The sequence below is a fragment of the Monodon monoceros genome, unplaced genomic scaffold (assembly GCF_005190385.1).
Source record: "Monodon monoceros isolate NGI ecotype Baffin Bay Population unplaced genomic scaffold, NGI_Narwhal_1 Super_Scaffold_15, whole genome shotgun sequence".
NCBI classification, from domain to species: domain Eukaryota; kingdom Metazoa; phylum Chordata; class Mammalia; order Artiodactyla; family Monodontidae; genus Monodon; species Monodon monoceros.
Genome location: NW_021703771.1, coordinates 72,988,175 through 73,276,532, shown reverse-complemented (window position 1 = coordinate 73,276,532; position 288,358 = coordinate 72,988,175). Strand labels below are relative to the sequence as shown.

The 288,358-nt window shown below is 42.2% G+C and overlaps 8 protein-coding genes and 2 long non-coding RNA genes across 16 annotated transcripts in view; 6 read left to right on the top strand and 4 right to left on the bottom strand.

Annotated features, from left to right (window-relative positions):
• The window catches only part of PPP1R14C (protein phosphatase 1 regulatory inhibitor subunit 14C), an 85,849-nt gene extending 21,317 nt beyond the window's left edge, over positions 1–64,532 (bottom strand). The window contains exon 1 of the mRNA XM_029224215.1: positions 64,116–64,532. Coding sequence (XP_029080048.1) covers positions 64,116–64,421 — 306 coding nt within the window. The 5' untranslated portion in view covers positions 64,422–64,532. The remainder of the gene's footprint in view (positions 1–64,115) is intronic.
• Positions 64,420–111,866, top strand: LOC114895918 (UL16-binding protein 3-like). Its single transcript, XM_029223546.1, is given in 9 exon segments — positions 64,420–64,445; positions 64,530–64,777; positions 64,829–64,942; positions 109,108–109,280; positions 109,282–109,390; positions 109,628–109,885; positions 110,519–110,539; positions 110,542–110,650; positions 111,848–111,866. Coding segments are annotated over 9 exon segments (1,077 nt in total).
• Positions 111,867–117,109: 5,243 nt separating this feature from the next.
• On the top strand, positions 117,110–124,788 carry LOC114896307. Its single transcript, XR_003793752.1, has 3 exons — positions 117,110–117,648; positions 120,954–121,093; positions 121,548–124,788. It is a non-coding gene; the product is annotated as an uncharacterized LOC114896307 (long non-coding RNA).
• LOC114896306 (retinoic acid early transcript 1E-like) lies at positions 118,753–120,960 on the top strand. Its single transcript, XM_029224281.1, is given in 2 exon segments — positions 118,753–119,728; positions 119,990–120,960. Coding segments are annotated over 2 exon segments (705 nt in total). The 5' UTR covers positions 118,753–119,335; the 3' UTR covers positions 120,302–120,960.
• Positions 124,789–130,979: 6,191 nt separating the features above from the next.
• LRP11 (LDL receptor related protein 11) lies at positions 130,980–196,788 on the top strand. Of its 4 annotated transcripts, none has more exons than XM_029224369.1 (8): positions 130,980–131,854; positions 136,791–136,948; positions 150,664–150,805; positions 155,481–155,606; positions 156,461–156,667; positions 170,392–170,487; positions 184,013–184,107; positions 196,347–196,788. In XM_029224369.1, the coding sequence occupies exons 1-7, from the start codon at positions 131,221–131,223 to the stop codon at positions 184,069–184,071; spliced, it is 1,422 nt and encodes a 473-aa protein (XP_029080202.1). In that variant the 5' UTR covers positions 130,980–131,220; the 3' UTR covers positions 184,072–184,107; positions 196,347–196,788. The 4 variants fall into 4 exon arrangements, with proteins under 4 accessions (XP_029080202.1, XP_029080201.1, XP_029080200.1 ...); XM_029224368.1 differs by lacking the exon at positions 196,347–196,788 and adding an exon at positions 184,770–185,014; XM_029224367.1 differs by lacking the exons at positions 184,013–184,107; positions 196,347–196,788 and adding an exon at positions 174,616–177,441.
• Positions 166,590–172,283, bottom strand: LOC114896365. Its single transcript, XR_003793758.1, has 3 exons — positions 170,500–172,283; positions 168,424–168,543; positions 166,590–167,032 (listed from the first exon to the last, which is right to left on the bottom strand). It is a non-coding gene; the product is annotated as an uncharacterized LOC114896365 (long non-coding RNA).
• Positions 179,169–223,952, bottom strand: PCMT1 (protein-L-isoaspartate (D-aspartate) O-methyltransferase). 2 transcript variants are annotated; one of them, XM_029224371.1, is made up of 8 exons: positions 223,541–223,952; positions 207,547–207,651; positions 206,294–206,325; positions 196,795–196,899; positions 194,602–194,722; positions 192,333–192,418; positions 187,872–188,088; positions 179,169–179,958 (listed from the first exon to the last, which is right to left on the bottom strand). In XM_029224371.1, exons 1-7 carry the CDS (start codon positions 223,848–223,850, stop codon positions 187,909–187,911), a joined length of 939 nt encoding a protein of 312 aa, XP_029080204.1. In that variant the 5' UTR covers positions 223,851–223,952; the 3' UTR covers positions 179,169–179,958; positions 187,872–187,908. The 2 variants fall into 2 exon arrangements, with proteins under 2 accessions (XP_029080204.1, XP_029080205.1); XM_029224372.1 differs by having other exon boundaries at positions 187,919–188,088; positions 223,541–223,796.
• Positions 223,953–226,111: 2,159 nt separating this feature from the next.
• Positions 226,112–238,510, top strand: NUP43 (nucleoporin 43). Its single transcript, XM_029223781.1, has 8 exons — positions 226,112–226,263; positions 226,576–226,698; positions 227,350–227,427; positions 228,792–228,972; positions 230,266–230,401; positions 231,439–231,590; positions 233,606–233,728; positions 236,665–238,510. Exons 1-8 carry the CDS (start codon positions 226,144–226,146, stop codon positions 236,892–236,894), a joined length of 1,143 nt encoding a protein of 380 aa, XP_029079614.1. The 5' UTR covers positions 226,112–226,143; the 3' UTR covers positions 236,895–238,510.
• On the bottom strand, positions 237,920–254,083 carry LOC114895917. Its single transcript, XM_029223545.1, is given in 6 exon segments — positions 237,920–238,149; positions 238,355–238,417; positions 243,123–243,274; positions 243,354–243,896; positions 243,898–244,047; positions 254,072–254,083. Coding segments are annotated over 4 exon segments (732 nt in total). The 3' UTR covers positions 237,920–238,149; positions 238,355–238,417; positions 243,123–243,247.
• LATS1 (large tumor suppressor kinase 1) lies at positions 243,558–285,491 on the top strand. Of its 3 annotated transcripts, XM_029223780.1 has the most exons (9): positions 243,558–243,777; positions 257,475–257,948; positions 262,242–262,389; positions 267,806–268,087; positions 268,337–269,319; positions 272,054–272,636; positions 275,073–275,255; positions 275,461–275,567; positions 281,643–282,371. In XM_029223780.1, the coding sequence occupies exons 2-9, from the start codon at positions 257,607–257,609 to the stop codon at positions 282,150–282,152; spliced, it is 3,138 nt and encodes a 1,045-aa protein (XP_029079613.1). In that variant the 5' UTR covers positions 243,558–243,777; positions 257,475–257,606; the 3' UTR covers positions 282,153–282,371. The 3 variants fall into 3 exon arrangements, with proteins under 3 accessions (XP_029079613.1, XP_029079611.1, XP_029079612.1); XM_029223778.1 differs by having other exon boundaries at positions 267,806–269,319; positions 281,643–285,491; XM_029223779.1 differs by lacking the exon at positions 243,558–243,777 and adding an exon at positions 244,632–244,724 and having other exon boundaries at positions 267,806–269,319; positions 281,643–285,491.
• Positions 285,492–288,358: the final 2,867 nt, after the last annotated feature.

Here is a 288,358-nt window from a genome sequence, read left to right as displayed (position 1 = left end):
GGGAAAACCTGAGTGTGCCACGCATTTCTGAGGCAGGGCTCTTGGGTCAATATCACCCCAACCTCAGTTACAGACTCAACCGAGACTAATGGGGGTTCTGGGAACAGCTCTTTCAATAGAAGCGTCCCTGCTGGAGAGCCAGCTGAGGAAGCCTGTAACCTAGAAACTGCCGGCAACAATCGTGCAACCACGAAGGGAGAGCCTGACTCACGGTGGGCAGAGTAGGGAGAAATACGGAAAGAGGGTTCTGGATAACGTCACCGAGTCAAACCACTTCTGAAGCCCACCAACATTCTAGTAAAGCCCCATTATTATGAGTCAAGTTTCATATTCCTGCAGCCAAAGACATCCAGTCCATAACAGAGGGCAGGAAAGTCCAGCTGCAATGCGGTGACAGACCTCACTGATTTGGAATCTGCAGCTCCAACCCACAGTAGGTCTTGGCTACCTCACATTCTGTCTGTTACCTGATCTTCCCCACATCTCTGAGAACGCTGAGAGAAAATCGCATTTAGGACAGGGCTGTAATTTTGCATTTCCCCTTCCCACGAGGAGTCACCTGCAGGCCAACTCGTCCCAGCCACAGGGATGGCCGAGGAGTGTCTGCAGAAGCCATGGAGAAACCTGTGTGGGGGACACCTGTGCGGACCCCTGGGCTTAGCCGCTCTGTGCCAGCTGTGTTGTCTGGTCTTCAGGGGCAAGGCTGACCTTCTGAGAACTTCCTTTCTGGTAAAATGCATTTACTAATAGTGCTCAACCATTCTCTTTCCTGCTCCAACACAAAAGTGACGACCCAAGTGTTTTGAGGAAACTGAGGGATATTATACACCACTGTGAATAATAATAAGAAATATATATATTGGTCTCTGCCTCCAGTTCCTGACACAGAGCTCCTAAAACCCTTGTAAATAGGGGTGCTGACTTTTGTTTCTTTACTACGGTGAGATATGCAATCCATACTGGAAAGCTCAGATAAAGCAGAAGGAAAACTGAACCCAAAGCAGAGGGGCAAACCTAACATCTTAGTCTTATTAAGGTTAAAATCTCTTTTAAAAGTTTGAATAATAATACTAACAAAAAATGGGAAAAAGAAAAGCATATCTCCTGGGCTTCCCTGGTGGCGCAGCGGTTGAGAGTCCGCCTGCCGATGCAGGGGACACGGGTTCGTGCCCCAGTCCGGGAAGATCCCACATGCCGCAGAGCGGCTGGGCCCGTGAGCCATGGCCGCTGAGCCTGCGTGTCCGGAGCCTGTGCTCCGCAGCGGGAGAGGCCACAACAGTGAGAGGCCCGCGTACCGCAAAAAAAAAAAAAAAAGAAAAGCATATCTCCTTAGAAAATTCAAATGACCTTAGAACTAGGAAAGAACACTTCTTACTGGAGAGTAGGGAGAGGAGTAAAACTAAAACAGAATCACCTGGCTTCCGAGAATGTCAGGAAAACGTTACAGGGGTGGAGGTGTATCTGCCTATGGGAATATTTGACAGTATGCACCAGGCCCTGAGACTCAATCTACATATGGCAATGAACACAGCATCACTGCCCTCCGCTTAGATCCGGCTGAGCTGCTGTGGCTTTCCCCTCCTTCACTAGAAGCCATCCATCCCACACTTTCATCCAGCCAGTCTGTCTCTCAGACTGGCACAGAGCTGCTGTTTCAAATGAGATGCCATTTTTAAGCCCCCTCCAAGGCAAAGCAGGGAGATGGGTACAGATGTAGCCTCCATCAGCAGGGAGGATGCTGGAGGATCCCAAGGCTGTACTCCATTCAGGCAGGATGCTGCGCACTGCTTCCCTGTATGGGTACCAGCCTCCCTGGCGACTGCGTCCCCTCCGCCCTGGCATTCTCTTGCCCCAATGTGGCCTATGCCCGACTTCCGATTTTGTGTATATTTGGAATTGTGGCTGAAAGTAAGACTGCAGGGGGAGAGGGGAGTCATTTGGGGAGCCACCAATAGTGGTACAGCTCTCAAGGGTCTGCCAGACTTTCCACAGTGAAAGGACCAGTGGGAACTGAAACACCAGCAAAGAAACTCACTGGATTGCAGAACAACTGGCAGCCCATGAACACAGATTGCAGCTGGGAAGCTGCAGTGTGGATAAATCACACATGGACCACGTGGACCCTCCCCAGGCCAAAGAATGCTGAAGCCACGGCAATCCAGCCTCTGGAGCAGCGCCAGGCACACGTTGTGTGTGTATTCTAGCAAATGTGGCTCAAGATTAATTCACCTACGTCTACGGCTTGGCGTGGCTTTAATAACCACCGTGTGAGGTCAAAATACCCAGAGCCGATTTCAGCTGACTCTGTTCAAGAAAAGCCAAGCAAAAGCGATAAACCCACAAGTATCAATCTGTGTAACAGTCTATACAGCCTCCCCCTAAGTTCCCCCACTCCTCCCCCGCAAACCGTCATTTGGGTTCAGCATTTATACGTGGTTTGGGCACCAAGTATGTATTTATGTCATGGTTTAATGAAATCAAGCAGAGGAAGCAGGTTGTAGAAACTGTTCAAGTAATCACAGCTAAGGGGAGCTCTGTGTCTGCTGTTCTGAAAGGAAATAAAAGAATAAGCGAACAATGCCCCCAGCAGAACAGCACAGCCACGGGTTTCCCTGCAAACACCGTTCAGCTTTGAAGCCCGGCCAGATTTGGTCAAACAGGCTTTTACTTGCATAGCAGAGTCGCACCCACGCGGCAGCGTCTGCAATTAGGTGTCCTCTCAGCTCTCCCGCAGGCGCTGACCACATCTGACCCATTTTTCCCAACCCTTGAGGTCTGGGCTGTATTTCGGTTTAAATTCGCTAAGATGAAATCCAGTTAAGAATCCAGTTCCTCAGTCACCTTAGCCACATTTCAGGGCTCAGTTGCCACACGTGGCGAGTGACTGCTGCGCCAGACAGCGCAGACACGGGGCCTTTCACACCGCTGGACGGGACGGCCCTTGAGTCCACTCACCCTCTGGCCCAGACAAAGCAAAGCCTCCTCCCCTCTCAAAGGAGCTTGACAGGAATAGAGAAAACAGCTAGCATCGCAAGGTCACTACCAGGCCCCAAGGGCATGTGGCTGGGAAACCCTGGGCTAGGCTTGATGCAAAACAAGTATTCACTGGCTGAGTGATTACAACAAATCCCTAGACATCGGCATTTTCTCCCAACCCATGAGCTTCTCATTACCCCCACCCACTTCTCTCAGAGGCCAGGAGGAGGTCAGGCTCAGCCAGGAGCGTGGAGCAGGGTGGGTTCTGAAGGTCGGCAATACTGAAACCAAAGCCCCACTGAGGACATAGAGATGGGGGCCATGGAGGTACACGTAGGCAGAAAAGACCGATCTAGTATCAAGCATAGAATCCTGTGTATATTTGGTATTAAATATTTTTAATGAGTGTAGCAATAGTCCAAATTCAATTGTCCTCTTGAGCTCTATCTTCTGTATAAAGCAGTATCACTGAATATCCTTGGTGATAGATCAAATCACTTACCAGGGAGTGACTACACCCACAGCCTACTCTGGGGGATTTCCCCACGTTAAAAATAGATCTGCAAACAGGGGCTCTGGTGACAAAAACGAAACAACCTCTTAGGAGTGGCCGGGGTAAGTCACCAGCTAACAGCATCCTATATTCACCTTCCTGTTGATACCCACAGAACGAGGCCCTTGACCATGTCTGTGCATCTCTCTGGTTGTACGTCGTTGAGCATCCACCATACACGAGCACTGTGTCAACACTGTGAGGCCCTGCTCTGGAGGGGCAGCCGAAGCATAGAAACAAATGATATCCAACGGCACCAAAAGACAGAGACAAACCCAAAGTGCTTTATGATTAAGGAGGGGGAAAACTTCCTCCTGGGGCAGGCGGGGAGGGTTTCACAGAGGAGACAGCATGTAAGCTGGCCTCGTGGAACGGCAGGATTTGGATAGGTTTAGACGGGGAGAGAGAGCACGCAAAAGAGGCAGAATGATATACACAGAAGGCAAAATACAAGGGCTGTTCTAAGTACAGGGTGTAGAAAGGTCCTTGGCCTGGGGCTCAGACAGCTCTGGGCTATGAATATTAATGACTATGAAAGCCAGAATGAGAGCTGAGGCAGGTGGGGGGCTATAAGGAGTAGTGAGGAGTGCGGCAAACAAGAGAAAGCATGCCCCAAGGAAAGGCAGCAAAAAGCAAAACAAAACAACCCTCCATTTCCAACTATTGTAACCTTTTAGGAACACGTGCTCTATGTTGCCAGATTTTCCAACTTTTCAGAAAACCTGAAAATACAGATTTTTAATGCTAAAATATCTTTTTTTTTTAAGTTGGTTTACAACTCTTTAAAATATTGTGAAAGACAAAGAAAATCCATCAGCCTTCATGCTGCCAGTTTCTCCTCAGCCTGCAGAGACTGTAGCCAATGAGTGCTCCAGAGCAAGGGTGGGAAATGCTGGGAGAGCTGGCCCAGCAGCAGGGCCCCAGGAACGAGGAGGGGGCAGGGGAGGCTGCTGAGACGTGGCCATCCCGTGGGAGGTATCAGGGCCTGGATGCCAGCGGTGGCAAGAATGGAAAGATTTTAAACAGGAAGGGAAAAGGGGTGGAATTTGGGGATGAACTGGATGTTGGAGGAGGGAGAAGGGAAAGGTAGAAGGAAGGTGCAGGTTTTGAGCCCGTGAGGTTTTGAAGAAACATGCAGTGACAGAGAGCATGCCTGGGACCTCGAAGACACTCACAAACCAACAGGCATTTCAGAGGGAAGCCACCTCCAGCAGCCACCGACCCTATGCAGAAGGGGGACCCCACGCTGTCACTGCACAGGGACACATGGTAGCGCCGAGGGCCAGAGGCACAGCCCCACGCGGGCAGGACCTCAGCCGGGCCTGCGACCACCTGGGGCTCAGGCACAAGGATGCAGTGATGCAACGAGTATTGTGCTCCCGAAACAGACGGCCTGCGGTGAAAACACACATGCACACTCACACACACTTCCAACTCGCCAGAAAGTTCACACCACGAACCCCGTCAAGTGTGGCGTCAGCTGTTAAAAAAATACAAATGCTTGCCGATCTCCACAACAGTGAAGGGGGCAGGAATGCTAAAACAGCTTGAAAATGGATGATGGTTTTCACGCTCCACAACACACAGCTTAAGGGCTCCCCGAAAGTGACAGTGGCTCACAGTTCTCTGCATCTCTGTCCCAAGATATGGACGTGAAGGACCGTGAGATTAGAGCGCGGTGGACACCGTGGCAGTGAGGGAGAAACGTGGGCAGCAGGGGTCGGGGGCGGGGGGCACTGGCCTATTCTGACAGCCCACACTCCCCAGGGCTCCCCTCCACAGGTCTACGGGGAAACTGGTGTAGGAAAAACCTAAGAAGAACAGAGGCACGCCGCCTCCCAGGGACCATGTATTACTATTTTCTCTGTGAAAATATTTACAATTCATGTTTTCATTTTAATGACAACCCCAAAACATTTCTATAAGCAAGCACATTCATTCTAAGAATCGTCTGGATGACCATTCTATAATCAGATCAGTCCTGTGTTTATCATCAAGTAGAATTAGGTTAATGACCTAATGAGAAAAAGGCCGAAGAGTAGATTTAATGCATAACTGACTTACTTATTCACACCAAGTGAAGCCCGAAGCCATCGCTCAAAGGACTCTGTGCTACCCCCAACTGCACCTAATTCCTCTCACAGAAAGAATGACATCAGCCGTCCCAGGTGATTCACGTTGGACATCTGAGTTCCGTTGGTTGGTTACTTTGTGTTTAATTTGCAATTTTGATTTTGTAATCGGAAGAACCATAGCATAAAGAGCTTTCGTTTTAAGTGGTACATATCTAAATATTATCGTATTAAATCTTTAAATCAGCCCTGGCATCTGCAAGAAATTTTTTCTACTTAAAAAGGAGCCCAGCCTACCCTATGCACATCACTGTGGAACACCAGAACATTGGGGACGAAGCGGAGATCTGGGAAGCTTTCAGGAGGAAAACAGGTCACACACAGAAGGACAGAGAATCAGCGTCACCAAGATTCCCAACAGCAACGATATGAGCTGGAAGCCAAGGGAACAATCATTCCAAAATCCTGAAGGGAAACGATTTCCAACCTGGATGCCTACGTCCCCCCAGACTGTCGACTAGGAGTTAGAGAAAAACTATAGACATTTAATGACACATCAGGCCTAATATCTTATATGTTTACCTCCCATTTCAGGAAGAAGTGCTCCAGTGAAACAAAGAAATAAACTAGGAAAGTCACCTGTAGCTGTGGACCATGAAGGCCAGAGGGCATAAACAAATCAAGACTGAGGGGGGAGGCTTAAAGAGCTGGGAAGCTGCGTGAAGGGAGAGGAGATGAGCCTATTTTTAATACGGGCATGGGGTCCGCTGCCTGATGGGCACACATCTACTGGGCCACTTCGAGAGGCTGGGGCAGGAGAGGCCTTAAATGGAACTAAAATGGGGTAAACAACTGTAGGTCATTCCAACTTCAACACTGGCGAATGGTACCATCCCATGTTACTAACATGACCCTAATACACGCTTGTTTTAGAAGTTAAATAACATTCAAAGGCTGAAGCTTGCTCAAACAGCAAAATCCCCCAAAGTCCTCCTCTAAAAAGATTAAAATATCCTGACTGAACTTCATCCTATGATGAAGTGAAGGGATGGTTTAACTGGTATGCAGAGAGGCTGCTGTCCTTACTGCCCAGGAGAGCAGGTCTGGACGCCCCTTTATACCACACTCCCCACAGCTAAGGTTCATTTCTGGGGCATCAGCGCATACAAATGACGGCTGCAGCAGAAAGCAGAAAAGCCACAGGGCATGCCCTGTCCCGAGCGCCCCCCTTTCCTCCTGCTTAAGAAAATACACTGTGATACCACTGACGTTATTTTACAAACACCCAGAATATGTTTTAATTTTTTGATAGTTCACTACTTTTATTTGGTCCTTTCACTATTATCATTGAACCAATTACTCGGGACACATCCTCGTGTCACAGCAGCCCAGCTGAGGACTGTCACCCTAACAATCAACAATATAAAACAAATACCAGCTCAGAGATCTAAAGATCCACACCACTGGTCACCTGAACATCCATGGGACATCTATTTACTGAGGACCTGCTATCTTCCAGAAATTTCCTAGATGCCGGGGATAAAGAATGAATAAGTGACAAAAATACTTGCTCTCACAGAGATTCAACCCTGATGGGGGGGACTTCCCTGGCGATGCAGTGGTTAAGAATCTGCCTGCCAATGCAGGGGACACAGGTTCAAACCCTGGTCCGGGAAGATCCCACATGCTGCGGAGCAACTAAGCCTGTGTGCCACAACTACTGAGCCCACATGCCACAACTACTGAAGCCCGCACGCCTAGAGCCCGTGCTCCGCAACAAGAGAAGCCACTGCAATGAGAAGCCCGCGCACCGCAACGAAGAGTAGCCCCCGCTCACCACAATTAGAGAAAGCCTGCGCACAGCAACAAAGACCCAATGCAGCCAAAAATAAATAAATTTATTTAAAAAAAAAAAAACCCTGATGGGAAAGACAGGCAATAAACACCTAAGTACAATATATGATGTAGCACATGGTGATAAATATTTTCAAGAAAAAACAGCAGAGGAGAAGGACAGGGGCTAATACGATGGCTGGAATTTTAATAGGGTGGTCAGAGTAGTGAGAGAAATATCTGAAGAATAGACCTGAAGAAGGACCGTGCTGAAATCTGAGGGAAGAGCACCGAAGGGGAACAGAGCAGGTGCCCAGGTGAGTCTGAGAAGCAAGGTTTCCAGGGTCACTGCAGTGGACTTGGGGTAGGGCCCCTGTAAAGACTGTGACTTGGACCCCGACTGAGACAGAAGCCTCTGGGGGTTTGAGCAGGGCATGGCGTGATCTGATTTTCTTTTCTTTTCTTTTCTTTTCTTTTAACATTTTTATTGGAGTATAATTGCTTTACAATGGTGTGTTAGTTTCTGCTGTATAACAAAGTGAATCAGCTATACGTATACATATATCCCCATATCCCCTCTGATTTACCTTTTACAAAGGCTCGGCCTGGCTGCTTTGTGAAGAAAGGGCTGAGGGCATAGGCAGGACCACTTACAAGGCCGCAGAAATAACTGGGTAAGAGATGACACTGGCTTAGACGAGGGCGACTGCACAAAATGTATTCTGTTCTTATTTGGGTCACCGCTAATCCAAACCTCAAAAGGCAAACTCCTCTATGTGTAGCTGCACCGGTTAACAAGGGGGGCTGAGCCGCAGCGTTTTGCGAGGAGTTGACCTCAAGGCCCCCTGTTGAGCTCGGTGGGTGCAACGGTGGGTGTGAGCCGTTGGCAGTGAGGGAGGGCACCTGGCGAGGGTGCCCAGGCCGAATGCTAGGGGAGACGACCTAGATGCTGCCTGGGAAAGCGTGGAGCCCGCTGAGGGGCTCTCCCCAGGCTGCACCCCGGTTTCCTTCCCTACCCTCCATGCACGCCGCTCCCCTTCCACAGGGCAGCCGGGGTGGGGGCCTCCTCTACCCCCGAATCTCTGCCCTTCCTAAAACATTTAGCAATTTGTTTGAACAAAGGATTGTCTCTGGAGAGATCATCATAACTCTCCAAACAAGGTTTTTAAAAAAGGGCTCCGAGTCGGGGCAGAAAGGGTTATATGTTCCATCCTTGGTCCCAGGAGCTCATGAGGCCACATCCTTCTGTGATAAAAGGACACCAGGGAGATCTGGGTCAGACCCTGCATGTTCCCACATAGGCCTCAGGCGGCTCTGCTTCTCAGCACATATGACACCCCTCTGGCAGGGGACACATAGTGGTGGGCCCAGTGCGCGGAGTTTGGAGAGAGACAGGGCCAGGTTTAAATTCTGTCCCTCCCCCTTACAACTGGCGTGTGAGGGGCAAGATAACTCACCTCCCTAACCCTGTCTCCCACACCTGTAATTCTCAGGGCTGGATAAGAAGCTGGCCTGAAGGTGCCTGGCCAGGTAGTGCAAAGTAGCAAATGGTAACATGACCTCAGAAGGTGCTCAGTTGACTGGGCACTTTTGATCACTTCATTCCTCTTTAAAAATAAATAAATAAAGTTCAATGTAAATGTCTCTTCTAAGAACTCTTTCATTCCTGATGCCTGAAAATGGTAAGTAAAGACCTAGCACATTGACAACTTATTCAAAAACATAAGGACTGGGCTTCCCTGGTGGCGCAGTGGCTGGGGGTCCGCCTGCCGATGTGGGGGACGTGGGTTCGTGCCCCGGTCCGGGAGGATCCCACATGCCGTGGAGCGGCTGGGCCTGTGAGCCATGGCCGCCGGGCCTGCGCGTCTGGAGCCTGTGCTCCGCAGCGGGGGAGGCCGCGGCACTGGGAGGCCCGCGTACGGCAAAACAAAAAACAAAAAACAAAAAAACAAAAACATAAGGATTAAGAGGAGAAAAGAAAAAGAAAATGTAAGCAAAAATCCCCAGATGCAGAGCTTTCTGGAAACAATAACACTTGGTTCAGCATTTCTGCATATGAACATTATAACAATGCCAAAGTGACAAGAAAACTGGGAGGTTGTCCCTAATAAGGTATTTGAAAATAAGGGATGGCTAAGGCATATCATAAGGATGACAGGGACAACCTTCTTAGGCACAGCATACCTGAGGACAGTGGGGACAGGACATCCTAAAGGCTCTGGTTACAGCAGATGCTCAACCACCATCCTCATGCTCCCTGGGCTGACTGACACCTCTGCCTGGCCTCTGACCCTCTCATCTCCATGGCAGCACCTGCATCATGAGGAACACCTCACGTAAGCTCCCAAGTGGGTACCGAGGGAGTGGAGGACACAGACATTAGGACACCATGAAAAGACAGAAGGGACCGGGCAGCTCCAAAACATAATACGAACAAGGCAACTCAGCAATGATCTCAAATTGGTCCTGGACTGCAGGCAATGAATGAGGACACTGGGGAAGAATAAAGTAGTGTGCCAAAGGACAGGGCTGATGTCGTCCAAGGAGAGCAAGAGGCAATGGCCGTGCAGCCTGTCTCCAAGAAGTCACACTTGGCTATGACCCGCTTCGCATCCATTCAGTGATCGGGCCAGGAACGTCTTCTGATAAAAGATGGTATACACTCACCTTTGCAGTAGAACTGCTTAGGGACCAAGCAAAACTTTTTAGGCTGGAAACCCTCAATTTACCCCCAGGGTGTCACAAAGGCAATAATAACGCAAAGTGTGGTACAGCCCAACTCTTAGAGAAGGCAGTTCTCCCAGCTACCGAAACTTTCACTGAATCATTCCGATGGGAATATGGAGTCACTGTGATTTCCTGAACACGGAACACTGAATCCAGTCATTTTCCAGCTCCTGTCTTGGGAAGGCCCCTAAATCAGCCAAATGTCTTCAGGACTGACAGGTGCGGAGAAGTGCAAGACTGAGAAGATGATGTGGAAATGCCACTTGGAAGAGACGCCAGGCACCGAAAAGAAATTGTGATTTCCACAAGGAGACTTCCAGGTACAGACCGGTAGCCACGGTGCAGATGGAATTTGAAAGACTTGGTGAAAGGAGCTATCAAATCACGAGAAGACGTGCAGGAGCCTTCATGCATATCACTAAGTGAAAGAAGCCCATCTGAAAGGACTACATACTGTATATGTAAGTCATACTGTATGACATTCTAGAAAAGGTGAAACCATGGAGACAGGAAAAAGATCAGTGGATGTCAAAGGCTCACAGGAAAGGAGGGTTGAATGGGTGGAGCATGGGGCATTTTTAGAGCAGTGAAATCACTCTGTATGAAACTGTCATGGTGGATCCGTGTCATTACTGTCAAATCCCACAGAATGTACAACACACAGAGTGAACCCTAATGTAAACTATGGACTTCAGTTAATAATAACGTATCAATATTGGCTCATCAATTTAACAAATATACCAGACTAGATACCAGTTGTTAATCACAGGGGAAACAGAGGGAGGGGCGGGGACCGTGACAGGTGTATGGGAGTTCTGCACTTTCCGCTCAGTTTTTCTATTAATGTAAAGCTGTTCTAAAAATAAAGCCTACTGATTAAAAAAGAGAGAGAAAGACTACTGTTTGGTGGTGACAACACATAGCAGTGTCAGAGGCTGACCCTCCCGTTAATGGCCATGTGAATCCTTATTACAGTATACGGAGGTGTAAAAGGTCCCAAGTGTGAGTCAAACTATGACATTCAGCCAACTTAGGTGTATCCAGGCACTTAGCTCCACCACGGACCAGGATGAGGGTGTAGGATGAGGACCCTGGGGGCAGACTGAAAGGAGCCTGCTCAGCCTGACTGGAGGGTTCAACTTCATGCTGAAAGGGCCACATCGGTGTCAGAGTGTACATGGGCCCAACTGCCATTGGTCAAACACCAGCCTCAGGGAGACAGGCCAGCCCTCTCGTCCCCCCTTAAAAGTCATTTAACGAGAATTTCCATGAGAACTCAGCAGACCAAAGGGAGAGCTGCTTTATAATTAGCATAATAATTTACATTTAATGAGGGCTTACTCTGTGTAGGCAATGTGACTATTCAAGGATACCTTGCCCCCTGACCCCTCCTCTCCCTCTGTCCCCACCATCAAATCATCACCAAGTCTATCAATTCCACGGCTTAACTGTCTCCTGAACCTGCACTTTTACCACCTTCCAAGTCTAAGCTAAATCATCTCTTGCCTAAATTATTCCAGGACTCTCTTAATGGCCTCCACACATCCACTCTCATTCCCCCTCCAAATAGCTTCCAACTTTGAGAACACAAATCTGTCACTGCCCTGCTGAGAACGTTTAGTGGTTTCCCATCGTTCTTAAAAGCCAAATTCTTAACACAGCCTACCAGGCTCTGGATGCCGGGCCCCTGGCCTCCTCTCCAGCCTCATTTAATTCCTCCTCACACTCCCCACTTAGGCCTCCACAGGGCCTTTGCACATGCTGCGTGCATATGTGATATGCAATACTCATTAGCTCAGCAATTACTTCCTTGGTCTCCCTTGTAACGAGGTCCCCCTCCCCACCCCTGAAAAGTGCGTTCCTAACATCATGCATCTCTCCTTTGTGCACTTACCAACAGATAAAATCTACATCTGTTGGTCTCCCTCCCTAAACTCCAAGTCCATAGAGCAGCGCCTTGCACAGGGCCTGGCACACAGTAAACCCTTGATAATCATTTTTTGAGTTAAAGAGTGAACAATTCCCAGAGGTGGGTATTATTATCATCTCTATTTTACAGATGGAGTGTGTCAGGGTCTTGACTAACGGGGCTGATAGGTTTAGTTTCAAACCCGGACAACCTGACCCAACACGTGTGCTCTACGTCTTTCAGGATGAGGCACTGTTGGGGAAAAGCTCTCTCCCTTTGATTTCCGTGACCTTTGGAGCAGCGAGGGAGAATGGCAGAGCCTTGTCAGTGGTGGGGGGCCAGCAGCCAGGGAGCCCTCCAGGCGCTCGGCACATCAGAAGCAGCCGGGGCACCCACGGCAATCTGGAAGCAACTCTAAATTTCCACAGACCACACCCTTTGTGAGATAGAAGCAAATGGACTCAGGGTTTTAGGGCAAGTCGGGGAATGACTAACCATTTCCAGAGAACATGCTAAACCGCCAACTGGAGGCCTGGGCCTCACCTGTGACAAATCCTATGGAGGTTTTTTGATTTAGACATTGCCGTTCTCTGAGTCTGTTACATCTGCACCTGAGGGGACTTGTCCACAGGGTGGGAGCCAGGGGCTGGGCCAGTGCCCACTACCCTCCAGTCAGTAGTGAGAAAGGAGTGCTCCCCAGGCTGGAAGCTGGAACTGGATGGATTTCCTTAGGGTGCAAAGGATAAGCCTAAGTCTGGAGACTTGGGTAGAGAAGGGTTCAAGGTTACTGAGAAAAAAAAAAACCTCAACTGTTCTGTAGAAGCAAGTAATTAGGACCCTGACACCAGGAGGTGCGGTTGTGATGTATCGCTAAGTCTCCTGGGGCTAAAATCGAGTTTCTTTAAGATCTGATATTTGGAAACTTACATGGTTTTAAAATGTTTGTCCAGTAATTGTTTATTATTGTTCTCCTACAAAAGTACTCAATTTTTAAAATGTCGGCTGGTTGCAACCATGTCACTGAAGATTTAAAGTGCACTTGAAGAGAATTTTAAAGTGTGCCTCGGAGACTCAATGTGGGACGGCAAAAGAAATCAAAGGTTGGGAAACCCCAGGTGCACGATGAAAGCAGGGGGAAAAGGCAAGAGCTCCCTTCTCCAACTGTTGATTCCCCACTTGGAGAGATTTTTCCAGAGCACTTCTCAGCTAGAAACTTGAAGGTCTCTTTCTCAAGTCATGATGCATAGAAGCCCCCTGTGGAGGTGCAGATTCCCAGGCAACCCCCTCAGGGTCATCTGGACCCTAACGTGTAGGGAGGAACTCAGAAGCCCCGCAGGTAACCGGAGCCCAGGGGAACTGAGGCCAATTACAGCTTGCGAACCACTGCTTCAGGAGGTTCTGAGCGTCTTCTAAGATAGTGACAACAAAAAAAGGAAAAGCCTTTCCTTGTCCGTGGTGGCTGATTTCCACAGCCCTTTAAAATCCTGCATTCTACACTGGCTGCCTACCAGGGGCTGGGCAGGGGCTGGGTGCTAAGGACTAGACCACGAACAAGATGGGAGGCCCACACCTGTGCACAGAGGATGCTGACGGAGGCACGTGGCTGCTACCCAAAGGCACGCTGCCGCTTGGCCGTGGCAGCAAAGCTCAGCTAAGCGAGCGGGAGCCGGCCGCCCTGTTCCGACCAAATCAGGGGCCCGGGAGGTTCTCTCCAGGCCCAAGGCCGCCGCTGCTCTGCTGCTGCTCAGGACCCTCTGCAAACAGATGGCACTGCTGCGATCACCTGAGTGTTTCCCAACTCCTGCCGGGGCCTCTATTTTGGAAATGAGTCCCCAAAAAGCCATCTTCCATAGCTTTTGTAATTGTGCAGGTCTTAAACATAGGAAAATGCCCAGGATAAAGGAAGCTGCGGCAGGGGGAACTGAGCCATCCACCAGCCCTCATCAAGGAGCTGCCCTCCTCCCGCGGGGGATGGAGGTCATCTGACAACAGCGCAGCCAGAGCAGGGCCTAACCCAGGGCCTCTACCCCATCAATCGTGGCAGTCAGGGGACAGATGTCACAGGCAGATTGCTTCCACGCTGGAAGGCGATACCTACCACCAGACATCCCATAACAGCCTGGAATTCAGCAATCTGCCCACCTACAAAGCAGCCCTTTAACTTTTGGGCCACCGGCCCCCTTCTCCCTCACTTCACAGATCCCAGGGACGGGGTTAACATCAAATTCAATTCAAACACGTGGTGCCTTTTACACGCAAGCCAAGTGCCCTCCGGAGCCACAGGTCTGCTGGAGCAGCTTCTGGAAGCGGGTGCTGGTGAGAAGAGGTCCACAGTGGAACCTCCTAGACAAAGGACAGGGAATAGAAAGCAGTCTTCACCTGAACTCAACCTGCAGCGGGTCCAGTTTAAATTCTCAGGCGGGGCTGAGGTTTCACCCTGGATCCCTCTCCTGACTTTCTCTCTCCCACAGAAATACTCCCCCATCCTCCACTTGTACGTGGCCGGAGGAAGGCAAGTTCGGCTGCTAATCCCCGTAACCCCCTCGGCAGTCCTTCTAGGACAGTTTGAGTCGTTCCCCCAGGCTACGTGTCTGGGAACTAAAGGTGTGAAGCAAGCATCAGAAGTTCAAGGCTTAGTCAGTGGTGAATGGAAGGTTACTAGGTTTATGTGGCACCGCGGGCAGGGGAGGGGAGGACGCCCAGGCCTTCCTGAAACCTGGGAATTCTCATCTGTCTTCCATAAATGCTGTCAGCCCTGATTATGATAGAGCTTCCCCTTTACGATAACAGCTTTGTAACTTAGACCCTGGGCAAGTCACATACAATTCCAGTAATCCCCAAAACTCCAATTCCGTTATTCTGATTCAGTCACAAAGTAAACTTCAACTGGTGAGGCAGCAGGCTGTCACCTCACCTCCATCTGTGACTTTAGCTACTGGAACAGACACTCATCTGAGATCACAAACACTGGCAGATGGAACAGGAGCAGGGGTGCCATACTTTTTCATTTTAACAAATGAACGGATTGAACTACAGATTTATTTTTCAAAGGGAAAAAATGGTGACAAATAACAAGGGGGGCAAATTTCTTGCATTTACTACGTTTTTATTCCCAGAAAGGTACTGAATGGTCTAATCTTTCCCCAAAGCTTTATTTATTTTGTCCTGAGCAGAGAACAATTTGGATTGAAGATGATACACTCAAAACCACCTTACCAATTTTTTCAAAAAGTCCTTAGAACAGAAATTAGATTCAAGAATCCGATGCTTGCTCCTACTCCGCTAAATATTGACATAGGGCTTCCCTGGTGGCGCAGTGGTTGAGAGTCCGCCTGCCGATGCAGGGCACACAGGTTCGTGCCCCGGTCCAGGAAGATCCCACATGCCGCGGAGCGGCTGGGCCCTTGAGCCATGGCCGCTGAGTCTGCGCGTCCGGAGCCTGTGCTCCACGGCGGGAGAGGCCACAACAGTGAGAGGCCCGTGTACCGCAAAATAAATAAATAATAAATAAATAAATATTGACACAAATGGGGGAAAAAGGCCTCACACCTAGTGGGCACTCCATAATTATCTGTGAGTGACTGCCTGAATAATTTAGTCTGAGTCCCGATGGGCCTTTGCACCAACAAGCTAACTCCGCTGTTACAAAGGCAAGCAGGGTTGAAGATGTACGATGGCCCAGTTGCCCCCATGACCATAAATCTTCGCCAGCCTCCAGGCTGCCTGAAGCAGCCCAGCTAGTCCTCAGCAGGCATAACGACAGTATATTGTGATGATTCCCTTCTGAAAACCCTGTTGTTATTCCTACTTGGAAAGGGAGGGTCTACTAGGACTATAGTCCTCAGAGTCTATGACACAGGACAGGAGAACCCCATTTCTCCCTCACTGAGACAGGTTCTTCTGCCCAGACAGTGACCAGGCCAAAGGGTCTCGGGCCTTCTCCCCTCGGTATCCAGTGAGCATCAGTAGATGGGGTGCCAGCCGTTCAGGGCAACCACTGCCCACAAGCGGACACTGTGTTAGCACCTGGAGTCTCCAGCCGCCTGCACTCTGCAGTCATTGGCACATTAAATCTCATCACGGTCACTAGCACATTAAAACTTATCAAGATGTGTATCTGCTGTCTCCTCCAACAAACTCAGAGCTCCAGGAGGGCGGGGGCTGTGCTTCATTTATTTTAGTAACCTTCATGTATAACATGGTATCCAACCCACATACCCACACAGTGAAATTTTTATTGAGTGAATAAATGAAACCCTCTCCCAAATAAAATGCTTAGGCCTAAAGCTTTACCATTAAACACACTTTCTAGATTATTCAAGTTAAGAATGAGGAAGCCATATAATCGCATGGGTATTTAATTTCCTCTTGAAATTGACCCAGAATTGGAGATAAGATAATCATGCAGGTTATATAAGAGAGGCTGTAGATAGTAACTGCTCTAGGTATGTAAGTAAAGATAGTCCAAAGAGAAAGTGGGCATACATTCTTTTTATAATTCTTGCCTTTGTTGACTGATTCAACCCAGACAGAGACCCTCTTGGATCTATTGTTATATTTATGAACTGGCTCGATCTCACCTTTAAATTCAATATCAATAATTAAATTAAATAAGCATCAGTACTTAAACAAGAGGATTTCCCCTTGACTCATTGAGATGTTACAGAATAGAAAACATCTACTGCCAAAGAGTTTAAATAAATGAAACAGGGTTTTAAATTATGGAACAAATTATAAGAGCATCTTTTACACTTTGTAGTCGGCCAAGGCAGGCATTTAATCAAGTTTACAAATGCCAGAACTGTTGGTGCTAAAGGTGAAATGAAGCAAGAGTAGCCAGCTTCTTACTAAGTAAAAGGGTTAGTAATGTCAGAATGAGGAGAGGTCGATGTAACTCTATACAAAGTAAAATATTTTAAATGAGAAGTTTTTTCATCACTTCAAAATAACATTCAAAAAACCATCCTAGGATAATAAACTGTTACTTGGTAGACAATTGGAGAGTTCTTCCTTTAATTAATGGAAAAAGAATGATTTGTAATTGATATGTAAATTATGGTGGGACATTATTTGGTTCTCATCACTAAGTTACACACACCACTTAGAAGTCCTGTTGACTGTATCCTTCTGTACACATTCTTTAAAAAGAAAACAAACAGAGCTGTGCAATACAAAGATAAATCTTGGCTCAAGCTGTGTCCAAATCCTCAGAAGGGTTATGGACCCGTTGAGTAACCATTTCTTGGGATAAGAGAAGGGTAATCAAAATGGAAGAGGGATTTGGGGGAAAAAGAGCTAAGAAAACCATGCCCACATCAGGCATTCAGTGAATGTCTGCCAGAGAACTGGATGAGAGGCAGGGTAAGGAGGCTTAGGACAGTGGTGTCAGGAGCCACATCATAGGAACGACAGTTGAAGGAAACGGGGAATGAGCTGTTATCAAGCCCAGCTGTTCAAAACCAGAATGGGCTGCACTGGAAGGCCATTCCAGACCTGAATGACCCAGCAGAGGCTGATGGAGGGCGCCATCCCTCCTCCAGACTATAGTCTCCTTCTGTTTTTCAACGTTGATTCTTGGGCCCTTTCTCCAGAGATGCAGATGAAGTAGGCCTGGAGTGGCTTTAGAAAACTCCACTGATGACTCTGATAAGCAGTAAGCTTGGGAAACACAGGACTTGATAACCTCTAAGCTTTTCCCTCCATGAATCAAGGCCTGGCCCCTACCTGTTGTAGTGGTAGCCTAAACAAATGATTTTTACTTTGCAGTTAAACAAGAGATTAAGAGAGGAGACATGCAGAAAGGGAACCGAGCACTCAGAATATTCCAGGGCGTATCTCCTACGGGAAGCCTAGAAACAGACAAAATGGAACTGCAAACCAAGTGACTCATTCTGCACATCGAGTCTGAAAGCTCCCGCCTCCACATACATGGGCGTCCACACCTGGAATGCTCTTCCATCCCCATCTACACCTCACTCCCAGCTTAAGACCACTCTGGTGCCTGAAACCACTTCCTTGTAGAACAGATGGCAGGGTAAGATCTCTCTCTTTTAAAGCCTCATATCGGGATGGCACTTAAATAATGATTCTAAAAATAGGTGTTATGCACATGTCTTTTCTGTCATGCTATCGAGAACAGTCTGACAGCATTATACAGTCTAATTTATTTTTGTGTCCCTCCCAATTCTAAGCACCGTTCTTTGTGCATAGTGACCATAAGTAAACATTTGGCAGATAAATTCATTCCTCAGATATTTATTGAGTGCCTACTATATGCAAGGCATTGTTCTAGGTACTAGGAATAGAGTAGGAAACAAAATAGACAAAATCCTTGTCCTCCTGGAACTTATGTAGGTATGCAAAATAAGGTTAAATGGAGATAAGTACTATAAGGAAAATTAGAGCAAGAAAGGGATATAGGAGGGGTTGAGGTATTCCAACACCAAAAATGTTGACTGTGGAAGGTTCACTGTGAGTAAAGCGCTGAAGGAGGTGAGGGAGTGAAACATGTAGGTGTCCAGGGGAAGAATGTCCCAGGCAGAGGAACAGCAAGTTGCAAAGCCCTGGAGAGGAAACACACATGGCTTGTTCAGGAAAAGAGTGAAGGGAAAAGAAGGGGAAGATCAGAGAGGTAACGGGGTGGGGGTGAGGGTCAGATCATGCAGACCCTGTAGATCAGAGGAAAGACATACACATGATTTGACTTACAGTAACAGGATCACTCTAGCTCCTGTGTTGAGAATAAAGGGGTAGGAGGCAAAGGAGGAAGAAAGGAGAACAGGTAGAGCTAAAATAATCCAGGCAAGAGAAGTAGGTGATACAGATCACGGTAGAGGCGGTCAGACTCTGGTTATACTTTGAAAGTAGAGCCAATGGGATTTGCTGACTGCTGGAATACAGGATGCAAGGAGAGGACGGCTCCAAGGTTTCTGACTTGAGGAACCATTAGGATGGGGCTGCCATTTCTGAGATGAGTAAGATGGGCTGGAAGAGCAGTTGGGGGAGGGATGGAGCTACAGGTCAGAGCTTGGTTCTGGACGTACTGAGGCTCAGCCACATTCTAGGTATCTAAGTGGAGATGTAGAGGATGCTGTTGGATATGTAAGGATGAAGTTTGATGGACAGGTCCAGGCTAGAGACATAAATTTCACAAGTGTATAGATGACATTTTAAGCTATGAAACCAAATAAGAACCCCCACGAAATGGAATGTAGAAAGAAAAGAGAAAAGGTCTGAGGGCTAATCCTTGAGACCTCTAACGTGTAGAAGTTAGAAAGATGTGGGAGGGTGTTTGGAAGGTCTTCCCTGAAGAAAACCAGACCACAAAGTCTGGGAGAATTTGCTGATTCTTCAGATATGGAAATCCTCACAACAAAAATAACAAGGCAGGGAGTAAAGGTGGCATGCTAGGAGGACGTGGAATTCGCATCTCCTCACAACTAGGGCACATACCAGGCACCGGTGGGGGCCCACAGACACCTAAGGGGACGGGAGGACCCCCCAGCGACTGGGTAGGACGTGGGGTGTGGGGGGAGTGAAGGGGGAGGAGAAGTGGAGACAGGACGGGACTGGCACCCTGTGGGGCGGCTGGGGGACTGGAAGGGATCCCACACCCAAAGGGGTAAACTGGGGTACCACTGGGAGGGCAGAGGATCAAAAGGGAGCGTGGCCAGGTTTCCCCTGCCCACTTGGTCCCCCAGGAACCTGCTGAGATCCCGGGCCTGATCCTCTGCCCACCAAGGCCCCCTGCAGCCATGCGGGTCCTGAGGGAGCGGGAGGAAGGGAAGGGCGAGCAAAAGTAAAGACTGGACCTCGGGGATGGCACCCCTGAGGGGTGGCTGGGGGAGGGGACGAGTTCCTACACCCAGTGGGACCCACCCCCAGTTAGGGGTCCAGCGGGGACAGGGGTGACCCTGGGGGAGATGGTGGGGGAGGGGCACGAAGGGAACGGGGCCAGTGCTTTCCCTGTCCACTTAGGCACCGGGAAGCCTCTTGGGCTCCCGGGCCTAATCCTCTGCCCTCCGAGTCTCCCTCCTGCTGCGCACAGCCCAAGCCCCGCCCCTACACCCCCCCGCCAGGGCCCCACCTCTACACTCGGAGACGCAGAGCTGGGCCTAAACTGCACCCACACACCCTCCTCAGGGCCCTGCCTCCAATCTCCAGAACTCCACACTCCGGAGGCCCTCCTTTCCACGTGCTGCCTCTTCTCTTCTGTGCAGGTCCTAAGCAGAGGCCCCGCCCCATGCTTGAACGATGCCCCACCTAGGCTCCGCCCCACATTCAACTGTCACCTCCCCACCCGCCTAGGTCCCACCCCACCCTAAACCCTGCCCCTGCCTAAACTTTTTTTTCTTTTCTTTTTTCCTCTTCTGGATTGGGGTCCTGTTTTACCTTGTTAATTCATTGTTGTTGATTCTTTTATATTTTTATTTTTCCTGATAAATCTTTTATTTTTCTAATTTTATTTTATTCTTTTTACTTTGTTAGTGATCTCTCCTTTTGGCTTGTTTCCTCCCCCCACCCTTCCTTTTTTCTTTTTTCTGTTGTGATTTTATTTTACCTTGTTGCAGTTGTTTCAAATATAGTTTTATTTTTCCAAAATATTTTTTATCTGTCTAATTTTATTTGGTTTTTTATTCTTTGGTATTGTACTGCTCCTTTTTTCTTCCTTTTTTTTTTTTTTTTTTTACTGCGCCATGAAGCTTGCGGGCTCTTGGTTCCCAGGCTGGAGGTTGGGCCCGAGCTCCTGTGGTGGGAACTTCTGAGTCCAAACTGCTGGACTAACAGAGAACCTCAGATCCCAGGGAATATCAATCAGAGTGAGGCCTCCCAGAGGTCCTCATCTCAGCACCAAGACACAGCTCTATCCAACTGTCTGCAAACTCCAGTGCTGGACGTCTCAGGCCAAATAACCAGTAAGACAGGAATACAACACCATCCATCAAAAAAAAAAAAAGAAACTAAAAAAAAATTTGTTACAGACAAAGGAGCAAGGTAAAAACCTACAGAACCAAATAAATGAAACAAAATAGGCAACCTACCTGAAAAAGAATTCAGAGTAATGATAGTAAAGATGATCCAAAATCTCGGAAACAGAATGGAGAAAATACAAGAAACATTTAACAAGGATCTAGAAGAACTAAAGAGCAAACAGTGATGAACAACACAATTACTGAAATTAAAAATACTCTAGAAGGAATCAATAACAGGATAACTGAGGCAGAAGAACGTATATATGAGCTGGAAGATAAAATGGTGAAAATAACTGCTAGGAAGCAGGATACCTCTGGGACAACATTAAACGCACCAACATTCAAAGTATAGGGGTCCCAGACGAAGAAGAGAAAAAGAAAGGGTCTGAGAAAATATTTGAAGAGATTATAGTCGAAAACTTCCCTAACATGGGAAAGGAAATAGTCAATCAAGTCCAGGAAGTCCAGGAAGCACAGAGAGTACCATACAGGATAAACCCAAAGAGAAACATGCCAAGACACATATTAATCAAACTATCAAAAATTAAATACAAAGAAGAAATATTAAAAGCAGCAAGAGAAAGCAACAAATAACATACAAGGGAATCCCCATAAGGTTAACAGCTGATCTTTCAGCAGAAACTCGGCAAGCCAGAAGGGTGTGGCAGGACATATTTAAAGTGATGAAAGGGAAAAACCTATAACAAAGATTACTCTACCCAGCAAGGATCTCATTCAGATTCCACGGAGAAATTAAAAGCTTTACAGATAAGCAAAAGTTAAGGGAATTCAGCACCACCAAACCAGCTTTACAACAAATGCTAAAGGAACTTCTCTAGGCAGGAAACACAAGAGAAGGAATAGACCTACAAAAACGAACCCAAAACAATTAAGAAAATGGTAATAGGAACATACATATCGATAATTACCTTAAATGTAAATGGATTAAATGCTCCAACCAAAAGACATAGACTGGCTGAATGGATACAAAAACAAGACCCATACATATGCTTTCTACAAGAGACCCACTTCAGACCTAGGGGCACATACAGACTGAAAGTGAGGGGATGGAAAAAGATATTCCTTGCAAATGGAAAGCAAAAGAAAGCTGGAGTAGCAATTCTCATATCAGAAAAAATAGACTTTAAAATAAAGACTATTACAAGAGACAAAAAAGGACACTACATATGATCAAGGGATCAATCCAAGAAGAAGATATAACAATTGTAAATATTAATGCACCCAACATAGGAGCACCTCAATATATAAGGCAAATGCTAACAGCCATAAAAAGGGAAATCAACAGTAACACAATAATAGTAGGGGACGTTAACACCCCACTTTCACCAATGGACAGATCATCCAACATGAAAATAAATAAGGAAACACAAGCGTTAAATGACACTTTAAGCAAGACGGATTTAATTGATATTTATAGGACATTCCATCCAAAAATAAGAGAATACACTTTCTTCTCAAGTGCTCATGGAACACTCTCCAGGATAGGCTACATCTTGGATCACAAATCAAGCCTTGGTAAATTTAAGAAAATCGAAATCATATCAAGTATCTTTTCCGACCACAATGCTATGAGACTAGATATCAACTACAGGATAAAAACTATAAAAAATACAAACACATGGAGGCTAAACAATATGCTACTAAATAACCAAGAGATCACTGAAGAAATCAAAGAGGAAGTCAAAAAATACCTAGAAATAAATGACAAGGAAAACACGATGACACAAAACCTATGGGATGCAGCAAAAGCAGTTCTAAGAGGGAAGTTTGTAGCAATACAATCCTACCTCAAGGAACAAGAAAAATCTCAAACAACCTAACCTTACACCTAAAGCAATTAGAGTAAGAAGAACAGAAAAAACCCAAAGTTAGCAGAAGGAAAGAAATCATAAAAGATCACATCAGAAATAAATGAAAAAGAAATGAAAGAGACAATAGCAAAGATGTATAAAACGAAAAGCTGGTTCTTTAAGAAGATAAACAAAATTGATAAACCATTAGCCAGACTCATCAAGAAAAAGAAGAAGAAGACTCAAATCAACAGAATGAGAAATGAAAAAGGAGAAGTAACAACTGACACTGCAGAAATACAAGGGATCATGAGAGATTACTACAAGTAACTATATGCCAATAAAATGGACAACCTGGAAGAAATGGACAAATTCTTAGAAAAGCACAACCTTCCAAGACTGAACCAGGAAGAAACAGAAAATATAAATGGACCAATCACAAGCAATGAAATTGAAACTGTGATTAAATATCTTCCAACAAACAAAAGCCCAGGACCAGATGGCTTCACAGGTGAATTCTATCAAACCTTTAGAGAAGAGCTAACACCTATCCTTCTCAAACTCTTCCAAAATATAGCAGAGGGAGGAACACTCCCAAACTCATTCTATGAGGCCACCATCACCCTGATACCAAAACCAGACAAAGATGTCACACACACAAAAAAAACTACAGGCCAATATCTCTGATGAGCACAGATGCAAAAATCCTCAACAAAATACTAGCAAACAGAATCCAGCAGCACATTACAAGGATCATACACCACGATCAACTGGGGTTTATCCCAGGAATGCAAGGATTCTTCAATATATGCAAATCAATCAATGTGATACACCATATTAGCAAATTGAAGGAGAAAACCATATGATAATCTCAACAGATGCAGAAAAAGCTTTTGACAGAATTCAACACCCATTTATGATAAAAACTCTCCAGAAAGTAGGCACAAAGGGAACCTACCTCAACATAATAAAGGCCATATATGACAAACCCACAGCCAACATCATTCTCAATGGTGAAAAACTGAAACCATTTCCTCTAAGATCAGGAACAAGACAAGGTGCCCACTCTCACCACTATTATTCAACATAGTTTTGGAAGTTTTAGCCACAGCAATCAGAGAAGAAAAAGAAATAAAAGGAATCCAAACTGGAAAAGAAGAAGTAAAACTGTCACTGTTTGCAGATGACATGAATACTATACATAGAGAATCCTAAAGATGCTACCAGAAAACTACTATAGCTAATCAATGAATTTAGTAAAGTAGCAGGATACAAAATTAATGCACAGAAATCTCTTGCATTCCTATACACTAATGATGAAACATCTGAAAGAGAAATTAACACTCCCATTAACACTCCCATTTACCACTGCAACAAAAAGAATAAAATACCTAGGAATAGTCCTACCTAAGGAGACAAATGACCTGTATGCAGAAAACTATAAGACACTGATGAAAGAAATTAAAGATGATACAAATAGATGGAGAGATATACCATGTTCTTGGACTGGAAGAATCAACACTGTGAAAATGACTCTACTACCCAAAGCAATCTACAGATTCAATGCAATCCCTATCAAACTACCACTGGCATTTTTCACAGAACTAGAACAAAAAAATTCTCAATTTGTATGGAAACACAAAAGACCCTGAATAGCCAAAACAGTCTTGAGAAAGAAAAACGGAGCTGAAGGAATCAGGCTCCCAGACTTCAGACTATACTACAAAGCTACAGTAATCAAGACAGTATGGTACTGGCACAAAAAGAGAAATACAGATCAATGGAACAGGATAGAAAGCCCAGAGATAAACCCATGCACATACGATCACCCTATCTTTGATAAAGGAGGCAAGAGTATACAATGAAGAAAAAACAGTCTCTTCAATAAGTGGTGCTGGGAAAATTGGACAGCTACATGTAAAAGAATGAAATTAGAACACTTCCTAACACCACACACAAAAATAAACTCAAAACAGATTAAAGACCTAAATGTAAGGCCAGACACTATAAAACTCTTAGAGGAAAATATAGGCAGAACACTCTATGACATAAATCACAGCAAGATCCTTTTTGACCCACCTCCTAGAGAAATGGAAATAAAAACAAGAATAAACAAATGGGACCGAATGAAACTTAAAAGCTTTTGCACAGCAAAGGAAACCATAAAGAAGACGAAAAGACAACTCTCAGAGTGGGAGAAAATATTTGCAAATGAAGCAACTTACAAAGGATTAATCTTCAAAATATACAAGCAGCTCAATAGCAAAAAAACAAACAACCCAATCCAAAAATGGGCAGAAGACCTAAATAGACATTTGTCCAAAGAAGATATACAGATTGCCAACAAACACATGAAAGGATGCTCAACATCACTAATCATTAGAGAAATGCAAATTGAAACTAAATGAGGTAACACCTCACACACTGGTCAGAATGGCCATCATCAAAAAATCTACAAACAATAAATGCTGGAGATGGTGTGGAGGAAAGGGAACCCTCTTGCACTGCTGGTGGGAATGTAAATTGGTACATCCAGTATGGAGAACAGTATGGAGGTTCCTTAAAAAAACTAAAAATAGAACTACCATACGACCCAGCAATCCCACTACTGGGCACATACCCTGAGAAAACCATAATTCAAAAAGAGTCATGTACCACAATGTTCATTAGAGCACTATTTACAATAGCCAGGACATGGAAGCAACCTAAGTGTCCATCGAGAGATGAATGGATAAAGAAGATGTGGCACATATATACAATGGAATATTACTCAACCATAAAAAGAAACGAAATTGGGTTATTTGTAGTGAGGTGGATGGACCTAGAGTTTGTCATACAGAGTGAAGTAAGTCAGAAAGAGAAAAACAAATACCATATGCTAACACATATACATGGAATCTAAAGAAAAAAATGGTTCTGATGAACCTAGGGGCAGGACAGGAATAAAGACACAGACGTAGAGAATGGACTTGAGGACGTGGGGAGGGGGAAGGGTAAGCTGGGACGAAATGAGAGAATGGCATGGACATATATACACTACCAACTGTAAAATAGCTAGTGGGAAGCAGCTTCATGGCACAGGGAGATCAGCTCGGTGCTTTGTGACCATCTAGAGGGGCGGGATAAGGAGAGTGGGAGGGAGACATAAGAGGGAGGGGATATGGGGATATACGTATGCATATAACTGATTCACTTTGTTATAAAGCAGAAACTAACACAATATTGTAAAGCAATTATACTCCAATAAAGATGTTTAAATAGAAAAAAGAAAGATGTGGGAGGACCAGCAAAGGGAATGGGAAGAGTGTGGTGCCTGGGAAGCCAGATGTAGAAGAACAAGTTTTAAGGAGGAGGGGCCAATCAGCTGCATCAGATCCCACAAGTGAGACGGGCCACTGGACAGAGCGCCGCGGACGTGACAGCTCCCTGACAAGAATGGCCTTGGTGTAGTGCTGGGCCAGAACCCAGGGTTGAACACAAGTAAAGCAGGTTCCTTCTTAGTGGACCTCTCACATCACCTTGCACACTGTTGACACTCCATTCAATATTTGCTCCCGAAGGAACATTCTCAAACCCAACATCACCTGCACCTTCAAGCCGTAACAGTATTTCAGAACATAGACGCTAGAGCCGAGGAGACCAGGGTTTGGGTCCCAGGCCTGCCAGTTATAGGCTGTGCAACCTAACCCCTCTGCAGCTCCACTTCCTCGTCCATAAAAATGGGAAGAAGAATAAGACAGCCTACCTCACTGGGCTTGTTTCAAGGATTAAATAGCACGTCTTTTGCTTAACGCTGTGCTGGTCTTATGGTGCGTGCTCACCAATGAGAGCTTCTATAAATCTGAGGAAGTCAACGGGGGACCCAGGCCAGAGAAAAGATTAGTCTTGACTCAAATTCTTTATCATATCTGAGCGATGCCTTTGTTTACCAAGCTCAAAATATTTTATTACGCTGCTTTTTAGGGCGACTGGCCTCTGTCCAGAAGACCGCTTAGCAACCACCAGGTCTACAGCCTCTGAGAATCAGGAAAGCCCCAGAGTAGAGACTATTATATCCACTGATTAGCAATAGAAAGGCAAAGTCCTGAACCATAATCAGCTATGAATCAGTGACTTAGAGCCTACGTGTTTATTTTCTCTAAGAAATCTGTGTAAAACACAAACCATCACAAAGCACAGGCGTAGGCCTGGTCAAATAGTGCAAAAGTAAATAAGGCAGTCCTCTGTTTTTCAAAATAATAATAGCTAACATTTATCAACACCTCTGTGCCAGGCATTGTGCCTGTAACTTTTATAATCAAGAGCTTAATCACTTCTCATCTCAACCTAATTGTAGGTACTAGTATAACAAGTGAGGAAATGTAGACTTCTAGAGGTTCCATGATTTGTCCTCCGTCAGGCAGCTTGACCCACAGGTGATCTGACCAAAAACATCTTTTCCCTCCTTTAACCTGCAAGTGAGATGGAGAATCAAAGCCAGGCTAAGAACCGGGAAGGCCTTGATGGGCAGTGACCTACTTGACCTTCACCTTCCAGGAGCTGGTCTGTGTTGGGGGCAGTGGGAGGTTACAGCCCAGAACAGATCTGTGTGACTCCATCGATTCAGAAGACTAGGAAGAAGGGGGCTGGATTCAGTACAGAACCAGCCAGGATTAAGATTCCAAACCATAGTTGTCGGTGTTAAGATGTCTACGGCTTTCAAACTCTACCCAGAGGTATGCTTATAATAGCCTGGCCGTCACCAGAATCCCTCCAAGGTAAAAGATGGCTTGATTACATATTGCGGATGAGACTTGGGTATTTCCTCAGTCCTCCACAAGGCGACCAGAACACCTGCCAAATTCAATCAGGGACACGCAGGTGTCTTCCTTATCAAATCAAGAGTCCGGAGTCTCCCTCAAATCCAATAACAGTGACCATGAAAAATGGGACGAGGATGTCAATTAAGTCATGAAAGAACACTGCAATCTGCTCTATTGCATTCTGACCTCCATCTGAGCTGGCACTGTGTCAACAGAAGGAAATACGTCAAGAAGCACAGCGGGTGAGGGATGAGACGTGGACGCAAACATTTTAAATGTGTCACTCTTTCTCTGGCACTTCGGGGGGAGAGGGATCGCACTGCCTCTCAAGGATCGATTTCAGTCAGATCCAGAAAACATAACTCAAAGGAGGGGGAATTTAGGGAGTGAACAAAGGGAAATGAAAATACCTCCTACAAAGGCAGCTCCCTTTGTTCTGTTCACCACCAATCCTTTGATCTCCCTTCTCAGTACCCTGGTGCCCCTGCCTCGCAGGACAGCTGCCCTGAGCAAATGACCACTGTCGCCTTCCTGCTAGACATGACACCCATCCACGGGCAAGTCCTGTCAATCTCACCTCCAAGGAGCACCTGCACCCACCCCTCCCCCCAGCCCCACCCCCTTGGTCCAGGCTACAGGCCCCCTCCAGCCTCCTAACCCTCTCTCGACCTTGGCACTGTCTACACACAGCAACCACCTAGGTTTTCTCCAAATTCTGATCTGCCTTCAAACATTGAGAAACAAAACTTATAGTTTTAGAATGTGTTGGATAAACATTTGTCTGACCATCTAATTAAGCTCTTACCAAAAGAAGAAAGATTCAAGTAAATAGATTATCTCACCATAAAACCAGCAAAGCCAGAAGTATGTAGATTAATCTGTTGAAATTAGAAACACTTAATGCTTTAAGCACACGCATACAATGTTAAATTTTGACAAAACAACAAGTGGTAGCAATCACCTAATGAGAGAAATAAACCCTGATAATAAACAGATCTCTCTCCACAGTGACTGAATCTATGCGGGAGAATAATGTTCTCCCTCTGTTTTTTGTTGAATTTTCTGTGTGAGTGAAAAATACTGGAAAAGATGAGTTTAAATGTGGTCATCCAGCGTAAAATATAGCTTTAGGTTTAAGACAGAAATTTTGCAGAGAGTCATTAGTCGTGGAAGTATAAATCATACCAAGAAGTAAAGCATGGGAAACAAAAAATTATGACTAAATCAAGAATAACTTAAAAAAAAAATCAAATCTGAACACCTTGCTCCCCTGCTTCCACCATGTCGGACTAAACTCAAAATTCTGACTCCACAGTTTGCCCACAAGGGTCTGCTGATCTGACTCTACCATCTTCATTTTGTGCCTGAGGCAGCCATGTAGGCCTGCGAACCTGTCCTGCAGTGCGCCCCCCCCCACACACACGCCTTCCACTGCAGGCCAGCTGACTGCTGACAGCTCCACCACCTGGTCAGCGCCTGCGAGAGGCCCAGCCTGCCTGACCCTCCCTCATTCTTCAGCCCAACACTTCCCTTTGCTTCTTCTCTCAAGCCACCATCGCTGTGTTTATTAACCGCATGACCATAGCACCCCAGCTCCCAGCACAGTGCTGGGCACAGGGAGGTTACCCCCCCAAAGGGTTATTTACGAGATTATCAAAGCATGCTTACTGGATGTGGAACTTATCCATACAATGACAGGCCCACCCAGTCATCAGGATGCAAGGCTGTATAAACCCCTGGCAACAGCCTGATAAAATAACTGAGGGGCTTTTCTTGTAAAATACTCCCTTTGAGGCCCGGCTCTAGATTACATAGGACATGTGGTCTTCAGACAGACAGCGGTTATTTCCTTCAACGTGGACGGGAAGACTGTTCCGGGGGGGCTTTGGAAGACCCTCAAAAAGGAAAACCCCATTTGTTAAGCTTCCTGGGATTAATTTGTCTCCTTGACTAAATAAAATAATGATTTAATATGAGGGCAGAGACGTGGCAGGAAACAATCCCTTTAGTGACAGTAACACTCCATTTTTCAGCAAAATCTCTCTGGTTGCAAATATGCTGGTGGCTCCGTCCAGGTACAGGGCGGGTCTGTGCTTTGCTGCTCCCTCTGAAGTTAGCTGTGGCAAGTGACTTGCTTTGGCCAATAAACGGGGAACGGCAGTGCTGTGTGCCCTTCCTGGTAGAAGCTTTAAGAGCCCATGGGTGTCTCACACGCCACTTGATCTGCTGCTTTGCTAATCGTGGAAACACGTGTTTAGAGGGAGCCCCGTCGGCCTGGGCCCCTGAGTGGTGATGAGGAACACAACCCCCGGCATCAGCCCGCACTGGATACATGGCATGAGTGAGGATGATGATTCTGTTGTTTCAGACCACTGAAATTTTGGGGTCACACCTGATTGCAACATAACCTAACCTATCTTGACTGACAACGCTGAGCTGATTTGTCACTGATTGTTGTAATAAAAGATCATCATCAGGGCTTCCCTGGTGGCGCAGTGGTTGAGAGTCCGCCTGCCGATGCAGGGGACGCAGGTTCGTGCCCCGGTCCAGGAAGATCCCATGTGCCGCGGAGCGGCTGGGCCCATGAGCCATGGCCGCTGAGCCTGCGCGTCCGGAGCCTGTGCTCCGCAACGGGAGAGGCCACAACAGTGAGAGGCCCGCGTACCGCAAAAAAAAAAAAAGAAAAAAAAAAAAATCATCATTAGTTTCCTATTACAGACTAGGAGTCTACAGATCTGTTATGTAGTAGAGGCCTTCAGACTGTGGGGCCCTGAGCCTCACACCTGGCAGGGGCCTAGGCAGGGAACCTCAGCATCCTCCAATCAACAGTTACTTATTGATATGCATTACTTGCAGACCCTGGGCTAAGTGCTAGGGATACAGTGGACTGTAACTGGAAAACTACAGTTAATTTTCTGGTGGCTGTGAGGGGTGTCCCCAGGGCAAGTTGAACAAAGTTCGGAAAGCAGTGAGGTAGCTGGCAGGGGCAAGAGTAAAGCAGAGATGGCCCAGGGCCTGAGTGGAGACAGCTCTGCACGTGCACACGACACTGAGAGTGACTGTTAGTGATCAGAGCTGACCACTGCCAGGCACTTTCTAAGTACTGACACTTCACACCATTAACTCCTCTCCTCCTCACAGCCAGCCTATCAGATGGGCAGAACCATGGTTGTCATTTCATGGATAAGGAAAGTGATAAGGAAAGAAGTTCAATAACTCACCCAAAGCAACCCAGCAAAGCTGAGAGGTAGGGATGTGAGAATGCAGACATTAGAAATTAGCTATCTTAATAATAATATGAAATTAAAAGGGGGAAAGATCTGTAACAGAATGTGATAGCCAAGATCCAACAACAGATGGTATGGTTAGCAGAGAGAAGGTCCTGGCTGCCCGGCCAGGAATCAAGGGCAAGAAGGGGTAATCAGTCATTCCCTCCCCCAGTGGATGAGTCAAGACCAAAACCTCTTGATTGTATCTCAGGCAGGCCACGTGTGCCAGCTTTGGTTTGCTCAAAGACATAAATTCATTCACTCACTGACTCATTCACAAATCTTTTGGGGCGCCTGCCACATGCAAGGTACTATTTATTGTACATTCAAGGATACAATCGTTAATGAGCCCATGCAGTGGCTGAACTCCAGGAGCCTTTTATCCAATGAAGAAAACAGACAAACTGCGAGTGTGGACCCCCTGGGCAAACCAGGGGTCACTTATCTATATCTTTGGCAAAGAGAAGCTCTAAACATGCCTAAAAAGCAATATCCCCCAAATTGCAAGCGATGGTGAATCACTGCACGTGGCCATAAAGGGAGAGCAGTGGGGAAGGGGACAAAGAAACAGGTATCCATATGTACCTGGAGGTGGCTGGATGTGCTCATCAAAGAGAAGGCAGCTTGCCTGCTAACAGGAGGACGTGTCAGTGAGTAAGACAGCCCCTCGGTGCTCCACACAAGTGCCACCTCAGCTCAAAGACGTGGCAGGCCCAGCGCTGAGCCCCTGCTGTGAGAGCATCACATGCTACCTGGGCTACATGCTCACCAGGTGCAGCATTTACCGTACTCAGATGCGTGACGACACCTGCAGATTAGTCAACGGAGAGCCCAGACATTGACTTCTGAGTCCGTCTATGACAAGGAAGAAAATGATATTTAACCTGCCCGATTTAGCTGCTCATCAAGTTTTGACAACCAATCCTTCTTCGAAAGCCAGATGAATCACTGACCTGACGCCCAAAGTGACTACTCAAAACTTGAGAAATATGTGAACGGTCAAAAGGAGAGCATTACACCATGGCACGTCTCCTCTGCTTTTCTCAGATGTTTAGAATAAAGACTGATTAATGTTTGCATCAGTGTGAGGTTTTACATAAATCACCGAAACTTTTCTATGTTTTACTCACTCATCTCAAGAAACTTCCCAGTTTAGAAAGGTAGAAAACAACACTCAGATGTTTCGCCATAGGTTGGTAATAACTCTCCGTGTACTATGACATTGGGAAGGATTTTTCTGAACGCTGAACCTCCCTGAAGTCCTAAGACAAAATACATTTTATTTCTCATTCTATTTCCATTCTGTGGAGATAAAGTTGAATTTATAAACCCATTTCACCAACTTGTTTTCCTTTTTATAATTCTGTAGCTAACTGTACTATAGAAAACTCAATTGAAATTTATGATTGACATTAGCTAGAGTTGCTTGCTAATAGTCCAAGATAATTCATCTTAAAAAATCACTCCCTTTCAAATGTGGAAAGTCTAAGTTACCACAGCAATTATGAAAAAGACAATCCACAAGCCAGCAGAATATCTGCACTTTAACTGGGCATTTGTGAATTTCTAGAGTTACAGCGTGCTTCCTTGGTGACAGTACCGTGCCCCTTACATGTATCATTTCATTTAATCCTCACCCTGACCCTATAAAGTAGGTATACACCTTTATTATCCTCATTTTACAGTTAAGCAAACAGAGGCTAAGTAACTTGCCCCAAGGCGCACAGCTTGGAAGTGACCAGGCCAGATTCAAACCCAGCAGGTCTGAATGTTGAATATGTGCCCTTGGCCATACTAAACTAACAGTGCTTCTGGTACTGACCCTAACCAATTTGATAAAAATGGTTCAATTTAATCCAATGACAAGATTAAGTTCTATTTTTCTTTAATATTGTTGACACCCAAGTTAGTTAGCTGTATAGTCCACATCAAGTTCAGCATTTCCAAAACATGGATTCTTTTTTTTTTTTTTCGCGGTACGCGGGCCTCTCACTGTCGTGGCCTCTTCCGTTGCGGAGCACAGGCTCCGGACGCGCAGGCTCAGCAGCCATGGCTCACGGGCCCAGCCGCTACGCGGCATGTGGGATCTTCCCGGACCGGGGCACAAACGCGCATCCCCTGCATCGGCAGGCGGACTCTCAACCACTGCGCCACCAGGGAAGCCCCCCAAAACGGATTCTTATTCTACCCCTGCATCCAATTTCCCACTTCATCCAGGAGCTGCTATGGAAGAAAAGGACGAAAGACAAACCATTTACCACACAAGGTAGTTTTATTTCAAGTCTCAAATTAGAGGAGCAATGAAAAAGAAAACCAGTCAGAGACCCAAATCAAAAATAAATCATCGGGACTTCCCTGGTGGCTCAGTGGTTAAGAATCTGCCTGCCAATGGGGGACACAGGTTCGATCCCTGGTCCGGGAAGATCCCACATGCAGCGGAGCAACTAAGCCCATGCGCCGCAACTACTGAGCCTGTGCTCTAGAGCCCGTGAGCCACAACTACTGAAGCTCACGCGCCTAGAGCCCATGCTCTGCAACGAGAGAAGCCACTGGGATGAGAAGTCTGCGCACCGCAACAAAGAGTAGCCCCCACTCACCGCAACTAGAGAAAGCCCGCGCGCAGCAACGAAGACCCAACGCAGCCAAAAATAAATAAATTTTAACAAATAAATAAATAAATCATCACATTAATGAAAAATCTTAACAAAGATACCCACAAAGTGTGCCATGTTTGTCAGGTAGATGGCTCACACAGACTGTGGGCAACCTCTCTCTCCAGTGTGCTACAATTAAGGCAAAGGACAAAGCATCTTATTATGTTTAGAAACAAGAAGTCTAGGCTCCTATGTGACATTTTCCCTAATTAAGGTATAAGCAAGAAAACCATTATGTGTATGAGACCTTTTTTGAGAAGTGTGACACCTGGGCTGGGGAAACAGGAAGGAGTAAAAGTGAAGAGCTGGCATAACAGAGAAGAACATGAATAACTAACAGTTAAATATTCAAGACAAGATTTTTTAAAGGTTCTACCATACTGTTAACATTTCTCCTCTAAGGACAATCTGAATCATAAAGCAGAAAGGAAGGGAAAATGCCCACCGGTGCCTCCCCTCCCTGAAAAGTGCCCTCAAATGATAACTCCAGGTGAGGAGGTGATTCCCCACCAGGCTGGGCAATCCTTATCAAGACTATCTCCTCGACTGCCAGCCTCACCGGAAGCAGTCAGCCCCTTACAGAAAAATAGACAAGGAAGCAGAGCGAAGAAAACTTGCACTTCTGAAGACAGGCTTAGTTGATTTCACCTTAAAAAAGATATATATCATTTACTACTAAATTTAAATCTGACCATTAGTTCCTAAGGGAGAAGCTATAGTTTGTCTACCTTGCTCTCACCCAAATAAACCTAAACTCTGACTCTCCGTCCTTATTTCAGATGCACTGCGATAAGAACATGGACATTAATTTTTCTAGTGACAATGCAGATTGGCACTAAGTCATTTCTTTTTATAAAAATTAATTAATTAATTAATTAATTTTTGGCAGCGTTGGGTCTTGGTTGCTGTGTGCATGCTTTCTCTAGTTGTGGCGAGCGGAGGCTACTCTTCGTTGTGCGCGGGCTTCTCATTGTGGTGGCTTCTCTTGCGGAGCGTGGGCTCTAGGCACGTGGGCTTCAGTAGTTGTGGCACGTGGGCTCAGTAGCTGTGGCTCGCAGGATCTAGAGCGCAGGCTCAGTAGTTGTGGCGCACGGGCTTAGCTGCTCTGCGGCATGTGGGATCTTCCCGGACCAGGGCTTCAACCTGTGTCCCCTGCATTGGCAGACGGATTCTTAACCACCGCGCCACCAGCGAAGTTCCAACTGAGTCATTTCTTATTTCAAGAAGAGCCCCTCTGAAACCTGATGATATGGTTCAGGATTAGCATTCAGCAGTAAAAACCACACCCAGGCTTCCTTCAAGTTCAAACCTGTAGTTTTCACACTCACCCACCCCTTCCCCCATCACACTGTTTGGTGACAGTCCTAAATCTCTGCAAAATCACCCTGGTGTCACTCTGATCTCCACATCACATGTGCTCAAGGAGCTCACACAAATGGCTTTTCCTGTGACTCCCACTGAAGTGACCCCAGGGATGTCCTCCAGACACACGCTTAAAGCATCACTTGTATGGCTGTGACAATGTTTACATCAGAGAAAACAAGCAAAGGCAAACTGAGGAGCTCTCGAGATTTATCTACATGTGTAGAGTTCTTTATGCAATGCTGGAGAATTAAAAAACTACCACGTATGACGGTCCAAAGTACTTATATTTCACGAAAGCACTTTCCCCAAACACTGTCACGGTCGCTCTTGTGACAGCCTTTTCATATAGGTGAACTGATCTCCCCGTTATACGAATGAAGAAACTGAGACTCAGAGAAAGAGGTTCAGTTACTTGCCCACAGTCACACAACCGGAGCCTTGTATCAGTCTACACTATTCCACCTCGAACATTATAATAGCAAACATTTACCGAGAGCCTAGTATCTACCAGACACCGAGCTAAATGCTTTATCACCTGGACCACCTCAATTCAATCTCACAACATCCCTTTCGTGACCCCCAATTTTACAGATGAGGAAACCGAGGAACAGAAAGGCTAAGTAATTTCCCCAAGGTCGCACAGTCACTATGTGGCACAGTTGGTGCTCAAACTTTCCTCTTCCTCACTCATTCTTTGCATGCTATTATCCTTCAGTTCCATCACAACCACATTAAAAAATAATCAGAAGGATGTTTCATCGAACATATATAACATCATCATCCTGAATAATGGCCATTATTTTAATAGCTCATGAACCAACAATAGAGTTTTAACATGAGATGCGTATTTGGGGATTCAGATTCTAATTAAGGGCAAATCTGCTGGATTCGTTTCCCCTTAAAAGACAGGCCCCCAAGTCCAGACACTTACTGGGACCCTCGGCCCTGGGGGGCCGTTCCCTTCACTGAGGATGCAGGCCTCTGGGCCTGGAAGTCTCTTCCCTCCCTGTGCCCCTCCCCAGGCTTCCCCACACTGGATCCACTCTCAGGACAGCTGACACCACAGGCCTCCCTGCTGCCCAGGAGGAAGTGGGCTGGGAGGGTAATTTAGGAAGTAGAACAGAGCTTTGAAAGGGACTTCTGCACTCACAATGACAGAGAGTCTAGGAAGCTAACAAGCACAGCTGGCTGGCCTTCCCTGGAGAGCTTGCTGTGTCTGCGGCATCCAAGAGGAGCACGGATCTCATCTTCCCTCCTTCTCTGTGGATGAAGAAATGAGTCAGCTGTGAGATTTGAAAATCCCCATCTCAGGGAGCGTGCCTACATGCCTCCGTATCTCCTCACGCCAGGTCAGAGTCTGCCAGCTCTTCATCTCAGATCAGACGTAGTAACACAACAGCCAACAGCATAGAGATCCTCTCCAGTGTTCCTGATACGGTATTTTGTAGCACCATGACTATTTTGAAAGCCAGGTGTAACTCTGATTCCAAAAAAGGAAAGTGGAAACCAAGCCGTTGTGGTAATGCGTCTATGACTGTGCTTTGCTCACACAGTCATCTCTTGGGTTGAGATACTTTTCCAGCAGGTCTCTATATCAATCACCAATTTACTAACATGAAGAACTGAACTTCAAGGGCTGGCCAGGCATAAAAGGAGAACAACAAATCTTCACCTGCTGTAACCCCCTTCCCCTCCAATCAGAGCCCGGAGTCTCCTGAGACCCTCCAGCTGGTCTTGCCCCTCCCTCTCTGTCAGCCCCCATAGGACTTCCACCGTCCTCGTGGCCCCCAACATGCTCCTCTGCCCACACTTGGGGTTTCCTCCAGCCTCCCACATGGTCTGGGTTATCAGACAGACCAGACCCTTCGCCAGACCTCCCACTACTGCTCCCAGGTGGGCCCGAGACAGGTCACCACACGCCTTTCCAGTGTGGTGCCAGCCCCTGATCCCAGGACGCAGACGGACTAGGAAGCCTCCTCAGGGAAACTGTGGGTGCTGGCGAAGGGCCCCGGGTGCCAGGACACACATACGAAGCCCGCTGGGAAATGATGTCACAGCCCACAGCCATGTGGGGAAAGCATGTTCATGATCGAGGTAAAACATTAAACCAATAAGCAACTGAACAATGTTTGTTCCACGGCCAGGGCTAAGTGCAAAGAAGAAGGACACAGACAGCAAAGAAGCCCATCTTCCTCGCCCGAGACAGGGCCCTGGCGATGAGGTCTGTCCCGTCTACTCGCTGGGAGGATCTCTGAGCAGCCCTGGCCACTGGGTTCTGATGCAGGACCAACCGGCCCAATTAAAGTAACTCTCCCCCATCAGTCCTCTGCCTCCGTCCATGGGAGAGGAAGACAGGCGTGCAGAATGGAAAGGAGAAGGGAATCACCGCATCTCCGCAGCCCCTCGGATACACCTCACATGACCCTGTTTCCCTTCTTTATTGTCAACAGACAGGGTCCAGTCCTCGGTCACATTGGCAAGGATTTTCACTTCTTATCTGCCGAGATAGTTCCCTTCCCAATATAGACTTGGCCTGAAAGCCCCATTAAGTGAGACCCACACCTGGGCCCAAACTGTCACTTCATTTTCCATCTCTTCTCCCCAGATCCCTTCACAGAAGCAACAGGTACAGAGTGGTGTGTCCTTGCTCCTCTGGAACTGTTGGGATGCTTCTCCTGAAGCAGACGCCCTTTCCCTCTTGGCCAACCCACAGTGCAGGGGAAAGGCCTGCATTCTCTCTGCTGCCTGTTGAGACTGGGCTTAACTGTGTACAGAGGACAATACAGGGCCCAGGGCATCTACAACAAAACCACCCAGCAAGTCACCTGTCGGGAACTAGGGCCCAGTTTGCAGGCTGGGAACACGGATATTAGAATTTCTGGTAAAAGGAAGGCAGCAAACAGGACATGGAGTCATGAACTCGGGAAACCAGAAGGTAGAGAGACAGGCCAGCTAACACACAGGGCAAGGCCAGGTCGCTTGCCCGGGGGCACCTGCCTTAAATAACTAGCTGTGCCCGCAGATCTTTCGTCCCACTTCCCTGAGGGGTCTCATCAGTCAGTATAAAACCCACCGCCTCACCCACAGGGTCCCCCCAACAGCGAACAGGATTCTCCTGATTCAGTCACTCCTCCAAGCCCTCTGCTGAAACCACGCATCTGCGCGATGGCAGGGACCTGCCTGACACGGGCCTCACCCCCAAGAGCAGCTTAAAAGAAAAATCTCGCTTCTATGACCGGAAAGGGATTTGTCTGAATGTGGACTAGTTGAAGATGATCGTAAAAGCTCTGCTGGTTCCCAGCACACTAACCCACGAATCCACCGAAATACCCATATAAAGAAGCAGAGCGTGAATCAGAGGACGGTTCCTTCAGATGCACTAAGGCAGTCCTCACATTTATTGAGCTTCAACTTAGCTGGTACTTTAAATGTCAGCACAGACAGAAACAGGATGTTGCTCTTCTGTCATCCCTTTGGCATTAAGACTTGCAATCACGATAAAGTTCAGTTTAAAACAAAAGATATTGCCTTGAGACAGGAAACAAGACAAGAGGTGACAGCACCCACCTCACAGGTCTGTTAAGAGGATAAAGAGTTAATAGGGGGAAGGCTAACTGTTGTTTGGGTTTTATTATTTGCTCAGCGGGGATTAGAAGCCATAACAGCACCATTAGCTACATTCAAGCCACTCAGTATGCTTCAGGTAGAATGAGACCAAAACACACACACTCTTCATTATTTATTATCACATGACTTCCCAGGAAATCACGCTTACTTATTAAAACACATTTATCAAACAGGGAACATCTGCTGGACTTTCCGGAGGACACAATATACTATAAACCAAAGTTCCGACCCTCAAGGTGCTTACAGATGAATTTAGAAAATAAAACATGTACACATAAGAAACCATACCACAGGCAGCACATAGGAAGTGCCAACTGAACAATGCCTTAGCATTTATTTTCAATTGATTTATAAATACTAAGAAGTGCTGTGTAAGCTGATTGATTTCAGCCTAAAGTGAAAAACATCGTGGAGGTGGAATCTGAGTTGGGCTTCGGAGGATGGATAGGAGCCTAACTGAGAGAGAGGGGGAGGGTTTGAGGAAGGGTAATATTGGCCCGTCTTAAATTTGAGACGATGGACTGGTGTGTTTAAGAACTTAAGGTCCTGAGTTAGACAGCCCCTGTCCAAACCCCTGCTCAACCACACACTAGCTGTGGGACTGTGGGCAGTTAGTTACTTAACCTTCTCTGTGCCTCAGTTTCCTAATCGGTCCCCCTCATAGGTACTGTCCTGAAGACTAAGATAAAGCATCTCAGGAGCTTAGCACAGTTCCTGGCACACAGTAGGAGCCAAGGTCAGGCACTGTGAGACATTAAGTGGTGTTAGGGAAGCTGCTGCTTCTCTGCAGAAGAGGCCGAGGTCAAAGCTGGAATGTGGTGCAAGACGAAGCTGGAAGGTGAGAAAGGAGGCTGTGGAGAGTCCAGCTTTCACTCAGGGAGAGACCTGAGCCGCCTGCGAAGAGTCACTTTATGATGGTTCACTTGGCATCTCTGGGCATCTCACAAGAAGGTGGGAGAATTGGGGGCAGGAGTCTGATAATAATGGGCCAGGGTCCACATGTGAGTGATAAGGGGCTGAAGCTGCATCCAGGCACTTGTCCCAGGAGTGGGAAAGACGGGCAGGTGTAAGGGGCCAGATCAGGTGGCTCCAAGAATGGCTGGGCTAGGAGAGAAGGGGTCAAGAACAAATGCCACTAAATGCACTGGGATATTCTAGATTAGGTCCTGGAAGAGAAAAAGGACATTAGTGGGACAACAACAACAAGGAAATCTGAATAAAGACTGTAGTTTAGCTAACAGTATTGTACTGATGTTGATTTCTGAGTTTTGGTACATGGACCAGATGATAAGATGTTGGCATTAGAGGAAGCTGGGTGAATGGGGATATGGGAAAACTGAATACTATCTTTGCAATTCTTCTGTAAATCCAAAATTATTTCAAAAACAAAAAAAAACCTCCAGGTCTTTTTGGGTGAGTCATCACATCAGCAATAAAAAGAGGGAAGCCACGGCAAGTACTGGTTTGGAGTTCAGGTAATGAGTTGATTGACCAACTTAGACAGCAATACGGTTGCTGGGAGACCAAGGAGATACGCAAGCCTGACATGGGAGGGCGTGACCTTGTGCCCACATCCATTAAACAGGGAACATCTGCTGGACTTTTCGGAGGACACAACATACTATAAACCAAAGTTCCTACCCTCTAGGAGCTTACAGAAGAATTAGGAAGATAAGACACATACACGTAAGAAACCACAGGCAGCATATAGGAAGAGCCAGCTGAGCGATGCTATCACATTTATTTTTAATTGACTTATAAATGTGCTAAGAAGTGCTGGGTAAGCTGATTGATTTCTGCCTAAAATGAAAAACATCACGGAGATGAGATCTGAGTTGCGCTTCGGAGGATGGATAGGATCCTAAACGAGGGAGAAGGAGGGTTTGGGGAAGGGGAATACTGGGCCATCTTAAATCTGAGAGGAGAGACTGGTGTGTTTAAGAACTTAAGGTCCTCACTCAGATCTGTACAAATCTGGCCTTTCAGGGACGTGGGATGGCCGGACTATACTCTCCAGTCACCACGTTCACGGTCCGCATCAGGAAACTACCTCCCCAGCCCAGTTACGTAGAGCATCCCCCTACACGCACGCTGCTTCCTGTTACAGCAATTTTGCCCAGCAGGAGCCGTGTCAGATAGCATTTCCAGAGAACTTTATCTTCAGACCAAGAAGCTTCTATTTTGAGGCCCATGATAAACCAAGGCTTCTTAAGGAAAATATATCCCTAGCAGCGGCTCTCAATAACTCAGGTCGGCCTTGCTCTCTAGCAAGCCTTGCTCTGCAACTGTTCTCCCCACCACTCCATGCGGCCTCGTACAGAAGGCCATGTATGGTCTACTGCATTGCCAAACACACACAGAAATGCACTTTCACAAAAGAGCTTCACCATCTCACAAAAGCACCGACACCCCAGGGTCAGAGAGATCTTCTAGAAAGTTGACTAGTCTCACTGGCCTGGGAGAATGAAATATTTCCTACCTAAACAACTTGAACCATCAGTTCTGAACGTTCAAAGTAGCATAGAGTGAATATATATGTATACAAAATATATGTATCATATATATATACCTGTGCATGAATATACCATATAACGAACATATACAGGTTAAATAAAACCTATATAATGAATATCCTTTAAAACATGAGTGATGAATCAGTAAATTCTTCAGTAAAATACAAGAGAGATTCTGAACACCTACCACATAATAAATGCTAATAAACATTCATTGATTTTACTTAATGACATGGTTTGGTGGTTTTTTTTTTTTTTTTTTTTTTTTTGCGGTACGTGGGCCTCTCCCCGCTGTGGCCCCTCCCGTCGCGGAGCACAGGCTCCGGACGCGCAGGCCCGGCAGCCATGGCCCACGGGCCCAGCCGCTCCGCGGCACGCGGGATCACCCCGGACCGGGGCACGAACCCACGTCCCCCGCATCGGCAGGCGGTCTCCCAACCACTGCGCCACCAGGGAAGCCCTGGTTTGGTGGTCTTTAAATTAATCCTTACAAATAAAATATATCTTATGCTAAATTATGAAATCAGGAATCGGGTTGTTTCCATAAGAGTGAAATTAGAGAGCAACAGGAGAAAGAGATTAAACTACTGTCCTGGTTTGGAGCCTGAAGAAAGTCCCTTAACTTTCAAATGTGTATGTCAGTTATGGGTTCTGTACAGGGACATGAGAAATCTGAGCAGCAGAAGCCCTGGAATATCCTTTTACCCGACTGTAGATGGAATTAATGTGTCAGGCAGAGAGGGCGGAATAGATGATCTCTAGGGTCTCTTTTAGATCTGAGCTTCTGGGATTCTTTCATAGAGTTTAGTTTTTTGTTATGGTCAAATAAGGTTACACAGTATCCCTCAGCTCTAAGGAGTTAGGTATGTGCAGTGGGGTGCTGGAGCTGGTTTATACCAGCTCACCAGAGACAACTGGTAGCTTTTCAGGAATTTTACAAGACAGCTAGTAAACAATCATTATTAAAAATTAAATTTTATAGACATACAAGTAAATTAATTATATATAAAACAAAGTTAGTAAATATTCAAAACTCATCACTTTCTAATGATTTTATTAATTTCACTATTATCTACGCTCTTGAGGTGAATTCCCTGCTCTGAGTTTGTGACTTCACAATGGTAGCCTGAAATCAACCATGGAGGGAGTGTTTACACCAAGGACATGGGCAAATGCTATAAATCAGGGGAGTTTTCTTCTGAGAGCTGGTTGTTATACATTTACCATCAACACACTGGACCTCTGTGTCCTTCAAAGACAATGAAAATGGGAAACTGTATTGTGTTGGGGAGGGGAAGGTGATAGGGAGAGAGGAGAGAAAGTGGAAGGGCAGAGAAAGTAGTTAGGGGAGATGGGGAGGTGGGAGGAGGGAGACAGGGGAGGAGAATGGGGAGGGGAAAGGGAGAGAGAAAGGGCAGGAAGAAAGCAAGAGGGGGGAGCAGAGGAAGAGGGGAGAGAGGAGGAGGAGAGATGGGAAGACAGAGAGAGAAAGAATTGTTTTCTCGACTCAGTATTCTGAGGAAAATAATGGCTCTATATGTGTAAGCAAATTATTCCAGATAACCAATATTTACAATTTTTTTTTTCTGAAATTTGCTCTAAACGTGCCTGCCTTCTGAAGCAGAGGTTACCAACAGAGTTGAATATTCTCTTAATAACTCAGGTCAGACGTCCTACTGCACTGCACTGCAACCCTCCAGGCCACTGACACGCGTAGAGCTCTTTGTCTTCTGTGAAGATGGCTCCAATCTCCTGAGCTTTTTATAGATTCCCTGTCAACCCCCTACTGTCAGGCTGTCAGCCGTCTTGAAGATGTTCTCCCCGTACTTCTATCTAGCAGCCTACTTTGCTGCTTCTAAATCAGAATGAACTAAGAAGACGGGAAATCAAGCTTGTTAGAACCACCGCTAAAGTAGGAGGAAACAAGCTCTCCCCAAAGCCTCAGGCCCTCTCCAAGAAAGAAAGAACAGACACTCCGGGACAGCTCCTTCAGCTCCCAAAGTTTCCCATTCTGCTTTCTTTTAGGTTCTTCTCTGTGTCCAAATGAGTGGCCTCTGGATAGGTGAGGTTTAACTCAGCATATAAAAACATTCAATTGAGACAAACTAAAAAAAAGAGAGAGAGAGAAAATAAAGGGCCAACATTCACTAAGTAAGAAAGTGAATCAAAGTCCTGCATGTAAGTGATAGTTGAAGGAAGGAAACCCTGTTCTCTTGCCAGTCTCTGTCCTTTTCCTGAGCCAGAGGGCAGAACCGGCCATGGCCCAGCTCCAGGGCTGCCTCTCCCAGTGTGAACAAAGGGCTCTGAGCGCCGGAAACCACCAGAAACAGGCCACAGTGGGCAAGGAAGTGCTGGCGGGGGCAACCCCAGTTTCCAGCAGCTAATGCTGGGGGCTGGCTCCAGCTTAGGGCATCTGCCCAACCCAGCCCTCCTCATTCACATCCCTGGAGAGAGGCAAGGAGCGGGCCCTGGGACATGAATAGAGCCCTAGCAACACGGAGCAAGATGGCGGCCACGGAGAAGCCATCAACTGACAGGTCACGCAACGGACAGGTAGCAGGAGCGGCACCAACATGAGACCCACTTACAGTGCAAGCTGAGGTAACAGCACCGACTCTTCTCCTAGGCACAGTGCCAACCTCCTGAAAATGCACGTCTCTATTCCTCTGAATGTGTTCTTTGGGCTGGCACTAAATTCTGAAAATAAAAAAAGTATTTCGCTGCTCACTAAATTCACTGGATGAAATAATGTGCTTTTAAAAAAAATGTTTGGGGCTTCCCTGGTGGCGCAGTGGTTGAAAGTCCGCCTGCTGATGCAGGGGACACAGGTTCGTGCCCCGGTCCGGGAAGATCCCACATGCCGCGGAGCGGCTGGGCCCGTGAGCCATGGCCGCTGAGCCTGCACGTCCGGAGCCTGTGCTCCGCAACGGGAGAGGCCACAACAGTGAGAGGCCCGCGTACCGCAAAAAAAATTAAAATTAAAATAAATAAAAATTTTAAAAATTTAAAAAAAATGTTTAATCTCTTTTGTAGGGTTTTGTTTTAAAATATTCTGATAGCAACATAAAAGCTCTAATTCTTAGGCTTGTTGCCTGTTTACCCAGACTGTCACACAAAAATAATTTTAAATAACTCTAATAGAACAACAAAGCTATCCCCGAAACAGAAGAAAATTCTAAAAATTACCCTCCTCACACTGAACATTTAACTTGTAAAGAAAGAAACAACAAATGTTCTAAGATCAAAAATAGAAACTCTGGAAGTAAGTCAGAAAGAGAAAAACAAATACTGTATGCTAACGCATATATATGGAATCTAAAAAAACGGTACTGATAAACCTAGTGGCAGGACAGGAATAAAGATACAGACGTAGAGAATGGACTTGAGGACACGGGGAGGGGGAAGGGGAAGCTGGGATGAAGTGAGAGAGTAGCATAGACATATATACACTATAGCATAGACATATATACACTACCAAATGTAAAATAGATAGCTAGTGGGATGCCGCCTCATAGCACAGGGAGATCAGCTCGGTGCTTTGTGACCACCTAGAGGGGTGGGATAGGGAGGGTGGGAGGGAGACGCAAGAGGGAGGGGATATGGGGATATATGTATACACATAGCTGATTCACTTTGTTGTACAGCAGAAACTAACACAACACTGTAAAGCAATTAAACTCCAATAAGGATATAATAAATAAATAAATAAATAAGAAAAACAGAAACTCTGGAAAGAATCCCATTGTTTCATAGTTCTACTTTACACCTGGCACATAGTAGGCCCTCAACAGCTATTTGAGGTGGCTGACTGGATGGTTGAATAGACGCGGCCCTACCAACTCATCTGAAGTTAACTGACCTTCCCTAGGACTGTGGCCAGCAGGACTTTTCCAAAAACATATTTGGGCCTGTTGAAGAAATACAGTTAAGTAGTCAGCAAAGTCTTCTCTAAAATGAAATCTGAGTATCTTTTCTTTGAGCCTGAACCTAGGGATTTTACATACTCTTGCCAAAAAGGCAAGTTCAGACCTGATCATCAAGTAGCTAATACCTACCGACCATTTACAGTGCATGGGCCACTGTGCCAGGACTTGGAGATGGGGTACAGTGAGCATGACGGGAAGGTCCCATCCAGCATGAAAACACACTTAACAGAATCTATAATAGACCCATACATACAAGGTCCTCTGTTTTGTGACTACTGCACAGTGGGGAAGAGGATGATCTTTTCAATGAATACTGCTGGGTCAACTGGATGTCCCCACGGAAAAAAACGAAATCTTGATCCCTGCAGTATACCATACACAAACATCAATTTCAAAGAGATTACAGATCTAATTATAAAAGGTAAAACAATGAAGAGTCCAAAAGATAACACTGGAGAACACCTTCATGAGCTTGGAGCAGACAAAGATTTTTTAGACAGGATGCAAAAGGCACTAACTATTAAGAAAAAAAACTGGTAAACTGGACAATATTAACATTAAGAACTTCTGTTCATCTAAAAACACTTAAACATTAAAAGAGTAAAAAAGGCAACTCACAAAGTGGGAGAAAATACATACAATACATATTTCTGACAAATGACTGATATCTAGCATGTATAAAAGATTAGCATCCAGGATATACAAAAATCAGTAAGACAGACAACCCAACCTAAAGTTTTATTTTTTAATGGGCAAAAGAGTTGAACAGGCACCTCACAAAGAGGATAACCAGTGGGCCAATAAACATGAAAGAGGACTGAACTTCATGATAAATGCAAATTAAAACCACAATGCAACAACAATATATACCTAACAGATGGTTAAAATGAAAGAGAAAATACCAAGTGTTGGCAAAGATATGAAACAACTGGAACTTTCAGATACTGTAGTGGGAATGTAAGTCACTATAGTTACTTTGGAAAATTGTCTGGGAATATCTAGCAAAGCTGAACATATGTATACCCTATAAGCCAGCAGTTTCTCCACTATGTATGCAACCCAACAAAAATGCAGACATATGTTCACCAAAAGACACGTGCAATAATGTTCACAGCGGCTCACTTCAGAATAATCCCAAACTGGAAACCTCCCCAATGCCCATTGAAAGCAGAACAGATTAACAAACAATTGTGATGTATTCATACATGGAACACTACATGGCAACTAAAATGGACAAACCTCAATGGCATGCAACGACTTGGGTGTATCTCACACAATGTTGAATAAAAGAAACAGACATAAAAGTTATTTTAAAAGGCAACCAGATTACCTTGCAGGCAGGGGTGTGGGGTGTGGGGTGATGCTAATGATGGAAAGAGGGCACAGCAGGGACTCCTGTGGTGCTAGCAATGTTCCCTTTCTTGATCTGGATGGAGGCTACGCGGTGGGTTCAATTCTAGACAATTCATCAACCCGCACACTTAGGATTTGTGTTCTCTGTGTGCCATAATACAGGAAAAAGTTTTTTTTTAAAGTACTCTCACTCATGATCTCAGCTCACATTTTTTTCTGTCCCTAGTCCCTTGACCATGTCAAGGTCCATCCTGCCTTGGGGTCTCAGCATTAACTGAGCCCACTGGGAAAAAGCTCATCCTCTCCCATCTTTGCACAGCTGGTGTCATTTCTCACCATGTAGGTCCTGGTTCAAATGAAACAAACTTCCTCATAGAGGTCGTCCCTGGTCCTAGCAACCTAGGCACAGTCATTCATACTTTATTCCATTAGTCTGTTTTATTTCTTTCACAGAACTTCTCACAAGCTGAAACCATTTTGTTTTACTCATGTGTATTTGCTTTCAGAGCACAGGGACTCTGCCTCTCTGGTTCACTGCTGTTTCCCTAGCACCATACCCCTAGCACTTAAAAGTACATCTGGCATATTTACCCAAATGATTTGAAATTTATAACCACACAAGAGCCTGTGTGCAAATGTTTATGCCAGGTTTATTTATAATTGCCCCGAAACTGGAAGCAACCAAGATGTCCTTCAATAGCTGAATGGACAAATTGTGGTGCATGCCAATAAACAATGGAATATTATTCAGCTATAAAAAGAAATGGGCTGTCAAGTCATGAAAAGACATAGATGAATCTTAAACGCATGTTGCTAAGTGAAAGAAGACAGTCTAAAAAGGCTACATACTACATGGTTCCAATTGTATGACATTCTAGAAAAGGCAAAACTACGGCAATGGTAAAAGGATCAGTGGTTGTCCTCAGGGGGAAGTAGGGAAGGTTGGATGAGTAAAGCACAGGAGGTTTTTTTTAGCATGATGAAACTATTCTATATGATACTGTAAGGGTGGATACGTGACATCATGTGTTTGTCAAGGCACATGAACTTTACAGCACAAAGAATACGTATGCAAATTTTTAAAAAATCATTTAAGAGATTGGGGGATCCCAAAATGGAATGCAGAATGTGATAAAACAATCTGACTATATTACAAATGTACGAAACAACCTCACTGAAGGAGGTATGGGGAAAAGGTGCTGATCTAAGTAACGGGAAATGAATAGAGTCTGTAAGACTAAATGCAAGTGAATTGCGCGTAAGCACTCTAGTTGATAAAGTTGTTTCCCACAGGGGTATGGGTTAACTCCGATGCTGCTGTACCTGTATGCCACAATCGAACAATTAAGTGAATGGATGGCAGGTGGTGGGAACCTCAGGTTTCTTACTGATGGGGTAAGAATTTACAGATGAGCAAGAGAAAGAGGCTAGAATAATTCACGTGGTAATGGATTCGAGCTGGAGACATCAACTTGAACTCATGTTTCACTTAATATAGATACTGAAGGCTACGTATAGAAATATTTACAGATATATGTATATACACAGGTTAGTATACACACATACATTTCCTTACTCTGACAGCTGACAGACCCTAGAAACAATGACACCCCAGTAGCAACAAGCACACCTATCATCCATGTCTTGGTTTCTGATACCATTCTCCAATAAAAGGAACCAGATCTCCTTGGAGAAATGGCTGATTCTATGCCTGGGGCAAAAAATATACAAGATGAGCCTGGAACACCTTGTAGTGCCAGAAAGTATTAAACACACACACACACACACACACACACACACACACACAATGATGGGAGTATGTCAAACATACAAAGGAGCCAACTGAAATAGCTCCCAAAGTTGAAACAATTTGAGCAACAAATAAATACAGCAGCATTGAATTTTAACCCAAAGTACATAATAAATATCCACAAGTCCATATTGATTTAAGTAAATTATTGACTAAATAAACAAATGGGGGAGAGGAGACAAATGTCCCATGCAGAAGAATTCCATATAAATCATATAAAAATATAAGGAGTTGGAGCATAACTCCCCATTCCTTAGGTAGGGACTGCACGTAGTGATTTCCTTCCAAAGAATACAGTATAGAAAGCGGGAGAGGGAGTAACTTTACTGTGAAGGAACCTGACAGGCACCACGCCAGCCGGGTGGTCAAGGCCAGCATCAACAGTGATAAGTCCTGTTGATAGGATGCCCCTTGACAGGATGTGATGAGAACTGCCCTTCTCCTCTGTGGCCTTCCTCCCAAAAACCCATAATCCCAGTTTAATTATGAGAAAAACATCAGACAAATCCCATCTGAAGAGCATTTCTACAAAATACCTAACAGTACTTCACACAACTGTCAAGGTTATGAAAAACAGGAGAGCCTAAAAGACTGTCATAGCCAAGAGGAGTCTAAGGAGACATGACAACTAAATGTAACGTGGTATCTTGGACAGAACCCTGGAACAGAAAAAAGACCCTGGATAAAAACCAAGGAAGCTAAATAAAGTGTGGATTTTCATTAAAATCATGTATCTATATTGGTTCATTAATTGTAACAAATTTACCATAGTAATTTAAGGTAAATAGGTAAAACTGGTCACAGAGTACATGGAGTACAGTCTTTGTAGTTTTTCTGTAAATATAAAGCCATCTAAAAAAATAAAGTTTATAAAAAATAAAGTTTATTTGTTAAAAGAAAAGTAAGTCGGCCCAACAGAAAGTGGTTGCAAGGACTGATGGATGGGTATTGGAGACAGGGACAGATCGATGGCACAATGGCTGATGGGAGGATGGACGGAGAGCAAGATGGCTGATGGATGGATAATGGATAGAGTGGCTTCAGAAAGCAGGGCAAACACTGCTGAGGGGGTTGGTGGGATGAACTGGGAGACTGGGATTGACATATATACACTAATATGTATAAAATGGATAACTAAAAAGAACCTGGTGTATAAAAAAATAAATAAAATAAAATTCAAACATTCAAAAAAAAAAGAGGAGAGAAAATGCCCAGGATTCCAATTTTATTCCAATTCCAAATTTATTCTGAGATAAATTTATTTAAAAAGAAACAAAAGACGAGAACTGAGAGGGACACGAGGGTCTCAGCAACCTGAAGGGCATAAGCCCTCTGGGTGGAGAGACAAGCGACACAGCAGTGGGCTGCGGGGAGCAGAAGGTGCTAAAATGCGGGCAAAAGGTACAGACAAGCTCCCTGTTAGATCTGGGCAAGGAGAGGAGGAAACGGGGAGAGAGTCTTGTGTCTGTGTGTCTAGCACTTTATTGAGGCATTATTTACATACCATTAAATGCACAGATCTTAAGTGTACAGCTCTATGACACTTGAAGGAAAGGCTGAAGATGAAGAAGAAAGCCCCTTTTGCGTAGGAGGATGGGGATGGGCTCCTCAGAGAAGGTAAAGGGTGATCCCATCTTCCTTCTAAACTTCCTTCTGTCCTGTGGTTGGTAGCACCATCCTCTCCACAGATGGTCTTTCCACCCAAAAAGATAGACACCCTACTTTCCAAAAGCCTTATCACTAGTTATTCTGAAAATGAAAAGCATTTAATACGAACACACTTGTTGGCTCATTTTCCCCTTAATTGTTTGCAATTAAAAAAAAATCTGGGCTTCCCTGGTGGCGCAGTGGTTGGGAGTCCGCCTGCCGATGCAGGGGACGCGGGTTCGGGCCCCGGTCCGGGAAGATCCCACATGCTGCGGAGCGACTGGGCCCGTAAGCCATGGCCGCTGAGCCTGCGCGTCCAGAGCCTGTGCTCCGCAACAGGAGAGGCCACTACAGTGAGAGGCCCGCGTACCACAAAAAAAAAAAAAAAAAAAACTGCCTGAGAAGGCAAAACACCCCAAAAGTTGCTCTGAACATTATCAAGCCCTGTGACAGGAGACAGACTGATCATGGAAGAGAAAGGAAGCCTTTTCTTACGATAACTTAGATTTCTCTTATGAAAGGAATACACATTCATTGTACAAAGCATAAATAAAATTAAAAGTACCCATAATGATACTAAAAAGCACTTTTTATTATATCTTTGCAGTCTTTTTTCTAAGCACAAAGACATCCTATGAAAATGATTTGTATCCAGAATGCAAGTTAACCATTATCACTTAACTCAAATGTGATAATTCTCTTGAATTAAAAAGGTAATTTCCTTGAAGCAACCCAACAAGAAGACTTTTCATTGGGACACTGACTAGATTATTCTATATCCACAAAACCTGGTGTGTGACCAAAATTTTCAATCAAGGTGTAAACTCCACCAAAAATTATTCAAAACAAAAAAACTCCAGGGCTTCCCTGGTGGCGCAGTGGTTGAGAGTCCGCCTGCCGATGCAGGGGACACGGGTTCGTGCCCCGGTCCGGGAAGATCCCACATGCCGCGGAGCGGCTGGGCCCGTGAGCCATGGCCGCTGAGCCTGCGCGTCCAGAGCCTGTGCTCCGCAACGGGAGAGGCCACAACAGTGATAGGCCCGCGTAGCGCAAAAAAACCCACAAAACTCCAAAAGCCTCTTCTCTCTTCTTGACCAAAGGACGTACCTTTCATTTGAATATATGTATTAACAAGGCAGAATTAACTATGGAAAAAAAGATCACAGATGTTGCTAGTAGTACTTTCATAAGTATCCTTGACTTATCCTGGGATGATTTTTTAACCTTATTAACCCTCAAAACATCCCCGAGAGGGCTCTATCATTTAAAGGGGGAAATTAAAGGAAGCCAAGAATGACGGCTCACACACAGTCTGCAAATAAAGGCGGGTCAGGAGAGCCTGCCTCCTCCTTCTGGAAGACCACGCCCACTCCTACCCATCCCGGCATAAAGGATGGAAAAAGAACCGTGATCCCAACCAGTAGGGATCTTGAGATGAGACAACCTATTTCCTATCACCAGTAAGAAGCCGTCTCTAAAAACTTCAGTTTGTTTTGATTAGTGAAATGGAAAAGATAGCCTGAATTCCTTGGGAGGAAGGCCAGGTCCACACTCACGCCCTTCAGGACTGCTCAGAGGTCGGCCTTGCACCCGCGGAGGCAGCCGAGGGGGTCAGTGTCTTAGTCATAACGACTGGCTTGAGAATTTGGATTTCACTTTACTGTTTTATATGTTCTCTGTATCTCATTCTTTGCCCTCCTTGATTGTTTTAAATTGCTTTATGCAAGGCAATTTACAGTAAGGTGTCAAGGATAAAAACTCGTTCCTCATTTTCTTCTTCTTCAGAATAATGAGTTAACTCAACCCAAGGATCTTCCACGTATTAAATGCAGCTCACTGTCCCTCTCTGAAATTTAACATGGGAATATTGCAGAAGTTTGAGACGTGACTGGCAACTAAATGCTTTTAAAGACTCAGGCTAGTTTGGGTGATGGTCTGTCTGTTTACCTAGATACACACACACACACACACACACACACACACTTTCACTATCTAAACATCCATCCATATAAAGTGCTTCTGGCATAAGCTTACTAAATACTGAACCATCTGGGGTTTGATGAAGAAATGGAATATTTTAGCTTAACAAAAGGCCCTTGTCTACCAGAGATAGTACATGTTATTTTTTTTTAGTTGTAATATTTGTAGAGTGTTTTCATTATAGCAAGCATAATCATGTTTTAGCACCAAATCAATGACTCACTTTCTTCCGACTTGTTAGAGAGCTTCCACACCCCATCACAAACAGGAGAAAAACCAGTTGACTAGTTAGAATTGTTATGTGGAGTATTAGCTCATAAGAACTAAGAAGAGAAGCTAACTTTACCAATCCGAAAACTCAACATCTTACCTGCCTGGCTTGAAACAGATTTGATTCCATTAACATTTGCAGAAACGAATGAAGCAGCTCTGTCAGCTGTACTACTGACATAGAAAACATAAAAGATATTAATAGATGGTGGACCATAGCAGCTCAGGACAAAAACATCCTTAGGCAGAGAAGCAAAGGATGTTGTTAAGGGTTTTTCACATTTTATTTAGAAGAAGCATTATTTCTTTACTTCAGCCATGTCAAAGGTAATATTTGGTACTTTCAAACATGTAGGATAAAATGGCTTATTTAAAGTGAGTTTCCAACTTTTTACCTCAAAATTCCATCTAAGTGGATAAATAGAGAACATAAGGACTCCAATACTAACTGCTCATGCAAACCTGGCAATCAGAAATAAGTAGCACACTCAACTGTGATGTATACTTGAGAACTAATAGATTTGAATTTTTCTAAAGAAACAGCTGAATCCTGTAAATGGTTCAGCTAAAAAATAACAGAATACTGTAAAGTGTTCAACTAAGATGCAGTATATTTGAAAATATGTCAAACAAATTAAGCAGAAAAGCCTTGCCCAGTGTATCGGTCAAAAATGCTAGAATACATGGAAATGATCAGGGGGTGAAGGTGAAACTGATGTTCGTGGTTTCCAAGAGCTGTTTCCAACTCTGAGTCTTCCTTTTCTTCTTACTGGCAATTTCAACGTGGGCATGTTACTAAGCCCCTCTGAGTCTCAATTTTCACATTTTAAAAATAGGATAACTACTTACATCACAGGGCTTTTGTGTGGATGAATGGGATTATCTGATGGTGCTTTATGGATTCTATCATGAAACAAAATAAACAAATATTATAAAGATCAATCAATTCTGCTTTTCACTTCCTACCGGAACTGCCTATGAAAAATCTTACTTTCTTTCTTCTATCCCATCATGTTCTAAAACTAACTATAAAGTGACATTCCAGGAATAAATTCCCCAGTGAAAATTAATTTGTTTAGTACAGATTTATTTAGACTCTTATGTAGGCTAATTTGTACTCTTTGCCTTTTTAAAAATTTATTTCCTAAAGCTGCTGCACTTTTCTCTCTCAGATGCTCGTTTTATATCTCAACACAAATCTTCCTCAAGTTAAAATAAATACCACCATTAGTTAATTATAAGTTGCCAAGATAATGGACAAATAATAACAGGAAAGGCCTCCAACAGGCAATATTATAACATATGCCTAAAAGCTTTAAGTCATATATGCCAGCTCTTCTTAAAGGTTAACCCAATTAAATGAAAAAAAAAAAACAAAACAATAGGCAGATAGGGTAGCTCTGAGTATCTACACTGTTAGATTTCAAATTTAACTTGGAAATCAACAGTGGGGAGGAAGTGCTGGAGGGGAAAAGAGGGTTTTTTTTAAAAAGGCTTCTCAGCTGGATCCTTCCCATCCAAGTGGCATCACATAAGACATCATGCAAGGGAAGGTTGGAGACACTCACTTTAGCTACTGAAATGACTATGTAAATCGGATGATCCTTTGGTGAACTAGTCTGTCTCAGGTTTGCCTTGAGAGGAAAGACCCTCTATTACTGCTTTAAATATCACCCTCTCTTTAATAAATCTCATTTTCTCCAATGCACGGTCAGCTTTATTATAGAATCTCTATAAAGATCAGAGCTTGAAAGCCCTAGACTTCCCTCTTTTTTGTTTTTTTCAAATGAGGAAAGAAAACCTGAAAACAAAAGCCTATGTGAAAATGACTTGCCAAGGTCATCTGGCTGGTAAGCGGCAGCCCTGCTAGAACTGAGGCCAGGACCCTTCCCACCACATCATATTGGGGACACGTTTCGAGTCATAGATCTCATAGATGCCAACATGGTCCCACAGCCCACAAATGATACAGCCTGCCCTGTGTATTCACTCCTGAAGTTCAGCTATTAAGTGACGACTTTCTCTTACTTAAGACCTTACTTCCTATTAACACCAACGATAAAGTGTTTTTAGTCATTTACATTATAATGTCAATGAATTTAAGATAACCTTTCCCGAAAACAGGCTTTGAGTAAAGGAAGAAATACACAACCACTATGTGGTAAATAAATGTATTGAAAACACTAATACAACCGTGAACAGGAAACAGTTCCCACCCTCAAAGGGCTTCCAATCATATGGACACCTCCATTCTTCCCCTGTAACAGGAAGGGTTCCTTTACTTTCTCTTTTTCTCTTATACAGTTTAAATGGATGAAGGCATCTTCTTCCTCTTTCCCATCTATGTAAATATCTGTTGGAATGAATGAATATTCCTTCCCTCCACAGGTCTTTCCACAGCTTGACCTAAGGATTCTTTCAAAAAGGAAAAGCCCTTCTGTGATCATTTTTTCTTCAACCATGAAGTGACGCTTTACAGACTAATTCACACTCTGGTCTCTTCTTTTTTCTAAGCTTTTACACAGTGGAACAGATTTCCAAAATGCCAGTGATGACTAAGAAAAATCTGGTGAGAATTTATTGGCCCGAACTTTTAAGCAGAGGCAGGAATCCTGGCTTTCATTCCTTGTTCTATCCAGACTTGTGTGAGCCTGTTGCTCCGAATCTTATCTTCTAATGGAAAAGCCCTCACCCCTTCCCAGCACAGCAAGCATCTCCACTTCCAAAGAAATGAACGATTACTGTGCAAACAAAATAATATTCCTGTACATACTGAAAAGTTAAAATTACAGAGAAGAATGGCAGTAACGTGTGATTACTTCCTTTGAAGACTTTCATCACCCGGGCATCTGTGCCTTATTCCATCATAACGTCCTCTGAGCTCACAGTTTCAAAAAACCACATGTAGGGGCTTCCCTGATGGCGCAGTGGTTGAGAGTCCGCCTGCCGATGCAGGGGACACGGGTTCGTGCCCCGGTCTGGGAGGATCCCACATGCCGCGGAGCCATGGCCGCTGAGCCTGTGCGTCCAGAGCCTGTGCTCCGCAACGGGAGAGACCACAACAGTGAGAGGCCCATGTACCAAAAAAAAAAAAAAAAAACAAACCACATGTATATAATTCCTAAGCATGAAAAAGAACTGAAACTTCAGGTCAACGATAGAAGAGCAGATTTTTTTGTTGTTGTTTGCACTGCATGCAGCATGTGGGATCTTAGTTCCCCAACCAGGGATCAAACCCACGCTCCCTGCAGTGGAAGCTCGGGGTCTTAACCACTGGACTGCCAAGGAAGTCCCATGAAGAGCAGATTTTTAATACAGGTAGAGCCAAATTAGATTAATGCCCTTAACTTGGGGTATGTATTTCTGAAATGCACGGCACTGGAAGGTGCTGCCGTCTGGTCTAGGGACCAGTTTCTGCGTCACTCACTTGACAGCCAGGTCCTGGACCCCTGAGTGCAGCCAGGATGCAAGAGGCCACTAGGGCTGCAGGGACCACAAGATTTTGCCCTCAGAAGCTGCAGGAGACAGGATTATAGAAAGGTGCCGAGACAGGGGTGAGCACAGGCCAGCAAAGGGCTATCAGCCAGCCTGCCAGTGACGACACCTGTGACAGAGGTTTGCTGGAGGAGAGCAGGTAAGAGGTAGGCAGGTGAGGAGGAGGGAGGGAGAGGTGATTCTGGCAGAGGGAGACAAACGGGAAGGGGTTCCTGCCTGACCTGCACTAGGACCTCGGTTGATAACTTAAGAAGCAAGGGTGGGGTGGGGGAAGGAGACGAGACCAGAGAGGGGGCAGGAGCGGAGCCCTGAGCCTTGTCGCAGGCCATATCCTGAAGGCTGTGGGGAGGGACTAGATCCGGTCAGGATTTTAGAAACACTCCAGACGGCCGTGTGGAGGGGGCTCTGAAGCTTCCGTGGTGAGGGAGAGCTGGAGATGAAGGACAAGAGGAGAAGACCCCAGCCCAGGAACCAGAGACAGGGCTTCGCTCCGGCCTCTGCCACTTGAGAATCACGTGGCCTCTGACTGGGACCTGTCGCTCAAGCTCTCTGTACCTCAGTCTCTCTACCTCCCTTGCAGAGTTACTGTAGGGAATGAACGAGGGCTCAGGAAGGACGGGTTGTGCAGTAAGAACTTAATAAATGCAGCTGCTGCTGGGAGCCACGGTAGCATCGAGGCTATGTGACTTTGGGAGTCAGCATGACCTTGGACAAGCACAAGGAACAACTTCTCTGACCTCAGTTTCTTCCTCTATAACGAGAAGAAATTAAGATAATACCGCCCACCTCATGAAGTTACTGTCAGGGTCGACTGGAGGAGATAAAATGTATAAATCACCTGGCCCTCCACCAAGAGCTACTTGAGTACCAGAAGTAGCGATAACAGCAGCAATAGTAGAGGGCTGGTAGTAGAACCAGTGCTAGTAGGAGCAGTAATTTGAGGGACATGAGACCAAAGTGTCTCTTCTATAATACAGGTGAGAAATTATATGGTGCTGGACTAAAGCGGTGGCAGTGAGAAGCCAAAGAATCAGATTCCAGAGCTCTAAGGAGGCGTCCACAAGACCTCCTGACTGCTGGATGTGACCCGCAGGGAGAGGTCAGAGGAGGATGCCAGCATACTCTTGGCTGGGACACCTGTGGACAGCATGCCTACCATTCACCCAGGGAACTGAGGAAGAGGGGCAGGTTGCAGAGGAAAATGAGAAACTCAGTTTCAGAGCAGCTGAAGTTGAGGTTCCCACGGGGCATCTGAGTATGTCTGGTACTCAGAAAACAGATCAGGGCGAAATATACAGATTGAAGAGTTGTCAGCACATGGCCAGCAACTGAAGCCACAGGAGTATTCGTATCAACCAGAAAGAGGATGCAGGAGTGGGGAAAAAATTAGAAAGAATAGAGCAGAGGCCCAGAGACAGAGCCAGTGTGACAGCACTGAAGAGGTGGGCAGAGGGCGAAAAGCCGGAAAGGAGGCTGGAAGGGTAGCTAGAGATTAGGATGAGAGCCAGGAGAGGACTGCTCAAAGGCTTCCCTAGGAAATGGTGAAGGGCACCTAATGCCTCAGAAGGTCAAGTAAAAAAGATCCAAACAAACCACTGGACTGCAAAGCAAGAAGATCCTCAGGGAAGCCATGGGAGGAGCCAACATCAGATTGCAGTGGATAAACAGTGGGTGTCATGGCGGGAGAAAGATCTAGAAAAATAGTAAGGGAAGGAGAAGATAGGGCAGCAACCAGAGGGAGTACAGGATTGAGAAAGGGAAGCATTTTTGTGGTAGGAGGTTGTTGGTAAGGGAAAGAAACACTGCAACTTGTGTATGTGCTGGGGTGAAAGGAGGAGGTTGAAAAGCAGCCCAGGTAGGAAGGTAATTAAGAGGAGGAAGTACCCGGGAGGGTGGATGGATTGGCTAGAACAGCGGGAGGCTGCAAGGGACAGGGCAGGTAACAGAAAGGATGCCTTGAAAAGACAGGTGGGGACTTCCCTGGTGGCGCAGTGGTTAAGAATCCGCCTGCCAACGCAGGGGACACGGGTTCAAGCCCTGGTCTGGGAAGATCCCACATGCTGTGGAGCAACTAAGCCTGTGTGCCACAACTACTGAGCCTGCACTCTAGAGCCCGAGAGCCACAACTACTGAGCCCACGAGCCACAACTACTGAAGCCCACGCGCCTAGAGCTCGGGCTCCGCGACAAGAGAAGCCAACGCAATGAGAAGCCCGCACACCGCAACGAAGAGTAGCCCCTGCTCGCCGCAACTAGACAAAGCCCGTGTGCAGCAACAAAGACCCAACACAGCCAAAAACAAAATTAAAAATAATAATAATAATGATTTTTTAAAAGACAGGTGAAGGTTTGAAATAGACAAGTGCAGGAAACGGGAGACAAGAGAGTAAACTACAAAATGCAGTTATGCACATGGTGCACACGTCTTTGAGGAGGCTATGAGCTGGGCAAGGGTACCCTATGAAGCCAGGTTGTTTCAAAGGTGAGAGAAAAACGGAAGATACTGGAAACAAACAGGTGTCAGAGATGAGAAGGGCAGGTAGGCTAGTGTGGCAAGGGGAACGGTAGAAGCAAAGGAAAAGAGTGGACGGGAGACATGAGGAAGATTCAATTTTCAAAAGAATTCTCTCAGTCTAAGCTTAAAAATCAATTAGCTGCGACTACTGTCTTTAAATTCCTCTTTTGAGCAAATAGGTCAATGGAGGTAGGTGTATATCCAAAAATGCTGAAATAAAACAGTAATGATGCAAGAGCTTGATATAGATGATTGTAACCAAACCCTGCACCAGTTTTTTTCCACAGCCATGAGGATGATAAAGGAGCACCACCAAATAAGCCGGTACTAAAAGATCAATGACTTTTAAAAGGTTTTCGGAAGGTTGACCCTTTTTCATTCACTCAAATAAATGCTTAAGGGCCGATGAACTGTGCCCTACAAGGAACGCAGACAAAGAAAATTAAGACCAATCTTGCCTTCAAATTGTTGATGCCTAACTTCTCTCCACATATATGAAAATCCACAGGAACTTCCAGAATGAGGAAGACTCTAGGAAAAAAGGGAATGACAGAGCGAATATTTGCCCATGTTCAAGTTCAAAAATACACCAAAGCCTCTGACCTCACATCCGTCTCCAAATTCTACCACCAAATAGGTATGAATACTTCTTTTTTCTTCCCCCCTCCTGCTCTCCCACATCACAGAGAACGACCAACAGTTAGTGGCTGGTTATGATTCAAACTATGACACAGACTAAGGTCCAGCTCCACGGTCCGACCCATTTGGTCCTCATAACACCACCACAAAGGGGCCAGGACTATTCCCTTAAACGCAGGGGGAAAGTGGGGCTCAGAGAGGTTAAGGAAATTGCCCGATCTCTAAGCACTACTAAATGCTGGGGCCAATGTACCTTTCAGGTTCACCTCGCTTCGAAGCATTTACTCTTTTAATCACTGCCTCCACACCAAATTTCCCTAACCATTGTTCCAAAGGGAAACCTGTTAAGTACAGTTTTCATTTCATCCTTTGGCAATTTAGAATTCTTTTATTCATGGACTTTTAACATGTCTAATTTATTCCTTAATATTTTACAGATTGAGTTTATGGAGTTTTTTTTTTTAAGCAGTTTGGTTTAAAAGTCTATTCATTCTCAAATACCTACACAAATGGGGATTCACCACATAATCCACAAACCATCTTCTAGACAGCACTTTCTACCTTCCAGCTGAGGGACTAACAAAGCAGCAAAGCAGGCTAATTTGGTGTTGCAGAGTAGGAATCGAGAACAAAGCAATGACCTGAACTAAAAACAGGAGGCCTGATCCGAGAACAAATCCACGGACACTGGAGTCCCCCAACATGCAACATCAGTCAACTCAGAAGTTACAACAGCTGCATCAGGGGAGTAGAAAACCTACAGGGGTTCAAGAAGGTGCCAGGCACTGCCCCACCTCAGGAAGCAGTGAGTAAGGTACAGCTGACTTTCTGGACACAGCCCTGCTCTGCTGTGTCCCAGATGAGGGGCCTGGGGCAACTTCTTGACTTCTCTGTGCCTCAGTTTCCACATCCATGAAATGGGAATATCAGAGGTTGTTACTAGGATTCCATGAACCATACCTGATACACAGAAAGCACTCAATAAATTTTAGCTAATTATCTTATATATGCTTAAGCTTTTCCCCTTCAGGAGCTGTATTTTTTTAATGGCAGGTTACAACCCCAAAATGTGTTATGAAATCAATTTAGAGGGTCACAACCAGCAATTGTGGTAAAGTAAATAGAACAGAATATTGTATTTCAACATTAATAAAGTCATATTTTATATTAACGTTGTGATTTTTCTTTCACGTACATGGTAACATTAAGTGGCGCTTTGTGAATCTCTGTTTTCATCCACCCATGTGTCAGTGTATGTATCAGGCAGCAAGAGTGTTTCTTTCTAGGGCCAGAATCAAAAAAATCTGAGAACCACTGACTTACAGAATGAGGATGATTGGTAAGGGAAAGAAACACTGCAACTTGTGTATGTGCGGGTTCCCTTACCCGCACATAAGGAGTAAGGGAAGATGAAAAAGTGTAATGTGCTAGAAACCACTTTTTAAAATGTAGACGCCGCAGCAAAAGGAAAGGCCCCCTAAATGGACATTCAGGATAACCCAGGAGATACTCTCACTGTACAAGTCTGTTCATGGCTAGGCTGCTGCGGGCGTTTCAGTAATCCGAGGTTAACAACAGGCTCTTATTTCCAAAGCAAATCAAACCGCAAAACTGGAAGTACAGATGTTATCTTGATGCTGGGCAAGATGGGAAAAATTGACATGACTTATCCAGTTAAGTCCTCTTGCAATACTCGTCAAAGTAGACACTATGCCAGATTTCAAATGCTCTTAAAAACTATCAGGGTTTGGGAGAGATATGAAAATGTCTTAAAACGGAAATTCTTACCTGTGGATGTAGATTTAACCTAGCAGTTCTGTTATAAGCGAATTCCTAGGCGAAAATGTAACTAACTGTACAAGAAGATGAAATGGAAAATAACTATAAACGTAAATAATCATTTTAGAATCTATAAAGACATTTATTTATGTAACCAAAAGGCTGTATGATGTGGGGGGCGGGGGTTATTACTTTTTATTGGTGTATAGTTGCTTTACAGTGTTGTGTTAGTTTCTGCTTATGTACGATGTGGTGTTTAACAATACCACCCTTAGACTGTGTAGGAGGGCCAAAGCCCTGGGCCCCACTCATCTTCCTGCAGAGCTCCTGGGACCAGGTGGACTTACCCATCCAGAGCAGGTATCCCTCCATCTGGTTTTAGCCTACACTCTGTCCCCAGAATTCCCTGATCAAATACCAGGACACTTCCAGGGCATGAACAGGCTCCTTCCAGGTCTGGACTCCCAAAGGGGGACTTTGCCACTGGTTGGAGCCAGAGGCACAGTTGGGGGGGGGACAAAGGGTGTGGACAGACTGGACATGCAAGTGGACACGATGCCCTTTACCTCATTGAAGGTATCACAGGTGAAGAACCGAGGGAAGAACCGAGGGAAGCAGGTCCTGGCCCAGGGGAAGATTCTCGCAACCAGCTATGAGCTCTGGGAAATCTGAGAATTCAAAGTTCAAGCCTAGCTTTCCAGGCCGCTATGAAGATATCTTTGCCAAGGTAGGATGACAGAATATATATAAATGCTCATTAGCTTGATTCATAACTTTTAAACATTTTGACACATGCTATGAGGGCCTCCATCTGTTCTCTTGCACAGGACCCTGCAGAGTTATAAGCAGGCTCGGTGCTTAGAACATGGACCAGAGCCACACTGCTGGGTTCTTACCCCACCTCACCCAGTGACATTCACCAGCTATGTGAACTTGGGAAAGCCTCTTAATCCCTCTGTGTCTCAGTTTCCTCATCAGTAAAACAGAGATGATAACAGCACTCTCTTCACATGGGTTGTTGTAATGACTAACTGAATCAGTGCCTGGAACAACACGCGGTGCATAATATAAGTACTCCATAAATTCTCTCTTTGTATTATTCTCTGTATAAAACCACTGCAAACTTCTAGATAAAACCATAGCCAAGAAGTCATTCTGTGTATTTCTTCTCTCCCACTCCTTTCTAATTTTAAATATCATACTTTATGCCACTCTTAAAAGACCACTATTTTCTATTCTGAAAAGGACAAGTCATCTAACTGCTGACCTGCCTGATGCAAGTTCTTCTGAAATTAAATACACGTTCCTCTGGAAGACCCCCAACCTGGCAGATAGCTCAGGCCTCTGGCTGGTTCGAAGTCTGGCAAGCTGGCTTTCCGTGTCAATTTCACAGGCTAAACATTTGGAGACATTACCAATTTTAAGTGTAAAAAAGGACATTTCCTAACCTTCATATTCATGAGATTCAGAGCTACAAGCCAGGTAGGTCCTTCTCGATTCACAAACCAGAGGCTGAAATACTTGAAGCTATCAGCAAGGAAAGGCTACCAGACCAGAGAAATGAAGCTAAAAATAGAGCCCTAACAGTGGGAGAATAGATGGCAGAAGACAATCCCTTACGTGGCTACTTATTAGTCCACAGGCTTTTTCTTATTCAACGAAGGTGTAGCATCAATATAGTATTTACAAATTGCCAACAGCCCTTTCAATGACTTACATTTCTTCAACCTAAAATGACAGAACAACTTGAAGAGGAATATTTGCCCCATTTTAATGACATGCGGGCAGCCTATAGCATCTTGTGTCATTTCACCACAAAACCTCTCAACTCTCTAGCTGTTTGCTATACGTTGAGGTCTGAAACGGGAGAAGTACAAGGAAAAGATTCAAGGTCATACTTACCCTTTAAAATAGGTACCTAACCTACATGTTTAATACAGTGAGTATTCAATCTTTCATTTTTTCCCAATTATTCAGAAGAACCTTTAAAATATATGATTTGCCAACCTGATGAGAGGCTGGAACTCTTTACCAAGCTACATCTATTCAGTCTCCCATAAAAAGAACATTGCTAAATCACTGTTAATTTCAACAACAGTTTCTCTATTAACCCAAATCTTCTCCAAACCCAAAATGGAGTATAAAGACCAGTATGAAATAAGTGAAAAGTAACTGGATTCTACAGAGGCAAGACTGAGCACATCCATCCATCCCACAGTAATCCCATCTAAATCAAATATATTGTTTCTTTAAAGAGTTTTGCCAACTTCCTATTTAAAAAAAAACCCATAAACACTTCCTATTTTGGCCAGTTTTATTTATGCAATCAAAATGGCTTTTTATAAGAGCTGGGCTGGAGAAACAATATATTTTTACAAGCCCATTAGTCATATAGTCAAGCTTCATTATATCACAATCATTCATCAGGAGTCTGTAATGAGAATGCTGTTTCCTTGCGCGATGAGAATGTTAAGGAAAATATGTATTCACAATAGGCCATAAAATGTGTGAAATCTAAACCAGAGGAAAAGCCAGTGGGTTCATCTGGCTTTCATTTTTGCTGTAGAGGGTAACAGCCCTATAGACACAAACCTAGCTTTAATTTAGAAACCATATTCTTAATTATTAACCCTCTTCATTCTTCCACCCTTTCCAAACTCCACTCCCTTAAGAGAAGTAGAATACTTCATTTACATTAAAGACTCTCATGGGCGATCATTTTGGCTTCGGTCATTTTTCTGCCATACTTTTGTTACAGCTTATTCTAAATATTTCTCCTTACATCAACTGTTTCTCCTGACGCGGCAGTCAGATTTGCGTATAAGCTTAGCCCCTGAACTGTGGGAAGTAAATGTCGTGGCGAAGGGGGAGCTGGGCGATTCCGGGCATCCCGCACACCACCCGCAGGCTCCCTTCCTTCCACCCAGGCACCCTTCCAGGTTGCCCAAGGCTTTCATTCTGCGCCCGTCAACGGGAGTAACTGAAACTGGGCAGGAAGAAAGAAAGCTGCTTCAACAAAGCCCAGCGTGTGCAGCTTTGGTAATGCAAGGCCGAATTATGGAGACGTGCGTCGGGGCTGGCTAGAAAAGGGAAAGCGTTCAGCTTATGATTTTGTTGTATATTTCGGAAACCGAGGTGGTCTCTAAGATCCCCAGAACCTCTCCTCTCCGTTAAGCAGCTTTCAGTCTTTTCCCTGCTCCCCCTCCACAGAAACCGGGTCTGCCAGGGTCCCAGCAGTGAGCGCTGTTCTCGTGGGTTTGCGCGCAGCCGGTGTGATCCCCTCCGAGCCCCACTTCGGGGAGCTGCAGCTGGAGCCGAGAGGAGCCCGGGGCTGGCAGAAACGCAGCGTGCTGAGCAAGACCCAGCCCTCGGCACGGCTATCAAGGGGGCCCCCAGCTCTCCGGGCACCCGGCAGCTGAACCCAGGAGGGGCTTCCCCACCGCTGCGCCCCGGCACCAGAGGGCACTCTGGAGAGAGAACACGCCGCGCCTCGCTCCCAGCCCTGGGTCCCCAGGAGCCAGGGCGGTGCGCGCCAGGGAGCCAGAGCCCTGGAGAATTCCTGTGTTTGCGCAGCGGGGCCAGGGAGGCCCCCGACCCTCCCGGTCCCGCGTCCAGGTACCTCGCAGCCGTAAAGCTGTCCCAGCTGCTCCACGATCCACTCCTCTAGCACGAGCCGCTTCCGAAGCTCTTTGCGATCGTATTTCACTGTCACTTTTCCCTGCTGGTGGCGCCGCTGCTGCTGCTGAACGTGCCCGGCAGCGGACGCCGTGGCCACGGGCGCCGAGTCCTCCCGGGAGGAGCCCGAACCGCTGCTCGAGCCTGGGCTGCCGCCGGCGCCGCCCCGGGGGCTCTGGAAGAAAACCCGCGCGCCACCGCCGCCGGCGGCCCCGCCGGCCGCCTCACTGCTGCCCGTCGCCACCGACATGTCCCCGTGCGCGCCGGAGACCGAGTGAGGCCCGGAGTAGGGGGCGGGCGGAGCGCCCGGCGCCGCTACCGCCTTGGGCCGGGCAGCGGCATGCGCGGGCTTCGTCAGCACCTGCTCCGCGCCGCCGCCGGCTCGCGGGGAGCTCTGGAGGAGGAGCCGCGGCGACCGGGAGGAGCGCGGGCGGGGGAGGGCGGGGAGGAGGGAGGGCGGGGGCCGCAGCCCTAGGGACTCAGCCGAGGACCCCCTGGGTCCAGACCCGGAGGCGGATCCGGCGCCCGGCAGGCAGCGGGCCCGGGGCGTGGGAGTTGCGCGCGGCGAAGGGGGTGTGGGCGCGCAGACACGCACGGGCGACCGGCGTGGGTCTGGGGCCAGGTCCTCTGCGCGGGTGACCGTGTGCTGCCCTACAGGACACGGGGATTGCGCTTCTCTCGCCGCCTCGGCCGGCGCTGCCGGGGACTGCGCTGGCGACCGCCTGGGGCAGGGGACGCGGGAAGGGGCCGAGGCGCAGGTTCCTCACAGAGGTTTCCCTCTCCCTGCCGCCTCCTCTGAGGGCGGGGCGGTGTCTCCTCCCCTCCCGGGCCCATCCCGCCGCTCCAAACACCCGTTCCTATCCGTGCCACTTCCTCTCTCGGAGAGTGAGAAAAACTGACGAGGCGATGTTTGTGCCATCAGGCAATCACCGCGCCTGAGAAATTCTCTTCAGACCAGACAGTGTCTTGTTACCTCAAAGACAGTGCATTCAGATATCTTCGTATCTAAAGGGCAGAAGGCTTGATGTCTCTTGGGCAAGGGACTGGGGATATCCTGACAGCAAATACTTCTCTAAGAGTCAGTGCTGGTTACTGGTCTTACATTTCTAGTATTGTATTCCCTGCGTAGCCAGCTTTCTTAATACCATTTCCAAACAACGTCTTTGAAGCTAGCAAAGTAACAGCACTGACTGACTACTTTTAAAACATCAGGCAGCCAAGAAGGGTTACAAATGAATGAGCTTACTATGCGGTTTAGGGCAAGGAGATGGGGAGGAAAGTTTTAAACAGAAAACTGCATGTGTATGTGTGTAAAATTATAGGGAGACACTAATATGTTTCTGTTGTACATAACAATACATTTCTGTTCAGGCAACTGGAAGAAACCGCAAAAGATGTTCAAACACAAGTAAGTAGCTTTCATGAACTTTTTTAAAACCTGGTAAAGGTTACTGGCAGCTACTCAATTAAGTTTCTCAGAGATAAAGAATCAAGTCAATTTCCTCTGAACACTTTCTATGATGGAGAGGATTCTGGGTGGGCTCCTAGACTCACAGCTATAAAGACACTGAAAATAAAAGTAGCCAGCAGCTTTGTCCTGACTCTTCTGGCTGGTGCCCTGGTCTGCTCTATCCAGATTTGTGTCCGCTTTATTCCTTCACTTGGGGTTTTCCAGCCAGAACATGACTGCGAAGGGATTTTCCCAAGTGTTCCATGCCTAATGTGCATCATCGGGACAGGTCTGGCCTTGAAGAGTGAAAGGAAAGATCTAGTGGGGATTGTGTGAAATAAGGTGGCTGGTGTGCGTCTTGGACTCTTCTTGTAATTAGAGGGGGTCAAGGCTAAAAATCCCTGCCCCCTGGAAGAGGCCAGCAGTCCTTAAGGTAGTAGGTTTCCCACCCAACCTTTCATGGAGAAGGGAGACAAAACTACCCTGATTGGCTCCTAGAGATTTTTTTTTGCTTAATAAATTTATTTATTTACTTATTTTTGACTGCATTGGGTCTTCGCTGCTGTGCACAGACTTTCTCTAGTTGTGGCGAGCAGGGGCTACTCTTCGTTGCGGTGCGCGGGCTTCTCATTGTGGTGGCCTCTCTTGTTGCAGAGCACGGGCTCTAGGCGTTCGGGCTTCAGTAGTTGTGGTGCGTGGGCTCAGTAGTTGTGGCGCACGGGCTTAGTTGCTCCGTGGCATGTGGGATCTTCCCGGACCAGGGCTCGAACCCATGTCCCCTGCATTGGCAGGCAGATCCTTTAACCACTGTGCCACCAGGGAAGCCCACTCCTAGAGACGGGTGACAGTTCTCCACATCACCCCCTCTAGACATCCAGCACTTATCCAAGTTACCTAGCACCTGCTTTAACCAGCTGGACTAACCAAAAAACAAAACCAAAAAACAGCTAAAATTGTAGTTAATGAAGGAGAAACTATATAAAATCTTGGCCTCATTCTGGTGTTGGGGACTGGCCATACCAATTATTTTGAAAACTGTGCCTGGTTTCCAGGAGTGTGGCAAAGAGTGGAAAATTCCAACTCCTTACTTTGAGTCTTTGGACAATGGATTCAGTCATTCAATAATAACTTCAAAGGATCTATAGAAATTCACAAAGTTCTTTCTGAGAATTTCTGATGTCAGTTTTTTTCTCACTGCATAAGATTTCTTCCTTTATGCTTAAAATTCAGCTTTCACTTATATGACTTCAAAAATGACAAGTACTAAGTACATATAAGAAGAAATTTAGAGTTTTAGGCATCCTAACTTGTAGAAAAATAGCCAGGGAAGAGTCAGGCTCTTTCCAGGGGTACACTGACCTTCAGATGCCCAAATGAGTCACCTTGACTTGGAATTATGAGTTGAAGTAAACAAGAGTTCCTCTTCCTATAAATTCAATAGCTCCACCCAGGATATAATTTACATTTGAAGTGAACTCCACAGCCCCATTCTTGCCACAAATACACACACACACACACACACACACACACCCCTCAGTGTTTGAATAATCAAAACTCAATGTTCAAATCTTGACGGAGAATAGAATTACCGTTTTTGCAGATTTCAAATACTGAAGACAAAATATTTGGGAACAAGGGAATTATTCTCGGGCCAGAAACCGTTTACACAGATGAATATTTAAATTCAGCAAAACCAAAGATATTTCTCATCTCTAAGATTAAAATGTAAATTTGTCCAGGGCAAACCCCTTCATTTCTACTGCAAACAAGTTTTTTTAAATGGTAGTTAATCAAAAACAATGAATAGTTTTCAGTGAATTAAATGGTCTGGGAGTTTTCTAGAACACAAGAGATGAGCTTCCATCATCTGAGGATTCTATCAGTTGCTCACAGTATTTTCACTTTGCAGAGCACAGTCCATTATTTCGTTACGCTACGGACGGAGTGAGAGCAGCGATGTTGTCAACAGTATATCAGTGTAGTTTTCCTCTGGCTACTGTCTCTTCTCCCCACCCTGCCGCCACCCCTTTTTTTTTCCTTCCTAATTCTGGACCTTTGATTGTATCACGTACTACAATTTGGAATCATAATTCCAAAATAAAACTTAGCCACTACTTGCCTATATAACCAGAGCCAATAACAGTCACTGTCACAATTCTAAAATTTCGTCTAGGCAATTAACAGAAGTTCTTACCTGACTGTTCAGAGATGATGAAAAGCAGGGGGGAGAATCCATAGCTTCAGCTCTTCCCTTCTGACAAAGATTAAGTATCCCTGCGCCTTCTTGTAAGCCTAGCCTGTGGAATAGTTTGTCTGTTTCTGTAAAACTAAGGTCAAATTTGTTTCGAGAGGAGCCAGTTATCCCCTGTCCAGCCAAAGGCCTCCTGCCCTCCCCCTTTCACCATCCAGTGTTCTGGAAGAGTGGTCCATTCCCCCAGGCCTCTGTCTTCCCCTCTCACGCTCCGCCCTCTGCAGTGCCGCTGCCACCACTGCCAACCGAGGTCTCCCCGCGAACTCCATGTTGCTCAATTCGGTCTGTGCTTTTTCAGCTCTTATCTGCCTTGACCTCCCGCCACATCTGACAATCTTGAACCTCTTTTTGCCAACACCCTCCTGGTTTTGCTCCCACCTCTGTGTATTCCATCACAGTGATTCCAGTGAACTCCTTTTCCTACATCTCTGCCTTAAGTTTCTACTGTCAGCTCCTCTTTGTTAATTCACATGCTCACTCCAGGTGACTTTGTCTCCTGATGAAGATTCCAGTTTGACAACCTCCCATCTACCTGCCACAGACTCCTCAAATCATGACCTCCAGCGGATTCCTGGTCCGAGCTTCAGATCTACAGGTATATCACCTTTAGTGCCCACGCATGCAAATACGTTTATAGTTAAAGTACACAAATATACACCCATCTCAATTTATTAGAAAGCAAAACAGCACAGTGAGTATTGTTTTGGTCATGGATGGTCAGCACAGTAAGATTTTTTTACTACAAACCACAATAAGAAATACATTTCTGGCATGACCTAAATAGATATCCACACACATAACTTACCCATATTACACGTAATACACTCTGACATGTCCTATTCTATTCTGTTCTGTTTTATTATTCTTAAAGAATGCTATTCACAATCTACTAAACCCACTAAAGGGTTGCAACCCAGAACTGGAAAAGTGCTGCTATTGGCCAGAACCATGCCTACGAGTACCAGGACTCTTCATGGCTGGTTATTTATTCCCCTGGCACTCTTTTTCTGTCATTCTTAACTTAAGTGTTCTGGTCAACAATTTTGACCGCAAATGGCTGATACAGAACATACGTGTGATCCTCCTGGCAATGCCACAGAAGAACTGAAGAAAAATATTCTGGACATGAAGATGGGCCTTTGCTGGACCTCCACACTCCCTCAGGAAATGGTGGAGGGCCTGGATGGTAAAGATCAAAGGTCATCAGGGATTGGAAGAGCCTCCAGCCTCAAGACAAGTATATGGTAATGGTTACCAGCACAAGCCTCAGATCCCAAGTGCCTGGATTGAATCAGGACTCTGCCACTTAGGCACTGTGTGACCTTGGCAAGTTACTTAACCTCTCTGTGCCTCCATTTCTCCATCTATAAAATGATCAGTAGCACTTGTCTCACAGGTTGTTCTGAGGGAAAATGAGTTACTAGGGAAGAAGCACCTAGAACAGTGCCCGCTGTTATGTGTGAAGGGATCATAGACATAGCAGAGAGAACTCACTATAGGTCCAACAGTGTCGCAGAGAAATTATTGCCATAGGCACATCCTATGTCCAGGGATGTGAAGAGAACAGTGGGAAAATATCTCTGTAGGGAACCTGCTCCAATCATTACCCAGCACGATTCAGTTAGCGTTCCCATTGACCAGTTCCAATAAATGGAGGTAAACACCTATACCCACTGCTTACTTAGGTAAACACCTATACCCACTGCATCCACGTGGAGGTTGGCACCTCCACGTGGATGCCTTGAAGTCACCTCAAATTAACAAATTCAAAATGAAATCACCATCTTCCCAGGCCGGACCTGCTTCACTTCCTAGCTTCCCTTTGCCAGGACTGTTTAGCACCATTCACTCACTTCTCTGCTCAATCTAGAAAATTGAGAACCATCTACCTCAGTCTCTTATCCACCTTGTCCAATTAATAAGCAAATCCTAATGGTCCCATGTTTGTCGGGACCTCAAACCTGCTTCCTCCTCGGGTCCCCACACTGTCCTGTGGACTTCTCCCATGCTCTCCTACTTTGTCTTCATGCCCTGCCTCCCATGCATTTTCTGTACTACTCCCACACGGAGATTTCTGAAAGCAAATGTGATCAATATCCTATGCTGAAAATTCCCTCCCTATTCCCCATTCCCTTCAGGCTGAAGTCCAAACAACTCAGCATTGCACACAGGCTTTTCTTGCCCTGGCCCTTGCTTTCTGCTCCAGCATCTGTTCAGACACTCCCCATCCCACCCAAACACCCATACACACCTCACTCTGCCCAATACCTCACTGAACGTGGAGTTCCCAAACACAGAGCCCTCTCGCTACTTTTGCCTGTGCCCACAACCCCCTTCCCAGCTCCCCATGGTGCCAGGCTGACCCCTCAACCCCTCCGGGATCATCTCCGGGTCTCACCTCCTGGACTAAACTCTCCGAGATCTCCTTGGTCTCAGCTAGATGTTGCTCTCGTGTTTGCCCGTTGGACACCATCTGTCACATCACCCATCAAGCCTTTTTGTGATCAAGTCTCTGCTCCAGTGTCACCTCCTCAGCAGTCCTTCTCTCTGCACCCTCTCTCCCCTCGATCTCTTTCTTCCTTCTTCTCATTCTTAAGACTACTTGAAGAGCATATATGTATTTGTTAACAGACTCACTCTCCCGCCGGAATGTAAATTTCACGAGGGCAGGGACTCCAGTGTTCGATTTCTCCACTTCCTAAAACCGTTGTAGCACTAGGCGTCTCATTGTCGACAGAAGGAGTCTGTTAAGTCATCTGTCCCTTCCACTAGATTGTAAACTCCCGAAGACGTGGACGTGGCGTGGCTAATGGAGTTTATATTCTCAGCACCAAGAACAGTGCTTACGACATGGTAGGTGCCCTGAAATAGGGAACGAGTAAAACTAATCTCCACTTCTGGCTGTACACCGTTTTTTTCTTGATTCTCCAATATAAATACACAGAAATACAGATCTCGCTCATCTCTCCTCAGTATAGGCTCAATCTGGGGGTGGTTGTTCTTTTAAATCAAAGGAAATCACGCTTCTCCCCTCTACAGAGAAGCTCCTGGGTTTTTACTTAGTTTCCATAGTAAACAAAGGAGATAACTGTCACTCTGCTCTCCCAAGGTCCCACACACCTTTTTTTGCCAGTACTTAGTTTCAGCTTTTGAACACCTTGTTGGTTTGAGGCTGTTAGGAGATAGTGGCTAAAGAATCAGGTGTGAAATCAAATTGTGATTCCAAGTCTCCTCTTACCCGACTCTGCCTTCAGCTGAGCAGTTGTTTTCCCATCTGCAAAAGTAGGAATGATTCTAAAGGCCACCACCCCAGGCCATCTGTGGTGACGGACCAGGTCATCGTGGACCGAGGCGTGTCCTGCAGGACACACGTAATCTGCAGCTGTGTCACCTTCGACTCACCAAGCAAGTCTGACAGCACTCAGACTGCTCCAAACCCTGTCCTCTGACACCAGTCTGTACTCGTCCCATGACGAAGTCAAACGTCTCTAAAGCTTTCTAAACATCCACTCACATTCTGCACTTGTCTCGCCACGGCCCAGAAACAGAACAGTTCACCAACAGGCACCCCGCTCAGGGACTGCCCTCCAAAAGACTCTGTGCTAAAGGTCCTGTGTTGTCATTATGAATGACTTATCAACTCTAACAGCTGTAATAACAGCAATAATAACGGGGCATTGCCCTCCAGCTTGAGAGAATGGGGTGCTGGTTTTAATTTCCTCCTCTGCAAATCTTTGTTAAAAATAGAGTTGATCCTAGTGACCCAGAAAGATGTTCACCTTCTGAGGAGGCTGCCTGGCCTCTGCACTCTGCCCGCCACGTGCTGCGGAGGATGGCGTGAGAATCCTTCCTTTAAAAACCCATATCCCTGCTCCTATACGTCTCTCAGGACTGTTGGGATCACTGCGTTGTGTTGTTGTGTTGTGTTACAATGGGCTCCGTCCCAGGGAAAAGGCGGCTGGGTGTCCATGAAGGGCCTGACATTCCCAGTGTCAATTTCCAGTGGAAAGCTAGAAGGTCCTTCTAAGAAAGCGAACTTCTTAGGTGCTGCAGAGGAAGGTGGGAGAAGTGATTTTTCACTGGCTTTGAGATGAGACCGTGTGGAGATGTCTAAATTAACTATGCCTGTAGGTGTCCTCCACAGGGAAGTGGGCCCACAACCAGGTTGGCAGGTCCTGAGCTAGTCTTATCTGGAGCAGATGACGCAGGTTGACGAGAGTTTGGGTCTTATAATACCAAAAGCTCCCCATCACTGACACCTATTACGTGTCAGACTCTTTATTATAAATTCTGTCTCATCAAGTTCCCGCCCCCAACCCTGCAGACAACCTACCTTCAAGGCTGTTGATTGCACTCATTTGAAAGATAAAGAAACCAAGCTGTGAGAGTTGAAGGGACCCCTCCCTCCACCCTGAGGTTTTGTAGGTAGTGGAGCTGGGATCTTATTTTTTATCTGCTGCACTGGTCATTAGTAAGATCCTACCTGAAAGTTCCAGCCTCCTCTCAATTCTGTGCAGGATCTTTAGGGCAGGGTTGTGAGCTTAGGGCAGAGCCACGGAGTTATAGACATACAGCATCTCTTTTTCTTCCACTGGAGCTAGGCTTGGTGGAGCCCAGGGTCATTGTGAGAGAGCCTCAGGGGACAGGAAGCCTCATAGGACCATAAGCCCACTCCACACAGAGATCTCTAGTCCGGTTCCAAGTTTGGAGTAGCCAAGTTTTGTTTTTAAATGACGAAGGCAGTTTTTCCTTTCCCCTTCTCTACTCTGAGAACTGAGATATTCTGAAATCAATTGGCAGTTCTACACGGCGTCTCCCCTGCTCCCTGACACATGGGATGCAAACCTGATTCTGGTCCACCCCACACCGATTAAGTCAAAGTCTCTGGGGGTCAGCCCGGGACATTGTGCTAAAAGTTCCCAGGTGAATCCACTGTGCAGCTGGGGAGGAGGGCCACCACCCAGGACCATTTGGGGACAATCTTAAGTATAACAATGGGACTCTCCAAACACTGCCTTCTGTTCTCAGCCTTCCTCCGTTCTTTCCCACTCTTAACTATTCTCTCTGGCCTTGCTTCACAAAAACCTCAGAATCGTCATCACCAATCCTCCATAAGTGCTTCACCAAATATGTCACTTTCTATAGAAATGGCTGTTCAGTCACAGCGTGAATTTCACTGTGCAATTCAAAACTGGTGAAGCAACTTGGCAACTGTTTTGAAATATAAAAAGAGTGGATCCTTATGGACAGACAAAAATATCTCAATTATAGAATAATAATAGGATCAGGTATAGTTGTATAATTGTATAAATAAGTAAATTGATCATATCACCAAGAAATCTAATTACCTAACTGGAAAAATAATTTTAAACTGAAGGAGTATGGTCTGCCAGAACCCTAGGTAGAGAATTATGTTGATCCTAGGAAACATAATATGTTGAAAAAGTAGAGAATGGTATTTCTTTCCAGCTTTCATATTTAAGATAACAGAAAAATCTATTGCACTGTGTTGCATACATCATGTTTGAAAAACAGACCAAATTATAACATTGTATGTCCTGGTACAGCAAAATGTTACAGCCCAAAAAACTGTGCAAGCAGTAAGTGTACATAATGTCCTTGTACAGACTGCAAGGCAATAAGCTATAGAATAAGTAATAAGTGGCATTACCCTCCTCTGTCCCCACTGCCCAACCCACAGAAAGAGAAAATGATTAAAAATTCCACAGATGCCCTTTGGCTGTCTGAACCCTTAGAAAGAGGTTCTGTACAGAAAAGCCCAGAACTGCTGCAGAGCATAATAAATGAAGATAAGCCTCAAGGTACTTCCAAATCTGTCACCGTAGATGTTGCAGTACTGCGACTGTGACTGCGGCCATCATTTTCGAAAATAAAACTTCTAGTAAATTCATGATTCTAATGAACCAAGAAATGTGGAGACTTTCTGGGAAACAGGGTCGAATCGAACTTACCAACTGTGCTGTATCCCCTATTTTGTCCTGTAAAATCAGTCAGGCTGGGCAAGGAACAAGCCGGACCCCACCCATGGGGGGTTAGCTGGGCCATCTGCAGTTGCTAATCCTGGGATATGCTGTTGTGAGTCAGTTCCAGCTGTGAAGCAAGCTGTGAGTGGAGGAAATGTGTCCCTTTTCCTAGTTTTCAGGTCCCCACTTCCCCAGGTGCATATGCCAAGTGCCCTGTCCGCCATTGCTACCCTTTTCTGGCGGACAGAGCCTCTCACGGCCTTTCTTCTGTCGCGTGTCCCACTCCTCTCTCCCACAGCCAGCCCAGTTTCTTATCCTCCAGGACCAAGGCAGCAACTACTGATGGGGATAAACTGGCTGTGTGATAATGACAGAAGGCAAAGAGCCTGTACTAGGTTGAATAGTGTCCCCACCCCCCAAATTCTCATCCTTCTTAAAACCTCAAATGTGACTTAATTTGGAAATAAGATCATTGCAGAGGTAATGGATGAAATCATACTGAAGTAGTGTGGGCCCCTAGTCCAACATGATTGGTGTCCTTCTACGAGGAAAAGAGACACAGCGGCACAGACATACACAGAGGAAGACTGTGAAGAGAGCCAGAGAACGTCATGTGAGGACACAGGCAAAGATCTCAGGATTACGCCTATAAAACCAAGGAATGCCAGGAACCACCAGAAGCTAGAAGAGGCAAGGAAGCATCCTCACCCAGAGCCTTCAGAGAGAGCATGGCCCTGCCATACCTTGATGGTTGGACTTGGAGCCTCCAGAGCTGGGAGAGAATACATTTCTGTTGTTTAAGCCACCTAGTTTGTAGTACTGTGTTACCCCAATGCTAGGTACTAATACAGTGCCTTAAGTGTGTACCTGGCTGCTAACCACAGTCTCCTGCAGACTCGGGGTGAAAATAAGTTTCATCTCAAATGGCAGTTCATATTGCTTCTGGGGGGCCACTTAGTGCTCTGCTTGGATTTGGGCTGTGAGGCGGTGTCCAGGCTCTACAGGGGAGAACACCGCCAGGCACTAGTGTTGTCCATACCCAGAAGAGGGAGTGACACCTCATGTCAGCCTACTGCCAGCCTTGCTGGAGGCACCACCCAGGACTCAGAGCCTCGGCACCCACATTCTAGTTATCAGCTCCCACAATCCCCCACTCTCCTACTATGTTGAAACGTTATCTGTTTTTCACTTCATGGGGGAAAAAAAGGGACATGAATACAAAATAACACATTTAGAACTTTTTTCAAATGTCTGTTTCAAATAAATCTGATCTTTTTTCAAAAATGGAATTATTCATTTCTATACAAATACACTGAATGTCAGTTGATTTCTTCATTAATGGAAGCTTTGTTAGTAAGCCAAAGAATGCTGAAAAAGGGTCCTGCAGGACAGGACCAGCTTATGTAAGTGTAAATATCTAAGATATAAAGTCAAAGTAGTTTCGGAAATTTTGTGAGACTGGGAAAAAGTGGTTTTTAACCAACAGGATTTAGATCATAAAATCTCAGAAGAAAAACAAAGAATGATCTGGCTTACCATGCTAGCTTGGCTTCCCCAGTACCTGGCAGGGGATTAGCAAACAGTAAGTTGAATGAATAAGTACATGACTACATATGTTCATTTTTTTAAAAAAATAAAGATATTTACATACCAAATGCTATTTGGACATGAAAACATCATCTTGATACGCTGTAACGCTTCTATACTCTTCTACTGAGCTTATTAAGAGAGAAATGCTGAGAACCACTTCAACATTCTGAAAGTCAATGTTCAAGGAGAATATTCATACTTCTTCTGTAATAACAACAGCAACACTTATATAACCCTACTATGTGCCAGCTACTATCACAATCACTTCTTTTACATCTACTAACTGTTTAATCCTCACGACTCATCATTTGGCAGATGAGGCAATGGAAACAGAGAGGCTAAGTAACTTGCCGAAGTCACACAGCGAGTAAGGGGCAGAGCCAGCCAGTGTAGCCCCCTACACAGTGCAGCCTTTCATTAGGAGTCATTCCTCCAGCAAACATTTATGAAGTAGCCACTGCATGCGACTGCCACATCTGGCCATCACACTGAGACGAAGAAGCACCACTGAGCCGCTACCGGGAAAGCTCTTCCGGGTCACGGCCCACTCACGTTCTTCCAAACCTGAGATTCGGACACTGCACAGCCTCCTCCATAAAGCGCTGTTCAGGCTCCGGAAGCTCTCACTTACTCAACTCTCTCTCCCCCGAGTCAGGCAGGTATAGAGAATCCTTTCAGATATAACACCCTATGACCAAGGTGTGAATCACGGTGTGTTCATTGGGTAGGACCTAGAGTTCTGGCTTGTCTTCCGAAGGAGGAACGCTAGTGTTTGTAAATAAATTCCTTTAGCTTATTTTAAAAGCTGAACTATTTGTTTGCTTAAATAGATCTTTCTCCCGATGTCACAATTCCCCGTGGACATGGTTAGAAAAGCCAGAATTGAAATTAAATTTTAAACAGACGAGCAAGAGGACAGCAGCGATGATTCCGTCTGCAAGGTCAAGACTGATGACTTCCTTTTGCCAAACTCCTGGAGGCTTTAGTAAATTTTCTGAGTGCACATGAGAAATTAGAATGGGAATGAGGGAGTTTTGCTGGTGAGGATCATTTACCTGATGTGGCCGAGGTAATACATGGATCATGTTTATTTATAGGCTCCTTAGACCACCCCCAGGACACGTCCCAGACTGTAGCTGGTTAGCCTATCTTTACTAGCACTAAATGATATCTTGAAGCGATTCAGAAAAACTTTAATCAGTGCATCGCTTTCCTGGGAAATAAATATCATGTATGGATTTTATGTGGCACTTATTTCCATCTGGCCTGTGAGCTGCACGCTTCACTTGTGCACCTGCTTCTGTACCAGTAACGCAGAGTGTGTTCATTAGAGTAGCTCACTGCTATGGCAAAGGCCCAAAATGTGTATCGGCTCCACCACTACAGAAGTTCATTCTGTGCTCACATATTAATCCTGGATGGATGAACAGGAAGGAAGGAAGCTTTAGAGAAAGTTCAAGCTTTTATATTATACCAACCTGAGCATATTAATTACTAGGTTGGGACTGGTTAACTGAAAGTGACCAGAAAAAGTGCAGATAAACAGAAAAGCTTCTAGTTCTTTCACCTTGAACAGAGACAGGACCAGGCCCACAGGGAAACTTAAGGACAAGGAGAGACAAAAATGCCGCTACCTGTGATTACATTCGAGGATTCCTGCAGATTCACTGTAATAGTTACACACTCATTCATGACAGCTACTTATGTTAATGTACTACTCACCGACTAGAATCCCCTCTTAGTATTATAGCACTAAGCAGTACAGCACACACTAAAAACACCGAAGTTTACTTATGAGGCCAACATTTGTGGAGCTTAAAATGAGATCCAGGGCTTCCCTGGTGGCGCAGTGGTTGAGAGTCTGCCTGCCGATGCAGGGGACACGGGCTCGTGCCCCAGTCCGGGAAGATCCCACATGCCGCGGAGCGGCTGGGCCCGTGAGCCATGGCCGCTGAGCCTGAGCGTCCGGAGCCTGTGCTCTGCAACAAGATTGGCCGCGATAGTGAGAGGCCCGCGCACCGCGATGAAGAGTGGCCCCTGCTTGCCGCAACTAGAGAAAGCCCTGGCACAGAAATGAAGAGCCAACACAGCCATAAATAAATTTTAAAAAGACAAAATTCCTTTAAAAAAAAAAATGAGATCCAGATATCAAAAAACATGGAGTGCCTTTTTTTTTTAAATTCTAAATCTAGATATCTAGGAAGAACTAGATTTACCCAAAAAGAAAAAAAATATGTAATTGAAGAATACCTATATAGTCTAGGTTAGTTTCCTAGGGCTGCTGTAAAAAAAATACCACAAACTGGGCGGCTTGAAACAACAGAAATGTATTCTCTCACAGTTCCAGAGGAGAAGTTCAAAATCGAGAGCCACAGAGCCACAGGCCCCGTGCCATCTGCAGGGAAGCGGCGTTCCGGGCCTCTCCCCAGTGCTGGGACGGCCGCCAAGCCTTGACATTCGCTGTCCAGCAGCTGTAGCACTTCACCTCTGCCTTCCTCATTATCACACGGCTGCCTCACCTGTGTGTCTGTGTCCTCTCCTCTTCTTATAAGGACACCAGTCACATTAGATTAAGGGTCCAGCAACTCCAGTGTGACCTCATCTTAACTAATTACATCCAAAATGACCCTATTTCTAAATAAGATCACATTCTGAGGTACTGGGGGTTAGGACTTCAACAAATGCCTTGGAGAGGACACAATTCGACCCATAACAACTTAACAATTGACTTTTTTTTTTTTGGCCTCACCACATGGCTTGCAGCATCTTAGTTCCCCAACCAGGGATCAAACCCGGGCTCCCTGCAGTGGAAGCACAGAGTCCCAACCACTGGACCTCCAGGGAATTCCCTCAATTCACTTTTTAATTGCTATAAGGACCATGTATGAACTAGCATATTTAGCAAAAGACTCTAATATAATACACTTGCAGAAATATTCCATTTGGGAGGTTTAAATTCTGAAATAGTTTGGTTGAGTTAATGCTGCGGTACCCTGATTTTATGTGCACTCCATAGGAAGGAAAGTAGCAAGCCCGAGTGTGCTGCTCCAAGGACAATGGTGCTTCAAGGACAAACGACAACCCTGCCTGAAAAACGGTCAGCGTTACACCCCCTACCGGACTCTTACTTGCCCTCCCCACCAAGTTGCGAGGGTTATGAAATTCCTGAGCCCACCTGGGCGATGCCCTCCTGGGCGACGGGACCTGCCCCAAATAAGGAAAGGCGTCTGCCCTGTCCCACTCCCCCCCTATAGAAGGAAGGTATATGTGCTTCAACCAATCAGTAAACGAAATTTTCACCTCGGACCATTCCTTTGTTTTCTGGTTATAAAAACTGATCAATAGCACATGTTTGGGCTCGACTCTCCCAGACCACTAGGAAGTCGGCCCTCTGTTCTGGCAGCAACCCTCCCCTCTAATAAATTCTGTCTCCTTTACATTCTGCCTTATGTCTGGAAATTCTTTTCCAACCCGCGTTCGTACCACGACACCAAGTAGATTACTCTCCAGAGGTTTCCAAAGCATTTACTTGCACGTGAAGGCTGTGAGGCATTGCAGCTTCACACCACCATTACTCCACATGCGGTCCTAGCTGTCTTGGGTCCACCCATCCAACAGTCTGCAAAATTTCTTAAAGCAGAGAAGATGTTAACCTCACCCTCCTTGAAACGGCAGTGGTCTTCTGCTCGCTTAACGGTGTGTTAGGCTGTCCCCGCGTTCTCCAGGAAGCCCTATCACCTATTGACCGGATTCTCTATTTTCACTGACTAGCCCAGCATTACACGAAATCACTCTCTGCTCAGAACACCAGAGCGACGGGCATCCATCAACATTTCAAGTCTCTTTAAAACATCTCATCTGAAAGCTATCCCCTTGGTGAGGTGGGCTTCCTGTTTCGGTGAAGCTCTGCAGGGACTGGCTATTGAATTTGGGGAGATTGCTTAGTGAAAGTGAAACTGTGGGACCCTGGTTCAAATATTACCATTAATTCCAAGACAACATCCGCAGAGTATTAAACCAACCGTGCAGCCCTTCCAAGCATGGGCCCTGCGTGACTGCACAGGTCACAGTCCCTGAGCTCCAGCCCACCATCCATACCCACCCTCCGCCTCCCCAGAGCTGATTTTCCCTGACCTCTGACCATCTTCCTGAGGAATACAGCCTCTGAGTTGGTTAGAAGAGTTGACATCAGCATCATTGTGAAACCAGGTTTATTCAGGTGCAAGTTTGTCACTTACCTTCTTTTCATTCCAGACACACAGGTTCTGAGCAGAGAATCCTGACTCTGAATTCCTGCAAATTCTCACCAGGCACTAATTACCCAGGACCTCGTCCCCACCAGCAAGACCTTCCCCGACCGCAGCCCTCAGGGCCCTGGGAAGGGAGTACAGCAACCACATTTGCATATTAAATTCATGTAGATTCTTCAGTCCCCCAAGATCTACTCAGGACCCATATGGCCACGTCTTCAATTTTTCAAAAGAATCTAGAAATACAATTTTTTAAATGTGAATTCTCCTAATTCTAAAATGTTGACAACTAAATAAAAATTTAAGAAAACTGTGCAAGCAACCTGCCCATGACCATGTCCCCTCCTTAAGGCTGCGCTTTCTCCCTGGACAGTCACCGCTGCGTTACAGAGGCGTGAGTGTTACACTCGTGCGCACAGAGCACCGTAGGATGTATGTGTGCTCCCTCAAAAGCAGAGAAGGCTTTGGAAGGTGCCGTGGTCTCTGACCGGGGCATGAGAGGGCAGGACCTTATCAGGTTACAAGCCTGGAGGAGAAGGTGAGGAGGTGAAGCCTGGGATGTCTTACAGGGCAGGGGAGGCTGGCCCGAGATGAAGCCAGCTGGCCTGGTAGTTGGGGGCCAGTGGTGAGAAGGGTGTGGCCAGTGGAACAGGGGCAATGAGAGGAGAGGACGAGGAAACTGGAGGGGATGTGGCAGAGGAGAGAGGCCCGTAGGAGGGAGACCATGACACAAGCCCACCACCGCAGAGCTGGCCAGGCTGGTGCCCAGTCTCATCAAAGCACTGCTCACAATAATGGTCTTCTGGCCCTGGTTGATGGATTGTCCTCCTGGAGAACAGCATTCCCTTCCAGACATTTCCACACAAGACTCACGATTGTGATTTAGGGGCAGCTGGCTGGGCGGCCCCCAGCGTCTCTCCGAGGGCAAGAAGCACAAGGTGGTTTCCTGCCCTGGCAGCCCTGAAGGGAGCAAACACTTGTAGAATTTGCTCATACTTCTCTTTGTGGGTTTCTGTTTGATGAATTCCACGTTCCCAGGAAGTTTCGGTAACGCAATAGCTCTTGTTGGCTATGGGTGGGTGGGGGGAGAACCGTGTAAAGCACCTGATCGACATTGTGACTAGGAAAAGGCAGTCGGACATCACTGCATCCCAGAATGTGCTGTGTTACCTGGAGCCGGTCTGAGTGGGCCAGCCCTGGGCAAGGCGGCACGAGAGGGCAGGAGCTGGAGGGGCAAACAGCTGACCCTGCCCTCGTAGGCAGGCCTGGAGTTGACCGTGATGCTCAGGAAAGGCCTGAGCTTCCAAAGAGGCCTCAAAGGACCAGAGTCATTTGTCGTCGCTTAGGCCCCGGGGGCTCCGCTAAACTGTCAGGATTGCCTCGGACAACCAAGCACACTGTCCATGGGCACTTAGCCAGGTTTGACCTGTTCAGAGCATGAGTGTCAGTAGATTAAAACCCTAAGTGATTTGAGGTGGGCAGTGGCAGGTGTTGTGTGTGTCCCTAAAGCAGGAATTATTGAGAATATCTTTCAAAAAAATCTATCCGTGAGATATGGAGCCAATTGAAAATTTGCAGCTACAGTGTCTTGCAGATGTAATCAAAGTAGATGAAGTATATTTTCTTGCCTAAATTATCCGGTATGGTTTTGAACACTGAATACATTAACCATGTAGATTTTAACTTTCACTTCTCTCTAAATTGTATGGATCCGCAGCAAATATTCGTTAGAGATGACTTGTGTTCTTAAACATTTTACAGGAAACATGTATACACTTAATATATATTTGCTTCAGTTTTGAGGATTCATCCTTACAGAATTTTACAAATGTTTTCCATACTCCTGGCCTGTAAAGCAATGCAGAATTTCCATTAAATAATGAAGTGCCTTAAACGCACTGTTGAGCATGGTAAAGATGGACTTTATCATTGTGCCCGTGTGGAAGAGGATAGAGAAGGAGGAGGGTAGAGGGAGGAATACGGGGAGGAGGGGGAAGTGTTCAGCGTCTCAGGTAGGCAGTGTAGATAGCCCCAGACAGCCGGAGGCCCCTTCTGAAACAGACGGGAGTGGGCAAGCCACCTTTTTTCAAGCCCATGAGTGGACTCCAGTTGTAGCTGTCTCCAGGTGTCTTTGGCAAAGAGGTACGCTGTCATGTGGGTAGCTGAGGCTCCGTCTTGTGCAAGTTACCTTTGGTGGTTTTACTTGCTCATAAAGGTAAGGGGGTCACCTGTGTCTGGGGCTGGTTTGTTCTGTTGAAGTACTGAATGACTCACGTTCTCTCCCCCAGTGAAATGCAGACTTCACCACCTTCAGCTCTCTCTTCCAGTTGCCAAAAGAAGATCTGGCCTCTTCTGTGATTACGTGCTTGCATCCTCGTCTCAGCATGCCGTCTCTTCTTCTGGGGTTGACGGAGAAAATATTTCACAAAGTTCAAAGTCACGGCATCCCCATCAGAGCAGTGGGGATGCTGACAGATGGAAGGAGCATGGAGGTCCAGGTTGCCCTGGGTGTCGGCGGATGCCTCTGAGTCCTGATGGCAGTGATAGCGCACCTGTGAGAAGGGTCAAGGGGACAGGAGCGGGGAGCAGAGGAGCTTGGAGAGTGAAACAAGTAAGGGGAGCATGTCTTGGGGCCATTCCAGGGGTCCAGGTGCAACCGAAGCAGGAAACAGGCAATCTCCCTATGCTGAGCCTTTGACCAAACCATGGTGGGTTTTCTTTATACCGTTGACTTTCACTTCAACCACAGAGTCATACTCTATATATCGCCAAAAATATTATTAGAACCGAAAACATGAGATAGTGGACTCTCAGAGAACCAGGAAAATGAAATTCCATGTGCCATGTACGTTGTTTATTGCCGCCCAACCAATTACCTCCAAGCTAGGCGGCTTAAAGCAAATATAAACCTTTATCATCTCACGTAGGTTCTGTAGGTCAGGACTTGGGGAGCAGCTTGGCTGGGCTGACCCAGCTCCAGTCCCTCATGAGTTAAAGCTGGGGCTGCAAACATCCCAAGGCTTGGCTGAGGATAGAGCATCTCCTTCAAGATGATTCACTCACACGGCTGTCGTTGGCGCCGGCTGTTGGCACGAGGCCCCATTCACTGCCACACGGACCTCTCCATAGCCTCACGGTGGAAGCCACAGTGCCTTTTATAATTTAGTGTTGGAAGACACACCCCACCCCTTCTGCAATAGCCCACTGTTTACATAGGATTGCTCCCCTATTTAGTGGGGGAGGGGACAGGACAAAAGCATGGCTAGCAGGAGGCAAGGATCACTGGAGGCCATCTTGCGGAATGGCCGCCATACCAGGGCAAATTCATGCGTCTATGTAAGAAGACGACAGACACAAATACATTCTTGGGGAAAATGAGAACTGAAATCCTCAGAAAACCCAATTGTGTTCAAGTTTCCAATCTGTCCTGCATTTGAACCAGAAATACTTGTGGCAGACGTGACTGAACTCCACTTTCCTTTCAACTTTCTGCCCACCCCTGAGAGAAGAGGACTAAGGGCTTCATGAAACGCTCAGAGGTGAGACCTGCGGGGAAGAGAAGCGGCAGGAGTACTATTCTTCTCTTTCCTTGCAGCTCACTGGAACGTATATTACCACATGCTTGAAAAGTGCCACCAGGATAAAAGACCGCTCTTAATCAGTAAATCAAAGCTAAGAAATAATTGAAACCCAGTGAAATTCAGTTCTAATATAAAGACCAAAGGGACAATTTGCTAACATGACACAGATGAGAAGTGACAGCATCAAACTCAGAGAAAGGAGCACAGACAGGATGAAGCAAAATGTTTTGATGTTAACGAAGTCACTTCCACACGGCGTGATTGGGAATCCTAAGCCATGGTGGACAAAGTGACAAGGGCTAACGCTATTATCTTTTGTTAGGTAGCAAAGCATTCAAGGAGACTTTCCTTTCTCTTAATTGCATTCAAGATTTATAACCCAGGGCTTCCCAGTGGTTAAGAATCCTCCTGCCAATGCAGGGGACACGGGTTCGAGCCCTGGTCTGAGAAGATCCCACATGCCGCAGAGTAACTAAGCCTGTGAGCCACAGCTACTGAGCCTGTGCTCTGGAGCCCACGAGCCACGACTACCGAGCCCACGTGCCACAACTACTGAAGCCCGTGCGCCTAGAGCCCATGCTCTGCAGCAAGAGAAGCCACCGCAGTGAGAAGCCCACGCACCGCAACGAAGAGTAGCCCCCGCTCGCCACAACTAGAGAAAGTCCACACGCAGCAATGAAGACCCAACACAGCCAAACATAAATAAATAAAATAAATTAATTTTAAAAAAAAGTTTTATAACCCAAAGGTTTTGTGTGTGTGTGTGTGTGTGTGTGTGTGTGTGTGTACTGTGCTCATTGCTTGCATAGGAGATCTAAAGATGAAGAAGACACGGTCCCAGTGCTCAGGGAGCTTATACTTTAGAGTGAGAAATAGACACACATAAATAAGTGAAACATGAGTGCCTGCAGGGAAGTAGAGGCAAGGGATTATGGGAGTGCTGAATGAAGATGACTTAAGGAAGGCTCCCCAGAAGAGGTGGCAAACAAATGGGGCATTGCAGGATACACAAGATGTTGATAGGCAGGACCAAGGGGGAAAGAGAATGGACAGTAGAGCAATTCGGATAGAAGAGCTTGAGCAATGAAACAGAGGTTGGCAAATGCAGGATTTGTTTAGAGAACAGAAGTAATCTAGACTGTAACTGGAGTGAAGGGTTGGAAGTGGTCAGGAGTAGAGGGTTGTCCTTGACGGGAGAAGAGATGAAGAGGGTACGCTGGGACTAGAACTGGAAGGGTTGTTAATGCCATGACACTACTTGAAAGCAATGGAAACCATATTACCAAGCTCAAATCCCAGCTCTGCCAATGCTTACTAGCTGTGTGAACTTGAACAAGTTACTTAAACTCCTTGTATCTCAATTTCTTCCTTGGAAAAAGGGGATGATAATACTACCTACTTCATAGGTTATGAGAATAAAGGACTTCATGTATGTAAAGCACCAGGACAGTGCCTGGAGCAGTGTTCCTCCATCATCGTCATAATCATCACTGTCATCATTGTTATCATTTGTTTAGGGAGATAACTATGGCAGCTCTGTGAATGGAAAGGAGGGGCAGGTCTGTGGAATGTTGCAAGGGTAGAATGGAAAGGACTAATAATCAGATGTGAAACTATGAAATTATGAGTGCAAATATGTGGCTACGTTTACACTTCCAGGTGAACTAAGAGGTTGGGGATGGAACTGCTCACGATAAACAAAGTTAAGCTGAAGAAACAAACGAAACCCTCCAAATCCCAGGCTTAATACAGTAATGAATTATTTCTCACCTAGGAGACATACCCTCCATTGGATGGGGGGAGGTTTTGCTCCGCTCAGTCTCCCAGGGATCTGATGGAAACCCCACCATCTGGAACAATAGCCTCCTTGGTCACTGGGACAGGGGATAAGATTGTAGACGCCCACAGACCAGAGCTAGTGAACGGCCCCTCCTGACTGTGGGTGGGCAGGTCTTTCAGGTGGAATTACATGGATATTCAGTGAGCAGTAAATGTCTCTGCCGCAGAATGAATGGCTTTGAACAGGGAAATAATAAATTTGGCTTTGGATGTTGCATTAGCTTGTATGAGTTTGCTAGGGCTGCCATACCAAAGACTGGATGGCTTACACAATAGGGATTCATTTTCTCACAGTTATGGAGGGTAGAAGTCCAAGATCAAGGTGTCAGTAGGTTTGATTTTTCCTGAGGCCTTTCTCCTTGGCCTTTCTCCTTGGCTGCCTTCTCACTGGTCCTCACATGGTCTTTCCTCTGTGCCCATCCCTGGTGTCTGTACCCAAATTTCCTCTTCCCACAAGGACACCAGTCAGGTTGGATAAAAGCTAAGCCTAATGGCCTCATTTTAACGTAATCACCTCTTTAAAGTCTATCTCTAGATTATCACATTTTGAACTACTGAGGATTAGGGCTTCAACATTTGAATTCGTGGGGACACAATTCAGCCCATAACAGATGTGTTGAGTTTGTCCCAACTGAAGGAGTCATCTAATGTGTGTCTTAAGAATAAATTACTTTTGTTAGTTGTTGGAAAGTTTTACCCTGCGTCAAATGAGTCCATTCAGCTTGAGAAGCAGCAATCATAACTGTTATTTCTGTTCAGTTCAGAACCAACAACTTAAATATCCTAAACATGAAACAAAAGGAAAAATTCCTCTTCCATAAAGAAAGAAAAAATCTGACCTCTGGAATATGCAAATATTAACAAAGAATGGAACCCATTCACAGCTGTGAAGTAAGTAATAGACTTAACCTGGCATTCATTAAAGAAATGGCGGCCACGGTGATGATCCTAATTAAAATAAAATTAATCTCCATGTCATACAGTAAACACTGACAGAAGGCAACACGTCCGTGATTATTTCCTTACAGCTTTCATTAACCGTGATTAGAATCTCTTATCATTTGCCATGTTTCAGTCTACATGCTGCCAACATTTAAAAGAGCAGTTTAAAATTCAATCCTACAAAGTAAGCAAAAAACAGATGATTGAATTTTTCTCTCTTCGTACCCATGTTTCATCATCACAGAAAAATAACCAGTAACTAGAATTAAAAGAAAAGGTGCCTTACAAACTTTCAGTGAAACCCCAGTCAAGTCAAATATGTTCTCACCATACTATTTTATGAAAACCAAACAAAACACCGGATATGTTGTGTCCTGCAGTTCTAAAATACAATATAAGGCCCAGGTGGTTCCTTCATAGATTTTTTTCCATTCTTGACTCTTCAGGATGTTGTAAAATCTTCTCTAACAGCCTCCATCTCTGTCCCATACAATTCAGCACTTGGTTCTCTGACCTTGTACTAATGGTCCATGCATATAAGTTGCCTCCTACATTTTGAGAGGGATATATCTTACATGTTTTAAGTCTATCACAATGCCTCTCACGAGACTGAACACAGCTGGCCCATGGGAAATCTTTATTACTACAACATTAGGGGATAGTTTATATGTTATAAAGTACAGGGCTATTCTAGGTCAGCAGTTTTCAAACTTTCAAACAATGCTTTCCAATAGGCACTCAATTAAATTTTCCCTCTTCTCTCAGGGAGTCTGACAAAAATCATCTTTTTTTCTCCCTAACCAGCAAGTGAGACAGGAAACCAAGGCTGGGTTATGAGTCAGGAAGGCACTGCTGGAAAGTGACTGTCTTCTTGACATGCACCTTCCTGTGGTATTTGTGTGAAGATTCTGTGTTGTAGGTCCAAAGTCACCCCCAGACCTCCAACCACTGAATATATAAATGCAGCCACAGCTGCAGCATGTCATAAACACTTGCTTGTGGGAGGTTAAGAACAGTACTGAGCGTCTAAGAGCCCAGCTCCTGGAAGATTACAGGTGGGTAAACCATGGCAGGGAAGAGGAGCCACTTGCTGATGGACTTGGAGTCCAAAATGGGAAGAGCAATTTTGTTAATTGATAGAAAAGCCTCAGGACCCACCTAGACAACTTCTTTATTCTGTAGGTTGAGAATCACCAGACCATTGACTTCTCATGTCATCCCCTAGTCTCTGGGCAGTCAGTGAAGTCTTCTCCGAGGATTGGCGGAAGAGAAGACCAGAGGCAGAGAAACAAGTTAGGAGGCCTCTTGTGGCTGCAACCCAGGCAAGAGGAGATGAAGGCCTGAACTAAGCCACCCCAGTGAACAGGAAAGAGAGGACAGACTGGAAGATTAGAAGGAGGTAGAGTTGACAGGATTTCACAGCTGGTGGACCGTGAGGAGGGAAGGGAAGATGAGAGGTGACTCCCGCCCAGTTTTCTGACCCTGTGGGTTACATTTGTAAGACTGAGAAGGCAAGAGGGGAAGATTTCAGTGTTGATTTCTGTCTTGGATAGGTTATATTGGAAATTCTTATTGGAAGAATTCTTAAAGGGAATAAAATAAATGGACCCTCATCTCAGAAGAGAGGCTGAGATGGAAATATAGAGTTGGGAATCATACAGATATCCAGAGTATAGATAGGATCTCTTGGGAGAATACATGCCTTGCAAAGCACCACTGGATGGCATTCAAAAGTGAGGCCTGCTGCTAAATCTTCATACCACTGAAACTTTGCATTCTCTTTCCTAGCTTTGAACAGTTATATTGAGAAGACCATCCTCTACTAAGATCTCTACTAGGAAAGATCCCAAACCAAGGCTGAGGTCAATGTCTAAATATTTTCATTCTCTATCACTATATTGACCCCAAAGATAACCAGGTGTGGTGTCACTGCTTCATCATCTCTTATTTACCATTTTGGATCCCCTCCACCTCACTTATCTCTTATTTCAGCCTGCACAGAGGCACCAGCTCTGGGACAGCTTAGTTTGTTTCACCTATACCTTAAGGCTCTCACCACCCAAGCCAGAACCTCTTTGTTGACACTACAGAGTGGGATGCCTCAGGAACCCATGGTGCCTGCACATCTCCAATCTGGAAGATGGGAGAGTTAACAACTTACAGGACACACCTATGATCTACAGGGAACAGAAGTTAATGGACAGTCCTTTCCCCTTTCTTCCCCTGATGGACAGTTCTGAGATGCATTTCATATGGCTCCTCAGGTGGTCCCACATGATCAAGGAGTCAATGACCACTGCTGCCAGCAACTCAATAATACAACCTTCCTCCTTTCCCTGGGATCACTCTCCCCAATAAGATCCTCATACATAAATAAGACTTTTATTCAGCCTCTTCTTTCTGCAGAACCCAAGCTAAGACACAGTGGAAATGAGCAAGTAAAGAAATAAAACAGCCAACCTGATTTTAAATATTCACCTAAGCGAGAAAAGCAAAGAAAATGACATACTTTGGGGAGTATGTAGTACCAGCCCATTCTGACAGTTTTTATAACCTAGGTCAAATTCCTTCCAGCAGAGTCAACAACATGGTTTGTTTTCGATTTCATATTCTAACACTCATGATTTCAGAATGTATTTATCAGGAAACCAATTCAATACATACTGCCTAATGACCCGCTTTATAGAAAGTTAAGGTATCTCCAGTCATTTTCAGGAGTTTGTGCATCTAATGTTCCAATCACTATTCACTGATCCAGTAAATAGACTCCCCTTTTCCTTGACTTTGTCTTGTTCACGATCATCACCTGAGCTTTCTTTTTCTTGCTCTGTCAATTTCTTCTTTCCTCTCACTGATCATACTAAGAGTCAGCAGCTACCACAAAGTCTCTGGAAATGGGGTCCAGGTAATCACATATTCTGGGGGCCCACCTGTAGAGGACCTCTGGGCAGGGGGAGACATGTCAGGACCCCTTGGTGACAGAAAGGTCACAGTCTTTCATTTGACAGATACTTCTGTGTACCCACCACGTTGCTTAGACAAAAACGACCAACATCTCCCAGTCCTGGCTAATGAGTAGAGGCTGTTTCTTTACCAGTCACAGCTCTAGCCTCCTCTGTTCTTTCTACCTTCTAGATAAGAATTATTAAGATACCCAACCATAGAATTTCCCCATTTCCTGACAGCGTCCAATGTGATGAAAAACTATCCTCCCTCAAACTCTCCCTGATAGCGCTGAACACAAGCCCAAATCCTGTCATTCCTTTCTCACACCCTCTTAATGACATGCCCTTGATTCTCCATGGTGTGCGTCCTTCCCCACTGCAATGAGTAAAAAACGCAAGCCACTCAACTATAGATGTGTTTCTGATGGTCTTTGGCTAAAAAAGGACATGTTTGTCTATTTGCCTTCCTGTGTCATTGAGAAGTATCATAAATTTATTTATTTATTTATTTTTAAAAATATGAATTACTTCATTTATTTGTTCATTTTTGGCTGCATCGGGTCTTCGTTGTTGCGTGCGGGTTTTCTCTGGTTGCGGCGAGCAGGGGCTACTCTTCGTTGCGGTGCACGTACTTCTCATTGTGGTGGCTTCTCTTGCTGCGGAGCACGGGCTCTAGGCACACAGGCTTCAGTAGTTACAGCACATGGGCTTAGTAGTCGTGGCTCACAAGCTCTAGAGTGCGGGTTCAGTAGTTGTGGCGCATGGGCTTAGTTGCCCTACAGCATGTGGGATCTTCCCGGACCAGGGCTCGAACCTATGTCCCCTGCACTGGCAGACAGATTCTTAACCACTGCACCACCAGGAAAGCCCCAAGAAGTAGCATAAATTTAGAAAACAAGATGAAACATACTTCAGAATTCACAATTCATAAGTCAATTAATCCTTCTTTAAAGACTGAGACTTCTATGTAACTAAATTATAAATCAGTGTCAAAGGGTGTTAGTGAAAAGGCAAGTGCTTTTACCTATGAACACACATTTTAATGAGCACCTACTTAAGTAGGCCCTACCTCTGGCTTCTACATTATTTAATGTTTAACATAAGATGACGGGCAAGGGGGCTGATGAAGAGTGTTCACACTTGGAGGTCAGGCCCAAGGAGGGGCATGCAGAGGGCCTGACCCAACAAATGGAAGGAAAATGTAGGTTCCCCACTGTTCCAGGTATTAACACAGCAGGAGCAGATGGACCAGTGGATTCTCACGAGGAGAGACAGATAACCAAGAAGCAAACAAATAAACAGAGACTTCCCCAGTGGTGCAGTAGTTAAGAATCTGCCCGTCAATGCAGGGGACACGGTTTCGAGCCCTGGTCCGGGAAGATTCCACATGCTGCGGAGCAACTAAGCCTGTGTTCCACGACTACTGAGCCTGTGCTCTAGAGCCCGAGAGCCACAACTACTGAGCCCATGTGCCGCAAGTACTGAAGCCCACACACCTAGAGCCCGTGCTCCACAGCAAGAGAAGCCACCGCAATGAGAAGCCCGTGCACCGCAACGAAGAGTAGCCCCTGCTCGCCGCAACTAGAGAAAGCCCGCGCGCAGCAACAAAGACCTAATGCAGCCAAAAAAAACCAGAGCAAAACAAAAACAAATAAACAGGATAATTTCAGGTAATGAAAGGGAAATTAGATTAAGGAATAGTGAGAGAGAGGCTCCCTTCCATGGGGTAGGCTCATAAAAGGTCAGAAGTAAATAGCTGTAGTTATCAAAAAATGATGAGCTGAATCTTTTCCCTATGATGCATAGATACTGGCCAGATGCCACCAAATGTCTGAGAACTTCTATGAAGAATCAGCAATGCTTTGTAAAGCTGTGGCTTGTCACATGGCTAGTTTGAGCTGTCTACCCACTGGGAGCTCAGCTGGTGCCATCAGCCAGGGACCCCGGCTGGCTGACCACAGTCCTAATACACGTGTTGTCCACCCCTCCTCAGAATGAGTATAAGATCATAGCATGCTGAACCACCATAAGGTACACACATATTCAGCTGCTGGATAGAATTTATTGTAGCTACAGGCCGGCTCACCGGGGATGGCGGGGGTGAGGTCGGTGGGAGGTGGGAGGGAATAACACTTCAGTACTCAGATGATTTGATCACGATGATCTGGGGTTGTATTTTTTCCACATATTTACTGAAAATCTCTTCACTTAGTTCTTTAGACATCCTCAGTGTGGAAAGTCAGGGTGACTGGGGTGGCAAAGCTGCCATCCCAATATCAGGAACTATTTGTGTGTGTTTAAAGTGTACGTGCTGCCAGGCAATTCCCTCAGCTTCATGTGCAAGCTCTCCACAAATGCGGGTGTTCCCCTTCCAAAGGAAAAGAGAGTGAAGCATGAGCTGGGGCTAGCAGGATTCAGAGTAAATCACAACTGAGAAACCGTTGATGGGAGCAGAAGAATTCTTCATTTACCATCACACAGAACTGCCTTGCAACATCCTTGACTATTATAACTTCTTTCTCACTCGTAGTTCTTTTTTTTTTTCTTTTTGCGGTACGCGGGCCTCTCACTGTTGCGGCCTCTCCCGTTGCGGAGCACAGGCTCCGGACGCGCAGGCTCAGCGGCCATGGCTCACGGGCCCAGCTGCTCCGCGGCACGTGGGATCCTCCCGGACCGGGGCACGAACCCGTGTACCCTGCATCGGCAGGTGGACTCTCAACCACTGCGCCACCAGGGAAGGCCCTCGCTCGTAGTTCTTTTCCCACAGCAATAGCCACTGCAGCCTGAAGCAGGTTAACGGTGCCTGGTTCCAGACAACGTCATCAATTTCAGTAAGCAGGAGAGGGGCTTTGCAGTCACCCTAGACCAGATCATCACCCACGTCTGCCCACCACTTCTTCCAGCCATCTACTGACAAGCCCAGGGCTGCCAATGACTCCCAACTGACCATAAAGGAATTCAAGAACCTCCACGTCTTGGCTCTGAACTTCCTCCAAACACAATTTTCTCCCAGTCCACGTCAGGCCTCCTTTAGCTCACACATTCTCCTCTTATTGAGCCCTGCACTGCCTCATTCTGTGCCCTGGTCCAAGGCCAAATCCCGTCTGCCATTCTTCAAGTCCGAGTTCTCAGACTTCCTTCTCCCCAGGCTTTTCCTGTACTGTCGCTGCTGAGCTAGATCTCACCTTCTCTGAGCCCCATGGCCCCAGCTCTGGATTTCCATTTTTCACTTATTACCGTCTACCTATATTACATAATTCAGTTCCCCTAACAGACCCTGGGTTCTCCAAGTCTAGTTTGTGTATGTTTCATCCAGAGCAAACGCTGTAGTTCCTCATCATGGTAGAGTATTTAATAAATATTTATTGAATAAGTCGGAGACTGTAAAGTCGTTGCATGTGATAAGACGTGATATTGGAGTAATGTATCTGTGTTCTCTCTTTACTACTTCTTTTTCCTTCTTTCTTAGTTTGTTTTGCTTATTTATTTGTTGTTGCCTGCCTTCTAAATTGAAAGCTTCTGTTCCCAAAACTCCTCCTTTAAAGTCCACTTGTTCCAAGAAATCTGTTTCTTCTTCCTCCAGTTTGCTCCCTCCATATAAAATAACAATCTTTGACTAGAACAGACAAAAATATGAGGAATGAAAAAGCCACCACTCAGGAGGAGGTGTGATTTTACCAGGGCTATGTCAGGATGCCATGAAATTTACTAATAGTTTACAAATGTGTTAAGGACCCTGGTAAGATTCATATCAGTTCTAATGGGGTCTTTCTTTTTTTTTTAAATTTAATTTATTTTTTTTATACAGCAGGTCCTTGTCAGGTTTTCATGTGCTTCTTGGCCATCTGTATGTCTTCTTTGGAGAAATGTCTATTTAGGTCTTCTGCCCATTTTTGGATTGGGTTGTTTGTTTTTTTAATATTGAGTTGCATGAGCTGTTTATACATTTTGGAGGACAATCCTTTGTCCGTTGATTCGTTTGCAAATATTTTCTCTAATGGGGTCTTTCTACTGCTCAATGTCACGATCCTTTCTGAGGCCCCAGATCGCTCTCCACGCTTAAATCTCTTTGCCAGTTGAGGTGGCCAAGACTCAGGCTGCATCCTCTCCTGACAGAGCAGCCCCTCCCACACTGCCCCAGGGCTGTTCTCCCCCAGTTTCCTAAGTCAATTCAACCATCCCCCTGCTACCTCCCTCCTCTCTTTTTGCTGCCCAGGAAGACTTTCTTTAAAAGTGTTCTCAAGATGGGAAAACAGGCACTAGCTAAACAAACACAGCACATTTACAGAGATTCTGGAAGTTGCACGGTCGTGGTCCCTGATCTCTAGGACTTAAGCTCCACTTCTGAGCTTGAGCATAAGGGTGAAGGGAGAAGTAAGCCTTATGCCCTTCACCCTTCACCCTTCCCCCTTCCATGAAAGCCAGCGAGTCCTTCCCTCCACTGCAGCCTGTGTTCCTAAGACAATAAAGCAGCACAGGTGCGACCCCCCTCTATCAAGTGGGCAAGGCTTTGTCCATTTCTACCTGAGGAAACATAATTAGAAATGAATTCCAGATTGCCAGGTGGGGAAATGCAATTCACTATTAGAAATATTTACCCATCTGTTACATATCAGTTACAGAGAACAGTGGAATCTCCTTCTCTAAGAAGCTTTTCAAACTAGTAGAATTCCATCTGTCAGGAACAATTAGCTGTATCTTTCCAAAGCCCGGGAAACAAAGGAACCAGTTGCTCAAAGTCCTCGCACTCCACAGCAGCCACCGTCTATGCTGATGGTCTTCTCTTATTTATTTGAATATTCATTCCTTCTAGCCCAAGGAAGTGTCCTCTTCAACCACTAATTTGTCAGAACATGTGTCAAAGCAGTTGGGACTATTCCAAAGAAACACCTTTAAGAAACCAAGAGTCACAAAGCAATTCACTCTGGCAGAGGGGCCAGTGGGTGGGCTGTCAGTTACTGGGGAAACCGTTCTTTACCTGGAAGGCTTCCAGGGAAACCAGGAAACCAGGCAGAACAGCACAAAACGGGGGCAGCCTCCACCCCTGAGAATGGGAGGCTCACCTCACCCGTGAAATGTGGATTAAGGGCTATACTTCTTGCCAGGTTGAAAGGAGAGGGGTTCTGTATGGTGAGAGTCAGTCTTCTCCCCTGTGAGCAAACATTTGGACGTTGTTTTAGAAAAATTCGTCGTAGGAACAAGACATTTTAAAAGGAGAGAGAGCTTCAATAGCATAATACCTAAGGGCAAGGAGGCTTTGGGCTCCAATAGCCTTAGCCTGAATTCTGGCTCCAACTCTACCGTGCACCTTATCCCAGTGAGTTAACCTCGGTAAGTTTCATTATCCAAGAATAAAACAGTACCCAGCTCACAGCATTGTTATGGGCCTTAGTGACAGGAGTCCATATAAAGTGCTTAGCACAGCTGCCTGCACATAGTCAGGGATAAATAAATGTTGGCTATTATTACCGTGATTGGTATGATTACGATTTTGTCATGTATGTGATGCTCAAGTAAATGTGGACTACTGGGATTAGTATGACTGTTACGATTATTACTGTGTCATATATATGATGCTGCCAGGAAGTTCCACCTTGTGGAGGGTGGGGAGAAAAGAAGGATTTGTCCCTGGACTAAACTGGGAAGTGGTAGTGAACTAAGAAAAATCGAAGTGGCCACATGCGCTCATGTACAGGTCACCGGTGTCTCAGTCCATACATTCCATAGACTTCTCAGGATTCGTGGTGTTTTCATGTGGCCATAGGAAGGCCTGGACAATAGCCCCAAACCTTACAAGGGCTTTCTAAGCCTTTTCCTCTCAAGGCACTAATTCTCGAGTTTTAAAACAATAACACAGTCCTAATGGAGCACAGCATTGAAAAACGTGCATTAAACTAGACTTCAAAGTCTCAATAAACAACCCAGCTTTGCCCTACCCCTTTGAGATGCTAGCAAGCCTTGGATGAAGTAGCTGTCTCTCTTTCCAGGGTAAGCACCAAACCCAGCTCTGTCTTAATAGAAAAATAAGAACATTCTCTAACACTATATAGAAAAATAAACTCAAAATGGATTAAAGACCTAAATGTGAGACCAGGTACTATAAAACTCCTAGAGGAAAACATAGGCACAATACTCTTTGACATAAATTACAGTAATATATTTTTGGGTCCGTCTCCTAGAATAATGGAAATAAAAGCAGAAATAAACAAATGGGACCTAATTAAACTTAAAAGCTTTCACACAGCAAAGGAAACCATAAACAACATGAAAAGGCAACCTATGGAATGAGAGAAAATATTTGCAAACAATGTGACTGACAAGGGGTTATTTCCAAAATATACAAATAGCTCATACAGTTCAACATAAAAAAAAACAACCCAATCAAAAAATGGGCAGAAGACCTAAATAGACATTTCTCCAAAGAAGACATACAGGTGGCCAATAGGCACATGAAAAATGTTCAACATCACTAATTATTAGAGAAACGTAAATCAAAACTACAGTGAGGTACCAACTCACACCAGTCAGAATGGCCATGATCAAAAAGTCTACAAACAATAAATGCTGGAGAGGGTGTGAAGAGAAGGAAACCCTCCTACACTGCTGGTGAGAATGTAAATTGGTGCAGCCACTATGGTAAATAGTATGGAGGGTCCTTAAAATCTAAAAATAGAGTTGCTATATGATCCAGCAAGCCTACTCCTGGGCATATATCTGGAAAAGATGAAAATTCTAATCTGAAAAGACACACGCACCCCAATGTTCATAGCAGCACTATTTTACAATAGCCAAGACATGGAAGCAACCTAAATGTTCATCGACAGATGAGTGGATAAAGCAGATATGATATATATATATATATATAATATTTTGTTTTATGTATAAAATGAAATATCACTTAGCTGTAAAAATGAATAAAATAATGCCATTTGCAGCGACACAGATGGACTTAGAAATTATCATACTAAGTGAGGTAAGTCAGAGAAAGACAAATACCATATACCACTTATATGTGCAATCTTAAAAAAAATGATACAAATGAACTTATTTACAAAACAGAAAGAGACTCACAGACATAGAAAACAAACTTATGGTTATTAAAGGGGAGAGGGGTGAGGAAGGGATAAATTAGGAGCTTGGAATTAACAGATACACACTGCTATGTATATATGATGGAAGAGACAGGGACCTCCTCTTTAGCACAAGGGACTGTATTCAGTGTTTTGTAATAACCTATTATGGAAGAGAATCCGAAAAAAAGACATACATATAAAACTGAATCACTTTGCTGTACACCTGAGACTAACAGGACATTGTAGATCAACTATACTTCAATTAAAAAAAATTTTTTTAAATAATAAAACAAACTCAAACAAAAAAACAACACAACAGTTGGCCATGTGTAGACTTTGGGGCATCTTCCTCCCTGTTTCCCAGACTGAAAAGAGTTAGGGTGTCACTGGCTCCCTTTGGGAGCTTGTGAGAAATATTTCCACATTCCACATCATTTTTGAAAGTTTAACTGTGAAGTGTGTGGGCAGATTGAAATGGAGACCCGAAACTGGTTGGTTTCCAAAGAAAATTACCATAAACTGGAAACCTGAATATAGCCATTCATCCTCTGGCCTTGGGATATGAATGGATCATTAATTAGAGCCAGAAAAAAAATGGTGCAGTCTCAGACAGGACGGCCAAAAGGAAAGACTCTTCCTGACCAGCATGAGTTCCTTGCAGGCAAGGACTATGGCCAAGACACGGATCCCCGGTGCCCAGCGCCGCTCCAGGCACACGGTAGATGATCCACAAATGCGGAATGAATGAATATAAGCCTGATGGCAAAAGATTTGGGTTTGAACCCCTGCTTTACTGTTCCCAGACAGCACAATCCTGGAAGAATTCTTTCCAAATTCCAGATTTCCATCTCTGGAAAGCAGAGATTAAAAACAACACAACTCTCTTAAAATCATTGTGAGAATTATATAAGCTACATGACAATTTGTTACAAACCACCAAAAGAGTTTCTCTAAGAAAGGGAGAAGAGAACTTAACATTCCCTTAGTACATGTTATTTGCTAAGCAGATGGAGAAAGATTTTTTCATACATGTGACTTCCTGTAATAGAATGCAATGTGGATTACCATTAGATCTTCATTAATGAATATGATTTGATTGACTTATTTTCTAAGTGGATATGGTTGCCATCATCACTTTGCTGGTGAAGTGGGTTGCTCTGGACTGATGTCACTCAAAACCTTCCCGTGGTTCCCACTGCACAAGGTGAGCAGCATCCCCAGGACAAGGAACATCCCCAGGATCAGGAGCTCGGGGGGATGCTCAGAGCTGTGGGCCTTGCCTGAGTGTTTCGTGCCCCTGAATGCCAGGAGCCCAGGAATGACATGGCTAACCCAATCCAAGGGAATTTCATCATGGTTTACCCTAAGATGCTGAGGGTCCTTGGTTTATAACAGCCTCTTTTAAGTCCAAATTTGTCTTGAGTATTATGGCAGATCAGATGAATAGGTCAAGTTAACTGTTGACTAACAGTTCAGTCATGAACCTGAAAACAGACACCCCACATGACATCTTAGGCTCAGACAGAACTTTTATAAAGAGCTGTGTGGGGGCTTCCCTGGTGGCGCAGTGGTTGAGAGTCCACCTGCCGACGCAGGGGACGCGGGTTCGTGCCCCGGTCCGGGAAGATCCCACATGCCGTGGAGCGGCTGGGCCCGTGAGCCATGGCCGCTGAACCTGTGCGTCCGGAGCCTGTGCTCCACAACGGGAGAGGCCACAACAGTGAGAGGCCCGCGTACCGCAAAAAATAATAATAATAATAATAACTCCCATCTACTAAGCACTCACCATGTGTCAAGCACTGTGTGAGGTGCCTTATTTGGGCTGCTTTGGATCTCTGTGAAATGAGTATTATTATCCCTGTTTTACAGATAAGGAAACTGAGGTCCAAAGAAGATAAATAATTTTTCCAAGGACACAAGGTATATTAAATAGTAGACCTAGGACTGAAATCAAATCTGTCTGACTCCCAAACCTGTTGGTAACCAATACATCACTTCTGTAGCCCACTGATCACCTCTTATGCTCACCACCACCCAGTGGATGTTACCTCTGCTCCCCTCCTTTGGAAATGCCAGCATCATAAAGCTTCAGCAATTTTTCATGAAAACTTGCCGATCAATGTAAACATGTGTGTGAATATATACGTGTGTGCGTGAATATGTGTGTGTGTGTGTCCACTTATTGATCTAGTTGATCACTGCTCTACTTCTAAACTTATTTCCCATGAAGGCTTAAACGACAAGATTTGGCAGTCACTCAGATTCCAATCCCTTTTTTGGGTATAAAAGAATAAATAATGGGTATCTCACAGACCCAGTTCTAATCCTGATTCTACCTCTCATTGGCTGCAACAGTTGGGTTTTCAATTGCAAACAACAGAAACCATCTTTAGCAGAAAGAGTCTGTTGAAAGAAAGTCTCTCAGGAGAGAGGGCAGGGCTGGAGATCCGGGCTTACAAACTGCAGGAACCAGGCCAAACAAGACCCAGCCAGGATCACGCCAGGAGTCTTCTGCTTAGGAAGCCATTAAGGAGGCCCACTGGGCCTTGCTCCACGCAGCTGCTGTTGAGTAATCCCCGACTCTCCCTGTGTGTGGCCACGCCATCCAAGTCAGAATCCTGGGCGGAAGCATCCAGGCAGCAGGCTCAGGCCACAAGCCAGGGAGCTGGAAGAGAGACTCTCTGCCCTTATTGGTCCACTCCTCTCACTACGATGCTTAAGGGAGCACAGTGTTTGTGTCCCATAACTTTAACTCCCTTCTCTCCCCTCCCCTTCCGGTCCCACCACCGCTGGTGACTCAGGCTCACTAAGTCTACCAGATTCCTGCAAACAGCCCAGACACTGACCCGCCTCTGAGAAGCATAAGCTGGTTGACACATCGTGACGCTTCACCCGCTCTTTGCTAGAGTGAGTGCTTTCCTATGGCCACAAAATGTAAGATTTTCATAGTCTCTGGACGGTTCTAAACCACCAGGTCACAAAAGATGTTAACACTCTGCTGGAAGTTTAATAATGGAAAGGCAGCAAATCAGTGCAGGTTGTAGTCTGAGAAATTGCTTCAGAAGTAACAAGGAATGCAGAGAGAGCATTTCATTGGACATCAAGTGATTTGGGTTCAAATCCAAGGTCCCTTACTAACCAATATGTCCCTGGGCCCACCACTCCACCTTTCCACGTCTGTGTCCTCACCTAAGAAATGGAGTAAACAATGTTTCCTGACCAACCTGCAACACAAGAACCGACTGGGGACCATGGGAAGAGCTGCCCAAACAGGAGTTTGGCTTTGTGAATGAGAGACATGGTCATGGGAGGGAAGGATGGAAAGGAGAAAGGCACTGAAGCTTCCACCTCACTCTCTCTTCTCGGCTCAGTTCGAAGGCAGATCCTGTATAGATTTCCCCAGCCATGTGCCCTCCCTACAAACAGCGGAGCCGGGGCAGAATCTTGCCTCCTTAAACTAGATTCACTCTCTCCACGGAGCTTTCAATGGCTTGTTCTGATACATAAGCTCTATAAAAGTGTATCCTTTTGGTATTTCTTTTCCTTTTGCTCTGGATATATCATACAGGGTCTCACTGAGAATGGTTAGTGCAGCTAACACATTACAAGAGAAATTTCACTTAATCCCGGATGACCATGTGTACATTCTCATCCATTCACACATGAAAAGAGGGGTCATCCTGTAAGAAGAGTGAATGTATGCCCCCCTCCCCACCAGCCTGGAATGATGTAAACATGTTCACAGAAAAAAAAAAAAAAGGCACAAGAATAAACTTTTTAAAAACTCACAGCGTCAAGGTTTGTTTCTTTCTGAAGATGGAAAGTAGTCTGATAGAAATGAATGGCATGGGCTTCCCTGGTGGTGCAGTGGTTGAGAGTCCACCTGCCGGTGCAGGGGACGTGGGTTCGTGCTCCGGTCCGGGAGGATCCCACATGCTGCAGAGCGGCTGGGCCCGTGGGCCATGGCCGCTGGGCCTGCACGTCCGGAGCCTGTGCTCTGCAACGGGAGAGGCCCAGCAGTGAGAGGCCCGTGTACCACCAAAAAAATAAAAAATATAAAAATAAAAATGAATGGCAGCTCAAATTTGAATTGGAGAAACAGCATAGTTATTCCTAAACACACATTGTAGTGGGGTAAAATATTTCTTCCCTTCTTAAGATAGTCCAGACCACTTTTTTCTCAGAAGTCCTAACTTTTAAATGTAAAAAGATAATAATTTGTATAATCATCAACATTTCTTAATTCCAAGATGCCATGTTCATGCTTACATTCTCTCCTAAGTTTTCTACTGGAAATCAAATAACTAGCCAGGTGCATATCAGAAAGGAAATGCAAAGAAAACAAAAAAATCACAATTGTTATTGAATATCCATTGCCACTCAAGTGGCTTTTTAAAAACAATTTTTAACAATATAAATCTTTTCAAAACCCAGACTTTAAAGATCAACAATGACCTATTTCTGATAATGACAATATAGAGATGAAAAAAATCACTCATTGAACAATAATTTTATAAATCATCTTCAGAGAAGCTCTACTATAAAACTTAGCTTTAGGGCTTCCCTGGTGGCACGGTGGTTAAGAATCCACCTGCCAATGCAGGGGACACGGGTTCGAGCCCTGGTCCGAGAAGATCCCACATGCCACGGAGCAGCTAAGCCCGTGTGTGCACCGCAACTACTGAGCCTGCGCTCTAGAGCCTGTGAGCCACAAGTACTGAGCCTGTGTGCCACAACTACTGAAGCCCGTGCACCTAGAACCCTTGCTCCGCAACAAGAGAAGCCACTGCAGTGAGAATCCCGGGCATCGCAACGAAGAGTAGACCCCTGCTCACAGCAACGAGAGAAAGCCCGCGCACAGCAACAGAGACCCAATGCAGCCAAAAATAAATAAATAAATAAAATAAATTTATATATATATTAAGAAAAGCATGTCCCAGTCTCTTCCACAGCATGTTCCCTCCTGGTCACTGCTAACAGTTAAGGTCTCAGAGGCTGTGCTCCTCTCTCCCTGGCCTGACTGCAGCCAGTGAGGGGTCACTTTACTGCCCTAACAGACCTTGCAAACCAAGTCCTGTGTGTAAGGATGTTTATCAGCCTTTCTAGAAGAGGTCCCGTTCCAGTCACAGTTATTTTATCCCGCACAAGGAGAGAACTCTTGGGAGCCATCAAAATCTTCTCTGAGACCAGCACGACCTGCAGAGTATTCGTTGTCTCTCTAAAGAGAGCAGAGAGTTAATTAGTATGAAATTAATTATGGGAAAAGGAAAGACAATTGCCAGCAGATGAGCTGCTTTAAACTGGCCTATTCCTACACAAACCGTGTGTTTCTTCACAAGACCCTGCTCCATCACGGAGCTACAAGGCTGAGCAATAACTTCAAAAGGGTTGATTGGGTTGGAGCCAGCAGGGTCAAAACAAGTTTCTAAATATTGTCTCGGTGATAGTTGAACCCCTGCCAGCTGGGATGGGGCCAAGGCTGTTAATAGCTGTGAAGAGGGAGACTGGATAAGAAATTCCAGGGACACATAAGCCAGAATGAATTTCTCATCTGGGGACTTAGTATCTTAAAATATTATTTATTCATTCATACACTGATTCACTCATTTATTCACAGATTTCACAAGTCACATAGGCACAGCTCCTAGTCTCTCAATCCATCTCAGGAGGCAGAGGCACAAATACTGGGGAGGAAAGAGAGAAAACCACATGTGCCACATGACAGGAGCACCAGGAGGGTACCCAAACTGCAGGGCTCCTGGAGAAGGTGACACAGAGCTGGGCGGTAAGGGAGGGGCAGGAGTTCACTAGCCAGAAGTGGGGGAGGCATTGCAGATTGAAGGACACACCAGTAAGACACTTAACTTTTGTACTCCTCAATGTCTTTATCTATAAAATGAGAGAAGGCACAGCCGAACCTAATGAAGTTTCTGAGAGCATTAAGAGCAAGGTGGCGCACGGGGCCTGACAGCATCCCACACTCCCAGGGCTTACACGCCAGCAGATCTGGGTTCCCAGCAGTCGGAGGAAGGACTGATGGAGATTCCATCTTGCTCTTACTGTTCCTAGGGGCCTGGGTGTGAAATTCTAGCTTCTATGGACCAGAATTAGGAGAAAGTCTGTACCCAAGGAACAAAACGAAACTTAGCAGTGGAGGCAAATTGATGAGTCACGAACCAAAGACCTTGCAGACAAAACAGCATTCAAGTACACTCCCCTGAAATTAGAATGACTCATGGTAAGCCCACTTTCAACCCTTTTTTTAAAAAATTTAATTTTATTTATTTTCTTATACAGCAGGTCCTTATTAGTCATCCATTTTATACACATCAGTGTATACATGTCATTCCCAATCGCCCAATTCAGCACACCACCATCCCCACCCCCCCAACCCCTGCTGCTTTCCCCCCTTGGTGTCCATACGTTTGTTCTCTACATCTGTGTCTCTGTTTCTGCCCTGCAAACTGGTTCACCTGTACCATTTTTCTAGGTTCCACATATATGCGTTAATATACGATATTTCTTCTTCTCTTTCTGACTTACTTCACTTTGTATGACAGTCTCTAGATCCATCCACGTCTCAACAAATGACTCAATTTCGTTCCTTTTTATGGCGGAGTAATATTCTGTTGTATATATGTACCACAACTTCTTTATCCATTCGTTTGTTGATGGGCATTTAGGTTGCTTCCATGACCTGGCTATTGTAAATAGTGCTGCAATGAACATTGGGGTGCATGTGTCTTTTTGAATTGTGGTTTTCTCTGGGTATATGCCCAGTACTGGGATTGCTGGGTCATATGGTAATTCTGTTTTTAGTTTTTAAACTAAAAATACTCCATACTGTTCTCCATAGTGGCTGTATCAATTTACATTCCCACCAACAGTGCAAGAGGGTTCCCTTTTCTCCACACCCTCACCAGCCTTTGTTGTTTGTAGAGTTTCTGATGATGCCCATTCTAACTGGTGTGAGGTGATACCTCATTGTAGTTTTGATTTACATTGCTCTAATAATTAGTGATGTTGAGCAGCTTTTCATGTGCCTCTTGGCCCTCTGTATGTCTTCTTTGGAGAAATGTCTATTTAGGTCTTCTGCCCATTTTTGGATTGGGTTGTTTGTTTCTTTAATATTGAGCTGCATGAGCTGTTTATATATTTTGGAGATTAATCCTTTGTCCGTTGATTCGTTTGCAAATATTTTCTCCCATTCTGAGGGTTGTCTTTTTGTCTTGTTTATGGTTTCCTTTGCTGTGCAAAAGCTTTGAAGTTTCATTAGGTCCCATTTGTTTACTTTTGTTTTTATTTCCATTACTCTAGGAGGTGGATCAAAAAAGATCTTGCTGTGATTTATGTCAAAGAGTGTTCTTCCTATGTTTTCCTCTAACAGTTTTATAGTGTCCGGTCTTACATTTAGGTCTCTAATCCATTTTGAGTTTATTTTTGTGTACGGTGTTAGGGAGTATTCTAATTCTTTTTACATGTTACTGTCAGTTTCCTTTTTTACAGCTGTTAACATTTGCCTTATGTATTGAGGTGCTCCTATGTTGGGTGCATATATATTTATAATTGTTACATCTTCTTCTTGGATTGATCCCTTGATCATTATGTAGTGTCCTTCTTTGCCTCTTGTAATATTCTTTATTTTAAAGTCTATTTTATCTGATATGAGTATTGTCACTCCAGCCTTCTTTTGATTTCCATTTGCATGGAATATCTTTTTCCATCCTCACTTTCAGTCTGTATGTGTCCCTAGGTCTGAAGTGGGTCTCTTGTAGACAGCATATATATGGGTCTTGTTTTTGTATCCATTCAGCGAGCCTGTGTCTTTTGGTTGGAGCATTTAATCCACTCACATTTAAGGTAATTATCAATATGTATGTTCCTATTACCATTTCCTTAATTGTTTTGGGTTCGTTTATGTAGGTCCTTTTCTTCTCTTGTGTTTCCCACTTAGAGAAGTTCCTTTAGCGTTTGTTGTAGAGCTGGTTTGGTGGTGGTGAATTCTCTTAGCTTTTGCTTGTCTGTAAAGCTTTTGATTTCTGCATCAAATTTGAATGAGATCCTTGCTGGATAGAGTAATCTTGGTTGTAGGTTCTTCCCTTTCATCACTTTAAATATATCGTGCCACTCCCTTCTGGCTTGTGGAGTTTCTGCTGAGAAACCAGCTGTTGACCTTATGGGAGTTCTCTTGTATGTTTTTTGTCATTTTTCCCTTGTTGCTTTTAATAATTTGTCTTTAATTTTTGTCAGTTTGATTACTATGTGTCTCGGCATGTTTCTCCTTGGGTTTATCCTGCCTGGGACTCTCTGTGCTTCCTGGACTTGGGTGGCTATTTCCTTTCCCATGTTAGGGAAGTTTTTTACTATAATCTCTTCAAATATTTTCTTGGGTCCTTTTTCTCTCTCTTCTCCTCTGGCACCCCTATAATGCGAATGTTGTTGTGTTTAATGTTGTCCCAGAGGTCTCTTTGGCTGTCTTCATTTCTTTTCATTCTTTTTTCTTTATTCTGTTGCATGGCAGTGAATTCCACCATTCTTTCAGGTCGCTTATCTATTCTTCTGCCTCAGTTATTCTGCTATTGATTCCTTCTAGTGTATTTTTCATTTCAGTTATTGTATTGTTCATCTCTGTTTGTTCTTTCATTCTTCTAGGTCTTTGTTAAACATTTCTTGCATCTTCTCGATCTTTGCCTCCATTCTTTTTCCGAGGTCCTGGATCATCTTCACTATCATTATTCTGGATTCTTTTCCCGGAAGGTTGCCTATCTCCACTTCATTTAGTTGCTTTTCTGGGGTTTTATCTTGTTCATTCATCTGTTACATAGTCCTCTGCCTTTTCATTTTGCCGGTCTTTCTGTGAATATGGTTTTTCATTCCACAGGCTGCAGGATTGTAGTTCTTCCTGCTTCTGCTGTCTGCCCTCTGGTGGATGAGGCTATCTACGAAGCGTTTTGTCTTTGTTATTTGTTTTTGTTTTATTATTGTGACCCTTTAAGCTTTATATCAACAATCCAGATGAGGGTAAAAAAACTACACAACCACTCTCCCACGTCATGCACATCCAGAGCTAAAGATGAAATTATCATTTTTCACTTGGTTCTCATGAAAGACTAACATCCTGCTACTTTCACCGCAGGCCTCTTGCTCTCACTTTTTTCTCACCCCCTGAAAAGACTGTCAACATTTAGCTTTGCTTTCTTCCACCTCACTCTTTAACTCAAGTGCCCTCTGGTGTTATTCTTGATTTTAGCAACTAAAGTCATTGGCCTCCGAGTCCTGTTTAAATGTGCTTCACGGTGGTAGTTTTATCATCATGTTTCTCTTAAGCAGCACCTAGCACTAAGCTGTAACTATAAGACTTTGTGGGGAAAAAAAAGAAATTAAAAATTAGAATGTCTAGGTGCCAAATTCTGCAAGCTACTTGATTAGTATGCCAAGTAATAACTTTTTTCAGTGCCTCACTTTCTCCAGTCATGGACTTGGAGATTGTTAGCTCAGAAACTCACTTTACAGAGCATGTAAGACAACGTCCTCATCTGAAAGACAAAGAAATCAAGATTCAGAGAAATTAAGAGACTTGCCAAGGTGACATAATGAGGGTTAGCCCCTAGATCTTTCACCACCATATGATGAAAAGAGTTAAAATTTTCTAAGTACTTATCATGAGGCCTATTACAGGCTTTATCTTATGAGCCCCACAGCATTGTTTTGAAGTAGATACTATCGGTATACCTATTTTACAGACAGAGAAATAGAAGTTTGAGAGAGAGAGTGTGGAAATGGGTGTACTCCATGTCACACAAATACAGGTTTTTCAACCAGGCAGCATGATTCCAGAAACCGTGCTTGAAGTCACAACTGATCTTAGTGCCTTTATAGAAATTGTATACATAGATGCAGATACAGAGGTATATAGATGAATATGTGTGTACTTATGGATATATGATATATCAATAAGCAAAATACAGAATTATTTTGAATATCTTAAAATTTTAAATAAATAGCATCATATTTTAGAATGAAAAAAAAGGAGGGAGAGAAACAAGTGAAGGGGAAACCTATGGATTGAAATGGATTTGAAAGACATAGTTTTTTTTTAACGAGTGACTCTAAACTATAGTGTCTAAGAACGTTTGCACCTGGGTGCCAACAAGGTGGTGGTTACTGTGGGATGGGACACTGATGGACCTGTTGAGGTGGCTACAAAATTCTGCTTCTTAATTTGGATGGTGGGTACATGGGTCTTTGCCTTATAACTGCTCATTGAACTCATTAAGCAATACCAAAAAAAAAAAAAAAAGCATCATAGATTTATCTACCTGGGGTGTATAGAGGAAAGAGGCACCTAACATTCATGCCATCCTCTTTCAAGTGTACCTTTCTGTACTAAGGAGACATAGAAACTAAAAACTACATTTCTCAGACTCCTTCCCAGCCAGAGTCCTGGATGTGATTTAGCTTCTGTCAATCCAATCCGGCAGGATTGGAGCACAATGCCAGGCTTCTGTTGCTCCTGCTGGCAAGCCCAGTTGCGAAGACAGTTGGTTTTTCTGCAGCAGCATTAGCAGAGGTTCTGGGCTCTGTTCACTGGCCTTGAGGTGTTGAGAGCAGGGCCTGTGGCCTGTGGCATCCATTTGCGTGGACCACAGCCTGCACAGTCTGGTTCTAAGAGCCCACAGTACCAGCTGTAGCTTCTGATTGCGGTGACTTCCTGAGTATGGTAGTTTCCTGTTCTTGGTGGCTTTCAAATTGTGGCTGTAGTGATATGATAATTGAATCAGCAGCTTTCTGTTGCTAGAAGCAACCTTTCTGTCTTAGTGCCTTATGCAGGCTTTGGACAACTTCATGGGGTGAAGCAAACACATACTGAAGTCCAGGGCCTGGTAAGCTCCCTGCTCTTTGGGTAGAGGTCCTGAGGGACTGCACCCTAGGGGCAAAGGTCAGCTACAGGTAACTAGTCCTCAAACAGACTGCAGTCCCCCTTCAAAGCTTCTGCACGGCCAAAAGTATCTAACTCCTGCAGTGTAACGGAAGTGATTCTTGATTGAGAGTTACCAAGTGCCTGATAGAAGCAAATGGAAGTTATTTCTGCAGGAAAGAATTATCATCTTAGACTTCTAATTCTTTCAACAGCAATTTTAAAAATGCAATACCCAGCACACAGACAAACAAAGCAAGCATATGAGGAGATTAGACAACAAGAATGAGAAATATACAGTAGAAGCAGAAAAGCACAGAGAAGGTCTAGACCAGTGCTCTAGAAGAACGATAATGGAAGCCACAAATGTGAGTCACATTTTTTAAAATTTATTTATTCATGTATTTTATTTTTGGCTGCATTGGATCTTCGTTGCCGCGTGCAGGCTTTCTCTAGTTGCGGTGAGCAGGGACTACTCTTCGTTGAGTTGCGCGGTCTTCTCACTGCGGTGGCTTCTCTTGTTGTGGAGCACAGGCTCTAGGCACGTGGGCTTCAGTAGTTGTGGCACACGGGCTCAGTAGTTGTGTCTCCCGGGCTCCAGAGCACAGGCTCAGTAGTTGTTGCACACGGGCTTAGTTGTTCCGTGGCATTTGGGATCTTCCCAGACCAGGGTTCGAACCCGTGTCCCCTGTATTGGCAGGCTGATTCTTAACCACTGCACCACCAAGGAAGTCCCGTGAGTCACATTTTAATTTTTAAATTTTCTAGTAACAGTGAAAAAGTAAAAAGAAACCAGTGAAACTAATTTTTTTAATATTTTAACTCAGAATATTTTAGTTCAAGTTTTTATTTAACCTAAATTATTATTTCAACATGTAATCAATATAAAATGCATAATGGGATATTTGACATTTTTTATACTAAATCTTCGAAATCTGGTGTGCATATTACACTTACGGTGCATCTCAGTTCAGACTAGGCGTATTTCAAGTGCCCAAGGAGCCAAATGTGGCTAGTAACTCCCAGGTTAGATCTTACAGCTTTAGATTTTAGAATTATCAGGCAGGAATTTTAAATTAACTATACTTAGTATGTTTAAGGAGCTAAAAAAAAGATGGAAAATTTCAGTAGAGAACTAGAAATTATATTTGATACGTGGAATAATACTTGGATACTTGATATGTGGAATAATCTATAAATGTAAAATTGAATAACTAAAATTAAGAATTCAATAAATGTGTCTAATAGCAGGTCACACATGCCTGAAGAGAGAATTGGTCAACTAGAAGGTAAATCAAAAGAAATTATCTGGAATCAGGTACAGAAAGTCCAAATGGTGGAAAAATACGGAAGAAAGAGTAGGAGACATAGCAGACACAGTGAGTTTTACCCCACATTTCACTTGAATCCTAAAGGGAGAGGTAAAATAAAACGGAGAAGTCATATTTGAAGACATAATGGCAGATAATTTTTCAAAACTGACTAGAAGTCTGTTGTCAATTGGATTGTCTTTTCATTAAAGACAATCTATATTTTATCAATAGTTGCTTTTAAATCCCCTCCTCTACTACGTGCCTTGGAAGTTCTGGATTTTCTCTTTCATGCGATGTGGGCCAGGTAACACATTTAGCAGCATCTCCCCAGGCCTCGCTGACTCCTGTGCCGTGTAACTGTAAACTCCCTTCTCCAGCTTTGGGTTCTGTGCTCATCCACCCCCGCTGTGATCCTGCTTCCTCGGCAGCAGCCCCACACATTCTCCATCTCCCCGCAGGACACTGAGCTAGATTCTGACAATTCTCTGTCTCTAGGCTTTTCCCGCATCACAGCCTGGCACGTCTCTGGAAAGATTATGCGCTGACTGATGCTGGGTACTGACCTGGTGGACAAGGAGACATATCCAGGATGTGTGATTTCTGCCAGGCGGGGGCCTTCTCCTTCTCCTCAAGGAAGGGAGGGGCACTGCCTATATGGTGAGGGGGAGGGACCAGCGGGGCAGTCCTTGCTCTGCCAGCCCAGGCCTACAGGTTTACTTTGCTGTCCCATAACTGCAGTAAGGGGGGTATATGGGTCCTTCTCTCCCACCCCCAACCTCACCTGTGTTTTGCCTTCACAGACGTTCACTCTCTTTGCTACAACTTCACCGTCCATCCTAAGCCCAGACCTGGACAACCATGGTGTGTGGTTCAAGGCCAGGTGGATGGAAAGGTTTTTCTCTCCTATGATTGTGGTGGTGCTAAGATCCAATCCATGAGTCCCCTGGGTGAAGAGGTGAAAGCCACAAAGGCCTGAACAAGGGCAGATGGAAACATTCAAAGACGTCGGGGACTTGCCCAAGGAGCAGCTGCCTGATGTTACCCCGGAGAAACACACGGCCAGGGGTGAGTTAGAAAGTCCAAGTGCAGGAGGAACAGACTGGGGACTTAGCTGCATTCATTGTTTTTGAGTAAAAAATAAAATAAAGTTGGACATTGGTCCTTCCCTAGTAGTCCAGTGGAAAGAGCAGGCGTTGGAGGAGAGAACAGGGCCAGATTAGCTGGGCCCAGGGGAGGTGGACACAGGTGGGGGCAAAAAATTTGTCAAGCCCAGGGGCTGAGCTCTTTCCCACGTTGGGGGCAGACCCTGTCACCCCACAGGGCAGGATGACATGGGGTGTGAAGACGATGGAGGCACCAGTGGATCCTGACAGTTTGGCTTCAATGGATGGATGTGGTTCCTCTTTGATTCAGAGAATGGACAGCGGACAGTGGTTCATTCTGGAAGCAGACAGATGAAGGAGAAGTGGGAGAATGACACAGCTGTGACCAAGTTCTTCAAGAAGACCTCCATGGGAGACTGTAGGGCCTGGCTTCAGGATTTCTTGGTGCACTGGGAGAAAATGTTGAAGACAACGGGTAAGTGAGAAGAGGAGGAAGTGGCAGTCCTCTCAAGGTGGCATGGACCCACCCCTGTGTGTGTGTGTGTTTGTGTTTGGGAAAGTGATCCATCCAAGGTGGGTTCTTCCTGGGAGAACAATGGCCCTGGGCATGTTCTGCCACCCTCCCTTCCCCTTCCCACCTCCTGACACCTGCCTCAGTGCACAGGTCTTGGGACCATTTAACATGGATTCTTGCTGACCCCAAACATGAGGGCATCATTCTGATGTCAGAGATTTATTTCTGACTGTTTCCTCTTTCCAGAATCTTTTTTTAAATCTCACCTATTCCACTTCTGGAAATCTGTCAATACCACCTCAAACATCAGCTCGTGAGAGGACTTCTCTGTTCCCATCCTCACGTGTCACCTCCTCTTCTGTCACAGTAGGAGTGAGTGGCTATATTGGAACCCTTGCTCCCCCATTAGCTGTCTGAGCCCCGTGGGGACATGGCTCACCCCCTCCCCCCATGTCTCCTCAGGACCTGTCATGGGGACGCCACATGGTGGATGAGAACCGTGTGCATAGTAGGGGAACCTGGGCCGGGGGGCTAAGGAGGGATCTCCTCAGTTTGGGGTCTGGACAAGGGCTTTCATTCGTCCTTTCCTTGCAGCATCACCAACCACGGACCCCCCAAAGCCCAGTCCAGGACCACAGCCATCAAGCCCATCACTTGGGTCCTCCCCGTGGTCCTCTCCTGGTCCGTCATAACTGGCATCCTGGGTGGAGTCCTCTATAAGAACAGGTACTGAGGGAGGAATTCAGAGGGAAGGAAGGGGCGCATGGCCTGGTGGGAGGATGGGAGAAGGTGAATCCCAGCCCAACCCCTGCCCCTCACTGAAGCTTCTCACCCTGGAAATGAAGCCAGGTGAACAAGACCTCATATCGCTCAAGAGCAATAACTTGCACAAGCCCAGCCCTGAGTTCTGATAGCCCCGCCCTGTCAGATGACAGAAAGGGGAGGGCCCCCACAAAGGCTTAGGGCCTGTTGCTGATAAAGGAGTCTAGCAAAGTCTGCCTGACTCAACACAGACACCTGTTTGGCAGGGCCCGCTTGTAGGTGGTGAGGGGACAGCAGGCACACACAGTGTGGGCAGGACTCACACTGGGTGGGGGCAGGACGGCGGCTGCACGTGATGCGTCAAAGCTCAGGGGACACATCCAGGGGGCTAAGAGGAGAGGGGCCGGGGTCTCATCCCAGGAGGAAGGGGTGGGGAGACCTTTGCAGACCCAACTCCAAAGGTCTGTTCTCGCAGGAAGTCACTTGGGTCACAGCAGGCAAGACACAAAGCCAACAGTAGAGACTGTGCAGGACAGAATTAGGAGGGGCCGGTGCTCCTTGGAACAGCAGGGATTCTGGCTCAGCCTGTTGCTCGCACGTGGCCCCAACCTCCTGCGCACCCCAGAGCCCCAGTCACTGAGCGGCCCCTGCCTTGAGCAGAGGTGACTCGTGGGATGGGTGGGACTGAGCCGCGGTGGACGCTCCAGCTAGGCTGGACCAGGAAGAGATGGAGTGCAGGCGGGACCCTCGTCCTGAGAGCTGTGTTGTGTGCTGGTGCCTAAGAGGCCTGGAGAGGAGGGAAAAGAAGGAGGTTTGCCTGCAGCCCTCCCCAAGGCCATGAGGATGCAAGACCTCTCCTCCATGGGAACTGCCACTGGGTCCTTTAGGCCCTCCTTCAGGGAGGATAAGGACCTGAGTAAAGGGAGCAGATTGAGTCCTCACTGGCTTCAGTCTTGAGCCTAAGTGGGTGGTAGCAGGGCCTGGGGCTGACTCTGTGATGCAGGAAAGGAAGGAAGAGGTGAGAACAAGCTGCCGGACCCAGGGTGGAGGTGGGGGGCAGAGGGCAAGGCTGGAGGTGGGGAGGGACTGGGGAGGGGCAGCCCCAGGAAGGTGACGGGATTGCCTCCGCCCTGTGGACCAACACCTGTTTCTTTTCTGAAGGCTGACGGTGATCCCATGAAGCCTTCAGACAGGTGCTCTGTCTCCCTCAGGGACTTGGCCTTTGCTTGGCCACCTTTGATGTCCTGCTGTTCCTGCTTTAGACCCCAGGAGATCAGACCCTATGAATCCCAAGTCTGCCATCCCATTCCGATGACACGGTAGAAGCACCATCTCGTGGCCTTTATCACATTTGGTGAACATCTTACCCAGCATCTTTTTTTTTCAAACATATTTTGCCACTTTCTCTTGGTGCTAAGTGATGGAATCCCTGCACTGAAACGTTCAACTGCTTGAACAAGAAATCTCCGCAAACAGGACACTTTCCATCTTCTTCCAGTCTGTGAAAAATCAGACACTTGTCTGCATTGTGACCTCGTTCTTGCAAATGATGATATTGCAGGACCTCAGGGGTTCATTCTATGTCCAGAGAAACAGCCTCAGTGTATTATCGGCAGAGTGAAGTGAGTCAGAAAGAGAAAAATAAATGCCGTATATTAACGCATATATGTGAAATCTAGAAAAATGGTACAGATGAACCTATTTGCAGGGCAGGAATAGAAATGCAGAGGTAGAGAACGGACGTGGGGACACAGGGGGGAAGGGGAGGGTGGGATGAATCGGGAGATTGGGATTGACATCCAGTACCATGTGTAAAATAGATAGCTAGTGGGAACCTGCTGTATAGCACAGGGAGCTCAGCTCGGTGCTCTGTGATGACCTAGAGGGGTGGGATGGCGGGGTGGGGGGGGGAGGGGAGGTCCAGGAGGGAAGGGACATATGTAGACATATAGCTGATTCACTTCATTGTACAGCACAAACTGACACAGCATTGTAAAGCAATTTATACTCGAATCAAAAAAAAGAACAAAATTTTATTTATAACTGTTTCCCTTAGTAATTTATTACACTATACTGATATTTAAATCAATATCTCTATATTGCAAAAAACTTAATTCCTTCAGATTTCTGTTTTATAATCCAGGAGAGAATTCATGGCATTTCACCATTCTCCACGTTATAGGATTAAATATAACTGGTGATTCTGCTACATTTCTTGTGGAAACAGAGAATGTAAGGATTGCTCTTAAAGTAACATGCAGTCCAGCTGTCTGTCTCAAACATTATCCACATAACCTGGATGCAAATGTATATTCTGGAATTTAAACAATGAGATTTTTTTCGATTTTGCCTAGATCCCCGTCTCCCTCAGCGGTGACTCTCCTGTGATTCCTCCACCTCGACCTCCCTTTCTCCAGGGAGAAGTCAGTCTTCACAGCACAAACACATCTACTTTGAAAAGTTGTTTTATTTCCCCATGGGTAGAGGATCATATTCAGAATAAATAATGAACTCCTACAAATAAATAAGAATAAGTTAAATTCTCCTAAGTTTTGGGCAAATGCTTGAGTAGTTCACAGGTGGTGAGTGAGCCTGTGAAGAGATTGAACATATTCCAAATAACCAACATGACAAAAAAAACAAACCACTGGGATACCCTTACACATTCATATAATTGAGAGCATTTAATTAATTAATTTATTTATTTTAACATCTTTATTGGAGTACAATTGCTTTACAATGGTGTGTTAGTTTCTGCTTTATAACAAAGTGAACCAGTTATACATATATCCCCATATCCCCTCCCTCTTTCGGCTCCCTCCCACCCTCCCTATCCCACCCCTCTAGGTGGTCACAAAGCACCGAGCTGATCTCCCTGTGCTATGTGGCTGCTTCCCACTAGCTATCTGTTTTACATTTGGTAGTGGATATATGTCCATACCACTCTCTCACTTCGTCCCAGTTTACCCTTCCCCCTCCTCATGTCCTCAAGTCCATTCTCTATGTCTGCAGATTGACATCAGCCCTTGCTGCTTCACTCTGCACTTTTACATGATGGAGAGGGCTTCGTTCCCTAAACTTCATGAACCAACCTCTACCAGCTTCAAACTTTTCTTCTGCAGCTTCCTCTCCTCCCTCAGCCTTCATAGAATTGAGGAGAGTTAGGGCTTCGTTCCGGATTAGACTTTGGCTTAAGGCAATGTTGTGGCTCGTTTGATCTTCTCTTCAGACCAGTAAAACTTTTCTCGGTACCAGTAATAAGGCTGTTTTGCTTTCTTATCATTTGTGTGGTCACTGGAGTAGCACTTTTGATTTGCTTTAAGAACTTTTCCTTTGCAGTCACAACTTGACTGACTGTTTGGCACAAGAGGCCTAGCTTCTGGCCGTCTTGGCTTTCGACATGCCTTCTTCAAAAGCTTAACCATTTCTAGCTTTGGATTTAAAGTGAGAGACACATGATTCTTCCTTTCACTGGGCCACTGAGAGGCTACTGTAAGGTTATTAATTGGCCAACTTTCAATATTGTTTTGTCTCAGGGACTCAGGAGGTCCGAGGAGAGGGAGAGAGATGAGGGAAGGGAAGGTCAGCGGAGCAGTAAGAACACACCCAACATATAACGCTTAAGTGTGCCATCTGATATGGGCACAGTTCCTGGTGCCCCAAAACAACTACAGTGGTAACATCAAAGATCATTGATCACACAAAAGCAAGATCAAGATGGCCGAATAGGAAGCCCTGAGCTCCCCTTTCCCATGAACACACCTCAAGTACAACTACATACAGAGCAACTCTCTCTCTCTATGAAGATTCTAATGCTAATGTCTTCCAGAAACACCCTCACAGACAAACCCAGAAATCATGTTTTACCAGCTCTAAGGGTATCCCTTAGCTTAGTCAAGTTGACATATAAAATTAACCAAGACAAAGGTTTCATACTGCTTGAAAACAGTTACCTAGGCAAGCTCAGCTTTGAGTTCTGATAACTCCTCAAAACTGTCAAAAGCCTGTGGGAAAGGACAGAAGCCCACACCAAGGTTTATGGCCTGTTGATGCTTAAAGGGATTTTGCAAAATCAGGCCTGAGGCAAGCCAGCTTCTCCCTTTGGGAGGGGCCCATGTTGGGGTGGTGTGGAGACAGCGGAACACAAGGCATGAGCAACAGGCACATTTGGGTGAGAGCCACACTGCTTACAGCAGCCTAGACATGGAGCAACCTAGTGTCCACTGACAGATGAATGGTGAACGGAAGTGATATATATATTCACATAACAGAATATTATTCCTCCATAAAAGAGAAGGAAACCTTGTCATTTGTGACAACATGGAAGGAACTTGAGGGCATTAGGCCAAGTGAAAGAAACCAGAAAGAGAAAGACACATATCGTATTATCGTGATTATGGAACCAAAAAAAATTTTTTTAAAAAACTCAGAGGGCTTCCCTGGTGGCGCAGTGGTTGAGAGTCCGCCTGCCGATGCAGAGGACGCGGGTTGGTGCGCCGGTCCGGGAGGATCCCACATGCCGCGGAGCGGCTGGGCCCACGGGCCATGGCCGCTGGGCCTGCGCGTCCGGAGCCTGTGCTCCACAACGGGAGAGGCCGCAACAGTGAGAGGCCCACGTACCGCAAAAAAATTAAATAAATAAATAAATAAAACTCATAGATAGAACATAGTGGTGGTGATTGTCAGAGGTGGGGATGGGGGAGGATGGGAGAAAGGGGTGAAGACAGTAAAAAGCACAGACTTCCAGCTATAAAATAAATAAGACCTGTGGATGTAATGTACAGCATGGTGAGTATAGTTAATCAGACTGTACAGTTGACCCCTGAACAACACAGGTTTGAACTTTGTGAGACCACTTTATTTTTTATTTATTATTTTTTTAACATCTTTATTGGAGTATAATTGCTTTACAATGGTGTGTTAGTTTCTGCTTTATAACAAAGTGAATCAGTTATACATATACATATGTCCCCATATCTCTTCCCTCTTGCGTCTCCCTCCCTCCCACCCTCCCTATGGTCACAAACCACCGAGCTGATCTCCCTGTGCTATGCGGCTGCTTCCCACTAGCCATCTGTTTTACATTTGGTAGTGTATATATGTCAGTGCCACTCTCTCACTTTGTCCCAGCTTACCCTTCCCCCTCCCCATATCCTCAAGTCCATGCTCTAGTAGGTCTGTGTCTTTATTCCTGTCTTACCCCTAGGTTCTTCATGACATTTTTTTTCTTAGATTCCATATATATGTATTGGCATACGGTATTTGTTTTTCTCCTTCTGACTTACTTCACTCTGTACTCGGATTGTTTTCAATAAATACAGTACTACTCGATCCGCCGTTGGTTGGGTCCGGGGTTGGTTGAATCCTCCAACGAGGAATCGCGGATACGGAGGGCTGCCTATGGGACCTGAGCACCAGAGAATTTTGGTATCCCAGGTGGGTCCTGGAACCAATCCCCAGTGGATACCGAGGGACAACTGGATTGTATCAATATATTTGAAAAGTGCTAAGAGAGTAGATCTCAGAAGTTTTCACCAAAAGGAAAAAAAATTTTAACTACGTGTGGTGATGGTTGTTACCTAAACGGTTATGGTTTTCATTTCACAGTATATACAAATATCAAAACATTACATAACATGGAGGAAGAGTGAAAGCAGAACCACTGATTCTGCTAGATTTCTCATGGAAACAGACAATTTAAGGGAAAGCTAGGTCACCAAAGGGTAGCTTTTGCCCAGACTGGAACTCTGGGATACTCCTCGCAAATTCTCGGTATTTATAGTCTAACTGTCCCTTTGCTGTGGTGGCTTCTCCACATGTTCTTATGACAAGCCACCAGCGGAGCCCCACGGCAGATGAGCTAAAAATGTGCCGATGAACCACAGCCGGTGAGACGACACTCTGACACATCTTACTTCATTCTTGCATCAAACCAATACACAGCGGCAGTGTGAAGTGAGGGGTGCGTGTGTGCTGGGGAAGACCCGTGCGCCTGGGACCCTGGAGGTTCAAGATGAATGTGGGGACCACTGTGGATGACGAGAAGGGAGGGAATGTTGCTAGAGAGAGTGGGTGGTGCCCTGCCCCCTCTGACTTGTCCTGGCCTTGATCACAGACGACCTAGAAGGGCGGTGAGATTCATGGAACCGAAAGCGGGGAGGGGCAGTCGGAAGAATAAGTTAGATGTCCGGTGCCATGCACTTTTATTTATTTATTTTATCTATTTATTTAGCTGGACTTGCAATGAACGCCACCCAAGAACGACTGCCCTGTGGCCGCTGCCAGGTAGGTGGGGAGGAATGTCTGATTAGGAAGCGTGGGAGGAGGGGCGGGGAGTAGTAGAGTAGGCGTGGGGGCGGGGCCAGAGTCCTAGGAAATAGGGTGGAGCCGACCCGGAAGTCAGCTGGCTTCCGTGGGAAACGCGCAGCGCAGTTGTAACCTGTCTTCCCTGAGCTGCTCGTGGAGAGTAATTGGCGAGAAGTAGCTCTCGGTCTCCAGTCCCGGGTCCCCAAATCCCGCCCAGGTTGGCAAGAGGAAGGAAGCTCGTGGTCGCCCCGCATCCCCGTCCCTTCTCGGCGCAGAGACCTCACTCACCCGGCTCCGCGGCCCGGGTCCTCCCACGTCTCCCAGAGGCTGTTTGTTCCCGGCCCCGCGAGCCTCCCCGGAGCGCGGGAGCTCGGCCCGGGCTCCTCTTTGTAGCCGCGGCGGGTCCCGCTCCCCCCGACGCCGCTCGGGACGCAGCCGGCCGAGCTCTGGCCGAGCCGGGTCGGCGGGACGTCGGGGAGACAGACATTCGAGAGAAGACTGAGGGATTCAAACTGAAAACCCCGAGGAGAGAGTTTTCGGAGTCTTCTCTTGTGCTTGCAAACAGCGACAGTCTCAAGCTGGGAAAGCAACGTTGGGTAGACCGGGCAGGCGAGGACCGCGCCCCACCGATCGCAGGCGCTCGGCCCGGGAGACGGGTGAGAAGGGAAGGAGTGCGCGGCGAGTAGACCCCACGGCGGGTCCCCCAAGGGTTCAGTCCTATCCCGCCATCCCCAAGCCACCACCCCTGAGACCGCTGTGTTTAGCCAACTGCGCGGGGGATGGCTGGGGCGAAGAGGGTGGGGTGAGGGGAGAGATGTGCAGGACGAGGGGAACTGCCAGGCAGGAGAGGCTGGGGACTGATGGTTGATAAGAAAGGAATGAAATTCCTACACCCTTGCTCTGAGCTTGTTCCTCCAGTGGCCTTGGAGGAGTTTGCAAGGTGCAAAGAACAGAAGCTAGTGATAACGTCCCAGCTTTTCTTGAGTCTCGGCTCCAACAGGACGGTTGGACTCTATTGCGCATCCGCCTTCGGTGATAGACCAGGTGCGCTCTGCCTGCAGCTAACTTGATTAACACTGGGGTGCACTTGGTGAGAGTGAATCTTAATCATTAAAGAGAAAGTTGGAGAGGTTAGGATGCAGACTGGAGGTGGGAGAAAATATGGGAAGAGGGAGGGAGAGATGGGAAAGGGAGGCAAAAGAGGCAGCGGGGAGAAGGGGGAGAGGAATTTCGTTGGAAGGTTAGAGGAGAATGTGGTTGGTGGAATGAGGGAAGAGGAGATCATAACCCCCAGCAGTTTTGCTCACGCCACAAAAGGGGTTTTTTGGGGGGGGTGAAGGGGGGGAGGTTATTAAAGTGAATTTTTATTTATTTATTTTATTTACTTTTGGCTGCGTTGGGTCGTCTTTGCTGCGCGCGAGCTTTCTCCAGTTACGGCGAGCGGGGGCTACTCCTCGTTGCGGTGCGCAGGCTTCTCATTGCGGTGGCTTCTCTTGTTGCGGAGCACGGACTCTAGGCGCACGGGCTTCAGTAGTTGTGGCGCTGGGGCTTAGTTGCTCTGTGGCATGTGGGATCTTCCCGGACCAGGGCTCGAACCCGTGTCCCCTGCATTGGCAGGCGGATTCTTTTTTCTTTTTTTTTTTTGTGGTACGCGGGCCTCTCACTGTTGTGGCCTCTCCCGTTGCGGAGCACAGGCTCCGGACGCGCAGGCTCAGCGGCCATGGCTCACGGGGCCCAGCCGCTCCGCGGCATGTGGGATCTTCCCGGACCGGGGCAGGAACCGTGTCCCCTGCATCGGCAGGCGGACTCTCAACCACTGCGCCACCAGGGAAGCCCTACAGGCCTTCTTTTGCTGATACTGCTGCTGATAGAACCCAGGAAGACTCTGGGCATTGAGCGTCCTGGGATCTGGGGACCTGGCTGGGGAGGGGGAGGATGGGAGGCGGGCAGGAATGGAAAGGGCTCCACAGTGGTAGGCACCTGTCCACAGTGCTCTTAGGATGGTGAGGGTGTGGTTTAGCTGGACTGGCTGCCCCGGAGGTGTGGGGACCCCAGCCTAAGGCAGGGTGCCTGACCTGTGCTTGTGTGGCAGCTCTCCCTCTCCTGCCAAGTCCCACCTCCTACTCCAGGAAGCCTTTCCTGATGACCCAGGACCCATCATGAATGTGGCATGTGTCGTCCTATGGTGTCTTTTTTCCCGTTTTTTGAAAGTCCTGTCTGTTCAGATAGATTTTAAGTCCCTGGAGTACAGACACTGTCTTGTATTTTTGGTACCTCAACAGTTGGTACATGACGCTAAAAAGATTTGTCAGGTAAATCCTCCTATGTGCACCCAAGGGGTCCATGGTGGCCTCAAAGTGTTTAATTAAACCTCAGACAGTTAAAGGTGAGGCAGGACTAAGGACGCGGCAGATGGAGGGGGTCTGGGATGGAGACCCCTCCCTCTACAGCCAGGCCCCTCATGGGGAATCTCTGGGGACACACCTGTGTTTTTCTCTCATGGATGCTCACTCTCTCTGCCTCGACCTCACTGTCAGATCTCAGTCCAGACCTGGACAGCCCTGGTGTGAAGTCCAGGGCTCAGTGGACACAAAGTCTTTCCTCCAGTATGACAGTGACAGAAACAAGGTCAAACCTTTGAGTCTCCTGGCGGGGGAGGTAAATGCCACCAAAGCATAGACAGAATTGAGCCAAATGCTGGGAGAAGTGGGGCGAGAGCTCAGGATGGTCCTGCCTGTCATCACACTGGACAAAAGGGAGACCAGGGGTAGGTATGCAAAGGGGGTGGGTAGCTGGAGACAGTCAGCAAGAGAGGGGAAGGAGCAGAGCACGTGCAGGGAAGGAGCTTCGTGTGAAAGAACGGAACACAGTCCAACCTGAGAGACCTGGTGGACCTGATGGGCAGGAGAGGGCAAGTCATGGACAGAAGAGCACAGGCCTCTAGATGTGCAGAGACACACTTGAGCTACGGGGGAGGACGGATTGTGGACAGTCCAGGATGCTTCTTTGTGTAGGGGCACAGATCCGCCCACGCTGCAGGTCAAGCTGTGTTGTCAGCGCGAAGCAGAGCGATGCACTGGTGCATCCTTGCGCTTCAGAATCAACAGACACACAGCCCTCCTTGACGTGATGAACGTGAACCGGACAGTCATCACTCCTGGAGCCACAGGGGTCAAAGAGGAGTGGGAGAACAGCCAGGAACTGGCCGAGTGTTTTAGGAAGATCTCAGCGGGAGACTGCAGTCACTGGTTTAGAGAATTCCTAGAACACTGGGAGAACATGCTGGAACCAGAGCCCACGGGTAACTGAGCAGGGTGTGGAGGAGATGGTAGCTCTCTTCAAAGGTCTAGTGCCTTCCCTGTGTGGATGTGAGCACATATGTGTGTACGATTGAAAATATGGTGGATGGATGGAGTGATTGATCTCTTGGTGGACTTCCTGTCTGGAGAATCAGTAACAGGCATAGCATAGGATTTCCCAGCATCCTCCTTTCCTAGCCCACCTCCCTCAGCACAGGAAGGAGCCCCCTTCCCCATTAACCAATGACCCAGTCCTCCGGCACTGGTAGATGGTCCCCAGATCTATATACGTATTGTGCTTCCAGGCCTTCTCTCCTTCCTGTTGTAGGGATCCTTTAACCAGCTCAGATGTCACTTAATGAAGCCCTCACCCCTCCCCAGACAGAATTCAGCACCCCTAGATGTGTCCTCCTCAAAAAGGACTTCCCACAGTAAACAGGGCCACCTGCATGATAATCAGATGGACACTGGCTGTCTCCCTCAGCAGTAATATGTGCTCCGTGAGGACAGGGCACAACCCCTGTTCATCTTTCTACCCCAGTGGTTTCACATAATGGGTCAGTAACTTTGTGGGGGGGGACATGTGCTGTCTGGGGACAGTAGCTGCTGAGGAAGGTGTATTCTTAGGTTTCACACAGCTTTTGCTTTATTGTTTGTTTTAGAACCACCATTAAACGCCCCAAATAATGACCAGTCTGCATCCATCCATTAATTGAATGGATCATCCCATTGATTTTCACCTGCTTCATCCTAATTGGCTTCATCGTCGTGAAACTTATGAAGAAATCAGGGACCACAGCAGGTGAGAATCAGGCTGGCCTCTGGCTCCTGGGCCTGTCATGTTCTGGTAAGGACTTGGGAGAGGTGAGCCACGGGTCTCACCCAAGCGCCTGTCCACTGATCCATCTCTACCTAGAAATGCTGCACTTTCTCAGTCTTGGGCCCCCACACTTCCCAGTAGGGCTGGGGATTACTCTGCTGTTGGGGTAGAAGAGGCTGGTATGGGCAGCAGGACAGTGCAGTGAGGGGAGGGGAAACCAGGCATCCACTTCTGTGGGGGGGAGGGGGCGGGCCAGGTCTAAGATCTCAAAAGGCTGCAGGCGGGGTGGGTGTTGTCTTGCTGAGATGGTACCCAGGGTTCCCCCACCCTCTGATGAAAACATTTTTTGTGCTCTGATGATAGAGTGATTTAGTTCAACAATTTACCTGATGTTCTAACAGCCATTCCATCATCTGATGTTTCTTCCCTGGGCCAGGAGAAGGTGGAAATGTTAGACCAACCCTTGGTGGAAAAAACTGACCCTTGATGACAGTCTGGCTGCTGATCTAATATATTATCTTCTACTCAGAGGTGGGTTTACCAAGAAGGTAAAGAACCCCTTGCTTTCCACGGCTGTTGATGAGCTCTTACGGCCGGAGTTAAGCGGAAAGGAAACGTGTCCGACCACCTTCCTGTACCTTTGGGAGGAGCCTCTCCACTGTGTCTCATAGGCCTTCCCGTCAAAGGGAGGGTCAGCACCTGAAATAAAAGAGAGCTCTGTGTGCCCAGTTGTACTGGGCCGTTACCTAACACAGTGCACAAAAATGCAATCATAATGGACAAAAGACTTAAATATAAGACCTAAAACTGTAAAATCTTAGAAGAAAACATAGGACAAAAGCTTCACGACATTCGATCTGGCTATGATTTCTTGGATGTGACACCAAAGACACAGGCAACAAAAGAAGAAAATAAACAAATTGAACTTCATGAAATTTAAACATTTTGCACATGGAAAGACAGTATCAAAAGAGTTAAAAGGCAGCCCACTGAAAGGGAGGAAGTGTTTGCGAATCATATGTCTGATAAGGGATTAATATCCAGAATATATAGAAAACTCCTAAAACTCAACAACAAAAACACAAACAACTTGATTGAAAAATGGGCAAAAGCCTTGAACAGATATTTCTCCAAAGAAGATATACCGTAGGCACATGGAAATTGCTCAACATCACTAATCATTAGGGAAATAGAAATCAAAACTACGGTGAGATTTCCCCTCACACCCATTAGGATGGCTTCCATTAAAAAAAGAGAAAATAGCAAAGAACATAACGAGGTTGTGGAGTAATTGGAAACTTTGTGCATTTTTTGATGAGGATGTAAAATGATATAGCTGCTGTGGAAAACAATATGGCCGTTCTTCAAAAAATTAAAACTAGAATCGCCATATGATCCAGCGATTCCACTTCTGGGTATGTACCCAAAAGAATTGAAAGCAGGGTCTCAAAGAGATACCTGTACACCTATGTTCATAGCAGCATTATTCACAATAGGTAAAATGTGGCAGCAACCCAAGTGTCCACTGATGTATGAATGAATAAGAATAATGTATTATGTAGACACAATGGAATATTTTTCAGCCCTAAAAAGAAGAAGATTCTAAAAAAAAAAAGAAGAAGAAAATTCTGACATGCTACAACAGGGATGAACCTTGAAGATATTCTGCTTAGTGAAATAAGCAAGTCACAAAAAAACAAATACTGTGTGATTCCACTTATATGAGACACTTAGAGTAGACAAAATCATAAGATAGATTTTATGAAAATAGAAAGGTTGTTGCCAGGGGTTAAGGGGAGGGGGAAATGGGAGTTAATGTTTAATGGGTACAGAGTTACAATTTTACAGTGATAAGATCTATGGAGAAGGATGGGGGTAATGATTGCACTGCAGTGTAAATGTGTTTAATATCACTGAACTGTATACTTAAAAATAGCTAAGATGGTAAATTCTGTTATGCATATTTTATCACACACAGAAAAATGTTAAGGGTGTCCACAGTTCCTGGCTCATCCCTGGTGCTGCATTCCTGGCAGCGAGCCTCTTTCCTGACCCCTCCTACAGGGCTCTGAGTGAACCAGTATACAGCAGGACTGGCTCCAGAGAGAGGTGACACTAAGATGATGATGATGAAGTGGGTGTCCACGGCTGAGCTGGGTTGGTAGGGTAGGGAAGGGTGGAGACAGCTCAAGAGTGCCTACAACAGGGAACTGAAAATGTGAGCCTGGGACCTTACCTAAAGCTGGAATATCCCTGTTCGTGTTGTGGGTTCCCCAATAGGTCTCCCTGGTCTTCAGAGCCTGAGAAAGGGGAGGAGATTGTGTGACTGGTACTTTGCCTGAACTCCCAAAACTTTTGGCAGCCGGGACTTCCATGGTGGTCCAGTGGTTAAGACTCCACGCTGCCAATTCAGGGGGCCCAGGTTCGATCCCTGGTCAGGGAACTAGATCCCGCATGCCGCAACTAAGAGCCTGCATGGAGCAACAAAGATCCCATGGGCCGCAACTAAGACCCAGCGCAGCCAAATAAATAAATAATATTTTAAAAAAAGAACTTTTGGCAGGGACTGGAATTAACTCTTGGTGGAATGGAAGAGAAAGATGGTACAAGTCAGTGAACAGAGAGGTGATGGGAAAACAAAAGTGACTCTCTCCCTGAAGAGGTGAGGAGGCCGGCTCTGGGCTGAAAACCTCTGTGATCTCTCTGGCCGGCCTCACAGCCTCACGTGGAGAGCTGCCCTCCCCACCCCAGACTGATGACAGCAAGGCACTGCAGTCTCTCTCTTCAAATATTCATACTCCCAGCCCCAGAGCCCTCCTTCCTAGGTCTTATTTTCTCAGCCCTGGGCCAAGGTTCTCTTCTGGTGCTTCTGCTGAGGCCTCCTTAAATGAAGAGGACGGAGAAACCTGGAAGACCCTTGTCCCCCCTCTGACTCAGACCCAGGTCTCTCCCCTCCAAGTCCTTCCCCTGCCTCCACCTCAGGGTCCATAAAGCTGCTGGAGCCTTTCACTCCGGTCTCTGAACAGTGAGGCCACCCTACACATGCCATTCCATTGGGGAAAATGGAATAGGGGAGTTGGCACAGCCTCTGGGTTCAGACTCTGGCTGTGCTCTCACAGTAAATGATCAAAGGCTTAACTCTATCATTTTAGGCTTGTCGCTTTAATCAGCTGGAATGTCTCCCAGCTCAGCTGAGCTCCTTACAAGGAGCTGTGGGGTGTGGTCTGAGATCTGGAGAGACTTGGAACAGGCCAACCATGTCATGATCTGACCCAGGTTGCCTCAGCTTGGAGACACCAACAGGAAGCAACACACAACTGGTGTGAGTCACTTGTGCCCCTAATAGCTGAGGGCCTTGGCTTCTAGCCATTGCTCTCTCCCCTAAGACTAAGAGGAGCTGCGCACCCCAAGCCAACGTCAGAGGGCGCCATCGGCCAGGCTGCGGCTTGACCTGTCACAGCTGCTCCACTGGGCCCATCCGGAGCTTCCAGGGTGTCCAGAGAGATTTCCCCCTGAATTATCCCCAATTTCACTCTCTCTGCTGATGCTCATCCACACCCACCCGCAGCAGTGCTTCACTTCCTACCTGCGTTACGTGTCATACTGTCTTCCAGAGCTGCGAAGTAAATAACCATTTTACTGAAATAAAAATCGAGCCACCGGTGCTTTGTGACCGCCTGGAGGGGTGGGATAGGGAGGGTGGGAGGGAGGGAGATGCAAGAGGGAAGAGATATGGGGACATATGTATATGTATAACTGATTCACTTTGTTATAAAGCAGAAACTAACACACCATTGTAAAGCAATTATACCCCAATAAAGATGTTAAAAAAAAAAAAATCGAGCCACAGTCAGAGGTGCCCATCCCTCCCCTCACCACTCCTTTCTGACTGTGACCTGGGTAGGTTGGCAGCCTCACTTAACCTCAGTTTCCTCACCAGTCGCTCAGTGAGAGAAGCAGGACACTCTCACTAAGCAGTGAGGAAAAAGTGATCACATTTGCAAAGCGCTTGGTACCCAGAAGATGCTCAACAAATATCAGTTCTCTTCATTGATTGGGGAAGGCTTCAGTTACTTTTAAAATCTCCATGAACTCCCAGAGAGAAGCCCTCTACTCCTCTTCTGACTAGAGAACCCCAAAGCTCTCCCTTTACAGAAATTCTGATTTCCTTTCCTTCACTATTTTTCCTTTATTCACCTTGGTGCTTTTTCTTCTTGGTGGACTTGAAATACATTATTGTAAATATCATATTTTAAAATACTAAATATGCACATGGTAACACAATGCACTGTTTCTTTGTGCTAATAGTAGCTTATATTTTATTTTTTTAATTAAAAAGTTTTATTGAAGTATAGTTGATTTACAATGTTAGTTTCAGGTGAATCACTGAGTAAGTGATTCAGTTATGTGTTTTATATATATGTATATATACCATATACCAATCTATATACCATATAGATTATATGTATATATACCATATACCAATCTATATACCATATAGATTATTATAAAATATTGAGTAGAGTTCCCTGTACTGTACAGTAGGTCCTTGTTTTATCTATTTTATATATATAGTAGCATGTATATGTAGTAGCTTACATTTTAAATGGAAACTCTGAGCTCAACATAAAAGAGACATAGGAATTTTTTTTTTTATTGGTTGTGCCACATGGCTTGTGGGATCTCAGTTAATGACCAGGGTTTGGACACGGGCCACGGCAGTGAAAGCACGGGATCCTAACCACTAGGCCACCAGGGAACTCAGGAAATTTTTTTTTTAAATTGAAGTAGAGTTGATTTATAATATTGTGTTAGTTTCAGATGTACAGCAAAGTAATTCAGTTAAATATATATATATTTATATAACATACAATAACAATGGAAAATCTGAAAAGCTATATATACATTATAGATATATATAATGTATATAGTTAATATATAATGCATATATATTTATATTTAGTTTTTTATATATATGGTTTTTCAGATTACTTTCCATTATAGGTTATTACAAGATATTGAATATAGTTCCTGTGCTACAGAGTAAATTCCTGTTGCTTATTTATTTTATATATAGTAGTTTATATCTGTTAATCCCATACTTCTAATTTACCCTTCCCCTGGAAATGTTTTTTCTGGTCACCTTTTCTCTCATCCCTAAGCTAGATAGGAAACAAATTTTAATATCTTTTAAAAATTAGCAAGTAGGGCTTCCCTGGTGGCGCAGTGGTTGGGAGTCCACCTGCCGATGCAGGGGACGCGGGTTCGTGCCCCAGTCCGGGAAGATCCCACATGCCCGTGAGCCATGGCCGCTGAGCCTGCGCGTCCGGAGCCTGTGCTCCACAACGGGAGAGGCCACAACAGTGAGAGGCCCACGTACAGCCAAAAAAAAAAAATTAGCAAGTAAAAAACACTTAAAATTTCTTTAGTTGTTAAACACAATTGGTTGTATTTTACATTCTCCATTACCTTACTACACTGTCCATCTTTGCCAGAACTCTTTTCACTGTTTCCTTAGCAATCCCTGTTTGCATATGTATAATAGTTTCTAAAAATAGGGGTACCTGCAAAACAGTCTTTCCTTCCATTGCGGTTTTCAAACATATGTATTTCCCACCATAAATAGAGAAACTTAATATAGGTTATAGAAATGCAATTTTCCCTTTAAAAAAGGAAGGAGAGTATGTATATTTTTAACAAATGGGATTCCACTGTGCATACATTGCTGCCTCTTCCGTGTGTCACTTAATGATGTATCTGGGAGATACACAATGCAAAGTATTCCACAGCATGATTATACCAAAATTTATTTAAGCAGCTCTCACTTGTGTAGATTCAGGGTGTTTCCAGCTATTGCTTTTGCAAAAAAAATCCTGCAATAACCATCTATACATACATCTTTCCAAACTTGTGTGAGTATATTTGCAGAATAAATTCCTGGAGATAGAATTACTGGGAAAATGAGTGTATTTTTAATTTTAACAATTTCAAAAAATTTTCAAAATTGACCAAATATTATAAAATGTGAATCCTTAGTTTGGCAGAGTATGGAGGAGCTTTAGTCAGCAGGAGTAAAAACTGGTCCTGGAGGATATTTTGGCAAGGCATGTGAAAAACCTTAAAAATGTCCAACCCTAACCTACAGACTATAAGTTAATAAACTTCTGTTATTTTGAGCCACTACACTTGTGGTAATTTGTTACAACAGCAATAGAAAACTAGGCAGACATTATCAAAGGTGCTCAGACAACAGAAATGGACAAAAGCCAATCTAACTTTCAAAAGGTAGATTTTGCAAAACTTGTACCTAAGAACAATCCTGGACAAGATTCTACAAATAGCTTTTAAGGGCCTATTTGGAGAACTCTGACAGGAAAACCGTGCTCATCAGGATGGTAAGGTAAGTCGCTTACTACATTTTCCAAGCAGTAGTACCCATCTGTTTAACTTGGTGTTGTAAACTGGGAAGTATGAGAATACGATGTACTGCAGCTCCAAGCTACTTGACAAGCTCTCATGATATGTTTGCAGAAAAGATGGAGAAATCCAGCTGAGAAAGAGCACCTGGGTGGATTGATAACCTAATAATCATAGTCAAAGGGTTCAAGTTAATGAATCCATGTTAACCTTGGGGTAAGTCTTTAAAATGGGGTGCCTCAACACTCCCTCCTTGGCCTTCCCAGAGTCCATAACTTAAATCAGTTTCTTGGACAAAGACATAAGACAGGATCGTCACTTAACAGATGATACAAAGCCAGATGGAATAGAAAGTGTTAGGTTTCAGGATCAAGATCTAAAGGCTTCACGATAGGATGGATAGGATGGATGGATCCGTGGACGGAGAGCAGGGCAAATAGCAGTTGTGGACCCTCTACCTCCTGCTTGCCATTGTGGCAGGTGCTTTCACTTAATCCTCATGACAACCATGGGAAGTAAGGTTATGCAATTGTTTCTGTATTATAGATGAGTAATCTGGGGCTTGAAGAGAGTAGGTGGCTTGCCCCAGGGTCACAGTGCTTTTAACACTGTTGAATTTCTCAGGCTGAGTTGCATGCACAATATAATGGCAGTTTCTAAATATATGAAGGACCATCACTTGAGAGAAAGTATAGAATGCTCAAAGAGACCTCAAGAAAATGAACTACAAAAAATGCTTGGAAGCTACAAAACAGATTGTAACTGTAAGGAACAGAGTTCTAGTGAAGAGTTAAGAGTTGCCCAAAGATGGAATCGCTCGGATGTGTGAAGTCTTGCATTCCCAGCCAGGATAACACGGGGACTGTACTGGTACACAGTGTGTGAGGGTGTGGTAACTCAATGATCAGTGTTTGTGTAGAACTCAGAACATTTACTGGCATCCAAGCACAGCCCTTTTTAAAGTGTCTCTTAAATTTGCAATAAAAGTGAATAGAAGTGTTTAGGCAAACGCTAGGCATTGCCTTAGTCAAGTAGAAGATAACTTCTGGGGCCTCCCCCCAGCTCCCCATCACTGCATTTCTCTCATTCTGCCCTCCATGGAGGAGGGAAGGGAGGCCGCGCTCACAGCCATGCTTGTACCTCGTGACCTCTGCACCTTAGTAACAGCACCTGGGGGACACAGGACCCAGCTGGACCCATCAGAACCTCTCCCGAGCCTGACAGCCCATGGGCTCAGTTTCTGTGCGTTGCCGGAAATTGAGGTGAGGTAATCTCAGGCTTTGCACATGGAGGGCAGAAAACGCCAGACCCTGAGAGAATCCTGTGACCAGAGGGGTGGAGATGCAAGACCACCTGGCTCCGAAGGAAGAAGTAGCACCTGGGGACCAGCTGCTCTGGGCTGAGGGCCTCCACCCTTGGGTCCAGGCCCTCCTTCTGGCCCGGCTGCTCTTCCTGCCCTGCCCGTGAGTGACACGTCTCACATGCCAAAGCACTGTGGCCCTTTTTCCTCATGCCACTGTGAAATGGGTTTCTGTTGTTTGCAATGCACAGAGATTTTACCAGGACGACCCACCATCACTCAGCTGCAAAAAATACAAGCCCGTGCAGAGCATCCAAGGAAGAGGCCAAGGAGGCGCCCAGGGGAGCCGCTGGGCCTAGAAAGTCAGGCAGCCCCTGCCTTCACTTGCTCGCTCTCTTGGCACCGCGTGTAACCCGTGCTCTATGGGCCCCTCCTGCCTGCTCCCTGTGCCCCCTCTGCTGAGCAGCTTCTCTGCTCCATTGCCCCTCACAGGACTGTGTGGCTCCCACCTGGCTTCCCAGCTCCACTTCCCTCACTGATTCCACTGTTCCTCGATTCTATGTTCTGTGTTCCTGGGAGGCAGGGTCGATGGCTGGGCTCAGGCCAGGTGTTCATTACAGTTCCATCAGCAGTGGACAGGCTGGGTCACCTGGAAGCTGGGGCTGCCCCTCCAGGGATGCGGGCAGAGCAGATGCCGTGAAGGGGGTGAGGACGGGAAGGAATCTTATTGTAATGACTGCTGGACTCGCAGGTTGTAGGAGACTTAGGCTTCAGCTGGTTGCACATCTTCTAATCTTGTGGAAACTCCCTTATTTCTGTGGGGCCTGGTTTTTTTCCTGTAAAGTTAAAAGGTGGAACAAGAAATAATAATAATTATCATTTATTGAGCATCTTCCACGTGTCAGATGACCTTGTAAGGATCTTACACGCACTAGTTTAACTTATTGCCTGTAAAGCATTTAAGACAGTCACTAGGATGATGATCTCGTTCCAACCTTCAGTAAATTGACATATAATGTGCAAATCTCAATTTGCTGAACTTGTACCCTTAATGATCTTTTGAAACAGAGACACATCTCCACCTATTCAGATCACAGTCCTGACATTTGTATCCTCACATAAAAAGTCTTCTGTCCATTCATAAGGTTTTGACGTTTAGGCTTTCAAATCAAAGATATTCTATTTCCAAAAAACTGAAAGGAGAAAGAATTAGCATTTAGAGGCACAATGTCCTACAAATTACAGACATTTTTAAATGTAAAATTCACAATGTTCAAGTTTCTAAAAAAAAAAATTCTGGATGTGCTAAAAAGAAGGAAATGTGATTCATAATCGTGAGAAAAATAAGTCAATAGAAACGGATTCAGAAACAAACAAGATACAGAAGCTGCTCACGGGTAGCTAGAACTCTCAGGTGCAGCCCTCCCTGGACCGGACGTTTTCGTATAGCTTATGAAGTCACGTAAAACACGAGTCCTCTAGACCTTACACGACCTCAGCTGAAGGCCTCTGCTCACGCTGTAGAGTGAACTCATCAGGTCCCCATAAGCGACTGTGTTCAGATTTCTAGTTAAGTTTGTGGAAAACTGAGTGAATGGGACTACTAGTTGTGTATTTTCCCACAGCACTGCCCGCCTTCTGTTACCCAAGTGCATTTTGGGGACCTAAGATGGAAACGATCAGGGGCGCCGGAGGTGAAGGACTGAACATGATGCCTGGTAGTTCCCCAGGTGAGCATGTCCCTTCGCTAGAGCCGGCCCTGAGGTCACACGGATTTGTGGAGACCCCTCCTCCCCTTCTCCCCAGGTATCCGTACCCCTTTGAGCTGACAACTGAGCAGGTCTGGCTGGTTAATAAAGCCTGGTGCGCTTAGACACGAGCCCCGCGCAGATGCGGAGGGCCCCGGGCGCAGAGCCCAGCTCAGGGGCCGCTACCCGCCTACCAGGCTACTTTCCGGGTCTGCAAAACAGGCGGGCGTGGGCGGGGTCCCTGCGAGCGAAGGGAGGGCCGGGCGGGGGGGCCTGGGCGGGGCTTGACGCGCCCCGCCCCCCGCGGCCGCTTTTCATCACCGGCTGGTGATCCTTGTCTAGGCTGCCTCATCCTCGCGGAGCTCGCGACGGCTCGGGGCAGAGAGTCGCCGGGGCTCCCAGAAGCCCCGGAAAAGGACGAGGAGCGGGCCGGGCCGGCAATGCCTCCAGCTGCTGCGGCGCCCGCCGGTGACCGAGCGCCCGCGGCCTCGGGGGCGCAGCTGGACCCCGGGGAGGCTAGGCTTTGAGGCGCTGGGGCCTAGCGCCCGCTGCGGCGGCTCAGGAGGGCCACAGGGCCCGCGCTCCCCCGCCTCCCTCGCTCTCTGCGGCCCCGCCTCGGCTCGCTTCCTCCGCCGCCGACCGCTATGGCCTCCGCCGCCCGGAAGAGCGCGGGCTCCGGGCTCAGGCGGTCGCCACGGCTCCCGGCGCTGCGCGGGCTGCTGCTGCTGTGCTTGTGGCTGCCCAGCGGCCGCGCGGTGGGGTCGCCCTCCGCGCCGCTGTCCGAGCTGCACGCGCAGCTCTCGGGAGTGGAGCAGCTGCTGGAGGAGTTCCGCCGGCAGCTGCAGCAGGAACGGCCGCAGGAGGCGCTGGAGCTGGAACTGCGCGCGGGCGGCGGCCCCCAGGAAGGCTGCCCAGGCGGCGGCGGCGGCGGCTACAGTGCCATGCCGGACGCCATCATCCGCACCAAGGACTCCATCGCGGCCGGCGCCAGCTTCCTGAGCGCGCCGGCTGCCGTGCGGGACTGGCGGCAGTGCCTGGAGGCCTGTTGCCTCGAGCCGCGCTGCTCCGTGGCCGTGGTGGAGCTGCCCCGCCGGCCCGCGCCCCGGGCCGCCGCGCTCGGCTGCTACCTCTTCAACTGCACGGCGCGCGGCCGCAGCGTCTGCAAGTTCGCACTGCACCGCGGCTACAGCAGCTACAGCCTCAGCCGCGCCCCAGAGGGCGAGCAGGAAGGCCTGGAAGCTGGCGCCCCGGCCACCGCCCGGGCCTCGCCGCGGCCGGGTAAGCACGCCCCTGGAGGCCGGGGCCGGGCTGCTTGGGTCCTTCTGTCGCTGCCCTTGCACCTGTTGGTGACTGCATCTGGGAGACCCGCCTAGGCAGGGCCGCTGGGCCCTTCTCAGTCAAGTCAGAAATGAAACACCCTAGATCCAAGTTAACGTAACTTAGTTGCGGGCGTCCAGAAGAGTGGCTTTGATTTCCCATCCTAGGGATGGTTTCTGAGAAAGCCCAGTAGATTGAGCAGAAGCGGGCACGATGGGCTGCTTGTGGAATTTTTCTAAGCTTAGGGAGGTATGCTTATCTGAAAGGATTCGCAGAAATTCGATTTAATGGAGGAGAAAAGTTCAGGGGGTAAACAGTCTATTTGACTCTGAGAGGTTCTTATGAGGAAGGCATGGTTTGTGTCAGGTAATTACAAGAGCAAAATCTAATTAGCTGCCGGATTGCTCATAGCGCACCCTTATTTCCTGGCTTGGCTCTCAGGATTCATGATTCCAGCTAAAGTTGCTTTCATCAGATAAAAATAGGAAGAGAAATGTGTCAGGTTATTTTGAAGTGGGTCCAGCTGATTCCCATGAACTATGGTTCTCTTTTTTAAAGAGATAAAAGGAGGGACTTGATTTGTTGAAAACAAAGTTGAAGGCACTTCTCTTTTGAAAAGGAGCTAAAAATGATGCTTTTCATTGGATGGTTTTACTTTCTGGGGATGCTCAGAATGAGAAGACCAAAACAGGGGGCAAAAAAAAAAAAAAAAAAAAAAGTAGCAGTTGGAGATAAAGGTCCCTGAGGGAATAAAACCTTGATTGGGCCTACCTGTGGTCGGCTCCGAGTGTTTGATTGCACTCTGTTGCTGTTTGCTTTATGATAACACCAGACTGAAACCATAGCAAGATTAGCCTCTGGAGTCTTCATGACCTTCAGGTCCAAAGAGAAGGGTCTGGAAATCTGTGTCCACAGTGGCCCACCTCCCTTCCCACCTCCAGGGGAATAAACATCAAAGGTCACCCTGCAACTGCTCAGCCTTGAGGCAGACACTGGGAAGGACCCCAAAGTGTTCTCCCTGAAGTGGAGGCAGGAGGCACTTGCACCTGGACCCTCACCAGCATCTCAGCCCGCCCATGGGTGTTACACGCACATCCGTCCTCTGCCCAAGCAGGGACTCAAAGATCCCAGCACCAAAGAAACAAAATCCCTTTCCCTTTTTCTCACTGCACATCTGGAAGAAACCAACATTGCCAAGGAGAGCTTTCTTATAAGCCAGGGGAAACCAAAAGGAAATTAAACAAGGAAAGAATATGCCCATGGGAGAAAGAAACTTTAGTTTACTGTAGAAGTTTCTGAATCATTTTTTCTTCTACTTTTTTTGGCCTTCCCTTCCCTGGGGCAAGTTTGTCTAGGAATTCAGACTGACAAGGTGGCTGCAGGGGATGATGGAAGAATGTGCGAAGGAGTGGAGGATGCTTAGAGAGGTGTGTTGAAATGACAGAATCTGCCTGCAGTTGCATGCCAAAGTCAGGGCTGGGGACTTGAGGTCCTGAAACCTGGGTTTGAGAGGCAGCTTTTCTACATGAGGGTCCCTGTTCATCCTTTTAGGGCTTGAGCGCTTGCCTTGCCTTCCAGCCGGGCTGTCATGACGATCAAGGCTGGACATGCTTTGTGAATTACAAAGGTGGCATTTTTTTTAGGAAAATGATCCATGCTAAAGAAAAAGTATGAGCAAAAAAGTTTATTATAGCATTATTTATGATGGTGAAAAAAATTGGTAACAAAATGTCCAGTAGTAGAGGTTAGGGAATCAAAATGACAACTGTGAAGTTTACGTAGTGACACAGGCAATGGTAGGACATATGAATAAATAATCAAAAATATAAAATAAATTAGTAGGTTAAATTCAGGATGTAACTTTATATTTACTGTAACCAGAATACACATCCAGTGCCCCCAGAGTATAGTGGGAAGGACAGAGCCTTTCAGTTTGACAGATCTGGGCTGACATCTGAACTGACAAATTTATCACTTGTGTGGTCTTAGGCAACTAAGTTAGCCAATCTGACCCTAGTTTCCTCATGAGTATGATACAGATGACAGCACTACCTCAGAAACTTGTGAAAGTTCAGTGACTTTACGGCTCAAAACACTAAGCATGGTGCCTGGTACAAAGAAATCACCCAACAAATGGTAACTATTAATTATTATTATCAGCAGCTCAGATGGAGAAAGAGAAAGAGTACACACCAGAAATGATAATCATATCAGGGTTGTGAATCATTTTTTCCTAACGTGTTGCAATTAAGAAAAACACACAATGGAAGAAAAAAGACCACAAAAGCCAACAGAATACTCAAGATGGATTTTGACCTGTAGTATCTAAGCCGCTTCCCTTAGTCTGGCCCTACTTCCATATCCTCAGCCTCCCCTGTATCATTTGTACCCACGCAGCAAGACCCAGATGCCAGACCTCTTCCTTGCCGTTAAAGCGTTGGTCAGAGCAGCGTGTTGTAAATCAGCGTAGCTAACAGTATACTTCTCTGTATAAAATGCCGCCTTGATATGCTCCATCAAAATTGGTATGAGTTTTATTTTGTCTCTGTGGATCTTACCAAGTGTGCTTAGTCTTCAAAAGAAATCAGTGTTTCCATAGTACTTAACATTGGCTTGTTCCATTTTTCTATCAAAAATTCCAAGTTACATTTAATCTTGTTCTTCATCGGCAAGTCCAGTTTTTTGAATGATAGCACACTCCTTTCCTCCTCTCGTCATTTGTTTATTTTTAAGACCTGTTTCTGGCTTAAGCCAGCTTTGCCTGGACTTGAACTGAGGAGGAAATATAGCTCTATTATTTCAAATACAATGACCAATTTAGAGGATATGAGGATTTCACTGTTTTCATAAATCATATCTTTAAGCTTACCTAAAGAAAAGTATCAATAAATGACTAACGCGATTATTTTTTTCTTCCAGGAGGGCCAGGATTAATTAGTTTTATAATATGTGGGATATTTCAGAGCTTACCTGATTTTTCCATCTTAAATCTTTCTTGGTTAAATCTTTAAGGGCCTAGGACTTCACTGGCCGTCCAGTGGTCAGGATTCCGCGCTCCCGCTGCAGGGGCGCAGGTTCAATCCCTGGTCAGGGAACTAAGATCCTGCATGCTGCGTGGCGCAGCCAAAAAAATTTTTTTTAATAACAAAATTAAGAAAAGAGAAGAGAGGGTGAAACCTTAGTGGAAGGTCAAAAAAAAAAAAAGAAAAATTAAAAGCAACATTAAAAAAAAATCTTTGAGGGCCTAAAAATATATTATTAGTATCACTGCTGTTTATATCATATAGGTGTATTTTTGTTTACTTAAAATGGTATTTTAACATAAATTTTAAAGCAAATAGCTGCTAATTATAATGTATTACTGCTGAATTATAGGATTCGAGAATTATGGGACTCCTCTGGCTCTCCAGTGGTTAAGACTCTGTGCTTTTGCCGCAGAGGCCATGGGTTCAATCCCTGGTCAGGGAACTAAGATCTACAAGCCGCACAGCGCAGCCAAAAAAAAAAGGTTCCAGAATTATAAAGTGGTAAAACATTGTGTGGAAAGTGATGAACCTTCCAGAAGCAAAGGAAATTCTCTATAAAACTATAAAAGGGCCTATTAGTAATGCAGTTGTCATCTCTCTCCTTACCTGGGAGGAGCAGAATAAAGTCAACAGGCACTGGATCTTTGCTCAGGTGGAAAAAAGCAGATCAAATGTCTTCTAAGGCAGGGGTTGCTTATGTGGCTGATTTAATTCAGTTACTAGTCCTCATTCTTTTAAATGACTGTAAAAATGGGACTCACCTTCTCAGTGGACACATGTACCCTTTGGCAATAGCAAGTGTGCTTATTCCTTGTAAACTAGCTCATGAAAAAAAGAAAGTCATCTCTCTTGGAGGCTCACAGCAGCATTCTCATTCAGAAGAGCCACAGCTCTAAGACCTGCAAGCCCCTCATGTTCTCTGTTGCTGGGCGTTGAGAGGAGCGATAGATGAGAAGATAGAGCTGCACAGGTAGGTCTCTGAACATCCCCTGAAGCAAGGAAATGACCCAATCAGGTTAGCATTCCGGAAGAGTCCTTCCAGCTGCAGTAACCACCCTTTGTTGCCTAATAAGAAGCTAATAGGATTGCTGCTAGCTCCAAACCTCAGGCACTGGACGTCTGGATTGGCCCTTAGAAGTTTACTTGGGAGGCAACTTCGGCTGTGCAGAAAGAGAGCAATGTCTTAGCAACATCATTCAGAATAAGCTAAGGAAGTCCAGGCCAGAATTCGGACCAAGTTTTGGAGCTGGAGGAGGGAGGAAATAGTGGATGCCAAAAAAGATGTATTACAAAAACCTGTAGGGTTTTTTTTCCAGCTAAATTACTAAGTTTCTTTAAAATATATGTGCATTTGCGCAAGCTTACTAATAAGATGCTTAAATCCGTTAAAATATTCACAGTTCTGCTCTTAGAAATATTTTCTATATCTAATGGCTTCTATCAGTCACCACTGGAGCAGCTGTCGGTCACGTATTAATATTTAGTGAACACCGTGAGCCTTAAATTTAGTACCATGAAGAACAAAAGGTAAATACATACTCGTTCGCTATTTTAGGATATCTCAAACTCTGTGCCGGCTTCTCTTATAAAAACTAGTTAGAAACTGTGAACCTCTTGTGTTTTCCTAGATGAAAAATTGGATTCCAGAAAATTTCTATGTGAGTTTTATGTGAATCCAAGAACTTGCCTTAACTTTCCAAATTTAATTTATTACATTACAATGAAAATAAGAAAATAACTTTCAGTTACTATACATCCTCTTGGCAGTTCTTTGCTGGACTACATCTATTCTAGCAAACAAGTTACCTCTCAATAAATTAGAAAAAATTTACGGAACATATGTCTTGTGAATTATTTATTTTCTTTCACAGAAAAGGACGAGCCTCCACTTAGCAAGGCCGGGCAAGATGTTGTTTTGCATCTGCCCACAGATGGAGTGATTCTGGATGGCCGTGAGAGCACAGACGACCACGCCATCGTCCAGTATGAGTGGACACTGCTGCAGGGTGACCCGTCAGTGGACATGAAGGTAATTCATGTCGTAATTGTAATGAAAACTAATGTTTCAGTGCAGTGGTCTTTCTACTTAGGTTCCCCAAATGTCTGTAAGTTGGCAGAAGTGCAAAATGGAGAAAGCATAAAAATGATTGTTGAAAAAATGTTATATTATATGAATTTACTTTTCTACTGAGTTAACAGTGATCCTGACCATGTGTTTTTATTTATTTATTTATTTATTTTTTGGCTGAGCCTCGTGGTTTGTGGGGTCTTAGTTCCCCAACCAGGGATCGAGTCTGGGCGCTCTGCAGTGAGTGCGTGGAGCCCTAACCGCTGGACCACCAGGGAATTCCCTGACCATGTGGTTTGAAGCTTACCCTCGTTCTTGCTGCTTTTTTTTTTTTTTTTTCCGGTACCAATAAGTCTTTATTCATTGTATTTTCCCAAGGAAAGGAAGGGGAAGGGAAAAGGGTCAGCGTGTGTGTTACAAAATGATAGCAAATGGGAAAGGAAATACCTGGCACAGCAAAATCAACCAACAAATAAACACTGCCCAGATGGGGTCGCCAAAGCCCAAGGGGGCTCAGTCTCCTGCAGTTCAGTAATGAGGGGAAGGGATGAAGAACAGGTACATGCTTTTCTACCCTCCCTCCCTCCCTCCCAATAAATTCAAGATTTCACACAAAGCTTTGGTTTCTAGCAGTAAGCATGGAGTTACATTCGTCCGTCTCCTATTAAACAATTTTGTGGCCACTTTGACATAAGTTTCTTGCACCTGCATAAAAGTTCCTGAGTGACTTGGCTATATATTCATCTTTCCTTTCGTGGTCTCCCAACCCCACTTTCTACATGGAAGCCCCCCTCGTTGCTCCTCTCTACCCTAGGATTGGAGATTAAAGTAGGTTTTAATCCATCCAAAGACAGCAATTTGTTTGGCATGAATCAAATCAAGGAATGGTCATGACTCAGGAGATTGAGAACAAGGGATGGTGAGCTCTTAGCTTCTTCAGAATTTTTGCACAAACCATTTAATCACAGACACCCCACAAATTAAACGTATAGGTGTATGGACTATTTTGGGGGAGGGCACGAAGGGGGAAAGAAGAGGGGGTAGGAATACAGTTCTTGCTGCTTTTTTGTTGACTTCTCCAGAACACAAAAATGCTTCAAGGAAAAAGACTCATGCTTTGTTTTGTTGACTCAGATTACTTTAAAAAAATTTTTTATGTCTTCTTTTTTCAGTTCAAATCCAAGTAGAAAATTTGAAAAATACAAAGGAGCATAAAGAGGAAAATAACAGTAGAATGAACTTATTCTTCACATGATCCAGAAAGCAACCATCTTACCTCACGTTAGGCCTGCCTGAGATAGTTGAGTTAATTAAGTGAGGTGGGGTTTGGAGTCAAGGGCTCCTATTCAAGCGCTCCTCACTGATTTTCATCAGGCTTATCTGGGCTGGAATTGCTGCCGATGGGAATGTGCCACTTACCCAGTGGCTGCCTGTACACAATTAAGATACAATTGACATGTAACATTATATGAGTTTCAGGTGTATAGCACAGTGACTTGATATTTGTATATCTGGTGAAATGATCACCACAGTAAGTCTAGTCAACACCTGTCACCACACATAGTTACAGTTTTTTTTCTTGTGATGAGAACTGTTAATATCTACTCTCTTAGCAACTTCCAAATATACAAAAGTGTTATTAACTGCAATCACCATGCTGTACATCATATCCCATGACTTATTTATTTTATAACTGGAAATTTGTAACTTTTGACCTCTTTCACCTGTCCCTTACCCCATGCCTCTGACAACCACCAATCTGTTCTCTGTACCTGTGAGCTTGGTTTTTTGGTATTTTTGTTTTCTTAGATTCCATAATAAGCATAAGGTCATACAGTATTTGTCTTTCTCCGTCTGGCTTATCTCACTTAGCCTGATGCCGTCATGGTCCATCCATGCTGTTGCAAATGGCAAGATTTCCTTCTCTTTCTTTACACACCATATCTTCTTTATCCATTTATCCGTTGATAGACATTTAGGTTGTTGCCATATCTTGGCTATTGTAAATAAGGCTGCACTGAACACGGGAGTGCATATATCTTTTCGAATTAGTGTTTTTGTTTCCTTTGGATAAATACCCGGAAGTGGAATTGCTGTATCAACACAGGGAGTCTTGAGTCGTGAGGACAGTGGCTTTTTATTAACCTTGCCAGGACCCTTTGTAGTATTTCCTGGCTTAGGCAGATAAACTTCATCCAAATCACTTCAGTCAGAGGAGGTGGGGAAAGTCTGTGTTGGTTTGCCAGGGCTGCCATAACAAAGCACCACAGACTGGGTGGCTTAAACAACAGAAATTTCTCACAGTTCAGGAGGCTAGAAGTCCAAGATCAAGGTGGCTGCAGGGTTGGTTTCTTCTAAGGCCTCCCTCCTTGGCTTGTAGTTGTCTGTCTTCTCCTGCCTGTGTCTTCACAGGCTCTTCCCTCTGTGCGGAAGCACTGACTTCTGTTTTCTTGGGACAAAGACAAGAACAATAATCAGCTAGTCCCTCAAGACTAATTTAAACACACTGCCTTACCCAGTGATTAGGCAGTCTTAGAACTGGACCAGACCCTCGACCAGCATCTTACCCAGCCTCCTATCCATACAAGAGCGCCTGCCTTCACATCCCTTCCAGTGGTCATCCAGCCTCTGCCTGGTATTTTCCAGAGATGAAAGCTCATTGTTTCACATCACGTTGCATGACATCTTCAATCAGCTCTAATTGTTGGGCCAGTGGGGTGTTACTTCTATGCACTGGTGTTGAATCTTCTTTTTGGAAAAGCGCTGAACACATCTTTTTTTCTGTGTATCAGCCGTTAAAGTTTTTTGGTTTTTTTTTTAAATGAGTGTCACCACTTGGGATGGTCTTCTCAGAACTAAACACTCTCAATTCTTTCAGATGTTCCTCATACGAATTGAGTTTTAGACTGTCCACCATCCAGCCTTTTTTGGATTATCTCAGATTCATCCGTGCCCTTCTTAAAATCGGACACCCCTAATTGAAACCCATACATAAACCGTGGTTCTTCCTGACACAGACTATTACATCCTGTGATCCAGACATTGTCTCACTTCTATTAATGAAGATTCATTTACATAAACTACCTTAGTAGCTGCTTCACACCATAGGTTCATGTTGAGTTTTCCATTAGCAGGATCACCTAAAACCTGCTTCATCTTTCTACATGAACTGCTGTCCTGATGGCTTCCCCCATCCTGTGTTTGTATAATTGATTTACTGAACCTGAGTGCAAGACTTTATGTTTACCCTTTTTATATCTCAGTGTTTGGGTTTTCAGCTACAACAGAAATAATTTTGAACTTTGAGTGTCATCCATCATATTTATTATTCTTCTGTGCATTGTGTCAGCTGCAAAATTAATGTATCTTTACTGAAATCTCTGAGAACTAAGATTGATCAGGAAAGGTGCCCGGGCAAGCCATGGATCAGCCTGCTATGAGAGTTCCCTTGAGATGGACGCCGACAATTAATTAATTGGCACTCGTGGGATGTATTTGTTCAAGCAGCTGCAAATCTGTCTCTATTATCATCTAGCTTTTCATAGTTGCTACTAAAGGCTCTACTCTGTAAACAATGAATTATATATATAAATGCTGAATAAAAATAATGCTGATGATTCAGTATTTAATTTATTGAAGATATTTATAAAGAAGTAACAAGATTAGGCATTTCTTATAGACTTTTAGGGCTGACTGTGATGCCATCAAGAGGAAAATGTGTGGGACTTCCCTGGTGGTCTAGTGGTTAAGACTCCGCACTTCCACTTCAGGGGACACGAGTTCGATCCTTGGTCGGAGGAACTAAGATCCTGCATGCCGACCGGCAGGGCCGAGGGAAAAAAAAAAAAAAAATAGAGGAAAGTGTAGACTAATTCCCCAGCCAAGTGTATAACGGCGATGGCAGATAGACCTAAAGCTATAAAGCCAACATCTAAGTCACAAAGTCTGCAATAGAGGAGTCATTTGCTATCAAACTGCAACTGTCTTACAATGGTGTACATTCATGAATGCCCCCAAAGTTAACTCAACTCTCATTGGTCAGGCTTTCCGCTGAGTGCCTATCCCAACCCCTTCTTGAGCCCTCCCCTCTCCTCTCCCCTTTTCTCCACTGTCTGCAGGGTCCTCACCCCTTCTCTCATCTTTGGTGGTAGAATAGTCAGCCCTCCCTTTGTTTTGGGATACTTTAAGACCAGGTTGTAGGACTATCCTTTCACATCCAAATGACCCATTCAGGTATTCAAAAAACAAAAATCAATGAGGTTCTCACCCTAAGAGGAATTATGCTGCCAGCTTAACTATGATGAAGTTAATTGCTGACCTTTTTTAGCATCTAGTGTGTGTCCAGTACTGTACTAAGCACTTTTTTTAAAATTTTTTTGGCCACGTGGCACGTGGGATCTTAGTCCCCAGAGCAGGGATCTAACCTGCACCCCCTGCATTGGCAGCGCAGAGCCTTAACCACCGGACCGCCAGGGAAGTCCAGTACCAAGCACTTTAAATCGACTAAACATATGGGAAAGCTCATGTTCTGACTTGGTTTCCTCATTTATGAAGAAAATGAATAAGAGAGATGATTGGTCAGAACCAAGAGGTTCTGACTTTTTTTTCTTTTTGGCCACACCCAGCAGCTTGCTCTATCTTAGCTCCCCAACCAGAGATTGAACCCGGGCCTCCGCAGTGAAAGCGCCAAGTCCTAACTACTGGACCACCAGGGAATTCCCAAGAGGTTCTGATTTTAAAGTCATATATTTTCTGCCCTCTAACAGGATATTCTACATCTATTTATCTGGGTATTATTAATCTATAATACATTCTTAAATGTAAGAAGACACATTTTTCAGGTAGTCCATTAGATGTCACTGAGTTTCATAACATAATACATTTAAATCTGAAGTCAGAATGTAAAATATGACATTTAGGAACATGATAACAGAGTATGAGGACGTTCAGGGAGATTTGAAATTCATAAATATGTAGATTGATTTCCATTCACCAGATGTGGAAAATTAAACTGTTTTAGAATACCATGTGTAATGGAAGCTTACTAAAGGATGGGTATTGTTTACACCAATAACTTCATTATTAACTTAAAACCAGTTGCACATCGGTGTGCCTGCTGTACACACTTAATTTTTAAAAACAGGTGTATTATCATCCACTCTGAAACATGTTTGGGAGTGAAAGGAGGTGGTATTAATAATTACACCAGGACCACAGAGATAAACTGAGGCTGTCTTGAGCAAACAGAAACATGGGTCCTTCTTGATAAAACCCAAGTTGCATGAGACTGGATGGTCTATATTTCATCTTCCAATTAGTCTCCTTTTTAGACCACCCTCAACGCATTAACATAGTGTTTTAAAACTGAGCCTTAGAGAAAAGGTTTTCTGGCACGGAACATAAATAGAAAGAAGAATACTGGCTTTTCGTCATAGGGAAAGAGAACGCAAAATAAATGTTGAATTTCAAACTGCCTTCTGTCTCACGTAGGAGATGTTTTGTCATTTACTCCTCAGTCAGTTTCCCTAGATATAATTTGGGTCAATACTGAAAATGCTCACAAAATGAAAGAATCATATACGTTAAGGAGATGATTAAAAAACGTATTGAAAGACTTTATAAAAATTTAGTAAGCATGGGCTTCCCTGGTGGCGCAGTGGTTGGGAGTCCGCCTGCCGATGCAGGGGACGCGGGTTCGTGCCCCGGTCCGGGAGGATCCCACATGCCGCGGAGCGGCTGGGCCCGTGAGCCATGGCCGCTGAGCTTGTGCGTCCGGAAAGAGTGCTAGGCTTAGACAGTTTAATGTGTGAGTTAGTAAAACCATTCTTAACACAAATAAATAAATCTTAAAAAAAAATTTAGTAAGCAGGATTTTCAAGGCAGCCTGGTTGTTTAACCAATACACAAAGTACCAGAGAACCTATGGTGATCTTTGAAGATTAAAGGCTAACTGCATCTGTCTCCTGTTTTTCACCTATGATTGTTGATAACAGGTCAAAGATACATGTAAAATCTATAATATCACAGCAGAATTTATAAGGATTATGAAGGACTTCTTTAGAATTATTTTCAGCGGGGGACTGAGTGATGGGTGGAAAAGGGATTTCAGTTGTCTGGGATGCTGTCAGGATTTCTCCCCCCGCCTCTTTCCCTCCTCTCGTTCCTCTCTTCCTTCTTTGCTTCCTCCTCCCTCTCTTCTTTCTTTCTTCCTTTCTTGATATTTTTTCCCTTTCTCTCCTAAAGCCTAGAACTACACTTTGTACTCACTAGGTTTCTAATAATACTTGCTAAGTTAATTGGTTCCTTTTTTAAAAGTGATTGACTATTTTGCTAACCTTTCAAAAAGTGCCCTTTTTAAAAGCCTCAAATTTTTATCATCCTTCCTAGCAAGGTGGGCAGGACAACATCTTTCTGCACTCTGGCCTCATACTGATGTCAGGAAGAGCTGCTAAGTGTTGTCTAACAATTACTTTGCATCTCATCAAGGGAGATCCTAGACACATATCACCTATTATTTTTTCTTAGCTATTGGACAATATCTAGTCTTCATGAAAACAAAATATAAATACCTTCAATAAAATTTATCCTAGATATTCGAGGCCATGGGGTGGGGTGGAGGAGAGAGGGTGTAGACTGTTTGTAAATTTTAAAAAGAAAGAAAAATGATAAGTAACTGAGAAAGCTTCGTATCACATTTCAACTATTTCCTTCCTCCCTCAGTGAGTCAGTAACAGTGAATGAAAGAGATCAAATAGGTAATACTTCTAGCACAGCTTCTACTTTGCTTTGTTTTTTTTAAAATTTATTTATTTTATTATTTTATTTAATTTAGTTATTGTTTCTGGCTGCATTGGGTCTTCGTTGCTGCGCACAGGCTTTTCCCTGGTTTTGGGTAGTGGAAGCTACTCTTCATTGCGGTACATGGGCTTCTCATTGTGCTGGCTTCTCTTGTTGTGGACTACAGGCTCTAGGCGCGCGGGCTTCAGTAGTTGTGGCTCGCGGGCTCTAGAGCGCAGGCTCAGTAGTTGTGGCGCATGGGCTTAGTTGCTCCGCGGCATGTGGGATCTTCCCGGACCAGGGCTTGAACCCGTGTCCCCTGCATTGGCAGGCAGATTCTGAACCACTGCGCCACCAGGGAAGCCCTGCTTTGGTTTTTGAATCCTCGCTTCACCACTTCCTCTGTGCAAGATGGGAATAACCAAAGCCCTCCTCTCAAGGTGTTATTACTGGGATAAAAGGAGGTAATGCAAATAAGACCCCTGGAACAGTGAGCAGCACATAGTAAACAGTAAAAAAAGTACGTTATCATTCAATTTATTCTGAGATCATCTTTCCTTTGATGGTGTCCATGACGTCCCTGGTAGCCTTGTCTTGCACCCAGGCGGGCTATGTTGGTGCCTGGGTAATGTTCTCTTAAAGATTCTCCCAAGGAACCCCAAACTCCAAATACTTATTCCATGTGCTCACCAGTGCCCAGAAGGCCTTTAATAGGGAACAAAACCTCACTCCTCCAGTGTCTACAGAGGAAACCCTTCAGAGTCTGGTCTGAGTCAAAAAAGGACTTTTTAAAAATATGTATTTTTTTGACACTGAAAAACCAGAGGGTCTAGTTGTTTGCTGGAGGTGAGAGCAGAAGGAGAGAGGGAGAAGCAAAACAGCACCACACCGCAGGGCACCAAAATGGATCGGAACCTCTGCAAACTTTCACCTACGTCACTGTCCGTCAGTTATTTTATTCACCTGAAGCTTTGAATAAAGGACAAAAAGTTATGGCAGCCCACAGAACATTTTTGAGACACAGAAGATTATCAAGGCTGCAAATTTCCTGAATAATATCTGGGGATAAGTTGATGCATATGGGGCTTCCTTGGTGGCGTAGTGGTTAAGAATCTGCCTGCCAATGCAGGGGACATGGGTTTGAGCCCTGGTCCGGGAAGATACCACATGCCACGGAGCAACTAAGCCCGTGCACCACAACTACTGAGCCTGCGCTCTAGAGCCCGTGAGCCACAACTACTGAAGCCCATGCACCTAGAGCACGTGCTCCTCAACAAGAGAAGCCACCACAATGAGAAGCCTGCGCACCACAACGAAGACCCAATGCAGCCAAATAAATAAATAAAAACAATTTTTTTAAAAAAGTGTAAAGAAAAAAGAACAAACAGCAAATCCTAGGACTTACTGCCCCAATTAAGCAGGAAGACACATGAGAGCATAATAGATGAATAATTCATACCAGTTGTGTTTCAGAATTAATCGTGAGCCTTGATGTAGACTGCCCTTTAAGCATGAATTCCTTTCACACAATAGCTTAGGGCCTTGAATGTTTAACTGCATTTTTTTCTTTAAGAAAACTACTTATAAGGAAATGATGAAAAATAATCTCCCTGGGAAAAAAAGTACGTACCTCATGAAAAATAAATCTGAGTAAATTGAGAATTTGTGAAAGCTCTATTCCAATAGCAACAGAAGCTTTGAAGTCTTTTTCCTGTTCAGAAACACTCAGCTTCCCAGACAATAAATTTATAGCGCAATAGGCTTCCAGCATCACAGGAGTCTGCAGTCAGTCTGGGCTTTCAGGTCCCCTTGGGTTTAAACCTGACTTCCTGTGACTGTCCCTTCAAAGGTCCTGGCACTTCTATTTGGCAGTGGGTAGTAGGGTGGGGATGTGGGTGGGAGAAGCACTTTTAGAGGTTTTAAAGGACTTTGCGTGTATGAGGAAGTATCTTGCTTTTTCAGACCACAACAGCTAGCTGGTTTGTGTACAAGCTGTGACTCAGTGCTTTCTAGGAAATGATTCTTGGAATAAGGACCTGAAAGGCCTAGAGCTCTGCTAACTCGGAGGTAGAATTCTACAGTGGCTACGAGCATGGAATTTGGAATCGTATGGCCTGGGTTCAAACCCAATTTTGCCAATTCCCTCGTGGGGTGAACTTGGGAAAATTACTTCATTCTTTAAGCCTCAGCTTCCTCAATTGTGAAGAAACTAATACTACCTGAGAGAGTTCCACTGGGGGTTAAAATGGGAAAATGCAAATAAGTGCTTAGCACATTGCACAGCACAGAATGAGCACTCGTGGAGAGGTAACTATTATAGCTAATTCTAAACATCTTGGGGTGTAAACTGTTTGTGGGGTCTCTTTGACCAATAGTTTAACTGAACTACAGTAAGAATAAATTTACTCACTTGTATATAAACAAACAAACAAAAATTATGAGAGCCTTCTACTGGCAAGGAGCAAGGGAGTAAGGCCCTATGAAGAATTTGTAGGGTATTTTGCCCTCAGGGAGCTGCCTCCCATTGAGGAGATTAGATGTGCCCCTAAATAACGATAATACCAAATAGAAGGTGGCAAGGCCAAAAGAGAATGTAGATAAAGTGCCCCTGGAATTCAGGGGGAGGGAGAGATTATAATCTTGCTGAGGGACATCAGAGAAGACTTTGCAGGTGCGAGCCCTGTGGTACATGTCTCTGTACTCTTAATATTTTGACAGTAGGACTCATGGACGTGAAAATTTCGGATTGAAAAGATCCACATTCTGTAGTGCAAAAATTTTGAACATGTGTGAGGGCTTTCAAGTTCAATGTATATCCTCTGACTACAGTAACCAGGACCATGAAAATCAGTATCCTTTTAAAATGAGAATCAGGTTTGGCTTTCCCTGGAGGACAGTTGCCCATTTGCCCGGTGGTCTGTGCAATAACATACTTCTACAAACTTCCTTGGTTTGGAAAGAAGGGAAGGGCAGTAGGAGAAGAAGCGCAAGAGGGCAGCAGTGCTGATCTTCTGTCTGTAGAAGCTGCATATGGCCACAGGTGCAAGAAAATTGGCTCACGCCCTCAGGGAATGTCCTGCTCTTGGTGGGAAGGATGGGAGCTTTAGTGTTACTCTCTTACTCTGCTCTTGTTCTAGCTCTCTCTCATCTTCTTTTATGTCTTTTGCCATTCTGTTCACTCTTTTGTTCATTCATTCATCAAATATTCACTAAGTTTCTAGTCTTAGAACTTAGGTTCTAAGACTGCTGGAGGTAAGAAGAGGAATAGGACTTCCCTGGTGGCGCAGTGGTTAAGAATCCACCTGCCAGTGCAGGGGACATGGGTTCAAGCCCTGGTCCGGGAAGATCCCACATGCCGCGGAGCAACGAAGCCCGTGCGCCACAACTACTGAAGACCGTGAGCCACAACTACTGAAGCCTGCGTGCCTAGAGCCTGTGCTCCGCAACAAGAGAAGCCACCACAGTGAGAAGCCCATGCACCACAACAAAGGATAGCCCCCGCTCGCTGCAACTAGAGAAAGCCCGTACACAGCAATGAAGACTCAACTCAAACAAAAATAATAAAAAAATAAATTTATTTAAAAAAGATGCATAATAAGGAAAAAAAGACTAACACAGAAGTAAAACATGGTTGGGTTGTAACAGGAAGAATAGGTTCCTTTTTCCTCTCTGTACTTCTAGAGGCTTCTAATCATGGCTGGTTTTATAAGTGGAGCGCTATTTACATAACACATTTTGAGAGAATTTGAAAAGTAGGAGAAAAGCCCCAGTCCAAAAATATTTCTCCCTTTGATTCCTGAAACCTCAAGATAAGCAATGTAATTCTGTCTTAATTACTGCCTTTTTGGTTCTGTTCTTTTGAGAATGATCCTCCTCTGGTGAGGATAAGAGAAATCCCCAACTCCTGAGGAAATGCTCTTAAAATCACCTTCCTGCACAATTGGGAAAGATGGGCACATCAGAGTTTTTTGTGACTATGATCTAACTCCATTCATTTGAGCATATATAACTAGGAAAGTACAGACAGTTGAATTCATTTTGCTTCTTTTTTATGGAACTTTGGGTCATATTCATGATGAAAAGTAAATAGAAAAAGGACCATGTAACTGAAGAACAGAACCTAAGCATGTTCACCTGAAGTATCTCGACAGCCGTGGTGCCAGTTTATGTCCTGGCCTCTCCTGATCAGGACAGCTGCCCTGTGTGTCTCCTTCACTCTCTGTATGTGTGCAGGGAAATGGCGTTGGATTATAACAAGGATGTAAAGGCCTTCAAACCGCTATAGAGCTCTCATCCGGTTTTGCAAGTTGGATTAGTTGACACGAGGCAGAAGGCTAGAATGCGTTTGGGTTCATTGGTTCAATGGAGTTTCTTACTGAAATATTTTGTACCACGTTATCTTGTCACTACTTTGTAACTGACATATGCCCAATGCCTTATATACTTTAGAAGCAATTATAGGGGTAGGGGAATAGACAGGTAATACTCATTTTGTAACTCAGTATATATAATAATCATGTATGTATGTGTGTGTGTGGTATATAAATAAACCCAAACGTGTATTCCTCGCCACTAAATTACTATTTTAGGGAGGTGCAGTTGAGCCAGAATAGCAGAGTGAGTTATACATTGATTTAGCCAGAGGCCAGCCATCAAAGGCTCTGTTACTGCTGAACAGGAGATCTTGGGCAGAGATTAGAAGCTCTTTGTTTTATTAAAGGTAATATCTCTCTCCAAGTTACAAATTGGGTATGTTGCATATACATTTATGTGTGTGTGTGTGTGTGTGTGTGTATTTTTTATCCTGACGCTTGGGAAATGTTTGTAAAATACTTTAAATCCTTTCCAGTGCCATATAAATGTGAGGAGATGTCCAAAAAGATGACCTGGGTGCTTGAAGGGAAAATGTCCGTCTTACAGTTCTATATATTCTAATATCTGATTTTGAGGAAAGATAGCATTTGTTAGCCAAATAACTAAACTGAAAAGGGCCAGGGAATTAAAAGTACAAATTACTATGTTTGAAATAAATAAGCTACAAGGATATATGGTACAGCACAGGGAATATACCCAACATTTTATAATAACTATAAATGGAGTATAACCTTTAAAAATTGTTTGAGTCACTGTGTTGTACACCTGAAACTTAACCTGAAATTGTAAATCAACTATACTTCAATTTAAAAAAAAAAGACATGCCAAGCTGTGTTATGAAAGGGATTAAAAAATCAAATCAGATTAATGTTCTATCTCTTATGGCTTCAAAACCTGAAAGTTTTCTGCATCCAGGAAATAAAAACACAGAGAGAAAAAAATCTTGAAATGATGAAATCCAAAAATCAAAGTGTTTACTTCCGTTTCTCACTGGCTCTGGGAGACTTAAGGTGAAACAGCAAAAGCTTTAAACAAATTACTGCAGAAGAAGGGGAGGGGAGCCTTTTGTAGAAGAAATTTCACAGGAGATTAATAGGACCTTATTGACTTTCTCAGTTATCAAAATAAGCCTCAAACAAAGACCTTGGTATTAAGTTACTGTACTTAGTTTCTGCTCATAGAGGCAAGGCCTGCAGATGTGGACTGGTGCCGAACGCAAAGCCCTCTTCGGAGGCCCTTCGGGCAAGATCCATTCTCTGTCAGCAGTTGTCGGCATCTCCCTTTTCTGTTGGTGTCCAAATCCAGCAGCTCTCAGAGCTTTCCCATCGAGACAGTTGATCGTCATTACACCCATGGATAGCCGAGCTGCAAAATCTGACAGAGCTATCCTTCCCCTATAAGCAGATTTTTCAAAAAAAAAAAAAAAAAAAAGGCACCAGGGAGGGGATATTTAATTTGAAAAGACCTAAATTTGAGTGCACCCAAGATGTTGAAGGTGATTACCATGGTCTGGATCTGGATACGGTGTTTCCTGCATCAGAGAAGAGGTACCTAGGAAGGCTAGAGGGAGGCATCCACAGCCCAGGTGGAGGGACTGGCCCCTTAGACGAGGGATGCTCTGTCCTTCCAGCCCCAGCGTTGGAAAGAGGCTTCCCAGGGAAGGCACGGCCCGCAGAGGTTTAGTTTGACACGGGCATGCTGAGTGTTGACACCCAGGAGCCCAGTACCTCACTCGCCTTCCCAGAGATATGACCGGGGCCTGGGTGAGGATGTCTTGTGTGGATGGCCCCCACAGCCTCCAGCCTCAAGGCTTCCCTGGTCTCTTAAAATCTCCATTAACTTCATCTCAGCCTCACTCCTATGGCCACACTCAGCATCCCCCTGTCGCACCCACCTTAAATCCCTACTCTGACTCAGTCCTACTATCTACCCTCTCCTCTCATACACCCAGGTCAGCACACTCCAAGGCTGCTGGCCTTCGGCAGTCTTAGGTCTATGTTCTGGCAGACCAGCTGGGACAGAGGACAGAGCTTCTCTCTCACATCACCCTGCTCAAGGCTGCAGGGCTTCACGTCAGCATGCTCCAGTGCGGTCATTGTCTGCTCCCATGTTTCCAGGCATTCCTGTCTAAGTCCCAAGAAACGATAAACAGTGGTGTCACCTGTCGCATAGCTGCCACCTCGCACAGCCTGCCTGACTCTGAGCCAGAGGCTCCCCTCAGCCTGGCACCCCTGTGGCCATAGGAGAGGTCATAACTGATCCTTCCAATGCAACCATGTGGATGGGCGTGGGAGGGGAAGCTTCCAGGAGAAAGGGGGTGTTAGCCCCCAATCCCACCGGAGCTCAAGTCTTCTGATCAATCTGCCAGAATTGTGTGTGATTAGTATTCTGCAACCTTGGACCAGGAGTGGAGAAGTGGGTCATGGGACTGCTTCAAGGATGACATTGATTTCCAGTTCAGGATGATGCTGGACTCTGTGCCTCAGGTTCTTAACTAAATACGATGTTTCCTGTTTGGGTGTCAGGTGCCTCAGTCCGGAACCCTGAAGCTGTCCCACCTACAGGAAGGGACATACACCTTTCAGCTGACGGTGATGGACACTGCTGGGCAGAGGAGCTCTGACAGCGTCTCGGTGACCGTGCTTCCCGTGGCCGTCTCCACAGGAGGTGAGAAGAAAGCCCTTCCCTCACATTCACAGTGGCCAACAGAAACCAGGTTATCAATGGAAGGATGGTATTAAATTGGCATTTTATATTCTGACTGTGCATTACAGGGGCCCTTTCATTTCATTTTTGCTGTTGTTGAATGGGAAAATCTTTACTAAAAATATGATTGCAAAAATAGGCTGCATTGTATTTTGGGCTAAGTGACACTGCTGAATTGGGGCGGGGGAGCGCTTCACACTCCAGGGGATGAGAGTAGGCTGTGTGAGCCACGGGACCCGAGAGATGCTCCGTCTTTCCGTGACTCAGTTTCGTGAAAGACATCTGGCTTTTCCAGGAGAGGATCTTGTTTAAAGGAGGATGGTCTATTTGATATGTATGTTCAAAGTATGCAGCCAAGGAGTACATTGAAAACAAATTAAAATATATGCAGTGCATGTGTCAATTTAAAAGGACTATTTAAAAACTGTCATGGACGCTTTACACAGATGCACAGATACGTTAATAACATAGCTCAACATATATATAATGCTTCTCATTCTGTTGCCCAATGTAAACTCATTTCTCTCATTTACCTGTTTCTTACTTTCACAAACATCTACATTTCTAAGATTAGCTCATCAAGTTAAAAAAAAAATTTATATGGAACTCAACAGCACTAAAGATATGGGGGTATGGCAGAGGGAAGCCCTCCCCGCAATTCACTCTGGAGAAGTGCTGAGATAGTGTATGTGTGAGGGTCCTGTCACTCGGTCAGCGGATGCCTTCCCAGCATCTGTGGTGAACGGGAACTGTGTGCAAGGCAGTGGGCGTGGCTACTGCGCCCCACAGACCTGATCTCTGCCCAGGTGTGGTGACCCTTCACTAGCCATGGCTCTAGCAAACTTGTAGCCCGTCTCCTACATCCTTGATTCCTCAGTATTTAGATGGTAATCGAGCCAGCAGTTGGGAGAATAAGAATAAAAAGACTGGATTTACTTGTACTTTGACTGATCTTCCATCAAAGACATGGGTCAGTGTGCATATTGGACATGAGGAAGGAGACTTTAGAATCCTAAGAACTCCACCACCTTGATAATTTGCCTTCCACAAGGATACAGCGCGTTAGGAACATTCACAATTAGGTTGGCTGACTCCTGTCCAGCCAAGGTTTAAGCTGACCATGAGGAAGGAGGGGTGACCGCCAATGGACAGGCCAGACCCCAGACTCCAGTCCACTCACCGCAGCACCGTGAGTCAGCCACGGGGAGTGAGCCAGGCCTGCAGCCTGGCCCACATTCAAGCAGGCCCTGCTTGTTGGTTTATTGCAGCTGCACCGAGGAGCCAGTTACCTAGAACACGCCTTGGAAAGCTGGCCATGTGCCAGGGCCGCTGCACACAGCTGAAATCAGCAGCAGTGGAAAACTCCTGGGCCCGAGGGCTGTGCTCCCGGGAGCAGGGCTCCCTGGGCAAGGAGCCAAGTCAACTGCTGGTTCGGGGAGAAAAGTGCTCCTGGGAAGCTGCCATCCCCTGCAGAAGTTAGAAAAGGGTTGTTTTTGTACAACTGAGGTGCATGGGAGGGAGAAACGGCTTGAGCTCATGGAGGCGAAGGGCTGACACCTCACCAGCTGCCTGTTGCTCTGGTTTACTTACTCAGGCCAGTTTTCTGGGGCTCCCAAGGCTAGGTGCCAGTTGTACATTTCCGGCCTTTCTCAAGATGACGATAAAGTGTATTTGAAGCTGCAGGGAGTGAGTGATGTGATTCACCTTCGGTTACTGACAGGCCAGTTGGGTATAGGGCTTATGTACGTAACTTTATACAGAAAATAAAAAGAATGCTATTGTATTAGCTGCTGTCTGGAATCCCTCACTGGTTAGACTGGAATAACAAACTATGAACTAAAGTTAATAAGATACTACATCGACACACTGAAAACAAGAGGTGGGGATTGAGAGAGTTTCTGTTCCCTCTATTATATATACACATCTTATGGTTAATGACTAGCTTTCATGATAACCAAGGGTGACACTTTCTGGGGTAAACAGACAAGCACATACCCCTGCTTCTGTGATAAGTTGGTTCAGTTTTGGATATAGAGGCTGCATGTTTTCCAGCTCTGCAAAAAATAATCTATTCACAGAGCAAGCCAACAAACACCTCTAAGATGATCCAGCTATGTGGTCTCCATAGAGAATCCCCAACAGACAGTCAAGACATTTTTAAGACGGAAAAGAAAATACCAGAACTTATATATTTTAATTAATTAATTAATTATGGCTGCATTGGGTCTCTGTTGCTGCGCACGGGCTTTCTCTAGTTGCGGCGAGCAGGGGCTACTCCCTGTTGTGGTGCGCGGGCTTCTCATTGCAGTGGCTTCTCATTGTGGAGCACGGGCTCTGGGTGCACAGCCTTCAGTAGTTGCGGCACGTGGGCTCAATAGTTGTGGCTCACGGGCTCTAGAGCACAGGCTCAGTAGTTGTGGCGCACAGGCCTAGTTGCTCCGCGGCATGTGCGATCTTCCCGGACCAGGGCTCGAACCTGTGTCCCCTGCATTGACAGGCAGATTCTTAACTACTGCGCCACCAGGGAAGCCCCAGAACTTTTTTTTTTTTAATTTATAATTTTTTTGCGGTACGCGGGCCTCTCACTGTTGTGTCCTCTCTCGTTGCGGAGCACAGGCTCTGGACATGCAGGCTCAGCGGCCATGGCTCACGGGCCCAGCTGCTCCGTGGCATGTGGGATCCCCCCGGACCGGGGCACGAACCCGCGTCCCCCGCATCGGCAGGCGGACTCTCAACCACTGCGCCACCAGGGAAGCCCCAGAACTTATATTTTTAATCTTCTTTAAATTTTCAATCATTTTATAAGATGTATAATATGTTAATATGGTGGCACATGCATATGATTTATAGACTGGAGACAGGTATAGTCAAAAAGGTTTGGAGACCACTAACCTAGAAATAGATGGGTAAATTACTAATATGGATCTAGCTCCAAAACTACCAAGGAGTAAGGAAAGCCTCGAGATAGTCAGGATTTTCATGTCATGAGTTTAAGAAATGTAAGCAGAGGCTGCATCCTGCTTGGTGTCCACAGAGTTTCCCTTCACTTTTCCTCCCACCCCCTTCCCTGTGTCCGAAGCAGATTCTTCTTTCTAGGCCCAAGTTCTCAGCCATAACTGCTGGTTTCCTGCGTCCTCTTCTTTCTGCCACCATTTCTTTTCTTCACCTCTTCTTCCTCCATAATCAAGGTATCTTCGAATTGCCTTCCACCCAGATGGACTCCTCTCCCAGCATTTTAATTGAACTTCTTTCCAGTAGAACGTTTCCAAGACTCTCCTGGGCGTGTATACTATGCTCAGCCATTTGTCTCAGAAATATCATCATGTACCACTCTCCCATGAACTGAGATAATAGTCTAGTCCATCTGTCCCTGGAGAATTACAGAATCCTTAAGACCTACTTTTAGCCTGATGCCTTTAGTCCTCATCACTCGTGTCAGCAGTTGTTATGTCGCTAACAACTATAAAGTAAAGTTGGCTTAATCTGGAGTTGGGAGGTGCAGGGAATGCCTTTCAAGAAAATACATGTAGCTCTGAGGGTTAAAAACTCTTAAGAGCTCCAAAATGAAGGGAATTTCATTATTTGTAGAAAATAAATTCTCACCAGCTAGTAGCTAAAGATTCTGTTTATTCTTCACAGCACCATGGATCTATGGTGGCCAGCAAACAGGGTTCAATAGTAGAAAGTTGATCTCAGTAAAAATTATTACTTAGGAAATGTGAATGCAAGAATAGCACATAGAAAGTGGTGTCTATACAGCTGATCACAGACACATGAAGGAAGGAGCCCAGCTGAGCTCAGCCTAAATCACCATGAGAAAAATAAATGGCCAGCTGATACAAAAAAAAAAAAGCAAGTGGTGTCTCTGCTAAAACACAGCCAGCCAAGTACTGTGCAGGGGGTGAACCGCTGTGAAGTGGCCTGCTGGGGAGCTGATGGACGAAAGGATGAATGCAGAGTGGGTCACCTGAGGGAGGAAACCCAGGGCAGGATGGGGAAGACCAGAGCTGCTGCTTCTCTGTTCTCACCTCTAAAGTATCATTGGCTTAGAGAAGGGCCCTAAGACGAAGAGCCGGGGAGGGGGAAGGGTGAGCTGGGACAAAGAGAGAGTGGCATGGACATATATACACTACCAAATGTAAAACAGATAGCTAGTGGGAAGCAGCCGCATAGCACAGGGAGATCAGCTCGGTGCTGTGTGACCACCTAGAGGGGTGGGATAGGGAGGGTGGGAGGGAGGGAGACGCAAGAGGGAAGAGATATGGGGATGTATGTATATGTATAGCTGATTCACTTTGTTATACAGCAGCAACTAACACACCATTGTAAAGCAATTATACTCCAATAAAGATGTTTAAAAATAATAATAATAAATAAATAAATAAATAAGCTGGAAAAAACAAAAAAAGACGGAGAGCCCATGGTGATTCCTAAGAATTAAGTCAGGAAGGTCAAGAAGAAACCCCCTAACCTTCCCAGAATCTATTGCTCGAGTACAGACTGTTAGGTGTTCCCTCATTATCTGCATCTCTTTATCCAAATGCATTTCATTATATGTATAGTCTCTGGTTAATCTTGACACGGTAGAAGTCTTTTTTTCCTGCACTCCTGTGACTTGAGACTTGTTTACGAACAGGATGCTCGAATGTTTGCTCACGCTACCACTTCTTTTGTGATGACGGCTGTTGCATTGACATCACGCTGGCTTGCGATGGAGTGGAGCAGTGTCCTGATGGGTCTGATGAAGGTTTCTGTCAAAATCGTGAGTTGACTGCATCACATTTTGGGGTAGAAGGGATGTCTGTATTGTCACAATAAATGCAAACTCAGTAGTGCTCTTTTTCTGCCTTGTTTCAGGTATAACTTCATGTGAATGAGCTATGCCTTAAATTAAATGAGCATTTACTATGTCTTTAATGCGAGTTACAAATGTCAAATTTTGATATCACTTACGCTTTTAAGAGATTGTTTTCAATTTTCTACAAGATTCTTCCCCATCCTAAAAATGCTGTTTAGCATATGCTTTTTTAAAAACTGAAATGAGGGACTCCCCTGGTGGTCCAGTGGTTAGGATGCCGTGCTTCCCATGCAGGGGGTGTGGGTTCAAACCCTGGTTAGGGAACTAAGATCCCACATGCTGCACAGCCAAAACAAAACCAAAAAAAAAAAAAAAAAAACTGAAATGAGCTAACGTTTTCTTTTGATAGATTTTTTAGAAAATTTATGACATAAGGCTGTGGTTAGTCCGAGCTGTAAATCAGTCTTATAATGCCATATAATGGTGTATAAACGCTCACCACAATAAAGGAAGAAGAGCTGTGGAAAGTTTAATGAAGTACTGGTTTGAGCAAGGATGACGAATCTCAGAACCTTAGGTTTAAGTTGTGTCTTTGTCTCTTTCTTTATGTGAACTTTCAGAAAGCAAATTATTAGAAGAGAACTGATTACTCATTTGAAAACAAGAACAAATAGTTTTTTCTGGGGCTCTGATGTATCTTAGATGAATAAGTTATCATTCCCAAATGTCCATGACTTTAAATCTACTGCAAATTTAGTGGTTTTAGCTAAAGTTCAGAAAAGAAACCCAACAACTGATAGTAGCTCTTTAACCCTCAGTGAGCCTTGACCGCAAGATGGTGACCCACACGGCTGTGGCACAGCCTGGACCCACCGGACCAAGCAAAGATGCAGGCAGGGGCTCCTTGCGGGAAAAGTCCCAGAAAGCCACTGCCCCAAAACAGCCACCTGTGTCATCAGCCATGGAAAAGAGGAATCATTCTGCCTTTTGGGGACCAGAGAGTCTCATTGATCCTGGGATGCCAGGTAAGGGCTTGAGGCAGATTTTCACAAAGAGTCTCATTTTCTATAATGACACTTGGCTCAAAATAAGGTTCTATTTGAAGAGTGTTAAGGAAATATCTTAAAAGAAAGGATGGAGTTAAAATGAAGAATTGGGCCAAAAAGAAAAAAAACTTGACATTTTCTCTGATTATTTATAGTAAGGAACACCTACCAAATACGTTCATACATACGTACATATATACATACTCCAGAGGTATCAGTACACTTATTTGTAGATAAGTTAGAGTTTAAAAGTTTCAACACCTATGTTAAGGAAACTAATGCCCTAAGTGTTAAATTTTAGGTTATTTTGAGGCGAAGCAGCATAACCCCTACCTATTTATGTAAATCCTGTTCACACCAAACAAGTGAATGTGAAGAAAATATTGTATTATGCTGAAATGGTTGCATGTGCTAATATCTCAGTATTATGCCTCCAATTTAAGTAAATCTATCATCTTTTGCTTTTCTAAAAATATGGCTAATAATATTTTAAAATTCATGCATACTCCTAAAGCATTACAGGATTCTATTGTTTAACAGTTTTTTACACATTTATATTTGCATGATTGTATGACATAGGAGACAGAATATAGGTTATCACATTTCTGTATGCTTTTGTGAATGTCTTTCAGTACTCAAACTCTGCATACATTTTACTGAAATAATCTGTCACTATTTCAATAACTACTTTATGAAACTTTTTTGTTCATTATAGAAGATACAGAAATTGCAAATAATAAAAAAGGAAATGACTTAAAATACCACCCCTTTATTGATAACAACTTTTAATATTTTGGTATTTGTAGATTTTATTTTATTTTTTATTTTTTTTCACACTTTACAAAGAGCATCCTTTATTGTGCATAAAAGTCACTGAGAAAAATAAGGATCAGAGTCAGTGGGATTTTCAAAGAGATGAAATGCACATAAACATAAAAAGGAAGAAAAGCCATCAAATATGGTCTAATATTTCTGTTCTTTAGGAACTATAATGTTTCTGTCCAAATCAGGAAAGCTACTCTAAAAACAGTTAAGTAGGGCTTCCCTGGTGGCGCAGTGGTTGAGAGTCCGCCTGCCGATGCAGGGGACACGGGTTCGTGCCCCGGTCCGGGGGGATCCCACATGCCGCGGAGCGGCTGGGCCCGTGAGCCATGGCTGCTGAGCCTGCGCGTCCGGAGCCTGTGCTCTGCAACGGGAGAGGCCTCAACAGTGAGAGGCCCGCGTACCGCAAAAAATAAATAAATAAATAAAATAAAAACACTTCAGTAGTAGACATTTTTGTTCCTATATATATATTATGTTCTCAAGGCATTTTGTCTTGTTTGATTTAAATTACATATCATGATGTGCTCAAAAACAGACATATTTCTGTTTTGAATTTTGAAAGTTAGAAAGGTCAAATAATCTTCAAAAAGAAACAGGTCAATACCAGAGTCAGGGCTCATAATTAACATTACTAATTCTCTGTCTCAAAATTTGACCATGAATGTTACCCATTGTAAAATTTGAAAAAAATACAATTGCCTTAGGTTGTCCTATTTAAAAGTTAGATCACAAAAATGACTTGTAAAAATTGAGCATTGAGGATGAAATGTAAGATAATTTTATTTCTTCACATTTCTGCTCTTATAAGAGTTATCTAAAGTGAGTATTTCTACAAGTCTCCATTCTGACCAGGGCACGTATTCTGGATAATGTCTCTATACATATATCCACTGTATGGTTGTATAACTTACTATTGATTTAGCATTTATTTAAATGTAAGCAATAAAGTACTTTAAATTGTTATAGACAAAAGGAAATCAATAAGTAATCACCAAAGAAGAATATCTGTTCTACTCCCTGAAACAATATATTATCTATAAAATGTATTTATGTTAGAAATCGAAAACTTGAGATGCTCTGTCTCTTCAAAGCTTCCTGTAAAACAAATGTATTAAATTCTTACTTATATTTCCCAACACATGTGCATGCTCACATATAGATGCACATACAACATACAGATGCACATACAAACATTCAATAAGTAAAGGGAAAAATCACCTAAATAATCACATAAGAAAGATCTTTTTAAAGCCCTCAGAATGTGTACTATCACTATACAGGTTTGTGATTTGTTAAAAATAGATCTAAATTCACCAAGTAAGCAAGATAACTTCATAATCAGTCTTCAGAATAGTTCTTAGAATTTAAAATTTCCTATAAATAAAATGACTTACAGATCTCTTTGTTACTCACATCACTCTGTTATTGGTCAAATCAGTCATACAGTCAACTGGGTCATTCCATCATTGGATGACTTGAATAATTTTTTTTTTTTTTTTTATACAGCAGGTTCTTATTAGTCATCAATTTTATACGCATCAGTGTATACATGTCAATCCCAATCGCCCAATTCAGCACACCACCACAACCACCACCCCGGACTTTGTAGATTTTAAAGTGCTTCAATACAAATATGTCTACAAAATATCCTACAAAAGGCTTTTCTTTCAGACAGTTTAGGTTAAGCGCCCTATGGATGCCTGCTTTTGTTTATTCCTTGCTCGTACTGCCACCTAATGGGAGAATTTTGCCACTCCTTCCAAACCTTGGGATTTGTTTGACTCCATTTTCTCCATATGGAATGTTTGTATGGAGAAGACAGTCACCTAAGAAACGGAGTAAGGGGAGACCAGGTGTTTTGGGCAGCAGGGATGAAGTTGACAGAGAGAACAGAGTTCTCGGAGGCCACAACAGGTGAACTCTTGCTCCGTCACCGTGGACGAGAGGCACACGTGAACTTGAATGAATTAGCTGAAGGCAGAGTGAAGAGCAAAGGCCAGTCTCCTTCATTAGGTTCTAGTCATGGCTCTGCCTTTAGAACCCTGAGTAATTGCTTCATGTCTCTGGACCTCAGTTTCCTCATCAGTTAATAAGAGCTTCAACCAGATGACCCCTAAGGCCCTTCTAGCCTGGTATCTGTTTGGGGGAATATGAAAAGCCTGACGCTCACGCAGGATTCCATCAGCCCTTGTCCGTGCTAGATATTGCTCTGTGATCCCAGTTTTATCTCCTGGGGGTTGAGGACTCAGCCTCAGAACCCTTTTGCAAATAATGCTCCAGGCTGCCACCACCGGTTAATGATAGTTGACACGCAATCTGAAATATTTTTGCATCTCTATTTTTTTTTTAAATTTTTGGCCTTCCTGCACGGCGCAGCAGCATGTGGGATCTTAGTTCCCCGACCAGGGATCAAACCCTTGCCCCCTGCAGTGGAAGTGCAAAGTCCTAACCACTGGACCGCCAGGGAAGTCCCTGCATCTCTATTTTTGTTCTTTTTGATAATAAGCCTTTGACTTGGGCTATGAAGACGTAAAGAATGGAGTTTCACAGATGCAGAGAGATTAATATCCAGTTATTATTTATTCTATGTATTATTTTTCTTAATCACTAAAGTAATATGTATTTACTGTAGAAAATTTGGAAAATATAGAAAACTATAAAGAAGAAAATTTAAATCATCTAGCAAAACTCACCATTAACATCTTGTTGCATTTTCTTCCAGTTACTTTTACTTATATACATACACACATGCATTTATTCACTTTTAACAAAATTAGGATATTATTTTTACAAAACTTTTATTTTTCTCACTTATGAGTATTTTCATACGTTATTAAATGTCCATCAAAAACACAAATTTTGAAAGTCCAGGGTGGGAATTCCCTGGCGGTCCAGTGATTAGGACTCTGCGCTTCCACTGCAGGGGGCACAGGTTGGGGAACTAAGATCCCGCATGCTGCGCGGCACAGCTAAAATACTACAAACAAACAAAAAAAAGTCCAGGGTAAAGAAAGTGGGAAAGAAAGAATAGAACCTTGAAAGTGTTAGAAAGGGCTCCCACAACACATGGTTTCTGTTTGGACAACATCCCCCTTCTCCCTCCTCTTCTGTTATCCCTGAGACCACCAGCCTGGAATCCCCAGCCTCCAATTTCATGTGATTTGAAATTATGTTATATTCAGCATAACATAGTAGACTTAAAAATGCATTATTGGGGCTTCCCTGGTGGTGCAGCGGTTGAGAGTCCACCTGCCGATGCAGGGGACACGGGTTCGTGCCCCGGTCCGGGAAGATCCCACATGCCGCGGAGCGGCTGGGCCCGTGAGCCATGGCCGCTGAGCCTGCGCGTCTGGAGCCTGTGCTCCGCAACGGGAGAGGCCACAACAGTGAGAGGCCCGCGTACCGCAAGAAACAAAAACAAAAACAAAACAACAAAAAAATACATTATTGTTTGTGACCTATGCCTGAGTTTTACAAGGATTATCAGCTAGTACAGTAAATATGAACAAGTTAATTTTTCTGCTGCCTCCTTCCCCCGCAGACTTGTGAGTTTAAATAACACTTAACTCATTGAAGAGACGCTAAAGAGATACTAAGATTAATACCAATAATGTGTACAGAAAGTAATGAGATGCAGTTTTTCATGTATCACATTGGCAAAGGTGAAAACATAATAATGATGCTTATAAGAGTACAGAGAGGGAGATACTGGTGGTCCAGTGGTTAAGAATCCATCTTGCAATGCAGGGGATGCCGGTTCGATCCCTGGTCAGAGAACTAAGGTCCCACATGCTGCGGGGCCGCTGAGCCCGTGAGCCACAACTAGAGAGAAGCCCGTGCACTGCAATGAAGAGCCCATGTGCTGCAATGAAGAGCCCATGCGCTGCAATAAAAGATCCCACGTGTGCAACTAAGACCGGATGCAGCCAATAAATATTAAAAAAAAAAAAAAGAGAGTATGGGACTTCCCTGGTGGCGCAGTGGTTAAGAATCTGCCTGCCAATGCAGGGGACACGGGTTCGAGCCCTGGTCCGGGAGGATCCCACACACTGTAGAGCAACTGGGCCCGTGCGCCACAACTGCTGAGCCCGTGCGCCACAGCTGCTGAGGCCCGCACACCTAGAGCCCATGCTGTGCAACAAAAGAAGCCACTGCAATGAGAGGCCCGCCCACTGCAGCGAAGAGTGGACCCCGCTCACTGCACCTAGAGAAGGCCCGCGCGCAGCAACGAAGACCCAACACGGCCATAAATAAATAAATAAGACTTGACCTTTAAAAACAAATCCTTAAAAGAAAGAGTACAGAGAAGCAAGTCTCACATACTTCTGGTGGGATTCAAATTAGTACAGTCTTCCAGAGGGCAGTTTCTGAAGCTTTGTGTGTATGCCTTGACCCAGTTATCCTGCCCTTGGGAATTTATGCCAGGCATGTTACTAAGGATGAAGTTAAGGGTGTGTGCGAATATGCAGTTCCACCAGTGAACACACACTCCGTCCTCTTAGAACCGTCGGAGCGGATCACAGCGTCGCAGTGGGGCTTGCGCTTGCTTGGGATGCAATAGCACAGTGGCTGCGCTGTTGAAGATGGTTGCAGTTGCAGGGCCTGTTGCCTGCGTGGCCCAAGTCATCCATTCCCAAGGCTGTCTGTCCCCTTGTATATGACCCAGCCGAAGGAAAGAAATCTGGTTTCCAGCTCTGCAGAGTGCTAGAAAAGTGGCGGTGTATCCACATTCACACTGAATCTGCTTTTTTGTTTGTTTTTGTTTTCGAAATGAGAATTCATGTTCAGCCCAGCAGGTTAGCCAGATTCTTTAAGGATCCGGATTAAGGCATGGACTTAGTAGAACGCACAACCTTCTGTATGGAGGTGAGGGTTTCTGCCTGCACTTTCTGGGATTCCCATGCCAAATATGCCAAAGCCTCGCTGTTCGCCTTATCTCTGGAGGTAATGAGCAAGCAACTTCTGCCTTCGCGTTACTATGGAAAGTATTTTATTCAGAGGGGACATTCTCACAAAGGATATTTAAAGGGATTTTTTCACACGCCCCGTATTTCATATTTTCATTCCGTTGAACTACCTTTATTCTAACTGAGAAACCATTTTGAAACTATACAGCAACACCTCTGGGAAGGTGCTTTGAATGTGTTGAAGTCTATTAAGCTGAAGAGTCTATTATGTTCCAACACGGTGGCAGGAATCAACTGGATTCTCGAATGGAAACCCAGCTAAAGGAGATGTATGGTGGCAGGAATCAACTGGTTCTCAAATGAATGGAAACCCAGCTAAAGGAAATGTACGGTGGATCACAAATGAAGATAATCGGATGGTTATTTCCACAAACTTATTTTGAAGGGAGTCGTCCTCTCTCGTTGACCTACTCACTTGTCTGGACAATGCCACCTAATGAGCTATAATCAGGAGGTGCCTTTAAGCACACCCAGGTACTCTGGGGCACTGAGAGAAACGTTGGTCTTGGAAGAGGCACCTCCTACCTTCTACGAGGCATCAGTCTAAAAGCTTTGGTCACTGTAGTGGGGACTACATAGTTTTATTATTTGAGATCTATAGATGGTTTATACAGTAAATTCTATTTTGTGACATCTGACCCACTTGGGTCAGTCCCAAGGAACCACTTGGTTTCAAACACAATGACATGGTTTATTTTATCTAGAAGTTAGTTGAATACCTCCAGCATTCTGCTAGGATTAAACTATTACCCTCCAGCCAAATACAAATACGTTCGTAAACACTGATAGTTTTCTTAGCCTGCCTCCAAGAATGAACTTGGAACTCCTTTAAACTAATCTTTGACAAGCTGTAGAGGCTTTTTCAAGGCTGCCTAGTACAAACAATATGAAAACAAGCAAAGAGAATGCCAATGAGTTTTATGACTGTAATGAGGCCTAAATAACATTTCCAGTATGAGCAGACCAACTGTCACTGGTTAGCTGTGATCTCGTCCTAGGACAATGCAGAGCATTTCCTGAAGAGAGCTTCCTCTTACCTGTCTTGCAGACATGCAGTGTGGTCTACCAGTGAATAGTGAGAAAGGACAATTCTGTGGTCTATGTTAGTTGGCAGTGGTCACAGGAAGCTATAGGACATTCTGGAAGGCAGGCCCATATAGTAGCCACTTTCCCTGCTGGTTTTCCAACTTCCCTTTGGAACATGCCTGCCTGTTCTATGGTGACTGAAAATGAAATTAAAATAGCTTGCATCCGGCTTCCAACTCTCTCTGTGAATGCATAGCTATGCATGATAAACATAACACAATAGATCATACAGAAGAGGGAAAAAATAATTTCCTAACCCTTCTAAAAGGATCATTACCAAAATGAATTATTTGCATAAGTAAATGATGGAATTTTCTTGTTTTGTTCTGACTGCTGCGTTGGTTAGAGCCTATGATAGGATGTATGGAGGTGAGGCATTTTTCTGTGCCATTCCATATGCTGAGGTCTAGGAAGAGTGAATCAGGCGGTCTGGAAAATTATGGTCAGTTCCTTCAAAAATATAGAAAACAGAAATTCACATTTAAAATACCAAGATGGCAGGGCAAGTCCCCTAGGCAATTCTAGAGTCCATGATGGTTGTGTCTTCTGAAGTCTCCTGTGTACACTGCCCTCTCCCTAATACCTGATCTCTCCCAGATCCTGTATCACTGGCTTTCTCTCCCCAGGGTATGAAGGCATTTAAGAAAATACTTTTCAAATGTGACAACTGAAGATTCAAAATGAATTGTATAGTTTTTTAAATGAACCCATGTCCAAGGCAAGGTCTCCTTTCCAAGAACAATTAACCTATTTCTCTACTGCATCCCTAGTAGAGCCTTGTCCCAGACCTTCCTAAGGAAATGTAAATTTGTGATTTTGCCTAGATTTGAGTATTAATTTGCTAAGATATGAGTAAATAAATATGGTGTCGACTATAAGTTCTCAGAGCTGTGACTTTGAGAGCAGTATGGTTCAGTGGAAAAGCTCCTGCTTTGGATCAGTCCTGGGTTCTAATTCCAGTACCACTGATTACTAGCAACCAGGTAATAAACATCACTGAACTTCATTTCCTTACCTGTAAGAGGATAATATCTTCTCACAGTGTCACTACAATGAGATATTATGTGTAAATATAATTTATGTCTCTCAGTAACTGCTAGCACTATATGAATTTTTGCTAGAACATTCAAGTCCAGTGGCAAGAGAGCTACAAGCCTGTAAGATCGTTAATTCAAATCAAAAATGGAAACAGTGTAGGGGTGGTCCCACTCCTGAGTTCCTCTCCAGAATTAAGATGAACGATCTCTCATCTTCACTGGAAAGAGACAGAGGGGGGAAATTGTGAATGCAGTTATAGGCATACCTCGTTTTGTTGGACTTTGCAGATACAGCATTTTGTACAAATTGATGGTTCATGGCAACTTTGCGTTGAGTAAGTCTATTGGTACCATTTTTCCAACAGCATTTGCTTACTTCGTGTCTCTGTGTCACGTTCTGGTAACTCTTGCAATATTTCAAACTTTTTTTGTCATTATTATTATATTTATGGTGATCTGTGACCAGTGGTCCTTTTTTTTTTAGTTTATTGTTTTTTTTAATATAAATTTATTTATTTTTGGCTGCAGTGGGTCTTTGCTGCTGAGCATGGGCTTTCTTCTAGTTGCTGCGAGCGGGGGCTGCTCTTCGTTGTGGTGGGCAGGCTTCTCATTGCAGTGGCTTCTCTTGTTGTGGAGCACGGGCTGTAGGCGCACGGGCTTCAGTAGTTGTGGCACATGGGCTCAGTAGTTGTGGCGCACAGGGTTAGTTGCTCCGCGGCATGTGGGATCTTCCCGGACCAGGGCTCGAACCCGTGTCCCCTGCATTGGCAGGCGGATTCTTCACCACTGCGCCACCAGGGAAGTCCGATCCTTTTTTTTAGTTGAAGTACAGTTGATTTACAATGTTGTGTTAACTTCTGCTGTATAGCAACGTGACTCAGTTATGCATATATATACATTCTTTTTTTAATATTCTTTTCCATTATGGTTTATTATAGGATATTGAATATTGTTCTCTGTGCTATACAGTAGGACCTTGTTGTTTATCCATTCTATCAATATATATAAAAGCTTACATGTGCTCACCCCAACCTCCCTCTCCATCCCTCCCCCAACCCCTCCCCCTCGTCAACCACCAGTCTGTTCTCTATGTCCGTGATTCTGTTTCTGTTTCATAGACAGGTTCGTTTCTGTCATATTTTAGATTCCACATATAACTAATATCATATGGTATTTGTCTTTCTCTTTCTGATTACTTCACTTAGTGTGATAATGTCTAGTTGCATCCATGTTGCTGCAAATGGCATTATTTTGTTCTTTTTTATGGCTGAGTAGTATTCCATTGTATGTACGTACTACATCTTCTTTATCCATTCATCTGTCGATGGACATATAGGTTGCTTCCATGTCTTGGCTACTGTGAATAGTGCTGCTTTGAACATAGGGGGCGCATGTATCTTTTTGAATTGTAGTTTTGTCTGGATATATGCCCAGGAGTGGGATTGCTGGATCATATGATAATTCTATTTTTTGTTTTCTGAGGATCCTCCATAGTGTTTTCCATATTGGCTGCACCAACTTACATTCCCACCAACAGTGTAGGAGGGTTCCCTTTTCTCCACACTCTCTCCAGCATTTGTTATTTGTTGGCTATTCTGACTGGTGTGAGTTGGTACCTCATTGTAATTTTGATTTGCATTTCTCTAATAATTAACGATATTGAGCATCTTTTCATGTGCCTCTCGGCCATCTGTATGTATGGCCAGTGATCTTGATGTTACTATCGCAAAAAGATTTCGACTCACTGAAGGCTCAGGTGATGATTAGCATTTTTTAGCAATAAAGTATTTTTTATTAAGGTATGTACATTGATTTTTTTAGACATGTGCTTTCGTACACTTAATAGACTACAGTATAGTGTAAAAACAACTTTTATATGCACTAGGAAACCAAAAAATTCATGTGACTCAGTTTATTGTAGTAGTCTGGAACTGAACCCATAATATATTCGGGGTATGATTGTATTTTATATTTTTCCACTGGATGAAAGACAAGCCAGTTAATCTTCTGAAAAGAATTGGAGACTGGTAAATTTTGGTGTTGTTATTTCTGGCTCATTATTTTTAAAAAATTAGACATGAGTTCTCAGCCATGTGATCTTTCCACTTTCAAATTTATTACAGGTGACAGTACTCACTGAGTGCCCATCATTGTGCACTCCTGTGGTCATTACAGCAACCTAATGATGTGTTCAGATCATTACCCACATTTTTAGATGCAGACAATGAGGCACAGAGGGTTTAAGACTTCAGACAAGGTCACACAGCTAGTAAATGATGAAGCCAGGATTTAACTTAACAGTCTTATACCAGCCCCAGCGGGAGGATAGCTTGTGCAGCAAGCCTTGCCGTGTGCTCGAGGACCTTCTGTCTTAGCTACAGAGCCAGGAAGCAGCTACAGCTCCATTGAGCCCTGCTTGTATGTACTTTCTGTTAGGGCATTAGAAACACAGAAGAAAGAGATCCATGAGCACTGGAGTAATTGGATTGACTACTTGTAGGGCTGTACTATGACTTTCTGGGCCCTAGGCACTTCATGGGCCCCTTCCTCCTTTACAAAAAATAATAATAATAATAAATATATATATACACACACACACACACATATATGTATGTGTGTGTGTGTGTGTAAAATTACTGTGTTGGTATAGAGATGAATATGACATGGGCTGGATTCACTATTATATATTTATTATTATTATATTCCTGTTTTTTGTGATTTTCTTTTTTTTTTTGGCCACACTGCCCTTGGCAGTGAAAGTGTAGAGTCCTAACCACTGGACTACCAGGGAACTTTCCTGGTTTCTGTGATTTTAAAAGAAATTAAAGGGAATTCCCTGGTGATCCAATGGTTAGGACTCGGTGCTTTCACTGCTGTAGCCTGGGGTCAATACCTGGTCAGGGAACTAAGATACTGCAAGCCTCTCATCGTGGCCAAAAAAAAAAAAAAAAGGAAAAGAAATTAAAACCTTTTTGTGGGCCCCTAAAAGTAAAAGTGCCATGGGCTCTGAGCTCTGTGCCCATCGTGCCTAGGGGACAGGTCAGCCCTGGCTTTGTGATGGATGTAGGCATTCAGGCATGCTCCAAGGTATGGGTAGAAATAATCTGAATAAATGGAAAGCCAAGATTTCAATTAATGGCGTGAGCAGATGGAAATGGGAATGAAAATTGCTTAAGCAGGGCACCCCAGCTGCCCAAACTGGTGAGTGCTTGTCCGGGAGAGAAGGCAACATGGAGAGCCTTGAAGATTTGACCAAGGGATCTTGCACAGGCTGAGTCAAAAAGGATAATAACAGAATTTAGCAACTTCAGTACCCAAAGCTAGTTGAGAAGGAACAGTACCGTCCATGCTAAAGCTTTCATCCACCCGTGACAAAATGAGGAAAGTAAGCACAATGTAGTGAGTTTTTTATAAGGCTAATTTTATTCGGTTTAAAGAACTATCCTTTTTATGCATTAAATCCTTCATGATTTGGGCTTTTAGACATATCCTTACTTTACAGTGAAGTGAAGGTGATAGCCTTAGTAAATGGTCATTTCTTTTAATATCTTTACTTGGCAAAATTAAAAATTGACAACCCTAAATTGGCCCCCAAAATTATTTTGAATTTTCATTGGTCCACAAAATCCAAAGGTGTTGAAATCACCTCGCCATGTGGACAAGAGCCTAACTTTACTATGGCCCCAGTGCTACACCAGCCCTATCATCTAGATTCAATATTCCCTGTCCCCATCTTACTGGGACACAGGTATCCACAGCCCCAGGGGACAGTCACTTTCGTCCATGGACTGAGGAGCTCAGCCACAGTAATAGCAGTTACCTGTCTGGCTCTTTCCCCTTTGGCTCCTCGATGCTCACTGTCTTCTTTTACAGTCTCACCCCGGATGTTCCTCTTCTTTTTCCTCCCCTCCCTGTTTGGGACGGAGTGGGGTTTCCACCACTACAGTAAAGAAGACAAGGGTAGAAATCAGTTTGAAAGATAACATCTGGTTCTCTAGCCTGCAGGAAATTGCTTATGCCTTACTCATCTCTCTCCTCGTTGGGCTCGAGTTTACGAAGGAAGCCCAAATTATTGGCTGTATTTAGGCTGGCACGCATGGTCTTTTAGAGGCACAGTAGAATGCAGTGAACCTGCTATGGCCTTGGCCGCGAGAAGCAAACATGGGCTGATCTAACTGCACTGATGCTGAGTGAGTGGGATGAGTGGCCTCTGCAGACACACTCCAGTAGGAATGTCTGAAAGCAGAAAGGCCAGGGAGGAGGCTCTTGCAGTTCCCGAGGCATAGGTGATGGAGACCTAAGGCTGCGTGCGGCCGAGAGGCAGAGAAGAGGTCTGCTTGACGTGGTGACCGATGGGATGAAGGGCTGGGTGAGAAGGAGCATTAAGGATGCCGTAATGAAATAACTGTATCGACAGCCCCTTCTGATTAACAGCATTAACACGTGACTACAATGGTCATTTTAAATCATTGCCTTTTCTGGCTCTAGTAGGTATCTGGAATAACTCCGCAGTTTTCCATTTTGCAGTTGATTTTGTGATCCTTAGTGAATTCATGTATACTTCTTATTACAAATTACCAAGGAATTTTAGGTGCTACTTTTGTTTTTGTTTTTTTTTGCGGTACGCGGGCCTCTCACTGTTGTGGCCTCTCCCGTTGTGGGGCACAGGCTCCGGACGCTCAGGCTCAGCGGCCATGGCTCACGGGCCCAGCCACTCCGCGGCATGTGGGATCTTCCGGGACCAGGGCACAAACTCGCATCCCCTGCATCGGCAGGCGGACCCTCAACCACTGCGCCACCAGGGAAGCCCTAGGTGCTACTTTTGAATAGTCTTGTTTTAGTTGCAGGTGTTATGAACATTTCTGTTGATACCATATGAGTAAAGAAGCTTTAATTTTTTTTGTTTGTTTCTTCATAAAATTCCTCATGTCAGCAGATCATTTCCAGTTCCTTTCCATTAAGCACTATATTTTGCAAAAATCTCACTTGAAATTACACTACAGCCCGAGGGTAACTCCTTAATTACCATACTGTCAATATAATAAGCACACAAATGCTATGAATTCCTGGATGGGCAAATAGTAGAATGACACAGCCATGGCTCATCAGAACCTGAGATAAAAATCCTGAGATTTGATCTTTCTGTATATTTGCTCTCAGTAGTATAACTGAATAGAACAGGTAAACAGTTAACAACCTGTCATTAAATCGGAAGTGCTGGTTTCCACCAACAAGCAGTTAGACACACCTGAGTTTAAATCTCAGCCCTATGACCCACTGACTACTTGAATGAACCCGGGTAAGCGCTGAACCTCTCTGAGTCTGACCAGAAAAAAATGCAGCTATTAATGCCTGCCAAGCAGCATTGAGGTAAGAAAGTGAAGTAGCATGTCTGAGTGCCTTACGTATGCTCACTGTTCATTTTCTAGAGGAAGACGTTTCTGGACTGTTTCTGCATTCCATGGTATAAAGTCCAAGTACCGTTGACTTCTCTAGCTGAAGTCTTTCCTTCCTTCTCTGGGTCGGGGAGGAAGTTCTGGGACAGTGTGCTTTTTCCCCCCATCTCTGTCCAGTGGTTTTTCACTAGCCTTACACTCTGCTTTATTAAGTTGGTCACATTACTTATCTCGAGTTTTAGTATCAAACATAGGCCTGTGTTTATTGGAGAAATAAAGCCCGTAAGTCCTTTCTTTAAGTCCATCCTTAAAAAATAAATAAGGATCTGTTTTCATGTCTGTTCCCTGAAGTTTCTGATGTACCTTCAATATGTTTTATTTATTTTCCACAGATAGTGGTTCCTCAGGGAAGCACAGAAAAGAGGAAAATTATATTTTTGAGTCAAAGAGCAATCGAGGAGGAGGGGAACATCCAGCCCCAGAAGCAGGTAAATGTTTACCTTGGAAATTCATTGCAGAGCAGAAACATTTACGGAGCCACATATCTTGTAGCTGAGGTTATTAGATGAATCTGCAAGAGTCCATGATAAGAACAGGGATCTGTGGGTCAGAAGAACTAGTATATTCTCATCTCCTATATCATACTTCATCTTGGGACTCTTGAACTAGTATCTTCACATCTTTGGATCTCAGCTTCCTCTTCTATAAGTTGATTGGACTGGATAATCACTACAGTCCCATCCAGGTGTAGCATTGTGTGGAACGAGTGATGCTTAGGACATAGTGGTTAAGAACCAGATGCCAAGGTTCAAATCCTTCGTCCATCACTAACTCGATGACCTTGGGCAGGTTATCTTTCTCTGGATCTCAATTTCCTCATTGGTCGATGAACATAGTAACTATACCTGCCTCACAGAGCTGTTAGGGAGAATAAATGGAACGGTCATTATAGAGCATATAGCATATCACTTGGCTCATGCAATAAGCCATATAAATGATGCTATTGTGATTGTTATTTGTGATCAACAAGGGCAGAGGTCTTAGAGTACCCAGTTCTCTCTCCAAGTGCTCCAGTGATAAAGACGGAAGACAACGGGAATGGTGAAAGGGTGTAGGTGGTACAGGGGATATTTAGTAAGTGGAAGAAGAATACTGTAATTTCATAATTTGGGTTATTTTTAACTAGAAAGAAAATACTTTCAAGATAGTCCTGTAGAAAGGTAAGTTTTAATCCTAAATCTCATAAACTAATTAGTAAAAGAAAACTTAGAACAAAATATGATTATTAAGCTATGGATCTAAACATTGAGAAAACTTTTTTACACTAGAAGTAGTCTTTGTAATATCTGAACAATAGTCAAGTATAATTTTTAAATAATAGATGGCTAAAATAACCCAGGTATCAAGTACCTAGATGCTGCCCAGGCTGCTGGCCTGCTGGACTTAGCCTGTCCCAGGATGTTTGAATAAAAACACCCATCGCCTTTCGACATACAGAGAGAACTGGGCCTGCCCCTTACCCCCATGCCCAGATGTATCCAGAGAGCCTCAGTTCTGATTGCCCGGTGCCTGTCCTAATTGTTACATATTTGAGTGTCACTCCCAGTCTTAGGAACAGAATACCCAATTCATCCCCTTAGCTGGTTTCTAAGAAAACTATGGTGATGTGTTTTAGAAGGGGTTGGGAAATTTTAAATCTCAAATTACCTAAACTAAAAACACTGAAGAAACTATGCCAACTGAGTACTTAAAAGTCAAGAATAATTTTCAGTATCCTAGCAAGTACTTTATGGGAGACTTCATGTTCTTTGTCATCAAAGCATTAATCAGGAATCAGATTTGACAGTTCAGCAACCTCATATCTGACCTTGGCAAACAGAAAATTCCCCTAGATTGTATGCGGTTTTATTGTTGCCATAGCTACCTCTGAGCCCCAGACTTGGGATTGGGGTCTTCAGCCACAGCTCCCTTCCCCTGCAGCCTAAACGCTGGTGTTTTCAACAAGCTGAACTCACTTAGAAGGGCAGCCTCTAATCATTCTCCTACCCTGAACAAGCAGAACTGGGTCTGGGTATTGGGTTCCAGTTGGTAAGAAATGGTTTGGGGTTCCCAGGGTTTCTTTGGGGGTTGACCAAAGTCTCTTTTTTTGTCCAATTCCTTTGTAACATATCCCTCTTCTGTGGCTAGTGCAGGAAGATGCAGGGGGAACTGGCACCCTCAGGTCCAAACTTAGCCCTTTCAAAACTTCTTTCCTCAAAGTCGCCATTAGGAAACTGGAATGTATGTGCCAGCTCTAGAATCAAATTATAGACTGTTGGTTTATCACAGATTTTTATCTTTCATAATTCACTACAGGAATACTGGCCTCGCCCCAAAGACTGTCTTGTACCAAGAGTCGCTAATGCAACTTCCTCATCCCACCCTCCTGAACCCAGACTGAACTCTCAGACTGTTCCTGAGAATCTGCTTCAGGAGTTTCACGTAGGATTCCACAGATAAACCAGAGGTTGAAATGCCATTAGTATGTACTCAGCTCCAGGCCCTCTTGTCTTGGAGAGGAGGCCAGCTATACCTGGGACTGGTTTTAAGCTCAGAAAATCAAAGCTATCAGGAGTGAACTTCCTCAGTTACTTACCCCCAAATGTAAACACGTGTCGGTACCCACCCTCTCTTCTTTTCCTCCAGCACTAAAGGAAAAGGTGTCCCCTCTTTGCAAGGTCAGTCTCTCCCCCTGACCTTGATGCAGCTCCTTATCTCCTCAAGTCTGTTTCTCCATCATTTATTAACTCCCAGTGTTTATAATCTCTACTGGTTCATCCCCCTAGATGCATTCAGATCTCTAAAAACATATAAAAAACAAAACAGCATCCCTCAGCCTTCAATCTCCCTGTAAATGAATTCCCAGTTGCTAAGTGCAGCGGCCTCTCCAGGCTTCACCTCACTTGACCTCTCCTTAGGATTTGATTCCGCTGACCACTTTCGTCTTGAAATAGCCTCGTCCCTCTGCTTCCAGGACTCCCTTCTCCGTTGGTCGCCGACCATTTCTCTGACCTGTCTCTTCCTGTGCTCCTTGGTCCTCCTCTTTGTCTGCCCTCTGAAATGTTGCTGCTCCCCGGGGCCTTGTCCCTGGCCCCCTTCTCCCTTCCTCTCTGGCGGTCTCACCCACTTTCGTCCCTGCAACCATCACCTTAACGCTGAAGGTCCCCACATGTTCAGGCCCAAATCATCGAAGAGCCTAGAGAAAATTCTACCTGGGTTGGCTGTTGGCATCTCAATTTGAAACTGTTGAAAAATAATCATCTCCCTCACCCACCCCAAGCAAGCTCCATCATACATGTAAGTCACTCGAGCAAAGATCCTAGGAACCAGATACATGGACCACTCCTTTTTATATCTGTACTTCATATATAATTCTACCATAGTAACTGTAATACTTTATTGTATCTTTGCATGTAAATGTCTATCTACCCAGAATTGAAGTCATTAAAAAACAATCTCATTTAACTTTTGGAGAAGTGGTATACCACAGTAGTTCTGGAACAGTACTGTCTGGGGCCATATCCTGACTCTCCCATACTGAGAGAAGTCAAGTCACTTAATTCTCAATGCCTTAGTTCCCTCATTTGTGAAATGGGGATAATAAAAGTACGAACTCATATGGTGGTTGTGAGAATTAAATTACTTCATCTATAAAGCGCTCTTTATTATCTTTGATTACCAGTGTCAGGCACATGACTGTTAATTTATGCAAAATGAATAAATAAATGAAAGAAAATGTTATGAAATCAGCTTATGCAATGGAGGTTTTTGCTCCTCTCGTTCCACCAGTTGGCAAGACCCCTGTAGCTAAAAATAGTTCCACCATATCATCTCCAAGCCTGGCCTGACTCCAGAGCAGATCAGACTAAGAATAGACCCTGCTGAGCTTGATAAGAAAGACTGATCTGGGGTACACACTGTTCCTTCCAGACTCCTGAAAGGCTCTAAAAGCTGCTTCTAGTCTAGGTGTCTAGGATCAATCCCACAGGGAAGAAAACCTATGAAGGAGAACTAGAGATTTTTTTTCCTCAAGTTTTCAATAATGGTTCTACTGGCTGAGAGTAGGTTCTCTGGATTTAGGAAACAAAAATTTCTTAAAGCCCTAACCAGAGCAAGAAATCAGGAGTTAGTCCATACTTATTTTAATGGTGAATGATCATGTATGAATCCATAGATGTAAGCTGTGACTGCAATGAAGACATTTCCTGTGGTCACAATGTCTGTACAGTTGTCTATTTACAGAATGTCTATTACAGTTGGATATAAGGGTAATCTGACTGCAACGTTTGTACCCACTGATGGCCTATAAATTTTATAGGAACCTGGTACACAGTTTGGTTTTAAGGAACTCTTGGTTTGAGACCTAGACCTGCAACTTACAAGCTATGTGCTCTTGGGCCAATTACTCAATCTTTCTGCACCTCAGTTAATCTGCAAGATGGAGGTACTATAAGTACCTACTTGAGTTGTTCAGATTAAATAAAACAGTGCATGCACAGTGCTTATCATATAATGGATTGTGGCTGTTATTGGTATTAACCACTGACCTACCCTGTTCATTTCCGACCTTTGCACAGGTGCAGTGCTACCCCTGGCCCTGGGTTTGGCTATCACTGCTTTGCTGCTTCTCATGGTTGCTTGTCGACTACGGCTGGTGAAACAGAAACTTAAAAAAGCTCGTCCCATTACATCTGAGGAGTCTGACTACCTCATAAATGGGATGTATCTATAATAAGTGTAATTTAAATAGCTGAGGGCAAGGACATGTTTCACTTATAATTTGTATATATTTTGGGTTCTGATATTTATAACCTCTTCTGTTTTTTGTTTTGTTTTGTTTTTAACCTCTTCTGTTTAACTAAGAAGACTACTGAAAACCCTGAAGATTCTGCAAATACTAAACCTTTGTTTTTAGTTATTGATTTTCCTTGGGAAGTATGTGAAATATGTTGAAATTCAGAGAGGAGTCCATATGACTACAGACTTTTACAAATCTAATTCTGATTTACATAAGCTGTCCCTAAAAACAGCAATTTGCTGTTAGCCAAGGCAGAAAATTCCGAGTCTCTAGAGGTTCCTGAGAAAGGCGGTGTTAACTCTTCCTAGAAGCCAGCCATTGGCACTTCATACCACCCCACTTCCCTTGTCCTGTGGCCCTCCCATTTCTCACTTTAAGCTTCCAGTGTTCTCCTTTCTCTTCTCCTCTTCAAAACCTATTTCTGAGGATGGAGCCCAAGTGAGTGTACACCTTCAATGAGATGTTATCCACGGCAGGAATATCTAAGTTATAAACCTAATGAACAGGTCAGTAAGGCCTAGGGAAGGTGAATATGAGTTCTTCCCAATGCCTGACATCGTGTCATGTATGTGGCTGCTTCATTCTCCCGAAGGAGAATGACTCAGACTTTGAATTACAAATAGCTCTAACATGGTCATGGAAGCAGAGAACCTGGCAGGTCAAAAATTTTAACAGAAACCTAGCTGAGGGAAAAATGAGCAAGGAGAATGATTAGTTCTTGTATCTGCTCAACACTGCTCGATGGTCCAGAACACAGCAGCTCATTTATATAGTCACTGGTTTTCAGCATTAGTATGTGTTGATGGAAGAAAAAAACTGCATTCAAATTGAAAAACAGAACACTGAATGGATTTCTGGGTACAGCTTTTGTAAAAATGTCACGTGTTTAAGTATCAGCGGTTCTTCCATTCAGTGGAGTGATGCAGTTTTCCCGTTATTTATTTAATGCTCTAAAATGTTATAATGTGCACACAGCTAGTGCCAGGCTTATGTACTCCCAGAGCATAAGGGAGTTTTGCACAAATTCATCTTTACAGAAAACCAGCATCTAGCTTAGCATCTTTTACCTTTTAATCTGTAGGATTTTAAAGGCGTATTATTTCCACCATTCCTTAATGCTGGGACTATGCACATTCTAGAAATTATTCTACTGAGAGGAATGTATAATGTGATGTTCCTAGTCACATGTTTTTTGTTTTTTTTTTACCATAAGTGGCAAATCTTTTAAAATACTTGAAAACCCTCTAGAAAACGTATTTTTAGACTGAACCTGATGTAAGTTATTCCTTTAGCAAAGACTTAATTTGGGTCAGAGATATACATTAACAAATGGATAGTTACTTAGTTCTAGGAAAACAAAGAAATTGGTTATTTTTATTTCCTAAGAAACTCAAGCATGAATTTTAGAATTGAGCAAAGATTTAAACTTCTCCTTAAGGAGTTTAGAGAAATGCCTGTGTGAATGAACCTAAGATGTCTGTACTCTGTATGCGATGCTGTGCAGTTTGTTTTTCTATAGAAGGATGTCACCTGTAGCCACATCCAATAAAACAAAAACTGATGAGGCCTGCATCTTTCAGCACATCTTTTATACATGAAGAAACTAAACACGATTTAGTATTGCCATGGTGTTGAAACACTTGGTAAAAGATGTCCCATATCTATATGTACAGTGTTCTTTAATAAATTTTATTATATTCCTAAGCCTTTTTTTACACCTTTTAATATAATCATAGCTGCTAGTACAGATGGTCCCTGACTTACGTTGCTTCAACTTACATTTTTTTTTACTTTATGATGGTGCAAAAGTGATACATTCAGTAGAAACCATACTTGGAATTTTGAATTTGGATTTTTTCCTGGGCTGCTGATATACTTACTGTACATCCTCTCTCGTGATGCTGAACAGTGGCAGCATACGTCTTTTTCCCTAGAAAATAACCCGTTTTACTATTGATTTAAAACTGATACAGTAGTGTTAACAGGGAAATTCTGCAGGCTCTTTGATCCATAAGGTAATTTCTAGGCAAAATCCTGACAGGATAATCACCTAAAAATTAAAATAAACAAATAATGCTGGCAAAACAAATTACTCAGTGTGATGCAGTCCTTTAAAGGGCACAGTAAAAAGTGTTCAGGGCATGGAATTCAAATACAAATGTCCTCGGCTGCCCTAGGCCGTTGGACTGCTGCCTCTTATGCTTAAGGTGCCCTCAGTATTGCCATCACCTGCCCTTTGACCAAAAGTGTTATTCTGTGATGCCCATCCTACTGGGACACTCCACCCAAGTGAGAATGAGTTCTTGAGACCCAGCAGCCATAGAACTTCATCTAACGTTAGGAAAGAAAAAGGAAAGGCAAGAAAGGAAAGGGAAGAGAAGAACAGGAAAAGGGGGAATGAGGAAGAGGGGAGGGTTTCACCGGCCCAGCACAGCACTCCGGAGGCACTAAGGTGAGGGAGCACTTTTCAGAGTCCTGGCCCCAGCAACACAAAGTCAGTTAAAAAGATAAAGCCTCGGGCTTCCCTGGTGGCACAGTGGTTGAGAATTCGCCTGCCGGTGCAGGGGACACAGTGAGAGGCCCGCGTACCGCAAAAAAAAAAAAAGCGTAATCAACTTTTTTTTTTTGAACAACGCAGATTTCAAAAATTAGGGCGATGGGATCTAAAGTATTTTTATAATGTTAATGTATACTTTTAACCCAAATGTCATTTTTAAATACTACTTGGGAAAGGGTTGAAACCCTCGTTAGAAAATAGAATTCTTAATTGAGAGCTAGATTTGGCTTTCATAAAATGAAATCTGTAAAAATCACGTTGTTTCAACAGGACCTCGCTAGACTGGAACTTTAAAAAATGTTTTTATTGTTGTCCTTGATATTATGTAAAGAAGTCCTTCTAATAAGGAAAAATGAAATGCTAAAATATTTTAGAAATTATGAATACTAAAGGTTAAAGAGACATTTCTTCTCTGACCAAAACATATATTAATTCAATTCTTTTCAAGAGAAAAGTTCATAGATAGAATTAAAATTCATTATTTCCATCTTTACACATTTATTGATGCTCCCCTAAAATCCATTCCTCTTTATTCAACATTTAAAAAAAAATTTTTTTTTTTTTTTTGCCACGCCACACAGCATGCAGGATCTTAGTTCCCTGACCAGGGGTCAGACCCGTGCCCCCTGCAGTGGAAGCGTGGAGTCTCAACCACTAGACCGCCAGGGAAGTCCCTAAAAATTTTAACTCAAAAAGTTTAAAGTCCAAGAGCAATGCTTGGCATAGCATTTGTCTGTACCAATCAGATGCCACTTGGTTTGTCTTATCAGATTTATAAACTGTCCCCTCAACCAGACTGCAAACTTCTCGAGAGTAAGGGCCTTTTTCTATCCCCAAGACCTAACAAAGGGACTTACATAGAGTAAAATGTTGATAATAGCTAGGAAGGATACAGACCAGTGAATAAGTTGAAGAATTAAAGTCCTAAAGAATACCTGATGTTTGAAACTACCGCCCGCAAATGACAGAGTCCTGGATCAAAAGGGTTCATGGCCTGAGTCCAGAAGCAACACTAACAACAGCAAACTGAAGCCAGCAATGAATTCACAAGGTTTGGCCACCAACTAATGCAAGTTTCCTGTGCCTAAGGCCCTGCCCAAGAAGAGACACTGGTAAAAACATGCATGCATAATTTTTCAAAAGCCATTTTCAAAGAAGTAATGTTTAAGACTTTAACTTAAGATGTGGGGGGAGGTGCCTCCTCCCCTCACGAGGGATCTATTTGCCAGAATCACACACACTTGCGCACAGCAGGGGGAAGGGCTTTGCTGGGAGTGCTGGTTCTGCTAGCTCTAGAGCTTACATCTCTTCAAGCTCTAGAACCCTTAGAAAAACTAAGATCCTCATATAAAGGTATAAAATTACAACATCTAAGCAAGATCCCAACGTGTTACTGCCTTCTTAGAAACTCATTTTACAGTCGTTATATTAATAAATCTATTTATAAGTAATGGATGGGTTTTGGTAAATTTATCCTCAACCCTGTTCTTTCTTGACATTAAGTCAGTGCATTCATTCATCCTTTCATTCATTCAGCATTTATTGTACATCTACAAGAGGCCCTGTGTTAAGCAAAGAAAAATAGTAAATGAGGTGTAGTTCTTGTCCTTGAGAAACGTAGTCACATTCCACAAATGTACACAGTTAGATTAATGCTCTTAACCTGCTCAGATTTCACAAAATGGAGCATCGGAGAAACAACCTTTTTCTCTGTGATCTTGGCATTGTGTACCTGGTGGACACGCGATTCTTCTATGTTCAAACACCGCCAGTGCCTTTCACTTTTAACTTTATTTGGCAAAGCAGCACTGCATCAACTGTTCAGTGACTAGGACGCAGCTTACACAGCATGTTAAATCCATATACATTATGAGCAGCAAATCAGAAACAGAAAAACAATACTGAGCTCCTAGAATTTTTAAAGAGAGAAAGGAAGAACTATGTCAGTTATGTCCAATCTGAACAGCTGAGTGTTTTAAGGGACATCACCTGTCATCTTCTTAAGTTTTAATATTTACAAATGCTTAGCTTTAAGGTAACAAAGCAGCCGATTGTATCTACAACATGCTATTCTATGACACCACATCAAAAGCTTTAAAAAGGAAGCTCATCTCTATTTTCTTAGTAGCATCTAACATACACCCAAAAACCAAGAATCTTAACTTATGAATGGTGGTGTTACCTGATGCACAAAAGCAATCTGATAAATTAACATCTGAACAGAATTAAGTGTCTAAGAAAAGAAAAACCACTCCTCAAAATCAATTCACAAACTATGTTTTCTATTTTGCAGAACCCTTTCTTTTAACATTTAAAGTAAAACGTGGGCATGTTAAAGTAATAATACACAAATTTATATTTGCATCCTTCTACCAATTTGGCTTCTGTGCCTCTTTGAAGAATTAGAAACCCCACAAAACCACACATTTTCATGCTGAAAATAGTGTAAGAAAGTCCAACACAAGCTGTGATGCTGTTGATTTTCAAAAGCTTTGAGGACTGAGATGAGCAATCCACTGTAATATTATATACTGGTCAAGCTGATGTTGCTTTTACAGTTCGTCCCTGGTGGGGGAAAAGGAGAGAAATATATAAGTAGGAGTTACATATTACAAAACTTGGCTTTCTAATAGTTTAGATACAACTAATAAATCAGTAAAAATACACTGATCCCCAAGCATTATTAAAAACAAAAACAAAAACAAAACTGAGCAAATGATCCAAGTCAAAGCAAAAATGGAAATCAGCCATTTCAGACATCCTTCGTGCTACTCCAGAATGAAGAATGAAAACTAAAGGACGTGAATTCTTTATTTTTTAATTCAATAGTAACTTTCTTCCTTCAAGACCAAATATTCAGAGAAATGGTAACTTTTAGATCCAGGATCTTGCTAATACTATTTATTGTAAAATAATAACGAGTAGTTAGAGTTCAGATAATTCTTTACAGCTACATTCACAAAATTGGACAAAAATTTAGTCTTTTGTTTAGGGTATCTGTTAGCAATTGTCGAGTGCGTCAATCTCAACCCAAACTCTTTGTGAGAAAACGCATAATCTGTAGGTATAATATACCTGCCAGCTGATTTCATAAGACAGCTTTATCAGCTCCAAAAGAAACCATTCGCTCAGCCAGGTGCAGCACTGTACCAGCAACTGCCAGTGAGAGGAAGGAAGGAAGAAAAATGCAGTCTAAAAGAAATTGTATGGTATATAAATTATACCTCAATAAAGCTCTTAAAAGTGAAAAAATAAAGCTACCAGAAAAGCCTAAAAGCTTCTTATTTGAGGGTAATCTGAGTAACAAAAAACACCGTTAAAGACTCAAGTACTTTAGGGGTAAATAAGTATGATGTTTGCAACTAAATCTCAAATGACTCAGGAAAAAATGTTACATATATGTATATATAGAGAGAAAGAGGGAGTGAAAAGGAATGTGGAAAAATGTTAATAATCGATAACTCTGGATGAAGAGATTCAGGAGCTCTTTGTACTATTCTTGCAACTTGTCTATAATAAAAATTTTTAAGTTTTTTTTAAAAGCTGTTAAAATAAATTTGAAGGGAAGGTAAATAAAGAGCTAAAATTTCCCAGGTAAGTGGTGAATTAAGGGATTATTGGCCAGTACAGTATTTTTTATAAAATATGAATTTTATAAATTGTGCAAGAAAATATTTTTAAAATGACTTCTCCCATCAGCTGTCTTTGTCATACAGCACTGGATTATCTGTTAAATGATAAGTTATCAGTTCTTGTTCCTCTTAATATATTCTTCCAAATAATTTAAGTACTGTAATTCTCATAAAACAGCTTTTACTTAAATTCATGCAAGCATTAAAGTACTTAATCTTCAAAGAGTTCACTAGCAGAGTGCTCTATTCATAAATTAAATTCACTTTTGCTTTTTAAAATATAGATTAAAGGTACTATTGTTGTTTTTTAAAATAATTTTACATTTTATTTACCTGTTGCAAGGCATTAAGGATTCTGTCAATAAATATCCTTATTGCCCAGCAATACAGTACATATCCTCTCCATTTAAAAATTTTGTTGAAAAGGGAAAAGGATAAAAACTCTCAACAAACTGGGTATAGAGGGAACGTACCTCAACATAATAAAGGCCACATATGACAAGCTCACAGCTAACATCATATTCAACGGTGAAAAGCTGAAAGCTTTTCCTCTAAAATCAGGAACAAGACAAGGATGCCCACTCTCGCCACTTTTATTCAACATAGTACTGGAAATCCTAGCCAGAGCAATTAGGCAAGAAAAAGAAATAAAAGGCATCAAAATCAGAAAGAAAGAGGTAAAACTGTCTCTTTTTGCAGACGACAACTAAAATTAGCTGTTTCTATATACTAATAATAAACTATCAAAAGAAAAATTAAGAAAACCATCTTATTTACAATTATATCAAAAAGAATAAAATATCTAGAAATAAATTTAACCAAAGAGGTGAAAGAGTTGTACACTGAAAACTATAGAAAGTTAATGAAAGACACTGAAGATGATACAAATAAATGTACATATATTCCGTACTCATGGATTGGAAGAATTAATGTTGTTAAAATATCCATACTACCCAAAGCAATCTACTGATTCAATATAATTCCTATCAAAATTCCAATGTCATTTTTCACAGAAATAGAACAATCCTAAAACATGTATAGAACCACAAAAGACTCCAAATAGCCAAAGCAAACTTTAGAAAGGACAACAAGACTGGAGGCATCACACTTCCTGATTTCCAACTACATTACAAAGCTATAGTAATCAAAACAGTATGGTATTTGGCATAAAAACAGACACAGAGACCAATGGAACAAAGAAATAAACCCATGCATATATGGTCCATTAATTAAGGAGCCAAGAATATACAATGGAGAAACAGTCTCTTCAATAAATGGTGTTGGGAAAACTGGAGAGCCACATGAAAAAGAATGAAACTGGACCCCTATCTTACACCACACACAAAAAAATTAACTCAAAATGGATTAAAGACTTGGATGTAAGATCTAAACTTATTGTGGTGATCATTTTGCAATATATACATCTATCAAATCACTATGTTGTACACCTAAAACTAATACAATGCTATATGTCAATTATATCTCAATAAAACTGGAAAAGATCATATTGTTAAAAAGTGTTTAATGATATGGGACAATGTTGATGACATTTTATTAAATAAAAAGAGATTACAAAATAATGCTACCATATGATCTCAGGATTACAAAAGAGATTTATATAGATCTATGGATAAAAGAAGAAAAAATCTACAAAATGTTAATAAGAGGTTATCTCTAGATTCTGGGATTATGGGTGACTTTTATTCTTTGTATTTTTTTCCTATTTTTATAATGCATATACATTACTTTGGTAGTCAGGAACAGTATTGTTGAAAACAAATAGAAGGCAATTTATAGCACCCCCTCCAAAAAAAAAAGGAAAAGAAATTAAGTTTACAGACCTGAGTTTGTAACATTTAGGGTGCCAAAGAAAACCAAAAATTTGCTGCCATGGCAAGTATAACCTTGTCACATCCTAAGACTCCAAAATCCATTAACCTTATTAATTTTTCCTAATATTTAAAATTCTACATAACCATATTTTTCTCTATCTGACTTGCATGCATAGATCATTTACAATAAAAAAGAGTACATCCTGAATTTCTAAAAAGGCTCTTTAAAATTGTATATATGTGCTAATATTTCATTAGATTAATAACTATATTTGTTACTTTATTGTATAATAAGTAATTATACATAATTTAATTATTAGGTTAATAACTCTAAGTTACTAACATTTAGTATTATATATTCTTTATCAAGAACAACTGAAAATATGTACTACCAGGAAATAACAATCAAAATCCATGAACATTTTCTAATTAATGGGCTTTCTGAGGTAATAAAAGCTTTGTACAATTAACTTTGTACAAAGCATTATGAGAGACATAAAAAGAATTCCAAAAGCAACAGAATACATTCTTGCCTTTAAGGATGTAAAATATATCATAATGCTGTAACACATGTAAAGAAATTAAAAAAGGACAGTATAGAACAATATGGAACACAGGATCAGCTGGATATCCTAGGACCTAAACTGTCAATCCTAGAAATGCCAGTCAATTCATAACATTTTTTTCATGTGTACATGGCACTTTTAAGAAGACATCGATAGACGAAGTACTTATGGAATGAGAACCCTGAAACATTCCTCAGTTTCACAAGCCAGAAATGGACTTATTCCTTTGACTCTTGTGGCTATTAAAAACAAAAATAAAATAAAACTTACCAGAAGATTAACAAAATGTTGATTTCTAGATATATAAAATAAATATACTTGTATAAAATAAAATACAAATTTAAAAATCATTAAGTTTACAAAGCAACTAATACAACTATTTAATATCCATAGTCTTGAACATAATACCACAGATTCTAAGTCTATAGCCTATCTCTCTGACATTCTCTCCCCTTTTATTAATCCACCAAAATTGCAAGGAACATTTTTCCAAGTACAAGGGGACACAAGTCTACATTCAAGTTTGGGGCTTTATTTGGCACTAGAATTCAGCATGCCCACTAAGTTCTCTCTCTTTTTTTCCATCTAGTTTCTATCACACCTTCCGAGATAAGACTGGATCTCACTCTCGCAGAGCACTCCAACTAGCTCTGGATGCCTCAGTTAGAGAAGGATGGAAAGCTGGTGAGAAACAAGAGAATGTTCGTAAGAAAGCACTAGGATGAGTTCTTGAATTAATCCTGAAGAAATTCTGAAAGAACAGAAATCATCTAGCCTGGCAAGAAACTGACTAGGGAGCTTTTTACATAATTCCCATGTGAGATGAGAAAATGTAGGCAACCCTTTTTAACCACATTCTATCCTTACCACCACTGCCTTAATTCAGGCCACCATCACTGTACCCCTGACTTGCTACAGGTACCTCCTATTTCTGACCCTAGTTTTGTCCCTTTCCAATCTACTCTCTACCCCACTGCCAGAATTATCTTTCTGAAATGGAATTCTGATTGCTTCGCTGCCTGGCTTAAACAATCGCTGCCTACCGCCCTCAAGGCAGAGCCAACACACCACACTCTAATTGCCTGTTTGTCTTGTCTCTACTTGACTATAAGTTCCACGAAAATGGTCAGTTTCAAATTCACAGCTGTGTATTCCTGGCCCTAAAGCAGTGCCTACATAGTGGGCACGCAAACACTTGTTGAATTAATGATGTATTAAGAAGGTCCTCACACTGAAAAATATTTAACAAATTTAACAACAGAACAAATTGCCAAAGAAAAGTATTAGATGTTGCTTTTCCAAAGGCAATTTAAAATAAAGGCTTTTTTCTTTTTTTTCCTGTCTAGGACAGTTCACGCATAGATTAGCCTGACGGGGATAGAAATAGGGCACACAAAAACTAGATGTCCTCTCAAATCTATTCCACACCTAAATTTAAAAAGAAGCAGACGGGGACTTCCATGGTGGTGCAGTGGTTAAGAATCCGCCTGCCAATGCAGGGGACACAGGTTTGATCCCTGGTCCGGGAAGATCCCACATGCCGCAGAACAACTAAGCCCGTGCACCGCAACTACTGAGCCTGCACTCTAGAGCCCACGAGCCCCAACTACTGAGCCCACGTGCCCCAACTACTGAAGCCCTTGTGCCTAGAGCCAGTGCACTGCAACAAGAGAAGCCGCCGCAATGAGAAGCTCACGCCACGCAATGAAGAGTAGCTCCCGCTCACCGCAACTGGAGAAAGCCCGCATGCAGCAACGAAGACCCAACGCAGCCAAAAATTAATTAATTAATTAATTATTTTAAAAATAAAAAGCAGCAGAGGTATTTGCTGCATGGGAGGAAAGGGGAAGGAAAGAGGTGGTGAGAGCTGACTTCAGACTACATCTGGCACAGGGCCTCTTCCTCTCTGACTTCCAGTTAAGTCTGCCCCATACGATGCCCTGGCAGAGAGAAGAGGGCGGGAGGAGAGAAAACTGAGGTGATTCATAGATGTGGGAGTAGCTGCTTCCCTCTATCACTACAGCTCCTGTCAGGGACCACACCCCACCCCCGCTTCTGCTGTCCCTGCTCTCAGCAGGTTCTAGTAAAATTGTTTCCTTACCTTTAGGTCTAGAGTGGTAACAGCTTCCTACTATCACCCTGGGAACCCCTGGTCCCTGGGTATGTCACATTCTTTACTGGTTCCCATAACCTTTCCCATATTTCTTTGAATAGTCCCTTCATTAAAGTCACTTCAAAATCCTAGCTGAGCACACTTTCTGTTTCCTGCCTGTGACCTTGACTGATAGTTTATGAACACAAACAGAAATAGCAGATTAGGGTCTCTTAAGATTTTAAGTTAACCGTTGATGTTTTACCCTTTCAAACATCCTATTTTCTAGTAATTTCTTTCAGTACAAATTTTTTTTTTTGATGTGGCAGTTGTTTTTTTCCAATTTCATTTCCAGATTTTGTTTTACCTTTATATTCTTTAAACTTCATGATTTACAACTAAGTAACTGATTATCTCTGTAATTAGAACTACATCTTTGGATATAGGAAAATGTGTTTGAACAGAAAATTTGCAATAGAAAAAATTAGAAAGTCCTCCTAGTACAACTAGAGAAAAGTTTCCAATGATGCATACATGTAAAATTGCTCAATGTTTTAAAAAGTTGAAGGCCAAAAAGAAAACCAAGTGTATACATGTATTTAAATATTTGGTAAATGATTGAACAATTGTCCATAGATTTAAAAATTATTCTAAATTTAATACAAATAGTTTAGTCTTATCAAGGGTAAAATACAGGTGTGTGGAAGCCTGAAGCTTATATAATTGGGTAAGGGGGGAACCTCTTTATGAAGGAAAAAAAAAGGTAGGCTAAAAATAAGACTTTGCATGTAAAATTTGGTATAAGGCCATGAAGGACCCAAAGCAAGTGAGGGCCCTGAAGCTTAAGTTTCATTAGCTTCAAGCTAAGTCCGCCTCTGGTTATAAAAACTAAAATCCTTTTTATAATTCCTTCATCATTAAATTATGGTACTAATAATGTGTATAGAAGGAGAAATTTTAAACTTATTAATGAAAATCTGAACTCTTACTTGATACCAAATTTTAGTAATTTCAGTGATATGTCTGCCCCTTCTATACAGCAGCACTCATACAATTATGTAGTTATGTAACCAGACTAGAAGCAAAAGGAACTTCGTAACTATATCTGATTCTAACTGACAAGACTGATAGCTTTTTAAAACTTTTTTTTAAAGGAGTGGCTGTGCTGCAGTTAGAATTCAAAGAAAATAGCTGTAACTACATTAGGTGAAGAATTAAAATGCAATTCCTAGTAAGGTATCCCAGAAATGGCCAATCAAAATTAGTCAAAAGTAAAACTCATTTTTGAACAAACTGAGTTAGATTCATTACCATTTTTGCCATTACCATTCATTCAAAAGGTGCCTTCCCTCTTTCCAGAAAACAAAACTGAGAGGTCTATTAAACCTATAATCCCCAGTTTACTTATTAAGAAATCATCTTAAAATAAGCACCTCTGTCAAATAAAAGTAGATTCTAAAACAAGGAAGCAGTAAGGCCTTTCTTATTCTGGCATTTAATTTCAAGTAGACTTGGCTAATGTCACTCTTACTTACTGATCTCACTCCCTCCCACTGCAGAGAGTGGGAAGGGAAAGCAGGAAGAGAGGAAAAAGAGAAATCTTGGCTTCAAACGAAATACCCAGATTATGCTGAGACACAGAAACAAAAGTGGGTGTTAAAATGGGCCATGCTGTACTGAAGATTACGCTGCATGCTGCTGGCCCTTTGGGAAGGTGTGTGAGACCTGGGCACTCACTTACAGAATCCCCTCCCCTCCCCGGGAACTTAGAGTAGCTTAAAAATTGGCCAGCCTGTTCTATAAAATGGTGGGTTTCTCCCTTACAGTGGTTCTGAAATAAGAGTGGAATGTAAAACAGGCACAGGTTGTCAGACGTCTATGAACCTGATTGAAAGAGAGAAATCAAGCTGAGAGGGAGAGTGTCCTCTCTGGGATTCTGACACCTTCGAAAACTGGGACAAGAGTATCTTTTCCCTTCTTTCTCTTTACAACAATGGTATAATAGAGATGAACTGGGGCAGGAAATGATGACCCCTTCTCTTCAGATGACAGCCTTTGTTTCCATGACCGTACAGCAGCTGTAAAAACGAGTTGCAAATATAGAAACAGCGTGGCTGATACTAAAATAATCTTAGAAAGTGTGGCTGAAAGCCTCTTTAAAAAGAAAAACACCTTTGTGCCAACCAAGTCTCACCCCCCTTTCCCAAAGATGAGTTAAATCAAAAGGACAGACCATGCAAAACTTTTCTACATTTTTAATGTAGTGAATTTCTGATGTTAAAATGGAGCAGCACAAAGGTGACAACCGAAAAAGCAGCTCTTGTAGTCTAATCTCTTAAAATCCACACCCTTTCACCTTGCATGTGTGGAAGAAGAAAGAGCAGAAGATAAAATCACTTCCACCTGGACCACTGCTTTTCTTTATCTGTTAAAGGCACGTATATCACTCCCATCAGAGGCTTCATTTTGACACTGCCATCCTGGAGCTTGTCATACTGCTCCAGCATCTGGTTTCCACCTGCAGGACCAACTGGCAATATCAATCTTCCACCAGGCTTTAACTGGTCTATTAGCTAAAAGAAAAAGAAGAGCACATATACACCAAGCTATAGATTTTATGTTAATAGTCATTTTACATCACTATACACAACTTTCAGTGTCCATGGGCAGAAAGCAGAAATGTACTTTATTTAGTACATACATACTTCCACTGTTAAACTTGTTACTCAATTACCCACTCACTCATTTACCTACCGACCTTCCCTACTACAGTACAAATGTTCTGATGACAGGGACTGTGTCTTATTCATCTTTGTGCGCTTAGCATCTAACACAGTACCTGGTACAACTGCAATGCTCAAAATGTTTGAGTTGAACCACATAATGTAGGACTATCCTCTTGGGAAGGCCAAAGGCAGAACAGGAAATTTCAATTCCTGTATGCCTATTTTGAATCTTTATAGTTTGCAGGGGAGGAGGGGAAGTGTAGAAAATCAGCAAGGAATCCCTATCCTATCTAAGAATTTAAGGCATCACTGAACCAAAAATAAGGGAACCTTGGTTTTATGACTGAATTTAGGATTACTGGCACCATGACATGACGAAGGAAGGTAGGGCTGGGGTCTCTGCAGCATTAGAACGAGGACGCCCTGTCAATGAAGAACCAAAACTACTCAGTGAAAGCCCCTCTGGTCAGAAAATTTTTAAGTCGTATGTCACAATTTGAATGTAGCCTGACAGATGACCACTGATCAAAAACAGTAAGGAAGAAACCTTACTTTGGATAGTATTATCCCAAGGAAGGGTGTCCTTAAATAAAATTTTTGTTGTCAGCAAGTCTACCTTATTTTTTCCCTTTTAATTTTCTAAATGTCAAGGTTTTTAATGAAAAAATAGCAGGCTTCTTCCCACTACTCCAGTCTTGCTCCCTAAATCCACTCATTTTAAATCCTTTCAGCTGTCTTCTTTTGTAGTGCTTACTTCTAAAGCATGTCTTTTATTTTTTTAACTGAAATATAATTGGCATATAAATATTGTATTAGTTTTAGGTGTACAACATAAAGATTTGATATATGTATATAATGTGAAATGATCACCACAGTAAGTTTAATTAACATCCATTATCACACATAGTTACAGTTCTTTTTTCTTGTGATGAGAACTTTTAAGGTTTACTCTCTTAGCAACTTTCAATTATATGGTATAGTACTAGTAACTATAGTTACCATGCTGTATAACATTTCCTCTTTTATTTCAAATTATGTGCTAGATGAGGACTAAGCTCTCTTACATAAACAGCTGCCCCTCGGTATCCAAGGGGGGTTGGTTCCAGGACCTTACCTCTGACACCAAAATCCGCAGATACTCAAGTTCCTTATATAAAATGGTAAAATATTTGCATATAACCTATATATCCCATATACTTTAAATCATCTCTAGATTACTTATTATACCTAATACAATGCGAACACCATGTACATAGTTACCAGGTGTGACAAATTCAAGTTTTGCTTTTTGGAACTTTGTGGAATTTTTTTTTTTCTGAGTATTTTCGATCCATGATTGGTGGAATCCTTGAATGTGGAACCCTCAGATACAGAGGGCCAACTGTATTCTGCTCCTTCCCCCCAGTCCAACCAATATCATAATTTTTTATTAAAACCATTTTCAGTTATGACTGTGTAAATGTAGTTTGCAGCTGAGCCAAGAGGTACCCAATGATTGTTTCCTTTCTTATATAATAGCTGTTTTCCCTACAGTTAAAAACTGAAGGTTTTTCTTTTTTCATTCCCTTAATTTTCTTTGTAGCTGTTTCTAAATCTTGGTACCCTCCCAGCTTCTTAATGAAATTTTCACGCAGTCAAATCTATCTAATTAGTGCCTTCCTTTTTTTTTTATTTTTTTTTAACTGCTCTTTTTTCTTTTTTGGTAGGCTCGCTTCTAGTACCTTCCTCCTCTGCCCTAAATCTGGACTGGTTATTCTCCAGGCCTGCTGCATAGCGTTCATACTGGGACTTCCTTTGCAATAATCCTGGAATCCTGGGAACTCTTACCACCTCTCTCTTGAACAAAATTTCCTGCCTTCCTAGATACCATGGCTGCTTCTTTTCAGTTTTTCCTACTCTCTCTCTACTCCCTCATTTTTTGATGATATAATTAAAGCAATTCCTCCAGAAGTATTCTGTGAAACAGTATGTGGAATATTTTTAAAGACAGAGATTGAGATTGGCAAATCTAAAATTATCTTTATTCTATGTATTTAGTGACGTGTGTGGTGGGTATAGAATTCAAGATTGGAAATCATTTTCAATTCAGAATTGTGATGGTTTGCCCCTGACTTGTTCATTCTAATGTTGCTTTTCTACAGTCTGATGCCTTTCTGATTACTGACCCTTCAACGGATTATCTATTTTGCTTTTCTGGAAACTTCTGGAATATTCTCTTTATCTGTAACATTCTGAAATTTCATGGTGATATTGTGGCTCTTTTTTTTTTTTTTTTAATTCATGGTACTAGGCACTCAAAAGATCTTTTCAAACTATAGAATTGTGTCTTTCAGTTCTCAGAAATTTTCTTAGGGCTTAGGGCTAACTGTTCCTTATAAAGAATTGCAAGTAGCAGTAGCCCCTCTTTTCAGGCCAAAGCGTTATCTCTGGTTTCCAAGGTCCTGATGCCTCCAATTTCTAAGCTTTTTCTGAGTTCTGCAGAGCAAACTGCTTCTGCATTGATACCCTCCTCATGGTCTCTTTGGTTCAACTTCCTTCACCCTTCCAGGTCAGTTATTACTCCAACTGCTTTCTGTCTTCACACACTGTAGAGTTCAGGGTTGCAGGTATAATCTCCTAGATAACTGAATATGGAGTTCGTGTTTCCGTTTCTTGTTTTTCTAGTTGTTTTGGGGTGATATCCAAAGGAGGCATAAACATCTTTATTCTCTTAAAACTGGAAAGCCCCTTCAGCATGCCTATCTTCAAATTTAATCAGATGTAAAGAGCCCCCCCCCACCCAATAATACTTCCAAGTGCTACTACAAATGTTCAATTCATTCTGAGCTAAAGTCAGAAATACCTTTCGAGATCATCTTAGGGTCTTAGTGGGGAAGATGAGTCCTGTACCCAAGACCTTTCATTTAAACACAGTTCTGTTTCAGATTTTAGTTGTTCCTACTAGGCTGCCAATATTAAAAAAAATAAAAAAAGTTTAAAAACCTACTGATCATGTGGTCATACATGAAAATTCATTACGTTATTCATTTATGACTTGTACACCTTTCTACATCATGTTAATACTTCAATTAAAATATGTTAAAACCCCCGGTTTGGTCTTTTTTTCCAACAGATAACAGGGCCAGAGAAAATAGCTGATTTTCCTAAGGTCATTCAGCCAATGAATAACAAGTCAGTGACCAGAACAAATCCCCTAACTTTCAGCTTCTCATAACTGTATAAACACACACAAAAAACCACTTGCAGGTTGGGGAGTAGATGAGACTGGACAGAAGAGACAGTGTCACTTTTAGCCCCTTGCCATCTAATCAAGAACCATGAAAAAATCACATGTAATAGAAACCTAAGCCAAGGAATACTGGGGCTGACATAAGTTTATCAGAGTCTTACTAAAACGAAAACTCAATTTTGTACTTAAATATTTCCTTGACTATGTAACATACACTACTGGAATATCCTTCCCTCTCACTGCAACTATGCAAATCCTACTATTCTTTAAGATTCAGTTCAAATTCCATTCCTATAAGAAGTCTCCTTGACTATTCCATGCAACATACTCTCCCTCCCTTGAACTCCTACAGTACATATTTTGTTTTCCCTTTAATATCTGTCATATGCTGATACATGTATGACGCAGCTCTTCTAGAACACAAGGTTTGTGAGGATAAATTTATGACAAATACTTCCTGCTCTTACCCATGCACCTAACACAGTCTTGCACATTCTGGTATTTAACAATACGCCAAGTGATTATCAGATCATGAACTCCAGAGGGACTGTCCCAATTCTATTGGCGTACTAGTTCTTAACCGAATCAGATAGTGCTTTAAATAAGACAGCCATGAGCTGGGGCTTAGCAATTTTCATGTCATTTATACAACTGTCTGCATATGAAAAAACTGCCTACTAACTGCAACTAAAATGCACAGCGTTTCAATTTTTAAAAAGTTGAGCATAATTATCAACCAAAAAGAAAAAAAAAGCACAACGTAACATAGATGATATTTTGAACATCAACAGAAGTCATTTCCTATAAATTTTTAAGAGCTTTAGTTGAATAAAGCAACAAACACAGAAGAAAACCAACTCACTGCCTGGGGCACAACTGGGGCTGCAGCTCCTACATGAATAGCATCATAAGGGGCTTCTTCGGCATATCCCATTCTTCCATCCCCCACTGAAAGAAAAAAAAAAAGCTTTAAAAATCTGTTCAGATAGAGCTACCCAGTGTGAAGAATTATCAGAGATTTAAAGCAGGGAAAGGATAGATTTTTAGATAAAAGATGCTGTGACAACTGGATATTCAAAGAAAAAATAGATACTTGGACCCCTACCTCAAACATACACAAAAATGAACGTCACAAAGATCAAAGGTCTAAATGTGAAAAGTTAAAATGATAGTGCTTCTGAGAACTAATATAAGGACATATCTTCATGATTTCAGAGTGCCTTAAACAGGACACAAAAAGCACTAGAAAAAAATTGGTAAGTCTGACTACACTAAAATTAAGAATTTCTATTTATCAAAAAAGTACAGTATGAGAGTGAAAAGGCAATTCACAGAGTGGGAGAAGAGATTGATAATATGTACAACTAGACACAGGGCTAGTCTATAGAAGTCCTACAGATCAAAGAAAAATGTAAGTAACAAAATATCTGAATAGGCATTTCACAAAAGAGGAAATCCAAATGGCCAAACATATGAAATAGTGTTCAACCTCACTGATTAATAGGAAAATACAAAATTAAAATCACAGAGATACTGCCATACATTAAGTGGGCAAAAAGAAAAATCTAATAATACCAAGTACTGGTAGAGATGTGAAGCAATAGGAACCCTGATACCTTACTGTTGGGAATGTAAGTTGGTTCAGTCACTTCAAAAAACAGTTTTTGCAGTATCTTTGGTCACTCTATGAACTGTAACAACACGCCTAAAGAAATGAGTGCTTGTATGATGAGTGTATATAAGCATCTGGACTTACGTACATTGTGAATATATCTCCAAATCAGAAACAACCCAAAATATCCATCTACAGTAGCATTAATAAACAAATTCTGGTAATGTTCCTACAATAGAATGCTATACGGCAATAAAAATGAACTATATGCAAAAAGGATGAATCTTACAGACATAATAATGAACAAAAGAAGTCATTCATCATAGAATATATACCGTATGGTTCCATTTAGCTGAAGTTCAAGATTAAATTAAACATCATTTATGGAAATGCAATTAGGTAGTAAATGCATAAAGGTAATAATACCGCTAGGGAAAAGGGAGGTAGTCATGATGAGGAAAAAGCAAGCAGAGAACTTTCCAGGTACTAATAATGTTCCATTTCTTTGTCTTGTTCTGTTTTTCTTGCGGTACGCGCCTCCCACCGCTGCGGCCCCTCCCGCTGCGGAGCACAGGCTCCGTACGCGCAGGCCCAGCGGCCATGGCTCACGGGCCCAGCCACTCCGCGGCATGTGGGATCTTCCCGGACCGGGGCACGAACCCGTGTCCCCTGCATCGGCAGGTGGACTCCCAACCACTGCGCCACCAGGGAAGCCCCAATAATATTCCATTTCTTGATCAGTGTGGTGATTAAACAGGTGTTTGTTAAGCTTCACATTTATGTTTTATGCATATTTTGATATCTGTTATTTTTCACAATATAAAATGTACTCACATGGAAATGTGTCCATGCATACTGCTGAATGGAAAAAAGCAACCTAAAGGACAATATGTACAGTATGAGTCAATTTAAAAACCATGTGTGTGTGCAGTTTATTCATATGTACATTTATATGTCTAAAAAACTTCAGGAGGAAAAAGAGGGGCTTTCTTTTTTATCTTACACATCTCTGCACTGTTTAAATTTTTTATATTCGACACTTGTTACTTTGATACCACTTCTTAAAAAGCAATGAAGAAAGAACTCAACATGGCATTTTCTGAAATAGTTAAGTCATGTCACCCATGGTCAAGGTAGAACCAGTGTAACATTTTAGAGTAATTGCTTTTTCTTGCTTAGTACTTAAAAGTGAATGTAAAGGGGCTTCCCTGGTGGCACAGTGGTTGAGAGTCCGCCTGCCGATGCAGGGGACACGGGTTTGTGCCCCGGTCCGCGAGGATCCCATGTGCCGCGGAGCGGCTGGGCCCGTGAGCCATGGCCGCTGAGCCTGCGCGTCCGGAGCCTGTGCTCCGCAATGGGAGAGGCCACAACAGTGGGAGGCCCGCGTACCGCGAAAAAAAAAAAAAGTGAATTTAAAAAAAATGCAATAACTAGCTCTGAGTATTATTAGGTTGCATGGGATTTTTCTGAAAATAAAAATTCTCCAGAGAGGAAATTTTTAAAGTTTTCTGATACTTACCAACCAGTTGCACTCTCCCTGAAGACAAAAGCATTGGATCATCCTTTCTGACATTATTTACTGAGTCGTCTACTAGCTCTTTAATGTGGTCAATTCCTATGACTTTTCCACTAGGTCCAACCTGGAAGTGAAAGAATAATTCAATAGTTCACTGGTCTAAGTTTATTTTTCTAAAGCGTCATTAAAGTATTTCTTTATCCAAAGTCATATTCTGCAATGAGAAATCAGGACAAATAAACAGCTTAAGTCTCCAATTAGATTGTTAAACACTCAGTTTATTATAAATTATTTGGCAAATACAACTTTCTCAACTATAACCCTTAAATGAATAATGATACTTCAGTAATTAAGAAGCTAGAATAAATTACAAAAACTTGTAATACTAAGAAAAATGATAGCTTTCTTCAATTTCTAGTTTTTAAATCCAGGATCTTGAAGTGGGACTCAGCTACCAATATTAAATTGTACTTATTAGTGCAACCATTTTTTATTTAAATTCTATTTAAAAGTGTGACTTTAAATATTAAAATGTTACATAAAAAAATTTTTGTATAGGGATTTCTATACCTGATTCTACTGCCACATGTGGGAAATATAAAAATACATAAGGCCCCAAGTATAAATATTGTAAAATAAATTTAACACAATAAAGACTCTGAAGTCAGACCGCCTGTTTTCACATCTAGGTTTCACCACTTACTTACAACTCTATAACCTTGACAAGTTATTCCATCAATCAGGCTTCCTCAACTGAAAAATGAGGAGGAAGGGGGTATACACCTCATAAATCATGTGAGGAGTAAATAAGAGAATACAGGAAAAGCATTGAGAACACAGACTAACACATGGTAAATGTGTGAAAAACACTGACTAGTATCAGTTCCAAAAAGATAACTCAGAAATCTAATGATATTTTAAAAAATGATTATGCCTCTGAAACCATAAACATGTCAAGTATAGAGAAGAAGTCATTAATTAAATACCATTTCTAGTATTTAGTTACATGCCATTAGTGAGGGTTTAACTTGTACAAAACAAGTCAAACAACTGAAAACAAATATCTGAATCCTTATTGTGTGCCTGGCACTGCTCTGGATGCCTAGGATACATCAATGAAAAAAAATCAGACAAAATTCCCACCTCTCTGGAGCTTACATTCCAGTAGTCTGCCAATTATATATGCATAGCAAATTAAATGGATTCTAGTCCTAAAGGATCCATAAATCCTAACTTAACTAAACCATACCCTTCCAAGCTGGCCTACAGGTACAAGATTTTTCATAATCAACCTGATTTGATTATCTGAACACAGATAAGCCTTTACTTCAAGGTGCTTGAGTGGCCTCCACACTTATACTGTGGATAGTCATTTATCAGGTAAGCCTCTGATGATAAAAATCTGAAGTATAACAAACAACGCTTTTTTTTTTTTTTTTTTTTTTTTTGCGGTACGCGGGCCTCTCACTGTTGTAGCCTCTCCTGTTGCGGAGCACAGGCTCCGGACGCGCAGGCTCAGCAGCCATGGCTCAGGGGCCCAGCCGCTCCGCGGCATGTGGGATCTTCCCGGATCAGGGCACGAACCCGCGTCCCCTGCATCGGCAGGCGGACTCTCAACCACTGCGCCACCAGGGAAGCCCACAACGCATTTTTATAAGAGCATTTTTCTTAATGTAAAAAAAGCTCTCCTTCAATCCCAATAAACCTGTAGGAGTGTTTGGAAATCAGGCTGTATTCTGTTCTGCCAGGAGAGTACTTGGAAGATTGAAGTTTGGGAGCTACTGGTTGCCACTTTGTGATCACAGAGAACATATCGGAAAATGAAGCCAACATGTGGAGGAAAGCAAAGTCAAACCAAGAACCAGAGAGAAACCCATTGTCCATAACAACCTTTGATCTTCTTCTGAATCCAGCCATACAAGAAGTCAGATATACCTCTAGACTTTTCCATTAAATTCCCTTCAAGTTCTGCCACTTTGACTGAATGTTCTGTCGCTTCAACAACAACAAAAAGAAATACTAGGTGATACATATTCTAACTGCTATCTTAATAGAATTTAAAAAGGAACATTTCTTCCAAACATATTCACTTTATGCATATATAGAAAACCTTCAAAAACTGCTAGTGAAAAAAATACACAGCCAAATCATATAATATGCTTCTGCTGGGGCCAGAATGGTAAATAAAGCTCTTACCATACGTGCAAAACATGCAGTAAGGATTCCACTTCCAGATCCTACATCAAGAGCTTTAGCTCCTTCATGCAATTGATCAAATAGAAGTTCTAGTGCATATGCATGCTGCCGAAAGAAAACAAAGCAAGTATTCATTTTTTTTCAAGACTCTATAAAGTATATACACCATGGCATACAAATAAAGTTGCTAACTTGTCACCAATTTTTCTACTATTGTCATCTACCAAAACAATGAAAACATAACATATTATATACTTATATCTACACAGGAATTACGTATAAGAAAATTCTTGTTTGATTAAAATTCTTGTGTTTTAGATAAAGTGTTCAGTAATTTTAGATCTCCAGTGTGCGAATTTTTTAAATTTAATTAATTCAAAGTCAAAAGCTACAAAAAGATTTACAGTGAAAAGTCTGCATCTCACCCCTGTCCCCAAACAGTCTCACTCCCTAAAGGCAACCAATGCTACCAGTTTCTAGTGATTTCTTCCAAACATATTCACTTTATGCATATATAAGCAAATACATATGCATCTATAAATTTATTATATCTTGAAGGAGGTTCCTTATCACTATTTAAACAGTGTGTTCACTCTTTCTTAAGGCTGAAGAGTATATTTTTGTATGAATGTATTGTAGTAATAAATATACCTGATGAGAGATATTTAAGTTAGCTTCAATCTTCTATAACAAGAGATAAAATAATCTTAAAATGTGTACCTGTAAGATAATGTAGTAACCTTTTTAATAATCTTATAAAGTATATCTACAGGACAAATTCCTACAAGTGGAATTAAGGGGGCCAAACGATATATATTTTTATGTTTACAGTATATATAAATGACAAATCAAACAAAATCATGTTGGTTATGCTTTGGACCAAACCAAGAAATAAAGCCTTCTCTACTCCATCCTCTTTATAAACTTACATTTTAGTGCTCTTCCAAAATATGAGGTTAGAATTAATAAATGTTATCTCAAAAGCTGCCCTTAAATGCCTGGTATATTCATTATTAAAAATCATCAGATCCAGTAGCAATAAGCACATTCACTCTCAGATCTTGGCTGACAAAAGTACGTATCCATGAACCCACAGTGACAGAAGTAAAACGTCCTTCTATACGTACATAAATGGAGAATAAGGAGAAACTGTTCTCAGCTGTTTTTAAATATAGATGAAATGATGAACTTAGAAAATTGCCATTTGGCAACCATTTCAGTAATAACTGATTGAGGCGAACATCACAAATGGATGCTAAAACTAGCGTATTATCATTTGATGAGTAGCAAGATACTTACATACTCTCCAAGTGTTTGCCCCAGACACTTATCAATAACAAAACGTTAAAGTAGTAACTTTACAGTGGGGTTCAGAAGTTTCTTGGTGGAGAAACCTGACTGACACGACCTCGGTCAGATGATTAAAGCTAACATCACCAATAATGGGACACTCTGACATCACATGACATCTGCTAAAATACGTCACTTCTGGGATTTTCCAGGCAAATGTGCATAACTCATATCTAATCAAGAAGAAACATCAGACAAACCTAAATTGAGAGGCATTCTATAAAATAACTGGCCTATAACGTTCATAAACATTTTCAAGACCATAAAAGAAAAGACTGAGGGATTGTTCCAGATTAAAAAGACAAGGCAATTGAATGAAACTCCTGACCTGCAACTTTCTTTTCCTATAAAGGACATTACTAGAACAACTGATGAAATAAGGTCTGTAAATTGGCTAAGTGTTTAATCAATGTTAATTTCCTGATTTGGACAACTGCACTATGGTTATTTAAGTGAATGTCCTATTTTTAAAGGTAAAAAGTATTCTGCCTACAAATTACTCCTAAAGAGTTCATAAAAAAGGAAATATATATATATATATATATAGGGGAAGGGAGAGAGGGGGGAGAGAGAAAGAATAAATGATAAAACGAAGTAAAATGATAACATTTGGTGAATATGGGTAAAAAGTATATGGGAATCATTTGTACTATTCTTAGAACATTTCTGTAAGTCTGAAATTATGCCAAAATTTAAAAAAAAATTTTTTTTTTAATCATCAGAAACAGGTAACATTCAAAATGGAGGATAGAATGGAAACTCCCTATTGTGGAAAACTAACTTAGGTGATAAAAGCTAGAACACTGGTTACCTTGAGGATAGAGGTTGACTAGGAAAAGAGGCCTTTCTGACTGAGGGAGCCTCTTGGGGCGCAGGAAACATTCTGTATCTTGATCTGGGTAGTGGTTACATATATGTACACACGTAAACGTTCATCAAGCTGTACACTTAAGATGCGTGCACCTTATTGTGTGGATATTATAATTTAATAAAAATTTTTTGAAAATACTGTTTATTCCAATCACTAAAAGTGGAGAACCAGACATTTATGTACCTCCTGATGTGATGAACAGAAGAACCATTAAGGAGTTTTCTTGAAAAGAAAAAAAAAGGAACAAGTTAAACACCGCTAGGAAACATTTAACCAAGTTCAGAATATGGGAAATTCTATAGGATAAATGAACAAATTTTGTCAATTAATAAAGGGCATTTTAAAAAGGGGGACTGTTAAAATTAAAAGAGACTAAAAAGACTAAAAAAGACTAAAAAGGTACAATGTAAGGCTCTTGTTTGGATCCTGATTTAAACAAATCAACTGTAAAAGAATTTTTTGAAACACCTGGCCAAGTTTGAACATGGACTAAATATAAGATAATACTAAGGAACATTGTTAGTCATGATATGGTATTGTAGTTGTGCTTTTAAGTCTTTCAGATTTATACTATTTGGGGGTAAAATAATATTAGGTTTGGGATTGCTTTAAAATATTTCAGCAAAAGAGAAACAATTATATAAGACAAGATTAGCAAATTTTTGGTAATTACTGAAGTTGGGTGATGGCTACTTGAGGGTTCATTATATTATTCTATTTGCATGTGTGGTGCTGAAGATTTTCCATATTAAAAAGTTAAAAAGAAAAGATGTTAAGGCTATCTTTTCTCACAATTAACATAAAAAGGGGAGACAGCCATTAATAGATGTAGCCTCATATAATCCAAGGATTTTCAAACCATGTTCCAGAAAGTCATAAAGGTTCCACAGAACCCTTTAGGAGTAACACACAAATGTAGACCGGTGGTTGGTGTGTTTGGTAAAAGGGCAACAGAGAAATAACTAAAATTTTCAATTTTTCATATAGATTCTTCTGCAAAGAGCTTCTTGCCTAACGAATGGAAACCACTAGTACTATGAAAAAGAATCCTGGATTAAGTGTTCAAAGTACTGGATTCTACTGGTTCTGCATTTATTACCCCTTGACTTTGGAACTTATTTTTAGCTCATTGTTCCTCAGTTTCCACATCATTAAAATGGAGAGAAAAAAGTTGTTCCTATTCTGCCTTCTCCATAGCAGTACCACTGTGAGCCAAAGTGATGAAGTATGAAAGTACTTTATAAATTCTAAAGGATTTACGAATAAAAGGTATAATATTCACATTAATGAAAATTCAACCATTACAGCTCAATGACCTGATGCTGCTATTCTTTAAGGTACTTCGAAGTCATTTGTAAAGGTAAAATTAACAGTTAATTGATCTTTTACTTCCATTTAGTGTATTTTTGGAAAAACTCTCTCTTAGAAATCTTGTATATAACTGTCAAATAATCAGTGGCTTCCCTCTTTTGCTTGGTTAGAGAACAAAATGACTTGGTTAATCAAAAAAATCTGGTTACTACCCTCCTTTCCCTTTTCTCCTGGTATCCTGTCCCATCCATTCCCTTTCTGAACAAGTCGATCCTAAAGCCATTAAGTTGGGCTGAGTAAGGTAGTTGCCCATACCCAGGTGGCAGAGAGAGTAGCTGCAGTGTCCAGTTAGAAGTGTCAGAGCCCAAGCAGGATGAGGAGGGCATCTGTGTTCGCATAGGGAAGCAGATCCAAACAGGAGTCAGAATCCAAGCTAGACAAGGAGGATTTCTGCACAACACAGTGGACCAGTGCCAGGCGTCAGACATAAATGATGGAGGACGGGGCGGTATGAGAAGGGTGGGGGGAGAAAGTGACAGCAGCGGGAAGTGGGCTATATACAGTCGGATTGATCAAATAAATGAATATATCAAGGAAACAGGAACCATGTTTTTCACTGTTAGAAGTTAAATATGGAAAGGGAAAAGACAGGAAACCATGCATACTGATATAAATAAATAAATAAATAGGGAAAAGACACATAATCTCAAAGTACCCCCTCACAAAATAATTATTAATTACAAGAGCCAAAAACAGTAACTCTACAGCGGAGAAGGCTGGCCGACACCACCTTAATCAAGTGAACAACATCAGTAATGGGACAAATCAAAATTGTATTGTGATACCATGTAATGAAAACCTAGCATCACTTCTGTGATCTTCCCACCAAAGAGGCATAACCTGAATGGAATCATGAGGAAACGCTAGACAGCCCAAACTGAAGGACATCAACAAAATAACTGGCCTGACTTCTTCAAAAGAGTCAAGGCCATGAAAGTCAAAGAAAGGCTGAGGATCTGGTTCAGACCGAAGGAGACTAAAAGAGCAGTGATTCAGCACTGGATCCTTCTGCTATCAAGGACATCATAGGGACAACTGGAAAAACTGAAAACGAGTTTGAAGATTAGATGGTAGTAATGTGTCAATGTTCATGTCCTGGTTTTGATGGTTATGTTGTGGTTGCATAGCAGAATGTCCTTTGTAGGAAATAAACTACACCCTGAAGTATTGAAGAGTGATGGGGCATCATTTCAGCAACTTACTCTCAAAAGGAGTAAAGAAAGGTTCTTGACAGTGTACTCGCAACTTTCCCATAAGTTTGAGATTGTTTCAAAAATTTTAAAAATATCTGACTAACCTTATCTTTCTTTGATGCTTCAAAATGATACAGTGGAATACTATCTCTGAATCATCATTATGAACATCAACCAGTGGAACAAGAAAGTGTTAGTTAATGAGGTTTCTATGAGACACATTAGATTAACTTTTACTGAGGAAACTACTGGGGATATTTTATTTAGTCAAAGCTATTGTTCTTAGACAAGAGGCTTAGCCCGAAGAATGGAGTCTCTAAGAGAGAGTTCGTGAACTTTTTTCAGGAAGAAGTTTTATCGGATATTTCAAAATGATCAGTATCCCCTGAAAGTTTAATAATTTCCATTAATAAAATAACAAGTATCATATTTGTATGAAGTAATCAAAGAAACAAAATAACTCCTTTAACACCTGGGCTTTCCTGAGTCCAAAACTGAAAGGACTAGAAGGGACTTCTTTAAGGTGCCAATCCCTAATCTATAGACAGTACTGTCCCAACTTAATTCCAAAAGAAACTCAGGAATTTTTTTTCAGTACTACATTTGCATAAGATTTGTTTTTTTAAAGAGGGGTATGCTAAGTTATTATTAAAGTCCCATTCAGATTAAAAATGTCAAGGCCTTCAATCACAATTATTAGCTTTTTGCGTGCTTTTATCACTATAGCTAATATTCTTCTGGATAATCCAGGCTCATTTCTAAATCTAAAAATTAATTTTTTTAAAAGTTCATTTTTATAATTATGAAAAATTTCAAACCCACAGAAAATACAATGAACATCCTTTTCTCCTCATATAGTCACCAACTATTTATATTGTGCCATACTATTTTACCAAACCACCTGAAAATATGCTGTGGACATAATACTACACTCCTAAATACTTCAGCATGTATCTGCCAAAAAAACCAAACTAGGACATCTTCCTTTGCAACCACATCACCATTACCACACTCAAGAAACTCATTAATTTAGTATCATCCAACATAAACACCACACTCAAATTTCCTCAGTTGTCTCCCAAATCTCCTTTACAGCTGTTCCCCCCACCAATCCATTCAAAGTTCATGCACTGCATGTGCCAATCTAGAATATTCTCCCCCAACTCTGTTCCATCCACCACTTTCCTTTGTCTATCAGAACACTGACTCCTTTTAAAAGACCTGTCCAGTTGTCCTACATAATACCACAAACATTCTAGATGTGTCAATTTCCTCACGGTTAGATTTAGATCAAAGAACTTGAGCAAGAACAGCACACAGGGCTTGCAGGCCACCTCCTACTGCATCACATCAGGATGCACATAACATTGGACCATCTCACTACTGGACTTGCCAAGCTCAACCACTCAGTAAATGTGGTAACCACTAGATCACTCTATTTTCAAGGCACATTTTTCTCTTTGTAATTAACAAGTAATATGTCAAATAATAATTTGAGACTACATGGATATTTCTGTTCCCCAACAACTTTCCTCTTAATGGTTTTAGATTAATTGATGATCTTTGCCTAATTCAATTATTACACTGATAATTACAAAGAACTGATTTTTAAAATTCTATTATTCTTTCCACACATAATTGGTATTCTTCTGTTTTTCTTTTTTTTCCCCATCTTGCTATTTTATTTTTAAATCCCTATGGACTCAGAGATTTTTGTTTCTGAATTCACTGTGCTATAATCCATTGTCTTCACTATCTACCATTTTTTGATTCTCAAATTGTCTCCAATTTGGCTTCTGGGAGTCTCTTTAAACCTGCTCCTATGTCCTCCTGACATTACCCCATTAGCCTCTGAGTACTTCTTCACTTTCTGGAATTTAGTCACTTTTCCATGAAGCTCTAGTCTCTTTCAGCAAGAAATGGAATTTGGGGTTCAATATCTGGATGCTAAATATGTTCACTGCTACCAGGATGCCATTTCACGTTTTTCTGTAAGTAAGACTTTGGAAAATATTCCAGGTTGTAGTTACTTCCAAACCTGTGACTTTGAGGTTCATTAAACGCAGATACAGAAATGGTCAATAAGCACGTGAAAAGATGCTCAACATCGTTACCACTGGGGAAATGCAAATCAAAACCACAATGAGATATCACTTCATAGCTACCAGGATGGATAAAATAAATAAAACATACAATAACAAGTGTTGAGAAGGAAGTGAAGAAATTGGAAACCTCATACATTGCTGGCAGGGTTGTACAATGGTGCAGCCACTTTGGAAAATAGTTTGGCGGTTCCTCAGAATGTTAAACACAGAATTACCATATGACCCAGCAGATTCCACTCCCAAGTATATACCCAAGAGAACTGGAAACATATGCACACAAAAACCTGTAAACTAATGTTCATAGCAGCATTATTCATAGTAGCTAGAAAGTGGAAGGAACCCAGATGTCCATCAACTGATGAATGAGTAAACAAAATGTGGTATATCCATACAATGTAATATTATTTGGCAATAAAAAGAAATGAAATACTGAAGCATGCTACAACATAGATAAACCTTGAAAATACTGTGCAGAATATAAAAAGCAGTGATAAAAGGCCACATATTGTATTATTCCATTTATGTGAAATGTCCAGAATGACATAGAAACAAAAAGCAGGTTAGCTGCCAGCACCTGAAGAATGAGGGATGGGAACTGACTGCTAAACAGGCATAGGGGTCCTTTCTGAGGTGATGAAAATGTTCTGAATTGAGATAGTAGTAATGTTTGTACAACTCTGAACAGACTAAAAACCACAGAACTGTACACTAAAAAGGGATAAATTACATCTTAATAAAGCTACTATTTTTGTTTACAAATGCACCATTTGCGGTGGAGTTAGTGCCACGTCTCATTTGGTAGTGAACTGGACACTCAGCACCACACTTCAGAGAAAAGAAAAATTTCATGCAGTATTTCCCATTTATCTGAAAAATACCCCTCCAGGCAATTTCCCAAACATGTTGAGTACCAATTCTCTAAAATAACTTTTATCATTAAACGAATACTTCTATATAAATTTTTCTTTTTAAGTAGCACTTCAAAGCGTATTCAGGGATCTTAAGACTACAATTTTTTTGTTAATCATTAATTTCTTTGAATAGGTAATGCGTACAAAAACCATTCCTACTCCATAACTAAAAGAAAAACTCTAAATACTCTTCTGCACTCTACTTTTATGATGTTTCTTGAAGATCTTGCCATATTCGTATTTACAGAACTTTATTCATTTCACTTCACAGTATTTCACTGTATGGATTTACTATAATTTATTAACCATCCACTATTAGTGGACTATTAGTGATTACTGTTTTTTTTGTTATTATAAATAATGTGTTAATAAATATCCTCAGTTATTTTGTACTTGTGCAAATATTTTATGGGATAAATATCTTGAAATAAAACTGGAGAGTCTAAGGTATATTCGTCTCACATGTTTTAGGTATTGCCAAACTGCCTTCCAAAAACACTATCAATTTACTTTCCCAACCAAAACAATAATTTGTCAGTTTCCCTTTTCTAATACAAAGTAATAAACTTTTAATTTCTGATGATAGGAGAAAAATGGTACTTTATTGTAGTGCTAATTTGCAATTCACTAAATATAAGTGAAGATGACATCTTTTCATTTGGTTAAATGCCCATGTCATTTGTATTTCTTTTTCTATGAACTACATTATTGTACTTTACCCACTTCCTTTTGGGCTTAGTAGTATTTTACTTCTTAATATATAGGATACACACATACACATGTGTATATATGTATTCTATATATGTAAATATATGGAGATTTGCCCTATACTGTCATATGTATTTCAAATATTTCTCTCAGTTTTTCCTCTTTTGATTTTGTTTATATTTTCCATCTACAGAAATCCAAGATTTTAATGTTTCAAAATATTGAATATATCAGGTTTTTTAATGGCTTCTAGGTCTTATGTTATGTTTAAAAAGTCATTTTTATTAAATATTTATAAATACATTGCCTACTTTTTTCTTCTAGTAAAATTATTAGTTCACTATGAATATACGTGTAGAATTTATTTTGGTATAAAGAAGGCTTTAAGTTTAAATAAGAGTTTCTCCAACCCCAAATACTTGCAGAGAATCAGAAAAGCTATTGTTCTTTTCACCAAAAACCAACAGAGTACTGATTCAAATAACTGACATTTAAAACCCAAGAAAATTCGCAACAGATTAAAAGTGCTAAGTAACTTAAAACAGGTCCTTCTCAGAGTTATACAGCTTCATAACTGCTATACGTGACCAGTCCCTAATGAATTATCCAAATAAAATATGAAACATTATTCAACTTGAGATTTCTTTAATACGTCTATTATATTTTAATCATATTCTCCCTTAATTAACACACCTCTAAGTAAATAACCTTTTATATCCAATTATTTTATATACAATTTTTACATGATTAGATACTAATGACAACCACCAAAAACTTTAATGAGTTTCTACCAAAGAGAGTTCCTTCTACACATCTTGTATTAAGAATAAGATTATTCTTATTAATTCATTACCAATTTACATAATTCATAGATGATAAAGCTGATATAATTAAAAGTTAAAAATGTTCTTTAAACCGTTTTTACTGAAGAAAGCACTCTTAGAGGAAAAATGTGATCCATTTGTACCCAAATGACCAAAGTTAACTTACCATGTGTGGAGCACTGATTGTTGCTTGGAACCCTGCAAAAGAAGAAGAGAACTACTGATACATTCAGCTGTAAAAACACAAGAAATACTCCATGTAATTCCTTTTCTAACATCCATAAGTTGTTTTTCATAATAATTATTTTCACCTTTATGATCTCAAGAAATAAAACTTTTACGTTGTGCTTCACCGTGCTGTCATGCACCGCTAAACTTAGAAAATATAATCACGCCAAAGGCCAGCATGCTCAGTACAACAGTCCCACTATTTCCAAACGTTTCTTCTCCATATATAGTTAGTTAAGGAAGAATTCCATTAAGTTGAGTTGATAAATTTATGATGTTTTTTCTTTAGATTTATAAAAAGAAAATAAGCTTCCATATATCACAGAGTACGCAAAATCCTTGCAAAATTGAATTGCTCCATATTTTTGGCACCTTAAAAAGAACTAGAACTGGCCATCAGAGTAGCTTAAGAGACTAATAAGCTACTTCAATTTACTCTTTACACTATCAACTAATGTTAATTAAAACAATCTTTTCTCCATTTTTAGCTTTTAGTTTTTTCTTCCAGTGTTGCTTTCTCAAAACTTATTTACCTGCTTCTGCGTCTGAAGCAATTTTCACTGAGCGGTGGTAGCAGGTGCCTTCGGGGTTCAGAAGCTCCCCAGGATCTTCTCTGCTGACTGTTAAAGTGCTTCAAAAGAAGGCAGCACGGCAGCTGGCCCACAGAATCCTGAGGCACTTCTAAGCCTCAAAGGCGCCCACTGCCAAGGCTCAGCAGTTCAGCAAAACCTGCTTCAGGAGAAGGAGTTAAATATGGAACTTTCTAAAAACAAGCACAAACCAAAAAATTCAGGGCAAGTGAAGCAGAGAAGTCAGTAATAACTTAGTTACACATTCCCTTTAATACTGATTTTTAAGATTGATGCTAATGCAAAAACCAACCTCAGTCAACACTGAAGACCCTAAAGAAAACTCAGCACATAGCTTAAACTGTAAGTTTTCATTTAAAGTATGTTTGAAGAATATTTTTATAGAATTCTTATATGTATTGTTTAAAAAATAGAAAAGACACTTCATATATTACATCATTTTATTAAACTGGGTAAGTTTGGGATTATGAAACTTACTAAGGCATAAAACTCAAATTAGCAAGGTACTAGATACACATCTGGGTCCCAGCCTATTTTTACTTACATAGATTACAGAGTAAATGAGTAAAATTTGTGACGTTTTCAGAAACCCAAAGCTTACCTATTGATTGTGGAGAATCCATATAAGGGTTACATTTTGCATAGTGAGAGCGGTCTGTGGCCAGCATTACTTCAAATACTTTATCTGTCTTGATGATTCCATTTTCTGAAATGAATGAAGCAATATTTTAAGCTGGAAGTGGCATGATCAGACATATTTTAGAATAATTATTCTGGCTACACTGTAGAGACTAGATTGGAAGAGAGCAAAATTGAAAGTTGTTGCAATGGCTCAGGTAATCACAACCTGGTCTTTAATAATGAAAGTAAGGATGAAGAAAAGTAGAAGGATTTGAGTTATACTTAGTAGGTAATGTATACCTGACTGACTAGATTTGGAGGTGGGAGGGGGGTAACGGTTGAAATGTTGATGTCATATACTGATTTGCAAAATCCTAGACAAGGATCAGAGCTAAGGAAAAAAAGGACAAGTTATTTATTCAGTTAGGAGCTATTGACCATACACATAGAATATATAGCAGTCAGTTGGATAAATGGATCTGGGGCACAGGAGAAAAACCTACAACAGAGATATAAATTACTAGTTGTATAGATGGCAACTAAACCAATGGAAGTGAACTAAAGTGGCCAGGTAAGAATACACAAAAGTGTACATTTAGGAGAAATGCAAAGGAAGTAGAGCCTTCAAAGATTATGACAAGGAGCAGACACAGAGGTAGATGAAAATCAAGCAGATATACTGTTACAGAGCCCAAGAGAAACAAATTTTTCAAGAAGGAAAGCAAGGTCAATATGCTCTTCCCTCAGTGTCCATAGGGAGTTGGTTCCAGAACACCAGCAGATACCAAAATTTGTGGATGCTCAAGCATCTTATATAAAATTGCATAGTTTTTGCATATAACCTATGCATCTCCTCCCATACACTTTAAATCATGGTTAGACTACTTATAACACCTAATACAATGTAAATGCTATGTAAATAGTTGCCAAACATGTGGCAAATTCAAATTTTGCTTTTTGAAATGTTACGGAACTTCTTTCTTCTTCAAATATTTTCAATACACAGTGGGTTGAATCCATGGAGATAGAATCCATGGGTATAGAAGGCTGACTCTATATATTTGCTCCCCCAACTATCAATTCTTTAAGATTAAATATGTTAAACTTCAATAACCCTTATTAACCATGCACACAGTAATTATTCAATAAAGGCGTTATTAACTCACTCAGTAAGTTTACTGTCTGTCTAATACATACCAGACACAGTGCTACATACTTAGGGTGATAAGAAACAAAATAGCATAGTTCTTGTCCTTACAGCTCTAAAATCTGTAAGATTAAATGCATCAACTTGACTTTAACAATCCAGAAATAAATTTTTTTAATCAAAACATGCTTTGCTTAATTTGGCTACACTATGAACAACTTTTTTTTTCAGATTTCTTTTTTTTAAATTGAGGTATAATTGACACACAACATTATATTAGTTTCAGATATACAACATGATTCAATATTTATATATGTTAGAAAATGATCTCCACAATAAGTTAACATCTATTACCATACAGTTACAGAATATTTTTTCTTGTGCTGAGAATTTTTAAGATGTACTCTATCAGTAACCTTCACATATGCAACAGAGTATCATTAACTACAGTCACCATACTGTAATCCCCATGACACTTATTTTACAACTAGAAGTTTGTATCTTTTGACTACCTTCACCCATTTTGCACCCCACCTGCCTCTAGCAGCCACTAATCTGTTCTCTGTATCTATGAGCTTGGTTTTTTGTTTATTTTTTTAGATTCCACATGTAAGTCAGATCATACAGTATTTGTCTTTCTCTAACTTATCTCCTTTCGCATAATAGCCTCAAGGTCCATCCATGTTACAAATGACAAGATTTCATTCTTTCTTATGGATGAATAATACTCCATTGTATATATACATCACAGCATCCATATCTATTCATCCATGGATGGACATTTAGGTTGTTTCCATATCTTAGCTATGGTAAATGATACTGCAGTGAACATGGGGGTGCATATATCTTTTCAAATCAGTGTTTTTGTTTTCTTTGGATAAATATGCAGAAATGGAATTGCTGGATCATATGGTAGCTGTATTTTTAATTTTTTGAGGAAGCTCCATACACAGTTTTCTGTAGTGGCTGCAACAATTTATACTCCCACCAGTAGTGCACCAGGGTTCCCTTTTCTTCATAATCTTGTAAACACTTGTTATTTCTTGTCTTTTTGAGAACAGCCATTTTAACAGGTATGAGCTGACAGTACCTCCCTGTGGTTTATGATTTGCATTTCCCTGATGATTAATGACGTTGAGCATCTTTTCATGTACGTGTTGGCATTCTGTATGTCTTCTTTGGAAAAATGTCTATTTAGATCCTCTTCCCATTTATTTAATGGGATTGTTTGATTTTTTTTGCTATTGAGTTGTATATACTTGGGGTATTAACCCTTTATCAAATATATGATTTGCAAATATCTTCTCCCATTCAGTAGGTTGCCACAGCTATTTTAAAATGAGACTTAAGCATCATGAGAAGTTAAAAATATTTATGCAAATGAGTTTAATGTATCCATCAGCCGTGGAGCCTCCAGGTTCTAGGGGGTAATGGTGCCCACCAGAATCTGATTTCTCCACATAGCCATTCAAAAACCACCTAAACCTAAGATCAAGAAGGGGCATAAACAAAACCACACATGACCCATGCCTCCACATTACTAGGACATAGAGAATATCCAGACTTCATATTACTTATCAGTAGAAAAATAAACAACACATTCCAACAAAGCTTCTGCTATTGCTGCAAGCCTGTGGGTATAGAAAGCAAAGGTAGGGACTGAAGTTTAAAAGACTAAGTAGAAGGAAGTAGGGAATGCAGATGAAGCACAGACAAAATTATTCCCAGAAAGAGAAACTACAACACTAAGTACTAAAATAGTGAACACAGGTCTGGGACTTAGAAGTTCACTGTACTGGCTACAAGGAAGGAACTTAAACATCAGTAGGTTAACAAAGGTCCCAATACCATTCAATGGCGAAAGAACAGTCTTTTTCAACAAATGGGGCTGGGACAACCGGATAGCCACATGAAAAGAATAAAGTTCAATCTTTACCTCATATCAAATACAAAAATTAACTCAAAATGGATCAAAGATCTAAACATAGAACTAAAATAATAAAAATCATAGAAGAAAATACTGGGGTAAGCCTTCATGACCTTGGATTTGGCAGTGGATTCTTAGATATGACACCAAAAGCATGAGCAATAAGAGAAAAAATATGGATAAACTGGATTTCATCAAAATTAAACACTTTTGTGCTTCAAAGGACATTATCAAGAAAAAGGTATGGCTTCCCTGGTGGCACAGTGGTTGAGAGTCCACCTGCCAATGCATGGGACACGGGTTCGTGCCCCAATCTGGGAAGATCCCACATGCCGCAGAGCGGCTGGGCCCGTGAGCCATGGCCGCTGAGCCTGCGGTCCAGAGCCTGTGTTCCGCAACGGGAGAGGCCACAACAGTGAGAGGCCCGCGTACCACAAAAAAAAAAAAAAAAAAAAAAAAGGAGCAAACTATTGATATACCCAACAACATGAACAAATCTCAAGAGCACTAATCTCAGTGAAAGAAGCCAGGAGATTTACACTATATGAGTCCATCTAATATTAAATTCCCGAAAAGTCAAAACCATAGTGTCAGAAGGCCAATCTGCAGTTGCTAGGAGTCAGGGGTTACAGGAGGAGATTAACTGCAAAGGGCACGAGAAAACTTAGTGGGTGAAAGAAATGTTCTATATCAGAGATCAGCAAACTTCTGTTAAGATCCAAACAGTAAATATTTTAGGCTTTGCAGGCCGTATAGTCTCTGTTGCAATTATGTGACTCCGCCATTGAAGTGCAAGAACAGCCACACACAAGACATAAATGAATGGGTGTGGCTATGTTCAAATAAATCTTTATTTCTAAAAACAGGCAGCAGGCCAGATTTGGCCTGTGGGATGTAGTTTGCTCACCCCTGTTTTACCTCATTAGGGTGGTGGTTACACACCTATATTTGTCAAAATTTTCAAATCATACTCTTAAAATTGGTGCGTTTTTACATAAATTATATCTCAATAAAGCTGATTTTTTAAAAGTGTAAGCCAAGGATTTTATATGCAGCCAAAACTGTTCTTCAAATATCAAGGTTATAGGAAAAAAAGTCTTGAATGTGCAAGAACTCAGGGAATGCTGTACACACAAGCCCTTCCTAAGGAATCTTGTAGAAGATGTGCTTCATCTAAACAAGGGATTACTAGGGATACATCAGAAAAGGACACATATCCAATTTTAGAGCAAAGACTAAAATTAAAAGGGTGGATTGGTCTGCCTTCAGCAAGAATCCTGTCAAGTTATTTTAGCCAGAATCCCCCATTACCCCTGATGTTTCCTCTTAGTAATTTTCCACCCACTGATGCCCACCCTGCTCCTAGGCTATAAATCCCCACTTGCTCATGCTGTATTGGGAACTGAGCCCAGTTTTATACTGAGGTCTCTTTTCCCCTATTGCAATAGTTTCTGAATAACATCTGTTTTTAACTCTTTTTAAATTATTTTATACTATTTTTTAAATAGGTAATAGTTTTTTAAACTATTTTTTAAAAAAACTAAAAGGGTAAAGACAGTGATGGAATAATAATACTTAAACGTTATTTGTTCTGACAAAATAGAAAGAAGGCAACTAAAAACAATGGGAAGAGGAAGAAAAGGGGAAAGTAGAATTAGATCATTGAGTCATATAGGTGACAGGAGGAATCAAAGGATACCACTTAATACTGACTGACCAGACAGTAAATAGTTAAGAAAAGGTGGTTTAAGGACACTATTAAAGGTATAAATACAGACTCTCCAAATAACAAAAGAATATTTTAAAAAATCAGCAAACAAGGCACACCAACTAGAGAAACACTTAAATACTCACAGACTAGGTTATATTAATAAATCATCCGTCCATTTGAAAATATTATAAACTTTGGATTAATTAACCCAAATAGAAAGTACTGTTTCTACACAAATAAGCTTAGGCAAGCTACCTGTAAAGGTCATTAAAATAAAACAGTGAAAGCATTTTTTAAAAAGTTTTAAAAGCAGCGTAATAAGAGAGATATTGGACTTCTCTGGTGGCGCAGTGGTTAAGAATCTGCCTGCCAATGCAGGGGACACGGGTTCGATCCCTGGTCCAGGAGGATCCCACATGCCATGGAGCAACTAAGCCCGTGCACCACAACTACTGAGCTTGTGCTCTAGAGCCTGTGAGCCACAACTACTGAGCCCGCGTGCCACAACTACTGAAGCCCGCCTAGAGCCCGTGCTCCTCAACAAGAGAAGCCACCGCAATGAGAAGCCTGCGCCCCACAACGAAGAGCAGCCCCCACTCACTGCAACTAGAGAAAGCCCGTGCGCAGCAACGAAGACCCAACACAGCCAAAAAATAAATAAATAAAGAAGTAAATTTTTAAAAAAAAAGATATCATTTACTAAATATTTGTCATGTGCCAGACAAAATCCTAAGCACATTACATACACTATCTTTTGAGGTAAGAACTTAGAAACAATGAAACAATCTTATACTGTCTCTAACAATCCTATAAAGTAAGCACTATTATTACTCCATCTTACAGATAATAAAATTGAGTTCAGAAAGAATAAGTTGTTCCAGATCACAGAGCAAATAAGGGGTAGGGCCATTCAAATTGAGATGTTAGATTCCTGTTGACCAGTTCACTGTACTGCTACCATATTCAAATAGCTTAGTGACTTCTACTAATTCATTTCTCAAAATACTTCTTGAGTGGGTCATTTGCCCTGAATTCAATTCAAATTACAGAGGGGTGATTCATAGACTCTCAAGGTCAGAAGGGTCATCAAGTCTAACTTCTTCATAAATTGGTACCACGATCTCTAGTTGAAGAGCTGCACTGATGTGGAACAGTCCTTTGCACATTCAGACCACACTAATTATCAGAACACTTCCCTGTATTAAGAGGAAATCTCCCTCTTTATAACTCATTTATATAAACCTTTAGTGCTACGCTCTGCAGTCACAAAGAATATGCTGAATTTTCTATCCAACCAACACTTTTTACACACCTGAACATATCATGACCATTTCAAGCCTTATCTTTTTCAGGTTAAGCAGCCTCACTCAATACATCCAATTACCATCATATTCACTTACTCATTCTTCTCTAGATGAATATTTGTGACATCTAACATCAAACACATTGCTATAGGCACATTCTAAAAATCAAGTAAATTAAAGAGATTACTTCCCTTAAGCTAGATAATATACATCTACCAAACTCATGTGAGTTTCTTTGGCTGATTTCTTACTCTACAGAGGGACACAGAATTTACTAAAAAAACCCTAAATAGTTTTAAAAGCATGTCACCAGTCATTTATTAAGAAGCGGAACACATAAGGCTCAGGATAAAGCTTCCTTAGACAATTATTGGGTGGTTTCCAAAATTTTCATTACAAGGTTCTTATTATTTGCTTTTTCCCAGGATTCCATATTTTGAAAGATGCCTAAAGCAAGCTATATTTACTAAGTTATTAAATCATTTTCCCGTTTTTGACAATCTGACATATACAATTGCCAGTGCCCTGAAATACTTCTAGCAAACAGCAAAGTAATTTAACATTTCACTTTGCATGTATAGCCTAATTATGAGTAAACATGAAATTACCATTAGGCTTTCTAAATTAATGAACAGTTTTAAAACTACCCATGCCCAATTTTCCTGCACCCTAAGGACCAAAGATCCTAATTAAATAATTATAATAATGGCTAATGTTGATCCTAATATGCAATGGATCCAAATGAGAAGTTAGCAGAATTCAAAAAGGAGAATGCAATAGAATCCAAGCTATAAACCAAATAATTTAAAAAACTTGAAAAAATTAGAGCCACGTTAAGAAGGTATCTGTTCCTCTTCTCAACCTGAGGAGTGGGAAGGGTGAAGAGGGAGATAAATTCCAGGAAAAAGACAAAAATACTATACAAGAGTCATGATTTAGGTAAGAAGAAACTGTGGCATGATTTCAAGCAACTGATAAAGTGTAAAAAATGGAAAAACAAGGAATTCCCTGGTGGTCCAGTAGTTAGAACTTGAAGCTTTCACTGCTTTCAATCCCTGGTCAGGCAATCAAGATTCACAAGCCACACGGCCAAAAAAAAAAAAAAAAGGGAAAAACATCTGACTATTCCTCCTCAATACTAGAGGAGTCTGTGATATTAGAAACAAAGAGCAGGGAATAAACTCTTGCATGCTACGTAGCTCAGCAAAGTGTTGACCCAATCATTAATGTTTGTGATGATGGTTATTACTTTTCAACACAAAAATCAACAAAATGCAAAAGATTTATTTATTGCTCAGAACAAAATGAAATGCTATCAACTCTGACAATATAAAAGAGCCCCTAGGGGCTTCCCTGGTGGCGCAGTGGTTGAGAGTCCGCCTGCCGATGTAGGGGACACGGGTTCGTGCCCGGTCCGGGGAGATGCCACATGTCGCGGAGCGGCTGGGCCCATGAGCCATGGCCGCTGAGCCTGCGCGTCCGGAGCCTGTGCTCCGCAACGGGAGAGGCCACAACAGTGAGAGGCCCGCGTGCCGCAAAAAAAAAAAAAAAAAGCCCCTAATAAGTTGGAAAATGAGTATCCTTTCTTACAAAGTGGAAGGGTTAAGGGATAGTGTCAGTTTACAAATTACGGAACAAAAAATTGAGGTTAAAGTATATTACTCAAAGTTACAAAGGTAACCACAATAGAGGAAGCAAAACTTACGGTATAACTATATGTGGGGAAGGGAGTAAGTTTAGAGGGTGTAAATACTCCTCCATCTTGGCAAGAAGTCAGTAGATGATGTCCAAAGTTGATAAAGAAATAGCAGTTTAAGCATATGCTTTAGAGACTGAAGACAATCACCAGAAGACCCAAATATGTAGTTAAAAGTGTTCACTCGAGGCAGTCTGGGAGCAGGGAGGAGCAGGGCAAGCAATTGTTATTTTTCATTATAAACCCTTCTGTATTATTTTATCTTTAAATATGTACACATGGTTACTCGACTGAAAATTAATCTTAATTGTCCTAACCTTGTTATCACAGACAGATAGTACCTATAGAGATGTATACACAATGTGTATTTGCTCTAGTGAGCAAGATGTTAAGATGTGGCAGGGACTCCTTTTCTTTTCTTTTAATTTATTTATTTTATTTACTTATTTTTGGCTGCACTGGGTCTTCATTGCTGCGTGCAGGATTTCTCTAGTTGCGGGGAGCGGGGACTACTCTTTGTTGCGGTGCACCAGCTTCTCATGGCGGTGGCTTCTCTTGTTGCGGAGCACGGGCTCTAGATGCGTGGGCTTCAGTAGTCGTGGCTTGCAGGCTCTAGAGTGTAGGCTCAGTAGTTGTGGCGCACAGGCTTAGTTGCTCTGTGGCATGTGGGATCTTCCCAGACTAGGGCTCAAACCCATGTCCCCTGCATTGGCAGGTGGATTCTTTTTTTTTTTTTTTTTTTTGCGGTACGCGGGCCTCTCACTGTTGTGGCCTCTCCCGTTGCGGAGCACAGGCTCTGGACGCGCAGGCCCAGCGGCCATGGCTCACGGGCCCAGCCACTCCGCGGCATGTGGGATCTTCTCGGACCGGGGCACGAACCCGCGTCCCCTGCATGCGCAGGCGGATTCTTAACCACTGCACCACCAGGGAAGCCCCAGGTACTCCTTTTCTTTCACAGTGGTAGAACTGGGTGTATTACCTAGCCTCTCTGTAGTTACGTGTAGCCTTATGGTTAAGTTCTTGTCAATGAGAACACAGGCAGAAATTACGAACGCAACTTCAGATAATGCCCTTAAAAAAATGTGCATTTTCTCCTTTCCCCATTTTTCTCCCCACCAGCTGGAATATGGAAAGGATGGAGGTAAACTATCTTCAACTTTGTAGATGAGGGAAAGACTTTAGGAAGCACAACAAGAAAGAAGGAGCCCAGGTCCTCAAGACCATGGAACCACCATATTAGTTCTGAACTGCTTATACTTGGATTGTTACAGGAAACAGAAACTTTCGTTTTGTTTAAGCCATTGTTATTTTGGTCTTTATTACAGCAGACGAACAGGTACCCTAAAACACAAGGTATCTGAGGAGTAAAATGAGATCAGTCTGAAGAACAGGACTGGAGTTGGAGCATGGCAACAGGTTGTAGAAGACCCTTAAAAGGCCTGAAAGCTAAGCAAGAGGTGTTTACAATTGATACAGTAAGCAATAGAAGTCTAGGCAGAAAAGAGACATAACAGAAAGCAGTACACTAGGACAATCAGTATAATGTGCAGAATGAACCTGAGGGGAGACAAATTGCAAGTGTGATGACCAATCAGACACTTGAAGGCATATCACTCCAAGTGACAACTAAGAACCCAGGCTAGGATAGTGTCAGTGAAAATACAGTGAAGGGGATGACTATGAAAGGTATTTGTAATAACTGTTGAGTTAATTTGGGGACAGTCTGAAAGAATCAATAACTATTCCAAGACTTTTGATCTGGGAGAATAGAAGACTAGAAGCAATCCTGGCAGAGATGGAGAAAGAAGAGATCCTGTGCTGGTATAAAGCACTGAAAACACAGGTAAGAAAATAAGCTGCAGATGGATTTCAAGTCATGTAGAAACATTCTCTAAATTTCTGTAAGTAACTTGTTACAAAGTTACATCTCAATAAAAGAAATATTACATAATTATATTAGTTTTATGACTTGAGTGGTTGTTAATCATCTACTCTCTATTTCTTCTCCACTAACAAAATGCCAGGGAAAACAATAAGAAATGAACAAAATGGTCCCCTTTTATTTCCCATCTAGAATGATTAGGTGTGGTAAGAGGTGAGTGGAGCCTGAGACACCCTCCATACAGAAAATCTGAAAGGGATTAGTTTTAAATGCACACTATAATCAAAGAAGAATTTTAAGTGATGTCAAGTTATGATAAAGCATATCATCTAAGACCAGAGATTATTCAAAAATACGTCTTTCTCGGGGGGGGGGGAGAGGGTGATGAATTGGGAGATTGGGATTGACATACATACACTATTGATACTATGTATAAAATAGATAACTATGGGCTTCCCTGGTGGCTCAGTGGTTAAGAATCCTCCTGCCAATGCAGGGGACACGGGTTTGAGCCCTGGTCCAGGAAGATAGCACATGTTGCAGAGCAACTAAGCCTGTGCGCCACAACTACTGAGCCTGCGCTCCAGAGCCCGCGAGCCACAACTACTGAAGCCCGTGAGCCACAACTACTGAAGCCCGCACACCTAGAGCCCGTGCTCCACAGTAAGAGAAGCCACCGCAATGAGAAGCCCGCGCACCACAACGAAGAGTAGTCCCCACTCACCGCATCTAGAGAAAGCCCACGCACAGCAATGAAGACCCAACACAGCCAAAACTAATATATAAATAAAATAAAGTAGGTAACTAATGAGAACCTACTGTATAGATCAGGGAACTCTACTCAATGCTCTGTGGTGACCTAAATAGGAAGGAAATCTAAAAAAGAGGGGATATATGTATACGTATAGCCAATTCACTCTGCTGTACAGTAGAAATTAACACAACATTGGTAAAGCAACTATACACCAATAAAAATTAATTTTAAAAATACATCTTTCTCTAAACCATTATCAGTCTTAGTAAATACATGTAATTAACTATCTTGACACTATTTCTCAAAGGAGGATGTTCCTTGCACTCCTCACATCTCTGACAAACTAAAATGTTATGCAAAACTCTAAAATATAGGTAACCAAAAGTTAACTTCTGTGGCTCTCTCCTAAAACACACCCACCCACCCACCCCCAACATACATATCCCACAGGTGATTTCATGCAAACCATGATGTGATTAAATTGACAGAATCTTGGATTTGGAAGGGTCCTGAGAGGTCTAGTATACAGTGAAAGCAGATGACAAATCTCTTCCACAATATCCCTTACAATGAAATGGTCAACCATTCTTTGCTTCAACATATCCAGTGACAGAAAACACTACTTTTCAAAGCCAAATCTTTGACTGTTAGGATAGCTTTGTGAATACTTCCTTATAATGAGCCAAAATGTGCCTCCCATTTGTCCTGGTTTTACCCTCTACTACATGATTTCCCTCAAATATTTAAACACTACTGCTCTCTGTAACTTTCTCATTGCTAAATCAAACAACCTCCATCTCATCAAATCATCATATAAAATGCTGATGCTCTTGTCATCTTGACCACTCTTGTCTGATAATCTTCAGTTTTTCACTGTTATGCTTAAAGCATGTTGGCCAGAACTAAATGCAACACTAATAAAAATATGTGGAACAGCACAATGGAACTAAGATCACATTGAATAGAATGTAATACAACCTATTATGTAGATTTAGTGCTGCCCAATAGAACTTCTTATGATAATGGAAATGTTCTACATCTGCACTGTCCAGCAGGTCAGCCACTAGCCTCGTGTGCCTACTGAGCTCTTGAAATGTGGTTGGTATGACTGAGGAACTGAATTTTTAATTTTAGTTAAATTTAAGTAGACACATTGATATTAAAATTCTCCCTCAAAATCTTACCTATTAAATCTTATTCAATGCACTGTAAGTTTACTTACTAGTATATACCCATAAGACTGACTTGATATAAGTTAAAATGAGGAAGTATTTTCTGGATTCTAAATGAGCCCAAATTTCTGAAAAAAAGTCACTTAGTATTTTATTACCTGGCTATCTTTGGCCCATGAATGCACATGATAAAACTAATAGAATATTCTCTTTTCCACTGTTTATGCTACTAGTTGATAAGAACTGACACTCTAAATAGAATAAGAATAATTTCAATTTATTTGCAGAGATAAATAAGGATACAAAAACTATAAATTATCATAATGCTTACAAATTTAAGTGCCTACTGAAGAAGGTCTCCACTTTAATGTCTCATAAGGAACTCAAACCAAACATCTCCCCAAATAAACCCCTGCTCTCCCACACTTCCTTGCATCCCCCCACCCCACCCCCAAAATCCCTGCTGCTCACTCACTTGTTTCCAACTCAGAAAATGGCAAATCATTCCCATTGCCCAGGTCTAAAACCTTAGTGTCATATCCTCGACTGCAGTCTTTCTCCTACACCGCAAATCCAAATCTAGCACGTTCTATTTTCTCTGTCTAGAATACCTGTTCCCCAGCTCTACCTGCATGGCTTGAATTTCTTCCCTGTCACCAAATCTTTACTCAAATGACACCTTAGTGAGGCCTTCTTGCCTACAACTGCAAACCTACTACGCCATACGCCCTATCCTCCTTCCTTACTTTGCCACTTATCATGTGAACATATATTTTATTTGTCTGCTCCCACAAGAAGTAAGCTACAAGAGAGAATAGATGTTTGTTTCTCATTGCTGTATCCCCAGTGTCTTGCATATAGAAGATAGTCAAATATCAGTTGACTGATTTGACAAATTCTATATACATTATACATGCAAAATGACACAATCAAGGATGCAAAGGAAATATAAGTAGAAATAACTGATGGATTAGGGTAGTGGACTGAATTTTTTTTACAAAAATAAAATAGGTAAAAGAACAATTGTTAGCTTTGTTTTAAGTGGCCAGTACAGCATTTGAAGTCTGTTAAGAGTTAACCTTCCACAACACTCTGGCTTGGACATCCCTGCTCTAGGAGACCACCTCTCTCAAGCTCATCCGGTCCTGCCCCCTTCTTTTCCTTTTACCATGGCATGAAATTATCCCAACGAAAGTAGAAAATAAACTCTAATATAAACATTACTTGAATTTTCCCATTCTCTGGAATAAGTAGGCTCACAGTTGTTTTGAATTAATTTGTTTCATGAGTACCTTATCAGTCTATAATTATAAAATAATACTTTTCATTTCTAAAGACCTGTAATGTCCAACATGTGGCTAGTAGTTAAAGTTAATTTAAATAACACAAAAATCCAGTTCCTCAGTTGTGCTAACCACATTTCAAATGCTCAATGCCTCATGTAGCTGGCGGCTATGGTACTGAACAGCACAGATACAGACATTACAAGCAGCTCTGTTGGGCAGGACTGCTACAGACTTTTTTCCTAAAATTTTATTTTAAAGCATAAAACTGATTCAACTACAACACTGGCAGGGTTTAATCTTGTAATTTTCAGTTCTCTATGTCAGTGATTCTCAAGTGTGGTCCCCAGACCAGCAGGAGCATATTACTTAGGAACTTGCTAGAAATACAAATTATCAACAGCCCCAGCAATCTGTCTTAATTTGTTTTAACAAGCTCTCCAGATGATCCTGGAGATTTTGAAGCATGCTCAAGTTTTAGACCACTGTTCTCAGTCACTTAAGAGCATTTATCATCGCAACATAAGCTATGAGACATTATGAGATGTACCATTAGAGTCTAAAGTATTCTGTAAATGATATATCAAGTATGAAATCATAAACAATCATTTCTATTACGCCTTATAAAAGAAAAGCCTCAGTAGGTATTTTCAATAAAATAATTATAATAATATTAAAATGAAACCAATCATGAACTTTGTTTCGTTAAAAAAAATTAAAACTGTAATTTGCTTCCTCTTCCAATTTGCAGACCCTTTTTCACTTCAATATCAGCATAATCACATTTTAATCTTTTTCTAAAGATTTAGTTAGAAGTCTTAGGAAGAATACACAAGGGTGGAATAACCTGTAAAGAGTGAGAAATTTTCAATTTGTGCCAACTGAAATTCTCCCTTGAGCAAATATTACTGTTGTAACAAACTAATAAATAAAAATGAAATCTGGGGCTTCCCTGGTGGCGCAGTGGTTGAGAGTCCGCCTGCCGATGCAGAGGACACAGTTCGTGCCCCGGTCTGGGAAGATCCCACATGCCCGCGGAGCGGCTGGGCCTGTGAGCCATGGTCGCTGAGCCTGCGCGTCCGGAGCCTGTGCTCAGCAATGGGAGAGGCCACAACAGTGAGGGGCCCACGTACCAAAAAAAAAAAAAAAAAAAGGAATCTATTGGCTAGAATCAATTCAGCAAGAAGTTGAAACTAAAGTTGCACAAGTGTTACAAAAGAGGCTAAACAATTTGAGCACTCTTATTTCCTCTTACCAATCATAGCTCTAGTATAAAACGAAATATCCACAGTATCAACATCCATGTATGTTAAATATTTCTCATTAAATTTTCTGATAGGAAAACATCTTTAGAAATTTCAGCTAAGAATAGTAATGCAATACATTAAAGTAACTATAAAACCACTGGGAAAAGATCTAGTTTTGGCTGACTACAAATTTGGCCCAGAAAGGAGAGACTTTAAGAGCCTGATTGATTACAATTTCTGCCACAGCCAAGTGTCTACTGCGATAACCTACCGGTGGAAAATTACTTAATCACAATTCAAGTACAGAATGTTTCAGGTGTGTATGCTGTACTAGCAGGCACTAGATCATTTGAAGAAATTTTATTAAAATATTTACAACATATTGAGCTTCTGTTCGATCCATGGGAACCTAAATCACACTTAATATTGTCTCAGCACATAAATTTACACTTCCAATCAAATATCCTTCCATAAAGTGAATACTGGCAATGCTTGACAGCATTTTTAAAATCTAAACATTCATTACTAAACGCTAAGGAAACAAGTTTTAAATACTGGTTAAAAAAAAGTCAAATGACTAATACTAAGTATTAATACTAACCATGTGCCAGCCAATACTATTTATTTCTCTCACTAATCTTGGTATTCCTAGTATAGATCCAAGCATATAATATATATTTAATTGGCATTTATGAAAAAAGGAATGATTATTAAATTAAATTGTTTGAGAGGATTCAAAGATACTAAAAAAAAAAAAGAAGCCCCAGCCATCAAGGAGGTTACAAATCGAATTAAGAAACATGACAAACACATGAAAAGCTAAATAATCCATAACAATTAAAAATACCACGTGGCAGGATTGTGATTATTTGCAAAGTCAGTGCAAAGAAGAGTGCTGTAAATTCTGACCAGAGTGAGAGTATGATGGACTGCGGTCCTTCCTGGTATCCCGACCAGACGGCGACACTACATTTCGATTAAAATAAGAAAGTGACACAGCACTGGTCCCACCCTAAAATCATCATCAGAGGAAGGAATACAATTACTAAAGATAATGGTGTAAAGAAACTTCCATACAAGGCTTTTAAAGCATATGGTAGCCCTGAAAAAAGTTTGAACATTCCACATACACAATCGTTTGCTGGGTCCCAGGACCTCTAAAGGCTCCTGAAATACGCTGTCCCTCAGGAAGAGCATCTCCTAGTTATCTCTTCCTCCGCCCCCCACGAAGCTTTCCACTGGACAGCCGCCCCAGAAATTTCTCCCAGCATCCGCAATGACATTACTTTCATCTCCCTCTCCCTCCCCTCGCCAGTATCAGACGGTGGCATCTCCCGCCAGAGGAAAAAACGCAGGGCGGGGGAGGCAGAACCGGGGAGAAAGCTTGCAGCTAGGTCGACTGATATGACAGAGGAGGAAGTGAGAACACGCGGGGGTCGAGGGCGGGGTCCCCTTAGTTCCAGCCCAGTCTCTACGAGCCCTGGCCAACAGCCCACTCCCCAAGGCACGCCCCTCGCCCGCCGGACCCGGACAGGGAGGTGGCGGACTCGAGTGACAGCCCCACCACCTGTGCCGCGCCCCCTTCCCCAGGCCCGCGGGGAGACGCCTGCCCCTGCCCCACTAGCAGCGGCCCCTGGCTCTTTCTCTCTGGTTCCTGTGCACGTCGCCGATGAGTGACAGGTCCCGGGGGAGGCAATCGCCAGCGCTTGCCGTTCGGGACCGCTGGTGCAACCTTGCGCCGAAGCCCTCCAGCAGGCACAGGGGTATACGGAACGTTCCGGACGGCCCAGGGGATCCGATTCAGGCCTGGCCTTCCCCAGTTGCCCCACACCGGGCGGGGGTGGCACTTACTGCGGAGGTTGTGGATTAGCTCCGAGTGGCTGGCGCCGCCGGATTTCCAGGCCATCGCTAAGCACACCCGGAGCAGGTACAGAACCACCTTCAGCGCGGCGACAGTGCCCAGCAGCTTCCCCAAGAGTGAGACCACCTCCCACACGGTCACCGCCCCGCTTGCGTCCCCGCTGTAGCCGCCGCTGCTACTGTCGTCGCCGCCGCTGCCGCCACTGCGCGCTCCCGGCATCCCCCGCGGCACGCATGCGCTTAGTGACGCCGCGCGGACTCGGGTGCGGCCGGGTGGGGCAGGAGGCGGGGGTGGCCTCATGCGCTGTCGCCCGCGTGAGGGGCAGCTGCGGCCGCCCGGGAGTGGCGGGTTGGTCCCGCTGAGTCAGCGCCACCAACACCGCCACCTCTGAGTGGCCTTTCTGAGGCCTCGGGCTGCGCAACGCCTCCTTGCTGAGTTTGTCCTGTGGTCAGGCGGGGTGGGCCCTGGCGCGGTCGGTGGTGAGCCTCACTGCGGCTCTGGTCACTGAGCGCGGTGGCCGGTTGGCAGGGCGGACCTCGTTCCGCTGCTGCCGGTGGCTTCGCAGTCTCAGATCAGCTGTTGAGAGCGGCGGGTCTGCTCCTATATCTGTCCAGATTGTTAGACGGTGGGCTTCCTTTGTCCTGCCTCACCCAACCCAATGAATGACTAATATTTAGGTCGGTTGGAGACAGAGGTCCCTATGGTGGAGCCTCGATAATCTTAATAGAACTGGAGGGCAAAGGTCTTCTCTAACCCGAGTACTCCAGCCTCTGGCTTGTGACAATTCCGTTAGTGTTTCGTTAGCAGAGACTTTGGGACCCTGATTTGTTCTCAACTCTAAAGCACAAATTCAGAGAGTGGAAGAATACCGAGACCTGAGGTGGGGGGGTGGAGCGTGGGGAATCCTTTGCTCCTTAGGACAGCGCACTTGGTTAAAAATACTACAGTATCCTATGGCGAATGTGTTATTCGCCCAACACAAGTGTGCGTTTTCACCTATTTAAGCCTCACAAATTCCACCGTTAGACTGGACACCAGGTTTGTTGCTATCAGCTGTGCAAGACATTGAGTGAGAAGCTGACAAGGAACATTGCCTGTAGCATCCAACTTGCTGACTCCTGATCAGAACTGAGACTGGAAGAATCCAGTCACATTTAGTCCAATACACTTTTAAGGAAGGAAACAAAGCTATGTCAAGACATCGATGCTACTGCGTCAGCAACAATTTTCGTATTCTAACCAGACCTTAGCAAATGTGGTATCTAGTCTACTTCCAATCCTAAATATACTTATATATTAACTATTTCCCTGTGTTCTGCGATAATAAATGAAACAGTATTCTTTACTTCAATATTGGGAATAAAATTGTCAGTTTGGGACTAATAATTTTCTATTTCATCTCTCTGCTGTTCCCTAATAGTCTTCCAGTTAAAACCAAAACAAAACGACACCAGTCAGTTTTCAATAAGAACCTGAAAACTCTCTAAAGCTGACCTAGATGGACTGCATTTCCATGAGGTGCTTCCATAAGCTGTGGCTAGGAAATAGGACTGCCAATATCAGTTAGAAACAAAATCATGGCCCCTTTTAAAGAAACAACCAACACAGTTATGAATATAGTATAAAGGAGTTTTTTTTTTTAAGATGAATAAGTCATACCTCTTGTATGTAATAAGATTTACATTCAAATTGGGGAGATTTGCATCAAAAGAAAATTAGCAACAGGGGGCAAAATATAAGTGCTATTAGTGGTCTAGATATTAAGGGACATGTTTATTTAGATCATCATGGGCTGGAGTAATAGGAAAAGATAGAGGAAAGAACGGGTGCTTGAAGGATGGGCAGGATTCTGAGAGGAATTTTTTTAAAAGCGGGGGAGGGTGTATCATAGGTCTAATCAAAAGCACGAAGGAACCTAAGGCTCTGATTCCTGAGCTGTCGACGTTACAATTAAAAATCATTCTTAATTATATACATAAATGAATTGAGGATGGTCACAGAGGCAATGGGAGTCCAAATTAGAACTGGGGTCCTCAGAATTGCAACCCCAGTTTCTGACAGTGTGTATTAACAACGTTGAAGAAAAGGATTTGTTTGGGGGACGGGGAGGGAGAGGTTTTGAATAACAAATTGGTACGTTGACGGACGTACTTCCAGGAGAATTTAAGAGTTTTGAATATTTTCTATGCGCGGTGAAATGCAAGACAATGTTTAGGTGTGGCTACTAGGTCGTTTCTCTTGCATTGATTTTGTTTTGGTTTTGCTCTTAAATTTGTCTTACATTGCAAAGTTATTGCACAAATGTATTGTCTCGGTGTTTCTATATCGTTTGCAGATTAGGAGCAGGTCCTACAGCACAAGAACGGGAAACACCCTTGCCTGGGTTCAGAGCCTCCTGGGTCGGGCAGGGCGTCCCAGCTACCTCCCACTTGAGGGTTGGTGGTTCGTTCCCGCATTGCCTAGAGAGGAGAATTGGCTCTCTGCAGCCACCGTCCCTCGTACGGTCCGTTCCAATCAGGGCTCAGCGGGAAGGGGCGGGACTCACTCAGCGCGCTCTGTGCTTCTGGCTGTCCCTGGCCTGGTTGCTTTCGGCATGGAGGAAATTTATGCTAAGTTTGTGTCACAGAAAATCAGCAAGACCCGCTGGCGACCGGTACCTCCGGGGAGCCTGCAGACCGTGGAGACTTTCGCCACGGGCTCTTGGGACAATGAGGTACCCCCGCTCCCGGCCCGGGAGGCCCCTTCCTCCTCCTTCCCTCCTGGAACCGAGCCCCCGGCCGCCGGCGCGCGAACTCTCTCGTCTTCTGGCTCCTCTCGCCCTTCTCCGTCCCCCAAATGCACGTCTCAGGCTCGGTTGCCTTGTACCTCAGAGCCATTGATGGCCCCGTATCTCCTCTTTTTTAATGATTATCATTCCATTTGCTTGGGATGCTTTTAAAGCAAGGTTGATTGAAGGCAGTGCAAATTTTAATTTCGGAGAGTTTGACATATATTTCATCTCAAGATAAAATTTTCTGCTTTACAGGAAAATTATGTTTCACTGTGGTCTATTGGAGATTTTGGGAACTTGGACTCTGATGGAGGATTTGAAGGAGACCATCAGTTATTGTGTGATATCAGACACCATGGTGATGTAATGGATTTACAAGTAAGTCTGTGTAATATCCAAAAGCTAACTTTTAAAAAACTGAGAGTGATCTTTACACTTAGAGATGTAAAGGACCTTAAAGTTTGTCTAGTCTCACCCCAGGTTTACAAGAAACTGAGTTCCCTATAGGTTATGATTTGCCAACATCATATAGCTGCTTAATGGCAGAATCAGGACTGGGGAAGGGGATGTGGAATTAATCTTAGCTTGTTTGTTTGCCCAATTGACCATCTACTATCTGCCAAGCACCGTTTACATAAGTTAATTTCATTCTCGTCGCATGCTTGTTGAATCAAATACTGTTATCTCTGTCTTAATGAGAACACTGAGACTAAGATCTTTGGAGCATGTACTATGTGACAAATACTGTGCAAGGCACTTTACATGTTTTTGCTTTTTGAGTTCTCATAACAGCCTAGCAGGGATTAGTTCTCTGTTTTGCAAGTTTACCAAGGCTTAGAGAACTTAACTTGGCCAGGGTCTCAAAGCTGGTAGTAAGTGGTGGGAATGGAATTTTGACTCTCACATTTTATTTGCTTAGCATTTATAGCCTCTTTGCATTTTAAAATTGTTATACTACTAATTGAGTCAAACAAATGGCTTCCTCCCTGCTAATATTTATGAATCTATAACAAGCAAGAATTTTCTTAGTTTTTTGACCAGGAAAGAATTGTAGCTGCTTCATCAACAGGATGTGTAACAGTTTTCCTTCACCATCCGAATAACCAGGTAAAGAACTTTTGTTTGAAATCTCAATTTGCGTTTTAATTTTTTTAGGAAGGTTTAAAGAAAACTGTACTTAATAATGACACAAATAATAAAGTTTTATAGTCTTAAAACGTGGAGGGGAAAAATCATTGTATTACCCATCTTTTAGTAGATTAATTCTAGAACCATGTTTGTGTGATCCTTCATTCAAATTGGGTATCTCTTATGTTCTCTTAGGTTAGATTTAACAATATGGTATTCTGGCAAGTATTTTTCCTGTAATTCTCTTTTAAGATCCTAGTCTGGTCTTTTGAAGAAAGAAAGAACACTTTCTAGCTCAAGCATCATGAGAGAGAACACGAACAGCTACCTTGCTTCAGATAGAACCTAGGTTTCAATTGAAAGAGAGGATATACTATATGAAGGCTTGACATTTTTTACAATGCCTTTCTTGTGTGTGCCAAAGCCTGACTGCTGATCTTCAGAGCATAGTGGTAAGGGCAGTCCTTTAAAATAGGCCCACTTGAAGTAAAAGTTTTAAGTTGCTAGAAGAGAATGCTTACTTAGATTTGGGGATTAATCAAGGTCATCTTACTAATAGGCATGCCTAGTAAATACAAGAGCCAGGTCTAGTTAAATATTTTTCTTTTTTTTTTTTACTGTTTATTTCAGCAATGCTTTTATTTTTTATTTATTTCTTTTTTTGGCTGCGTTGGGTGTTTTGTTGCTGCGCGCGTGCTTTCTCTAGTTGCCGCGAGCGGGGGTTACTCTTTCGTTGTGGTGTGCAGGCTTCTCATTGCGGTGGCTTCTCTTGTTGCAGAGCACGGGCTCCAGGTGCACAGGCTTCAGTAGCTGCAGCACACGGGTTCAGTAGTTGTGGCTCTCGGGCTCTAGAGCGCAGAGTCAGTAGTTGTGGCGCACGGGCTTAGTAGCTCCGCGGCATGTGGGATCTTCCCAGACCAGGGCTCGAACCCGTGTCCTCTGCATTGGCAGGTGGATTCTTAACCACTGTGCCACCAGGGAAGTCTTAACTATTTTTCTTAATGGAGTCATTTGGAAAGCACTACAGAGATTTTCTCTTAAATGTAGGCCAGCCCCCTTAAGAATTTAGAGCTGCCTTTGAACACATAATTACCTGATACCTAAAAACCATTTCTTTAGTTTGAGATAAGTTTGGGATGTTATTAAAAAGCGTTTCTTTTGAATCTAATCCAGTATATACAGAGCTTTAATGGAAGTAGTTTCTAGACCTTAATGCTTGGAAATACAAAGGGAAGAGAGTTACTATGTTTCTAGAAAGGTGTGAGACACAGTTTTAGTTGGGGAAAGCTCTAGTTTTTTGGAGCTTTGCTTTGATTAATCATAGCCTCATTTGTGACATGTAGACTCTGTCAGTCAGCCAGCAGTGGACAAGAGCTCATTACCACACGGGTCCAGGCAGTCCTTCCTGCAGCAGTGCACCATGCACAGGTGTTGTGTGCAGCAACCCAGAAATTGTCACAGTTGGAGAAGATGGTCGAATAAATCTCTTCAGAGCTGATCACAAGGAAGCTATAAGAACTATAGGTAAGAAAAATCCTATTTCTTTGGTCTATTGCATAGTAATTGAGCAGCTACCATGTGCTAAGTAAATGCAATGCTAGGTGTGTGAGGGATTTAAAAATATACAAAGCAGGATCCCTTTATCAAGACAGTATGTTGATAAGGCCTGTATGAAGGAGTGACTAGAAGAAAAAGAAATTTGTGGAGAGGAGAGCCAGAGGGGATTAACAGATAAAGAATTGAGGGGCAGGTGGCAATCCATTTAATCTAGGTTCCAAACCATAAATAATACTAAAAGGTGGCACACCAGATAAAGGGAACAGCATGGAGGCAGGGTAAGACCATTCAGAGAATGACAGAAAGTGTAGTTTGACCTGACTTTAGATATTTGTATAGGAGAAGTAAGAAATGAAACAAGAAAGGTAAATTGTGGTCAGGTTGTGAAGAATCTAATGCACAGCTGTAGAGGTTACGTTTTGTTAGGTGGGCAACTACGGAGCCATTGAAAGTTTTTGAGCAAAGGGGTGATGTACCCCGTGTCATGCTTTAGAAGGATTATTCCAGTGTAGTAGTTCTCAACCATACTTTGCACAGACTTGCCTGAGGAGATTTTTAACAGGCCATCACCGTAGACTTCCTAAATCAGAACGTCTGGATTGAGCCCATGAATCAGTTTTTTGTGTTGTTAACATTTTTAGTTCTGAGGAACACTATTTGTTTAGCTTTTAGGGACCACTGCCTAGTGGCAGTTTGGAGGAGGGTCACAAAACAATTTAAGTGTATAGTAAATTAAGTGGTATAAGTTTAAACACACTATGAAAAGGAAAAGGACAGTTAAAGCAATCAGGAAGGACTTCATGGAGGAGAAGAGAGCTGATGAGGATAAAGATGTATAGATTTGAGATAAGTCAGCGGAATAATATAGGTCAGAATGAGCTCTGTAGGAAGCAATGGTGTTTGGCTCAATAGAATGGAGGTTCTGTGTTAAGCAGTAGAGGGAAGTAAAGTTGGATATAAAGGAACCTGAACAGCTGTCTCAGAAATGGAGGGTAACAACCTAAAGTGGAAATAGAGAAATAAGTGAAAACTTAGCCCTCCTTTTGGAAAACAGTTCAGATGTCCTGTGAGTGATACAATTTTTCTATTAAAGGAGAGTCCATTTTAACGTGTATATTATTGCATTTTTCTATAGAAATTAAACTGTGACTTATTTAAAATTTCATTTGTAATATTTCAATCAGTGGAGGGAATGCAATTTAAAATTTTCATGGAAAAGGGGGGCCTGTTAACACACAATGCTGTTTTCTTCATTTGTAGACAATGCAGATAGCAGTACACTCCATGCTGTAACCTTCCTTCGAACTCCTGAGATTCTTACAGTAAATTCAATTGGACAGTTAAAAATATGGGATTTTAGACAACAAGGAAATGAGCCCTCTCAGATATTATCACTGTAAGTTTTGATTTGTAATTTCAGTAGTGTAAAGCAAATTTGTTTGACTGTTTATAGCAACTGACTTTAAACCATATTGTATTTTAATTGCATGCTAAGAGAATAATCTCTGACTAAATTTGATAAAGCAAATACAGTTGACCCTTGAACAATGTAGGGGGTTAGAGTCACTGACCCTCTATACACTCGAAAATCCCTGTATAACTTATAGTCAGCCCTCAATATACGTGGAATCCTCTGTATCAGAGGTTCCACATCTGCAGATTCAACCAGCCTCAGATCATGTAGCACTGTATATTTACTGTGGAAAAGTATTCATATGTAAGTGGATCCCTGTTGTTCAAGGGTCAGCTGTATAGTTGGATGGGCTTGATAGTACCATGCTGCGTTTGGTAAATATTTGTTGTATTGATTCAGAAGTTTATATTAATCTCTTTGAAGTTTATGTTATTTAATGGGGAACTTCTTTTTGCTCATCAAATGATTCTATTAATAGTGGGAATATTCTATTAATATATTAATAGAATATTCTGTTCTACTAATAATACACTCTAGATGTGACTGGGAGAAAAATATAATCCAAGGTATTTTTTTGAGCAGAAATCCCCTTTCTATGTGTGCAATCTTCTCTTCTCTAATTAGAAAATAGCATGTGTCAAGCTGGAAAAAAAGTTATATAAACTAAGCATTAAATAAGGTAGAGTAGAAGTAAGGAATATGCTGTTTAGTTGATATATAATGTTTTTAAAAAGCCAAGGAATGGAAATGTTTTGCATATCTTACCATCAAATTATCTTGTTCCTTATGTGTCCAAATTGAAGAGAGAATGAATAACTCTGGCCTTTAACTCCCCCTCAGAAATTTTAATATTTAGAGATATATTTAACGTAGTCAGTTTTTTGACATGATTTAAGTTTAGCCAGTAGCTCCAGCCACAAAATTATCGTTTCGTTACTGGAAAGAAACAGGTTTCATAGGTTATTCAAAGATAAATTATACTTTACAACTGTGTGAAGTCATTGTATCTCCCATTAAAGGACTGGTGACCGAGTGCCACTCCACTGTGTTGATAGACATCCCAACCAGCAGCATGTTGTAGCTACCGGTGGTCAGGATGGAATGTTAAGTATTTGGGATGTTAGACAAGGTACAATGCCCGTGTCTCTACTGAAGGCTCATGAAGCTGAAAGTAAGTATTGTGGTGATACATAAGTTTTTGGTGTGTGAGCTATACAATGTATTATAAGCAGCTTTCCATAATGATACCTATGGATCATTCTACAGCAGAGTTTTTGACTGAATTGTATAAATTTATAATAATTAACTAATCCCTTTTTATTTGAAATTTACGTTCTTTAACATGTTTGATTATTATACACAAAACCGTAGTGATTATCCTTACATATTCATCTTTATGTGCTTCTTTTCTTAGGGTAGTTTTTTAGAAATAGAATTGATGAGTCCAAAAGTTTGCATAATTTTAAAGCTGTGATTCATGTTGTCAAATTGTTCTACATAAAAATAATACGAGTTTATATTGCCACACCAGTATGTGAGAATGCACTTTTCCCATGCAAATGCAGGCTGTTATTTTTTATATTTGCTAATCTGTGTGTTCTTCAATTTATTATTGTACCTTTTTCTTTTTTTCTTTTAACAAGAACAAAAGATATAGGCTCTTGCCTTGTTTTTAATGTTTGTCATTTGATTTTGGTGGAGATTTTTTGGCTGAACAGAAATTTTTCATTTTATCACCACGTCAGGGTGGATTATAGTTTTAAATTCTGACTTAAGAGAAGTTGGTATTAATGCTTCAATAAAACTATAGAAGAGCAAACCTTATACCAGTATTGCAACTTCTAAGTTTGTTTCACATTATTAATACTTTGGAAAGATAAATAATTTTTAAGATTATATTTAAGAAGCAAATAGAAACTTTTTCCCTCTTCCAGGTATGGCTATGTCCAGGTAAAAAGAATAAAAAGGAATAGGTGTGCCCTTAGAGCCTGTTGTTGCTAACCTAGTGGTAGTTAGAATTACAAACTTTCAGATATCTTCTCACCAGCCCATTTTTAAACGCCAGCCTGTATTGTTCAACAAAACACACAAGTGTAGTGGCTTGTAGTGTATTTTGAATTCATCTTGACTCTTGGCTAGAAATAAGATGTTTTACAGACGTTTGTTTTCTAATTTGAAAGTATATAAATACATAAGAATCTAGATTTGGGCAGTCTGCTAATGGCTGTATAGGCTGTTTTGTTTTACTTTGTTTTAATGAAACAGTACGAATGTACTTTACACAGGGACTCAGCAGCACACATTCCTTTCCGGAGGAAGGTGACCTTTTTGTTTTCCGGCGTGTTTAATAGTGGTAACTGTCAGAATGAAAATGCCAGCTTGCAGACACGTGCCTTGCACTTTTTATGCTACACTCTGAGCACTTTCTATGCTGCCTCTCTAAGGTTACCTAACCCAGAATCACGAAACCCTTGTTCACAGACTACTGTTTTACCTTCATGCTGCAGCTGTCTTCCTAAGACGTCCTGGGCAGTCCTTGGCTCCCAGATACCTATTGGCACACAAAGTTCCCTTAAAGTTTAGAGCTTGAGGAGTCCCCAGTCCCAAGCTGGCTTCTTAAGTCTTTCATTTGAAACCGGATCCAGATTTTTGGAGCATTTCCAGGTTTTGGTTTGCTGGGAGCTAGTTGCTATTTCTGTGATACAGGCCAGAAGAATCCAGAGTCTTGGCATGAGCCAAAATTGGACTATGTCTCTTAGAAATTCATTTGTATTCTACTTTTATGGTCTTCTCTCTCTTTCCAATAATATAACCTTCATGTGTTAATGACACAGGAATTGAAAATAAGAGAACTTAACAATTTTCAAAAAATCTTTTCAGAATTATTCCATTGTCATACTTTTCCATAAAAAAATTGTAATAGGTCAAATGACTAGCATTTATTTTCATTCATTTGCTGGCCCAATACACAAGTAGATTTACTTGACTTCTTTATCTTATCTACATGTTTTAGCCATTTGGAGAGTTATGTCTTTTCTTTGATCCTGAAGCCTTTGATTTTTATCACAGGCTTGGAGTTTGAAGGTGTGTGATGGAGGTTAATGGAAGGTGATGCCTAGAGACAGGGTTTTGATGTTTGTTCAACTAATCTACACAAGAATAAGCTTCTTGGTTGTTATCTTTTAGTGTGGGAAGTTCACTTTCACCCATCCAACCCAGATCACCTATTTACTTGTTCTGAAGATGGATCTCTCTGGCATTGGGATGCCTGCACAGATGTACCTGAGAAATCATCACTCTTTCACCAAGGTAAAAAATTTTAATGAAGATTCTTGTGTGTAATTTTATATTTTTAAATACCAAATTAGAAATTCTCATATTTTTAACATTAAGGAATGACAAAATGTTTCCATTCTCTGGCTTCAGGGTAAATTCTAGTATCACAGGGCTTGAAATCTGACTGTCAGCTACTGACCACTGTACTGCTGATGACTAGAAATGCTGTTAGCTGGCTAACTTCGGACAGCCAGGGGTCTTGTTTGTGAGTACATTGTTGTGGGCCCTCATGCCATAGGATAGGCACTGACAGCTCTCTTATACTACATTGTCAAGGGTGTATGGCAAGACCAAAGTTGATCTTTTATGTATTAAGGTACTGGTTTCTCCTCAGACTAAAAGGCCCTGTCTCCTGAATAAAGACAGAGGTAAGTAAAGGTCAGCCAGAAACTATACACTTAAAATCAAGAGGTATTTTTTTTCTGTTTTTTTGCATTTTCTAACCTTCTTGTTTTTAAGTTTGTCTGTGGTTCCAAAGTTTATTTGTTCATTCATTCAGCAAATGTTTATCAAGTGCCTACCACGTGCTAGGCACTCTTCTAGGTGTTAGAGCCCATGACAGTGAGCAGAAAAGCCTCGAGGCTCATAGAGCAAATATTCCAGTAGACAGTAAGTAAGATAGATAATGTCTCAGTAAAAGTCCCTGCAGAAAAACAGAAACTACCCTGGATTTAGAAGGAATCGGTTTCATGTGTGTTAGAAGGGCTAGAAGAACAAAAGGTAATGGGAGGGATGCTGGAAGAGCAAATAGCAAAAAAAGAGGAATGCCAGAAATCAACAGTTGTTAATACCTCTGCTGTACAGTTGGAAGTGCTGTCCAATTTGGTTCTGGATCAGCAGAAAAGGTGCCACCTCAGCCGGGGCTGGAATTACAGCCTGTGTTGTCGTTGCCAGGAACCTGGAGCCTTTTCCTTCCCCCACCCGACCCCGTCTGCCTTCCAGTCACACACAGTAGTGCCTCTCATGGGCAGGGTCTGCCTGGAAGGCAGATGGCAAGGGAGCCTGGAAAAAGGAGTTTGTCCCTGCAAGACATAGTAGAGCACAGCAAAGTAGGAAAGGAGACAGCAAAAAGGAAAAGATCTGGACCAAATACCCTGATGCCTATGAATAAGAGTGAAGAGAACAGGAGGATGAAGAATTAGTGGAGGAGGGGCCACTTGGCAGGGAGAACATTTGAGCAGAGACCTGAGGAAGTGGAGGTACGAGTCACAGGAATGCGTGCCAGGTGGAGGAAACGGCCAATTCCAAGGGCCTGAGACAGAACAGCAAGGAGGCCAGTGTGGCTGCAGTTCAGCAGGCCGGGAGTGTGCGGAGGTGGCAGGAGCTGCGGAGGACTCTGCAGACAGGGATGAGGGCTTCAGGTTCTCTTCTGAATGTGACAGAAAGCCACTGGAGAATTTTGAGCAGGGGAGTGGGGTGATCTGTCTTACGTTTCCAAAGAATCACTTAGGCGACTGTGTAGAAAATAGACTGGGGAGAGGGATGGAAAAAGCAGAAGCACGGAGACCAGGGAGGAGACTTAGCACAGTGGTTCTAATGTTAATTTTCACAGTATTCAAGAGTAATATAAAATATAGGAGCAGTAAAAGGTAAACAAAAACTAAGACGGAAAAATCTAAAACATCTCCAGAAAAATTCTGGAGAAGTGTCGCATGTGTAGAGCACGCAGCACGTCTATGCTAATAACTTCATGTATGGAGAAACTAAGAATATTATTAGTTTCTAATAAATAATAAGGATTAGCTAAGCACTTGGTTTTTTATTTCTTCTTCCCCTACCCCCACTATCTTGCATTTGAGATTTTACTGTTTGAAGAACCTTGGTTAGACTGGAAAGAGCCATTTACTATATTCTGTGCCTAGTATCGCAAGGAACAATATTAGACACTGTGAAAAGGTAAAATAAATATAATCTATACAACCTGCCCTTAAGAAATACTTAATTTAGTTATGGAGAAGGGGGCATGCAAAGTTAAATCATATAAGAAATGTTATAAGGTAGTAAGTTATTAGTGGTGCGTATAAGTGCTGAGGGTTCCAGGAAGGAAAAGAGAAGCATGAACTAGAGTCATCTTCAAAGGCTTCTTAGAGAAGGAAGTTGAGCTGGGCTTTAAGAATCAGCAAGATTTAAACTCACTAATCTTTAAGCTTCAAGATATGAGGGACTTTGCCTTGTATTCCCAGCACTTCGCACACCGCCTGGCATATAGTAGGTACTCAGCCATTTACTGAGTAAATGAAATCTGTCTTTATTTGATCTGGCAGAAAGTTGAAAGGAAAGAAAATTTCAAATGAAGGCTAAAACTGAAATATACTGCTTCTGCCCCACTTAATCCTGCATTAAATGAAGAGCACTGTCAGACATAAAAGTTTATAATCTGGTAGTGTTCTTAAATTCTACGTTTAAGAACATTTACCTGAAATAAAGGCGAAGAATAAAAGGAGATCTAAAGCAAGTTGATTATATTTTTAGACATATAGAAATAAATATATTTTTAGAAATATTCATGTAGAAATACATCCAGAAATTTTCATTTTTTGATTATCTAAGAACTTAGATTTCCATATATTATCTACATTTATTCTACTTGTCTTCTAGGCATTTTGGTACATTTCTGAGACTTTCCATTAAAGAATAAACAGGAAGACAGTGTCTAAATGAATCTTGTGCTTTGCTGCAGATTTCAAGTTTGATAGCCATATTATCCCATGGAAATTTGAGTATTTAATATCACTGAGTAAGCCTTTAGTCAAAAATGGTGATGTGTTATAATGGAATTATCAGCCAGTTATTCTTGAGAATTAAAAACAATATATATCATCGCCTTTTTTAAGTATTAGAATTTCAGATGTTTACTAGTGTAAAATTAGTCTTGAAAGAAGTTTTCACCTTTTCTTTTCTTTTCCCAGGAGGAAGAAATAGTACTTTTTTGTCTCATAGCATTAGTAACCAAGCTAATGTTCATCAATCTCTTATAAGCTCCTGGCTCATCACTGACCCTGCCAAAGACCGTATTGAAATCACAAGCTTGCTTCCCAACAGGACTTTGTCTGTGAACAGTTTGGATGTTTTAGGTCCTTGTCTTGTTTGTGGAACCGATGCAGAAGCAATTTATGTTACTAGACAACTTTTTTCATGAAGATACTAAAAGATTTCATGTAAAACATAGTTATAGCCTTTCAAATTCCAGCTTCTCTATGCAAATTTTTATTATTGGAAAATGTGAAATTTGCAGGGGAAGCATCCATAAACTATTGTTAATTTTGATGCCCAGTTTCAGCTTTTGTTAGTTGAATATTCTTCTAATAGTTAGTATCTAGAGTCTGATTAATGACTGATGGCAAAAGAATTGGACCGTGTGGAAGAACATCAGAGGGATCCTTGTGCTGATAAATGCACTGCCTTCAGCACAATTCTGGGCAGCTCATGGAACCAACTCTTCATTGTTGATGTTGCAGGCCTCAAAAATGTCAAACCACCAATGGGTTCCTATCCTTTTTATCAACGGTGTGTGGGGTATACCCCTCCCTGGTGGCCTTAGCTAGTATTTATTCTTTTTTACTACAAGTATTTTCTTCAGTTCTTCCACATTTTATTTACTTAATAATTTTTGTAAACTTTTTTCAGAAAGAATTGAGAACAAAAATGGCAAAATTTTTGTAGTGTTCAAATTTTTTTAAAGGTAAAAATGTTTTGACAGTTTCCTTTACTAGAATGGGTTTGAACAGAACTCCGTCAGCTCCTTAGACCCAACTTTATTTAGAAAAAAAAGACAAGTACATTTTTCCTAAGGATTTTTGCTTTTATTTAGTTTTACAACATAGTTGAAAATTGCTGAATTGGACATTGTGCAATAAAATAGGATTTGACATTGATAAATGAGCTGACTTACAAAAGAATTTGATAGGTAACATGCAGAGACTAGTATGATGATGTGGTAGGAGTACAGAGTTTTGCCATCTTTATCTTTAATGTTAATGATGACCTAACATGCAGTGTTTTAAGACAATTTTATGATATTGTCTTTCTAAAGTTTGTTAGATTAAATGCATTATTGAACTGTTAAGACCTTAATGACAAATCACTCCTATTACACAATTGAAGTGTATGTTTATTTACTTTACAATTCCAACAATAATTACTATGAAGTTTTGTCTTTCTGTCCCAATAAATATTTGCAGTTTTTTTATGCCACCTTACCTCAGGGTTTTTTGGATTTTGTTTTTTGTTAACATTTTAAAATGGAATACATATATGCATCTGCTGTTTTATATATATTTGGCTCAAAAATATTTGACTGAATGGACTTGCCTCGCGGTCCAGTGATTAATGCAGGGGGCACAAGTTCGATCCCTGGTCGGGGAACTAAGATCCCACATGCTGCACGGCACAGCCTAAAAAAAAAAAAAAAAAAAAAAAAATCGACTGAAGATAATTAGTAACTTTGAATTCCAAAGAATCAGAGAAGGAAAGAAAATGTTGCTGATAGGAATTCTTAATCTGTTTATAGTTTTATTGCTGGGGCTAATTTTTAAAACTTTCTGTTATTACAAAAGTCATTCATTGTAGAAAAGACAGTCAAAAGAAAATTGTAAGTACCTAATCTCAAAGAGAGACAATTCTTTTCACACTGTCTTCTATCCATCAATGTATATAGTTTTTCTGTAAAAGAAATGAAATATACATGTTACATTTGTAGATGCACATTCTCTAGCAGTCAACACATGAATTCAATAATAAAAATATAGCTAAGAATTTTCCTCTGACTTTGTTTTTCCCTTTGTATGAATGTCTTGCTGCAGCCTAAGCTACAGTGTCCCTCTCCTCATCCGGTACAGGCATCCTCCCATTCTACTCGGCAGGCTAACATCTTTGCTTTGAATGGCCCAGAGTTGATCTCATCACTGGAAGACCCTAGCTCCCAGGTGGCACATTTTCCGTGTACAGTGAATGGCAAACTTGTTGTGCCTCTGCTTCGATCCGTATTATCTGCTGCTGAAAAGTTTGAAGGTTACATGTACGTTGTTAGCACCCTTCTCAGTTTCCAGCAGCAACGTATACAATTTCCCTTGATCACTACAGTAAGTAATTGGTAGGGGGGGGAACCAGACATACAGGCTTAGCACACTAGCTTGGAATGGAAACAAGTTTGAAGTTTGAAGCTTTGATTTGATTTAAGGGTATTTGTAACCATAAGTAGAAGGAAGTACATTTGAGTAGTGTTACATTTTCTATCAATTGAAGAGTTCTGCCAGACTTAATAAGAAACATAAGAAACTTCTCTATCCTTATTGATAAATAAAACCCTAATTTATGAATTTGTTAATTCTCACTGCTTTTATTCATGAAACTATCAAATAAAATTTCTTTTGAGGGCTGTAGGATCTCAGAGGTGAAAGATATCTTGGAGGGCATCTCCATACTAAATTTAATCAACACTTCCACAGCACCCCCAACAAATTATCATCCAACCTCTACTTGAAAATATACCATGATAAAGTTTCCCGTTTCCCAATGTAGCCTCCTTGTTTGGATAGGATCCAAAACAATCCTATAAAAAAAGAATCATTATTGTGGGTTAATGAAATGATCATGTGAACCTATGAGATGGAACCAAACACCATTTTATCGAATTTGCATTCTGTTGGGGTGCTTTACTATAAGGTTCAACTAAATAAATGAATTTTCACATACTGAACTGAAATTTGCTTCCATTTGTCTTCTTTTCTCAGGAGCCACAAAAAACAAATTTAATTCTTTTCGTCATATATTCAAATGTTCAGAACTACGTATTGTAGCTTCTTTGGGGTAAACTTTTAAAATCCCTTCAATGGTTTCTTGTGGGCAAGGTTCCCTTCCCCACCTTTCTTGCCCTTCTTGGCTAAATCCTGCATACCTTTCCGGACTCCTCTTAGGTGTCATTTTCTCAAGAAAGTTCTCCCTGGCCTCTGACAATCTGGGCTAAATTGTACTCGGCATCAAAAGCCCATTGTGCAGAGCTTATATTGTGCTTACAGCCATTTGCTAAGCAGCCTGTCTCCCTCTACTGGACCACAAGTTCAAGAACAGGGCCCATGTCTTAGTGTTGTATGAACAATGTTTAACACAGTATCTAATACATAGTAAGCCCTGAATTAGCCTGAATTGAACTAAACTCACAATTTTGTTTTCCCTTTAAAAAATAAAGGCCATCATTAAAGTGTGACTTCCAAAATGAATACTTTTCCAGTGGTGTCTGCCTTGCTGAGAGTATGACAGAAATCTGCCATCCTGGTTCTGGGTACAATATTCCTTTGTAATGCTGTCTCAGCTTATTTTACCTATTCTGATATTTGTTCAGTTGACTGCTGACTAGTTTAACTTAAACCCTTAATTTTCACACCTGATACTCCCTAAACCATACCTCCCTATTCTTGAGGTAATGCCGATGACTGTGATTCTTACTATAGGTCCATCCTTCCTGTTTAAGAAGACAAATTTTCTTTCACTTTAGGAAAGAGCTAACAATCACCTTTGAATCTTTTCTGCAGAAGCTGATCGTTTTCAGAATTGCCCAGCGTGCTCTCTACACCCTCATCCCATTGGTAAGGAGATAGGTTAAATGGACTTAGGCCCACCTCCCAATTATCAGTGACATATGAATCATTGGTATTTGGCTACAGTTGTTGAAATATTTATAAACCAACCTAACTTATTGACATTCTGCCACATTTATCTTGTTCATAAGGCTATGTGAGAAAACACCTGTGCTACAGCTATCATCCTATCAAAATCTTGGCATAATTGAAAAATTCCTTGTCCTTTGTGAATAACGCTTCTATTTCACAGTACTGTGGAAACATCCTTTTAATAATTCATTTTAGAATCTTGTCTAAGAAGCATACTAAGTTCATGAGTGTATAGTTTATATCAAGCCTTCATTTAAACTTATGGTATCAATATGATATCTAGCTCAGACTAATTAGATGGTCTGAAGCAGTAGCAGTGCTCTTGTTTTACAGATAATGTAACCTGGGGAGAGCCAAACTATGATATGCAACTATTTAAACTATTTCATTGGTATCATTCTGAACCACAATTAATGTTAAGTGGCAACAAAGAATAATTAAATAACAGCCTAGACTACAGTCATCTTAGCATCAAAACAATTACAGCATTTCACTATATTAGTAGAGGGAGAAAACCACAAAGGGGGTGGGGGTGAGAGAAGTAGAATGACTAGAATCTAGCTGATGAGGTAATAAACTTTAATTAATTAAAAATAAACTAATGGTCAATTCCAAACTATCATGACTAACTGGACTTTGGGGGAACAGTAGTTGACAGACCAGCCTAACATAGCCATCAGACATGCATCAACTGTCAAAACAATTTTTGTACAGACCATGGTTATAAGAAGCTAAATTGTAATTAATACTAGACTGTAAAATACTAGCTGCAACAAATCAAAACACAGACCTTACTCCTGCATAGTATGGAATCAACTTATTAGCCAGAGAGATCCTACAAGCAAGGATTCCCCAGTAGCAATGAGCACACCAAGAACCCAGATTTGGTTTCTAATACCATTCTCCAGTAAAAGGAACCAAGGCTCCTTGGAGGGGCAGGAAAGAAACCAGATAGTTTGGAGCATTTTGTAGTCCCAGAAAGGAAGACAGTTAAGAAAAAAAAAAAAAACAAAAAACGATAGGAGTATGTTATAGGGACACAGAAGCTAACTGGAAGAGCTCCAATAGCCAAAGCTGGAACAATTTGATCAAAAACAAGAAATACCCAAACTATTAAATAAATATCCATGAGTCCACATTGATAAGAATAAGTGTTTGAAAAAAATGGATGAGAGACAAATCTGCTCAGAATTCCAAATAATTTGTGTAAATTCTTCACTCCCAAGGAGGTGGAACACAATTCACTCCTAAGTGTGGGCTGCTCATAGTTGAGAGCCTTCCCCTAAGACAGTGTGAATTCCTGGGAGAGCCTGTGTTCTCAGGACCACGGTGCTCTCCAAACTTTTTCCATGTGTGCTGCCTCTGTTCCTACAGTCATCCAAGCATGAGACTTGCCCCTTACATCTGTTGATTAAAAACAAAATGAGACAACCTACTATACATAAAATAGATAAGCAACAAGGATTTGCGGTACAGCACATGGAACTACATTCAGTCTCTTGTAATAACCTATAATGGAAAATAATATGAAAAATACATATATTTAGAACTGATTCATTTTGCTGTATACCTGAAGCTAACACAGTATTGTAACTCAACTATACTTACAAAACAAAAACCACACAACTACAACAAAATCAAAATATCCCTCTTCCATGAAGCACTGAAGAGTTGAACAGGCTGAAGCTGGACCAACGGTTTTCCATCACAGCAACACAAAGCCCTCCAAACACAATGGCAGGTATTGCCATTCTCAGACATCAGCACCCTTAGTAGGCATTTTCCTGGTCTTTCACCTCCACCCACTCCCAGTCTCAGCCACGTTTCATCCTGTTGGTTGGTTCTTCTATCCTGAACATTCCTTCTCTCCTTTCCCTGCTCTTTTCTCCCCCTACTTCACAGGAGTAAACCTCTTAATATATAGAGCCATTCACTGAGGTCCTTGAATTATCTAGGAATTCTCCTAAAGACAGTAGTTTTTGGAGATGCCCATCTTTAGGTTTAGAGAGATGAAGAGCTTAAATAAAGAAGTTCTGAGGGTTGGTGACAGAGGTGGCAAGGTTTAGGCGGCAGTCTGCTCTTCCAGATACATAATCCATCTACAAAGGACAAGCAGGCCTGTGAACATATTAGATTCATATAATTCATATTAATTTTGAGGCTGAAAGATACCCTGCAGGTTACTTAGTTCTCCAGCTGAAGAAAGTAAGACCTAGAGCTATTAAGTCAGCCACTTTGGGCCATGTCTTCTACAGAATCTGTGATTGTGGAATACAGATTTTCAACCAAGTGCTCGTGGAATGTAATCTTTTAACAGGTTTTCACATTTGAACTTCTGGATACAGTAGCCAGCAACTAATTCAACATCAGAAAAAAGTCTTAAAAAAATTGTCTCTAGTAAAAAAGGATGAGATATTTGAAAATACTAAGTGTATATATTTTCTAGAGGCAGAATTGGCAAAGGCGCTCTTTACAATGGGTGGGCGGTACCTTTAAACATCATACAACCATTGATCCCATCCCAAACTTCTAATTCAATCTAACAAGAAATAAAACCTCTTCTCGCAGTTACCATTATCCCAATTACGGCAATAACGACTTCCTCTTCTACCGAGTCGGCTGACATTAAAAATCTCTAAACTCCCTAATCTGTCCTGGTTCGAGAATATATTAATCTGGCTGATTCAGAAAATACTTACGGATTTACTCGGGGAAAGAGTGCTAAGCAAATATCAATTTATTTCAAAGCGTCTAGAAATCCCGAATCCCGATGTCCACAGCGAGGTTCTGAGAATTAAACTCCTCCAGATGCGCATCTTTTATCCTATACTCGTCCATAGAAAGAGTTCAACTGAAAAGAGATAGACAATGAAATAAATGAGTGGGCTTAGGATGGAGGGAACCTGACGCCACCAGCCGGGGCGAGTCACCTGAGCAGCGCAAGGCAGGGGCGACGCTCGCAGACACACAGAGAAACGGGCGACTACGGAAAGCGGGAGGCCGCAGGCGGCGTGCTCACTCCCCGTCGCCGGGCGGGCCGAAGCCCCCAGTCCTCGGCCCCCGCGCAAGCGACGCCGGGAAATGCCCACATCCGGGAAACCTGCAGCGGAGTGCGGCGGCGACACCGAGTGGAAGGCAAAATGGCGGCAGCGGCGGCGGCGGCCTGGTGCTAAGGGGAGAGCCAGGTCCCCGCGACCCCCGCGACGGGCCGCGCTGGCCCGCGACAGTCCCCCGCCGTCTCTGCCCGCCCTGCCCCACCGGGGATACTTGGAGTCCCCGGGACGGCCTCCGGCCGCCTCGGCGCCCGCCCTCGGGCCCGTGGCCGCTGTCCAGGAGCCCCTCTCTCCCCTGCAGGTAGGTCCGAGGCTGTCGTAGCGGGTGGGGCGCACTCTCTTCTCCCGAGCCGGAGTTGGCGGGGCGGTGGCCGCCGGGGCCCACGCCCATCCCCGCTGGCGGGGGTCCAGGGGCTGCTACGGACTGGCGGGCCGGGTCGGCCCGGTGCGGGCCCGACTTGGCTGGTTGCACGGACCTGAGCGGAGCCCTGCCCTGGGGAAGCGAGGGTTGGCCGCGTCCGGGGCTGGAGGAAGAGCCCCGGGCTTTGCGGCCTTGGAGGTTCAGGTTGGGCTAGGAAGAGCCGGTGTCGCCGGAGGCCGTGCGCGGACTCCCTCGCACCTCCACCCTTATCCCCAACACGCACGGGTCAGCGGTGTTCAGGAACGAGGGAAAAGCGAAAGGTGGGAAAAGCGAAAGGTAGTTCTGAAGGAAATTCGCAGTAACAGAGACGCAGTTCTTTCATCCCAGAGGGACCCGATGCTGGATATACCTTGAAGAAATTCTCGGAATTTCTACCTACAGTCCACTGTAAATAGGGTACTGTTCATAGCTGGAAGGGGTAGGAGAGATGGAGGGATCTCTGTGGAGTAGGCGTGTGTATGTAAATACAGAAAAAGAAGGAAAGGAAATTAAGGGAACATTGTTTATTATAACTTCAAAAAGAATTTGTATCACAAAGAATGACTCTCAGGTGACTTGATTTAACCCCATTCTCCAATTGAAAGTTCTTTTCTAAGGGAAGAAAATTTAATGTCTGTTGACCCATGTGTTAATATTACTCAAAATATATCGTCATGTAGAAGTTATTCATAAATCTAGTGAGAAATAAGTATAATCTCGCACAAATAATATTGTTTCACTCCGGTTAGGGAAATGAATTTGAATCATGTGAAGCTTGTCCGGCCTTTATGGATTATATATTGAGGATTAAGAATTTTTTATCAAATTTCCTCCATGTGGAAGAAACGGTAGGACATTATAATTGGAATGAATGTTCTCTGCTAAGGTGTCTACGTTTGTGATTTAACTCAGGTTATTTCTGTAATAAGTTGACAGACAGGTAAAATGAGCTAGTTGATTCCCTAAGGCAGTGGAGGAATTTGACTGATTTAACAGTAAAAGAAGTAGCATTGTGTTCCTCTGATCGGCTGCTCCTGCAAGAAACTAGATCATGGTACACGCCAGGGAAGGCGCATTTTTTTCTACGCCTGAGTATTTATTGAATATGACTTGCCACTCTTCAAAAGCAAATAATAAAATACTTCTGCTACATATTTTTGATATCATGTGTGGATATCCTTCTGTAGGTTGAGTTTTTGTTTTTGTTTTTAATGCTTCTCTTTGTTACTCTACGTAAATGTAGTCTAGGAACAGTTTCAGCTCTGGTTATTTAGTTTTTGTTCTAGATGTTATATTTACATTAGTGGGGGATTTTTGTAGACCGCAAAAGTTATTTAGTCATTGATCAACATTTTTATCAAGTAGAAATGGCAGTCATTTTTCAGCATGAAGATAAAATATGGTGATTGTTTTCACTTTTGATAAGTTAATTCTTAGAAACTGAATTGGAGATGTCATCAGTATGCAGAGATTCTTGAATATTGCTGTATGAACAACTAAGACTATGGTGCTAAGACAGTACATATTACTGTTGCTATTCTCATGACTGATTTAGTCAAACTTTGAGACAGGCCATCTTTCTTAAAAACCTAATTCAGGGCTTCCCTGGTGGCGCAGTGGTTGAGAGTCCGCCTGCCGATGCAGGGGACACAGGTTTGTGACCCGGTGCGGGAAGATCCTACATGCCGTGGAGCGGCTGGGCCTGTGAGCCATGGCCGCTAAGCCTGGGCGCCCAGAGCCTGTGCTCCACAACGGGAGAGGCCACAGCAGTGAGAGGCCCGCGTACCGCCCAAAAAAAAAAAAAAAACCTGATTCAACCTAAGGTAACACTTTGAAATCTTCTATCGTAATGGGATCTATTCTTCTTCTAAGCTGGACAGTGATATTTGTTTGGACTCACATTTTCACATTTGATGACGGTCTGAACTTTCTAAGAAATGGAGATTTTGTCTTTTCAGTCTAACCAGTTTAAGTATCTCTTCAAAGAATGTGAGTAGTTATAATCCCTTAGGAAAACTCAAGATGTAGGTATGGTAAAAAGAGCCCTGGGCTGGTTCAGGATGTGTCAAGTCCATTCCTAGCATGATGTTGAGATGGCTAAATGGTCTTAGGCAGGCCACATTACCTCTCTGGATCCCTTTGCTCATCTGAAATTATAAATATATATATGTAGATATATAGGTAGATATACATATATAGAGATAGATAGATATACGTATCAGTCTATCTGTTTATATCTATATATCCCCAAGACACCTATGCTCTGTCAATCTGTGATCTAGTAGGAAAAATAAGTTTTATTTGACTGTGCAAAGTGCATTTGGAGTTCAGAGGAGGTTGACAGCTACCAGTTCAATGAAAACTTCAGGAAGGAAGCATTTGAATGGGACCTTCAAGGTTGGGTATAATTTCTACAAGAAGAAATATGGCAGAGGGGCTCTTCCAAGAGTAGTGAACAGGAAGAGTAAGAACATGAAAGTAGAGAAGCACAAAGTACATTAGCTGAGAGCAGGTAATTTGGCTTGGTTAGAATCTGGGTAAGATAGTGGAAAGAGTAAGAAGATAATAACATTTATTGAGTCGGGCACTTATTCTAAACATTTGACATGCATTAAACTTATTTAATGCTTAAAATAACCCTATTTAAATAGGACTATTATTGCGCACATTTGAAGATGAAGGAACTGAGGCACAGCTTGCTGAGATCACAAAGCTATTGTAGTTACTGGTAGAACTGGGATTTGTACCCTGCTCTTTGACCCAGATCTCTGACTTTAACTAAGTTAAAGGAATCATTGAGGGTTCTGGAGTAGGGAGGTAACATGATCAGAACTATGTATTAGGAAGACTCATCTGGCACCAGTGTAGCATGGGTTAAAGAGCTAAGCTGTTTAGTGTTGAAGTGTTCTTCTAAAAATTCTCTTTACTTATTAGAGTTTTCACATATCAGTTTCACGTTTGTTAATGCCAGTGTCAACCATACCTTGTTGGAGGGATTGTCAATTAGTATACCTTTCTGGAAGACAACCTGACAATAAGTATCAGAATTTTAAATATGCATTCTCTTTGACCCAGCAATTCCACTTCTCGGAATTTATCTTAAGGGAAATGCTCAATAATGGGTGCACAAGAATTTTTTTTAATGGATTATTTAAATGGTTACAACTCTGTAAATATACTAAAAACCATTGAATTATACACTTTATTATTTAGTCAGTTAGTTATTTTTGGCTATACCACCGTGCAGTATGCGGGATCTTAGTTCCCTCACCAGGGATTGAACCCGTGCTGCCTGTAGTGGAAATCCCAGCACAAGAATTTTTATTGCCACAGTTTTTATTAACTAATTTTTATATGTAGAAGGAATATGTGTATACATGTAAGCTATGAAGCATAGTAAAATGAACATCCATGAACTTACCACCCATCCTCAGAACTAGAATATTACCAATACAATTGAAGTTATCACTGTTTAAAACATTATTTATAATAGCAAAAATTGGAAATAACCTAAAGGACCATCAGTAGGGGATAGATAAGTTATGATACGTCTACATGATGTAATTCAATGTATAGTTATTTTAAAAAGATGAGGTTGAATTGTCATATTTCCTCAGTTCCAGTACACCATTAAGTCTAAAACAAGCAATCTGTTTAGTAACAATTTTTCAGGGGAAAGAAAATAAGCATGGTTTTTTTTTTTTTTTGGTACGCGGGCCTCTCACTGTTGTGGCCTCTCCCGTTGCGGAGCACAGGCTCCGGACGCGCAGGCTCAGCGGCCATGGCTCATGGGCCCAGCTGCTCCGCGGCATGTGGGATCTTCCCAGACCGGGGCACGAACCCCTGTCCCCTGCATCAGCAGGCGGACTCTCAACCACTGCGCCACCAGGGAAGCCCAAGCATGGTTTTTAACTAACCTTCAATAGAACACATTTATCCATTCAATTGTATACCATTCAGTTTTTTTGAGTCTTAGCTTTATTCACATTCAGAATCTAGAATTCTTCTGATTTACTTTGGGCTTTGGTTAGTTAACAGATAGCATCATGGTGGCGTGCTGCTTTTCATAACCCCAGTTAATTATCGTGAACCTCTTTATTGACTTTATGATTGAGTATATGATTTTGAGGCATGTCAAAGAATACTGGAGTTTTGTCTTCCTTTCCTTTTGCTTAAACTCTTAGTTTTGTTTTTTTCTCCTGAGTTGAGTGAGTTATTGTTAGAAATTAAACAGCTTCTTCTGAAGGTAACTCAAAAGGGTTGACAGGTATTTGAGTGCTTGTACTTCATAAAAGACTTTTACCTTTGAAAATTCAGTGATCTCACCTAAATTTGGCAGTTGTTTATGCCTTTAATTGCATTGTCTTTTTTTTTTTTTTTTTTTTTGGCTGCATTGGGTCTTTGTTGCTGAGCGCAAGCTTTCTCTAGTTGTGGCGAGTGAGAGTTACTTTTCGTTGTGGTGCGCAGGCTTCTCATTGCGGTGGCTTCTCTTGTTGTGGAGCATGGGCTCTAGGCATGCGGCCTCAGGAGTTGTGGCTTGCGGGCTTACTTGCTCCGCGGCATGTGAGATCCTGGACCAGGGATCAAACCCATGTCCCCTGCGCTGGGAGGTGGATTCCTAACCACTGTGCCACCAGGGAAGTCCTGCATTGTCTATTATATGACAATTTCTGAGTACATAATGCTGCATTATAGTGGAATCTTTTTGAAGACATTTTGAGCATTAATCAAGGGTCTAGATTCAACCATGTGGCGCTGCCAGTGAAAATAATACAATTGAAGTGACAAGAAAATTTGGCCTTTTATTTATGGTCAGGTTAGCTATGTGTGTTGTCTGCTATTCCAGAACTCCACTTTGGAGCTGGCAAATTCCTTTTAATACTGATTTTAAGATATACTCAGTTTTAGAAATGTTAAAATGTGGAAAAGCATGTATCTGAGAATCAAGAAGACACTATACTTTATGTCCTAGGAAGAGATTCATAGTATTATGTTATTCTTTTGCTAGCATGTTGGGCCCTAATCAGCAGTAGCTAGATTCATAGGTCCTGTGGTCCATATGTCCAGTACTCTCTTCATCAGGTCCGGATATAGCTCCTCTTGGCCCAGAGACCTTTGAAGTTATCTTCGCTCTCTTGTCTCACACTCACTCACCACATTACAGAATAGTAAAACAGAGACAGGAGGGCATAATAAGCACTACTGTTAGAAAAGGAGAAGAATGAGAAATAGCAGTTGCTGATAAAATAATTTTAAAACCACCATAGGCAGATCTTGTGAAAGCAACCAACGCTGGAGGAAGGGGAGATTCCTTTACTGGACCTTGATTCAGTTGTCTGGGAGGAACTCCCTCATCCATTGTTTTTTGTAACTGTTGGCCGTTGCTCTCCAAGAACCTCCTGGGAGTCCTTTTTCCTTAATCATCCTTGGTCACCTATGAAGTGTGAGCTTTGGGGGAATAGTCCGTCTTTGGAAGGTGCAAATCTTTCTTGACTAAGTTACTGCTCATAGGAGTTGAGAGCCCAAGGGTTTTAAATTTTGAATAGTTGAAGGGTTTTTTAGTTTGAGCTTGAGTGGTTTTTCAAAAAAAAATTTTTTTAACAAAACAGTTTCCTCAATTTAGAAAGCTTCTGATGTGTTTAATTCCAGTCAGTTGCATGTGTCAGTAACCATAACCAAAGTTCACATGTGTTAGTAACCTCATCCAAAGATTTGAGAACTCCCATTTCGCTTCTCAGTTGGTTGAGGGAAGGCCATACCCTTAACGTTGGTTTTTGTTGTTGTTTTAAACCACTGAGGTATTTTAATCAGCCAAGAAGTTTCAGTGGGCATCTGTGCTCAGAATCTTTTAATCCTACCTCTTCATGTTGGGGTCTAAAAGCGAGCTGCTTTTCCAGTTCTGCAAGACTTTAAATTTCTGAACCCTTTCTGTCCCTTTCTATTTTTGTTTGCAAATAAGCTGCTTTTTTTCATGACCTTGTCATTTATTTATATTGCTTTGCCAAATAGCCAATAGCAGCCAGCATACACTTCTAAGATTCTCTTTTCTAAACTCTTGTCATAGAACTACAAGTTCAGTAGGCTGTTTGTTACCTTGTGAGTTATAACAGGCAAACCACTTTATCAAATATTTTGCCACTGTGAAACATGGTTCTCCATTTTTCCAGCCTCCAGTATCAGTTCCCTTGAAGCCCTCAACCTGACCACTTGGCCGTACTGGCCTACATTATAGCGGCACCTCACTTCTAGGTACCAATTTCTGTATTAGGGTAATGAGAGACTACGTATACAAATAGACAATGGCTAGATCATATATGAAAGTAGAACTCTGACCCACAGTCTTAGTAGCAATAGTCCCAAACAGTCAAGTCTTGGTCAGTAGATGCCAGCTTCTCTCAGGACCAACAAGAGAAAACCAGATATGCTTCCCAAAACAATCACATAGGATGTCCCACTTTTAGTTAGCTGGCCTCCAGCTTCCTCATGACAGCAGCCTACAACTAGAGCATACCTGAAGTCTTTTTCCGCTTCCCTGCCTGCCTTTGAGTCTCTGCTAAACACGAGTGACGGTGGCCAACTCCCTTCCAATAGCAAGCTCTGAATAAATAGACTCTGCTTGTTTTGACGGTCTTTATTGCCACAATAATATTAGGCTGTTTTGTGGTAACAAATCCCAAAATATCAATGACTTAACACAACAGAGATTTCCTATCTTGCTCACACACAGTCCAACGGGGGTCGTTAGTAAGCCATCCAGTGGCTTAGGGACCCACAGTCCCCTATAATGTGAAGCTACCATCTCAAAATGTGACCTGGATTGTCATTGAAGCAGGAAAGCAACAGATGGAGAAGCACAGTGGCTTTTAACTGCCTTGGCCCAGAATGGACACACATTACAGATACCTACTAGCGGGGCTTTGGCAACTAACTGGGAAATAGAGGGCAGTATGTTAGTGTAGTCTCTTCCACAGGTATTAATCAAAAGCAATTGCATAAAGACATGCCACATTTCCTCCATTTCACCATTTCTGACATCAGGTGATGCAGATCATATTACAATTGAAATGAACATTTAAACATAATGTTTCTGTTATTTCCCTTGAAAAGCTAATGTTGAAACAATATTGTTACATAGAATTAATGGTTCTTTAAAGAAATCCTGTGTGTTTTAGTGTACTTTGTATTTGAATAAGAATAATTTGTAAGGCGGGGAGGGGAAGCTGGGATGAAGTAAGAGAGTAGCATTGACATATATACACTACCAAATGTAAAATAGACGGCTGTTGGGAAGCAGCTGCATAGCACAGGGAGATCAGCTCGGTGTTTTGTGACCACCTAGAGGGGTGGGATAGGGAGGGTGGGAGGGAGGCTCAAGAGGGAGGGGATATGGGGATATATGTATACATACAGCTGATTCACTTTGTTATACAGCAGAAACTAACACAACATTGTAAAGCAATTATATTCCAGTAAAGATGTAAAAATAAATAAATAATTTGTAGCAGAACCATTCCAAGATACAGAGCGCTATAGTCATTTCATTTTCTTTATTTTTTTGCTTTTGGTTTTGGAAAACTCAAGTATACACAGAAGTAAAGAGAACAGTACAGTGAACTGTCGTGTACCCGTCACCCGCTACAACAATCATCAGTTTATCACTTTTGTCTCATCCAAATCTCCATCCACTTCATCACAAAACCAAATTATTTTGAAATACCAGGCATCATATCTTATTCGCAAGTATTTCTGCATGTATATGAAAGAGCTAAGTGTAAACTAATCATTTATTTAAACCTATAGCACATTATCACACGTATCCCAGAACTCAGTCATTTCTGTGACCATTGTGCACTCACTTGGATGTTAGGAATGTTAGTCAAAGTACAGAGTTATAGAATATAGGACTAGAGTGAATCTCACTGGTCCAGCATTCTCTAAAGTATATTACATAGAGCATGAATCCCATAAAATGCTCTGGGGGAAAAAGTTCTTTGGTCAGAAAAGTTTGGTCAACACGACATTCTCTTCTTGTAAAGTCACATGATAATGTAAAAGAATGACATCATATTTTGTGTGTTACGATCCCATTTTGATTAAGAGTAATATATGTTAGAGTATGCAGTATTAATAGTGATTGTATTAGTTTTCTGTGCCTTATGTAACAAATTACTACAAAATTGAAGGCTTAAAACAACATAAATGTTTTCTCATACAGTTCTGGAGGCTAGAATTCTAAAATCAGTATCACTGGCCCAAAATCAAGTTGTTAGCAAGGCCACTCTCCCTTAGGAGGTTCTAGGAGAAAAGCAGTTCCTTGCCATTTCCATCTTTCTTTCGGCTACCCAGCATTCCTTGGCTTCTGGCTGCACTCTCTAGTCTCTGCCTCCGTGGTCACATTGCCTCCTCCTATTCTGTGTATCAAATCTCCCCCGCCTCCCATGCATGTACTGCTCAACTGGATAATTGTTGATAATCTCCCCATTTCAAATTCCTTAATGACATCTGCAAAGTCCCTTTTTCCAAATAAGATAACATTTTCAGATTCTAGGGATTTGGAAGTGATTATCTTTTGGGATGGCATTATTCAGCCTACTACAGTGGTTCTCTCTCTGTTAAAGGAGGGACTTATGAGGGACTTCTACTTTACATAATTATATAATATTTGAATTTTTCAGTAAGGCCCATCTTTTTATAATTAGAAAAAACCAAGATTATATTTTCTTAAGAGTAAAAAGAAGGAATAAATCACCTGCATTTATTAGTTTAACAGATATTTTTGCACTGCCTGCTGTTTACCAGTTTCTGTTTTAGGGGGATGGAAGGCAAATGTAGTATCTTGACAGAGAGAAGCAAAACTATGCTTATTTTGGTTTTTCTTCTCTATCAAGGAGAATGATCTTGGAAGTGGTAAAATAATATAATAATAAAATGATGGGTAGGGGGCTTCTCTGGTGGCGCAGTGGTTAAGAATCCGCCTACCAATGCAGGGGACACAGGTTCAAGCCCTGGTCCGGGAAGATCCCATGTGCCACAGAACAACTAAGCCCGTGCACCACAACTACTGAGCCTGCACTCTAGAGCCCATGAGCCACAACTACTGAAGCCCTCGTGCCACAACTACTGAAGCCCGTGCGCCTAGAGCCTGTGCTCTGCAACAAGAGAAGCCACCACAATGAGAAGCACGTGCACCACAACAAAGAGTAGCCCCTGCTCACTGCAACTAGAGAGCCCGCACGCAGCAACGAAGACCCAGAGCAGCCAAAAATAAATAAATAAATAATTTTTAAAATTAAAAAAAATAAATAAAATGATGGCTAGGGACTTCCCTGGTGGTCCAGTGGCTAAGACTCCGCACTTCCACTGCAGGGGGCACAGGTTCGGTCGGGGGACTAAGATCCCTTATGCCACACTGCCCGGCCCAAAAAAAAAAAATGATGGCTAACTTGGAGTTGAAACCCAAAATAAGTGAAATATTAAAGGATTGCCTAGATGCTATAAATTAAGTGCAAACCAGATACTGAGAGAACTGACATGTGACATTGCACAACCACTGTTGTTAATCCTTGATGATGGAGAAATGATAGGTTCTAGACTGGAAGTGGAAAATATCTTCCCTTTTAGAAAGGGTAGAGAGTTGATTCTGCAACTTTAGACTCGTGAGCTAAGTGTTAAACCTAGAAAAATTCATTAGTAAGCTATTAATATTCTGGGAAGGCTGAGGGGAAAAAATGCTTATCATTAGAGACCAGCTTTCTTCATAAAAGCACAAGATGTATCAGTCCGAATTTCGTTTATGAAATAATTATCAGTAGATTGGGTCATGTTGTAGACAGACGTAACAGTGACAAAGTTCATTATTTTTGTTTTTACAAAATGGAGAAATGTGGGCTGCTTGTCAAGTAGAATTTGATTGATTCATAACTAATTTAGCAGTTGTACCACAAAAGTACTGATTATTGAGGTGAAGTCATCAGGAAACTGTGCCTCTAGTGGTCTGCTTCAGGACTTCCTCCTGTCTCAGGCCTTCTGCAAATATTCATGTATGTGTATATATGTAATTAATATCCATAAATATAATTTTTTAAAATACAAAGGTTTATCTTTAACAGCTGTATGATACAATTTATATACCATAAAGTTTGTTCATTTAAAGTGCATAATTCAGTGTTTTTTGTTTTTTTGTATGTTTACAGACCTGTACAACCATCGTGATAATCTTTTTTTTTTTTTTTTTTTGAAACTGATATGGCTCTTATACTGGGCTGCATTGCTTTTGGGGCTGTTGCAGCCCTCCTGTTTTTTTTTTTTTTTAATTTTTATTGGAGTATAGTTGCTTTACAACGTTTGTGTTAGTTTCTGTACAGCCAAGTGAATCAGTCATACGTATACACATATCCACTCTTTTTTAGATTTCCTTTCCATTTAGGTCACCACAGAGCATTGAATAGAGTTCCCTTTGCTATATATTAGGTTGTCCATCACAGTAGTCTAATTTTAGAATAGAAATTGGCTTTTATTTTATACAAAATATTTTGAAATTTGCCTTTTTTGCTTAAGAATATTAAAGAATATTATGGGTATCTGTTCATGAACTGCATCAGTCTTTTTAACATCTCCTTCATCACGTTATATAGATGTACTATAAATACTCAAACAATTACTGATGAGCATCTAGATTGATGACATCTATATTTGCTCTTATAGATGGTATTGCCAGGAGCATTCTACAGTTTTAAACATTTGTGTGTATATTCCTTTAGTTGTATTGGGTTGTTCCTCTTAATCCTTGTTCAAGCCATAAGGTAAACCTTCTTACTCTAACCATTTTATGCCTCAGGAGGCAATTTTTGAGAGAATTAAATGCCAGAGTTCACATTGCTAATAATTAACAGAACAAATACTTGAATATTTTTTGTTTGTTTTTTCATTACAAGTGCTGTGCTTTTCTAGCACCAGTAGGATTTTTACAAACTAGAGGGTATCCAGAAAAGCATGACAAGAATGACAAGAATTGGAGAACAGTTAAAGGAACTGGGATGTTTAGGAGACATGTTTATTTCATTTGTTTAACATGTATATTTATCGAGCACTCAGTATGTGCCGGGCTCTGATATAGGTGGTAGACAGACAGTGTTTATGAGACAAATAAGGTCCTGTACTTTTATGGAGCTTTTATTTCAGCGAGGGGAGGTTGACAACAAGTAAACAAGTAAGATAATTTTAGATAGTGGTAAGTATTAACAAGAAAATAAAACAGGGTAATTAGGTAACTGGGGAAAGGGTTTTTGAGGAGGTAACACAGGTTTATTGCCTCTACTTTGTAGATGAGAAAACTGAGGTTCAGAGAGTTTGGGTGAAACAGTTTGTAACTGGAACCATGGGGATATGAAACATTGCTAATTATCACCTATTTCTAGTCTCATTAAGTGTAATCACCACTCACATTACATGATGGTTGGTAAGAATGCAGACAAAGTTGTTTAGCATCAGCCTGTAATAGGCTCTGAATATGCACTGAGTGAGATTTCATGGTGTTGGATCCACATAGAACATTTCTAACAGTTGTTGCAGATCACAAATGGAATGGCTTTCTTGAGTTAGTGATTTCCCTATCAGTGGGGATATTTAAGTAGATTTTAGGTGACTGTTGCTCCAGTGCATTGTAGAAGCCATTCATGCATTAAGTAAGGAATTAGACAAGTCCTTAGAGGTCCTTTCCTCACCCTGTTGTTAATAAGCTTACTGTCTCTAGAGTCCCAGTCCACAGTTTGAGAAATAAATCCAAGCATCTGTTTTTGAAGCATAAAGGTATCTTCTGGACTAGTGATTTAAAAACCTTTTTAAAAGCGGCTGTCCCCTTTCTTTTAAAGCAATTGTATACTTGAAGTCTGGTAGTAAAACCTAAAGTTGTAGCCACTAGATGAAGAATTTAATAATGGGAGGTTGCCCATTGTTCACTAGAAATCCTTCGCATTCGTATATACGGTTGACCCTTGAACATCGCGGGTTTGAACTGTGCGGGTCCACTTATACGTGGATTTTTGAATAGTAAATACTACTGTAATACAGGATCCACGGACTTGGAACTGAGGGTACAGAGGACCGATTATAAGTTACACCCAGATTTTCCACTGTGTGGTGGGTTGGTGCCCCAAACCCCTGTGTTGTTCAAGGGTCAGCTGTACTTTATATGCTTACTAAAGCACTCTTGAAATTATTTTTATCGTCATAACCAGTACTTGAGGTAATTTTGTAGATTAGGAAATAGGCACAGCTAACATGTCCTGACTATACAGTAATCCTTAATGGAACCAGAACTATAACCTAGGTCTTTTAACTTATAAATCAGTGGGGTTTTTTCCCCCTTAATACAGTAGTCTTCCCTTATCCGTGGTTTTGCCTTCCAAGGTTTCAGTTACCCATGGTCGCTTGTGGTCTGAAAATATTAAATGGAAAATTCCAGAAATAATTCATAAGTTTTAAGTTGTGTATCGTTCTGAGTAGCATGGATGAAATCTTATGCCATCTGGCTCCATCCCACCGAGGAAGTAAATCATCCCTTTGTCCAGTGTATCCCTCTCATTAGTCACTCAGCAGCCGCCTGGGTTATCAGAATGACTGTCATGATATTGCAGTGCTTGTGTTCAAGCAGCTCATGTTTTACTTAATAATGGCCCTAAGGCGCAAGAGTAGTGATGCTGGCAATTCCGATACACCGTAAAGTGCTTCCTTAAAGTGAAAGGGGGAACGTTCTTGATTTAATAAGAAAAAAAAATAGTGTGCCAAGGTTTTAAGATCTACGGTAAGAACAAATCTTCTATACATGAAATTGTGTAGAAGGAAAAAGAAATTTGTGCTAGTTTTGCTGTCACACCTCACTGTAAAGGTTATGGCCACAGTATATGATAAGTGCTTAGGTAAGATGGAAAAAGCATTTCATTTATACAGTAAGATATTTTGAGAGAGAAATTATGTTCACATAACTTTTATTACAGTATGTGGTTATAATTGTTCTTTTTTTCTTTTTCTTCTGGCCGCAAGGCTTGTGGGATCTTAGTTCCCTGACCAGGGATTGAACTCTGGGCCCTTGGCAGTGAGAGTATAGAGTTCTAACCACTGTACTGCCAGCGAATTCCCATAATTGTTCTATTTTATTATTAGTTGCGAATCTTTTACTGTGCCTAATTAATAAATTAAACTTTATCATAAATATGTATGTAAAGGAAAAAACATAGTACACTTGACCCTAGAACAACTTGGGGGTTGGAGTGCCAGCCCTCTGTGCAGTTGAAAACGGGCGGAGATAACTTTACAGTCAGCCTTCCGTTCTGCATCCTCAGGTTCAACCAACCTCCAGGTCGCGTCGTACCGTCTTTTCAACTATTTGTTGAAAAAAGTCCACATATAAATAGACCCATGCAGTTCAAACCCATGTTGTTCAGGGGTCTACTGTATATATAGGGATGGGTACTATCCGAGGTTTCAGGCATCCACTGGTGGTCTTAGAAGGTATACCCCGGAATTAAGGGGGCGCCTGACTACTATACATGGTATTGCTTTATCAGTCACTTTATAGCTTTGTTTGTTTTTTTATTTAGGTCGTAAAAATTTTAACATTCCTGGGGACTTCTACAAAGGATCTTTTTCAGTTTTGCTCAAAGGAAAGCTCTGAACCTATCAAGTAGCTCTTAAAGAAGTCTTTTGTGTGAGTTATATATATAGATGTTTTCATGAAGAGGAGTGAAAAGCCAGAAGGATATAGACAAATGAGGCCTAAGACCTTTCCTGCCGGTAACTACACTGGCAGCAGCCGACAAATGCTGCAAGAAATTCGGGAATCCCTTAGGAATTTATCCAAACCATCCGATGCTGCTAAGGCTGAGCATAACATGAGTAAAATGTCCGCTGAGGATCCGCGACAAGTCAGAAATCCACCCAAGTTTGGGATGCATCATAAAGCCTTGCTGGAAATTCGAAACTCTCTACAACCATTTGCAAATGAAACAAGTCGGAGTACTTCAGAAGTTAATCCACAAATGCTTCAAGACTTGCAAGCTGCTGGATTTGATGAGGTAAGAATTTTTAAAAACAAAAGAAAGGGTTTTCCTTACCTTACACTACATAACACTTTTTAGGTGACCTCCTGCCCAGATGCTTCCTTTGAGAGAATTTAACTATGTATAGAAATTTGTATATTCTATCAGCAAAGAATGTTGTTTACAATTTCATTAATTATTAAAACAAAATAATTATTATTTCTTTAGCTTTCTCTGTGGTTCTGAGATTAAAAGGTCAAGTCATGAAGTCAGAGTGGAAGTGCAGGTGAGGAAAGCCACAAGTGAGGGCAGGGCAAGGACATCTGTCTGTGTGCGGTAGTTTCCCTGGTGAGGGTGAGCGGAGTGGCTGTTTTAGAAATGAGGGCCCTAAGGGGATGAAGTTTAAGCTTATACTACAGAGGAGAAAGAGCGGCCAGAGACATCATTCAGCACCTAACACTCACAGACCTCTCAGACTCAAAGTTTAACTTCAGAAAAACTAAAAATTTACTTGTTGATCAGTCTCCAAGAATTTCAAGTTTTTTTGGTGAAATTTCAGTTCATGTCAATTATGCTAAGTCTTTAATATTTACTTTTAGAACTCATTTTTAAAGTTTTCATAGTCTGTTTATTATTTAGTCATACCCATTTTGTTTAGGTTACTAATAAAATTTATTTTCCATGATTACATAGTTTAGATGAATATTTTAGATAGCAGAAATCATTTTAGGTAAAAATTGGCCATGGAAATTGTAACTAAATGTGAATAATCAAGCATTGATTACATTTTCTTTAAAAATGATAGTAACTTCTTTCCTGATTATAAAAGTAATATCTGTTCCCTGTTAAAAATTAAACCATATAAGGAAGAAACTAAAAATTAGCTCCACTATACAAAAATAACTACCCTTAAAATTCCTTCACCTTGTTAATATTTTAGTGACCACGTTTTCAGATATCTCTGTATTTAATTTTAAAAATGAGAACATAAGTATGCATTATAGTAAAGGATTTGAAAAGGGAGATTTATTACTAAACTAGGAAGAAAAAAAGATTATTCTTTCTGGCCCATTCTCTTCACTTGATTATTATTATTTCCTATTAATTTTATATTTAAGTTCTGAATATATTGAATTTGCACTAGAAAATATATGGGGGTGGGGGAGGAGAGGAGATCCTGGGATGTTTTCCTGGTTAGTAGTTGGAGGATTAAGGAAATGGCTTGAATGGAGAGTCTCTTAGAGTACTTTCTTCCTAATCCTTTAGCCAGAAGGCAAAGAATAAAGAGAAGGCTGAATCATTGGTCTTATTCTTTCCTCTTACATATTGCTAGGGAAAGGGAGTTTAGAAAATCACATGGCTGTAAAGGCCCTTAAGTGGTAATGTGTATGTCAGATAAATCACATCAGTAAATATGTATTTATGGAGCCCTTACTGTGTGTGAACCCGTCAGTCAGGATAGGGAATCATACCAAAGATGGTCTGTACCTTTAAGGAACTTAAAATTTTTTTCTAATGTAGACAGTTTTAAGAAGTGTAAGGCATTCGTCAGTGCCCTGTTCTTTATTTGTTGGCAATAATAACAATAATTGCTTTGCATTACAAAGATATGTTAGCTTTACTGCAATCACACATTTCAAAATTGTTTACCTTATGACATTAATAGCCCCTTAAGCAAGGTTGCTTTACTAAAAGCATTTAGACATTTATCCAAATAACGAAGGAATGGTATTATATATACTCACAGTGATATAAAGAATATGGCAATTTTACTTCTTCTACCTCCTGAATCACTCATTCTGGTAGCTTCCTATTATGTTGCAGAATTTGTTCAAGATCCTAACTTGATACTTCAAAATTCTTATCTAGTTTTCGCTTTTTTTTTGCCGCACCACGCAGCTTATGGGATCTTAGTTCCCTGACCAGGGATTGAACCCGGGCCCTCGGCAGTGAAAGCACACAGTCCTAACCACTGGACCACCAGGGAATTCCTTTCACTTCATTATTTTTATCATTTCATAAACTCTAATCTATTCCTTTAAGTATGCCAAGTTCAAGGCAGTTGAAATTTTTTGAGAATGTTTCTGGTGCTCTATAAAATTAAAATCTTAAATATTTCAAGATTAATTTCCTCGTAGGAATAAATGTTAAAAATTAAGGATTGATGCATTCTTGGGGCACATAAAGCTATAATCACTGGAGTGTATTTTTGTTTCTAAGCCTGAAGAACAAAAGCATAGTAATGGGGACATAAAGTTTTCTTAGCGCATAAGACTTCTATTCCAAATTTACTGATTTAAGGGTGCTCTTTTTCACACTGGCACTAAGACCCCCACTTAAGGAACACTTGGTTGATATTGCTACCGGTGTAAAAAATATTTTAACATATAGCAATAAAATTAAAAAATCAAAGCCAGCATAATCACCACCAAAATCACAGGCTGAAATTCTAGTGCATTTAACGATATGGTTCCTACAATGTTGAAAAAGAATGGTGGGTGTCAGTTTTCTTACCAACTGAGATAGCGCTGCCATGTGATATTAGCATAAATACAGTTACAGTTCACTTGGTTTAACCACTTTTAAAGTTAAGCACTCCCTGGTGAATTTTAATTTGGATGATTTGTGTTATTTTAAATTTGCACATAAAGTGAGACTTACTAATCCTTTGTATCTCACTACAAATTTGCAAAGTCTGATTGGCATAAAATGTGACCACACTGTACCTTTTTATCAGTTAAGGATTGAGTTTGGTTGCTTTTAATACAAATCCAAATAATAATGCTTTAAACAAAATAGTGACTCAGTTTATATAGCTAGTATCGGTTCAGTCTCTTAAAAATATCAAACTACAACTCTTAACGAATCTCTTGAATTTTCCTTCTTGGTGGCAACATGCTGTAGCACCGGTGTCATATCTATTGTCTAGGAAACAGGGTACAGGAGGGACCAGCATGTAAATCAGGGATAGCAATATTCTTCCAGAAATCCTTGGTTTTTGTCTCATTGGTCAGAATTTTCATGTGGCCGCTGTAGCTATAAGGAAAACTTCTTTCAAAAAATCCTAGGAACTTTTTCTAAAATATGGAGACTAGGTCTTGAGTAGGCAACAAGTCTCTGCCGCAGCCTTTTTTTGCTTGGCCTCAATCATCTCCAGTCATTTTGAGTAAGAGGATCATCTGTCAATAGCCTGGTCACCCGTTAGTCTTATTAAGCCATTTCTCATTTAAAAATATTGTTTGAAATACTAAATCCTCTAGGACAAGTAAGTAGCTGCCTCCCTCTTGAAAAATGTGTATCAGTATACTTTTTGCATGTTAGTGTATAATTTATGTTTACATATAAAATAAAGGACACGGAACAGAGCAGGAGGACAACCCATATCTGAGCTCCAGGCGCCGTGCTTTTACATGTTTTCTTGTTTAATCCTCACATCAACTCTGAGTGTATTACAGATGAAGAAACTGAGCTCTGAAATGTTAAATAAGTTACCAGAGTTCACACAGTTCTAAAGTGGGGCACATAAATCTCCAATCACTGGAGTGTATTTTTGCTTCTGAGCATGACAGACAAAGCATAGTAACGCAGGGCTACTGGAACTCAACCTCTTTGGTTCCATTTGATTCCAAACTCCCTGTTTTTTCTTTCATACCATGTAGCCTCCTAAAGTCTTCATCAAATCATATAAAGTCTGAGTGTTTTTCCTCTACCATTTGTCCTATATTTGTGTCCTCATAAATAAAATTCTGTGAAAATGTAAACTCTAAGAAGGTAGGAACCAGAACTACATAGCTCTTTTACTAGTAAACACAATGATAAAGATGCTTAATAAAATACTTTAACAGTACGAAAGAGTGTTTTCCAGTATGTTGATTGATACCTTTTTAACAATCTGATAGTCTGTTTGTTTATATAAGAATGAAATTAAGAATGAGAAATTCAGAAGCATGTTGTTACGATTGTATCTGGGAAAAAACCCTAGAAGAAAACAGTAATACATAAAGGTGAAAATATTAAAGAAACATTTGAAGAGTTTGAGGGTTTGTTTTCTTTAGTAATTTGAGATTGTATGGATTTTTATAGTTTTACTGTGCTGTATAGTATATCCTTGTAGCTTATTTATTTTATACATAGTAGTTTGTACCTCTTAATCCCCTACCCTTATCTTGCCCCTCCCCGCAAAGTAGTTTTACAAACAGGACATTAAATTTTGGCTTGGGGCCTTGTTCTTCAAAATTATGAGTTTCTCCAGTGGAAGTTATAGTGTTGTTTCCTTCTTATTAATTATAAGATTTAAATTTTATTTCTGTTTTTAAAACTTCATACCAGGATATGGTTATACAAGCTCTTCAGAAAACTAATAACAGAAGTATAGAAGCTGCAATTGAATTCATTAGTAAAATGAGTTACCAAGATCCTCGACGGGAACAGATGGCTGCAGCAGCTGCCAGACCTATTAATGCCAACTTAAAGCCAGGTGATTAATCAAATTTTTTTCCTAGTCTCTTATTTTATAATACTTAAAAATATTTAAGTACATAAAGTGTTTTGTCTTAGAAATTGTTAAAAGCATCACGGTAAGTGAAAGCCTCAAGCTAGAAAAATAACATTATAGTGTTACACCAAAATGAATTTGCAGATGGGGCCCTAAAGTTCCATAGGTAATTCTGATAAGCAGCAGTCTAGGTTGAGAACTGCTTGATTGCTTATAATGCAACTGAAATATTTTTCTTTTTAACCATAAATATAATTCAGACTATTCCTTTTTTATGTATATAATCTTATTGTAAAACATGTTCATCATAGAACATTTAGAAAGTAAATAAGCGAAAAAACCGCTATTAATACCCACAAGATTTTGGTATGTTTTGTTTCTCAGTCAAAAACTGGAGTGGGTTTATATGTGTGTATTTTGATTCTTATTGTTTAAGCAAAAAATGGGGTCATACTAAAACCTACTTTATTCACTTAGTATACCATGTATAACTTTCCTTGTTATTAAATGGCCTACAGAATATTTAGCTACAGTAAGGTAGACTTATCACATATGTTATTTAACCAGTCTCATTTTTTGACATTTACCTTGTTTCCTTTTTTTTTTTTTTTTTGCCATTATAGACAGCACTGCAGTAAATTCCCTTGTACCTAAATCTTTGTACATTCCTGATGATTTGGTAAAAGTAAATTTTCAAAGACTTGCAAAAAGTTTTTCTCATAGGCATACCTCATATTATTGTGCTTCACTTTATTGCACTTCGCAGACATTTCAGTTCTTACAAATTGAAGGTTTGTGGCAATCCTGCATCAAGCAAGTCTGTCGGTTCCATTTTTCTTTTTCTTTTTTTTTTTTTTTTTTTTTGCGGTACACAGGCCTCTCACTGTTGTGGCCTCTCCCATTGTGGAGCACAGGCTCCAGATGCGCAGGCTCAGCGGCCATGGCTCACGGGCCCAGCTGCTCCGCGGCATGTGGGATCTTCCCGGACCAGGGCAGGAACCCGTGTCCCCTGTATCAGCAGGCGGACTCTCAACCACTGCGCCACCAGGGAAGCCCTGTCGGTGCCATTTTTCAAACAGCATTTGCTCACTTCATGTCTCTGTGTCATATTTTGATAAATATCAAAATATTTCAAGCCCTCCACCAGTAAAGATTATGACTTGCTGAAGGCTCAGATGATGGTTAGCATTTTTTTAGCAATAAAGTATTTTTTAATAAGATATGTACATTGTTTTTTAGCTATAATGCTATTGCCCACTTATTAGACTGTAGTATATATGTGTGCATATATACATATATTATATGTATAAAGTGTAAACATAACTTTTATATGCACTGAGAAACCAAAAAGTTCACATGACTTACTTTACTGCAATATTCACCTAACTGCACCGAACCTGCAACCATCTCTGTCCGAGGTATGCCTGTATTGCTGACCAGAAGGGTGTTGCCAACTTATTTTGTCCCAGTCAGTTTAACATGAGAATGCCTATACTTGTAAATCCTAGGTATTATCCTTTTTGTATATTTAATGGTTGTGAAAATACTATCATTTTACATTCACATTTCTTTGATCACTGGTGAGCTTAAACATTTGTTTATTATTTTTAAATTGACATTTTAATTCTTTCCTAATCTTGTATTTGTCTTTTTAAATTGATTTATAAGAGGCCTAATTTTTTCATTCTTTCAGCAAATTTTTCTTGATCAACCACTATTTCAGGCCCTTTGCTTGGCATTGGATATAAAGTTCTTGCCCTTTCGTGGAGTTGAGATTCTAGTAAGGGAGCTCAAATACACAAATACATGTAGAATTACAACTATGTAAGTATGAATGAAGAGGGGACAGTTATGTGGTACTATGGACTTATATAATAGAGGGATTTTTGACCTGATCAAGGAGATGAGAGAAAACCTTCCTGTGAAACTGATACTAGAGCTGATATCTGAAGAAAGACAAGGGTTAATGGGGATGGGTTTCATAAGGAGGAGTGTTCCTATGCATGGCTTGTTTGGCAGGTTTTGATGTCACATTCGAAGAAATGAAAGTGGCTAGAACGCTGAAAACAAGAGTATAAGATATGAATGGAGAAGTGCATAGGGCCCTGACTATGCAGGACTGTCTATTGATTTTATCCTAAGAGCAGCAGGAAGTTATGGAAACATTTCAAGCAGGGTAATGACATGATTAACTTTGTGTTTCAGAAAGATAGCTGCAATGGATGAGAACGGATTAGAGAGAGCAAAGGAGGGTGTCTGGATAGACTTGATAAGAAATACAATTCACAGGAAATGAAGGTAATTTGGACTAGGGAGATGGTGGTGGAGAAAATTGAATGAAATAAGAAAGAGATAGGAGGAGTAAAATTGACAAGGACATGGCGATAGATTGCATATGGTGGGTGATAATGGAGTGGGATGACTCTTAGGCTTTTGGTGTATAAAAATGGATGGTGATACCTCACATTATGAAAGGGAATGCTAAGGGAGGACAGGATTTGGTGGAGAAAGATCATAAGTCTGGTTTTAGACATAAGGTTTAGTTAGGTTCATTGAGTTATCCAAGCGAGGATGTCCCATTATTTTGCAGAACTCGTTCAGGATTCTAACTTGGTACTTCAAAATTCTTACCCAGTTTTAGCTGCTTCTTTTTTTTGCCACGCCGCGCGGCTTGTGGGATCCTAGTTCCCTGACCAGGGATTGAACCCGGAACCAGGGTGATGGATGGTTCGTCCATGTGGATGTTGAAGTTATAGAATGTTGTCAGGGCTTAGGGTAGAATGCCAGAGTTATGGGTAAATGAGGGCGAGCAAGTAGGTGTTTATTGGGTGACCAGTAGAGGAATGAATGTGGCCTCCCACAGATAGCATGAGCTTCCAAAGAACTGGCTTTTTAAAAAGAGTTTGCAGAAATAACAATGATCTAGAAGCATAAATGGAGAGCAAAGAAGTGGAGTTCCACCTTTTAGCCCAGTTTATTTTTGAAGAAAACCTTGATTGCAAAGGACTGAAAGGAAAGTAATGTCAGCAGACGATAACCAGCTTTAAGGACGTGGGGGGAAAGCTTGGAGCAGAGGTTAGTGATCGAGGGGCATTTGCTAGTTATAGAACAGAGTGTGTCTAGAGGGCAACAGTGGGAGGGTTTAGGAAGTGGAAGAACACAGAGAACTTTATGGGAGGTGCAGAGCAGTAGGGATGGCAGTGTACTTGAGGGTTGCAGAGATTTCGTCTTACCTGGTAAAAGCTGGGAGAGTGACTTGGTGCATTTGGCCTCAGCTGACTATCCGAGGGAGGTGACACCGAGCCTGTGGTCAGAGGACTTGTCTAGCTTGCCCAGAGTGATGACTTTCCCTGAAGTCATAGACCCAAGATGCTGCCCAGCCTAGATGAAATAGAATGTTAAACTGTACATTCTGAATATTTACCAGGTTTTTTAAATGTGTTATTAAATGTATTTTCTCTCAGGATGATGTTGACCCTTCAGATTTGTGGGTGTTTCTTGTTTTGTTCTGAATGGTGCTAAGTGTTTTATGTATTTAAATCTATCAGTCTATTACTGTATGTTCTCTACCTTTGTCATACTTGGGAAGACCTTCCCAGGAGGTACAAAGAGGTACCCCAATATTATCGAATGCTCACTGGTTTTCTCCTAGTACTTGTATGGTTTCATCTTTAACATTTAAATGTTTAATCCTTCTGGAATGTATTATTTATATGTATCATATCTTATACGAATGTATTTTATATATATTTTTTAAATGTATTATACCTTTCTTAGTGACCAGATTATTTTAAATACTTCTGTTTTTTTTTGGTATCGTATGTTTTCTTGCCTGTTTAATTTATTTGGAAATTCCATTAAATAGAGACTTTGTAAATCTCTACCTTATTTAGTGTTCAGCTAATTATCCCCTACTGCCTTTTTTTGTTTTAAAAGCCATACTGAAATGTATTTAAAATTAGTGTTATATCTATGAAAATTACAAATGGACACATCCTTTGGCTCAATAATGCCATTTCTAATAATTTGTCTACTTAACATATATATGAAATGGTATCTGTACAAAATTCTTCATTGCCTTTTGTGGGGGAGGGGTAAAATAAAAGACTGGAAACAACCTTAACAGCCATCAGTAGGGAAACTGATTAAGTAAATTTGGGTACATCCATATAGTGAAAAACTGTAATAACATTTTTTAAAGGTAAAGAAACACTTTATGTACTACTACAGAATCTTCAGTTTTTTTAATGAAAAGACCCAGGCACAATAGTATATATAGGAGGTATCCTTTTTTTTAATTTAAGTGTAGTTGATCTACAGTGTTAGTTTCTGATGTACAACAAAGTGATACAGTTATGCATATACATATTCTTTTCCATTATGGTTTATTACAGGATATTGAATATAAGTTCCCTGTGCTCTACAGTAGGACCTTGTTTTTTATCCATTCTGTATATAATAGTTTGCATCTGCTCATCCCAACCTCCCAATCCAACCCTTCCCCGCCTCCCCCCACCCACCCACCCTTGGCAACCACAAATCTGTTCTTTATGCCTGAGTCTGTTTCTGTTTTTTAGGTAAGTTCATTTGTGTCATATTTTAGGTTCCACATACAAGTGATATCATATGGTATTTATCTTTCTTTTTCTGACTTACTTCACTTAGTATGATAATCTCTGGTTGCATCCATATAGCTACAAATGGCATTATTTCATTCTTCTTTATGGCTGAGTAATATTCCATTGTGCGTGTGTGTGTGTGTGTGTGTGTGTGTGTGTGTGTGTGTGTGTGTGTGTTATATATATATAAAATATATATATACCACATCTTCTTTATCCATTCATCTATCAGTGGACATTTAGGTTGTTTCCATGTCTTGGCTATTGTAAATAGTGCTGCTATGAACATAGGGGTGCATGTATCTTTTCAAATTATAGTTTTGTCTAGATATATGCCCAGGAGTGGGATTGCTGGATCATATGGCAACTCTATTTTTAGTTTTTTTGATGAACTTCCATACTGTTCTTCACAGTGGCTGTACCAATTTACATTCCCACCAACAGCATAGGAGGGTTCCCTTTCCCTTTTCTAGTACTGTTTACCTGTGTATTCCTAAATACTGATGACATTAGTTACCTTCAGTGACATTGGTTGCCCAAGGGACGGGGTGGGTGTCCTTTTGTACTGCTTGAATTTTGAGCTATGAGAATGTGTTACCCAGTCAAAAATAAATAAAATTTTAAAAGGTAAAATAAAAGCACATACTCAAATTTGATTTTTGTGATTCTTGAAAGAGAATTATCATTTAGTAGTGTTAGAATTCCAAGCTAAATTTTTCAAAAGTAAGAGGTTAAAAAAACATGTTTTTTTTTTGTTTGTTTTTGTTTTATTCCCATAGGGAGTGTGCAACAATCAGTTAACCGCAAACAAAGCTGGAAAGGTTCTAAAGAATCCTTAGTTCCTCAGAGACATGGCCCACCACTAGGAGAAAGTGTGGCCTATCGTTCTGAAAGTCCCAACTCACAGACAGATGTAGGAAGACCTTTGTCAGGATCTGGTATAACAGCATTTACTCAAGCTCACCCTAGCAACGGACAGAGAGTGAACCCCCCCCCACCTCCTCAAGTCAGGAGTGTCACTCCTCCACCACCTCCAAGAGGCCAGACTCCCCCGCCAAGAGGTACAACTCCACCTCCCCCATCATGGGAACCAAACACTCAAACAAAGCGCTATTCTGGGAACATGGAATACGTAATCTCCCGCATCTCTCCTGTTCCACCTGGAGCCTGGCAGGAGGGCTATCCTCCACCACCTCTTAACACGTCCCCAATGAATCCTCCTAATCAGGGACAGAGAGGCATTAATTCTGTTCCTGTTGGCAGGCAACCAATCATCATGCAGAGTGCTAACAAATTTAACTTTCCACCAGGGAGACCTGGAATTCAGAATGGTAGTGGCCAGACTGATTTTATGATACACCAAAATGTTGTCCCTGCTGGCGCTGTGAATCGGCAGCCACCGCCTCCATACCCTCTGACCCCAGCTAATGGACAAAGCCCTTCTGCTTTACAGACAGGAGGATCTGCTGCTCCTTCATCATACACAAATGGGAATATTCCTCAGTCTATGATGGTGCCAAACAGAAATAGTCATAACATGGAACTTTATAACATTAATGTACCTGGACTGCAAACAACTTGGCCTCAGTCATCTTCTGCTCCTGCCCAGTCATCCCCGAGCAGTGGACATGAAATCCCTACATGGCAACCTAACATACCAGTGAGGTCAAATTCTTTTAATAACCCATTAGGAAATAGAACAAGTCATTCTGCTAATTCACAGCCTTCGGCTACAACAGTCACTGCTATTACACCAGCTCCCATTCAACAGCCTGTGAAAAGTATACGTGTATTGAAACCAGAGCTGCAGACTGCTTTAGCACCTACACACCCTTCTTGGATACCACAGCCAATTCAAACTGTTCAACCTGGTCCTTTTTCTGAGGGTACCACTTCAAATATGACCGTTATGCCGCCTGTTGCTGAAGCTCCAAACTATCAAGGTCCACCACCACCTTACCCCAAACATCTGCTACACCAGAACCCATCTGTTCCTCCATATGAGTCAGTCAATAAATCTAGCAAAGAGGAACAGCCGAGCTTGCCCAAGGAAGATGAGAGTGAGAAAAGTTATGAAAATGTTGATAATGGAGATAAAGAAAAGAAACAGATTACCACTTCACCTATCACCGTTAGGAAAAACAAGAAAGATGAAGAGCGAAGGGAATCTCGTATCCAAAGTTATTCTCCTCAGGCATTTAAATTCTTTATGGAGCAACATGTAGAAAATGTACTCAAATCTCATCAGCAGCGTCTACATCGTAAAAAACAATTAGAGAACGAAATGATGCGGGTAAAACCTCTTTTAAAAATTTTTTATTTTTATTGGAGTATAGTTGATTTACAATGTTGTGTTAGTTTCAGGTGTACGGCAAAGTGATTCAGTTATACATATACATATATCCACTCTTTTTTAGATTCTTTTCCCATATAGGCCATTACAGAATATTGAGTAGAGTTCTGTGCTATACAGTAGGTCCTTATTAGTTATCTATTTAATATATAGTAGTGTGTATATGTCAATCCCAATCTCCTAATTTATCCCTCCCCCCTCCTTACCCCCCTGGTAACCATCAGTTTGTTTTCTACATCTGTGACTCTATTTCTGTTTTGTAAATAAGTCCATTTGTACCATTTTTTTTAGATTCCACATATAAGCGATATCATGATATTTGTCTTTCTCTGTCTGACTTCACTTAGTGTAACAATCTCTAGGTCCATCCATGTTGCTGCAAATGGCATTATTTCATTCTTTTTTTACGGCTGAGTATAAAACCTTTTAAAATGTCCATTTTTATACTTGATTATGTATTTGCTTGTTTATTTTAAAATACTGTGGTCCAGTATTTTTCTTTCTTTTTATCCTAAATATATTATCAATTATTTAAAAGTCAGTAAACATTAAGTATTTTTGATTATACCATTTTATTTTAGCATTTCATGATTTACTCAGAATTTTTTATAATAAAGTTGTAATAAATTAAGAAAAGTACAGTTTACAGTGTGTAGTTTAGGTATGCATAATCCCTTTAATGGAAATTGGAGCAAGGGTTTTTTTCTAGAGTTTACACATTATCTTACATTTTAAAATAAACTAGAAATATCTGGGTCCCATCTCTTGATAAACTTATGAAACATTTATTTTTATTTACAGTAGTTTTTGGGCTTGGGGGCTTATTCATCATATTGGTCTTATTAGAAAGTGTCAAGACACATCTCCTTTCAGTTATTTCCCCTTCTAATTTTATTTTTATAATGTACTAGAAAAATACGTTGAAATTATTAAATCAAACTACTGAAAAGGAGATCAGAATAATTAAACACTTTAGATTAATATTTGTTGTTGATTCCATGTAGATCTCTTCACTAGATATTACGGTGGTACTCTCATTATTATTTTTATCCTGTATTTACAGTTTAAAGGTTTGGCTCCTAATCTTACATATAGTGCTCAAAAGCCAAGAGGCTTAAATTTGTGTTAAACTTCCTTATGAAACTTGAGAGAGCCATTCTTTTAAAATGATTTTTCTAAATCTGATTTCACAGTATAGTTACTCCTGCTATAAATTGAATTTTGTGAGGTGAGAAATACCATGATAACCTGTATGACTTATCCATATTTAGCTCTTAGGATTTCTTACTAAAGTCTGTCTGTATGTATTTTCTTAGTTTATTTTTCCTTTTTCCTCTTCACTTTCACTAATAGCTGATTTAAACTTTTATGGTGTTGGAAGCTTTGCTGACTTCTGTAGCCTCCATTACTGTGTAGGCAAGTAAGATTTTTAGAGAAATAGTTCTGTACTAAGTCTGGCATGCCACCCTTAAAAGATTTTGCATGCAAACGCGCATCCTAACAGAAGCATGAGGTTGCTATATTTTAATTAGTCTTGCATTTCTAGAATTATACTCTACTCAAATTGAATTATACTCAAATTCCTTTTCTATTTAAATTCTTTTTTTATTTTATTTTTTATTTTTTTTTGCGGTACGCGGGCCTCCCACTGCTGTGGCCTCTCCCGTTGCAGAGCACAGGGTCCGGACACGCCGGCCCAGCGGCCATAGCTCACGGGCCCAGCCGCCCCGTGGCACGTGGGACCCTCCCAGGCCGGGGCACGAACCCGGATCCCCTGCATTGGCAGGCAGACTGTCAACCACTGCGCCACCAGGGAAGCCCTCTATTTAAATTCTTAAGTTAATTCTTCATTAACTAGTCAAAAATGAGCTATTCATTCCTTCTGAATCCAGGTATTCCATGTCTACTTAGACGTTGGTTTTTGTTTTTATCTGTTTTTTTGGTATCTTCATAAGTCACACTGACTATTCTTTGAAACATTCCAAAATATCTAAAAGATACCTTGTAATCAAAAAAGTTGTCCCTTTTAAATAAGGTAGGACATACCCTTTGCATTTTGCATTAGTGGTGGCTGTGAGTCCTACACTTACTCTAATGCCCTGAGAAAGATAAAAGGAAAGACAGACTGTTAATGAGTGGTTAGATTAGGAAAGACATTCTTTTGTTCTCAATACATCAGTTTTTTAGAATAAATGAACCTGAAGTGGAAGAATTTCTTTTCATGAAGGATAAAATGAAAAGAAGACTATTTGAGGCATAGGCATTCCACAAAGAGATGCATATAATGAAAGCAATCTAATTACGTAGTTTGGGGTGAATATGCATGGAGAGATAGATGAGGGTGCATGTTAACATGTTTGGCTATTGCACACTGGGAACGTGTTTTTTGAGTGCATTAGAGAAGAGTAGAAAGCTGAACATTGATATCATCTTCTCCTTGCTCTCTACAGCAGACTCTGCATATACACTCACCTTGTGTATCCTGTTAACTATTTCTTATGCTGCACTTTTGATAATTAATTTTCTCTGAAGTATATTCTAGATTTCTAACATGCTTTATTAAAAATTATTATGCATTTAACCTTTAAATATATGCCTGAATTTTTTCCAAGCGATTTCTTAATATTCAGTATAGAAGATAATTCCTCATTTAATATTTAGTTTATTTGCCTAGGTTGGATTATCTCAAGATGCCCAAGATCAAATGAGAAAGATGCTTTGCCAAAAAGAGTCTAATTACATCCGTCTTAAGAGGGCTAAAATGGACAAGTCTATGTTTGTGAAGATAAAGACATTAGGAATAGGAGCATTTGGTGAAGTCTGTCTAGCAAGAAAAGTAGATACTAAGGCTTTATATGCAACAAAAACTCTTCGAAAGAAAGATGTTCTGCTTCGAAATCAAGTTGCTCACGTTAAAGCTGAGAGAGATATCCTGGCCGAAGCTGACAACGAATGGGTAGTTCGTCTTTATTATTCATTCCAAGACAAGGACAATTTATACTTTGTAATGGACTATATTCCTGGGGGTGATATGATGAGCCTATTAATTAGAATGGGCATCTTTCCAGAAAATCTCGCACGATTCTACATAGCAGAACTTACCTGTGCGGTTGAAAGTGTTCATAAAATGGGTTTTATTCATAGAGATATTAAACCTGATAACATTTTGATTGATCGTGATGGTCATATTAAATTGACTGACTTCGGCCTCTGCACTGGCTTCAGATGGACGCATGATTCTAAGTACTATCAGAGTGGTGAGTAAAATCATAAAATTTGTTTGGACATATGCATATGATTTATAATGCAATAAAATATAAGATGGTATTATCCCTGGATGGGAGCCAGAAGTCCTGGGTCCGGTCTTGACTCCACTGGATAAATGTGGGTGAATCCTTTAGACACTTAGATTTATAAAATGAAAGAGTGTGCTAGAATTAATTATTTCTAAATATCATTAACATTTTTGAGTTAATCTCTTTACATTTTATTAATTTGAAATATGTCAGACAAATAACAATTTGAAAATAATTTTTAAATGAAGCCCCATACCCACCATTCAGCTTAAGAACTAGATTATTTGAAGACCCTAAACAATCACCTCCTTTTCTTTCTTCCATAGGAGTATTTCAGAACGCTATAATCAGTTCTTTACTTTTCTCTACACTCTTACCACATATGTATATATCCCTAAATAATTTATTATTTCATTTTGCCTTCTCTTGAACCTTTATTTAAATGTAATCATTCTATATGTAGTCTTCGGTGTTGACTTCCTTTATTTGTTTGAGGTTCATCTGTGTTCCTGCATATAACATTTATTTTCACGACTGTTTAGGCTTCTGTTGTATGACTGTTATACAGCTTGTTTAACCTTAAACACTTTATGTACATGATTCTGTTTAATCTTCACAACGTCATTGTGAGGCAGAGTGAAGAAACCGAGGCTAAGTTAGAATAAGAAACTTGCCCGTGGTCAGACAAAAGATAAGTGTAAGGGCTAGGCTTTGAACTGAGGCTTGTCTGCCTACAGGGCCCATGTTATTTCTTCTATACCACACTGCCTCACCAAGATCCCTCCAAGGGATCTTGGAGGGATCCCTCCAAGGGACCTTGGAAGTGTAAGTCAACCTAACATTTGTTGGATACTCACTATGACTAGGTGCTTTACATATTTTCTGATTTAATGCTTACAGCAATCCTCTGAGGTAAGTATAACTGGCCTCCAGTGCTTCTTGTGAACACAAGTAGATTGACATTAAATGGATAGAACTGAGATACTACTAGGAGTAGATCCTGAACCTACTTTAATATTCAGCTTAACATAATTTAATGTCTCCCCAGATTCACCTGAATTACTTGGGGTTCATCTTACAAATATGATTCTTAGGCTCTATTCCAGTCTTCTGATTGAAAATCTCCACTGAGGGTAGAAATTGTATTTTAATCAAACGTCCTAGATGATTATTACAGTTAGGTTAATTTCAAATATTTTTTTTCCTAGATGGTTTCATCCAGTCATGGCTTTAATTACTAGCTGTACATCAATGACTTCCAAATCTCTCTTCAGAAACAGCCTCTCCCTTTCACAAGGATTCCTAATAGATCTTTCAAACTTAACATTGCCAATCAACAACTCTTACTTTCTCCCCCTCCATATTTGTTCCCCCTCCCTTTTAGTAAATTTTACTACCACCACCCATCCTTGATTCTTTCTCCATACACTCCACATCTGATCCCTCAGTGAGTCCTGCTTATTCCACCTCAAAATATATCTAAATATATCTTCAATCTGTTCACTTTTCTCCATGTGCACTGTTACCATCACAGTCCAAACTTCACTGTAATAGCCTCTTACCTGATCTCTTTTTCACCCTTGTTCTCCCTATAATCTATTCTCTATACAGCAGTTAAAGTTTTCTTTTTTAAACATTTATCAGACCTTTTCATTCTCTTGCTTCACACTCTCCAGTATCTTCCTGCTGCACTTCGAGGTAAAAGCAGACCATTTCTTTCGCTCGCACACCCTTGTGCACTGGCTCCTGCTCTATTTCCTACCGTTCTCCCCTTACGAACCACACTGCTCTTCTCTCTGGTGCTGTTGGGATTGTGTGGGTGCCTTGCTCTGGTTTTCAGATGGTTGAGTTCCTCTTATTTTTTTTACAAATGTCACCTCAGTTGGTCTTCCCAAGGCACCCTAGAACATTTGCCATATCACCACCCCATGTTGATTCTCTGTATGGAATGCATCACTATGTTTCTTATATATGTATTTGTTTGTTGTATTTCTCCCCTACAGAGAAGCTGCCTGAGAGGAGAATAGTGTCTTTATTATTATCGTTGTCATTTGCTGAATGAATGAAACACAAATCTAATTTGTTTGAAACTTTGTCCAGAGTAGTATTGCAGAGCAGTCTGAGTACCAAATTCTCAATCCTACCTACTCAAATGATTTTTACCGTCATCACTTAATATTGAGTAAATTACTGCATCTTAGGCTTATTTTTCTTAGTGTAAAACTTATCCTATTGATATTTCAAGAGTGCAGGCTCTAATTATTAATAAACACCATCAGTTGACAATCCCCTTGATTGTCAACAAGGGGAAGCGTTGTTAACTCTGAACTATGACGTCAAAAGGTTAAACAGACTAGGTTTACTCTTGTTGCTTTTATTTATTTTTTTACTATACAGGTGACCATCCACGGCAAGATAGTATGGATTTCAGTAATGAATGGGGTGACCCCTCTAACTGTCGATGTGGAGATAGACTGAAGCCACTAGAGCGGAGAGCTGCACGCCAGCACCAGCGATGTCTTGCACATTCTTTGGTTGGGACTCCCAATTATATTGCGCCTGAAGTGTTGTTACGAACAGGTAAAATGTTTGTTTCATAAATAATCTCAGTATGCCTTTAGACCAGCTGAAACTTACATTAGAATATGGCTCGTTTCAGGCTTATAATAAAAGCATTAATTTTACAGTATAAATTGTTGATTTAATATTAATTTTGATTGTATTAATTCTGAGCACTTTTTAAAAAGTGCTTATGAATAACCATAACTTTGGTATCTTATTTTAGGCTATACACAGTTATGTGACTGGTGGAGTGTTGGTGTCATTCTTTTTGAAATGTTGGTGGGACAACCTCCTTTCTTGGCACAAACACCATTTGAAACACAAGTGAAGGTAAGGTGTAGAATCTATACCAAAAGAATTGTTATGAAGTCCCAATACCATACACCTTTATCAGTCCTTTACTTTGAGCATCTTAATGTAGAATTAAAGAAAGAACTTGTAAGGATACAGGAACCCACTAAAATTCCATGAGTGAACGCTTATCTCCATCATATCACTCTTCCTCATTCATACACTACATTCATATTTCATTCTCATAGAAGTTTTTAGTACCTTTTGAAGATGTATTCCAGTTTACTCTTACTACTGGCTGCTGGCTTTGTTTCCTTTCATGCACATTCTAGCCTCAAACTACTAACAAATGTCTGTATCTCCCTGGCACTTAAATGAAAAGTTGCTCACAATTTTGACCATAAATTGTCCCATTAAAAACCCCTTTAGTGGCCTTGTCTGTGGGTTAAAGTCCAAATTTGTCCTCAGTTCCTTTGTTCGTACCATTCCCTCTGTCTGGAATGTCCTTCTTTCTCTCCCATGTTTCACAGCCTTCCCCCTTTCTGGTTCACTCCTGGTCATTTTAATCATTCTCTGAGAATGTCTTAAGATATCATATTTTCTATGATGCTCTCCTCAGGTTACAACTCCTGACATTGCATTTAATACATTATATTTAAAACTTCTTTTAGAATTTCTTTTATTACAGGTCTACTGGTAATGCATTCTTTCAGGTTTGTGTCAGGTTTGTTTGAAAGTGTCTTTATTTCCCCTTCATTTTAATATATATGTAAGTATATGCATATGTATAAATACATGTATATTTGTGTGGGTGCTGTGCGTGTAAAAAATTGAATGCTTTCTCCCTAATTTCAAGAACAAGGCAAGGATGTCTATTCTAATGAGTCTTACTCAACAAAGTTCTGGAAGTCTTAGCCAGTGTAATACAGCAACAAAAAAAATAAAAGGCATAAAGATTAGAAAAAAATAAAAACTTGCTTTATTCACAGATGACATAATTTTCTATACTGAAAATCCCAGGGAATCTGTGCAAAACTCCAAAAAACTAATAAGTGAGTTTAGCCAGGTTGTAGGATATAAGGGTACTACGTAAAAATCAATTGTATTTCTATAGTCAAGCAATGAACAAATGGAAAATGAAATTTTAAAACAATACCATTTACAGTAGCTTCCCCAAAATGAAATACTTAGGTATAATATTGGGTCATATTATACCTATAATTCTATTAGGTATAAATCTAATAGAACATGAACAAGATCTGAATGCTAAAAGTTACAGAGTCTGATGGAAAAAAACAAGATCTTAATAAATGGAGAATCATACCGTGTTGATGGATTGGAAGACTCAACATAGTAAAGCTATCAGTTCCCCCAAAACTAATCTACAGATTTCACTCAAATCCAATAAAAATTCCCAGCAGGAATTTTTGTAGGTATAGGTGAGCCAATTCTAAAATTCATATGGGTAGACAAAGAAACTGATAACAAAACAGGGTTTTTTTTTTTTAATTTATTTTTTATTTATTTATTTTTGGCCGTGTTGGGTCTTTGTTGCGGTGCGTGGGCTTCTTATTGTGGTGGCTTCTCTTGTTGCGGAGCACAGGCTCTAGGCGCGCGGGCTTCAATAGTTGCGGCTCGTGGGTTCTAGAGCGCAGGCTCAGTAGTTGTGGCGCACAGGGCTTAGTTGCTCCGCGGCATTTGGGATCTTCCCGTGTCCCCTGCGTTGGCAGGCGGATTCTTAACTACTGTGCCACCAGGGAAGTCCCACAAAAACAGTTTTTTAAAAGAAGGACAAAGTTTGAGGAATCAACTACTTGATTTTAAGTCTTACTATGAAGTTACAGTAGTCCAGACAGTATGATATTGGCAAGAGGATACACACACAGATAATGGAACAGGATAGTGAATAGGGAAATAGGACCACACAAATATGGCCATTTGTTCTTTGACAAAGGTACCAATGGAGAAAGGATGGTATTTCAACAAATGGTGATGGAAAGATTGGTCAGCCATATACAAAAAATACTGACTCAACATAAACCTCACACCTTACACAAAGATTACCTCAAAATGAGTCATAGATCTAGATAAAATATAAAGGCTATACTTTTTTTTTTTTTTTTTGTGGTACGCGGGCCTCTCACTGTTGTGGCCTCTCCCGTTGCGGAGCACAGGCTCCGGATGCGCAGGCTCAGTGGCCATGGCTCACGGGCCCAGCCACTCCGCGGCATGTGGGATCTTCCCGGACCGGGGCACGAACCCACGTCCCCTGCATTGGCAGGCGGACTCTCAACCACTGCGCCACCAGGGAAGCCCCATAAAGGCTATACTTTTAAAAGAAAATGTAGGAGAAAATCCCTATGGCCTGGGCTTAGGTGAAGAGTTCTTAGAAATGACATCAGAATCATGGTTCGTTAAAGAAAAGGTTGAGAATTTGGACTTCATCAAAAATTAAAAACTTTCAGTCTGCCAAAGACATAGTCAAACAATGAAAAGACAAGCTACAGTTTGGGAGAAAATACTTGCAGGTCACATACCCAACAGCAGGCTTATCTCTAGACTATTTAAGAACTCTCAGAAGTTAAAGAAAAACAGCCTAATCCAGTGACTTGATAGAGGTTTCCTTAAATGCCTGTATCAGAAAAGAAAAGCATGTCTCTCTCTTTAAGTATTCCTGAGAGGGTCAAAAGAAAGGCAGGCCTCTGGACTGGTCTCTCAGGGAATCACCAAGACCAACCAAAATGCACAGCCTCAAATTTTTGGAAGGCAGCGTCCTTACTGCCTACCTTGGCACCATACCAGGAAAATGGGCTGCCCTCTCCATAACCATGGTGGGGCTGAGCAATGGTGAATGGTAGTTGGTTCATGCACACTGCTATCTTACCAAGTTTTAGCAGTTTTTCCCTTCATGAAGCACCCCCCTCGTTGCTCTTAGGGTCAAGTCAGATTCCACAGTACCAAAATGGTTGATTATGGTAAGAGTTGCATTTTTTTTTCTCAGTTTAATGATTGTTTTTGTGGAGGGACTGACCACTGAGGCTTCCTATTTGCCATTTTCCATGAGATCTCACTCTACTGTGTTTTTGACTATTATCTCTTTATATAGTTCTGTTAGAGGTTGCTCTAGTGATTACAAGATACATACTAAATTTTCATTGTCTACTTAGAATCAGTATCTTACCACTAAAAGTTCAGTGTAGAACCTTACTACCATATAGGTCCCTTCATTCTCTACCCTTTGTGTCTTAGGTTTTTTTTGTTTGATTTTTATTTATTTATTTTTGGCTGCACTGGGACCCCGCTGTCGCGCGCGGGCTTTCTCCAGTTGCAGAGAGCAGGGGCCACTCTTTGTTGCGGTGTGTGGGCTTCTCACTGCAGTGGCCTCTCCTGTTGCGGAGCATGGGCTCCAGGCACGCGGGCTTCAGTAGTCGTGGCTCACGGGCTCCAGAGCACAGGCCCAGTAGCCGTGGCGCATGGGCCTAGCTGCTCCACGGCATGTGGGATCCTCCCGGACCAGGGCTCGAACCTGAGTCCCCTGCATTGACAGGTGCACTCCCAACCACTGCGCCACCAGGGAAGCCCCGTGTCTTAGTTTTTTATACATCACGTCTACATACGTTTAAAACCTCATCCAGGAGTTCCCTGGTGGTCCAGTGGTTAAGACTTCACCTTCCAAAGCATGGGCAGCTAAGATCCCACATGCCTCCTGGCCCAAAAAAAAAAAACCAGAACATGAAACAGAAGCAATATTGTAACAAATTCAATAAAGACTTTAAAAATGGTCCGCATCAAAAAAAATAAAAAGCCTCATCCAACAATGTTACAGTTTTTGTTTTCAACCATCCGCTTATTTTAAAGAACTCAAGATGGGAATAGAGTCATTTACGCAGCTAGTTAGCATTTTCCTTGCTTTCCCACATTCCTGATGTTTTACGATTCTTTCTCTATCAATCCCTTCTGTCTGAAGAACTTCCTTTAGCAAATATTTTGGAGCAGGTTTGCTTACAGCAGATCATTTTAGTTTTCCTTCACCTAGGAATGTCTTTATTTCACCTTCCTTAGGATATTATCACTTGGTAATAGAAGTCTGGGTTTCAGGTCTTGCAGCACTTTAAAACGTGTCCACTTCTGTCCCCCATAGTTTTCTGATGAGAAATCTGCAGTAATTCAAATCATTGTTCCCTCAAGTAATGCATCATTTTTCACTGGCTACTTATAAGAAATTTTCTTTAGCTTTCAGTGTTGTAATTAAGATTTGTCTGGGCATGGATTTCTTAGGGCTTGTCCTGTTTGGTGTCTCTTGACACCAAACAGCATCTTTAATTTACAGGTTTGTCTTTTATCAGATTTGGAGAATTTTCAGCCATCATTTCTTCAAATATTTTTTCTGTACCACATATTTTTTCCTTTTGGAACTCTGACACCAACATTAGACCTTTTGGTATAGTCCCGCAGGTTACTGAGGTTCTCATATTTTCAAACTCTTTTTTCTCTCTGTTGTTCAGATTGTATCATTTCTATCGAGTTTTCTTTAAGTTCACTGATTCTTTCCTCTGACATCTCCATTCTGCTGTTGAGCCCATCCATTGAGTTTTTGTTTTTTGTTTTTTTTAAGTTTTTAAAGTCATGTTTATTCACGTTGAATTTACATTCAGTAAAACTCACTCTGAAATTTGACAAATGCAATCACCACCATAATCAAAGTGTAGAACAGTTCTTCAACACCCGCCCCCCACCCCGCCCCCGAAACCCTATGCACAAACTCCTCCCTGATCCTTAGGAATCCACTAATCCATTTTCTGTCAAAGGGGTCAAATTTAATCATCAAAATAATCTATTATAGAAAAAAATGTAAGCACAAAAAACCAAGTTTTTAAAAGGATACTTTGAAACATACAATGTTTAGAATAGTCAAAAGAATGGGATTTAGAACTAACCTTTGTAAGTTAAAACAGCTGACAGAGTTGTCTTAGGATAGCTGTATTGCTAGGATAGCTAGTCTACTTACTATGTTGGGCTTCAGGCTGGGGCTGGTTGGCAGAAAAATGATTTTAAATAGTTTAAATGGAATTGAATTCTACAGAAATTCTCTATGGGGCAGATACATGTTCTTGCACATATTTGGCACCTTTTCAGAAGTTCTCCCCTGCTACCACCATGAAAGGGACAGTAAGCAAAAACCTCTACTCTGTATATATCAATCATAACATGTTCAAATACATGTTATCTCCTCAAAAAGCTTTCAAGCACCAGCCCTGTTTATCAGCATCTTGAACTGGACTGAGCCGAGTCACGCGCCAAGGCCTAAAGGGTCCATTGAGTTTTTACTTTGGTTATTGAAGAGGGGGTTTCATTTTCTTCCCTACACAGCGCTGATAAGCTCATATATGAATAAGGAAGAATGAAGTTCATTTATTCATTTATTTAATAAATATTTATGGAGACCTACCCCTTCTCTCCCTCCCTTCCTTTCTCCCTCCCTCATTCCAGTTTATTCAAAACAATAAGTGTTTATTGAATATCTATTAATTATGTGCCAGGCAATTTGCCAAACACTGGGAAATGCAAAGACAAAACATGGTCTATAGCCTTATGAAATTTTATACTGTAGTAGGACACAGACATAAATAGATACCACAAATTATTAGAGATATTATGCTACAAGGAAATATATAGAACTGGGGAGGCACAGTAGAAAGTCATTTCTACCGTAGGTTGAAGGTCTTAACAGGGGAACTAAAACTTACAGTGAGTCATGTAATATGAGTATAAGTTGCCTAGAGAGGAGGGAATGGAAAGAAAAGTTATTTCCCACCGATTCGTTATTAAAGGTGAGGAAAGTGAGGGAATTCCCTGGCGGTCCAGTGGTTAGGACTCACACTTCCACTGCCAAGGGCCTGGGTTCGATCCCTGATGGGGGAATCTAAGATCCCACGAACTGTGCGGCATGGCCAAAAAAATGAAGTAAAATAAAAAGGTAAGGAAGGTGAAATACAATGCAATTTATTTTAAGAAAATACTGATAGTCCAGTAAGATTTTTTCATTTGAAACTTGGAGGAAATTTTTGTTTTTCTTATTTCTTTCCTTCTAATTTTTAAAAATCTTCCTTAAAGGTTATCAACTGGCAAACATCTCTTCATATCCCACCGCAAGCTAAACTGAGTCCTGAAGCCTCTGATCTTATTATTAAACTCTGCAGAGGACCAGAAGATCGCTTAGGCAAGAATGGTGCTGATGAAATAAAAGCTCATCCGTTTTTTAAAACAATTGATTTTTCCAGTGACCTGAGACAGCAATCTGCTTCATACATTCCTAAAATCACACACCCAACAGATACATCAAATTTTGATCCTGTTGATCCTGATAAGTTACGGAGTGATGATAATGAAGAAGAAAATGTAAATGACACTCTGAACGGATGGTATAAAAATGGAAAGCACCCTGAACATGCTTTCTATGAATTTACCTTTCGGAGGTTTTTTGATGACAATGGCTACCCATATAATTATCCAAAGCCTATTGAATATGAATATATTAATTCACAAGGCCCAGAGCAACAGTCAGATGAAGATGATCAGCACACAGGCTCAGAGATCAAAAATCGTGACCTAGTGTATGTTTAACACACTAGGAAATAATGGTAATGAGGCTTTGCAAAAAGGCCTGAAACGCAGGGGTTTTTGAAGCTCTGAGAGTAAAATTATGCAAATGTAACAGAGCTATGTATGTGTGCTCTGTGTACAATTTTTTATGTTCCTAAATTATGGGAAATCCTTTTGAAATGTTAATTTATTCCAGCCTTTTTAATCAGTAATTTAGAAAAAAATTGTTATAAAGTAAATTATGAGCTGAATATTATAGTCAGTTCTTGGTACTTAAAGTACTTAAAATAAAAAATAGTGCTTTGTTTAAAAGGAGAAGCCTGATATCTATTTGTACATATGCTAAATAATTTTTTAAAAAACAAGAATTTTTGAAAATTTTTTGAAAGACAGTTTTAGTTTTATCTTGCTTTAACCAAATATGAAATATACCCCACATTTACAGAGGTGTTTTTTTCTTCTTCCCCCATAATTTGTTTTTGGAAAAAAATAAGCTATAGAAATGAAGCCATCATGGTGGTGAGTGTTCCTAGGCTAATGATAATCTGTATAATTCACATTTTGTAACTAAGAAATACAAGGTTGAAACAGTATGCTCATCCAAATGAAAACTAGTGCAGTTTATCTTTTTATCCCATCTGTGGAATATTTAATTTTCTAACATATCTCAGAAAATTACTGGCTTTGAAAGAAGCAAAGCACTACCATTTTTCTTTTCATATTGGTATTTTTAATGCTGCTTTCAGTTTTTAAAGGGAACAAAGCTGCCATAAATTAAAATTTTCAATACTAAAAGCTAATATTTTTACTTTGAAATTTAAAAAAAGTTCCACATCCTAAGCAGAGAGATCATTTTCAGCTTCATATGAAACTTTAAAAATTATTTGTGGGTACTTACTAGAAAAGTACTTTTTCTATATAGTGACAGTTTTGATTATGTCATCAGTAATGTTATAGTTTTCCTCTTTCAGAACAGAGATGCATACACAGATTGTTACTGGCAAAAGAAAATGTGGCTATTTGGCAATATTTTACCTGTAGGCAGAGATTAATTGGTGAAAAAAAAATTATTTAACTCCTAATTAAGGTGGCCATTAGTAATTAGGAAAAAATACATAGTGGTCTTAGGAAAATTCAAAACCTCCTAACTTATTAAGGTTAAACAGTATGTTTTTCAGCATTACTGTTATATATAATACTTAGGTATAAGGACAACTTGTGGTTTCATACCAAAATACATTTAGCTTAGCTTTTAGGAAGGGGGAAAGGGCTCTATTCTCACATTAGTAAAATTTGTATTTTATTTCCTGAAGCTCCACTGATAGGGAATTGTTTCATCAAAACAATATTTGTGGAGAAGAAGCATAATTTTAGTGATTTTTCAAACTTACAGCTTTCTTCAAATAAAAGCTAACGGAATCATGTATGCAAGTAAAATTAAAGGCAAAGCTGTTCTGGTTGAATTGGGGAGAGCAAAAAAGATTTATTAGCTCACACTTCCCTCCTTTCTATAGGTGGCCTTTCTATAGTTGGTCTTCTCAGCTTGTAAACCAGTGCATTAGCCACTATGTAATGGTAGGTCTTTGGGAGTCATTGGCCCTTCCGAGAATCTGATGAAAGCTGTGGCTTCTCTTCCCAGAAAAATGCACATCAACACATACACACAAAATGTTGCATGCAGTTTAGGGATTTTGGATGTGTTGAAACCTGTCACAAACTCTTGGTTAGGGACCTCTGTCCTGCAAGAACACTGATATATTAAACTAGGAACTTTGCTGTAAGTTTACTAATTAGTACTCAGATTAGCACATCTTGTATAAACACTGATAATTTATGGTGTGAAAGGTCTGTACCATGTGATAAGATATCCTTAGGACTGCCTCTCTTGCTGGTACAGCACCAAGACATTTAAAACACACCCTTTTGAGGGCACTGAAATACATGTTTGGCTTGTTACAAGCTTAATAAATATTTCTGAAGGACTTCTACTCAGAGGATTGTAGGAAAATGCACTATATAAGATGGCAGTCTTCACTTCATGGAACATTTGATTAGTCCTGTAAAATTCTATGCAAAACAAATTAGTTCAAGAACTGTCTAGCTCAGTACTCAAATTTTTAAGTTATCCCCCTTGTTCTTCGGGCTTTCTCAGTCAGATTTATTGAAATTTCCATTTAGTTGTTTTATTTCTGGACTATGGTGCAATACAGAACAAAACCAACTTTGTTACATTTACATTGTAGGAAAACTAAGGTGCTGTCTTCTCCCCCTCCCTCCCCCCAAAATCTGTGTTGCCCTTATTCCTCAAATGTAACAGACACTACAAATTTTGTATTCTTTTAAATTTCCTCTGACAGTATAAGCTTTTTGTGTTTATCTGAAGCAGTGTACAAGCCTTTCGTATCTGCATTTTTAGCAGTTTGGATATACTTATTAGCTGTCTTATTCCCAACTATATCCAGATCTTCCAGTATAGAATCTGGTGCTTCCTGACCAAAAAGATGAGAACGATGTCAAAAATCTATATGCTCTCAATTGAAATGGAGTGAAAACATTGATGTTTTCTTTTTAAAATAATTTTCCCACTCATTAAAAAAAAACTTGCTGTCTTTCTTATACTCACCCCTTTTATGCATATCAGTGGTATTTATGAAATGTGTTCTATAATTATGTAATTGTAGATACAGTTATGTATTGTCCAGTGACGTCCTAAGGCAGGCCCTGTTGCTGTATCTTTTCTACCTTATTTGTAATAGAAACTATAGAATGTATGACTAAGAAGTCACTTTGAGATTGACTTTTTTAAAAAGTTATTACCTTCTGCTGTTGCAAAGTGCAAAACTGTGAGTGGAAATGTTTTCTTCTGACTTAATAATATGTTGAAATTAGAGAATACAGTGGGAGGATTTTTAGATATTGCTGCTGCTGTTACCTAAGGTACTTTAGAAATTTTTCTTTAATAAACAAAAATAAACAAAAATCCCTTTGGTATTTAAAGTGAAACATTTAGCCTGTTTGTTTTAATCTAAAACAAAAAGTAATTTGGATCAACATAATGGTGTATTTGTAAAGCGCCTTAATAGATCCCTTTGTGAAGGCACTATACCACAGTTTACTTTTATATTGTATTATGTATATAAGTATTTTGTATTAAAATTGAATCAATACAACACTACAGTTTTATAAAATAATGCTTTGTTAGGAAAAGGAGTTACAGCATTGCAATATAACTAAATTGTTTTGCATACTTCTGAATGTAGTAGATACGAATAATCAGCCTGTGTTCTTAATGAATCTATTTGTATTTCCCCAATCATTTTCTCTAGTGTAACATTTGCTGGGATCATAATAAAAAAAAAAAGCAAAATTCAAATCTTTAAATTATGTGTGGAAGGCTGACTTTTAGGCTGCTTAGTTAAGTAAGTTGATTTTTTAATTCAAAAATTTAATCTTTTTATTCTCAGAGAAAATTTATGATTAAAAATTTAAGGACTTCCCTGGTGGCACACTGGTTAAGAGTCTGCTTGCCAATGCATGGGACACAGGTTCCATCCCTGGTCCAGGAAGATCCCACATGCTGCAGAGCAACTAAGCCCATGCACCAAAACTACTGAAGCCCACACGCCCTAGAGCCTGCGCGCCTCAACTGCTGAAGCCCGCGCATGCTAGGGCCTGCGTGCCGCAACTACTGAAGCCCGCGTGCCTAGAGCCCGTGCTCTGCAACAAGAGAAGCCACCGCAATGAGAGGCCTGTGCACCACAACGAAGAGTAGCCCCCGCTCACCACAACTAGAAGAAAGCCCGCGCACAGCAACGAAGACCCAACGCAGACAAAGATAAAAAATAAAAAAAGTACTAAAGCTCTTTAAAAAAAAAAATTTGGTGCTTTGAAATTAAAACATATATAGCTAATGATAATCCCTACTTAAATTAAGGCAAACTAAAAGTGTAGCCCAGTAAAGTTTTCGTTTTGCCCAGTATAAGTACAATAAATATTTCATGTTAAAGGCTCCCTTTAGATCACAGATTTAAACCTTTTTTAATTATTGAACTCTGCATTTAGTATCATTTGAGCCCAGTTAGTAATTTTTAAAATGTGAAGTTATTAGCTAATCTCTTTTCCTTTATTTATAATCTTTTTACTTTATCACATGAACTGCCTACCAAATAAAGTATATATGTTGATGTTACATCTTAAATCAACTTTACAAAGATGAACAAATATTTAGGGTTTTTTCTCCCCCTTTTTCAAGCATTACCATCATTTTTTTTTTTTAATTTATTTATTTTTGGCTGCGTTGGGTCTTCATTGCTGCACCTGGGCTTTCTCTAGTTGCAGGGAGCGGGGGCTACTCTTCATTGCAGTGCACATGCTTCTTATTGTAGTGGCTTCTCTTGTTGTGGAGCACAGGCTCCAGGTGCAAGGACTTCAGTAGTTGTGGCGCATGGGCTCAGCAGTTGTGGCACACGGGCTTAGTTGCTCCGGAGCATGTGAGATCCTCCTGGACCAGGGCTCAAACCCGTGTCCCCTGCATTGGCAGGCGAATTCTTAAACCACTGTGCCCCCAGGAAAGTCCCTACCATCATTCTTAGGTCTCCTTTTATCCTCTTGTTTGCACTCATTTGTAAACAATTTTTTTAAATATTTATTTATTTGGCTGCGCCGGCTCTTAGTTGCGGCATGCGGGATCTAGTTCCCTGATCAGGGCTCGAACCCAGGCCCCCTGCGTTGGGAGCGCAGAGTCTTAACCACTGGACCTACAGGGAAGTCCCACTTGTAAATTTATATTTGGTCTATGTGAGGCTGTTGTATAGCTCATGCAAACTGCATTATGCTTATGATTCATTTTACTACATTTTTTTAAGATTTCCAATTAATGTATTTATTTGTCCTTTTAGTTAGCATATTTTTGGTGGGTGAGAAGTGATAAGGACTCCATGGAATCCAATTTCCTTTTTAATTCTGATGATATGTTCCAGAGAAAATGTCTCTAATACAATGTGTTTGCCTTCATATGCCATCATCGTCGTCCAGGAGCTCTCAGCCAGGTTAGCTGTGGTTTCAGCAGACCTGCATCACAATTTAATTTCTTTCTTTGCCCAAAAGCTACTTTTCCGTGACTTCCACACCATCTTCTAGCGGATGATTGAATGGTGGACATACACTCCTGGTCCTGGAGAGTCTCCTGTTGAGGTGGGAGGCAGCTGCGGCTCACCCTGGGAACATAGACACTGGTGGCAGCCGTTCTTTGGAGCTTCTTCTACTGCGTGGACCCTGGTGCTGACGGGTGCCATTGTGGGACCCTGCGTCTAGCTCATTGGCTCTCTCGTTTTACTGCATTTTGGATCCATGTTTGGCATGCTTAAAATTGTGACCATACCTTGTTATGCCAAAGACAAATACACAGAAAATGTATCTGCTTTTGTGTGAAGGCAAAAGGGAGGATATCAAATTTATGTTTGAGACATAGGCAGTTGTCCTCCCAAGTATCCAGTCTTTCCTTCTCCCTTACATAAAGTCACCCAGAGATCCGGGACATTTTGGTGGATTCACAGTCTGGGTGGGACTTTGTTTTCCCTGGAGGAGGGTTAAATTTGTTCTGTAGTGAAAAGGGGAATTCTCAAGAGTTCCTAGCTCCCAGAGGGGTTGACTAATGACACAGGCTGCTCTTGTTCTCCAGCTTCCATTCTCTCAGTTTTCCTTTTACTAATAGAGCCCCCATCCCTGTTCATGTTTCAACTGTCCCACTAGAGCCCATGTTTCTCATATTCCCTTGTAATTAGTTGTGGCCACATGACTAGGTTTTGGCCACTGGGATATGAGCAGATGTGACATATGCAAATTCTACTTCAGGGCTTCCCTGGTGGCGCAGTGGTTGGGAGTCCGCCTGCCAACGCAGGGGACACGGGTTCGTGCCCCGGTCCGGGAGGATCCCACATGCCACAGAGCGGCTGGGCCCGTGGGCCATGGCCGCTGGGCCTGCGCGTCCGGAGCTTGTGCTCCACAGCGGGAGAGACCACGACAGTGAGAGGCCCGTGTACTGCAAAAAAAAAACAACAAAAAAAAACTACTTCATACACCTAAAGTTGATATTGTTTGCCCTTCACTTGCTCCTTCCCTCTTCCCACAGGATGGAACATAGAATCATGACTTTATATTGACCCATAAAATCTAGGAAAATACCCTCGTGATGGTGGATTAACAAAATGAATAAAACCTGGCTACCT

Coding starts and splice junctions, on each gene's coding strand:
- LATS1 (XM_029223778.1), top strand. CDS start 257,607: ATGAAGAGGAGTGAAAAGCCAGAAGGATATAGACAAATGAGGCCTAAG. Junction 269,320..272,053: donor TAGAGAACGAAATGATGCGG/GTAAAACCTCTT, acceptor TTATTTGCCTAG/GTTGGATTATCTCAAGATGC. Junction 275,256..275,460: donor TGAAGTGTTGTTACGAACAG/GTAAAATGTTTG, acceptor ATCTTATTTTAG/GCTATACACAGTTATGTGAC.
- PCMT1 (XM_029224371.1), bottom strand. CDS start 223,850: ATGAGGCCACCCCCGCCTCCTGCCCCACCCGGCCGCACCCGAGTCCGC. Junction 206,326..207,546: donor GGATTCTCCACAATCAATAG/GTAAGCTTTGGG, acceptor CTTCTTTTGCAG/GGTTCCAAGCAACAATCAGT. Junction 194,723..196,794: donor CTGCATGTTTTGCACGTATG/GTAAGAGCTTTA, acceptor TTTCACTTCCAG/GTTGGACCTAGTGGAAAAGT.
- NUP43 (XM_029223781.1), top strand. CDS start 226,144: ATGGAGGAAATTTATGCTAAGTTTGTGTCACAGAAAATCAGCAAGACC. Junction 226,264..226,575: donor CGGGCTCTTGGGACAATGAG/GTACCCCCGCTC, acceptor TCTGCTTTACAG/GAAAATTATGTTTCACTGTG. Junction 231,591..233,605: donor GAAGGCTCATGAAGCTGAAA/GTAAGTATTGTG, acceptor GTTATCTTTTAG/TGTGGGAAGTTCACTTTCAC.
- LRP11 (XM_029224367.1), top strand. CDS start 131,221: ATGGCCTCCGCCGCCCGGAAGAGCGCGGGCTCCGGGCTCAGGCGGTCG. Junction 150,806..155,480: donor CGTGGCCGTCTCCACAGGAG/GTGAGAAGAAAG, acceptor GTTTACGAACAG/GATGCTCGAATGTTTGCTCA. Junction 156,668..170,391: donor CATTGATCCTGGGATGCCAG/GTAAGGGCTTGA, acceptor TATTTTCCACAG/ATAGTGGTTCCTCAGGGAAG.